Source organism: Hyla sarda, chromosome 13, assembly GCF_029499605.1.
Source record: "Hyla sarda isolate aHylSar1 chromosome 13, aHylSar1.hap1, whole genome shotgun sequence".
NCBI lineage: Eukaryota > Metazoa > Chordata > Amphibia > Anura > Hylidae > Hyla > Hyla sarda.
Window position 1 is genome coordinate 34,213,694 of NC_079201.1, and position 247,426 is coordinate 34,461,119.

General features: G+C 43.3%; 3 protein-coding genes across 11 annotated transcripts; 1 reads left to right on the plus strand and 2 right to left on the minus strand.

The window, feature by feature from the left end:
- Window positions 1–59,781: 59,781 nt before the first annotated feature.
- UNK (unk zinc finger) lies at window positions 59,782–170,380 on the minus strand. Of its 4 annotated transcripts, none has more exons than XM_056550629.1 (18): window positions 170,189–170,380; window positions 143,112–143,159; window positions 130,439–130,648; window positions 128,419–128,595; window positions 128,126–128,256; window positions 126,538–126,673; window positions 112,157–112,274; window positions 111,994–112,078; window positions 111,717–111,859; window positions 98,223–98,270; window positions 97,005–97,190; window positions 96,760–96,825; window positions 92,302–92,476; window positions 83,858–83,959; window positions 83,579–83,767; window positions 82,016–82,197; window positions 70,738–70,995; window positions 59,782–61,323 (listed from the first exon to the last, which is right to left on the minus strand). In XM_056550629.1, the coding sequence occupies exons 1-18, from the start codon at window positions 170,374–170,376 to the stop codon at window positions 61,165–61,167; spliced, it is 2,601 nt and encodes an 866-aa protein (XP_056406604.1). In that variant the 5' UTR covers window positions 170,377–170,380; the 3' UTR covers window positions 59,782–61,164. The 4 variants fall into 4 exon arrangements, with proteins under 4 accessions (XP_056406604.1, XP_056406605.1, XP_056406607.1 ...); XM_056550630.1 differs by lacking the exon at window positions 170,189–170,380 and adding an exon at window positions 161,187–161,823; XM_056550632.1 differs by lacking the exon at window positions 170,189–170,380 and adding an exon at window positions 160,891–161,102.
- Window positions 169,896–174,335, plus strand: LOC130297767 (histone H3.3A). Of its 3 annotated transcripts, none has more exons than XM_056550638.1 (4): window positions 169,896–170,070; window positions 170,837–170,972; window positions 172,276–172,429; window positions 173,370–174,335. In XM_056550638.1, exons 2-4 carry the CDS (start codon window positions 170,845–170,847, stop codon window positions 173,496–173,498), a joined length of 411 nt encoding a protein of 136 aa, XP_056406613.1. In that variant the 5' UTR covers window positions 169,896–170,070; window positions 170,837–170,844; the 3' UTR covers window positions 173,499–174,335. The 3 variants fall into 3 exon arrangements, with proteins under 3 accessions (XP_056406613.1, XP_056406614.1, XP_056406615.1); XM_056550639.1 differs by lacking the exon at window positions 169,896–170,070 and adding an exon at window positions 170,440–170,578; XM_056550640.1 differs by lacking the exon at window positions 169,896–170,070 and adding an exon at window positions 170,563–170,586.
- A 77-nt stretch (window positions 174,336–174,412) lies between these two features.
- Window positions 174,413–225,200, minus strand: LOC130297766 (uncharacterized). 4 transcript variants are annotated; one of them, XM_056550634.1, is made up of 16 exons: window positions 224,853–225,200; window positions 218,775–218,885; window positions 215,663–215,738; window positions 206,990–207,146; window positions 194,902–194,947; window positions 194,688–194,746; window positions 194,552–194,587; window positions 194,106–194,158; window positions 192,614–192,746; window positions 186,274–186,470; window positions 186,149–186,194; window positions 182,390–182,455; window positions 181,623–181,682; window positions 181,434–181,516; window positions 177,189–177,283; window positions 174,413–174,551 (listed from the first exon to the last, which is right to left on the minus strand). In XM_056550634.1, exons 1-16 carry the CDS (start codon window positions 224,887–224,889, stop codon window positions 174,517–174,519), a joined length of 1,290 nt encoding a protein of 429 aa, XP_056406609.1. In that variant the 5' UTR covers window positions 224,890–225,200; the 3' UTR covers window positions 174,413–174,516. The 4 variants fall into 4 exon arrangements, with proteins under 4 accessions (XP_056406609.1, XP_056406610.1, XP_056406612.1 ...); XM_056550635.1 differs by having other exon boundaries at window positions 224,771–224,859; XM_056550637.1 differs by lacking the exon at window positions 224,853–225,200 and having other exon boundaries at window positions 218,687–218,804.
- Between the last annotated feature and the right edge of the window lie 22,226 nt (window positions 225,201–247,426).

The window sequence follows — 247,426 nt, forward strand, 5'->3', positions numbered from 1 at the left end:
CACACCGACGGATAACTGTCTTTACTGAGCTGGTGCAGATGATATTAAACAGACAGATGGCTTTGGGTGTAAGAGTGAAGCGTAACCCCTTGGGAGACCTGTTGCCTTGCCCTTGTTGATTTGTGGTGCTTTTACCAAATGGATTTATACTTACTTGTAAGACAGGTAGATGAATCCTGGTAGGTTGGGTCCTGTCAAGATATCGAAGCCTTCTTTGCCGGGGCATGAACTTCCACCATACGGGAGATTCCTGCAGAGAGTAGATTTGCCACTTCACTATATACAGCTGTAGACAGACCCAACAATACGGCCAAATTGGCATGAGGTCAGTGTCTGCACCGCTGCTGCCTGCCATGACCTGTCTGCCTGTACACAAGTCTGCTTGCCCAAAACCTCTTTTAGTACCCACATTTGTCTCTGCTTAACCTCCTAGTGCCTTGCATGAGCATCTGTTGCCAGCAGCCACTTGGTAATCCACTGCTGCAAAGCCAGGCCAATCTTGAAGAGACTAAAAGGGTGAAACTTAGACAATGCCCTTGGCACAGCATGTCCACATCCACTGCCCATTGCACATATATTCCAGGGCAGGATCTTGTGTCTGAAGGAGCAATCAAGTGCAGTCTAACAAGATCTTCCCATTAAAGGGGTACTCTGCCCCTAGACATCTTATCCCCTATCCAAAGTATAGGGGATAAGATGTTTGATTGCGGGTGTCCCCATATCTCGGCTGCGGCACCCTAGTCATCTGGTGCATGGAGGGAACTTCGTTCCGTGCCGGATGACTGGTACGATGCAGGGCGGAGGCTTGTGATGTCACGGCTACGGCCCCTCAATGCCGGGTGCAGCAGAGAGATTGCAGGGGTCCCCAGCAGCGGGACCTCCATGATCAGACATCTTATCTCCTATCCTTTGGATAGGGGATAAGATGTCTACAGGCAGAGTACCCCTTTAAGGGTTACACTTTGTCTCACATAGTGCTCATTCCACATGTGCTGGCCATCCTCTTGGCCTGATCCTAGGTCAAACACAGGATAGCTGTGGAGGAAGCTCATGCTGAGTTCTCAGCTGTCAGAATGCTGAAAATCATCAGCTAGAGAGATTAAGGAAACATAGCACTGAGCTCCTTATCTACAACAATCATACGGGCTGTGGGCCAGTTGGTCTTCCTCCACAGTGGGTACCTGGCAGTGGGCCTAGGTGCTCTCCATGGATACATGTGGGATGGAGGTTGGCGGGCCAAGAGCCAGGATGCATCTTAACCCCTAGTGGCACCTCTAATATAAATAACCCTTCTCAGTAAATAAATGCTTCCCCACGCGACTTCCACTGGAAAACTAGAGTACACAATGAGAATGTCCAGAAAAATGATGCAGATTTCTAGACTAAATATCCTCCTCACTTTGAAGGGTGTATTATATGCAGGATACTTCATAACACATATTTTTCTTACATCATCTTAAGAGAAATACAACTTAGAAACCATGGATGCCAAGGCGATGACTGCTTATTTTTTCTATGACTCTCCCATTTTCACTTCTGAAGGATATACAGAGCAATACACATCAATAGGTTGCAACATTGTTTTTGTAGAATAGTCAACTAAAGAGCTATGTTAGTCAACACAAGATTCAACAAAGATATAGGAGATTTATAGGAGATTTATCAAAGCCTGTGTAGAGGAAGAGTGGTGCAGTTGCCCATAGCAACCAATCAGATCGCTTCTTTTATTTTTAGAAAGGCCTCTGAAACATGAAAGCAGCGATCTGATTGGTTGCTGTGGGCAACTGCTCCACTCTTCCTCTACACAGGTTTTGATAAATCTCCCCCTCTGTGCCTGCTTCCTAAATACCTAAATAAAAAATAAAATGAGAAAAATTTAAAACAATATGAACCTTGTATCCCCTTCTCCAGTGTAGGGCACACATGGCCATCTTCCCTAAGAATGCCTTTCAGGTAGTAAATTATAAATATGTGACACCAGAGGCGTAACTAGAGTCCTGTGGCCTCCCTACTCTGTCCCCATATAGTAGTTAGGCTCTCCATACTGCCCCCATATAGTAATTAGGCCTCATACTACCCTTGTATAGTAATTAGGCCTCATACTACCCTTGTATAGTAGTTAGGCTCCCCACTGCCCCCATAAAGTAATAAGACTCCCCACTGCCCCCCTAATGTAATAAGAATCCCCACTGTCCCCATATAATAAGACTCCCCACTGCCCCCATAAAGTAATAAGAATCCCCACTGTCCCCGTATAATAAGACTCCCTACTGCCCCCATATAGTAATTAGGCCTCATGCTAACCTTGTAAAGTAATTAGGCTCCCCACTGCCCCCATAAAGTAATAAGACTCCCCACTGCCCCCATAAAGTAATAAGACTCCCCACTGCTCCCATAAAGTAATAAGACTCCCCACTGCCCCCATATAATAATAAGACTCCCCACTGCCCCCATATAGTAGTTAGGCCACATACTACCCCCGTATAGTAAAAAGGCTCCCCACTACCCCTATATAGTAGTTAGGCCTCATACTACCCTTGTATAGTAATTAGGCCTCTTACTACCCTTGTATAGTAATTAGGCTCCCCACTGCCCCCATAAAGTAATAAGACTCCCCACTGCCCCCGTATAGTAATAAGGCTCCCCACTGCCCCCATTTAGTAGTTAGGCCCGCCATACTTTCCTGAGGACTGTTGTTATCAGAATCACTGTGTTAATATAGTACAGTGTAATAGTATAGTGTAATATACAATTTGTGCCTTGAAATTTAAAAGGAAACTGGAAGTAAATGTGTATAGTCTCCTGTAGTCCCCCTTTCTACCAATAATCAACAACAGACCAGACCTGGTTGCCTCTTAAACAACCAGTGTCCCAATGATGATATTGTCAGGCTGGATGGATCAGGAACAAACTGACCCTATGGGGTTCACAAAAAGCTATCGGCTGCTATCAGACCAATTGGTTTAACCTGGCAACCTATGCACCCATGCCAGCCTCGCCCATCCACTGTTTGGCAGCGCTAAGCCACAGTAACCAAGGGAAACACTACACCAGTGATTCCCAATGGGGGGCACTGTCCGGGGTGCCGCGGGATTATGCCGTGAATTTCTAATTATTATATATTTTTTTTTAATTTCCCGTCCCAGCCTGCACGCCTGTGACTCACGGCGCCGCAGGGGGTAAGGGAAGCCTGCGTAAGTACTGCGCACGCAGCATCTCTCGGCATCCCCCAGTGTTTCCCTCCCTCCCTACCCCCCCCCCCCCCCCCCCCGTCTCCCCTGTCCACCCCCCGTCTTCCCCGTCCACCCCCCTGTCCACCTGTCCACCCCCCCCTTTCTCCCGTCCACCCTCCCCTTTCTCCCCTGTCCACCCCCCCTGTCACCCATGTTCACCCCCCAGTCTACTTCCTGTCACCCATGTCCACACCCATATTCACCCCTTTTAACCCCCTTGTCATCCTTGTCCATCCCCCCTGTTATCCATGTCCACCTTGGCCACCCCTCTGTCACCCCCCCCCCCCCAGACAAAACCCTCAGACCAACCCTCCAGTCTACCCCCCTGTCTCCCATGTACACTCCTCTACACTCCCTCTGCCAACCATGTACACTCCTCTACACCCCTCTATAACCCCCTACACCCCTCTGTCACCCCGTATACTCCTCTACATCCCTCTGTCAAACCCTACACCCCCTGCCACCCATGTACACTCCTCTACACTCCCTCTGCCATGCATGTACACTCCTCTATAACCCTCTGTCACCCCCTACACCCCCCTGCCACCCATGTACACTCCTCTACACTCCCTCTGCCACCTACAACCCTCTGTCACCCATGTACACTCTTCTACACCCATGTACACCCCTCTGTCACCCCCTACACCCCTCTGCCACCCATGTACACTCCTCTACACCCCTCTGCCACCCGTGTACACTCCTCTACACCCCTCTGCCACCCGTGTACACTCCTCTACACCCCTCTGCCACCCATGTACACCCCTCTACACCCCTCTGCAACCCATGTACACTCTTCTACACCCCTCTGTCACCCATGTACACTCTTCTATACCCCCTCTGTCACCCATGTACACCCCCTCTGTCACCCATGTACATTCTTGTACACCCATGTACACCCCTCTGTCACCCCCTACACCCATGTACACTCTTCTACACCCATCTGTCACCCAAGTACACTCCTCTACTCCCCCCTGCCACCCATGTAGACTCTTTTATACCCCCTCTGCCACCCATGTACACTACTCTACAACCCTCTGTCACCCATGTACACTCTTCTACACCCCTCTGTCACCCATGTACACTCCTCTACACCCCTCTGTCACCCATGTACACTATTCTACACCCATGTACGCCCCCTCTGTCACCCATGTACACTCTTCTACACCCATGTACACCCCTCTGTCACCCCCTACACCCCCTGTCACCCATGTACACTCTTCTACATCCATCTGTCACCCAAGTACACTCCTCTACACCCCTCTGCCACCCATGTACACTCTTCTACACCCCTCTGTCACCCTCTACACCCCCCTGCCACCCATGTGCCCTGTCCTCTGTCTCAGCCCCGGTGCGCGCGGTCCCACTCTGTAGGGCGCGCGCGCCGGGTCTCTCAGATTTAAAGGGCCAGTGCACCATTAATTGGTGCCTGGCCCAATCTGTTCCAAATCAGTGCTAATCACCTCCCATCTGTTTCTTTAGTGCAAAACATATAAAAACCCACTTCCCCTTCCTGTCCTTGCTGGATCTTGTTGCCTTGTGCCTAGTGAAAGCGTTTTTGTGTGTGCCTTAACCTGTATTTCCAGACCTTCTGCTGTTGCCCTTGACTACGAACCATTGCCGCCTACCCTGACCTTCTGCTACATCTGACCTTGCCTCTGTCTAGTCCTTCTGTACCACACCAGTCTCAGCTGTCAGTGAGGTCGAGTCGCTATCGGGGGATACGACCTGGGAGTTACCGCCGCAGCATGCCCATCTCGCCTTGCGGCGGGCTCTGGTGAAAACCAGTAACTTCTTAGAACCGGTCCCCCGGTACGGCCCACGTCATCGCCTCACTGATCCAGTGGATCCACTACCCGCTTACCAGTCCAGATCGTGACATGTACACTCCTCTACACCCCTCTGCCACCCATGTACACTCCTCTACACCCCTCTGTCACCCCCTACACACCCCTGCCACCCATGTACACTCCTCTACACCCCTCTGTCACCCCCTACACACCCCTGCCACCCATGTACACTCCTTTACACCCCTCTGTCACTCCCCTGGCACCCATGTTCACTCCTCTACACCCCTCTGTCACTCCCCTGGCACCCATGTACACTCTTCTAAACTCCCTCTGCCACCCATGTACACTCCTCTACCACCCTCTGTCACCCATGTACAAGCCTTTGTCACCCCCTACGCCCCTCTGTCACCCATGTACACCCTTCTACACCCAACTGTCACCCATGTACATCCCTCTACAGCCCACTGCCACTGATGTACACTCTTCTACAACCCTCTCCCACCCATGTACACCCCTCTGCCACCCATGTACACCCCTTTCACCCCCTACGCCCCTCTGTCACCCATGTACACTCTTCTACACCCATCTGTCACCCATGTGCACCCCTTTGTAACCCATGTACACAACGCTACACCCCTCTGTCACCCATGGAAAAAATATGTATATATAATATAAATTTTGTGTATTGCGGTGATTTTTCCCTTTTTTTTTTTTTCAACCTTGGTAGGGGTGCCCCAGGAAAAAAAAATTTCGGAGGGGTGCCCCGAGCCGAAAAAGGTTGGGAAACACTGCACTACACAGTATATGAGTATGTCTGCTTCCTGCTCTGTTTATTGTGTATATGTCAGATATGCGGCTGTAGTAAACAGCTGATCGGTGGGGTGTGGCGGGTGTTAGCACGCATCCATTAGATATTGACGGTTTTAATGTTTTCTTATTAAATTAAAGTAAAATACTCCTATTCAAATCACTCTTTGGACCCTACAATATTAGTGATAATGGTGACAAATCAAGTGTAAACAAAGTAAGTGTGAACCAAGTCAGGGGCATATATGTAAAGGTGTAATCACACTGATCACTAGACTGCACAGCCAGGCTTCATCTCTCACAGTTGCCTTTCCTGAGTACTAACAATGGCTCCCACTACTCAGATACCACCATGAATTACAGTAGAACCACAGAGTGAGACCCATCAGCAGTTGCACAAATATTAAAAGCGTCAACAAAAGGCAACCTACTATAGATGCCAGGGGCTATTGGAAGTAGTAGATAAAGGTAAAGTACAAGATCAAACACACAACAGGACAAGATTTATGATATAGATTTACAGGACAGGATAGAGTTAGGAAATTTCTGACAAACCATAAGTGCATAACACCAGAGAAACACCCAATAGCATATCCCAAAACACACACAGACAGAATTCATGTTACAATCTGCTGACACTGTTTGCTGTTAGGGCAGGCAAGGAGATACCATTTATGTATCTGTCAACCACCCCCGCCCCAATCCTTGATTGACAGTCAGCTGGAAGCCAAGCGCTGTTTCCAAATTTCACACCTGCAGAGCAAGAATAAGTTTTGAAGGCTAAGATCTGTCACTCAAACAAGCAGGGATAGGGATGGGAGAAGGGCCGAGGAGGCCTTCCAGCCCTCAAAACTTTTTAGGAACTACTCTTTACACCCAAAATCATATGCCAAAACACACACAGACTGGACAAGACAAAAACAGAATTCCTGTTCCAGTCTGCTGACACTGTTAACGGTGAGGGCAATGAGACACATGGTGCCTTTCCTAAATCTGTAACTACTCCCCCCTCCTTGATTGACAGTCAGCTAGAACCCGAGCCGTGTTTTCAAATGTCACAGAAATAAGATTTGTAGGGAAGCTAAGACCTGTCTATTAATCAAGCAGGAATATGGATGGGAGAGGGGGCAAGGAGGCGTTCCAGACCTCAACATTTTAGGGACTCCACTTTACAGCCAAAATCCCATGCCAAAAGAGACAGACAGAATTCAAGTTTCATTCTGTTGGCACTGTTATCCGTTAGAGCAAGGAGACACATGGTATCTTGTATAAATCCATCACCCCCAATCCTTGATAGAAAGTCAGCTGGAAGCCAAGCCCTGATTCCTAATGTCACACCTGCAGAGCAAGAATAAGATTTGAGGGCTAAGATCTGTCTCTCAGTCAAGCAGGGACAGGGATAGTAGAGGATAGGAGCCCTGAACACTTCAGGGACTCCTCTTTGACACTTTACACCCAAAAAAAATGTTTTTTACATTATGGAAGCATATACATATCTATAAAACTTACCCTAACAGCATGCAACAGTGTCAGCAGTTTGGAATGTGACCTAAAACCAGACACAGCAAAAACCCGGCATGGACCAAACGCCAGCAAATACTTACTTTGTTGCCAGCAACTATCTAAACATCAAAAGTCAGAAGAAAATGACATGGCATAATGGGCTCTGCCATGCATAACACTGGGGTACAGAGGTAGCAGTCATACCCAGGCCCTGTTAGGCGATCTAAAGGCTCAGGTGCCATATAAACATAAGAATTATTTAACCCCTTAACGTCAACGGACATAAATTTGCGTCCTGGTTTGGCGGGACTTCCCGCATCAGGACGTACATTTATGTCCTGTGTATGACCGCGAGCATCGGAATGGTGCTTGCGTCAAAAACGGCAGGTTCCGGCTGCTAGTAGCAGCTGGGGACCCGCAGGTAATGGCCGACATCCGCGATCCCGCGGATGTCTGCCATTAACCCCTCAGATGCCGCCGTGACCAATAAAGATCATGGCATCCGATCCGATCATCCAGCATGGTGGCCAGAGGTCCCCTCACCTGGCTACGGCTGTCTCCTGGGGTCTTCTGCTCTGGTCTAAGATCGAGCAGACCAGAGCAGAAGATGACCGATAATAATCATCAGTGTGCTATTCATAGTACTGTACAGTATTAGCAATCAAAGGATTGCTATAAATAGTCCACTATGGGGGAAATAAAAAGTGTAAAAAAAAAAAGTTGAAAAATGTAAAAATAAAGTGAAAAATCCCCTCCCCCAATAAAAATGAAAATTGTCAGTTTTTCCCATTTTACCCCCAAAAAGCGTAAACATTTTAAACAAAAATAAACATATTTGGTATCGCCGCGTGTGTAAATGTCTGTACTATCAAAATAAAATGTTAATTATCCGGTACAGTGAATGGCGTAAACGTAAAAAGTCTAAAAAGTCCCAAAAAAATTATAAAAAATTATCTAAAAGTTTTGTATATGCAAATGTGGTATCGATAAAAAGTAAAGATGACGGCACAAAAAATGAGCCCTCATACTGCCCTATATATGGAAAAATGAAAAAGTTATAGGTGGTCAAAATAGGGCAATTTTAGATTACTGATTTTGTGAAAAAAGTTTTAGATTTTTTTTAAGCGGTACAAAAATATAAAAGTATCTATCCATGGGTATCATTTCAATTGTATTGACCCACAGAATAAAGACCACGTGTAATTTTTATCGTAAAGTGTATAGTGTGAAAACTAAACCCTCCAAAATGTGCAAAATTATGGTTTTCATTTAACCACTTAAGGACCTAGGGCGTATGGATACGCCTTGACGTCCTGGTACTTAAGGACCCAGGGCGTATCCAAACGCCCGTGGGAATTTCGGTCCCCGCCGCGCGCCGGGCGGGGACCGGACCGGGATGCCTGCTGATATCGTTCAGCAGGCATCCCGCGCAAATGCCCAGGGGGATCATTAGACCCCCCATGTCGGCGATCGCGGCAGATCGTTGGTGAATTCACACTAACGATCTGCCGCGATTCGGGTCATACGGGTCACGTGTGACCCGCTGACCCTAAGATACAAGGTGATCGGGGGTGTACAATACACCCCCTATCACCCACTGTATCTATGGGGAGGTGGCGATTTCGTCACCCCCCCAGGAGCGATGCTATTGGCTGGACGATCGTCCAGCCAATAGCAGCCGGCGGGGGAGGGGTTAACTGCATCTTCTTGCAGCTCTGCCCGTTAGGTGAGTTCAGTCAGCGGGCAAAGCTGCTCGAAGGTGCCAGGGCCCCCCCCCCCCCCCCCTGTGAGGATTGGAGCCCCCTCAGGACCGACGATCCCCCATAGAGCAGGGACCGAAAAAACCCCAGGGAAAGGTAGGAAAAAATAGTGTAAAACAGTAAAATAAAAGTTAAAAAAAAAAAATCCCCCCCCCTGACCCCCTAATAGGTCCCCAAGGGTCTGCCTGAGATTTTTTAGCTTGACCTGGGCCCTATTAGGGGTTCAGGGCGCTGCATTTGGCCCCCCATTTTTTTTTGGCCGCAGCTGTTTATTTTTGTTCATATAACGGTGTGTGATTTCTAATCACACACCGTTACATATAGTATACACCAAGCACACACACTACATACATCCCCGCCACCCCCCACACACACACACCCCCTCCCCCCCCCGCCACCGCCCCCCGCCACCGTAGAAAAAGGCGATGGTTCGCCGGGCATTTTCGGTAGCGGAGGCATACGCTTTTCTTGCCTCCGACTCCGAATCTGTCAGTGAGGACGATGAAGATCCAACATTCCTGTGTTCTTCATCGTCCTCCTCATCATCTAGTACTGATGATGAGCCCCCTGCACGGCGACGGAGACGCCGCCAGGCGAGGCCACGCACCCCCCATGAAAGTGCCCCAGTGGCTGGCACTAGTGCGAGTGGTGATGCCGCTCGTACTAGGAGTCCGACCCCCCAGGCAATTTTACCGGAGCTCTCTTCCGGTGAACCTGTCTGGAGACCCCCAGAGGGTTATCAGCCACGGACCAATTGACACGGCTGGGTTCACTGAATTTGACTTTTTCAGTTATTTTTTCAGTGACAGCCTGGTCAATCACATGGTGGAGCAGACGAATCTGTACGCCAGGCAGTTCATCGCCCACCACCCTGATTCTTTTTTGGCCAGGTCCAATGAATGGTACGCCGTCAGTGCAGCCGAAATGAGGACATTTTGGGGCCTCGTGCTGCACATGGGCCTGGTCAAAAAGCCAAGTGTCAGGCAGTACTGGAGCGGGGACGTCCTATACCAGACCCCGCTGTACAGTATGGCCATGGCACGGAAGCGGTTCGAGGCCATTCGGAAATGCCTGCATTATGCAGATAATGCGGCATGTCCACCCCGAAGTGATCCCACCTATGACCGGCTTTACAAAGTGAGGCCGGTCATCGATCACTTTGGGGCCAAATTTTTGGAGGCCTATGTACCGCTTAGGGAGCTCTCTGTAGATGAGTCTCTCATCAGTTTTAAGGGGAGACTCATCTTCCGCCAGTATATTCCCTCGAAGCGGGCGCGATATGGCGTGAAGCTATATAAACTTTGTGAGAGTACCTCCGGGTACACTCTCAAGTTTAGGGTGTATGAGGGACGAGATTCCCGTATTGAACCCCCAGATTGTTCCCCCACTCTGGGTGTTAGCGGGAAAATCGTTTGGGACCTTATGTATCCATTGCTGGATAAGGGTTACCACGTGTACGTGGACAACTTTTATACCAGCATCCCTCTCTTCACATCCCTTGCCGCCAGATCGACGTCCGCTTGTGGGACCGTGCGGAAGAATCAGAGAGGCCTCCCTCTAAATTTTGTTCAGACACCTATGCCCAAGGGTGAGTCCTGTGCCCTTACCCATGAAAACCTGTTGCTGGTCAAGTATAAGGATAAGAGGGATGTCCTTATGATGACCACTAATCATGGTAACGGCAGCTCACAAGCCCGATTGTATTCTGGACTACAATCGGTATATGGGGAGAGTTGATCTTTCTGATCAAATCCTGAAGCCATATAATGCCATGCGGAAAACACGTGTATGGTACAAGAAAGTTGCGGTCTACTTGGTACAGGTTGCCATGTACAACTCTTTTGTACTGTACCAGAACGCTGGCAACACAGGGACATACCTTCAGTTCCAAGAAGAAGTCCTAAAGGTCCTGATCTTTGCTGACCGGGAAAGAGCAGGCCGGAGTTCAGAAGGAACTGGAGTAATAGGTGCCAGGATCGTCCCAGGCCAACACTTTCCAGGTGAGGTCCCCCACACTGGAAAGAAGGGGCGATCCCAGAAAAAATGCAGAGTGTGTAACAGGAGGGGGATACGGAAGGACACCACCTATCAATGTGACACTTGCCCTGATCATCCGGGCCTCTGCATTAAAAACTGCTTCAGGGAGTATCACACTTCCATGCAGTACTAAATTTTCCCTTTTCATTTTAATTTTCCATAATTTGACCCCAATGTACCAAGTCCAGAGTACATTCCAAGTTTTAACCCCATAAAACCACTAAATTGCCCAAAAAACTCTCATAAAAAAAAAAACTGATAAGACCTCTGGGGGTATTTTTTTCTCAGGGTCATGGGTCACTGAGTCACTATCATGGGGGACTTTTTATGTTGCCTCAAATGCGCAGCGCTCTCTCTCTCCACCTGAGCGGGGTGCGCATTTGAGGCAACAGGTTAGGGACGGCCACACACATCACATTCCCAGAATGATGATTCAGAGCATAGGGTTTGGGGTGGGCATTTTTTTTAGTTTTGGCTATGCTCTGGGTCATCATTCTGGGAACATAACCTGTTTTATCCTTTTATGTCCCACTGTACCCCTAGTTAGTTAGTGTACCCCATATAATGCCCCTTGAGGGGGGGGTCCCACTGTTCTGGCTCCATAGGCAGAAGCTCAAGGCCCCTGACTGCCCTCCTGTTCCTCCGTGACCAGTGTGCACCCGGAGATCTGTTTTACGCCCAGATATGAGGTATGTCCTTTTTCCAAAGAAATGTATTTACAAATTAAATTTTTTTTGCTTTTCTGGCAGTAAATGGGACATGCGCCCCCCCCCCCCCCCCCCCCATTTCAGCAAAATTAGCAAATGTGACTCTCTTTCTCTTCTGAGCATTGCAGCGCTCCTGCAGTGCATTTGATGTCCACTTATGGGGTACCTCCATACTCAGAAGAGATGGGGTTACAAATTTTGGGGGGTATTTTCTGCTATTAACCCTTGCAAAAATGTGAAATTTGGGGGGAAACACACATTTTAGTGAAAAAAATATATATTTTTTTTACATATGCAAAAGTCGTGAAACCCCTGTGAGGTATTAAGGCTCACTTTATTCCTTGTTACGTTCCTCAAGGGGTCTAGTTTCCAAAATGGTATGCCATGTGTTTTTTTTTGCTGTTCTCGCACCATAGGGGCTTCCTAAATGCAACATGCCCCCCGAGCAAAATTTGCTCTCAAAAAGCCAAATATGACTCCTTCTCTTCTGAGCATTGTAGTTTGCCCGAAGTGCACTTCAGGTCAACTTATGGGGTACCTCCATACTCATAAGAGATGGGGTTACAAATTTTGGGGGGTATTTTCTGCTATTAACCCTTGCAAAAATGTGAAATTTGGGGGGAAACACACATTTTAATGAAAAAAAAATTTTTTTTTTTACATATGCAAAAGTCGTGAAACCCCTGTGGGGTATTAAGGCTATCTTTATTCCTTGTTACGTTCCTCAAGGGGTCTAGTTTCCAAAATGGTATGCCATGTGGTTTTTTTTTTGCTGTTCTGGCACCTAAATGTGACATGCCCCCCAAAAACCATTTCAGAAAAACTCACTCTCCAAAATGCCACTGTCGCTCCTTCCCTTATGAGCCCTCTACTGCGCCCACCGAACACTTGACATATACATATGAGGTATTTCCTTACTCGAGAGAAATTGGATTACACATTTTAAGAAATTTTCTCTCTTTTTACCCCTTGTAAAAATGCAAAAACTGGGTTTACAAGAACATGCGAGTGTAAAAAATGAAGATTTTGAATTTTCTCCTTCAACTTGCGGCTATTCCTGTGAAACACCAAAAGGGTTAACAAACCTTTTGAATGTCATTTTGAATACTTTGAGGGGTGCAGTTTTTATAATGGTGTCATTTATGGGGTATTTCTAATAAGAAGGCCCCTCAAATCCACTTCTAAACAGAACTGGTCCCTGAAAAAATCTAATTTTGAAAATTTTGTGAAAAATTGGAAAATTGCTGCTGAACTTTGAAGCCCTCTGATGTCTTTCAAAAGTAAAAACTTGTCAACTTTATGATGCAAACATAAAGTAGACATATTGTATATGTGAATCAATATATAATTTATTTGGAATATAGATTTTCCTTATAAGCAGAGAGCTTCATAGTAAAAAAAAATGCAAAATTTTCAATTTTTTCATCAAATTTTGGAATTTTTCCCCAAGAAATGATACAAGTATCGACAAAATTTTACTGCTAACATAAAGTAGAATATGTCACGAAAAAACAATCTCGGAATCAGAATGTAAGGTAAAAGCATCCCAGAGTTATTAATGCTTGAAGTGACAGTGGCCAGATGTTAAAAAAATGTCCGGGTCCTTAAGGTATTTTTGGGCTGGGTCCTTAAGGGGTTAAATGTCCTCCCTAAAAAACTTTTTTTGGGTTCGACGTACATTTTATGGTAAAATGAGAGATTTCATTACAAAGTACAATTGGTCATTCAAAAAACAAGCCCTTATATGGGTCAGTAGATGGAAATATAAAGAAGTTATGGATTTTAGAAGGCAAGGAGGAAAAATCGAAAACGAAAAATAAAATTGGCCTGGCCTTACAAAGAGACGTTTAAGGGGGGATGTGATAAATGTATATAAGTATATTAATGGCCCATACAAAAAATATGGAGAAAAACTGTTCCAGGTTAAAACCCCCCCAAAGGACGATGGGGCACTCCCTCCATCTGGAGAAGCAAAAGGTTTAGTCTCAAGGGGCGACACGCCTTCTTTACCATAAGAACTGTGAACTTATGGAACAGTCTACCTCAGGAACTGGTCACAGCAGGAAAAATTAACAGCTTTAAAACAGGGTTAGATACATTCCTGGAACAAAATAACATTAATGCTTATGAAGAAATATAAAATCCCATCCCTTCCCCAATATCGCGCTACACCCCTACCCGCCCTTCAATTCCCTGGTTGAACTTGATGGACGTATGTCTTTTTTCAACCGTACTAACTATGTAACTATGGTCCTTAAGGTTAAAATGGGCTTGGTCCTTAAGGGGTTAAAAAAAAAATACAGTGTGGACACCATATTACAGGTTTTTGTTCTCATAACACCTATAAATCCAGCATAAAACTATATAAATATATATATATATATATATATATATATATATATATATATACACAAATCATAAAATGTTGCAGCATCTTGTAATACCTTTTTTATTGGACTAACAGCATTTTGTAGCATTTTGCTTTCGGGATTCCTCCATTTATCAAGTCCAAACCAAATCTTTGCTTTGGACTTGATAAAGGGAGGAATCCCGAAAGCTTGTCTCTACAAAATGCTGTTAGTTCAATAAAAAAGATATTACAAGATACTGCAACATTTTATGATTTGCATCTGCATCACTGGACTAATACGGCTACTCAAATTTACCATATATATATGTTTCCCATAACTACATTGGAATTACATCTATTATGCCTATTTCAGCTATTTCACACCTGCTGGTTAACATCATCTCAGACCGCTGATGTTGGTACATCGTGTCCTTTTTCTCAATTTAATGGGAGCCAGAACTGACTGTCGGGATTATTTAAATAGTTAATAAAAAGTGGCCAAATCCATCAGTCTTTTGGCAGCCTCCGCAAGTCTGAAAAAAGCTGTTTTGAGCAAGAACGATAACAAATCTTCCCCTTTGGTTTATCTGGAGAGGGAATGACACATTATAAATCCAAGAAAAATATCTCCTCCTTGCACCTCCTCCTCCTCCTCTCTCCCTCGTCCCTCCGTGTAACCCCCCCATTACTTCTTCCTACCCAAAAGACTGCTGGAACAAGATTTAACATTAATTCAGTATCTGACAAGCGAATTTATCAAGGAGCCATCCACTAGCCCTGGCCTTGAATAGAATAAACTGTACGGATAGGAGCCATGTAGGGGTCCGGCCCCCATAGGCTAACTTCTCCATGTTGCCCATGGACCCTATATGAAAAGACTGGAATGTAAAGGTTGTATGATGCAGCTTTATGGAGACTCAGAATGGCATAAAATGTGCATTGTGTGACAAAAGTTATATCATCCCTGCTTCTTCACCCCTCAAAAGTATTCACTGTAGGCCTGGAAATATATTCATGAACCTTTAATATTATATTTAAATGATATTTAGTAAATACACACACACATATAAAATTATATTGATTAAATTATATTTAGTGTATATATATATATATATATATATATATATTGTAAGAGTTGGGGTAGCGGGTTGGTCGTCTCCTGGGTAGACGGGCACACTTTCAGCAGGCACAAAAGTCCACACAACCAGGAAGTATATTCAATTGACTTCAGCCAGTTTTTTTTTATTGCCGGTTTGTGGTATAAAGGATAAACCAAAAATAAACAAACCAAAAATAAATCCTATGCCTGTCCGGCTCTAACTAAACAGTATGTGCTCCTATCTAACCTGGTGCCGGCCTAGTACCGGGCACCATAACATAACAGTACATATCACAGGCAATGCTCCCACAGGCTTCTAGCAGATGTCCTGTTCCCAGGTTGAGAGCGAGTGTGTCTATACTCCTGGCCTTATATCAGGCAAGCACACCTTGGACTAATCAGACAGCCCAAGACCCGGACTGTCCGGGTGGAGTGGGGAACCACTAGTTGCTCCCCCATATCCTCTCCCCTCTTTACCACTTGGTACAGCAAGTCATGTTTTACCGCCATGTATGGTAAGGACAGTCCAGTGCCAGGCTCCACCAGGTTACCATCAATCATTTTTACATTTTCCCGGGCTCTGGTAAGGGTGGGATCTTTCAACTGTTCAGCACCAAACTGATCATTCCGCACCTCAAGATCAGGCATGCTGTCACTAGGGGGTTCTAGACCGCTCTGACCCTCTGGGGACACCACATTGTGGGGTTCAGCTTCTTCTCCCTCCCCAGCCATAACCGAAAAGGGAAAAGTTTCCTTCTCAATTAGGGCCCCATTTACAGGCAATGTATTTGAGACTCTCTGTTCCCACTGTAACACTCACGTTTCTGAAGACAGGAACTCCGGTGTTTGTGGATCCGCTGGACCTGTGTGGCAGATGACTCGGACCTTGCCAGGGAACGGAGTCTAAGGTGCCGCTGGTCTTCACCAGAGCTCGCCGTAAAGCAGGATGGGCTTGCTGCTGCAGGCGACACCCAGGTAGTAACCCCCAGCAATGCCTCGACCACACAGGCGGCTGAGGAGATGCGAAGCACAGAAGGGATGAGACAACTCGTAGTCAGGATAGCTGTAGGTCAGGGCAGGCGGCAGAGAAGCAAGGTCAAGGTCACAAGAGCAGGAGATCTGGAACACGGCAAGGCAATACAAAGGAACACTTTCGCTAGGGTACAAGGCAACAAAGATCCGGCAGAGAACTGAGGAGGGTGGAGGAATTTATCAACAAGACACAGGTGGTTACACTAATGAGAGTACTGGCCCTTTAAATCTTAAAGCTCCGAGAGGTGGAAGCAGAGGCAGGGGAAACACCCGGAGAGTGACAGACTGGGGCTCGCATGCGCGTGCGTCCCGCAGTGCGAGTCCCAGCCCCGTCAGCAGCCGAAGGTAAGGGGACCATGCGCTCACGGCCAGCGTGTGAGGCCGGAGCGCATAGCGTAACACCCACATCTTCCAGAAATGTGGGAAGTCCCGCCCCATGATTACATCATGCATTAACGATGGCACTATCCACACCATAAATTTTACTGCACCAAACTGTGTATGTATGTCCACTACAGCCGTGGGGTAATGTCGAGTGTCCCCGTGTATGCAAGTCACCCCAATAGTTTTCACCCGACGGTTTACTGGATGTACCAAATCTGCGTTTACCAGGGTTACTAGACTACCTGAGTCTAGCAGCACATTTACCTCTCTACCACATTTACCTCTATTTAGAAATAGGACACAGGTGTTTTTCACCCCCAACATTTGGTAACGCTACACATGCAGGCTGAACATACAGTGACAAACGGCGGTTTATGTAGGAGGCATCACATTGCATGGCATCATACATCGGGCAATTGGCAATAACATGATCGGGCATTTGACATCGGAAACACCTTATAACGTCCTTACTGAGTCTCTTATAGGCCCCTAACTTCCCTGGCACGGCTTGCCAGTTTCTAGAGCCTGGGCCTTAAGTCTCTCCACTTGCATGCAAAAACCCATCAGATCTGCCAGCCCCCTTTTCCCTTAGAACAGTCTTACCAGGAAATCCTAGAGATCTCCGCTGCTGGGCTAGGGGGCGCTGTGGCAGACTCATCAGATCCTCAGCTGCTTTGTACCTCTCCACTATCTCCACCATCTGGTCAGCATCTTTAGGGTCTCCATGGCTCACCCACTTGTGCAATGTAACTGAGAGGGATCTAAAGTACTGGTCCATCACAACCCGTTCAACCATCTGGGGGCCTGTCAGTATCTCCGGCCACAACCACTTCTTAGTTAGGTGAATGAGGTCATGCATTTGAGAGCGTGGAGGTTTGTCCAGGCTGTAGACCCAGTTGTGCACGCGCTGTGCGCGGACAGATACCGTGACTCCAAGACGGGTTAAAATCTCCTTTTTGAGCTTGCCATAGTCCATAGCATCCTGAGTTTCCAGGTCAAAATAGGCTTTTTGAGGTTCTCCTGAAAGGTTGGGTGCCAAAAGTCCTGCCCAATGCTCCTTTGGCCAACACCCTCGCTCAGCAGTCCTTTCAAAGGTTGTCAAATAGGCTTCCACATCATCAGCTGCAGTCATCTTTTGTAGAAAATGACTAGCTCTTATGGAGGCTTGAGTAGCATCTGCAACATCTGGGGCCCGCTCAGCGACACTGGCTAGTTGTTGCAGAACAACTTTTAAGGTCTCCCGGTCTTTTCTTTGCTCTTCCTGTATTGCCTCCATTTGAGCTGTCAGCCTGTGGCTTGATTCCTTTGCTTCACCCTGGTAGCCTCCTGCTGCACTCGGGTAGCCTCTTGTTGAGATGCCACAGCTTGCAACATAGCTTTAATTATGTCCTCCATTTTCCAGATGCAAAGAAACAGTCTGCAAAAAGAAGAATCCGGCCCTTTAAATTTCCTGTTTTGTTTTCTTGTGCCAAAATTAGTGCCTAAAGCATCCTCCACCAATTGTAAGCGTTGGAGTAGCGGGTTGGTCATCTAGTGGGTAGACGGGCACACTTTCAGCAGGCACAAAATTCCACACAACCAGGAAGTATATTCAATTGACTTCAGCCAGTTTTTTCATTGCCGGTTTGTGGTATCAAGGATAAACCAAAAATAAACAAACCAAAAATAAATCCTATGCCTGTCCGGCTCTAACTAAACAGTATGTGCTCCTATCTAACCTGGTGCCGGGCACCACAACATAACAGTACATACCACAGGCAATGCTCCCACAGGCTTCTAGCAGATGTCCTGTTCCCAGGTTGAGAGCGAGTGTGTCTGTACTCCTGGCCTTATATAAGGCAAGCACACCTTGGACTAATCAGACAGCCCAAGACCCGGACTGTCCGGGTGGAGTGGGGGCCCACCCTCTCTTCCCCACTCCAGCAACACAGGCCCTGTAAACGGGTTTTTACTCAAACCCTAAAGCTAAAGATCCTAGATCTCTAGTGATTCTAAGTTCCTGGTTGCTTTTACCTGAGAGACACAAGAAATCTTGGGCAGATATACACACCCTCTATGACTTGTCCAGACACTCTGTCACAATATATATACGAATGTGTATATATATATAAGAATACATTCTATTTATAAATCTTTTATATTCTATTTAAATTATATTACATTTTTAGTAATTATAATTAAAATGTTATATACTATTTAAATATGATAGATTTATAAATAGAATTTATACTTATATATATGTATAGGGTATATACGTGTGTGTGTGTGTGTGTATGTGTATATATATATATATATATATATACATACACATATATATATATATATATATATGTATATATAGAAAAAAGTCCAATGGCGCAGCACTCCAATAAAAAAAGGTGCAAATTTATTCACATATATCTCATAACAGCAACGTTTCTGCTCCTATGGAGCCATTTTCAAGCCTAGTGATACATACAGTCTCAGGGGTATTTATACCCAAACAAAGTGTTCAGTGCAAATCAAATCCCGCATTTGTGTCCAATTAACATTAATACATAACTATAAACATTACATAAAAACCGTGTTACAATATCCATAATCATTTCCATATATTGTGTCATATAGTGCATTAATAAAGTGCCATCGTGTTAAAAGTAATATCGCTTGAAAACATATAGTTCCACAGGTACTATCTTATTTTTCATACTTGATTATACATAATTCATCATAATGTACAGCTGTTGTAAAGTGCTATATAGATAATAAGGAAGGTGCAGCTTACCCGCTCTGTGGACCTGTCATGGCGCTGAAAGCGTGGGTAAAAATCCACTGCGCTTGCGTGTGTAAATGTAAACAATGTCCGTCTGTCTGATCATGTGGTCTGTGTTGGTGCCGAACTCTCGCGATACTCGGGCGTTCACAGAAACCCACGTCAAGGCCTGCATTCCATATTACTATGGTTACAGACCCGAGTAGGAAGCCGTGACGCCCCGATCACGTGACTCCGCAACCACCACCTGACCGCCGATGTAAACAGACTGCTCTGTCTCTTAATAAACTTCTATATGACACCAGTTGTTATGTTAACCCTTATTCTCTGAAGCAACAGAGAGGAGAGGAGTTTGTGATTTACATGGAGAAAACCAAGGGGTTTATGGACAAATTTAGGATGGACATTATGGACATTAAGAAAAGGAAATGGTTCAGAGATCTGAATGACTATGCTAAAAACAGAGTGTATGATTGGAATAAATCCTCCCCCACAAATGGAGACGGCACAGGGGCTAATGCATGGCGGGGCAAAAAGAACAAGAGCCCAGCTGTCCCTAATAACAATGATACTTTTTCATCTAGCTCTAAAGATTTTTTAGGGGAAAGTTCCAGTCTGAACACTCCCATAGAAAACCGACAAGAAGAGGCGGCAGGAGAAGACACCGCAGCAGGAAGAACAAGAAAGCAGCGGAATTACTATCGGCAACAGGGATTCAAGAAGAAAACATAGAACAGAACAATACAGTGGTAAATATCTCATCTTATAATTTGTCTGATTGTGAAACATCTGTATTATCCAAGGGACTCTCATTTTGCCCTATGTCTAAAATTGATTGGTTTAGTCTGGAGGAGGATTTACAAATGTTTTTTAGGAGGATCAAACTCAAAATTTGGTTTGATAAACAGGAAAATACTGATAAAATTGTATCTACTCGTGACCAAAAATTGTTGCATTTAAAGGATTATGATTTATACAACAACAGCTCCTTTAATCCGGCGCTGGCCTCTCATCCCTTTGAAATTTATATGCTCCCGGTTCGACAGGACTTTGAGCAACTCAAAATTGAGGATGCTAGAAATAGTTCTTATAAACATAATCTTACTAGGGATGAGAGAACAGCCCTGGATACTCTGATGAATAACCACAACCTCACCATAAAACCCGCAGACAAGGGTGGTGGGGTCGTGGTTATGAATACATCAGACTATAGGCAAGAAGTATTAAGACAGTTAATGGATGGAAATACATACAAATAATTAGAAAGAGATCCCAGACATGAAATTCTTTTGAAATTAACAGATGTTGTTGAACAGGCATTTAGCAGTGGAGTTATTGATGATGATTTGAGACAATTTCTACTTGTAAAATACCTCATAACACCGGTAATATATATCCTGCCTAAGATACATAAGTCATTAAAAAAAAAACCCGGGACGACCCATAGTTTCCGGACGAGGGTCCCTATTAAGCAATGCCTCTATTTTTTTGGACAGGGCCTTGAGACCTTACGTTTTTCAAACTCTATATACAGGACACAAATGACTTTCTTCTAAAGATCAAAGACATTGAGATTTCTGAACAGACACGCTTAGTATCATTGGATATTATAAGCCTATATACATCCATGAGTCATGAAAAGGGAATTGCAGCTATCACACGTACATTGGCATCCTCAGTACTCCCCATAGTGGTCCAAGAATTTTTGTTACAACTTTTAGAATTGATTCTTGGTAATAATTATTTTTTTTTTGAAAACACATTTTATTTACGGTTGACTGGAACCGCTATGGGGACAAACGTGGCGCCAATGTAAGCAAATCCATTTGTGGCATCGCTGGAGGAGGATGTCGTCTTTGGATCCCACCATTTCAGACACTGTTTGGGATGGTGGAGGTTCATCGATGACATCTTCCTCCTGTGGAATGGCTCCCTACAGGAGCTTCATGATTTTCACCAATTCTTAAATGATATGGACCCCAACATAGGTTTCACCATGAGTGAATCCACTACTCAAACTAGTTTTCTGGATGTTCTTGTAGTTAAAAAAGGTACACAACTACATACCCAACTATATGTGAAACCAACTGACAAAAACACACTCCTCCACTACCAGAGCCATCACCCCAGGAAGGTCAAAGCTCTTCCCTTTGGCCAAATGCTCAGAGTGAGGCGGGTGGTGGACGAAGCTGAGGCTATGCAATTGACTTTAGACAGGATGCAAAATAATTTTCAGATTAGAGGGTATCCCAAGGAATTGGTAGAGTCCCATAGGAAAAGAGTGGAAAGTTTGGATAGAGCATCTACCTTTATTAAAAAAAGAGAGGAAGATACAACATAGAATTCCCTTTACTTCAGTATATAACCAACAAAGTTATGCTATATCAAAGATTCTTAATAGACATTGGACAATCTTAAAAAATAGTTTTCCTAAAATCAAAGAATTCGCGGTAAATTCACTGATGTCTTATAGGAGGAGTAAGAACATTAAAGACAGGTTGGTACATGCTGTAACAAAAATGGAGACAGGGGGGGCCCAGACCTTCTTATGTTCTAGGAGGTTTGGATCCTTCCCTTGTCTATCGTGTGTTAATTGCCCGGCCATGATGAAGGGTTCCCAAATCATACACCCACAAACACAACAAGTATACAATCTGAAGCACTACTTAATGTGTGATTCCATATGGGTAGTGTACGTTTTAATATGCCCATGTAAAAAAACTCTACGTGGGTCAGACCACGTGGAGTCTGAAGACAAGAATTAACAATCATAGATATAGCATAAGGAAAGCTAAATTAGACCTCCCTGTCTCTAAACACTGTGTGGAGTTTAAACATACAGAAAAGGAGATCAGATTTATGGCAATAGACCAGGTGATGACTCCAGCTAGAGGTGGAGATCGTCTAGCACTACTAAAAAGGCGAGAATCTTGGTGGATCCATGAACTCAAAACATTACGCCCCCAAGGGCTCAATGTTGATTTTACCTTGGTTTGATTCTGAAATTAACATCCCCATATTTGAGTGACCCCGTTAATCCTACTTACCCTCGACAAATGTTTGATAGATACAATATGTAATTAATTTATCTTTATAAGATTGTAAACTAAAAAAATTGTTTCTACTCTCTTTTTTTTCCAGATCTATATATTGAAACACTATGTGAAAGGAGGATGCAACACCCGCTCTGAGACCATCATGGTTAATTGTATTGGATATGTGCAATATAGCGTAAAATAAATAAAATATTTTTTATAACAAATCCATATGTGACATGGGAACATCATTGACTGATATGGGTTGGGACAGGATAGTTAGTAAAGGGGACTCATCGATCTCGCATTTGCAGAGGTGCTGGGATTTTTTCTCTGAGGCAGAGAGTACTCTATTGTACACAAAAAATTTCTTTTTTTCTTTTTTTCTTTTCTTCTTTCTTTTCTCTTTGATACATTTTTTATTTATATTTATTTTTATTTGTTATTTCCTTTGGATCAGCTCATACCCTAAGCCCTATATATGCTACTACTTGGGAGCAAAGCGCCACTGAAAGAGTGGGCGCCCCCCATGGCCCTGGGTGAGGGAGGACACGGGGTGGGTTGAGACTGAGGGAGCTTGACCACGTCGGTCCCCCATGACACTGAGCCTTTCCTACCATGGAGATGGGGAAAGTGATTTGGCGTCCCCCAGAGGTTATGTGGGGTAGGACCCTCTCCAGATATAAGTTATGTACAGAAAATGGGTTGGAATACCCTAGGGGCTATTGAGCTATTAATAAAATTATTCATTTATTATTAATTTTTTCATTTGTTATTATTTATTTATTAATTAATTGTTTTTTATTCATTTTTTATTTATTTCTTCGTTATTAATTTATTTTACCTTATTTATAAATATTCTTTATTTTATTTTATATTATGCTTCTAACTTTACCATCTTTTATTTTATTTTTTATTTTTATTTTTTTATATGTTAGAGATTAGGTTCCAGCTGGTATGCATTATGCAAAAGGATCTGTCCCACACCTGTGTGAACTGTATTCATCCCCCTATCAGTCTATGATGTCCCTTTTAACTCTCTGTTGCTTCAGAGAATAAGGGTTAACATAACAACTGGTGTCATATAGAAGTTTATTAAGAGACAGAGCAGTCTGTTTACATCGGCGGTCAGGTGGTGGTTGCAGAGTCACGTGATCGGGGCGTCACGGCTTCCTACTCGGGTCTGTAACCATAGTAATATGGAATGCAGGCCTTGACGTGGGTTTCTGTGAACGCCCGAGTATCGCGAGAGTTCGGCACCAACACAGACCACATGATCAGACAGACGGACATTGTTTACATTTACACACGCAAGCGCAGTGGATTTTTACCCATGCTTTCAGCGCCATGACCGGTCCACAGAGCGGGTAAGCTGCACCTTCCTTATTATCTATATAGCACTTTACAACAGCTGTACATTATGATGAATTATGTATAATCAAGTATGAAAAATAAGATAGTACCTGTGGAACTATATGTTTTCAAGCGATATTCCTTTTAACACGATGGCACTTTATTAATGCACTATATGACACAATATATGGAAATGATTATGGATATTGTAACACGGTTTTTATGTAATGTTTTATAATTATGTATTAATGTTAATTGGACACAAATGTGGGATTTGATTTGCACTGAACACTTTGTTTGGGTATAAATACCTCTGAGACTGTATTTATCACTAGGCTTGAAAATGGCTCCATAGGAGCAGAAACATTGCTGTTATGAGATATATGTGAATAAATTTGCACCTTTTTTATTGGAGTGCTGCGCCATTGGACTTTTTCTATAGTATTGAAGCCCTGATCATGCTTTCTTGGTCGCTGGCACCACCGTTTGTGGAATAGAGCCGTGCTGCAATCTTCTTCCATTTATATATATATATATATATATATATACATATATATACATATATTACTAAATTTAATTTAATCATAATATAATTTTATATATATACATATATATATATATATATAAATTTACTAAATATAATTTAAATATAATATCAAAGGTTCACGAATTATATTTATATTCTAAATTATATTCATGTTCGTCACGCTGGACACAGATAAGTCGAATTTTAAATGGCAAGATAACTTGAAATAAAACATATTATAAGGCAGTGTTTCCCAAACAGTGTGCCTCTACAGCTGCTGCTGTAGTTTTGTAATAGCGGGAGGCACACTGTTTGGGAAACAACGTTATAAGTTAACAAAATTTTACATTTTGCTGTTACAATATTTAGGCTATATATTTGCAGGTTTAAGATGTACATATACAGTGAAGAAAGAAATTATTTGACCCCCCCCCCCCCGCCCCCCTGATGATTTTGTATGTTTTCCCACTGACAAAGAAATGATCAGTCTATATTTTTATTGATCGGTTAATTTGAACAGTGAGAGACCGGATACCAACAAAAAAATCCAGAAAAACAAATTTCATTTCATTTTTATATTGATTTCCATTTTAAGTATTTGGTCCCCTATCAATCAGTAAGATTTTTGGGTCCCAGGTGTCTTTTATATAGGTAGGGAGCTTAGATAAGAAGCACTCTCTCTTAATGGGAGTTCCCCTAATCTCAGCTTGTAACCTGTATAATAGACACCTGTCCAATTGATCAGATTCCAAACTCTCCACCATGGCCAAGACCAAAGAGTGGTCCAAGGATGTCAAGGAGAAGATTGTATATCTGTATAAGATTGTAGATCTAATATTACCTGTATCTTAGCTGTGTAGTCTCCAGGGGCTTCCGGCCTCCCCTATGGGAGCTATAACACTGCAAAAAAAAAAAGGGAAAAAATAAAAAGCTAACAAAGTTCATTTAACCCCTTCCCTAATAAAAGTCTGAATCGCCCCCCCCCCCCTTTTCCCATAAAAATAAAAAATAAACTGTGTAAATTAAAATGAACATATGTGGTATCGCCGCATGCGTAAATTTCCAAACTATAAAAATATATTGTTAATTAAACCGCACGGTCAATGGCGTACGCGCCAAAAAATTCCAAAGTCCAAAATAGCGTATTTTCGGTCACTTTTTATATCATGAAAAAATGAATAAAAAGCGGTCAAAAAGTCCGATCAATACAAATATGGTACCGATTAAAACTTCAGAACACGGCACAAAGAATGAGTCCTCATACCGGCCCCTACACGGAAAAAAAAGTTATAGGGGTCAGAAGTTGAGAATTTTTTACGTATAAATTTTCCTGCATGTAGTTATGATTTTTTTCAGAAGCACGACAAAATCAAACCTATATAAGTAGGGTATCATTTTTACCATATGGACCTACAGAATAAATATAATATATAATTTTTACCGAAAAATACACTGCGTAGAAACGGAAGCCCCAAAAGTTACAAAATGGCATTTTTTCTTCAATTTTGTCACACAATGAATTTTTTTTCCGTTTTGCCGTGGATTATTTGGTAAAATGACTAATGTCACTGCAAAGTAGAATTGGTGGCACAAAAAATAAGCCATCATATGGAATTTTAAGTGCAAAATTTAAAGCGTTATGATTTTTAGAAGGTGATGAGGAAAAAATGAAAATGTAAAAACGGAAAAACCCTGCGTCCTTAAGGGGTTAATATATACAATTCTAAAAATACTGTTTATCAGATTACCCTTCAGATTCAAGCTGAAATGTCCCCAAAAGATTGATAAAGGGCTTCCTAATAACTATTTCGATTGGATTTACGCCTGATCTGACACGGTCTGACATTTCGGCGTATTTTCCGTTGATGACTTTTTTGAGACTTTCCAATAAAAGTCTCGGGTTGATAAATTCCTGACCACTGCATTTTAAGCTCTATTGTAGACCACTATATTATTTCTGCGGAGAAAGACTCTTAAGCAAAAGTCTCATAAAAGTCTCAACTAAATAGACAGACTTTCTGAGACAAATATAGACCATCTAAACTGGTCTAAACAGTTTGATAAATCTCCCCCTTTGAGTACTCATAGGCATGTGGGAGTGGAGTGACACACTCCCTGCAAGAGAAATGTCACCACTTTGATGAAGCCATGAGGCCACTGGTACAGTTACTGGAACCCTGGAGGACCTTTTGCCAAAGAGGAAAATAAAATTCAGAGCAGAATGCGCTTGCAGCAGCCTTCCAATGATTTCAATGGGACTGAAGCATCTGACAAAGAATTGTATTCCAGTGGAAGATTGAACATGTTTAAAGCACAACTGTCATGTATATTGCACCCCCCAGACTAATAACATGATAGTATAGATCAGTGGTTCTTAACCATGTTGGAGGTACTGAACCCCACCAGTTTCATATGCGCATTCACCGAACCCCTCTTAATTGGAAAAATAAAATATAGGAGGTATATATTTAAGTATATATTTATACATAGGTGCACAAAATGAACAAAACCATTAAAAACAAAGAACAAAACCATGAAAAACATGATTTTCACACAAAAACATAATGAATATTTACTGCAAATCTGTGTGACTTCTGCTGTTGTCTTTCAGAGACCAGTTCAGAAATGTGTGGCTTTACGTTGGCAAGGGCCACTTTTTGCAACAATGGCAGTGTTCCCCCACATTAGGCAGGCTGTGTTCCCCCACTTTAGGCAGGCAGTGTTTCCCCCACATCAGGCAGGCAGTGTTCCCCCACATTAGGCAGGCAGTGTTCCCCCACTTTAGGCAGGCAGTGTTCCCCCCACATTAGTCAGGCAGTGTTCCTGTTCCCCCACATTAGGCAGACAGAGTTCCCCCGCATTAGGCAGGCAGTGTTCCCCCACATTAGGCAGACAGAGTTCCCCCACATTAGGCAGGCAGTGTTCGCCCACATTAGGCAGGCAGTGTTCCCCCACATTAGGCAGACATAGTTCCCCCACATTAGGCAGGCAATGTTCCCCCACATTATGCAGGCTGGAGGCTGTATGCCTGTGTACTGCCCACTTCAGTGCTCCGCCCACCACTCCGGCTATAGCAGTAGGTCTCCTGACCGGTGGTTGGAGCACCGAAGATGACGTTCCGCTGGTCACTTACCAAGCTGGCCAGCGCACGTCTTCCTCCTTTTCTATCCTCCGGTCTTCGGCACCTTCGTTTCCATGGGCGCACGAACGGGACATCAGTGACGTCCTGGTGTGCGCTGTCCCGGCGGCCCTGTGTTTTTAAACTTAACGCGGGGCCTCAGGGAGTTAATAGTGATGGGGGAATTGCCCCACTGCTACAGGACGGGCAAACACCCGCTCTGCTCGCCCCGAGCAGCTCGGTTTGCCTGTCCTGATGCGACCTCCCCCGCCGAATCCCCGGGACTGACTCACCGAACCCCTGGGGTTCGATCGAACCCAGGTTCAGAACCACTGGTATAGATGATGACACTTGTAATGCAGCTATACTTTTGGCTGCTCTTTATCACACTTTATCAGCAGGAAAATAGTTTTATTGTGCAGTCAGCAACAGTCGGATAGGCGTGGCTGGGGATCATAATGCCCCGCCTCCGTCATGCCTATCCCCTGTAAGTGAGAGCTGGGACCACTGTGTGATTGACACACAGGTCCCCACCCCTGAGGTCCATGATGTGCGTTCCGGCGTGACTCCACTGAGCCTATACATATTATGTGCATTTTATGATATACAGTGCCCAAGGGACGTGCACACATAGGAGTGAAAGGGGGCTGGAGCCCCTGCCCTTTTCCTCTCGTGCCCCTCTAGTGCCCTCACAAAAGGAGCTGCAGACTCAGGGTGACAGGAGCAGTAAAATGATCTTTTGTTGGGGAGTTGTATGTGGTTTGATGCAGGGTGCTGTGCCCTCCCTGCAGGAAGGGGCGCCACTTACCCTGTCATAATCTGCCATTTCTCTTCTTCTCTCCACACGGAGGAGACAAGGGCAGAGGAGGCAGAGAGAAGTCCCGCCCACTGTCTGTCCGGCCAAGAATCTCCAGCCTGTGCAGAGAGGCACGGGGCCCTTACTGTAAGTGATTGTGTATTTGTTGTGAGTGATTGTATGTCAGTTTGTGTGTCTGTATGATGTGTCTGTGTGTGTGTGTGTGTGTGTGCCCCTCTATGTATATACCTGTGCAGAGGGGGATGGGGCCTTACTGTTAGCATGTAAGCAGTTCTGTGTATATATGTGAGCAACTGTATATCAGTGTGTGTGTCTGTGTGTGAGCAAGTGAATCTATGTATGTGTATATATGTGAGCAAGGGAATCTATGTATGTGTATATATGTGAGCAAGGGAATCTATGTATGTTTATATATGTGAGCAAGGGAATCTATGTATGTGTATATATGTGAGCAAGGGAATCTATGTATGTGTATATATGTGAGCAAGGAAATCTATGTATGTGTATATATGTGAGCAAGGGAATCTATGTATGTGTATATATGTGAGCAAGGAAATCTATGTATGTGTATATATGTGAGCAAGGGAATCTATGTATCTATGTATATGTGTGATTGAGATATATATATGTATATATATACACACACATACACATCTATATATATATATATATATATATATATATATATATATATATATATATGAGCAAGTGACCCTATGTATGTGTGTATATATCTGTTAGTGAATGTATGTGTGTACCTGTATGTATGATGTGCCTGTTGGCTATATCTGTTTGCATATATTCCATATTATATGTGTGTCTGTGTATTTATGTTTCTTAATGTATATTTGGGCCTGTATGTATGTGTCAAAGTGTCTCTTTGTATGTGTGTATATTACCTATGTACTGTATGTGCTTTTATGTTATGTGCTTGTATGTAATGTATGAAGTTACTATGTAACTAAGCACATTATTAGGGAATTATTAGAGAAATGGAAGCACAATTATATAGGGAATTAATAGAGGAATAGAAGCACATTATATAGGGAATTAATAGAGAAATGAAAGCATAGTATATAGGGAATTAATAGAGAAATGAAAGCATAGTATATAGGGTATTTATGGAAGCACAGTATATAGGGAATTAATAGAAGAATGGAAGCACAGTATACAGATAATTCATAGAGGAATGGAAGCACAGTATATAGAGAATTAATAGAGGAATGGAAGCACAGTGTATAGAGAATTAATAGAGGAATGGAAGCACAGTATATAGAGAATTAATAGAGGAATGGAAGCACAGTATATAGAGAATTAATAGAGGAAGGGAAGCACAGTATATAGAGAATTAATAGAGGAATGGAAGCACAGTATATAGAGAATTAATAGAGGAATGGAAGCATAATATATAGGGAATTTATGGAAGCACAGTATATATTTCATTTATATTGGAACATTATTTTTTATGTATGCTGGCACTGTGTATAGATCATTAATGGTGGCACAGTATCGTTAAATAATAGTGGCACAGTATATAGTTCATTAATGATGGCACAACATATAGGGAATTAATAGATGAACGGTGGCACAGTATATAGTTCATTAAGGGGGTACGGTATATAATTAAAGGGAAACTGACAGGCTGTTTTCTCGCACTTAATCCAATACACTAGGTTACAGTGCAGGTGAACAGGAGAAAGATAATGTTATACTTACTAAAATCGGTCTACACATTTTCTAGGTATTGCCCCACATTGCTAGTATGCAAATTCAGTCTTGTGCACAATGGAGGCGGAGCTTCCCTGCCTCCATCCTGTATGCTGTGCTATGCCCGGCTGTCTTTTCGTAATTATAATTCTTCGTTCTCACATCTTGTTTTTTTTGCCAATTCTTGTATATTGTAGAATGTTAGCATATATTTGTGTGGTGTTCATCTCTTTAGTGTAAGAACCAGGGCTGTGTGGATATTCCTGCATTAGGTGGGTGCTGGGTGATGGGTTCTGTCATATAGAGGTCAGACCAGGGCATATAGGGGAAGATTTACATTTCCAGAGGAAAAGCCTTCTGCAAAATGAATGCAGCAATCTGATTGGTTGCTATGGACAACTGCACCGCTCTTTCTCTGCACAGGTTTTGATGAATCTCCTCTATAATGCAGTATATTATAGAGCAGCTGTCACATGTTATCTGTAAATAAGACTGACAGCACAGCCAAAGTGTATATACACATGGCAGACCTTCATAGAAAATGTTCTTGACTTTATTTTACAAAAACACCAACCTTTATGGGGGCTAGGAATGTCAAGGGGGCCTGGCCGGGAGTCCACTTTGTCCCTGGGCCGCAGCACATCTCCCCTGTGACGTCACTTTGCTTTCTGCAGAGCATTCCCATTAAGTCTGGCAGACGTTTTATACATTTTGAGAAGTGCCCTTTTTTTTTTTACTTGAGCCCCTGCCCTCCTAAAGGTCTGTGCACGTCCCTGCAGTGCCCGTACTCCTTTCTTCTCCTGGTGCCGGAGACGCGCTGCTTCTGCTTTCACTAAAGGCAGAGAGCTCGCTCCCGTTGTCTGCCACCAGCTCAGTGCGCCTGTGCAGTGCTGGAGGCAGGGAGTGAGCTCGCTGCCTCTAGTGAAAGCAGAAGCAGCGCGTCTCCGGCACCAGGAGAAGAAAGGAGTACGGGCACTGTATATCATAAAAGGTGCACATAATATCAGTGGAGTCACGCCGGACCGCACATCATGGACATCCGGGGTGGGGACCTGTGTGTCAATCACACAGTGGTCCCAGCGCTCATTTACAGGGGATAGGCGTGGCGGAGGCGGGCATTACGATCCCCAGCCACGCCTATCCGACTGTTGCTGACCGCATGATAAAACTATTTTCCTGCTGATAAAGTGTAATAAAGAGCAGCCAAAACTATAGCTGCATTACAAGTGTCATCATATATACTATCATGTTATTAGTCTGGGGGGTACAATATCCATGACAGTTACACTTTAAGCTTCTGCAGGAATCAGACAGTAGCTGCAAAAATGCTCCCTTACCCTGGTGTCACCCCACCCACACACCACTCCTCCCCCTGGCAGTGATATGGTAGCATCATGCACCACACTGGCATCCGGCGATACCTGGCTTTCCTGGTCCCGTGGCTCCTGTAATTTTTCCCCGGATGTGCAAACATTTTGTGGGCTCTCTGAATATCCCAGACTGAGGTTCCTTTATGAACATAGCAGGCAGCAGGACACTGTGAGCATTGATCCGAGAGAGATCAATGCTGCCAGGCTTTTCTATGTACTGCACTAGTACAATTTGCAGTCTCAGTACCATCTTAAATTCAGCTCAGAAAGGAGCCAAAACTGCAGGCTGTACTAATGCAGCACTGGAGGAAGTTTGAGTTGTGTGTGTAAAATGGGAAACTGAAGGTCCAGAAAAGTAGATTTTTGGACTTGCCGTAAAATCTCTCTCTGAGCTTCTATTAAGGGACACAGGACCATGGGTATATGCTGTTGCAGCTAGAAGGCTGACACTAGACAAAAAAACAAAAAAGAAGTCGACTCCTCCAAGCAGGATATACCCGCCCCTTGACACTGAGCAACTCAGTTTTGTCCCAAAGCAGAAGGAGAACCGACCAAGAAGAAAAGTCCGAACACAAACCCAGACAAGAAGGAAACCGACCGCAAAAGTAGAAAAAAAAAAAACTACCCAGAGGAGGGAAAAACTGGCTTGCCACAAACAAACCAATGGGTGGGTGGCCAGTCCAAAAATCTACTTTTCTCGAGCGCTTCATTGGGAGACACAGGACCATGGGATATCCTAAAGCAGTCCCTGGGGAGGGAAGATCCAACCCAGCCAGAAGAAATTAGGCAGACGACTGAACTGCCGCCTGCAAGACCCTGCGGCCCAAGCTTGCGTCGGAGTACGCAAAAGGTGTGAGCACGGTAAAACTTGGCAAAAGTATGCAGAGCCGACCATGTAGAGCCGATCCCCCAGGGCTGACTGCTCAGGAGGCCCACACCGCGTGGGTGGAAGGAGCTGTCACTAGAAAGGGGGGCATCTGACCCTTGCAGCAGATATGCCTGCGAAATGGCGGAGCGAATCCAACGAGAGATAGTAGCCCTGGAGGCCGGGAGCCCCTTGCGCCGCCCATCGGGGAGCACAAACAGGGAGTCACACCGCTGAAAGGAGGAAGTGACCGACAAATAGGTCCGAACAGCCTGGACCAAGTCCAGCTTGTGAAGCTGGCACTCCTGCGGATGAGAAGGACAGAAGGAAGGCAATACAATATCCTCGTTCAAGTGAAAGGAAGTCACTACTTTGGGTTGAAAAAAAGGCACTGGTCAAAGAACCACCTTGTCTTGGTGGATTACCAGAAAAGGAGAGCGGCAAGAAAGGGCCGCCAATTCAGACACACAGAGAATGGACGCCATTGCCACAAAAAAAGGCCACCTTCCAAGAAAGGAAACAAAGTAAAGTTATGCATCTAGGTACTAATAACATGCATGCATCGTATGTCTTAGGGGGGATTAAACTGGCAGAGTCACTGGTAGAGAAGGATCTGGGTGTACTTGTAGATCACAGACTACAGAATAGCATGCAATGTCAGGCTGCTGCTTCCAAAGCCAGCAGGATATTGTAATGTATAAAAAGAGGCATGGACTCAAGGGACAGGGACATAATACTCCCCCTTTATAAAGCATTGGTACGGCCTCACCTGGAATATGCTGTTCAGTTTTGGTCGCCTGTTCATAAAAGGGACACTGCAGAGTTGGAAAGGGTGCAGAGACACGCGACTAAACTAATATGGGGCATGGAACATCTTAGCTATGAGGAGCGATTAAAGGAGTTACAATTGTTTAGTCTTGAGAAGAGACGTTTAAGGGGGGATATGATAAACGTATATAAGTATATAAATGGCCCATACAAAAAATATGAAGAAAAACTGTTCCAAAGGACGAGGGGGCACTCCCTCCATCTGGAGAAGAAAAGGTTTAGTCTAAAGCCTTCTTTACCGTGAGGACTGTGAATTTATGGAACGGTCTACCTCAGGAACTGGTCACAGCAGGAACAATTAACAGCTTTAAAACAGGGTTAGATACATTCCTGGAACCAAATAACATTAATGCTTATGCAGAATTATAAAACTACATCCCTTCCCCTTATCCCCTTACACCCTTCACTTCAATTCCCTGGTTAGACTTGATGGACGTATGTCTTTTTTCAACCATACTAACTATGTAACTATGAAGGGAAACCTGACCCAGACGCTCAAACGGAGCGCCCTGAAGAGCATCCAAAACAAGGTTAAGGTCCCAGGGCGCAGTGAGGGGACCGGAATGGAGGGACCTCTTGAGCCACACCCTGCAGAAAGGTGCAAACATGAAGGTTGGACGCAAGATGGCGTTGGAAAAGGACAGAAGGAGACGAAACCTGCCCCTTGATGGAGCTGAGGGCAAGGCGCCTCTCCAACCCTGATTGCAAAAAGGACAAGAGATTCGGCAGAGAAAAAGGAGGTGGGAGAGAGAGAGCAAGCTTCACACCAGTGGAAATATGCCCGCCAGGTACGGTGGTAAGTCCTGGCGGACGAGGGTTTCCGGGCACGGAGCATAGTCCGGACCACCCGTGCCCTCAAAACCGCGGTTTCAACTGCCAAGCCTTCAAACGCAGCGGAAGTAAATTGGGGTGGCAGAGGGGTCCTTGGGAGAGAAGGTCGGGACGATCCGAAAGACGGAAGGGGACATCTGCCATGAGACTGACCATGTCCGCGTACCACACGCGACGAGGCCAATCCGGAGCCCCCAGAAATTGCCGAAACGCCCTCCGCCTTGAGCTTCCGGACAACCCTGGGAAGAAGCGGAAGTGGTGGGAAGAGGTAGGGGAGAACGAAGGGGGTCCAAGGGACCACAAGAGTGTCCACCGCCAGAGCAGGAGGATCCAGAGACCTGGACACGAAGCGAGGGACTTTCCTGTTCCGGTGCGACGCGAACAGTTCCACGTCTAGGGTCCCCCCAACGGTGACAAATATGATCGAAAACTTCCGGGTGAAGTGACCAATCGCCCGGGTACGTGGTGGAACGACTCAGGAAGTCCGCCTCCCAATTGTCGATCCTGGGAATGTGCACTGAGGAAATGGCTGGAACGTGAAGTTCCGCCCAAAGGAGGATCTTTGACGCCTCCCTCATGGCCGCTGAGCTGCGGGTGCCTCCTTGGTGATTGATGTACGCCACACGGCTGTGGCATTGTTAGTCTGCACCCGGACTGGAAGGCCCTGAAGCAGGCGACTCCAATGAAGGAGGCACAGGAAGATCGCCTGAGCTCCAGAACGTTGATGGGGAGCCCGGACTCCGACAGAGTCCAACGGCCCTGAGGCGTCTGGTCCCGAAAGATAACTCCCCAGCGGAGGAGACTCACGTCCGTGGTCAGGACGTGCCATTGGAGGGGCAGGAAGGAGCAACCCTCCCAAAGGAGGGGGGACTGAAGCCACCAAAGGAGGAAACTGTGAACTCGGGGAGAGAGACGGATTCCATGGGGGAGGGACAAAGGAGATTTGCCCCACTGAGAGAGGATGGCCCACTGGAGGGAACTGCCTCCATAGAGGCCACCATCTTGCGCAAAACTGACATGCAGACCCGGCCACCGAAGGGAGCGAATCCCCGAGAGAAGCTCCCGGAGCTTGTCCTCCGGAAGACAGAGAAGAGCAGCTGCCGTGTCAAAGCGGATCCCGAGAAACACCAGGGATTGGGTTGGAGACAGGTTGGATTTTGCATGATTGATGATCCAACCGAAACTGGAGAGAGTCTGCAGAGTGATGTTGAGGCTGACCCGATTCTGTTCCAGAGAGGGTGCCTTGATAAGCAGGTCATCCAGATAGGGGAGAACCGAGACACCCCAAGAGTGGAGGAGGGACACCACTGCTGCCAGGGTCTTGGTGAAGGGCAGAGCGACAAATTGGAAGTGACCCGCAGGAACAGCAAACCTGAGAAAAACGCTGGTGGGCCGGAAAGATAGGGATGTGCAGGCAGGCATCCCGAATGTCCACGGAGGAAAGGAACTCCCCCTGATCCATGGAGGCAACTACAGACCGTAGGGACTCCATCCGAAAGTGCCGCAGTTGCACATGATGGTTCAAAAGTTTCAGATTGAGAATAGGGCGAACACACCGTCCTTTTTGGGAACAACGAAGAGATTTGAATAGAACCCTGAAAACCGTTCCCAAGGAGGGACCGGCACGATCATGCCCTGGGACAGAAGTGAACGAAGGGCCACCTGAAAGACTGCAGCAAGATCGGAGGATCGAGGAGGGCGGGACCGTAAAAAACGATTCCGGGGAATAGAAGAGAATTCTATGCGATAGTCTTGGGAGACGACCTCTCAAACCCCAGCAACCTGAACTTGCGCCAGCCAGACGTCCCGAAAGAGGGACAGGTGACCCGCCACCCAAGGGGAGAACTCAGATGGGGGCGCACCTTCAGGCAGAGGGGGGCTTGCGAGATCCGGATTTAGTAGAGGGGCGATTGGGGCGGGACCCCAACTTCCAGGAGGGGCAAGTCTTGAAAGATAGGGCCCTCCTATCCTGGAGGCTGCCAGTTTGTCCGTGCGGCCAGAGAAACGAAAGGAGCGAAAGGAAGAAATCTTCCGTCGCGGACCCGAATGGCACAGACGATTTTGGGGCAAGAGGGAACTCTTGCCTCAGGTGGACTCGTAGAGCGCGGAAGAGCCACCAAATTGCCCGAGGCAAGGGCCGCGCAGTGGGCCGACTCCAAAGAAGCAGAGCAGAGGTAGTCCCCTGCATGAGCGATTTGTTGAGCCAAAGCTGCCAAATAGCCTGAGGAAGCACCCGCCAAGATCCCCTGGCACAATTGACCAGCCCAAACCGAGAGGGCTTTGGAAACCCAGGTAGAGGCAAAGGCTGGGGACAAGGCAGAGCCCGCCGACTCAAAGACGAATTTCGCCAGATTATCAATGCGCTTATCTGAGGGGTCTTTAAAGGAAGCTGCATGGGCCAGCGGCAGGGTAGTGGCTTTAGAAAGCTGCGACACAGGAGGGTCCACCTGAGGAGGCGAAGACCACTTTGTAACGAGATCCTGAGGGAAGGGAAAGAGCCCTGAGTTTCTTAGTCCTCTGGAAGCATTTATCCGGATGCTTCCAAGCCGCCTCTAGCAGCTCGTCAAATTCAGTGTGTGGGCTGAAAACCTGGGGTGCCCGACGAGCGTGGCGGAAGGAGACTTCAGAGGTTGCATCGGAAGTTCCTGGGTCCTGTAGATGGAAGGTGTCCCTGACTACCGACACCAGACTGTCCACCATATCTGACATGCGGGAAAACTCTTCCAAGTCAGAGGGAGGATCCTAATCAGAGTACCTAAACTCGCCAGGGGACTGGGAGCGCTCCTGAGGAGTTCTGGATCGGGAAGAGGTGGACCGGGAGTGGAAGCGTGGAGACCGGGAGCGGAAACTTGGTGACCGTTTGCGGTGGCGCCTGGAGGTGGAATGAGAGTGGGAGTGGTAGCTGAGGTGGGAGGACCCCGCACGGCCTGACTCAGGGAAGGAAATGGAGGAAAGATGCCCCGGACGGCCACGGGAGGGCCGTATGGAAGGACGTGAGGGGGAATCCACTGCTGTCTCCCTATGGGCAGGGCGAATGGAGGACCGCCCCAAGGCGGAGACCACCTCCTGGGAAATTGGCAGCTAGAGCAGGCGTAGTAAGTGACCAGTGCAGAGACCGCCTGCCGGGAAGGGGGGGGGGGTCATGTCTGGGGTCAGACATAAAAAAGGGCACTAGTAAGTCAGACAACCAGACAGACACTCACCCAGGTCCTGTGTCCAGAGAGGAAGGTCCTGAAGGCACGCTGGAGCTGCAGAGGATGACCGCCGAGAAGTTGAGCTGAGTAGTCGAGCAGTGTATGCAGGCAGGTTCACGCTGGCCGGGAGAAGAGGAGGGGGAGCAAGAGGAGGGGCTAGCTGACCCCTGTAGCCAGCTGACCCCAGAGCCCTGACCCCCAGAGCACGCGCTTCATCTCATAGGAGAGGGGATGAAAGAGCTGGCCCCCCTGCAGAGCTGAGAGGCCGCCGGGATGAAGGGGAGGAGCTCCACTATGCAGGAAGCGCAACACTGCGCCAAGAAGGAGGCAAAGCTATCTCCCGGCAGCCGAGTAGGCCTGAGCCACAGGCTCAATTAGTGACAGTGCCCGTGGCCCGGACCGGCAGAGGGTGGGTGCGCAGAAGGAGTCAACAGGGCAGCGCTGATAAGAGCACTGCGGAAGAAGGTGGCATCGGAACACAGGGGAGACCAAGCCGCGGCGCAGTGCCCCCCGCCCGCAGCCCGGACCCCTCAAAAGAACGTGGGGACCCCTCAGGAGACTTACCCCCCATGCAGCTGCTGCCTCCCCACGTACACCATTATACATGTAGGATGCAGGGAAGCCCTGGAAGACAGACGGGTGCTGAATAAACGTTAAACCCTAATGTGCCAAATGACTGAAAGCACCCCCAGAGCCCCCCAGCCTGTACTAAGCCATAAGCTCTTAACCCAGGCATCATGGATAAGAATGTAGAGAAGCCATTTAGCTGCTGAGGAAGGGGGGGGGGCGACATACTCACCTTTGCAGACATACTCACCCACATAGAACACAGAACATACTCACCCTTGAAGTCTTCGACCAGCTAAGGCCACCTGCCTTAAGCCAACACGGCAAACAGGGGCAATTGGGGGACCCGGACCCAGGGTACACCACCCAGCGCTGGTTGCTGGCGAGGAGGGGTTAACAGCCCATTCAACAATGCACCGTGCCCCTAGCTTGCAAGTGGGGGATCAGGCAGCGCCATGCTCCTGTCGCCCCACGCTAGAGAAAATAAAAAAGGAGAACATTTCTAATTATGCCCTGAAACTAAGCAAAAAACTAAAGAAAAAAGACCAGGTCTCGAGAGCACCAGTCCTGTGTCTGCCTCCTGAGGACACTAAGCTATATAACTGAGTTGCTCAGTGTCAAGGGGCGGGTATATCCTGCCGGGAGTAGCCGACTTTTTTTTTTTTTGCCTAGGGTCAGCCTCCTAGCGCCAACAGCATATACAGTGGGGATCAAAAGTAAAAAGATAAAAATTTGTATTAATGTGCATAAAGAAGCCAATGAAAGATGGAAAAATCTCCAAAAGGCATCAAATTACACATTAGACATTCTTATAACATGTCAACAAAAGTTAGATTTTATTTCCATCATTTACACTTTCAAAATAACAGAAAACTAAAATATGGCATCTGCAAAAGTTTGGGCACCCTGCAGAATTTATAGCATGCACTGCCCCCTTTGTAAAGCTGAGACCTGCCATTGTCATGGATTGTTCTCAATCATCATCTGGGAAGACCAGGTGATGTCAATCTCAAAGGTTTTAAATGCGCAGACTCATCTGACCTTGCCCCAACAATCAGCACCATGGGTTCTTCTAAGCAGTTGTCTAGAAATCTGAAACTGAAAATAGTTGATGCTCACAAAGCTGGAGAAGGCTATAAGAAGATAGCAAAAGTTGTCAGATGTCAATATCTTCTGTTCGTTATGTAATTAAGAAATGGCAGTCATCAGGAACAGTGGAAGTTAAAGCAAGATCTAGAAGACCAAGAAAAAAATCAGACAGAACAGCTCGCAGGATTGTGAGAAAAACAATTCAAAACCCACATTTGACTGCACAATCCCTCCAGAAAGATCTGGCAGACACTGGAGTTGTGGAACACTATTCCACTGTAAAGAGATACTTGTACAAATATGGTCTTCATTGAAGAGTCATCAGAACAAAACCTCTTCTACGTCCTCACCACAAAAATCAGTGTTTGAACTTTGCAAATGAACATATAGACAAGCCTGATGCATTTTGGAAACAAGTTCTGTGGACCGATGAGGTTAAAATTGAACTTTTTGGATGGAATGAGCAAAGGTACGTTTGGAGAAGAAGGGGAACAGAATTTAATGAAAAGAACCTCTGTCCAACTGTTAAAGGGGTACTCAGCACCTGGCATCTTATCCCCTATCCAAAGGATAGGGGATAAGATGTTAGATCACCGCGGTCCCGCTGCTGGGGACCCCGGGGATCGCCGCTGCGGCACCCGGCCATCATTACTGCACAGAGCGAGTTCGCTCTGTGCGTAATGACGGGCGATACAGGGGCCGGAGCAGCGTGACGTCATGGCTCCGCCCCTCATGACATCACGGCCCATCACGGCCCGTCCCCTTAATGCAAGTCTATGGCATGTGACGACCGCCACGCCCCCTTCCCATAGACTTGTATTGACGGGAACGGGCCGTAACGTCACAAGGGGCGGAGCCGTGATGTAACGATGCTCCGGCCCCTGTATTGCCCGTCATTACGTGCAGAGCGATCTTGCTGTGCGCAGTAATGATAGCGGGGTGCTGCAGCAGCGATCCCCGGGGTCCCCAGCAACGGGACACCGGCGATCTGACTTCTTATCCCCTATCCTTTGGATAGGGGATATGATGTCTAGGGGCGGAGTACCCCTTTAAGCATGGGGGTGGATAAATCATGCTTTGGGGTTGTATTGCAGCCAGTGGCACAGGGAACATCTCATGAGTAGAAGGAAAAAGGGATTCAATAAAATTTCAAGCAAATTTTGAATGTTAACTTGATGCCATCTGTGAACAAGCTGAAGTTAAAGAGAGGATGGCTTCTACAAATGGATAATGATCCTAAAACACACCTCAAAATCCATGGGGGATTACATCCAGAGGTGCAAACTGAAGGTTTTGCCATGGCCTTCACAATCTCCTGACCTCAACATAATTGAAAATCTATGGATAGCAATGCGTGACAGACAGCCCAGAAATCTCAAAAGAACTGGAAACTTTTGTAAGGAAGAATGGGCAAAGATACCTCAAACAAGAATTGAAAGACTCTTGGCTGGCTACAAAAAGCGCTTACAAGCTGTGATACTTGCCAAAGGGGCAGTACAAGATATATATATTTTTTATAACAATAGTTTTTATTGAATATAAAAAGCATCAAAAAAATTGCAAACATTCAATAGATCCAAAAATGATGCAAATATATACATATTCAAGTATAGGGACAATTTATCGTCATCATTAGCATTAATAGACGATCTATACATGCATCACATACATTTGAAGTCTTTAATAAAGAACAAGAAACCTAAACAAGGCACTAATAAGTCAACTTGACATAAAATAGTAGAATTACTGTCTTATAGCGGGTGAGCGAGCGAGCAAAGTTATTGTCTGCTAATGTGTAGTGATATGAAGTGATCTCTAAATATTCCAGCATCTACTACTTATAATTGGACTGTATTATGGGGGCTTTGGAGCCAAATATCCCATTTAGCCAAAAATAGTCTCTCTGTGTTTAGGGCACAAGAGGCCTTGTACTCATGCCAGCAATTGGAGTTAATCTCTTTTTTAACTTCCCTGATCACTGGTATCCTATTTGTTTTCCAATTCCTAGTAATTATATGTCTAGTTGCAATTAGAGAATGTATAATAATGGTTCGATGGAAATATGAGTATACATGTAGGTCCAAATTCAATAAGGCTAAAGCCGGGTTAAGTATTATTGGGAATATCACAACAATTGTGATAGGAATCTGCCCGGTTGTCTCCAAAAGGATAGTATCTTGCGACATTCCCTCCAAATATGGAGAAATGAACCAAAATTAGTACAGCGCCAACATTTGTCTGAAGAATCAGAGAAGTGGGTTAACCTAGATGGTGTGAGGTATCAATGAAAGAAGAGCTTCTTAGAAGTTTCAATATGGCTGGCACATCTAGTGTGTTCATGTATGGCTGAAAAGGCTTGGTGCCATTGGTGATCTGTATATTGGCATTGAAGTTCTAGTTCCCATTTAACAGTGTGTGGGTTGGGATTAATGGAAGAGGAGGCCACTAGAAAGGCGTAATTCCTTTAATCGACGCAGAGGGTCTCGAGAGCCAATTGACCAATTCAGAGCACTTACCATCATTAGGATATGTTAAGAAATCAAGAGCGTGTAAAAGTCCCTGTCGGTCACAGTGTATTTTTCATGGAGTTCCTCAAAAGCTACACATTTCTCACCGTCCCAAACTGGATACCCTGATCAGACCAATGGGAAACATAGAGGTCAGGAATGACAGCTTCCTTTATAGAAATATGTAGGGATGAAACATCCACCTGACACAACTTATTCGGGCGAATATAGGTTTGCCACACTTGAAACATCGCCTTTGTAGTTGGATGGGGACTGGTGATTGGTATAGTGAATATAGAGGCTGCCATAAGAACATTTTTAATTGTCTTCACTTTCATTAAAGAAGCCTTAATTAGTACCCAAAGTTTATTGTTGTCTGGTAGCCACAATGATTTAGTTTGGTCTAAAATTACAGCCCTGTAATATTGAATAATGGATGGGCAGCCAACTCCTCCTTCAGAAAGTGGTGGAAATAGTAAAAATGCCTTAACTCTTGGTTTTCTAGCTTGCCATATATATTTGGATATCACTGATTGTAGCTTTTGGAGGTATGAGAGAGGCAAATATATCGGAACGTTTCTAAAAGGTGTACAAGTTCTTAGGTAAAACCATCATCTTGATAGCAGCTATTCTGCTGAGCCATGATATACATTGGGCTGGAATAGTAGAAGTGAAATGTTTAATATTAGTCAATAGAGGGGAGTAGTTTATTTCAAATAAATTAGAGCTTGGGTAGGTTAGTTTTATCCCTAGATAAGTAATGGATCTGTCTGCCCAGGGAAAAGGGAAACGGGATTTAATTATGTTAACCGTCTTAGAAGGTAACCGCAAATTAAGAATATGTGATTTGTTGCAATTGATTTTGTAGTATGAAACGTCACCAAAGTCATCTAAATCGCGGCATATGTGAGGTAGGGAAGCCAATGGATCCCTGCAAATAATAATCACATCATCGGCAAAAAGGCCTATGAGGTGATCTATACCACCTACATCAATTCCACGAATGGAGGTGTTAGTTCTAATTTTCTCAGCTAGAAGCTCCATTACTAGCGCAAAGATTAGGGGTGACAAGGGGCATCCCTGACGGGTGCTATTTGTAATTTGAAAACTATTGGAGAGAAATCCCGAGGTGAAGACTTAAGCTGATGGGGAAGAATATAGGGCCAATATCGCTTTTCTAATGGTTTGCAGAAAACCAAATTAAGCTAAGACTGCATCCAAGTACCCCCAATGTACACTGTCGAATAACACAATATAAAGAAAAAAGAAAAGCAGTCAGGCACTGCTAGTGCAGCAAAATATATACCTGCCCGTTCAATGCAATATTATCAGCTGCCTCTTGTAGTAACAAACTGCTGAGTTGGACCCGGTGAGCGGTGCGGCTTCAATAGTGGTTATGTAATCCAAACATGTAGGATAATGAAAAGCAAGGAATGAATCGCACTCACCACGTTGGATGTCCCAGGTAGGAAAATCTTTTATTCCATGAGATATGGTGCAGTAGTTACAGGAGACATAAATTCATGGAGCGGGGAGTGAGAGCAGCCGCTCTCAGACGCAGGGGCACACCACAGGTGGCAACTAGTTTCGCGTCTTCCGACCAGGTGTGTGTCTCCTCCCAGTGGGAGTACCTCTTTTATATGCTAAGTTTAGCAAGGTGTGAATACAGACATAAGACAATGAAGTGCAACAAAATATTTAAACGTAAAAAGGTTAAAATCACTAAATGGAAAGAATACAACACTATAGAAATGGATTCACAGGAAAGCTGAGTAGTTGTTCCTTTCATTAAGTCCGAGGGGACCGGTAGCATCAAGTTTTATTATCCAAATCGCCTCTCGGTGCAATAGGAAAGTATGACGATCTACTCCTTCAGGTGCATTGTCTATGAGTTCGAGTCCGGCAAACTTTAACCCCTCCGTTTTGCCTTCATGACATTCAGTCATATGTGAGACAAATCGGGGTGAGCCTTTTTTCGTTTTTAAAGAGTATATGTGTTCACGTATACGAGTGAACCATTTTCTCTTAGTCTTGCCAATATAATAAAAGTTGCAAGGGCAGATAATGCAATAGACAATGTACATGGATCGACATGTTATGAAATGATTAAGAAAAATATTAATACCTCCCAGAATTCTTTTGCCCAAGTTTAGTTGGCAATAATTACAATGTTTACAGGGAAAATTTCCCTTGGGTAGGCTATTATTTGTTTACCCTTATAATGTCACCAATGGTTTGGGATTTCCTGAAGGTGATTATACGTTTTTCCTTTGCTTGTGCTCCCAAATCATTATCCTGTTCAATCATGAACCAGTTTTCATAAATCATTTTTTTAATAGTATTATTCATGTGAGAATTTCCAAAGGAAAATGTAAACCGCAGGGGGCGTGGCTTGGCGGTTGAGATGAGCGGTCGCATGGAGTAAGTGCTCCCGCTCAGGACCTGCAATTTCACTATCCTGGACTGAATCCTGGAGACTTTGACCCCACGAACCCGACTGAGGACCCGTAATATGCCTCCTCAACCGGATCAAGCTAAACAAAAAGACCGCACGGCGGTCGAGAAGCTCCGAGATTATGCCCGTGCTGAAAAACAAGATGGCGCTGGGCAGGCCGGAGCGCGCTCTGCAGCAGCGGGGGTGAAGAGCCTGCCGCCTGATCTCCCAGACTCTCCTGAACTGACTCTGCGGGAGGTTAGTGACACCCTTCTCATGGCCATACAAGACTGTCGGACGTCTCTTACCGGCAAATTGGAGGAGGTACGGGTGGACGTCGGCCTCCTGCGTCAGGACATGCAGACTCTCCGTGAGCGGGTCACGGAGACGGAGTCCCGTATCTCAACGCAGGAGGATTCTGTGCAGCCCTTGCCCTCCTCCCTCCGGGAGGTGCAGGAGCAATTGGAAGGCGCCCGGCAGAAAAATGATGATTTAGAGAACCGGCTGCGCCGGAATAACATCAGGGTGATCGGCCTACCTGAACGGGCGGAGGGCCAGAACCCGGGGGCCTTTGTTGAAACCTGGATTAAAGAACTCTTCCCGGACGCTCAGTTTTCAGCGGCCTATGCTGTGGAGAGGGCGCATAGAGTTCCTGCTAGGCCACCGGTTCCTGGGGCACCCCCGCGCCCGCTGTTGGCGCGCTTTCTCAACTGTAACGACAGAGACATGATTCTCCGTTCTGCCAGACGACTCCCTGAGATCAAGGTGCACAATGCTAAGGTATCCATTTTCCCTGATTTCTCATCTGACCTGCAGCGCAAGAGGGCCTCCTTCACATCGGTGAAGGCTCGGCTGAGGGAGCGTGGTGTGCCCTATTCTATGGCTTACCCTACACGCCTCCGGGTGGTGGACGGAGAACGAGCCATCTTTTTCTCCTCCCCGGTCGAGGCGGACGACTGGCTGCGCGGGCGGCGCTGATCCGGGAACTCCCGTTATGGACTTGTGACCTGCTATCTTGCACTCGGACTGGGAAGGCTCTGATGGCCGTTTTCTTCTCTTTCTTCTCCCTTTTCCTGTATGGCTGCAGCTCGGGACCTCTAGGCCACGGAACAGGTACTGTGCCCCTTTACCATACCTGGATGCCCCCTTCCCAACTGGTCCCCTGGACTTCCACCTTCTTCCCCAAGCCCTGATGATATATTCCCCCCCCCCTCCTGATCCATGGGACCGGTTTTTGTGGCGGACCTATGTCACTACCTGACCTCCTGATTGTACCGTGGACTATGCTTTGGGCACCGTGTCGGACGCTCTGCTGCGCCTCTGCTAGGTTCCAGCTCCCTGGCACTCCGGTATATCCGCTCAGGGGCATACAGCTAATTTTATCCTGGATTACCTCTATAACTCATATTGTGGATGATATCAGGATGTCTGTACCGAACTGTTTTTATTTATTTTATTTTTTTTTTTCCTCTCTCTGTGTCTCATCTCCCTGGACTCTCCACCTAATGCAATATACACATCCCCTCTGATAGCTGCTGGTCGGGATGTACCCTGGCATATTTGCTTACACCTACACCGTCCCCCCCCCCCTCCTCCCTTCCCCTTCCCCCCTCCTCCCTCCCTTTTCCCCCACACCTCCCTTCCTTTTGTTAGATTCTCCTACCCCTTTCCCAATCCATATCCTCCTTACCCTTCCCTTTCTCTTCCTTTCTTTCCCTCCCCCCCTCTCCCCCCGCACATGTGCAATTTGACTTGTATATATTCTTGTACCCTTCCCCGAGTGGGATTTGATGCTACTCTCTCTTTTATTCTTCTGCTTTTTCCCAATGGCCTCTGGTTCCTCTTCTCCTTTCCCTTTTTTCTACCTTCCCAGCTGCCCTTGCCCTTCCTCCCTTAGCCATTCTTCATTCTAAATCTCTCTCTCGTCTCTCTTGTCTTCATCTCTGGTGCTCAGACTTGTTCCTTTCTCTGGGGGCTACCTCCTGGTCTGCCCTCGACTTACATTCTCTTCTGTTCCTACCTCTGGGTTACTATCTATACATATATTGCATAGGTCAATTTCTCTATTTTTGTATATGTAAGCAGGTTCTCCCCACTAGATGGAGCTGTTGCTCTTCTGATGCCTAGTTGGCTTCAAGTATACATTGTTCTATGTTCTCTTTGGTTAACTGGTTTTATAGTTGTTAGGGGGATATTGCTTTGTATATACACTCTACCTCAGATGCTATCTGGTGAATGTGTTCAGCCATTGATTGCTTATTTGTCATGTGTCAGCAGACCTGTGCGTCCTTGTTTTGTCTTGTCTGGTGTGTGGCTGTTGTATGTATATGCCCGTGCAATGCTCTACTATGGCGAGTCTTAGAGTGATGTCATGGAATGTTAGGGGTGTGCATACACCGCGCAAGCGCGCCCTGATATTTGCACATATTAGAAGACACCGCCCTCATATAGTAACTCTTCAGGAGACCCATTTAACACCTGATAGAGCCCACCTGTTGTCTAGGCCTTGGGTCCAATGGTCTCATCATTCCTTCCATTCGTCCTATTCTAGAGGGGTTTCAGTGCTGGTTAGTAGATTGGTGAGATGGGATCCGGTAACGGTCCGTAGGGATCCTCAGGGTCGTTACATCTTTGTACATGCATACTTGAACAATGTCCCATATGTGTTTCTTTTCATCTATAATCCTCCCCCTGCCTCTATGGATATATTGCATAAGGCTGTCACTTTTGCTGCTGCATATCCCTCAGCACGGGTCCTCTGTATGGGCGATTTTAATATGGTGTTAGACCCCACACTGGACCATCATAGTGCTAGAGGTACTGTCCTGGCTACTGGTGGGGATTCCCTTTCCTCATTTCTGGGGGAGGTGGGGTGGGTGGACATATACCGTGAAAGGTTCCCACATACTAGACAATACTCATGCCACACTTTGGGACGTCATGCGCTGTCCAGAATCGACCTGGCGTGTGGTAACTCGCTACTTATGTCTCAGGTCACCGCGATCTCCTATGAGCTGCGTGCTATATCTGAAGAAAAAGAAAAGAGGGGATTCAGCTCACCACTGTGCGGTATTGGATACAGGAGCTCCGTAGTTGCAGGAGAGCAAGGCAGGCAGGATGCGGGCCGTGTCCCGGAGGATAATGGAAGAAAAAAGCACACGTGCAGGGGTGGGCCTCCAGCTGCTCCAAAAGGGTCCAATTAGAGAATTAAAACTTCACCTTTAATGTTGCATGTTAAAAACAAAGGATATCCATAGTGAAAAATAAAAAGAAGGAAGGGAAACCGACGCGTTTCGAGCCTATACTGGCTCTTAGTCGTGGCACTTAGTCGTGCTATATCTGACCATTCTCCCCTGTTGCTTGATGTCTCCATGGTCGGTTCTGGCACATCGCGTAGATGGAAGATCCACCCCTTTTGGTTGGATCAGATTGGCCCTAATGATAGAATCCCGGATCAACTTCAGGTATTTCTAGAGGCTAATACCCCCGAGGGGTCCCCGGCACTGGTGTGGGAAACGTTGAAAGCCTATCTGAGGGGGTGCTTGCGCTCTACTATTTCATTCATCAAGAGGTCTACAGTTAGGAGGGAGGAGGAATTGGCTCAGAGTTGTGCACAATTGGAAGCTCGTTATGTGGCGGACCCGTCGGAGGCTAATGAGATCTTGTGGCTGCGGGAGGGGCGACAATATATGTTGCACCTCCACGAAAAGGCCAATAGGAAATTATTCTTCACCAAACAGTTTTATTTTGAGCACGGGAACCAATCTAGTAAGTTACTGGCTCATATAGTCAGACAAAACTCCTCTGTTGCTCCTATTCTTAAACTCCGGGCCTCGGATGGGTCCGTCATGTTGGGTAATGATGAGCTGTTGCAATGTTTCTCTACGTTTTATTCTACTTTGTATACTTCACAGGTGCAGTATAGTGTTGCTGAGTTGGATGCCTACCTGGACGGCATTGATTTTCCTAAATTGTCTGCTGAAGATAGGGACTTTTTAGATGCTCCCCTCACTTTATTGGAGTTGCAAGAAGCTTTGGCAGACATGGCCAGGGGTAAGTCTCCTGGTCCTGATGGCCTCCCTTTGGAGGTTTATTTGAAGTACAGTGACGTACTCCTGCCTCCTCTGCTAGCTATGTATGACAGAGCCTTTACTGATGGAGTCCTGCCTGATTCCTTATATGAGGCGACGATTGTTGTCCTCCTAAAACCTGATAAAGACCCTATGGAGTGCGGTTCCTACAGACCTATCTCCTTATTGAACCTTGATTATAAACTTCTAACTAAAGCCCTGGCCAATAGACTGAATCAGGTTGTATTATCGCTTGTGCATCATGACCAATCCGGTTTTATGCCAGGCAAATCCACTTCGGATAATATCCGTCGTGTCCAAACTGCCGTCCAGGTGGGTGGTGCTATGGGAGGGGACTGGGTCATGGCGTCACTGGATGCAGCTAAGGCCTTTGATTCGATTGAGTGGGGATACCTCTCAGAAGTGCTTTGTAGGTTTGGCTTTGGTCCCAATTTTAGGTCCTGGGTCTCCCTCCTCTACAGGTGCCCGCGGGCCCAGGTCCTTGTGAATGGTGTGTGTTCTCCTCTATTTCACCTGGGTCGAGGTACGCGTCAGGGGTGCCCCCTGTCCCCGCTTCTGTTTGCGGTGGCGGTGGAGCCCCTTGCTTTGCGTATACGACAGGATCCTGGTTTCCGGGGCATGTCTGTGGGAGGTAGGGAGGACCGCATTGGCCTTTATGCCGATGACATGGTTCTCTTTGTGTCTGACCCCACTACAATGATCCCCTATGCGATCGACCTGATGGATCGTTTCGGATTTTTTTCGGGACTGTTCATTAATTGGTCCAAATCGGCGGTCATGCCACTGCTGCCTAGAGCATGGCCCCCGACGTTGGGTGGTCTCCCGGTTGTCACTACATTTAAATACTTGGGGGTGTATATCAATAGGGATCCCTTGCTGGATCTTGAGGTCAATGTTCTTTCCCTCCTGCCCTACATTAAATCTAAGTTTAGGATATGGGCCCAGCTGCCACTGTCTGTCTCTGGACGTATTAATCTTATCAAACTTATTGTTCTCCCCAAATGCTTGTATACCCTAGAACATGCTTCTGTTCCTGTCCCTAAATCCTTTTTTGATTCTGTACACTCCCTTCTGTCCCCGTTTATTTGGGGACCTAGCAGACCTAAGATTAGTCTCACCACTCTCCAGCGTCCCAAGCTGGAAGCGGGTATGTCCCTTCCTGATTTTTACTTGTATTACCTGGTGGGGCAGTTGAGATATATTAGACATTGGGTTCTGGGAGACTCCATGCCTGACTCTGAACAATCCCTGGATAGGTTCGTCCCCTCAGTGTCTCCCCGGATGCTCTTAGAAAGCCCTACTCTAGGGGGTCGTGCTTACCTACCTTCACATAAGCTGGCTGTAAAAGTGTGGCGGGCCGCTAAGTCAGTATATGGATATGCTGATATCCCGTCTGATACCCCTCTATGGCACAACCCCTTTCTCATTCATGTGGGTGAGACTCTAGACTCTGTTTTTTGGATGAATGCTGGTGTGCTCACTCTGGGAGATGTGTATAGGGATAATGTTTTGTGTTCCTTCGAGCAATTGCAATCAGAATATGATTTACCCCGACATTGTTTCTTTAAATACCTACAGCTCCGTCACGCATTGTCAACACAGTTCCCTGCTGGACGTGCACCCATATCGGCCTTCCCTCTTATTGGTATTTTAAAATCGCAGGGTCCTAGGGGACTGGTGTCCATCCTATATACGCACCTCATTCAGGCCAAGAACTCCCGTTCCCGGTTGCCGGCTGTCCGACACTGGGAATCTCATATTCCCAATTTGACCAAAGATGATTGGGAGGAGATGCTTTCCTCACATATGGTGGTATCTCCTTCTGCTAATAATAAACTGATTCAATTAAATATTATACATTATAGTTACATCACCCCCGTTCGTTTGCATAGAATGGGTCGTTCTGACTCAGACGCCTGCCATAGATGTGGTGCGGCTAAAGCTGATTTTTGGCATCTCATCTGGGCTTGCCCTGATATAAGATCCTTCTGGCAGGATGTCCTTGGTCTTCTTGCCACAATTATCCAACCTCCCCCGGGGTGTGACCCTCTGATTTGTTTATTTGGAGTTCTGGATGAGGAAGTGTGGCCACATTACGTGCGCACTTTACTGCGAGAATCCTTATTTTTTGCTAGGAAGTCGATTGCCCTCAAATGGATGGACCCCGGCCCGCCTTCCCTGTCTCAGTGGAAAGCTTTGGTTAATGCTATGATACCCTTCTCCCATATTGTTTACAAGAATAGAAAATGCCCTGGTAAATTTCTTTCTGTGTGGGGTCCTTGGTGCTCCTCACCATTGACTCAATGTTCATACTCTGCATCGCAATGAGGGACTTAAGGTCGTGACTGTCCTTTCATTTCTAGATGTGGTTGTATGTACCCCTTTGATTTATGTATGTTAAGCTGTTGTGCTGGATGTGTGTACTCCCTCCCCTCTGTGGACGCATGGGTCTGCTTTAACAATAGGAACATTATGCTTGGCACTCATGACTAGATGTGGCGATATCTGCTGAATTCTACACTACGGCCTCTCTTCAATATTATTTTGCCAATTTTATATTACATACCATCCCCCTTTTTCTTTTTTCGTTCACTTCGTTCAACCTCTCTTTGTGTTAAGGTTTCTCAACTGGCTGTTCTGGGTTTTCCTCAGATTGTGTCCTCACTGCACTGATTACTGCCGGATTTTTATATGATATTATGTCGTTTACATTCTGCATACTTGTACATGTTCTCAGTGCCTTTTTTACTTGTGTACTCCGCTCTATACCATTTTGCTTTGTGAGGCGATTTGGCTGATGTTTGTTTAATCTTCAATAAAACGTATTTAAAAAAAAAAGAAAATGTTAACCGTGTTTCGTCTTTTTTATTTCTGTTTTTGTTTTTAGGTTTTAGTAATTCTTCTCAGATTTTTTTCAGTTTTTTTGAAGGCTATATTTATGATTTTTTGTGGATAACCACGTTCGAGAAGACGCAATGTTAATGCCCTTAGTATGTTTTTTGGTCGCCATTTGCTCTTTTTTAACCTCAAAAACTGACTGTATGGTATGTGAACTCTGGTAGTGCACTAATGTATTTTTAGCAATTTCTTTACGGTGTCCTGTAGTATATAAAACATTATTTTTTATTTCCAGGCGTATGTTTAGGAACTCCATGGATTTACCTCCGAACTGACTAGTGAAGAACATATTTATGGAATTTGTATCATTGAGGTGTTTAACAAAATTATTGAAAATCTCTAGTGATCCGTCCCATATGATTAGGACATCATCAACAAATCTTAGATAATATTTTATATGTGTGATGTATGGATTGTTCTTTTTTGAAAAGACGCACTCTTGTTCATACATGGCCAATGGGCCTGCCTGTACCACTGTCCCTCATGCAAAAAGATGTTATTTTGTGATATGAAGAGCAATGACTCGCTAACAAAATTTATAAAACTTTGAGATTTATTGTTCAGTGTGAGAAAAGTATGCATTGCCTGCACACCCGCATCGTGGGGATGTACAGACTTTCGACGTCTAGAGGGACAAGTTGGTAGTAATCCAGCATGTAAGCAAATCAGTGGTGTCTTTTATTAAGGAAGGAATTCCTTTCAGTAAAGGGAGATGAGCCACTCGAGGTACCTGGACAACGCTTCAGTAGGGGAGCCGATGCACTCTATTATGAGTATTATTAGATTTTTATACACTTTTGGCAATACGTATATTTTAGCAGATTTTGGGATAGTGGGAATCAATTTCTCAGCTGTTTTTAAAGTAATAGTAGCTTGTTCTACGTGTCTCCTAAGTAGTGACCTGATATTATCTTTTGTACATCTGGTTGGATTTTCAGTTAATTTATGGTATGTTTTTTGGTCACTAAGGTGTCTTTGTATTTCATTATTGTATGTTGTAACGCTCCACACTACCGTGGCACCACCCTGATCTGCCCTGTGATATGTAATGATTCATGAGAACTTAGCCACTTCATGGCTGAAATTTAACCTAATGAGAGGTTTATATCCGGGCTAGGATAAATGAGTGCTCGTATATCCCTTAAAACTGCATTCTGAAAAAGATCAATGTTGCTGCCTGGAGCAACCGGAGGGTTAAATTTGGATTTATTTCCTCCTGTGAAAAAGCTTTGTTTCATTATCCTCTGGACATATAGAAATTTCCATTAGGTCGCTAAGGGCAACGACATTGATCATATCTGTTTCAGAAAAATCCTGAGTTACGCTAAATCCTAAAGTGGAAATACTACATGGTGTGTCTCCTTCATAACAACCTTTTTCGTTTTGTTTTTTATTTTGCTTTACACCTGTGGAAAAAAAAATTTGGTAAATTTTTCTGATTGCTTTATCTAAATCAATGGTGAAAGTTTCCCTGTTAAATCTGTCATGGAGTCCAAAATTTAAGCCTTTAGATAAAACTGAAAGGCAGTCCTCATCAAGGTTGATGTCAGTGAGGTTAAGGACATTGTCATATGGCTGGTGTGTGTCCGTTACAATTACAGTTGGATCCACTGTCTCTATTGAGTTTTCCAGGTGATGGATTTTCTTTTCTTCTGCCTTCAGTAGACGTCTCTTTGTTCCTCCCACGCCCTCTCCTTGTTTTTCTCCTAAAGGGATTATGTTGGTTGCTAGTGAAGTGTTCACACTGGAGGGGCTGGCATTTTCTCCTTCATCACAGGTGGTATCTGACGGGCTTGACTCTGTCTCAGTTGTAAGGAAATCAGTTGTTTTCTTAGCTTTTTGTGTATTCTTATTTTTCGGCTGGCATCTTTTTTTTTATTTGTATTATAATTACGTGCAATGGGAAAAGGATTTTTCCATGAGAAATTTGGCCTTTCCCAAAATCATTTTTGTTGCGTAGATATTTATTGCGCTTTTGTTCTTTTATTTCAATTTGTAAAGTGGCCAATTTTTTCTCTAGGGTCTTCACAGATGAGAATTTTTCAGGTGTAATACGTGTTTTCAATGTGTTTTTTGCTTTGCACAATTCTGCTGCTACCTTTTCATATTCGTTTTTGTTCTTATTTAATACTAGTAGTTGCAGTTTTTGAAAATGTTCCAGGTAAGTTTGTTGCCAGGCTTCTACAAATTCCTTATCATCGAGGAATTGAGAAGGGGGTTCGTAAGCTTGTAGATCCCACGGAACTCAGTTACTTTCAACAGTCCAGTATAGGGTGAGAAAGAAATTTGGCTATACTGCACTGTTCAATCTCTTAGTGCATATGTTGAAAGCAACAGAGTTCCGAGGGGAGAATGATTTGGGAGCACAAGCAAAGGAAAAACCTATAATCACCTTCAGGAAATCCCAAACCATTGGTGACATTATAAAAAAGGGTAAACAAAAAACTCAGGAAAAAAATGAAAATTGGTTAAACAATTGCCTACCCAAGGGAAATTCTCCCTGTAAACATTGTAATTATTGCCAACTAAACTTGGGCAAAAGAAATTTTATTCTGGGAGGTATTAATATTTTTCTTAATCATTTCATAACATGTCAATCCATGTACATTGTCTATTGCATTATCTGCCCTTGCAACTTTTATTATATTGGCAAGACTAAGAGAAAATTGTTCCCTCGTATACGTGAACACATATACTCTTTAAAAACGAAAAAGGGCTCACCGCGATTTGTCTCACATATGACTGAATGTCATGAAGCCAAAACGGAGGAGTTAAAGGTTGCAGGACTCGAACGCATAGACAATGCACCTGAAGGAGTAGATCGGCATACTTTCCTGTTGCGCAGAGAGGCGATTTGGATAATAAAACTTGATGCTACCGGTCCCCTCGGACTTAATGAAAGGAACAACAACTCAGCTTTCCTGTGAATCCATTTCTATAGTGTTGTATTCTTTCCATTTAGTGGTTTTAACCTTTTTTACACGTTTCAATATTTTGTTACACTTCATTGTCTTATGTCTGTATTCACACCTTGCTAAACTTAGCATATAAAAAGAGGTACTCCCACTGGGAGGAGACGCACACACCTGGCCGGAAGAAGCATCGGCTGACTCGAAACTAGTTGCCACCTGTGGTGTGCCCCTGCGTCTGAGAGCGGCTGCTTTCACTCACCGCTCCATGAATTTATGTCTCCTGTAACTACTGCACCATATCGCATGGAATAAAAGATTTTCCTACCTGGGACATCCAACGTGGTGAGTGCGATTCATTCCTTGCTTTTCGTTATCCTACATGTTTGGTACCCTGCCAAATGCCTTCTCCGCATCAAGCATAAGGAGCAAAGAAGGCACCCGACAGGTTTCTACTTGATATATCAGGTCAATAAAGCGTCTCGTACTGTCAGTTGTTTGTCTAGGTTTTACGAAGCCCATCTGATTGTTCTTAATCAAGGAAGGGAGAATGGTATTTATATGATTAGCCAATATTTAAGCATATCATTTTATATCTACATTTAGTAGAGAGATCGGCCTAAAATTTTCATGTTTATCTGGGGATTTACCCGGTTTGGGAAGTGGAACAATAATGGCTTTAAGCATTTCAGGTGGGAGAGCACGTTTAAGAAATATTTCATTAAAGGTGTCTAATAGAGGAGGGGCAAGAACAGCTTGGAAAGTTTTATAATATTCTCCAGTAAATCCGTCAGGGCCCAGAGACTTATTGGGTTTCAGTGAGGAAATTGCATTAGAGAGTTCTACTTCAGAGAGAGGTTTATTTAGTAAACTTAATGTGTCGGTATCTATTTTAGAGAGGTTAAGACCATCCAGGAAAGACTGTATAGATATTTGTCGAGGTTGGGGCGTCGAAGTATCTTACCTCAAATTGTATAAATCCGTATAAAAGTCAGGGAAAACATTTGCAATCACTTGGGGGTTCATAATCCTCTCTCCCCGTTTGTTATGTATGAAAGGGATTTTATATTTAGCCAGTTTAGTTTTGAATCGATTGGCAAGAAGTTTACCAGCTCTCTTTCCCTGCCAATAAAACCTATTTTTAATTTGTTTGAGGTAGAAATCGTATTTATAATGAAAGATTTGGTGTAATTGGAACCTAAGTGTGGTTAATTATTGTAGTAATTTAGGGTCCCTTGTGGTTTTGTGTGTGTCCTCTAAAGATTTTATTTTCTTAAGGAGGTCAGCCGTTTTACTAAGTCTCATTTTCTTTTGGGTTGAAGCTAATCTGAGACAGGTGCCTCTCAGGACTGCCTTATGTGCACACCAGTTGGTAAAAATGTTAGTGTCCTTTGGGTCATTCAATGAGAAGAAATCTAGAAGATCTTTTTCTATAGTAGTGGCTAGATCAGAAAGGAGAGAGTTGTTAATTCTCCACAACGAAGTTGGAGAATTGTTAAATTCTTCCGTAATTGTAGTTGTCACCGGTGCATGATCGGACCAGCTGATCACTCCAATGGAAGAAGACGTTAGTAGCCACTTATCAACTAATATCATGTCAATGCGAGAGTAAGTATTGTGGGAATGCGACAATGCGGCTTACAGGGATTTTTGTCTAATAGAGGTGATAACACTTAATTAAAGTCCCCAATTAGTATTAGGGCTCCATATTGGTTTTTAGAGACTACTTGTAGAATATGAGATAGAAATTTGCTTTGCTTCTTATTAGGGGCATATAATGCGGCAATGGTGTATTTCACCGAATTAATCTCCAAATTCAGTAATAAATCTAGAATACTTATGATATGAAATATCGACTAGTTTAAACGCCACTGTGTCTTTGATGGCTATAAGCACTCCCCTTTTCTTCTTTTTATTGGGAGTCAAATAAACGTGAGAAATTTCCTATGTTTAACTCTATGTATGTCAGCCTCCATCAGATGGGTCTCCTGCACGCACATATTGTCACAATTGAGTTTATGGCATTCTTTCCAAAATAAGCTAAGTTTGAAAGGGCTGTTTAGACCCTTAACATTAAGAGTAGATATTTTAAGGACCATATATTATATATATATATATATATATATATATATATATATATATAGTAAATTGCTGCGGGGAGACCCATCCCCCAAAGACCGCCTCCCACAACTGCAGACGTTTGATCTACAAAACATTCCCCAATGTGGCTCACTCACCCAGCAAACGAATATAGTTAGTGCAGAATTAAACAAAATTAACAGAGTAACAGTAAACAATTGTGTTCTATTAGAACAGGCCTGAACCCAAGGGTTCTTTATGGCCAACGAGGGGTTGGACAAATTAAAGTAAAGTCATGGTGTAAGGAGGGTGGAGAAAACTAAGTGTAAATGTGTGTGTCACCCTGAAAAATACAAAAAAACTATATTAATGCAATACATTACATTTCCCGCCCAATATCAAAGGATAGAGTGATGGGCATCATATGTATCTGGAGGTTTCAATCTTCTAAGGCACGAAGAATTGGAGTCGACAACTCTGGAAAGAAAGAAAAGGGCAGCAAACATACATATGCAATACCAATACAATACCATCAACTCAGGCCACGAGACCAAGAAGAAAGCTAACCGTAGGACGGAAAAGAAAAGAAAGGTAGAGATGTATAAGAGAAGGTACGAGATTAGGGGTTGAAAGGGAAAAAAGGAAAGTGAAGAAAAGAAAAGGAAGGGTAGGAGTAGATAATTGAATATAGGAGAGACGTCAGGGTAACGTCTCTTCTGGAAGCATGATGCCCTCAGGCAGGTGAAGTAAGTACCGAACAGTTATTCAGAAACAGTCCAGAGTTTTCAAGTTGGTGATCTGGAGCGGTGGGGGGATCCATTGGAAGAGCGAGTAGGAGTTTTTGGTGATCTGTTTCCTACCACTGTCCATTCTGCATACAGGATTTTATCAAGTCAGGAAACCACTTCTTCATTGTATTAAGAGATTCGTTAGGTGTGAGGAACGTGTGGGGGGGTTCCGTTTTTGGTCACCAGCAATTTGACTGGGAATTCCCACCTGTATGGAATACTTTCTTCCCTTAAAATGCTTGTGGAGGTAGAGAAAGCTTTCCATTTTTTTTAGAGTAGCGGTTGACAATTCAGCGTATAGGGATATATTGGAAAACCGTTCTGGTATTCTTGGAGGTTTTTTTTGAACATCTAGGGCATCTCTGGGAATTTCACGAGGAAGATGAGATGGTTTCGGTAACCTGTGAACTCTGTCCATTATTAAATCACGATGATCAGCTTCAGATAAGAGAATACTGAAGTAGTCTGTGAGAAATTCTCCAAGATCAGTATTGGTAACTGTTTCCGGAATACCTCTGAAACGGATATTGTTTCTTCTTGACCTGTCCTCCAGGTCAGCTAATTTCAGTTGTATGGAGCATATATCTTCAATGGTTTCACTTTGGCGATCCACTAGGGCATTATGGGCAACCGTAAACCTCTCCATTTTGTCCTCCAAGTGCGCCGTTCTTTCACCAATTTGAGTTACTTCTTTGGATAAGGTGCTAAGTGAAAACATAAAATAGTTTTGTAATGATTCCCTGAACTCTTGAAAGAGTGCTCTGAGTGTAGTCTCCATGTTGGAGGAGGTGTTAGTTTTATCAGCGCAACTTGACTTGTCAGTGTCCTGTGAAGACATCATGTTAGGGGTGGTAGACGGTTTTGTAACCAAAGGATCTTTTAGACACTCAGAATAAGAGTGAGAGTCAGTGAAAGAAGAGCGAACAGGTAATTTGTCACTGAAGCCAGCAGGTTTGGTTGGAGTAGGAAAGTCTTCCTCAGTTGTTAGGTCAGTGGAGGAAGATTTGTTCCTCAAAGAATAAAATTCTGTAAGATTTAGAGGTTGTTGTCTTTTTGAGCATCTATTGGGCATAATTCAAAACTCCAATAGTGAAAATACAGACAGCTTATCAGAAGGCATGAAGATGGTAATTTGTATTTAAGAGCTGTAAAAGGTAGAAGGTCAGAGCTGATGCAGCAAGGAAAATCAACAGTATGGCAATGCTGCCCTCTTGTGGAAGGATCAGTTCCTGCAGATCACATTCATATGTATGACAATTTCCAGTAAGTGCAGATATCCCAGAGGAGGAAGTCCATATACGCAATCAGTGAAATATAATTAGAGTTCAGGAAGTGGGAACAAAAATCACTTCTTGTTTCCTTAGTGTCCTTTGTAGTACTTGTGCACTTCCAAATCAGTATTTAGTAAGCTGTGTATATAGCTGAAATGGTCAAATGATGACAAGCTGCCCAGTAATAGCAGCTTTAGTGTCCAGCTTTTGCAGGGATTGGGGTATATGAAATATCTGCAGTAATCCCCATTATAAAAGTATCTCCTTTGTAGGATGCTGAAGATGGATGGGTTGCCCAGGATGCCCCCTGCATCTCAAGATGGCGGATGTTCTTTCCCCCAGGCAGTGAGGGGTTATATAGTTTTGGCCCCTTTATGGCAGCAGGGAACCAAGGGAGGATTACAGTAGGTCCTTACCTTAGGACCGCAAATTGCAGCAGGCTTCAGTAGTAGGTGAGGCAGTCTCTCAGTTACGTGCGCAGTCCGAAGATGAAGGAGCCACTCATCTGTGCACCCGCAACAGACCTCCTCACATGCGCAGGCAGGGGGCTTGTGTAATGGCGCCCGCTCTCTCAAGAGCTAGAGGACCCCCCAGAGCACGGGTCGGTTGGGGAGAAGTGGTAAGCTGCTCCGCAGGTCCCCGGGACAGCAGGTTTTAATATAAGGTAAGGCAGGTACCTTTTCGTGGGCGCAGCTTGGGGATAAAGGGGCCGTTCAGTTATTCAGCTGTGTGCTCCACTGCAGTCCTCCTCACATGCACTGGTAGGGGCTGGTATAATGGCGTCGGCTCTCCTGAGAGCCAGAGGATCTCCCGATGGTCTCTCCCGGTCCCCCAGAGTTCGGATCAATGCGGAAAAGGTATCAAACTGCTCCGTAGCTCTTGGGGATGTTAGTAGTGGCAGGTGAGAAAGTAGATTTTGTGGTGCAGAGTTGCTGTGAGCCGCTTTATTCCGGGTTTTAGAGAAAGAGCTTTAGCCCTGCATCTGCTCTCTTCAGCGTCCGGCCACGCTCCCTACAAGATATTAACTCTGCAGGGTGCCCAAACTTTTGCAGATGCCATTTTTTTTGTTTTCTGTTATTTTGAAAGTGTAAATGATGGAAATAAAATCTAACTTTTGTTAACATATTATAAGAACGTCTAATCTGTAACTTGATGCCTTTTGGAGATTCTTCCATCTTTTCTTGGCTTCTTTATGCATATTAATACACATTTTTACCTGGGGTGCCCAAACTTTTGATCCCCACTGTACCCATGGTCCTGTGTCCCCCAATGAAGCGCTCAAGAAAAGGAAAAAGGTTTGTGGCAATAATGAAAGTCAACAACCTTTCCCAACTAGTGCAGGACCCAAAAAAAGAGGGGTGCTTCTGGACCTTAGATTAACCATTAGGCCCTTCTATAAGCCTAGCTTAATTCCGTAGTGTAAACATAATTCAACTAAGAAATGTTCTTTTTCCTGCAGACCATTTATTAATGCCCTAAAAACTTTAGTCTGAACCATAAAAATGAATCTTTATTCAGAAGAATTGTTTTTAAATTTTTTTTTAATAATCAAGAAAAAGACTTGATTTTTCACATAGATTTATTTCAAATATAAAAAAGGAAAATTCACATGTTTAGATTTTGATACAAACCTTTTTCTGATAATGCCAGACAAGCAATCTCAGCGTACAAAAAGAAAAAAAAAAATGATCTAGGAGGAAAGGAGGGCGTTCATTTTTGGCCAAAACAACAGCGGACACTGCTAGAAAGGGTAAATCGGGGCTGATGGAATGTACTGCAGTATCAAAGAACAATACAAATAAAAACATGACAAGAGAACGTCTCAATATCTTCATAGTTGGCAACTTACAATAACAGACAAATCAACCTTTGAGTGATAAGATATTATATAAGAATTTCCACAGAAAGTCCACATACTCTTGTATTCTAATTTTGTTGGCCTATGTCCCCCAATATGATGGACACTAATGAATCTCACAATTTATAGAAAAATGTTATCAGTCCTGGGTATATGGTTTGAAAGACAATTCCCTAAACTAAAATGAGGGGGGTGACAAAGTTATTTCACCTAAAACATATAAATACACAAGCAAATGTCTTTCATGCATTCTCTTACTGATTCCATTCATGCGTACTGTCCCCCATATATTACCATTATCTCTTTGCATTTTTGTCAGATACTAGAGAGAGTCAATGACAAAGTAAAAAAAAAACCAATGGATTTGTGGAGAGATTTGGTTTTCATGGTTTCCAAATGTCTAAGAATATTGTCCATGAAGATATTTTGTGATTACTGGGACTATAATATTCTATATATTTTTTTCTGTATACTTACAAGTACAAAGTCCCTAGTATAAAGAGCTACAAATATACATCCATTGTTTCCCAAAGACCTTTGGTAATACATATGCCTCACTAAAGAGACTACAACACTGTAAAATTATTAAATTATTATTGTAACCATTCATATGCGTCTACTATTTTTAGGCTGGTTAAAGGGGCTGACTGGTTTAAAAACCCTTTCAGGGTATGTTCTTGAGGACCCACATCCATATGATACATGGACAACTGATTTCAAGTAAGAATTGTGTTATGCTTCCTTTCCCCTGTAGGAGTCCAGCAGGAAAATTGAACATTTTGTGCCCAATTCATCATGGAAAGCTGATCATTGTGGTGCCCAGCAGAAGGGCCCTTGGCTCAGCTGACGATCGAATGAATACCTCTTAATATGTGGTATGGGTATTCATTAATATACAAAATTATGGCTGAATTTAATTTTCAGAGAAAAAAAAAAACACCTTCTGGGACACACAATACTGAAACAATTACTCATACAGATTAAGGATCTGCTTCATTTTATGGAATACCTGTGGCTCTCTGGAAAAAAAGGGACCTTTACCATAAACCCAAAGATTTCTATGACTCTACTCCTATGAAATACTAGAGAGGGAGAAGAAAAAGCAGAAATTTCTACAAGATGTCCGAATCCATGACCCATTTTGTCTCGTGCCACAGGGAAGCCCTTGTTTGCCATCTTCCATTGAAGCTCTGTGTTCCCATCAGTAGAAAAAGCCAACCAGCTCTGCCAAAGGCCTCTTAAAATTTTGGAGAGCTCCTTAATATGCTGATTGTTGGTGGGAAAATAAACACCACTTGGTCCCGTAATGATAGATTATTGTAGCACAAATTTCTTGCATACAAGCCAATATATGCCTGGACATACACCCCCAACATGGAGGATTCTGTATTGATTTGATGCAGAGTGCCTCAGAGGAAAAAACTCAGAGGCTTTGTGGCAAATTCCAAAGGAATGAAAAACTTTTGTTTAAAAGTGCTCAGCTTTTGCTAGATTCCATTGTATGAATATATTTATATATTTATAGCAGTATATACAAAAATTTTAGTTCTGAAAAGCCTGAGTCCAGGCTTGCAAGGGTCATGGCTGAAGAGCAGGTTGTATAGATAGTTGACATTTAGGGCATTCTCCTTCCTCCACCGCACACACTTCACAAAGCACGCCATGTTGGCACTGTAAGATTGCCCTGTTCTGGTCCTGACACTTGCGACATTTCAGAGTCTGAAGCTGGAAAACTGCCTGCAAATATAATAAAAAAATTAAATATAACTAAAAACTCAAAACGAGAAATGTAAACACATACAATACTCTTTAACCCCTTCAGGCCCATTTTCACCTTAACCCCTTAAGGACCGAGCCCTTTTTCACCTTAAGGACCGGAGCGTTTTTTGCAATTCTGACCACTGTCACTTTAAACATTAATAACTCTGGAATGCTTTTAGTTATCATTCTGATTCCGAGATTGTTTTTTCGTGACATATTCTACTTTAACTTAGTGGTAAAATTTTATGGTAACTTGCATCCTTTCTTGGTGAAAAATCCCAAAATTTGATGAAAAAAATGAAAATTTTGCATTTTTCTAACTTTGAAGCTCTCTGCTTGTAAGGAAAATGGATATTCAAAATAATTTTTTTTTGGGTTCACATATACAATATGTCTACTTTATGTTTGCATCATAAAATTTATGAGTTTTTACTTTTGGAAGACACCAGAGGGCTTCAAAGTTCAGCAGCAATTTTGAAATTTTTCACAAAATTTTCAAACTCGCTATTTTTCATGGACCAGTTCAGGTTTGAAGTGGATTTGAAGGGTCTCCATATTAGAAATACCCCATAAAAGACCCCATTATAAAAACTACACCCCCCAAAGTATTCAAAATGACATTCAGTAAGTGTATTAACCCTTTAGGTGTTTCACAGGAATAGCAGCAAAGTGAAGGAGAAAATTCAAAATCTTCATTTTTTACACTCGCATGTTCTTGTAGACCCAATTTTTGAATTTTTGCAAGGGGTAAAAAGGAGAAAATTTTTAACTTGTATTTGAAACCCAATTTCTCTCGAGTAAGCACATACCTCATATGTCTATGTTAATTGTTCGCCGGGCGCAGTAGAGGGCTCAGAAGGGAAGGAGCAACAAATGGTTTTTGGGGGGCATGTCACCTTTAGGAAGCCCCTATGGTGCCAGGACAGCAAAAAAACACACATGGCATACCATTTTGGAAACTAGACCCCTCAGGGAACGTAACAAGGGGTAAAGTGAACCTTAATACCCCACAGGTGTTTCACGACTTTTGCATATGTAAAAAAAATATATTTTTTTTTACCTAAAATGCTTGATTTCCCAAAAATTTTAAATTTTTAAAAAGTGTAATAGCAGAAAATACCCCCCAAAATTTGAAGCCCAATTTCTCCCGATTCAGAAAACACCCCATATGGGGGTGAAAATTGCTCTGCTGGCGCACTACAGGTCTCAGAAGAGAAGGAGTCACATTTGGCTTTTTGAAAGAAAATTTTGCTCCGGGGCATGCCGCATTTAGGAAGCCCCTATGGTGCCAGGACAGCAAAAATACACACATGGCATACCATTTTGGAAACTAGACCCCTCAGGGAACGTAACAAGGGGTAAAGTGAACCTTAATACCCCACAGGTGTTTCACGACTTTTGCATATGTAAAAAAAAATATTTTTTTTTACCTAAAATGCTTGGTTTCTCAAAAATTTTACATTTTTAAAAAGGGTAATAGCAGAAAATATCGGCCCAATTTCTCCCGAGTACGGCGATACCCCATATGTGTCCCTAAACTGTTGCCTTGAAATACGACAGGGCTCCAAAGTGAGAGCGCCATGCGCATTTGAGGCCTATATTAGGGACTTGCATAGGGGTGGACATAGGGGTATTCTACGCCAGTGATTCCCAAACAGGGTGCCTCCAGCTGTTGTAAAACTCCCAGCATACCTGGACAGTCAGTGGCTATCTGGCAATACTGGGAGTAGTTGTTTTGCAACAGCTGGAGGCTCCGTTCTGGAAACAGTGGCGTACCAGACGTTTTTCATTTTTATTGGGGAGGGGAGGGGGGCTGTGTAGGGGTATGTGTATATGTAGTGTTTTTTACTTTTTATTTTATTTTGTGTTAGTGTAGTGTAGTGTTTTTAGGGTACAGTCGCACGGGCGGGGGTTCACAGTAGTTTCTCGCTGGCAGTTTGAGCAGCGGCAGAAAATTTGCTACAGCTCAAACTTGCAGCCGGATACTTACTGTAATCCTCCGCCCATGTGAGTGTACCCTGTACATTCACATTGGGGGGGGGGGGGGGGGGGGGGGGGACATCCAGCTGTTTCAAAACTACAACTCCCAGCATGGACGGTCTATCAGTGCATGCTGGGAGTTGTAGTTTTGCAACAGCTGGAGACACACAGGTTGTGAAACACCGAGTTTGGTAACAAACTCAGTGTTTTGCAACCAGTGTGCCTTCAGCTGTTGCAAAAGCTACAACCCCCAGCATGTACGGACAGCGGAAGGGCATGCTGGGTCTTGTAGTTATGCTACAGCCGGAGGCATACTACATTGGCTGGGGATGCTGGGGATTGTAGTTATGCAACAGCTGGAGACACACTGGTTTACTACTTAACTCAGTGTGCCTTCAGCTGTTGCAAAACTACAACTCTCAGCAGTCACCGACAGCCAACGGGCATGCTGGGAGTTGTAGTTATGCAACCACCAGATGCACCACTACAACTCCCAGCATGCACTTTAGCTGATTGTGCAAGCTGGGAGTTGTAGTTACACAACAGCTGAAGGTACACTTTTCCATAGAAAGAATGTGCCTCCAGCTGTTGCAAAACTACAAGTCCCAGCATGCCCATAAGGGCATGCTGGGAGTTGTGGTGGTCTGCCTCCTGCTGTTGCATAACTACAGCTCCCAGCATGCCCTTGTTGCATGCTGGGAGCTGTTGCTAAGCAACAGCAGGAGGCTGTCACTCACCTCCAACGATCCACACAGGACTGTCCCTCGCCGCCGCCGCTCCTGGGGCCCCGATCCCAACAGGGACGCCGGGGATCGGGGTCCCCAGCACCCGGGGTCGTCTTCCCGCACCCGCTCACGTCCTCCGGAATCCGGCCGATGAATCAGGGCGATCGTGAGGTGGCACCAGTGCCACCTCACTCCTGCAGGCTCTGGCTGTTCGGGGCCGTCTCTGACGGCCCCGATCAGCCAGTAATTCCGGGTCATCGGGTCACTGGAGACCCGATTGACCCGGAATCCGCCACAGATCGCTGGACAGAATTGTCCAGCGATCTGCGGCAATCGCCGACATGGGGGGACATAATGAACCCCCTGGGCGATATGCCGGGATGCCTGCTGAACGATTTCAGCAGGCATCCGGCTCCGGCTCCCCTCCGGCTAGCGGTGGGGGCCGGAAATGCTCAGGGCGTATCCATACGCCCTCGGTCCTTAAGGACTTGGAAACGGGGCGTATGGATACGCCCTATGTCCTTAAGGGGTTAAAGGGGTATTCCAAGATTATTATTTGACTATGCTACAGGGGCTGTAAAGTTTATGTAGTTCATAATATAGTGTCTGTACCTGTGTGTGACGGTTTTCCCACAATTCTTCTGTGATTTTCACTTAACTATTTATTTTTAACAGCATACAAAATGACTTGTCTAGGATTTTTCCAAGCTTGCAATGACCTGACTCAATAGTCAGCTGATGACAGGGAGCCAGTCTGCTTCAATGGGTGGAGCGATCGCTTGGTGGGGAGAGAGATCAATCTGCAACTAATGCAACAGCTGTAGGCACCCTGATTGAAAACCACAGGTCTTTTGAATGGATGCAGCTCATTTATGTTTCAATGGGTGGGGTGGCTGATGTGAGGGAGGGAGGAAAATGGAATTATGGGATTTGTAGTCAAAAAAAGAAAAAATCAAACAGGAAATACCAGTTCACAAAAAGCTAGCCACAGTGTTATGGTAATCTCACAACATAGCCATTTAGCCCCAAGACAAGCGCAGATCCTTCCTAAGCATGTCCATTACTGCCTGCCAGGTATGTACTAAAATCACCTTATGGTTAATAACCCCTTTAACCCCTTAAGGACTCAGCCTTTTTTACCGTAAGGACTCAGCCCATTTTTGCAATTCTGACCACGGCCATGTTATGCATTAATAACTCTGGGATGCTTTTACAGTTTATTCTGATTCCGAGATTGTTTTTCATTACATACTCTACTTTAACATAGTGGTAAATTTTTGGCGTTACTTGCATCTTTTCTTGGTGAAAAATCCCAAAATTTTATGAAAAGTTTGAGAATTTAGCACTCTCTGCTTGTAAGGAAAATGGATATTCCAAATAAATTTTATATTGATTCCCATATACAATATGTCTAATTTATATTGGCATCAGAAAGTTGACATGTTTTTACTTTTTGAAGACGTTCTTCAAAGTATAGCAGCAATTTCAAAATTTTCACGAAAATTTCTAAATCTGAATTTTACAGGGACCAGTTAAGTCTGAAGTGGATTTGAGGGGCCTTTCTGTGAGAAATACCCCATAAATGAACCCATTATAAAAACTACACCCCTCAATGTATTCAAAATGACATTTAGAAAGTTTGTTAACCCTTTAGGTGTTTCACAAGAATAGCAGCAAAGTGGAGGAGAAAAATCTAAATCTGCATTTTTTACACTAACATGTTCTTGTAGCCCTATTTGTTTCATTTTTAAAAGGGGCATTAGGTGAAAAAGCCCCCAAAATTTGTAGCCCAATTTCTCTCGAGTATGGAAATACCTCATATGTTGACATAAAGTGCTCTGCGGGCTCACAACATGGCTCAAGAGGGAAAGAGCAACTGTGGGAATTTTGAAAACAAATTTTGCTGTCATGGTTTTTGGGGGCCATGTTGCATTTAGGAAGCCCCCATGGTGCAAGAACAGCAAAATAACCCCCACATGGCATACTATTTTGGAAACTACACCCATCAAGGAACGTAACAAGGGGTATGGTGAACCTTAAAGGGGTTATCCACCATAAGGTGATTTTAGTACATACCTGCCAGACAGTAATGGACATGCTTAGGAAGGATCTGCGCTTGTCTTGGGGCTTAATGGCTATGTTGTGAGATTACCATAATACTGTGGCTAGCTGTTTGTGAACTGTTTGACTTTTCTTTTTTTGACTACAAATCCCACAATTCCATTTTCCTCCATCTCACACATCAGCCACGCCACCCATTGAAACATAAATGAGCTGCATCCATTCAAATCAGTGTGGTTTTCAATCAGGGTGCCTACAGCTGTTGCATTAGTTGCAGATTGATCTCTCTCCCACCAAGCGATCCCTCCACCCATTGAAGCAGACAGGCTCCCTGTCATCAGCTGACTATTGAGTCAGGTCTCGGCCACATTGCAACCTGGGAAAAATCTGAGACAACAGTCATTTTGTATGCTGGTAAAAATAAATATTTGGGTGAAAATCACAGAATTGTGAGAAAACCGTCACACACAGGTATAGACACTATATTATGAACTACACTAACTTTACAGCCCCTGTAGCATAGTCAAATAAAAAACATTCCAGGAATACCCCTTTAACACCTCACAGGTGTTTGACGACTTTCCGTTGAAGTTAAAACGTAAAAATGGAAAATTTGATTTTTAACACTAAAATGATGGTGTTACCCCAAATTTTTCTTTTCCACAAGGGGAAATAAGTGAAATGGACCCCAAAATTTGAAGCCCAATTCCTCCTGATTAAGAAAATGCCTCATATGTGGATGTTAAGTGCTCTGCTGGCGCACTACAGGTCTCAGAACAGAAGGAGCGCCATTGGTCTTTTGGAGAGACAATTTAGCTGAAATTGAAGTCGGGGGCCATGTGCATTTTCACACCTCCCATTAGGCCAGAACAGCAGAACCCCCCCCCCCACGTGACACCATTTTGGAAACTAGACCCTTCCTGGAACGTAACAAGGGTTACAGTGAGTACTTACACCTCACAGGTTTTTGAACAATGGCCATAAAAGTGAAAAATTTGATTTTTAACACTAAAATGATGGTATTAACCAAAAATTTTTTTTGCTTCACAAGTAGTAAGAGAAAAAAAGCTCCACAAAATGTGTAGCCCGATTTCTCCAGAATAAGGAAATACCCCATATATGGCGGTAAAGCACTATGCGGGTGAAAAACAGGGCTTAGGAGTGAGACAGCACCGATGAGATTTGAGGCCTAAAGTGGTGCTTTGCACTGCAATGGTTGAGGTTCTGACGTAAAATCTAAAAAAATAAAAATAAAAATACCCAAGCAAGTGACCACAATTTTGAAACTATACCCCTCAAGGAAGGTAAAAAGGGGTATAGTGAACAGTGAAGGTTTTTTGAACAGTGAGCCGTTAATTGAAAAATTAGATTTTTTTACACTAAAATGCTGGGGTTACCCAATTTTTTACATTTTTACAAAGGGTAATTGGAGACATTGGGTTACAAATTTTGGAGGGCTTTTTCTCTTGACTATTGAAACACATCCACATATGGGGTAACGTGCTGGGCGGGCGCACAACAAGGCTCAGAAGTCATAGAGGTCTGTTTCCATTTTAGGCCTATGGCATATCAGTAGCTGACGGTTACATACATTCAGAGAAAAATACAAAAATGAAACACCCACATGTGACACCATTACAGAAAGTACCCACCCAGAGGAATGGGTATAGGGGTAAAGAGGACATTTTGAATGCACGGGTGTTTCCTAAATTTATTTTCCAGGAATAAGGGTAGCTTTTGAAAATTGAAATTTTCAACCTATGCTCTGCTTAATCTTTCTGGGAACAACTAACATGTGACTCCGAATTGTCGCCTGGAAATACGACAGAGCTCATGAGCAAGAACTTATTTGAGGCCGATGTTTCTTTCGGACCTAACAGTTACATACATTCAGAGGAAAATACAAGAAAGGAACACCCACATGTGAGCTTATTACAAACAGTACACCCCCTAGAGAAGTTGTATAGGGTGAAGTGGAGATTTGGAACAGACGGGTGTTCACTCAATTTTTTTTCCAGGAATGGATGAAGTGTACTATGGGGGGGGGATGAAAATTACAATTTTAATACTGATATGCCAATTCCCAGAATGATGACCCAGAGTATAGCCGAAAGTAAAAAGGATGCCCACCACAAACCCTATGCTCTGAATCATCATTCTGGGAATGTGATGTGTGTGGCTGTCCCTACTCTGCTACCTCAAATGCGTACCCCGCTCAGGTGGGGAGAGAGCGCTGCGCATTTGAGGCAACTGCAAACCCCCAATGCTGTTGACTCTGTGTCCCATGACCCTTTTTATCAGGGGTATTGGGATATAGGTTTTTGTTTTTTCTGGGGGGGTGTTTGGTTTTAAAATTTGGAAGACAATGTACTCTGGACTGGTACATTGGAGTATAATTCTGGGGAATTAAAATCAGGGAAAAGGATAAAAAATGTAGTGCTCCATGGAAATGTGATACTCCCTGAAGAAGTTTTTAATGCAGAGGCACGGATGATCAGGGCAAGTGTCACACTGAGTGGTGGTGTCCTTACGAATCCCCCTCCTGTGACACACTCTGCATTTTTTCTGGGATCGTCCCTTCTTTCCAGTGTGGGGGACCTCCCCTGGAAAGTGTTGGCCGGGGACGATCCAGGGCACTGAAGTTCCAGAGGTGCTCTGACCCGCTCCTTGGCGGCACCAAAGATGAGGGCCTTTAGAACTACCTCTTGAAACTGCAGGAATGTCCCTGTGTACTGGGACAGTACAAAAGAGTTGTACATGGCAACCTGTACCATGTAGACCGCAACTTTTTTGTACCATACCCGTGTTTTTCACATGGCATCATATAGTTTGAGAACTTGATCAGAGAGATCAACTCCCCCAATATACTGATTTTAGTCCAGAATATAATCAGGCTTGAGGACCGGTCCCGCAGTACCTCGCACAGGGACAAGGGTGCTGCCGTTCCCATGAATTGTGGTGAGCATAAGGACATCCCTCTTGTCCTTATACCGGACCAGCAACAGGTTTTCATGGGAAAAGGCACGGGACTCACCCCAGGGGATAGGAGCATGTAGGGGATGGGGCGGAAGGCCTCTTTGATTCTTCCGGCTGTCCCAAAAGCGACGGTGGATCTGGCGGTGAGGGATGTGAAGAGAGTGATACTACTATAAAAGTTATCCACGTAAAGGTGGTAACCTTTATCTAGCAATGGGTGCAAAAGGCCCCAAATGATTTTCCTGCTAACAAACCAGAGTGGGGGGACATTCTGGGGGTTCAAAATGAGAATCTTGTCCCACATACACTATAAACTTCCAAGTGTACCCTGAGGTACTCTAAAAAAGTTTATACATCTTCACTCCATACCACGCTCGCTTGGTAGGGATGTATTGCAGGAAGCTTAGTCTCCCCTTAAAGCTGATGAGAGACTCATCAATAGTGACCTCCCGTCCAGGGACATAGGCCTCCAGCCCAGGGACATGCCGCATTATCAGCACAATGCAAACATTTCCGAATGGCCTCGAAACGGGGACGTGTCATGGCCATACAGTAGAGCGGGGTCTGGTAGAGGACGTCCCCACTCCAGTATTGTCTGACACAGTTTTTTTTTAAGTAGACCCATATACAGCACGGGGCCCCAAAAGGTCCTCATGTCGGCCGCATTGACTGCGTACCATCCATTGGGTCTAGCTAAAAATTTGCCCGGGTTTGTGGCGACGAACTGTAGGGTGTACAGGTTCATCTGGTCAACCATCAGATTGACAAAGTAGTCACTGAAAAAAAAAAATGAAATAGTCCATTTCCGTGAACCCGACTATGTCAATCTTGATTCCTGAGTCACCAACAAACTCAGCAATCACGGGCTTGTGTGTCCGCTGGCTCAGTCCAGACAAGTTTGCCGGTACGGGGCACCAGTGAACTTGGCTAGGGGGATTGACTAGTATTAGCGCCAGGGGGACTCATACTAGCATGGGGCACAGGGTCAGAGGAGGTTTGTGGCCTTGCTTGGCGGTGTCTCCGCCGCCTTGGTGGCTCATCATCAGAAGATGATGAGGAAATAAGGAAGCTGGAGTCTTCCTCGTCCTCTGTGTCGCTTTCAGAGTCGGGGGCAAGTAAGGAATATGCCTCCTCCGCTGAAAAAGCCCTGCGGGCCATTTCCCTACTCTAATGGGGGGTGAAGTGTATATATATGTGGGGGGGGGGGAAATTGGTGTATGTGCTGCGTGTGGTGTGGTGCGATACTGCTGCGTGTGGTGTGGTGTGGTGCGATGCTACCTTCCTAACCCGCCCTAACCTAACTAACTTACCCGCCCTAAGAACAAAAATATAAAATAAAACTAAACAAAAAAAAGAAAAAGAAACTTAAAAAAAAATGTGGTGTGCGCACTGATTAGCGCATGGTGGCGACAGGGGGTGCAGAAGTCAGTGGGGGGTCTGGCCACTCAGCCCAGAACAGTGGCTGGTGGCACGTACACAGACCCCGACACAAAATACCCCAAAAATGTTATAATAAAACGCTTAACCCCGAAAAAAATGCACCCACCTTAACCCAAAAAAAAAAAAAAAAAAAACTGATATCAAGTCTAGCATTATTTTACAATACACATATGCAATAAAGGGATACTGTTCACTCCCTTAGACTAACCTTGTCAACCCTTTCAAGGTTGGCATGTAGCTGCTTCTGAATGCTAAACAGGGTGGAGAGAGGAAGGCCATCCAGTTCATTCATGGAGCCATGTAGCTTGGAGTCTTGTGTTCCTGGGATTCTCTCCAGCTCTTCCTGAAGTTTCTTCAATTGTTGTTCCAGAGCATCTCTCTGCTCCCGGGCTAATTCACATTCCATGCTGGCTGCTGTGGCTCTTTCGTTGGCCTCCTCTGCTTCTTTTTTCCAGGCATCACAAGCCTGTGAAGAGAATGGAAGACCACAATGTTTTTGCTGCATAATGTGTGTTATATTGTTCCAGAAAATGTGGCCGACACCTTATGTATCGTGTTATCAGCCTAAACGTTTTTCTAATCTACAGTTAACACCTTAAGGTGTACCTGTCGTTAACAAAATATTTTTATACAATGTAGATCATTTCATTATATGTATATTTGTAATATACATTGCTTAAAAGCTGTATGGACAAAAATATACAAATTTTTTGTCTGTGTGGGCAGACAAGCGGGGCTCTGTGCGCCGAGGACAAGCGGGCTCTGTGACGCGTTCCCAGCTCACACAGCAGGATGATTGACAAGCCAGGAGCCTGCATAGAGCCCTGCTTGTCCACACAGATATTTTTTCACCCAAAATATACACTTTTTTTAATCAATGCATATTACAAATATACATATAATGGTATTGTCTACATTAATCTCAGGAGGACCCCAGGACAGGCAGGTGGAGAGAAGCAAGTGGTGGCGGTGGTCTCTGGCACCGCAAAAGCCACTGCAGTTCATTGATTTAAAGCGCCCACTTTAAATCAAATGATCTGCAGCAGCCTCTTCGGGGTCGGGGGGGTGGGAGGGTGAGAAATAGCCAATAACTTATACCAGAATATCGGTATCGGCTATCCGCCCTAATCTCCACAGATTATCGGTATCGGCTATCTGCCCTAACCTCCACAGATTATCGGTATCGGCCCTAAAAAAAAAAAATCGATATCGGTCGATCCCTAAAAATAACGGACGTTAATTTACCCGTTTCTTGTGACGGAAGAAAAATTTGTGCATGTGCCGTTTTTTCTTACATCACAACTTATGTCCGTTATTCATGACGGGCTATAACGGGTCATAACGCATAATCAAAAATTCCCATAGACTTGAATGGAATTTTGTAAGGGACATTTAACATCTGTTTTTAAAGCTTTTCTAACAGAGGTTTATAGCGGATCTTTTAACGAATTAATTTTATAGTGTGAAAGGGCCTTATCTTCCTCCTGTCTGTGCAATCGGCACTTCATTACTGTCTGAAGCAATGGCAACTGGTAGTAATGGCGTGCAGATAATACTGATCAATGCTATTCTATGGAACAGCCTTGTTCAGTGTTTGCAACGTAGATTGCAAGTAATAGTTCCCTAATAAAAGTTTTAATCATAACCCGTTTCCCATTTTCTTTCTCTCATTTTTTTTTATTTTATTTTTTTATAAAATAAACAGAAATAAAAAAAATATATGCAGTATCGCCACGTGTGTAAATGTCCAAAATAGTAAAATATAAGGTTAACTAATACTAAAATATAATGTTAACTAAACCGCACGGTCAATGTTGTAAACTTAAAAGAATACCAAAGTCCAGAATTACATATTTTCAGTCACTTTATTTCACAAAATAAATTAAAAAAATTAAAAGGATCAAAAGATTTCCCAAAAAAAAAATTGTACCGATAAAAAATATATATATATATATATATATATATATATATATATATATATATATATATATACAGATCACTGTGCAAAATATGAGCCCTAATACTTCCTGTATATGGAAAAATAACAGTTATAGGGGTCAGAAGAGGACAATTTTAAGCATACTCATTCTTATAGTAAAAGTAGTAAAAGTTTACAAAACCTATATAAATTGGATATAGTTTTAATTGTATGAACCTAATTGACCCAAAAAGATAACTGAAAGAGTGTTGGAAAACTATGGTCTGGTTCTCAATACATTGGTCCATTATTTAATTCATTTCTGCATGTGATCGGCATGTCCCATAATGTAACTCCCATTTATAGTGTGAAAATTTATGGGATTTTCCTATTGAACAGTAAATTATAAGGGGAGTCGCTGTGCATAATATGTAAACCATACATGATAGTATGTTATTTAACTGTTTTTCGGTGCTGAATGCCTATGTCACATTATATGCTGGAAACAGAATCTGGCATCCTTAATCACTACAGCATGGGGATCTGTGGCGCAATTACGGAGCTGCACCATAGTGCATTAGTTCTTTCAGCTGTGGGACCAACGTAACATACATGTGTGCATCATATAGGACCTCACTTTAGAACCTCCTCCTCCCTAACTGGGATTATATAAGACTGGAGAAGTGCATTTAATATTAGGGATACACGGCATCTATATGTGTACCTCACAAGCAGGGTGTCTCAGACACTGCGTATCATGTGCTTTGCATCTTTTTCTTGCTTGGTTTTTATTTCTGTCTGCTACTACCTCCTGAGGAACCCTATTCTTCAATGGGGGGGAAACACGTTGAGGAGTATTTGTGTATTTTTGTCTAACATCTTTTGAGCACATTGTTTGCATATTCTATGATTTTTCACAGTTTTGTTTTACATTTGTAAATGGTGATGCACTATCATTAGGGTGTTTATTATAACGGTCAGTAGGGTGTTTCAAGGCCCTATAGTGGACAGCCGGCGATTGAAGTGGGGGCTCATCCTCCGCTGCTAGGCAGGGCAATTGTAGGAGCGTGTGATTAGGCACAGGATTTATATAATAATTTGCATAAATTTTTTTACACTGTTCCTCAACCAGAAGCATGCAATATGTGACAGTGGCAACTCCAACATCCTGTATCTGAATATCGTCTCTCCAAAAAATGTGAGTGATTATCCTGACCGTAACAATTGTTACCTATATGGCATATGTATATATTCTCTCTCTTTTCTGTAATGTGTGGTTTTCTGTATATTGCTGGTAGTTTCTGCAATGTGGATATGTCTTGGGGTGATATTGACCCTAATCCATTGTGATATTCTATTATTGCAGAAGCTACGTTTAAAATAGGAAAATCTGGGGGCGTGGCCTGCATGTAGAGCTGAGCGAATGTGCTGCTGCCGAGCTCCCGCTCACCCTCTGTCCTTTACACTGATAAATCCCCAACCCTCCCCCCCCCCCCCGACCCATTCTCCCTTTCTGTTCCTGTGACGCTGGTGGTGCGGCTTGCGGCCCCACTCCAGTGCCAGCGGTGGGGCGAGTGCGGCACTTAGGACCGGACTGCGGAGGTGACTGTGCGGCAGGGGTGCTGGGGGGCAGGCGGCCTCTGTGAGGATGCTGAGGTCCCGTGGGGGGTCCCTGCCTCTCTTCCAGTCTCGGACAGGCCCTGGATAATAGTACTTGAGGCCGCCATTGCCGGCCTTCGTGGGCGGTGCCTCGTCTCTGCCCGGTCTCCAGGGAAACCCCCGCTTCTTGAGCTGCTGGGACAGTGGGGCTCTCGTGATGAAGTGTCCAGGCTGCATGCTGGTGGAGGTGACTAACAACTAGCACCCTCTGTGTGTTGGAGCTGAGTACCAGCTATATTCTACTGCTACCTGGCCCTGGGGACTGTAACTTTCTCTGCCACCTTCAGACTTGCTGGGACCTGTGTTGTGCTGACAGTTGTTGCTGCTGCTCTGTTAACCCACACTGTGCTGGGAGTGCTCCGATTACATTTGCTGCTGCTCTCTTAACCCTCTCTTTGCTGGACTGTACTGCAGGTGCTCTGAGAATCTTGCTGCTGCTCTCTTAACCCCCTCTGTGCTGGACTGTGCTGCCTGTGCTGTGAGTGCTCTGAGAATATTGGGAGTCCTTGCACTCTGTACTGTGGAACTTTTTGCTATCTTACTGGGAGAATTGTACTCTGAGGGCCGCGGCTGTACTTCTTGCTTCTGGTGCTTTACTTTGCTCATCCTTGCCCGAGTTGGTGTCTGTGTGCCACGATGGGAGGCTCCAGGGGCAGATCCAAGCGCAACAAGTCGGGAGTTAGAGTGTTTCTTCCACCTTTGGAGGAGGATGCCTCTTCGACGACGGACATTCTGAGGCTAGTGGCTGCTCCCAGCGGGACTCTGAGGCCCAGACTCCTTTATCTTCTAAAGTGGCGCCCAATGCTGCTAAAAAGACAAGTCAGTTTCCAGGTCTGGGGAGCAGTGAGGCGGTGCCTTGCCTATGCAGAGTGGGTCAACGGCCGCCCGACCTTCAGATGAGTCACCCCTGCCTTCTCCTGGCCGAATGCAATTTGATGGGGCTCTCCTGGACCTTCACTTTACAGAGATTCTGTCTACCATAACCTCCTGTCATACCTCTATGATCTCTAAGGTGGATGAGCTGAGGCAGGAATTTGTCATCCTCCGCCATGAGACTCAAAAGCTAAGAGAACGCACCACGGAGGTGGAGAACAGAGTCTCTACGGTTGAGGATACTCTACGTCCTATCGCTCAACAGATTTCTGACCTGTAGCGGCAGTTCCGGGGTATGGTGGACAGAGCTGACGACTTTGAAAATTGACTGAGACGTAACAATGTTCGGCTGGTTGGTGCATAAAATGAGAAGGATGGGGCTGGGGGAGAATGTGTGTAAGTGGGTAAGTAACTGGCTCAGTGATAGGAAACAGAGGGTGGTTATTAATGGTATGTATTCTGATTGGGTGACTGTTACTAGTGGGGTACCACAGGGGTCCATCTTGGGTCCTGTTCTATCATTGACCTTGTAGAGGGGTTGAATAGTAAAGTAGCAGTCTTTGCAGATTATACTAAACTCTGTAATGCGGTAAACACTATATAGGACAATGCACTGAGATGCTATCCTGAGAGCTGTGAGGATCAAGGGAGAGGTGCTCTTTGGTGATAGCAGAGTCTCCTTCTACCCCGACTTCTCTATGGAATTGAGGAAACCGCGCACACAGTTTACAGAAGTCAGGGCCAAACTCCGCTCCAAGGGGTATCGTTATGCATGCTGTACCCGGCCCGGCTGCGGGTGGTGGATGGACGCTCTGCCAAATTCTTCACCTCACCTGCAGAGGCGCTGCAGTGGGAGGAGGCCGCACCTAGAGCGGCTCAGCCGCCGGACTGATGTTCCTGATGGACTGCCGGTTCTTTAGTTAGCTAGCGGCTAGGATGTAAGCGATAGCTGGCCGAGGTTCGTGCTTCCCTCTAGGAATTCACTGGATAGTGGGTCAGGGGGTTCTGTTATTTGTAATGGGGTGGGCAGGAAGCGGTGGTTTGTGGATTGCGTAGGGCTTTTGCACTCGCCGGCTATGTATTTCTAGTTTGGGGTACAGGTCTGCACTGGTTTAGTTAGTGTTAGACAGGGATTGCTTTTCTGGGGAGGTTTTACTGTTCTCATATGTTTTTGCTGTTTGGTTGTGTACGGTCTGTCTTGTCTGTCTGTGTTGTCTGTGGTGTGCGTGGGAGCTCCTCTAGTTGCAAGGTTTTTGTATGCTGGGGTAGGCCTAGTTAGTGCATTTTTCAGGCTTCATGATGGGGTCCTTTAAGATTTTAAGCTGGAATGTCCGTGGCCTCAATTCCAAGTTTAAGAGGGTGCTGTGCTTAGACTTTGTCAAGAGACATTCCCCACATATAGTTTGTCTGCAGGAAACTCACCTCACGGGTCAAAAGGTTCTGGCCCTGAAGAGGGCGTGGGTTGCGAAGGGTTACCACTCTTCTTATTCGTCTCTGGCTAGAGGGGTTTCCGTCCTTGTCTCTAAGTCCCTCCCTTTACAGATCTCTCAGGTTTCCTGTGACCACTTTGGTAGGTATGTGATCTTGCATGGTGCGTTGTCCTCCTTTTGTTTTACTCTAGTCTCATTGTATGTGCCTCCTCCCTTTCATGTGACCCTCTTAGAATCGATTGTGGATAAGCTGATTTCCTTCCCTACTGACCTTGTTCTTTTTATAGGAGACTTCAATGCTGTTCCTGACCCCTGGCTCGATCGTACCAGTGCTGCAGACCCCGGGTTCCTCAGCATTAGCTTCTTGGCGTCTGGGGTTGGGCCTTACTGACCTTTGGAGATGGAAATACCCGGATGACTCCTTCTCTTACTACTCCTCGGTGCATAGAACCTTCTCCCGAATCAATTTTGCCTTTGCTTCGGCTGACCTACTGCCGGCGGTGAATGAGGTGTGCTATACTAGTAGAGGGATCTCAGATCATTCCGCCTTAATAGTTACCTTGTCCCTAGGTCCTAGGCCTTTGTCTCGTTTGTGGAGAATGCACCTTGGGTGGCTTCAGGCGGACGAAATCTCTTCGAAATTCTGCCTTGGAGACTGCTCACTCAGACTATTAGGCCCATATTGCCTCCCAACCGGATGTCCTCATCCAGTGGGACGCTTATAAAGCCGCGGTTAGGGGAGCATTTATGGTAGGGGTTGCAGGCAGGAGGGCACTATTGGGGGCCCGGGAGCGGGCACTGCAGTCAGAAATAGGGGTTCTTGAGGCAGCGGTGGTGTAGGACCCTACTCTGGAGGCTGGGCTAGGGTTCAGAGGTCGCTTCTAATTGTCCAGAAAGATAGGGTTCACTTGAAACTGGCTGCGAGGGAGTCAGCTGTATTTGAATTTGGAGATAAAAATGGTAAACTTCTGGCCTACCTGTCTCGGGAAAGCCGCCCTGTGGCTTCCATACTCTTTGTACGTGCTTGGGATAGGTCCCTTAGGTCTGACCCATCAGTCATTAATGAGGTATTTCTTTCCTTCTATAGCTCCTTGTATTCCTCCTCCTCTGGGGTGACCCCTGAGATGATACTGTCCTTTCTGAGAAGTTTCCCCCCTTGTCCCGCTGACCTCGCTCCAGTCCTCCGGACTGGAAGACCCACTTACAGCTGAAGTGGTCTCCAGGGTTATTAAAGACTTGCCCTCTGGGAAGACTCCGGGACTTGATGGCTTGGTGGGGGACTGGTATAGGCTGAATGAGGAGAAACTGATCCCCATCCTCCTTAATTTGTATACGGTGGCCTTTGAGTCTGGGGCCTTGCCTGATTCTATGAGGGAGGCTCTGATTGTGGTGCTGCCTTAACCAGGGAAGGATCCGACCTTGCCTGACTCTTATCGCCCTATTTCCCTCCTCAATGTGGATATAAAAATTTTAGCAAAGGTTCTGGCAAACAGACTTCGGGGGGGGGGGGGGGGGGGTCATTTCCTCTATAGTTCACTCTGACCAAACTGGGTTCATGCCGGGGAGGGCGACTGATGTAAATGTAAAATGACTTCAGCTCAATATCTCCGCAGCGGAGGAGAGTGTCTCCCCTGGTTACATGGTTAACTGGATCAAAAGCCTTCTAGATATCAAGGCTGAGTGGCACTACATTTGGTGCCTGATGCGAATCTTCCCCTTCAGACCTGTTTTCCGGAAATGGGTTCAACTGCTGTATGATTCCCCCAGGGCACGAGTATGTACAAATTTGGAGATTTCCGAGTCGTTCCCCTCGGGTAGGGGCACTAGGCAGGGGTGCCCCCTGTCACCCTTTTTGTTTGCTTTAGCTGTAGAGCCCCTGGCGGCGGCAGCTCACTCCTCTGCCACGATTAAGGGGGTCACTAGAGGTTCCCTGACTGAGAAGATATCTCTATATGCAGATGACACTGGGGACTCACTGAGCGCTCTGTCCTGCCTGTTGGAGAGATTTGGGGGGGAAGTCTCGGATCTGCAGGTTAATTGGGCTAAATTGTCTCTAATGTCCTTGTCCCGTACAGGGGTTTTGCCCTCTGTACTTCCTAACGGGTTACAGGCAACGACCCCCTTAGCAATTCTGAGTTTCTGGCGCTTAATTTGGATCCCCTCCTCAACATTACACTTGCTCGCTTACATTATTCCTTGCCTCTGTCCTTGGCTGGTAGGGTTAATATATTTAAAATTATCTTTCTCCCCAAGTTTCTCTACCTGTTTCACTTATCCCCTAATATCCCTCCCAAGGGTTTTTTTTTTTGTTAAACTTAACCGGGCTCTGAGAAAATTCTACTGCCAGAATAAACCTCCGAGGTTGGGACAGGCTCTGCTCCAGGCGCCTAAGCAGCAGGGGGGACTAGCCGCTCCTGATATGCACAATTACTTTTTAGCCTCACAGCTGGTGTACGCATCCTGGTGGATCGACCTGGACCTTTCTAATGCTTGTACGACTTCGGCAGGGGCTCTCTTGGGTTCTTATGCGGCGCTGACTAATACGTTGTACAGGTATGTTCCCTCTCTATCTTTACCGGCCCCTATTAAGACGGTGGCTGCGGTCTGGCCAGTGGTTACCGGGTGCTTTCCTCAACCGGTTGTCTCTCCAAGGGCACCCCTGTGGGGCAATCCCCATTTGGAACACCTACATGGGTTGGAGGCAGCTGGATTTTGGAGCTCCAGAGTCAAGTTTGCCATGCACTTGTTTGGAGATTACTGTATATTTCCTTCCTTTGCTGAGGTTAAAGAAAGTTTTAATGTCCCTCAGGTATCTTCAGTTGAGACATGCGGTCTCTGCGCAGTTTGGCTCTAGAGATGAGCGAACTTACAGTAAATTCGATTCGTCACGAACTTCTCGGCTCGGCAGTTGATGACTTATCCTGCATAAATTAGTTCAGCTTTCAGGTGCTCCCGTGGGCTGGAAAAGGTGGATACAGTCCTAGGAGACTCTTTCCTAGGACTGTATCCACCTTTTCCAGCCCACCGGAGCACCTGAAAGCTGAACTAATTTATGCAGGATAAGTCATCAACTGCCGAGCCGAGAAGTTCGTGACAAATCGAATTTACTGTAAGTTCGCTCATCTCTATTTGGCTCCCTGGAGGTTACCCCTGTTTTTAATTATCTGGAGCTGCTCCTGGGGAACGCCGACCTGGCAAAGCCACTTACACAGAGTTATTCTTTATTGCAATCAGTGGGTCCTGATCGGTTTGCTGTGGCACAGGTGAAGTAGGTTGAGGATATTCCTACTCTGTCTGAGGATATGTGGAGGGAGGTTGTCAAAACATATTATCCTACGGTAGTTAGCACCCGGGATATGCTTATTCAATCCAGGTTTATCCTTTGTTTGTACTATACCCCTGTTAGACTGCATCGGATGGGGGTCTCGGGGTCGGAGATCTGTTTTAGATGTGGGAGAGAAAGAGGGACCTTTCTACATGCGGCTTGGAATTGCTCCTATGTTGCGCCCTTCCGGAGGAAGGAGATGACTTTGTCGGATCACTTAGAATTCCCCTTTGTTTTAACGGCAGAGGTGTGTCTGCTGGGGGTTGTCAATGGGTTGGAGAGGGGCTCTTATAGACATATTTTGGTCCGATTCCTCTTGTTTTGTTTTCTGCGCGCAAAGTTGTAGTGATGGCCTGGAAGGATGTGTCCTCACCGCCTCTGGCTCGGTGTATAGCTCTAGTTAATAAATATGTCCCCTTATATCACGCTCTTTATGTCAGTAGGAAATGTCTGAAAAAATCTGACAGAGTTTGGGTTCCATGGTTGTTGCTGGATGTCTCTATGGATCCTCCGATTCGGGGTGCCTCTCCGACTTAAACTGGCTATATGGGTGCTGAGGAGCTCGTAAGGTATGTCTGGTTGTGTGTTTGAATGGATTTGTCTGTGGTGTTGTTCTCGTGTGGTGTTCTTATGTGTGGGATCCCCTTCCTCGCTTGGGTTGGGGGGGGAGGGGGAGGGTTTATGAGAACTGTTCTAATATGTCTGTTCTTCCTTCAGTTAATTGAAAATCAATAAAAATATGTTTATAAAAAAAAAAAAAGAAAAAAAAGAAAAAAAGAAAATCTGTACCATATACCCTATCTGGATCTATATACCCTATCTACATTTGCACACCGTACATTTCTTTTGTGGCATATTAGCCCTCTTGTTCCTCACACTGGTGTATTTCATATTTTAGTATAGTATCAATAAAAGTTATATTTTAAAAGGGTATTGTGTTATAAAATTAAGTTAGCCTCTGAGATTCCGCACCCACACCTTCTATTGGTATATTATTAGTAAAGTTTCGAAAAGTGAACTGCGTAGACAAGTTTTTTTTCTCAATTCTGCCCCACAAATATATATATTCTATATAAAAAATATATTTTTTTGTTTCACCATAGATTTTGTGGTAAAATGAGTGAAGTCATTACAAAGTACAAAACAAGTCCTCATATTGGTCTGTCGGTGAAAAATTTAAAGTATTACAGCTAATAGAAGGCAAGGAGGAAAAGTGCAAAAACAAATGTCCTTAGGCTAAGTTTCCACTTCATGTTTTTTCTGGCAGTTTTTGAGCCAAAGCCAGAAGTGTATTCAAAAAGAATGGGAAATATAAAAGAAAGGGCTTACACTTCTCCTCCACTTTGGCTCAAAAGCTGCAGTGGCAGTTTTCCAAAAACTGCCAGAAAAGATACCAAGTGGAAACTTAGTCTAAAAGGGGTACTCTGGTGAAAAACCATTTATTTTAAATCAAATCGTGCCAGAAAGATATACAGATTTGTTAATTACTTATTTAAAAAAAAAATGCTTAATCCTTCCAGTACTTATCAGCTGGTGTTTACTACAGAGAAAGTTCTTTTCTTTTTGAATTTCATTTGTTTGACCACAGTGCTCTCTGCTGACACCTCTGTCCATGTCAGGAACTGTCCAGAGCAGGATAGGTTTGCTATGGGGATTCTCTCCTGCTCTGGACAGTTCCTGACATGGACAGAGGCGTCAGCAGAGATCACTGTGGACAGATAGAAAAGAAAGCGCCCAAAAAGTCTGATCAATAAAAAAAATGGTACCGCTAAAAACTTCAGATCACGGTGCAAAAAATTAGCCCTCATACTGCCCTGTACGCGGAAGTTATAGGGGTCAGAAGATGACAATTTTAAACACATACATTTTCCTGCAAGTAGTTACGATTTTTTCCAGAAGTACGACAAAATAAACCTATATAAGTAGGGCATCACTTTAATCGTATGGACCTACAGAATAAAAATAAGGTGTCAATTTTACTGAAAAATGGACTGCGTAGAAATGGAAGCCCCCAAATTTTACAAAATGCTATTTTTTCTTCAATTTTGTCGCACAATGATTTTTTTATCCGTTTCGCCGTAGATTTTTGGGTAAAATGACTGAAGTCATTACAAAGTAGAATTGGGGGCGCAAAGAATAAGCCAAGATATGGATTTTTAGGAGCAAAATTGAAAGGGTTATGATTTTTTAAAGGTAAGGAGGAAAAAATGAAAGTGGAAAAACATCCTTAGGGGTTTAAGGGGTTTATGGCAGACAGAGAGCAGCATGCTCCATAGTGTACCTGTTTTGCTTGCTTCCATGAGTCTTCCCATTGCTTGATGGTGTTACTGGCCTCCTCCAGTTCCTGCCGGAGCCTTACTAATTCGGCTCCTCCAGGGCCTGATGGAAACGCTGGGGAGGTTCCTGGGGAATAGCTGCCAGATACAAAGTGTTCCCATATGCTATTATTCATCCCATTCAGGCCTGCATAAAATAGTAAAATGGACAAAGCCACAGTGATTAACAAAGGAGATTCATTGAGATGATAAGACCAACCAGAAGACTCCCAACCACTTCCCCACAACAGTCAATAAAAGTGTTCCAGAAGGCCCAAGACTGTGACAGCTAGGACATTTTTTTACTAAATACTTCTAGTCCCTGGACATGTAGGTTATAGTATTTTCTCTGACAACAGGGAATTACTTTACACACTCCTATATCTGTCCTATCAAGGCAGTATTAACAAGGGGAATGGAAATGCCCAGTTGTCGGTTTATTCATATATATTTAGGGGGTATAACAAAACAATACAGTTCTAAGAAAGGCACTCCAAAAATGTTATTTAATAGTGAACATAGGACTGACATAACTGGAATGACTAAAAAAGCTGACATCTCTTTAGGGTGTGTTCACACAACAGATTTTTTCAAAATCTATTGTAGATTCCACGGCTAAAATCCAGGGAATGCTCTGATTTCTGCTGCATATTTCCTCAAGATTTTGAAGGTTTGTCTTGAAGTCAATTTGTTGACGTTATGGATTCTCAGAAATACTGAATCTATGATGTCAGAATCCGTTCTCATTCAGCCTACAAAAATATTGATAAATAGGAAGATCAAACCTATTGGGCTAAAAAGCTTTCAGTGCACAATTATTCGTCTATGTCTGGTTTTAAAGAGAATCTGTTAGATGGTTTTACATAGTGTAACCAATCTCAGCATCAGGTAGGGGTTAGGGGCAACTTGATAGGTATACTTTTATAGTGCGTGGTAGCTGCTTCAATACCAAGATTGGCACTTAAGGCAGGGAAATAGCTACATAGACTATAATGAAGCCCAACTCCTGCAATCAGTCAGATTGTGCACCAAGCCGCAGAGTACCACATGCTGTCACACACTTCACCAAGGTATATCTAACAATCAGCAGCGAGAGCCTGAATGATCTAAACTTTTGGCATGTCTGTATTAAAAGTTTAATTTAATGACAGCAACACTTGTCCTTATGACAAGTCAAAAGTTTTTATAATGGCATGTACACGTCAAAAGCTTTTATTAGTCAGGGTCTGATTGTTCAGACCCCCAAATGATCGGTAAAACAAGCATGCACGTACATGTTCTGCATGTATGTATGTAAGGATGGTCGCATAGACTTACATTTTAAGTATTACCTGGTCACATGACACAGAGCCAGGAAAGGTAGCTTAGTGTACACTGATTCTACAGACCAGTTTGGGTCTGAACACTTAGTTTGCACTCTACGAAATATATATATATATATTTTTTTAGGTGCACTTTAAGAATGATTGTATTACTCTACTCCTCCAAAAAAGTTCCTGTCACCAACTCACTTTATTGCAGGCACTCACCCAATGAACCATGGGTAGCTGATGTACTAAGAAAGGTATTTTCTGATTGGCTTTGAGGCCCAGTTGTCTGCTGAATGAAATGTGAAGAGATGCTGACAGGGGGTGATGGCGACGTGGAGTGAAATGATGCTGAGCTACCTAAGGAGCCAGGTATATTTACAGGAGCCGAGCTCTGCATTAGACTTCCACCTGTATAAAAAAAAAAAAAAAGGAGCAACATAATATTAATGTGATTGTACTATGTAACAAGACAGCAGATGTGACCAGCTTAGTCATTACCTATCATGATGCCTCCAGGAGCTGCACCCGTGCTGTTATCAAATGACTTTTCTAAAGCAGCAACTCCAAAGTCATTCAAGTCAAGATCATCCAGAGCAGATTCTGAGAAATGGTAAAAAGAAGATATCAAATGTTGTACTAATAGGTGTAATAAATGCTTGTAACCAAAGGATGAGACATCGAGAAAATACAACACTGAGATTATGAAATAACTTATTGGAGCTCTGCAAATAGATGGGATGGGTGGGAAATGCATAAACAAAAGTAAAGGTTTTCTGGAGATTTGCCTAAGTACCAACCATTCTAATGGAAAATGACAGAACATAAGCAGTTACTTCTTCATTTATAGTGGTGACTGGGACCAGCATATTAGCATTGGCCTTCAATAGGCTATCAAGCAGCCTCTGGTCAGGTACGAGGCTTCTAGCAACAGCCACACTCTGACAGATCTTCTGGCGAAGTATGAAAGCTACACTTTGATTGGCTTCCACACAAACCCATATAAAATTTATGTACTCTATTGGACACCATATTATAGTATGTATATTGTGAGAAGGTGAAAGGGGCCAATGTGGACGGTCGGTATGTGTCACCGAGGTGCTTGGCCTCGGTGGAGTAAGAGACGGTAATTTTCCAGTGTCTGCGCTGTAGATTGCAGACTGACACTGCAGTCGTAGTGTAGCTGCAAAGCTAACCCAGGATGGCTCTTACTGGGAATGGCCAAGTGTTGGGTGGGGGCCATTTCCCACAATCCAGGTCGCCTTTTGTTGGCCTTCTAGGCAGCTTGATCCACCAGCTAAGGGGGATTGCGTGTTTGTAGCTTACTCTGTGTGAGTGGTGAGCTGAAGTCCTCCATGCTCTGGCTCTAGTCTGAAAGCTGGTGAGAAAACTGCCTGGAGGCCTGGAAAAGACTATTATTGCCGCACAGTATGGACTCTGGTGTAAACCAACACCTAAGGAACGCAGGTGTACATGTTTTTTCCTTTTACTGCACTAAGACTGTTTTGTTATTGCCTAGTGTGAATAAAACACTGAACTTTGATTTCAAAATCCTGATTCCTTGCCTTTATGACGACTTCACCGCACCTGTCTGCAAGAGCAAGTCATCACAATATGTTAGTTAAAACTAGTTTTTAGAGAAAACTAGTTTTCCCTAGTGAAAACTAGTTTTGACTGAATGCCTTTGTGAAAACTTGCATTTCTCAAGTGAAAACTAGTTTTGACTGAACCTCTTTGTGAAAACAAGAATGGACTGCTCCTTCCTAGTTTAAACCAGTTTTTACTAAACGCCTTCATACAAACTAGAATACTTACTGAACACCTTGGTACAAACTAGAATTTATTGCTAATCATAAACCGAATGTCAACTGAAACTGGTTTAAAGCAGAAAAAACTAAATGCAACGTCACCTGACTCATGGTGGGTTGACCACGCCGCCTCTGCATATCCGTGTACCACTCTGCCAAGCATGCTCATGCAGGTTGACCAGGCTGCCTCCACATAACCACACTAAGCAAGCTAGTGCGGGCCGACCATGTCGCCCTCGCATACCCGTGTACCCCTCTGCTAAGCACCAAAACAAAACTTTTGATATGCTGTACATTTTGGCAAAACAATAGTTTTTCTAATATACTTCTTTTAATAAAATGTGATTTTTTTATTTTATTTAATTTTTTTAAACAGTTTTAGAAAATCGCATCACTAGGGTTCCCCATACCTCCTAGGACACGGACAAGTCCTGCAGCAGCATCAGCTGTATGGCTGATGGACAAAGCTGAAGATGGGACTAACGTTCTGCTGTGCTTGCTACCAGCCTGTCACTTTGCCTGGGGGAGCACGTGGCTGCTATGAGCAAGCGTGCATGAAATTACAGTATCAGTGCTAGGAGCCTCTGAGGATCGCAGCACAAGACCAGGAGTTAATAAACTTTTATGGAGCTTCACTACAAGGGACACCACAATATTTTTCTGCAAATATTTCTACTATGCTACGTTTTTTTTTTCCTTTGTTTTCCGTGGTGGCAAAGTTCGGCACAGGGGGAAAACAGCTGATCAGATGTAGGATGTTACAGAGCAACGGGCAGTGCAGGGCTTTACAAAAGCAGGGGCATCACAAGATTAAAACATTCGGTGCCTGTTCCACAAAGTGGGGAGTGGCCCAAATGTCAGCAGCTGAGTGAGTCCATATATCAGTGTTTCCCAAGCAGGGTGCCTCCAGCTGTTGCAAAACTACAACTCCTAGCATTCTCAAATAGCCGAAGGCTGTCCAGGCATGCTGGGAGTTGTAGTTTTAAAATATCTGCTTGGGAAACACTGCCATACACTCAGCAATTTTGGCCTGTCATGTATGTCATGGAAGGTTTTCCTGACCTGTGACGTGACGTGTGAAGATGGCCAGCCATCTTGCCTCCAGTGCTACCACCACGATCACTGAACCGTGCTGGAGCCGACAGGGGAAAAAGAAAGAAGGGGAGGAGGGTGGTGGAAATTGTTGCCTGCTATGGAGGAACTGCTGCCTCCCATGGGGGAACTGCTGCCAACTATGGAGGAACCCTTAAAAGTAAAAAATTTGAAATCTAGAAAAATAAGAAAAAAAAACACTGCATGTATCAACAAAATTTACTACTAATATAAAGTACAATGTCACAAGAAAACAACCTCAAGCTAGAAATTCAAGTTTTCACAAAGGCATAAATTCTAGTTTGTACGAAGGTGTTCAGTAAGCATTCTAGTTTGTAGGAAGGCGTTCAGTAAATATTCTAGTTTATACAAAGCTGTTTAGTAAAAACTGGTTTCAACAAAGGCATTCAGTCAAAAAACTTGTTTTAACTAGGAAAAAAGCAGTCAATTCTAGTTTTCACTGGGGAAAAGCAGTCAATACTAGCAGTCAATTTTAGTTTTCACAAGGATGTTCAGTCAAAACTAGTTTTCACAAGGGAAAAGCAGTCAATAGTTTTTACAAAGGCATTTAGTCAAAACTAGTTTTCACTAGGGAAAACTAGTTTTAACTAAAAACTAGTTTTAACTGTAACATATATAAATATTTTACATATTTTGCACTGAAGCTCTTCAGTCCTGTCTAGAAATGCATTTACATTCCTGCTCGATGTCTTTAGAACTAGAGCAACTGTCAATTTATTTTCCTCTTACATTAGCTTTTACAGTGGATTGTCCAGACATATCAGGGTGCAAATCATCAGCTTATATACATTTTCAATTGTTATTACACAACAAATTGCCATTCTGATTGGACGATTAACATCAGGAACTCTCTTAGATACGCACATGCGTGCCCAGCTTGTGATTCCGTAGTAGTCTTCTTTTGGTCAGTATTTACCTAACTAAACAGAGCTGTCTTCTCCTGATCAACACAAAGCTAACCAAAAACTGTGGCTTCATGAGGTTCCCTTGCTTAATTCTTACTCAAATACATGGTGGAAGTAACCCACCTAATAGTCTATGACTGTGTTTCCCAAACAGGAATCCTTCAGTTGTTAAAAAATTACAACTCCCAAACATACCCAGACAGCCTTTGACCAGATGAGGCTTCCCATTTGGAAACACTGGTCTAAGAACTTAGAATGTACTGTGCTTGAATTTTAATCTTTTATTATGAACCTATGTGCATTGGGCTGTACCTAGTGGCGACAGCAGGCAGCTGGACTTTTAGCGCTGGTTGACAGAGGATATTTATGTGCAGAAAATCTGCAGTAGATTGAATATTTGTTTAAAAAATAAAAAAAATAAAAATAATTATATATATATATATATATATATATATATATATATATATATATATATATGCCATTCAGAATAAATCCCTGGATCAACATTATATCCCCATAAACCTGTAATATTATGTTTTTTAGGAAAAACATCCAGGCCCCCCTTGAACTTTTTTATTAGGTCAGACATCACAACATCATGTGGCAGAAAGTTCCATAGTCTTACTGCTCTTAAAGTAAAGAATCTCTATCTGGGATGATGGGGAAACCTTCTTTACTCTAGACATCATGGTTACTGGCCTAGGTAATATTCATATATTTGTACATTGTGATCAATTCACCCCTTAAATGGGCATTGTCAGATACTATAACTTTTGATATGTTATAAAGCATGCAAAAAATATGTTTTACAATTGCTTTTATCAGAAAATGTTCTGTATTACATACTGAAAAAGCCAGTCAAAAAAGTGGCCACTAGGGGTCCCCCTGCCTCCTAGGACACATACCAGTCCTGCAGCGTCCAGTGGTCATTGAAATGCCATGGACACCATGAGTGATTGACAGGGCTGCAGGCAGGTCCAGAGCTGCTGTGCTTGCTCCTGGCCCTCTGTGAGTCAGGGAAGAGTGAGGGAGGGGAGGAGGAGTCACCACAGTGAGAAGAAGAAGAGAGGTACACGCCCCATGCCTCTGCATGGACAGAAACCTCACTGAGCAATGATGGCAAGTAAATAAAAAAGGTAATTCGGACAGGATGAGGTACTGAGCAACATAGAACATTTAATTTAAAAATTTTTTTTTAGCCGTGGGTTCTGGCCGCAGGGACCGACCAGCTATGACGTGGTGACCCCGATCAGCTGTACGAACACGAGGAGGGTCCCTACCTGCCTCCTGGCTGTCCGATTGCCGAATGATTGCTCCGTGCCTGAGATCCAGGAAGGAGCAGTCGTGCGATGATAACACTGCTCAATGCTATGCTATGGAATAGCATTGATCAGTGTAAGAGGTCAAAGTATGGGGGCTATAATATTGCAAAAAAAAAAAAAAAAGTTAAAAATAAAGTGTTAATAAATATGATTTAACCCCTTCCCTAATAAAAGTTTGAATCCCCCCCCCCCCCTTTTCCCATTAAAAAAAAAAATCATATGTGGTATCACCGCGTGTGTAAATGTCCGGACTATTAAAATATATATTGTTAAAGGGGTGCTCTGGTGAAAAACTTTTTTTTTTAAATCAACTGGTGCCAGAAAGGACATTTTTCTTTTTGAGTTTCTTTTTGGTCTTGTCCACAGTGCTCTCTGCTGACACCTCTGTCCGCTTCAGCAAAAAAAATTTCCTCTGTAGCATACAGCCGCTAAAATGTATTGGAAGGGTAAAGATTTTTTAATAGAAGTCCTTTACATATCTGTTTAACTTTCTGGCAGCAGTGGATTTAAAAAAATAAAAATAAAAAAGGTTTTCCACCAGAGTACCCATTTTCCACCAGAGTACCTTTTTGGTCACTTTTTATACCATAAAAAAAAAAAATGAATAAAAAAAGCAATCAATCAAAACAAAAAATGGTACCGATAAAAACTTCAGATCACGTCGCAAAAAAATTAGCCCTCATACATCCCCGTATGCAGAAAAATAAATTTATAGGGGTAAGAAAAGGACATTTTTAAACGTATTAATTTTCGTGCATGTAGTTACGATTTTTTCCAGAAGTAAGACAAAATCCAACCTATATAAGTAGAACTAGCTGAGTACCCGGCGTTGCCCGGTTTTTCCTTCCTAATCCTTGTTGGGGAGGAAAATAAACAAAGGAGGAAGCTTTTGACCTCCTATCCCGACCTCCTATCCCGGTCCTCATATCCCGACCCGTAATATGTGTACCAGTTATTGAAATATCTCCAGCTGTACGGAAGTTATGTGGGAACATACATTTCCCATTGATTTGCATGGGACTTTAAACAAAAACTCCGACCCTCACAAATGGGGGTAGTTAAGGGTTAAATTAACTATCCTATATTTTAAGTGGACATAAAAGTAACATGTGACCAAGTATTATCAAAATATCTCAAGCCGTTTGGACGTTAAGCAGTAACATATATTTCCAATTGACTTGTATGGGACTTCAAACATAAACCCCGCCCCTGACAAATGGGGGTGAGTAAGGGTTAAATCACCTATCCTATGTTTGTTGTTGACATATAAGTAACATGTGTGCCAAGTTTCATGTTAATATCTTTAGCCGTTTGGACGTGATGCTGGAACACACACACACACACACACACGTTGAGTTTATATATATATATATATATATATATATATATATATATATATATATATATATATATATATATATATATATATATACACATACATATATATATATATATATATATATATATATATATATATACATACACACACACACACACATATATATATACACATATATATATATATACATATATATACATATATATATACATATATGTATATATATATATATATATATATATATATATATATATATATACATATATATATACATACACACACACACATATACATATAAAAACAACAAGGAAAGCCGCACATCCCAGATAAAGTGCACGGGTGCCGTCAGCGAGTTCCCAGGTCCAGGGGTCCACGTAGATACAAACAGATAAGCAGCAGCAACACCGTTTTAAAGTGCAAGATAGTGTGTTTATTCACACAACGTGAGGCTTGCCTCACGTTGTGTGAATAAAGACACTATCTTGCACTTTAAAACGGTGTTGCTGCTGCTTATCTGTTTGTATCTATCTATCTATCTATCTATCTATCTATCTATATATATATATATATATATATATATATCTCATTTTAATCGTATGGGCCTACAGAATGAAGAGAATGTGTCATTTTTACTGAAAAATGCACAGTGTAGAAATGGAAGCCCCCAAAAGTTACAAAATGGTGTTTTTTTGTTTTTTTATTTTGTTGCACAATGGGTTTTTTTTGTTTCGCCGTAGGGTAAAATGACTGAGGTCATTAAAAAGTAGAATTGGTGGCACAAAAAAAAAAGCCATCACATGATTTTTAATAGGTGAGGAGGAAAAAACAAGAGTGCAAAAACCTTGAGTTGTCAAGGGGTTAATCCCTTTACAAGGTCATTAATAAACATATTGAAAAGAAATGGACTGCACCCTGTGGTTCCCACTTGTAACTGTGACCCAAACAGAGTAAGTTCCGTTGATACCCACCCCTTGCCTCCTATTACTGCTACAGTTGCTAACCCATCTACATACAGTGGTCCCTCAACATACGATGGTAATCCGTTCCAAATGGACCATCGTTTGTTGAAACCATTGTATGTTGAGGGATCCGTGCAATGTAAAGTATAGGGCAGTGGTCTACATCCTGCGGACCTCCAGCTGTTGCAAAACTACAACACCCAGCATGCCTGGACAGCCGGAAGATAGTACGGAAGAAAATAGTTCATGAACAATTTTTCCCGTTACTATCTTCCATCACAAAATAACGCCCATTATCAATAACGGATTCAAACGGCTATTAGAAAATCCCATAGACTATAATGGGATTTTCTAACGGACGTATAGGATTTTGTTACTGCCGTTTTCAGCTGGTTTTCAGAAGAAACTTCATACGGATGTTAAAAAACTGAGAATTGTGTAGTGTGAAAGAAGCCTAACTTTAAAAGGAATATTTATCTAGGTTTCTGTTGCTCTGAGGACTTACATTAATACTTACATTATCCTGGGCTGCCGTTCTCCTGACAGACTGGATAAGGAGTGCTGTGCCACTCCTACTGCACAATAATTGACAGCTGTCTGCCTATACATAATTAGTGGCCAGTAAGTGGAGGGATTGAGTCCTTATGAATATTGAAGACTACTATGTAGTGCTTGATGTCCTCAATATTCATAGAGATGTCCGGAGAATGGCTAAGCTGAACAAGTGATACATTGTTCTGTTCAAGGTCTCTGTCACTAGTTTATGATGCCCTCAGATAGGGCAGCATTGACCTTGTAACAGAGTCTCTTTAATGGGGTGAAGAGTCAGAATAGAAAGGGATGGGGAATGGGGGGGGGAAGCTGTTATCTGGTGTAAGTGCACTTAAGAACAATCGTTCAATCATAGAAATAGCTTCCTGGTACTTTGCATATACTAACATATTATAAAACACATTTATTGCTTTATTATTAGGACAATCCATTACTTAACATTGAAGAGAGAATATGAAAAATGTTTTTCCGCTTTATCATGTGGCTAGCATACTGCAGCAGACCCCATTAAAACAAAGACATCATGTAACATTATTTAGGCAGATTCCTGCTACTATATAGTAATTTGAGAGGACACAATAGCGCAGCAGACTAAACTATTGTGTCCCGTCCAAATAAGATTATACTAGCAAGAAGAGGCCTGAATGGAGTAAATAGGTAACTCAGTTTAGGCCACTGAAATGAATGGGGTCCACTGCAGTATGCTACAGTATACCTCAACCACCCTTTTTTGACAGGATGCTGACATATACCTCTACTGTACTGCAGAAATGCAGTATGAACAGGGCCTAATCATTTCCAAAGCAGAATTTACACATAAAGTGCCCTTTTTTGGGTATTTTGACTGGTGTGTAGTTTCTTGGTATACTAGTCCTTAACAATCTCTCTATATCCATCTAGAAATGCAAACAATTTAAATATTGTTCATAAGGCAAAATAATTCTTACCTATAACTGATTCTACTGTGTCACTGGTTGGGTAGAAAGGAAGAGCATTGGCATTCATACCGGGGGTACCGCTTATAGCTGCTGGGCTGGGAGGTGTAGCAGCCAGGCTGGAAGTAATGCTAGAGGAAATGCTGGAGGTTAATGGGCTTCCCATGGGCAGGATTCCTAGGGCATCCTAGAGCATAAACAAAAGAAATGCAAATACAGGAATAGAAGCATTTCAAGAGTTAAAAAACAATGGATAAAAACATGGCCAAGCATACCAGGCCAGCCACTTAATATCATCAGTGAAATTAGTCTGATAGGGTCATAATCTCAGCGCTTATTTTACTCTGCTGTGACATAGCAAATGGCACCCAGTAACCACAGGATCACTGATCGCATCCCTGGAATTTGTACAGGAAAGTTGTAAACATATCACTGAGAAAAGAATACTTAAAAAAGGAGATATCCAGGATTAAAAACTCTCCTCTATCCTAAAGATAGGGGATAAGATTCAGATTGCAGGGGTCAGACCGCTGGTACCCTCTGCGATCTCCCATACGCGGCCCCGGATCTCCGGCCAGAGGGCGCGTGTCGACCACTGAACGAAGTGGCGGCCTACACGCCCCCTCAATACAGCACTATGGCAGAGCCAGAGATTGCCAAAGGCAGCGGGGCATTGAGGGGGCATGTCAGCCGCCGCTTTGTTTGGTGGTCGACGCGCCCCCTTCCCGCAGGCTGCCGGGGCCATGTACAGGAGATCGCGGGGGGGGGGGGCAGCAGTCGGATCCCATATCCCATATCCTTAGGATAGGGGATACGTTTTTCCATCCTAGATATCACCTTTAAGAATGACTTCTGCCTTACTCAATGGCTGACATAAATAAATATTCGTGGACAGTGGTTTCTTAAGTTACAATAGTTATTGGTTCCAGGATGAAAGTTATCTATGGAAATCTATGGAAAACTAGTAATCAGTTCTAAAGCCTCCAAAATAAGAAAACCTAAAAGATTAAGAAAAATAGGCAAATAACTAATACAGTGGTCCCTCAACATACGATGGTAATCCGTTCCAAACGGACCATCGTTTGTTGAAACCATCATATGTTGAGGGATCCGTGCAATGTAAAGTACAGGACAGTGGTCTACAACCTGCGGACCTCCAGATGTTGCAAAACTACAACGCCCAGCATGCCCGGACAGCCGAAGTCTGTTCCATGATGGGAGTAGTAGTAATCCTGGCTGTGGAGTATGTAGGCAGAGGTGTTAAAACGGCCGTACATGAGGGATAACGGGTCTTAACGGATGAATGTTTATTCAGCCGTTAGCACCCGTTATTTCATCCGTTATTATACATCCGTTTTTACACAGAAAACAGATGTTTAATAACAGATGAATGCTCATAATGTGAAAGGAGCCTAAGACTGGTGTGTCAAACACTGGTCTTTAGTAAAATCCCTATTTTGTTTTATTTTGCACCCCTTAATGAACCTGCAGACCCTTCGCAACACATAGAATCCTACGATTGCTCCGAGGTAGCATGGATTTCCTCTGTAGTTTACACTATAATCCGAGGCCTGTCCACTTTTTATACAAAACCTGCCCCCACACACTTTTTTTTTTTAAAAGAAAGCAAGGCATTTTAATGCAACCGACCACTGCACAAAAATTTGCTAAACTTTTTAATGCCAAAAGTTGACCTACAATGTTTAAAAAGTCTCCCCGATGTATGTTGTTAAAAATGTTGTAATCTGAGAGGTTACTGTATTCAGGCAGAATACAAAATACAGAAAACTCTGATATTTATATATCCTATTAGGCACCCCAGGATACGCAAAGCTTGTGTACAATTTAAAGGCCCGTAACACAGTCTGACAGCTGCATGATAAGCCGATCTCATTGATCCGCACTCTTAATGGGCCGTTACAAAGATCAAATAATTGCAGGCCTTGCAGCAGGAACAATGGCCCACATTTATCATAGTCTTTAGACTGTTTTTTCTGTCTAAAAAAAAAGGGGCAAAAAAGGAGCAAGCAGGGGTTTTGCGCCTTTTTTTGCCCCTTTTGGTTTACATATTTCTGCTGATTTTGAGTTGCAATCCACTGATTTTGGCAATAGACATGATATGGAAGGTTTAATCAACTGCGCCTTTTTGTGAAAAGGAGCAAAAAAGGCGCAAAGCCACTGAAAAGTCTCTAAAACGACATCAGCCCAGACATGGTGTAGCTTTTTGGTGTATGTGAAGAGTGAAATTTCAGAAAATGTGACCTGTACAAAATCTATCATATGCTCTTTGACCATTTAATAAATTTGGTGCTCCTACACATTATCAGCACACAAAAAAAAAAGGTGTAGAGAAATGCTTCACTTACACTACAATGATAAATGTGGGCCAATGGGCTGATTGCTCATGCAGCCCTTTAATCTCATCTTTGTTGGCCACACATGTCCCATTTACACAGGGCTATGTACTCCCAATAACAATGAAATTAGAAGACCGCACAAAAGATCTGCCAATGAAAAAAGGACCTTTAAAAAAGGGAACTGGTCACTGGTTTCATGTTGCCCAAACTGTGGGCAGCATGACACTTGGGGATTTCAGAGAAACCATAGTTTAAAAAAGCCACGAGGACCTGAGTAACTAGCTATTCGGGCGGTTCCTGGCAGTTGATCTCTGCTTTGCACTCGGGGTGTTGCAGAAGAACCAGTATGTTGGGATTGTGCTCCCTAATTTATGACACCCGCAGTTTGGGCAGCAAAGAACAAGTGATAATTTCCTGTTAAAATGGAACCTATGTCCTGATTACAGAGAGATCCAAATTTTTTTATTTTTTTTTCTAATTTGTTTCTATTTTTCTAATTAAAATTTTAGCACATTATTATAGGGGCAGACATCTTGTCTGAGCTGTTTTTAACAGTATTTAGTGACCTGCTTTACAGTAGGCTCAATGGATGTATACACAATGGGGGATATTTATCAAAACCTGTCCAGAGGAAAAGTTGCCCATAGCAACTTAGTTTTAAGCCGAGTGGACAGAATGAATACTGTTAAGATTTCATTTTTATTGTTTTATTTATTTATTAATAAAAAAGAATCCAGCCTGACACACAATACCGTATATGCAGAGGAACTCCGTATACATCTATACACAAGAAACATTTTCTGGGCTTCTCATCTCTACAAAACTTTCTCTGGATTTTGAGTTTTAACCCTGGTTACCCAGTTCCATCTACGTACTCATCTGTTACAGCAGCAGTAAGAGTATGGAGTAAATTGGAGTGTACTAAGATTTTGTGCCCATTGCAGATATCAGATATTCCTCTTACTGCAATAAGGGACCACGTAACTGATTTGGATCTTACCTTATGGATAAAATTGGGTATAACCAATATCTCCCGATTGATCGATTCCTCTGGTCTACTTTCATTCTCTTCTATAGCAGCTACATACTCACTTCCTCATAAGGAATTCTACAAATATTTAAGAATACTCCACTTTGAGCCATCAGTAAGTATTGCCTCCTGTCACAAGAAGCCTTCACTCCAGACACCTGCCAGAAGCTCCGTTCTCCATCCTCCCTGCAATGATAGATTTTCCTGGTGCAGAGAGGATGGCCAAGGTCTGTGAATTGCTCCTTCTTCCCTGCAGAGAGGCTCTGGCTCATAGGTTAACCCTTCCGGTGCTTTCCCCTCTCTCTTTCATCAGGGCTGTCTCTTTTCCCCGTTAACTCTTCACAATGCTGTTCCCACATCCTCCCAACCTCCTGTTGGAGGGGGTTATCTGGCGGATAAACCTCTATTCACCTCTAGCGCTCCCGCTGTGTCTCCAGTGTCCTGCCCTGATCCTCTTCCTGAGCTGCAGCATGATGCTTGGGGCAGGAGTGACATCGGGGCCCAGAGTATCATACTTTTCAGCAAATCACTGGTCGCAGGCTAGTGATTGGCTGAGCGGCAGTATAACACACTGGGACCCAACCTCCTGCTGCAACTCAGAAAAAGGATCGCATCTGGGGACCGAAGCAGGACACTGGAGGCACTGCAGGAGTGCTAGGTAAGTAAGGTTTTTTTTTTTGCTTAACTGTGGAATGGCCATTATTATATATAAAAAAATTAATAAAAAAAATAAAGGAAAAAGAAAAACTTCCTCCGGATAACCCCTTTAACTGTTTCCTGATTCCCCAATTCTATTTTTTTATTTTAATCCGCTAAATTGAACAAATAATCGGCCAACTAAACAATTATAACTATAATTATTAGTTGCAGCCCTAAAACTGTACAAGTCTCCTAGAAAAACAAACTTCTCTAAGTAAATAAATATAAATTATATATCCTCTAATGAGACATTTAAAATCATCCTCATTTTCCATATAGACTGCATTTAGAAAAGGGTAGTCCGAAGAGCACAAACCCTGTAACAGGAAAAAGCCAGTTATATACATATCGCAATACAAATGCAATATAGGACATCTGCCTCACCTGTTTTGATTGCAAAAGAGGTTGTTCTTGGCTTCTGTGTTCAATTGAGTGTTGTTTTAACTTTGCCTTCATAAAACAGAGAGAGAATGTGAAAGCTCTGAGCAATCCTATTCACAGCTGCTGATCTACACAGTTCTGGAAACAGCCGGGTACATAAAACATCACTGTGCTTATTCAGTGTACACAAAGGAGCCAGCACACAGAAGATAGACTACATCAGGGCCAAAGATGACTGGGCTACTGACCTGGCTTTTTAAGCTTTTGAGATAATCCGTTCCTGCTGAGTCTTCTCTCTCGCACCCGGGAGCTTTTTTATAGCTGCCTGATAGGTCACCATGAAAACCAAGGTTATCTAAACTATGGGGTTTTCCTAAAGATCCAGGAGGAGATCCACAAGGGTTAGTTGGACTTCCTAAACTGGCACATAGCATCTAAAAAGGAGAAATGTTCAAAGCTTAAGTTAGACATTGCAGGAAAGGTTTATACAATGCACCTGAAGAGCAGATATAAACTTTATTTCTGCTTTTCGAACAGATGTAAAAACATTCTCTGATGTTTTGCACCCATATCTCCTATACAGAACTATAAGCATCCATAGTTACAAATAGAGTAAAACCAGTGTAGTCTGATCCTGTAGTCCTATTACCTATGCCATGAAGTGGCAAATGACATGCATAGGGCCCACGTACTGTGGCGCACTCAGAAAAGACAACAGTCTGCTTTTTCCTATACAATAAAAAAAAATAAAAAATTTAACTGGCGCTTGCTAAATGGATACTTATTTGCCATTTGTTGGGCCAATAGGGACTTAGGGATACATTTTATGTATGATCCGGTAGCTTATCGAGTGCATATACTGAACATACACTGTAGACGCAGTGTGAAGAAATGCAAAATCAGCCAAAGCGGAACTCCAGGCACATTTTCATCATTTATTAGTGTTCCTGATATTTAAAAAAAAAAAAAAAAACCTTCTGATGTGTCACAGGGACATGAGAAAAGTTTTCATTAGTCCAGGTGTGGGTGTTCAGACCCCACCGATCGCTAGAACGATCCAGGAGAAGAGTGCATCCAAGCGCTTCTCTCCCTGCGCGCTGCACTCCACTACAGGAGATTGATGCTATAGAAAGTCTATTGAGTCGGTCTTTCGCAGCACTTATCCTGGTTGCTCTAGCAATTGGTCCCTACTTAAACACTGCCGCTGCAACATGTCAGAAGTTTTTTCAAATGACAGGTGCACTTTAAAATAATGGTACTGCAACTATACTGTAACATACAGAGCACCTGCAAAACGTACAGGTTAGGGACCAGACTGAAAGAATGAATGGACCTGGTATGATAGGCAGCCCAAGCTGTGCCAGTTTAAAAAAATATGAAAATTTGCTTTGAGTTTCCCTAGATGTTGCCTGTAATCACTTCAAGGTAAAGAAAAATAAAAAAAATAAAAAATAATGAATTCTTACAGTTGCGGATGTTGGACTGGTGGGGAGATGGCTCATTTTGCCCCATACCTATAAAAACAAAAAAGGTAATTGTAAGGCTTAGCACATAGCATGTATTTTTCTGAAAATGAAAATCATATAGCAGGATAGGGCATGTTGACCCATGAGGTAGAAGTGAATTCACATGACAGTTTTCTCTGATCCATCGTCTTACAGTTCTTAAGGTGGCTATACACTTTCATTAATTGCTGTTTCCTCTATAGGGAGGGGTAAGCTGCAGCTCTGGTGCTGGCTTCTCCAACACGCCCGACCTTTCTCTTCTCAGACATTAAAGGGGTACTCCGGTGAAAAACTAACTGGTGCCAGAAAGTTAAACAGATTTGTAAATTTCTTCTATTAAAAAATCTTAATCCTTCCTGTACTTATTAGCTGCTGAATACTACAGCAGAAATGCTTTTCTTTTTGAAACACAGAGCTGTCTGCTGACATCATGAGTACAGTGCTCTCTGCTGACATCTCTGTCAATTTTAGGAACTGTCCAGAACAGCATATATGTTTGCTATGGGGATTTCCTTTTACTCTGGACAGTTCCTAAAATGGACAGAGATGTCAGCAGAGAGCACTGTGCTCATGATGTCAGCAGAGAGCTCTGTGTTTCAAACGGAAAAGAATTTCCACTATAGTATTCAGCAGCTAATAAGTACAGGAAGGATTAAGATTTTTTTATAGAAGTACTTTACAAATCTGTTTAACTTTCTGGCACAAGTTGATTTAAAAAAAAAAAAAAAAAAAAGTTTTTCACCAAAGTATCCCTTTAATTGAGATGTTGCAATACAACTTCAACAGAAGCCATCAAAGTGCAGCCAATTTTAGTCTAGGCTGTATGAGCACCTTTACAATATTTTTCTTCTAGAAGTAGGTTGGTGACTTTATATAGATTCAGTATAATGAGAATTATGAGAGAAATCTCTGTACTACCCCCTGATATATTTATACATAGTTATTTGGTCTCCCCTCAGATGTCTTTTTTCTAAACTAAATAACCCCAATTCTGATAATCTTTCTGGGTACTGTAGTCCTCCCATTTGCCGTATTACTCTGGTTGCCCTTCTTTGAACCCTCTCCAGCTCCCCTCTATCTTTCTTGTACACTAGTGCCCAGTACTGTACACAGTATTCTATGTGTGGTCTGACTAGTGATTTGTACAGCGGTAGAATTATTTCCTTGTCGTGGGCATCTATGCCCCTATTGATGCACCCCATGATTTTATTTGCCTTGGCTGTAGCTGCCCGACACTGGTCACTACAGCTAAATTTACTGTAAATTAAAATTCTTCAGTCCTTTTCCATGTCAGTCGTCTGCAGTATTTTCCTATTTAGCACATATTCCCAGCCTAGATATTGCTTCCCTATGTGTATAACCTCACATTTATCTGTGTTTTTGTGTGTTTATGCCACTTTTTAGCTTAAAAGGGGTACTCCCCATGAAAACATTTTTTTGTAAATCAACTGGTGCCAGAAAGTTACAGATTTGGACAGTGCTGACACCTCTGTCCATTTTAGGAACTGCCCAGAGTAGGAGAAAATCCCCATAGCAAGCCTATCCTGCTCCGGACAGTTCCTAAAGTGGACAGAAGTGTCAGCAGAGAGCACTGTGGTCAGACAGAAAGGAAATTCAAAAAGAAAAGAACTTCCTCTGGAACATACAGCAGCTGATAAGTACTGGAAGGATTAAGATTTTTAAATAGAAGTCATTTACAAATCTGTTTAACTTTCTGGCACCAGTTGATTTACAAAAAAAATGTTTTCCAAGGGGGAGTACCCCTTTAACCTGTTAAGGACCCAGGGCGTACCTGTAATCCCCTGAGTCCGCTCCCGTTCTATAACGCAGCGGGTCGGGCCGGGACCCGTGGCTAATAGCGTGCGGAACTGCTCGCGGTGCCGCGCGCCATTTACCCTTTAGACACGGCGTTTAAACTCTACCTGCCTCCTCGCTGTCCCATCGCATAATGACTGCTCAGCGCCTGAGATCCAGGTATGAGCAGTCAAGCGGCAGAATCATTGATTAATGGTTTCCTATGAGAAACCATTCAACAATGTAAAAGATCAGTGAGTGCAGTGTTCTATCCTCCCATAGGGAGCTATAACATTGCAAAAAAAAAAAGTGAAGATCATTTAACACCTCCCCTAGTAAAAGTTAGAATCACCCCCCTTTTCCATTTAAAAAAAACAGTGTAAATAAAAATGAACATATGTGGTATCGCCGCGTGTGAAAATGTCCGAATTATAAAAATATATCATTAGTTAACCCCTTAAGGACGCAGGACGTAAAATGTACGTCCTGGTGCGGTGGTACTTAACGCACCAGGACGTACATTTACGTCCTAAGCACATTAAAAAATGTAAAAGTAAAAGTAAAAAAAAAGTGAAAAATCCCCTCCCCCAATAAAAAAGTAAAACGTCCGTTTTTTCCTATTTTACCCCCAAAAAGCGTAAATTTTTTTTTTTATAGACATATTTGGTATCGCCGCGTGCGTAAATGTCCGAACTATTAAAATAAAATGTTAATGATCCCGTACGGTTAACGGCGTGAACGAAAAAAAAAAAAAAGTCCAAAATTCCTACTTTTTTAATACATTTTATTTAAAAAAATTTATAAAAAATGTATTAAAAGTTTTTTATATGCAAATGTGGTATCAAAAAAAAGTACAGATCATGGCGCAAAAAATGAGCCCCCATACCGCCGCTTATACGGAAAAATAAAAAAGTTAGGGGTCATCAAAATAAAGTGATTATAAACGTACTAATTTGGTTAAAAAGTTTGTGATTTTTTTTAAGCGCAACAATAATATAAAAGTATATAATAATGGGTATCATTTTAATCGTATTGACCCTCAGAATAAAGAACACACGTCATTTTTACCATAAATTGTACGGCGTGAAAACGAAACCTTCCAAAATTAGCAAAATTGCGTTTTTCGTTTTAATTTCCCCACAAAAATAGTGTTTTTTGGTTGCGCCATACATTATATGATATAATGAGTTATGTCATTACAAAGGACAACTGGTCGTGCAAAAAACAAGCCCTCATACTAGTCTGTGGATGAAAATATAAAAAAGAGTTATGATTTTTAGAAGGCGAGGAGGAAAAAATGAAAACGTAAAAATTAAATTGTCTGAGTCCTTAAGGCCAAAATGGGCTGAGTCCTTAAGGGGTTAAACTGCACGGTCAATGGCGTACGCTCAAAAAAATTCCAAAGTCCAAAATAGCGTATTTTTGGTCACTTTTTATATAATGAAAACATGAATAAAAAGCGATCAATACGTCCAATCAATACAAAAATAGTACTGCTAAAAACTTCAGCTCACAGCGCAAAAAATGAGCCCTCATACCGCCCCATACGTGAAAAAAATTAAAAAGTTATACGGGTCAGAAAATGACGATTTTAAACGTGTTAAATTTTCCTGCATGTAGTTCTGATTTTTTCCAGAAGTACAAAATAAAACCTATATAAGTAGGGTATCGTTTTAATTGTATGGACCTACAGAATAAAGAGAAGGTGTCATCTTTACCGAAAAATGTACTGTGCAGAAACGGAAGCCCCCAAAAGTTACAAAATGAATTTTTTTTATTTTGTCTCACAATGATTTTTTTTTCCGTTTCAACGTAAATTTTTGGGTAAAATGACTGACGTCATTACAAAGTAGAATTGGTTGGGCAAAAAATAAGCAATCATATGGATTTTTAGGTGCAAAATTGAAAGAGTTATGATTTTTTAAAGGTAAGGTGGAAAAAACGAAAATGCAAAAACGGAAAACCCCCGTTTCTTTAACTCCTTAAGGACTCAGACAATTTTATTTTAACATTTTCGTTTTTTCCTCCTCGCCTTCAAAAAATCATAACTCTTATATTTTCATCCACAGACTAGTATGAGGGCTTGTTTTTTGCGCGACCAGTTGTCCGTTGTAATGCCATCACTCACTCGTGATCTGTACTTTTTATTGATACCATATTTGCTTATATAAAACTTTTAATACTTTTTTAATTTTTTTTGGAATAAAATTTTATTTAAAAAAACAGCTATTTTTGACCTTTTTATTTTTATTTTTTTATGTTCACGCCGTTCACCGTACTGTATCATTAACATTTTATTTTAATAGTTGGGATAGTTAAGCACGTGGCGATACCAAATATGTATATAAAATATATTTTAATTTTTAAAAATGTTTTTTTTTTCTACACTTTTTGGGGGTGAAATAGGGAAAATGGGACAATTTACGTTTTTATTGGGGGGAGGGTTTTTTCTAATTTTTTTTACACTGTCATTCGATTGCTAATACTGTTCAGTGCTATGCATAGGAGATAGCACTGATCAATATTATCAGTCATCTTCTGCTCTGGTCTGCTCGATCGCAGACCAGAGCAGAAGACCCGTGGAAGGTAGCAGCGGCAGCACTGCGGGCGATCCTATCATCCATTCAAAGTACCGCGATGCTGCAGGTGCAGTGTTCTGTATTGATCACGGCATCTGAGGGGTTAATGTCGGACATCCGCACGATCACGGATGTCCGCTATTACAGCGGGTCCCTGGCTGCTATCAGCAGCCGGGACCTGCCGCGCATGACCCGAGCATCGCTCCGATGCTCGCGGTTATGCATAGGACACAAATGTACATCCTGGTGCGTTAAGTACCAGCTCACCAGGACGTACATTTACGTCCTGCGTCGTTAAGGGGTTAAAGGGGTACTTCAGTGGAAATTTTTGTTATTTATTTTTTTTAAATCAACTGGTGCCAGAAAGTTAAACAGATTTGTATATGATTGATAGAGATGCAAAACAATTTATTATATAATGTTGTTCACAATATAAAATCATTTTAAAATTAAATTAATAAAGCATCACTAGACTGGTAGAGCAATAGTGTATATGATATTTTACCATTGGGCCCTAATGGTGTATATAGGTAAGAATAGCACTGCTGTTAAGTTGTTGATGGGTTATTGGCCGGTTATCCGGCATAAACTGTTAGTCCGGCAATAATGTGAAACAGTCTTTGGTTAACAGACTGAGCTGTTCAAGAATATTAAGGGATTAGTTGTCTCTCATCCTGTCCGCTGCTCTCCGTACTGCGACGTGCCAAAGATGGTAAAGTCGATGTGGTAGACGTTGATTGAAATTCGTCTGGTGGCGGGGCTCTGGCATGGAGCTCCCACGACGGAAGTCCGTAGCGGCGGCATGCGGCTCTGTTGGTATCGGACCTCTGTTTGATCAGCCTGATCAGGATACTTGTGCAGGTAGTAGCGTGTGAGGCAAGTCTGTGCGGCAGGTAGGTGAGACTCCCAGCTCATGCAGTCGATGGATAAGTAGCTTGTTTCAATAGGTGTGCCGGCTTCTGGAGGAGCAGTGAGTATTTCTAATGCTCTAGTTCAGACAGTGTCTAATCCTAAACGCGTTTCAGGGTACTCAGATCGACCCCTTCTTCAGTAGGCAAAAGATATAAATGACAACAGAAAATACTTTTTATATGGTCAGTCCACATGTGTTTTTCATTAATAAGAGATTGAATCTGTGGAGTGGACTTGTAACACACAAACACAGTATATTGGTTCATGGATCTTAAAATGGGAACAGGATTCTTTTAATCAATAATAAATTCTTATATACACCTTATTCTAAGTGAATTTATAGTAACCAACAAATATTGTATTTATCAGAATTTGTGATCTTTGTGTATGGAAATAGACAGAAAAGTGAAAAAACTATTCATATGGACCCTTTATAGACTGTCAGCATAACGCTGACGAGCCCTGTATTGGGATTCGCATACACATCGGTGTATTGCCGTGAGATGGTCTGAATGGTAGTCTGAATTGTTACTTATAAAGACATGCCCAAAATATTTAGACAAAAATGTGATATTAGATGGTTAATTGTTATAAAAGCCGTATATTTAATCTACCTGCATGGCGCTATCAGACACTTTGTGTCTGTTCACCAGCGAATCGAGAGTTGTGGTCTGAATTGTTACTTGTGTTGAGATGTGGCAACTGGTATGAAAGAAATTTAGTTGTGTTGGATGGTGTGTGTGTGAATATTAGTGTATGTGGGATGTGAAAGAAAATGTATAAAATGTCTTGTGAGGGAAGTATGGATTGGAAAAATAAAGTAGGTGTGTGTGGTAATTGAAAATGGAAATAGAAGTGAACTAGGGTGTTTGTTTGAATTATAAGAGAGAAAATAGTAAGTAGAAAATAGAAATAGATGTGGAACGATATGTATAAAATGAAATGAAATAAGGAGAATAAGATAAAAAAGGATGATAATAGAGATTTCAATCAAAAATGTAAATACATAGACAGACCCTACTGATACCTCGCAACCGTCAGTAGGAACTGTCTATGTATTTACATTTTTGATTGATTGTATATATTTCATGTTCTTATTTCATGTTTAGGTTACTCATTCACGTCCATCACAAATCCATACTATCTAATAGATTACACTACTTCAAATGATTATACCAATCACATTTTATGCTCACTTACAGAATTCATTTATTCAAATCACCTATTACATTCACCACATACCATTCCCACCTATATTCCATTCCACTACCACTTTACATCTATTCAACAACTTTCATTTATCATTATGTATTGATTTTATATTTCATATTATTCATTATTTATCATCTTTCATTTTCAGATTTTATTCTTCACATTTTACCCATTTTTCATTCATCTTTAATTTTTATTTTATTCCCATTTCTTTCATTTTTATATATTTTTATATTTATTTTTTAATTTAATTTTTTTTATTTGTATTTTAATTCATTTTTTATTTTCATTTTTATTTATATCTACCGTATATTTATTTTTCCATTTATTTGTATTCTCATGATTTATATTTATTTCCATTTATTCAAAATGTCATCCTCATATTCATATATATTTATTTATTCATCATTACCAATAATTATATCTAAATCTCTATCATCATCCTATTTTATCTCATTTTTAGTTTTATCTTGTTCTCCTTATTCCATTTCATTTTATACATATCGTTCCACATCTTTCTATTTTCTACTTACTATTTTCTCTCTTATAATTCAAACAAACACCCTATTTCACTTCTATTTCCATTTTCAATCACCACACACACCTACTTTATTTTTCCAATCCATACTTCCCTCACAAGACTTTTTATACATTTTCTTTCACATCCCACATACACTAATATTCACACACACACCATCCAACACCAACTAAATTTCTTTCTTACACGAAAGTCATTCATACCAGTTGCCACATCTCAATATACAATATACAATATTTGTTGGTTACTATAAATTCACTTAGAATAAGGTATATATAAGAATGTATTATTGATAAAAAGAATCCTGTTCCCATTTAAGATCCATGAACCAATATACTGTGTTTGTGTGTTCCAAGTCCACTCCACAGATTCAATCTATCTTATTAATGAAAAACACATGTGGACTGACCATATAAAGAGTCTTTTCTGTTGTCATTTATATCTTTTTCTACTGAAGAAGGGGTCGATCCGAGTACCCTGAAACGCGTTTAGACAATAGATGAGGTCTGGCACAATAGTAGCAGGTAAAATCCGGTGCTTTATTCAACATGCAGAATAGCAAATAGTACAGGAGACAGTAGCCTACTATCTCCTGTACTATTTGCTATTCTGCATGTTGAATAAAGCACCGGATTTTACCTGCTACTATTGTGCCGGACCTCATCTATTGTCTGTTTGCTGCACGTGGAGAGGAATGCCACCTCCCTGGTCGGAGCACTAGCGCAGTGATAAGGGGGGGATCGAGCTGAGGACTTGATATACTGAAACGCGTTTAGGTTTAGACACTGTCTAAACTAGAGCATTAGAAATACGCACTGCTCCTCCAGAAGTCGGCACACCTATTGAAACAAGCTACTTATCCATCGACTGCATCAGCTGGGAGTCTCACCTACCTGCCGCACAGACTTGCCTCACACGCTACTATCTGCACAAGGATCCTGATCTGGCTGATCAAACAGAGGTCCGATACCAACACAGCCGCACGCCGCCGCTACGGACCTCCGTCGTGGGAGCTCCATGCCAGAGCCCCGCCACCAGACGAATTTCAATCATCGTCTACCACATCAACTTTACCATCTTTGGCCCGTCACAGTACGGAGACCAGTGGACAGGGTGAGAGACAACTAATCCCTTAATATTCTTGAACAGCTCAGTCTGTTAACCAAAGACTGTTTCACATTATTGCCGGACTAACAGTTTATGCCGGATAACCGGCTGATAACCCATCAACAACTTAACAGCAGTGCTATTCTTACCTATATACACCATTAGGGCCCAATGGTAAAATATCATATACACTATTGCTCTACCAGTCTAGTGATGTTTTATTAATTTAATTTTCAACTGATTTTATATTGTGAACAACATTGTATAATAAATTGTTTTGCATCTCTATCAAACTGTCTATAATTTTTACACAGTACGAAAAATAAATTAGTTGATAAATCAACTAGGTACCAGTCCTCAAGGTATATGTAGGGAAAAAAGAAAGAAGGAGCATAGAAGATCCAGGTATTAATTAAAATACAGTATATTTATTAAAAGATAATGGTGTTCGCTGGTATCTAGTGTCCCTGCAGGGCCCTTGCATGGGACACAGAACACAGCGTGGATAGTAAAATTGTATAATACCAATAATTCAATAAAAACAAGAAACTTGCATCTATAATTCAGTATCGCATATTCAATGATAAAATCAATAATGATCAGTTATCAGTGTACAGTCTCTTATAAGAACAAAGTGATGCCTGTAACTGAATAAACTATATCAATAGCAGTTATCAGTAACAGTTGCGCTCACAGTATGTGGAGATATTATGTATCCAGTCTTAGTGGTTCAGTTTCAATAAACAATGTATCAGCCGCTGGTGGTACAGTATGCCAAACTGTCTCACAGATTCACTTGGGGAAATGAGGAAAAGAGGGAGAATAACAAAGTCCGGTGCACAGCACCACTAACCACCCTTACGGCCGCTGGTATTGCTGGTATCGGCAGAGGAGCTGTTTCGGTGATGTGGCACGGAGGTGTCAGGCCTCCGGCAGTAACAGTCTATGTCTCCTGTGTCCTGCAACGTTGTGTGTAGCGCTATAGGTAGCGTTGGAGGTGTCTGCTTTGCAAGGTCCGCGGCTGGCACAGATTGCACCGGCCTCACAGGTGTGCCGAGGGTCCTTGGTTGGCGGAGTAAAACAATGCAGGTACAGCGGTGTGTTTAGGGCAGCGGTGGGGGGGGGGGGGGTGTGGCGTGCCTCGTGTGATTAAGCGCTTATGCGTGCATAGAATGGCAGTGAAGCCGCAGTGATCCCAAAGCTGGGGCTTCCAGCAGTTGCAAAACAGAGTTCAATAATAAGATGGATTATTGAAATGGAGGTGAATATGGATGGATGCAAGTAGAATAAACAATTCTAGACGTGTTTCAAGGCCGCGGGCCTTTTCTTCAGTAGAGATATAGGTGTATGATATGTGCAGGAAGAGTTTTTTATAGTGTGAACTGAAATTAGGGGGAAACCAGAAAGTCTGGAAATTTCAGGTTATAGGTAAACTCGATAGGAACTGGATCATGTAGATAAAAGAGGAAATAGAGAAAGTTAGATAGAAAAATATGAAATAAAGTTAGATGTATGAATCATAGATGTGTAATTGAATATAAGAATAATTGAACGTAGAAGGCTGAAAAACCATGATTCAATGTAGGTGTTTGATAACTATGATTATTTAGCGGACTCCTATATATATGTATACTGTATATATAGTATATGAAAAAAATGTATTAATTTGGAATATAAATTATTGTGAATATATCACTTGGAATTAGGTCTGGTATCAGCTATGGGATAGATAAAAGGGGAAAAATAGAAAATATAAAAATAGTAATTGAATGTGATAAATATGAAAAATGTGAAATGTGGAAAAAATAAATATGAATATAGAATGAGGATGTGAAAATATTTTTAGATATTTATTTATTTTTTTTTCTCATTTTTATCTTTATTTTATATTTCATTTATATTTTTACTAACATCTTTATCAACATTTCTTATTTTTCATTATTCACTATTATTTTTTATTTTATTTTTCACATCCTTATTTATTTTTCACAACCTTATTTTTCACATCCTCATTCTTTATTTTACTTTATTTTTATTTTATTTTTCACATCTTTATTTTTCACATCCTCATTCTATATTCATAATTTCATATATTTATTTATTCCACATTTCAAATTTTTCATATTTATCACATTCATTTACTATTTTTATATTTTCTATTTTTCCACTTTTATCTATCCCATAGCTGATACCAGACCTACGGTAATTCCAAGTGATATATTCACAATAATTTATATTCCAAATTAATAAATTTTTTCATATACCCTATATACAGTATACATACATATAGGAGTCCGCTAAATAATTATAGTTATCAAACACCTACATTGAATCATGGTTTTTCAGGATTCTACGTTCAATTATTCTTATATTCAATTACACATCTATGATTCATACATCTAACTTTATTTCCTATTTTTCTATCTAACTTTCTCTATTTCCTCTTTTATCTACATGATCCAGTTCCTATCGAGTTTACATATAACCTGAAATTTCCAGACTTTCTGGCTTTCCCCTAATTTTAGGTCACACTATAAAAACTCTTCCTGCACATATCATACACCTATACCTCTACTGAAGAAAAGGCCCGCGGCCTTGAAACGCGTCTAGAATTGTTTATTCTACTTGCATCCATCCATATTCACCTCCATTTCAATAATCCATCTTATTATTGAACTCTGTTTTGCAACTGCTGGAAGCCCCAGCTTTGGGACCACTGTGGCATCACTGCCATTCTACGCGCGCATAAGCGTTTAATCACACGAGGCACGCCGCACACACTCCCACCGCTGCCCTAAACACACCGCTGTACCTGCATTGTTTTACTCCGCCAACCAAGGACCCTCGGCACACCTGTGAGGCCGGTGCCATCCGTGCCAGCCGCGGACCTTGCAAAGCAGACACCTCCAACACTACCTATAGCGCTACACACAACGTTGCAGGACACAGGAGACATAGACTGTTACTGCCGCAGGCCTGACACCTCCGTGCCACATCACCGAAACAGCTCCTCTGCCGATAACAGCAATACCAGCGGCCGTAAGGGTGGTTAGTGGTGCTGTGCACCGGACTCTGTTATTCTCCCTATTTTCCTCATTTCACCAAGTGAATCTGTGAGACAGTTTGGCATACTGTACCACCAACGGCTGATACATTGTTTATTGAAACTGAACCACTAAGACTGGATACATAATATCTCCACATACTGTGACCGCAACGGTTACTGATAACTGCTATTGATATAGTTTATTCAGTTACAGGCATCACTTTGTTCTTATAAGAGACTGTACACTGATAACTGATCATTATTGATTTTATCATTGAATATGCGATACTGAATTATAGATGCAAGTTTCTTCTTTTTATTGAATTATTGGTATTATATAATTTTACTATCCATGCTGTGTTCTGTGTCCCATTCAAGGGCCCTGCAGGGACACTAGATACCAGCGAACACCATTATCTTTTAATAAATATACTGTATTTTAATTAATACCTGGATCTTCTATTCTCCTTTCTTTTTCCCTACATATACCTTGAGGACTGGTATCTAGTTGATTTATCAACTAATTTATTTTTTGTACTGTATAGACCTTTGGGTGAAGGTAACACCAGTTCACCTCAGGTATATTTACCTACTGAGTGAGCTACACTTTTTTCCTAATTGTCTATAATTTTTGTTCACTGTATCGTCCTTGAGGTGTGGTTAATACATTATCACTATTTTATATTATTGTTGATCAGTGGGGACTGATCTTTTTAACCACATATACCTCGGACGTGGGTTGTGAGCTGCACACATCAGTTTTCTTCAGATTTGTATATCATTTCTATTAAAAAATCTTAATCCTTCCAGTACTTCTTAGCTGCTGAATACTACAGAGGTAATTCTTTTCTTTTTGGAACACAGTGCTCTCTGTTGACATGACCACAGTGCGCTCTGACGACATTTCTGTCCATTTTAGGAACTGTCCACAGAGTAGAAGCAAATCTCCAAAGAAAACATATGCTGCTCTGGACAGTTCCTAAAATGGACAGAGATGTCCCCAGAGAGCACTGTGGTCATGATGTCAGCAGAGAGCACTGTGGTCCAAAAAGAAAAGAATTTCCTCTGTAGTATTCAGTAGTTAATAAGTAATGGAAGGCTTACGATTTTTTAATAGCAGTTATTTACTAATCGGTTTAAGTTTCTGGCACCATTTGATTTAAAAAATATATATATTATATATATATATATATATATATATATATATATATATACATACATATACAGTGGTCCCTCAACATACGATGGTAATTCATTCCAAACGACCAATCGTTTGTCGAATCCATCGTATGTTGAGGGATCCGTGCAATGTAAAGTATAGGAAGTTATACTCACCTGTCCCCGCCACTCCGGACCGCGTCCTCACCGCTCCCGATGCTGTCCCAGGGGCTCCCGATGCTCTGGCGTCTTCTTCTGGATCCTCCGGCTTCTTCCGCATCTTCCCCAGGGTCCGGGCCTCACTTTCTGGTGATGTTATTACGTTGCAGCGCCGGCACGGCGTGCGTAGCAACGTAATAACGACGCCAGAAAGAGAGGCCCGGACCCTGGTGGAGATGCAAAAGACGCCTGGAGGATCCCGAAGTGGACCCGGAGCAGCGGGGATAGGTAAGTGAACCTGTCCGGGATGCTTAAACTGCTATCCGACAGCAGCTTAAGCATTTTGCGCTGTCGGATAGCAGTTAATGCGATGGCCACGACATATAAAAGCATCGTATGTCGATGCCGACATCGACATGCGATGGCCTCTGAGTGGCCATCGTATGTCGATTTGATCATATGTCGGGGCCATCGCATGTCGGGGGGGGTTATTGTATATGTTTTACAGGGGAGTACCCCTTTAAGCCTCCAACCCATCCATATCAGTTTGTAACAGTGTTCTTGTCCTTATGGTTTTAGAAAGGACATGTGTGACCTAAACACTTCCCCTCCAAATAATTTACAATTATATAAATAAATGCTAAATTTACTCTGGAATCTCTGGTGCCTCAGATTTTGTTTGTTGTTCATGTCTGCAACCAAGTGAGAGGCAGCACTACTGAAGCACAAAGGGTTTACACTGCATGATGCTACAATGACATTATTTTTAGCTGGATTCCCACTCAGCATATTACTGGGGGTTCACAAGGCAGAACATCCAGTGATCACCTTATACTCTTTCAAACAAAAAGTAGAAACCCCTTTAATTTAGTTGAAAGAATAATACAAGATTACACATAGAAAAAAGCCTGTTAACATACAGAGTAATAAAGAAAAAAAAAAAGACATACACTGCTGAAGTCTGGCGCATGTGGACTAGAGGGGCTCACAGGGACAGAATCTCCTGCTGCAGATGGCATGTACATGATAGGTCCAGTTTGTGTAGGGCTTGACACAGATGATGTAGACTGTAGATCATCACAAAGAAGAGATTCTGTAACAAGGAGTTGGCACGTTACTATATGGCTTTTGATGAATCAGAAGAAAAACATATTTAGGAATCAGTTAATAAATGGTCACATGTCCCCAATGATCATACTTAGTACCCCAGTGTAAACAGAGACATACGTTCAACATGTGCAAAGGCACAGAAGGGCCCACGTGGACAACTTCCAGACTGCTGCATGTCATTGCATTTTGTTGACTTGTAGATCTGTAAAGGATGTCAGGAGATTACCAAACTAGACCTAGAATAATGGCAACAAAATAAACAAAACACAGTAGCCATTACCTCTGGATGAAATTGCTGCTCCGTTCTTGTGTGGCAATATTGACAAGAGTCGACACTTTCACACTTACTGGGGTCTCCCCATTCATCTCCATGTTTCACATTTGGACAAGGGGAAGATCTATAAGAATACATTTTAAGAAATTTAAAGAATATAAGAAAACTTGAAAATGTATGCCGCTAAAACAATTACAGTATTGGGGAAAAGAATGTCAGAAAAAATATAAAAAATAAAAATAAATAAAAAGTTTTTCCTTGTGCTGTAGATCCAACAGTAAAGCACAAGATTATATTAACCCCTTAACCACGGAAGTAAATGTACATCCTGGCTTGGCAGTACTTCGTGCAGCAGGACGTACATTTACGTCCTGTGTATGACCGCGAGCATCGGAGTGGTGCTCTCGTCATACACGGCAGGTTCCGGCTGCTATCAGCAGCCGGGGATCAGCCGGTAATGGCCGAAATCCACGATCGTGCGGATGTCCGCCATTAACCCCTCAGATGCAGTGATCAGTACAGATCACGGCATCTGCGGCAATGCGCATGTTAAAATAGATGATCGGAACGCCCGCAGCGCTGCCGCGGCGATCCGATCATCTGTAATGGCGGACGGAGGTCCCCTCGTCTGCCTCTGTCCGTCTCCTCCGGTCTTCTGCTCTGGTCTTAGACCGATCATGATAATACTGATTAGTGCTGTGCTCTATGCATAGCACTGAACAGTATTAGAAGTCAAATGATTGCTATAGATCAGTGATGGCGAACCTTTTTGACCCCGAGTGCCCGAACCGTAATGCACGCCAATTTTTTTCCCCTCAAAGTGCCAGCACAGCAATTAAATCAGAATACACATTAGGGTTGGCAGTATAGTTCCCCCACATTAGGTGCAGTATAATTACCCAACATTAGGGAGGCAGTGTTCCCCCACATTAGGGAGGCAGTGTTCCCCCACAGACATACAGCCTTCAGCCATATACAGTGTATGGCTGGAGGCTGTATGTCTATGTCGGAACACCGAAGATGACGTCCCGCTGGTCACTTAACATGCGCGTCATCCTCGGTCCTCCCTGATGCTCCTCTCTGCTTTACTGGCGCACGCACAGGACGTCAGTGACATCCCTGCGTGCTCTACCTCCCGGCGGTTTCTGCGTTTTAAGAGCTAACGCGGGGCTGCAGAGAGGTAACCGGGACATCCTTGTGTCACGAAATGACCTTTCGGGACAAAGGGATGTCCGGAATGTGACGGGGGCCTGTGGCCGCGTGCCCATAGAGGGGGGGGGGGGGTCGGCGTGCCACCTGTGGCATGCGTGCCATAGGTTCGCCATCACTGCTATAGATAGTCCCCCATGGGGACATAAAAATTGTAAAAAAATAAAAAAATAAAAAAAAGGAGAAAAATGTATTGTTGAAAAATCCCCTCCCCCAATAAAAATGAAAATTGTCAGTTTTTCCCCATTTTACCCCCAAAAAGAGTAATTTTTTTTAAATAAACATATTTGGTATTGCGTATTGCTGCACGCGTAAATGTCCAAACTGTCAAAATATTATGTTAATGATTTGGTCACATTTTAATTCCCCCAAAAATTTATAAAAATTATCTAAAAGTTTTATATATGCAACTGTGGTATCGATATCAAGTACAGATGACGGCGCAAAAAATGAGCCCTCATACCGCTCTATATACGGAAAAATGAAAAAGTTATAGGTGGTCAAAATAGGGAAATTTTTGATTACTGACGTTGTACAAAAAGTTTGATTTTTTTTAAGCGGTACAAAAATATAAAAAGTATTTAGCCATGGGTATCATTTTAATCGTATTGACCCACAGAATAAAGAACGTCATTTTTACCGTAAAGTGTACAGTGTGAAAACGAAACCCTCCAAAATGTGCAAAATTGTGGTTTTCATTAAAATTTCCTACCTAAAAAATTTTTTTTTTGTGTTCGCCGTACATTTTATGGTAAAATGAGAGGTTTCATTACAATAGTACAATTGGTCACGCAAAAAGCAACCGCTATATGGGTCTGTAGATGGAAATATAAAGGAGTCATGGATTTTAGAAGGAGAGGAGGAAAAAACAAAAAAATAAAAATAAATAAAATTGGCCTGGTCCTTAAAGAGTACCTGTCATCAACTAAACTTTCCCTGATCCCCCTCCCCATCTGTCCCTTACTCTAACTATGCCTATCCCTGTGTTTATTGAGGTTTAAAACGCTGTGGAAATACCTTTTTTTTTTATCCCTCTTCATTAGCTCAGGAGCACTGTCTTTCTAAGAGGTGGAAGGAAGCGGGTCCCGGCAGGCATGATGTCACATGAAGCCTGGCCGGGACTCTGTTTCTGCCAGTCTTCCTGTATGCTGCTCTCCCTCTGCAGCAGTGTTTCCCAACCAGGGTACCTCCAGCTGTTGCAAAACTACAACTCCCAGCATGCCCAGACAGCCAACAGCTGTCCGGGCATGCTGGGAGTTGTAGTTTTGCAACAGCTGGAGGCACAGCTGGGAAACACTTCTCTGCAGTGTGCATACAGACTAAGTACAGGGGAGGGACGGCAGCCTCTGTCTCGCTCTCCTGTGTCGCACTAAAAAGTCAATGCTGAGAACCAGGGGCGGTGGGAGCAATTACAGAGGTAGTAATTAAGATAAATGTCGGGGGGGGGGGGGCACAGAGCAGGGAGTGTAGTGAGATAATACAATGTATAAGATAATGTGTGATGATGGGCAGGGAGAACACAGAGCAGGAGGGAGGGGGAGGTGACTGGCCTCTGTTATATGAGAGGCATGTGCAGGCTTGTAGCTCACAGTGATGCTCCAGGCTGGGAGCGAGTCCTGAGCTGAGAGTACTGAACTTCCTGTGGAAGGACCAGTGCCCTTTCAGCATTAGTCCTAAAAGCTGTACACTTACTATGAAAAGCATAGGAAGCTGCCTGCAGACCAGGCATAGAAGAGAGACCCCTAGTGGCCAAAAGTATGAAATAAAAAAACTGGTATAAATATTAATATTTCTTAATAAAGATATATTACAATATGTCTTCATTAATGATAATGAACAACATATTAAAAGTTTTTGTTGATGACAGGTACTCTTTAAGGTTAAAATGGGCTTGGTCCTTAAGTGGTTAGAGGGGTACTCCGGTGGAAAACCTTTTTTTTTTTTTTTTAAATCAACTGGTGCCAGAAAGTTAAACAGATTTGTAAATTACTTATATTAAAAAAATATTAATCCTTTCAGTACTTATTAGCTGCTGAATACTACAGAGGAAATTCTTTCCTTTGTGGAACACAGAGCTCTCTGCTGACATCACGAGCACAGTGCTCTCTGCTGACATCTCTGTCCATTTTAGCAGCAGGGAGCACTGTGTGCTTGTGACGTCAGCAGAGAGCTGTGTTCCAAAAAGAAAAGAATTTCCTCTGTAGTATTCAGCAGCTAATAAGTACTGGAAGCATTAATATTTTTTAATAGAAGTAATTAAAAAATCTGTCAGGCACCAGTTAATTAAAAAGATAAATAAATCATTAGAATAATTTTTTTTGGCACTTGCAATACAGCTATACAGAAAAACATCCATACTTTCATTTGCATTGTAATCTCTGCTGGTTTCCATTTACAGTTCCTCCTTCCCTCCCCCCCCCCCCCCCCCTACATCCCCCCCCCCAAAAAAAAACAACATTTTTTATATATTAATAATGGCAGCAGAAAAAGAGATTCACAAGAGGTCATGACTCCTGCTGAACCTCTAAGGCCATCGGTATGGCAGAGCATTAGTATTACACCAATAAAATGTCTATTTACCCCAATTTGGAATCTAAATGTAACTTTAGTGGACCAACTAAAGAATAGAATCGAATTAAACTCGAGATGGTGGATTATCTGGATTAATGCTCAAAAGGTGAGCACATGGTTAAAAATAGTACAGTGGGAAAATATCATCAGGCCAATAACCACAATGCCCCCTTCACCCCCACACTTTTTACAAGGTATTTCTCTTTTTAACAAATCTCAGATCGAAGAGATTCAGAATAACTGCACATAATTTGATATTAGTCATTTAATTGTTGTCAATCCCCTGTAGACTTTAACCCCTTCCCGCAAATGGTCATATATTTACATCCACTGCGGGCTCCCGCTGTATGACACGCACTCAGCAGGTGAGCGCGCATCATACCTGGTGGGTCCCAGTTGCTATCAGCAACCAGGATCCCGCTAATGCGAGACCTCGCCGATCGGGCTGATGCCTGGCATTAAACCTTTAGACGCCGCAATCAAAGTTGATTGCGGCATCTAAAAGTGGTTAATTCCATTCCTGGCTAGCTCAGTGGGCTGATCGAGACTGCCGTATGAAACCGTGGCATTCCGATCAGCTGAGAGGACGGGGAAGGTCTCTTACCAGGATCGGTGCTCCTGGTTTGCATTCAGGTTTGCGAGCCTGAAGCAACCGAGCACAGATAACACTGATCAATGCTCTCCTATGGAGAAGCATTGATCAGTGTATGCAATCTAAAGATTGTATGGTATAGTCCCCTATGGGATAAAAAAAAAAGTCTAAAAATAAAATATATAAAAAAAAAAAAGAGTAAATAAATATGCATTGGGGGTCTGGCCTGGCACTTGATATGAGAGATCGCACGGAGTGAGTGCTCCCGCTTAGAACCTGCTGAAATCTCATCCTGGCTTCTCAGACACCAGTGACCCATTCTAAAGCCAAGGAGATTCCCCCCTAAGCAGGATCCGAGCCGCGGGGAGGAGAAATCTGTGGTGGAGAAGCTGTAGGAGTTTGCCTGCACTGACAAGCAAGATGGCGTCGGCCGTGCAGCTGCGGCCCAACCTTCCCGCTCTGCACTTGAGCCTCAATTTGAGCTTGCGGAGGCCTCGGAGTCTGATGCGGACGCCCCCGAGCTGACCCTCCGGGAGGTTACTTTGCATGCCCTGTACAGTGCAGCAGCTCATCCCTCACGGGCAAGATGGAGGAGGTGGGGGTGGACATGGGTCTCCTGAGACAGGACTTGCACAATCTCAGGGACCTGGGACTGAGGCCGAGCAACCGGTCTCTGTGCTGGAAGACACTGTGGGTCCCATCCCTGACTCTATTGCTGCCCTCCGCACTCAGGTGGAGCAGGCAAAACAAAAGAATGATGATTTAGAGAATAGGCTACGCCAGAATAACCTTAGAATCATTGGCATGTCTGAACGCACTGAGGAGCAAAACCCAGGCGCATTTGTGGAGAGCTGGCTAAAGGATTTATTCTCTGATGTGGACTTTTCGCCCGCCTTTGCAGTGGAAAGGGCACAACGCGTCCCAGCGAAGCCCCCCATTCAGGACGCCCCACTGTGACCGTTGCTGGCCAGACTTTTGACTGTAATAACCGGGACTTGGTCCTCCGTGCTGCGTGGAGACTACCTGAAATACGCCACGACAATAACCGGCTGTCCATATTCCCGGACAGCCTTCGAGACAAGGGGATCAAAGGCCGCCTTCGCAACAAGGGTTCGCTTGCTCCATGGCTTACCCTGCCAGACTGCTGCCTGCATTGATCCTATCTCTGTATGCTGATCTTTACTGTGTACTTGTTATTCGTTAGCTTTTCCTTCCTTTTTGTTACCAGGAAGGTGTTCTGGTTCATAGGTCCTCATTGGTATATGTTTATTAAGCTAACTCATATGTAACTGTTCTCTTATTACAGTTGCTTGAGCCCACTGTTATGTGTGCTGCTGATTCCATATTGCTTGTCCCCAATGGTATTGAGGTATGGAGGCTTTAAAAAGGTATTTCCATGGAATGTGCGGGGCCTGGGGTCAACTTAGAAAGGATTACTAGTTTTTGCGCAACTACGTAAACTCAATCCCCAGATAATTGCTCTCCAGGAGACACACATAACTCCGGATAGGGTCCACCTACTGTATCACCCCTGTGTTCAATGGTCACAACATACCTTCCACACTCACACTTTTCCCGAGGGGTGTCGGTCCTGTTCCACAGATCTGTCAGATAGTCCATAAGGACCCCCATGGTCAATATTTTTATACATGCCTATGTTAACAATGCTCCCTATGTATTTCTTTATGTCTATGTCCCTCCCCCGGCTACCTTAGATATTGTTCAAGTGATTGCGTTTGCTGCTGGGTACCCCACTGCTTATGTCTAATGTATGGGAGACTTTAATCTGGTTCCTCACCCGCTGCATAATCCTAGAACCCAGTCCTCTGCTTCGGGGCCCCAGTTGACTCCTCTCACTTCATTCTTGGAGATGGTGGGGTGGCTTGACACCGCTGCCCTGGCTCCCGTGTCTACTCCTGTTTTACTATCGGTAGGAATGCCCTCTCATGCATAGACTTAGCTTTCTGTAATGCTCTATGTTATGCCCAGGCGGACCAGGTCACGTACAAGCCTAGAGCCATATCAGACCACTCCCACACGTGAGTGGCTCTTTTGATGTCTTCCTCTGTGGGCCCTAGATGGTGGAAGATTCCCCCCCCCCTACTGGTTGGAGCTTATTGGTGACACTGATAGAATACCGGGCCAATTGACTGCGTTTTTGCAACATAACCTGATTGAAGGCTCCCCGGATAAAGTGTGGGAAACTTTGAAGACATACCTACGTGGGTGCCTCTGGTCTACAATCTCATTTATTAAAAGGGAGACTTCTAGGAGAGAGGTGGAGCTGGCTGGCAAGTGTTCAGAGTTTTACATTCTAGATCCTTCTGAGGCAAATAAACAGGCGTGGCTCTCTATCAGTCACCAATATATGATGGATTTAAATGAGATAATAAATAGAAAACTTTTTTTTCATGTAACAATTTTACTTTGAACATGACAATCAATCTAATAAATTGTTGGCTCATTTGGTTAAGCAGCATTTTGCTTCAAAACCTATCCTTAAGATTTGGGCCTTAGACGGCTCTATTTTAATAGACAGCTCCGACATTGCTTGCCGGTTCTCCTCCTTTTATCCTGATCTATACACGTCTCGGGTGAATTATAGTCCCGCTCAGTTGAATACCTACCTGGACGCCATAGATTTTCCTACTCTTTCAGTGGAACAGTGTGAATTACTTGATTCCTCTCTTACTTTGCTTGAATTACAGGAAGGTATTTCCGATATGGCCAAAGGTAAATCTCCTGGACTGGACTGTCTTCCTCTGGAGGTTTATCTTCGGTACTCTGAAATACTCCTTCCCATGCTTTTGAATATGTACATGGTGGCATTTAGGGAGTGGGCTTTTCCTCCTTCCTCTTACAATGAAGCCATAGTAGTCCTATTGAAACCGGACAAGGATCCTACTGACTGTGGCTCTTATCGCCCAATCTCAGTATTAAACCTAGATTATAAACTTATAGCTAAGGTTCTGGCCAATCGCCTGCCTGAACCGAGTGATCCTGTCCATTATACATGCAGGTCAATCTGGCTTTATGCCTGGCAAATCCCCTTCTAATAATATTAGAAGGGTGCAGGTGGCTGTCCAGGTGGGGGTGGCTTACAATGGAGACTGGGCCTTTGCGGCACTTAATGCGGCCAAGGCTTTTGACTCGGTCGAATGAGGATACCTCTCCAAAGTTCTTGCCAGGTTCGGATTCAGGACCAGTTTTAGACAGTGGGTTTCTATTCTATATAAAAGGAGCCCAGGGCTCAGGTCCTCGTTAATTGTATTTGTTCGCAGTCCTTCGCCCTGAGATGGTGCACGCGACAGGAGTGCCCGCAGTCTCCGCTTCTTTTTGCAGTGGCAGTGGAGCCCCTGGCGCTGCTCATTCGACAGGATACATCCTACACGGGTATGTCCCTGGGAGGAGGGGGGAGGAGCGCATTGGTCTCTACGCAGATGATATGGTTTTATTTATGTCTCCCTCTGAGGTGATGCTCCCTTACTCTACACAATTGCTTGATTGTTTTGGTGGCTTTTCGGGCCTATGTATTAACTGGTCTAAGTCAGCCGGCAGTCTCTACGTTTAACCCCTTAACGACGGAGGATGTAAATGTACGTCCTGGTGAGGTGGTATTTAACGCACCAGGACGTACATTTACGTCCTAAGCATAACCTCGAGCATCGGAGTGATGCCCGGATTATGCGCGGCAGGTCCCGCAGATGTCCGCCATTAACCTCTCAGATGAAGTGATCAATACAGATTACGGCACCTGCAGCATCGCGGTCACTAAAATGGATGATCAGATTGCCCGCTGCGCTTTCGCGGCAATCCGATCATCTAGCACGGCAGACAGAGGTCCCCTCACCTTGCTCCGCTGCCTTGCCGGCGTCTTCTACTCTGATCTGCCTTCCCGCAGACCAGAGCAGAAGATGACCGATAATGCTGATCAGTGCTGTGTCCTATACATAGCACTGAACAGTATTAGCAATCGAGTGATTGCTATAAATAGTCCCCTATGGGGACTATTAAAGTGTAAAAATAAAAGTAAAAAAATAAAAAAGAATGTAAAAAACCCCTTCCCCCAATAAAAACGTAAATTGTCCCATTTTCCCTATTTCACCCCCAAAAAGTGCTAAAAAAATATTTTATGTACATATTTGGTATCGCTGCGTGCGTAAATATCTGAACTATTAAAATAAAATGTTAATGATACCGTATGGTGAACGTAAGAATAAAAAAAAAAAAAAAAAAAAGTTGAAAATAGATGCTTTTTTATAACATTTTATTCCCCCAAAAAATTAATAAAAAATGGATTAAAAGTTCTATATAAGCAAATATGGTATCAATAAAAAGTACAGATCACGGCGCAAAAAATGAGCCCTCATACCGCTGCTTATACGGAAAAATGAAAAAGTTATCGGTCTTCAATATAGGGGGATTTTAAAACGCACTAATTTGGTTAAAAAGTTTGCGATTTTTTTTTAGCGCAACATTAATAGAAAATTATGTTATTATGGGTTTCATTTTAATCATATTGACCCAAAGAATAAAAAACATGTCATTTTTACCGTAAATTGTATGGTGTGAAAACAAAACCTTCCAAAATTAGTAAAATTACGGTTTCCTTTTTAATTTCACCACACAAATAGTATTTTTTTGGTTGCGCCATACATTTTATGGTAAAGTGAGTGATGGCATTACAACGGACCTCATACTAGTCTGTGGATGAAAATATAAAAGAGTTATGATTTTTTGAAGGAGAGGAGGAAAAAACGAAAACGTAAAAATTTTATTGTCTGCGTCCTTAAGGCCCAAATAGGCTGCATCCTTAAGGGGTTAAATACCTGGGGATGTATATTAATAGGGACCCCTTGTGTTATCTTGCTACCAATGTTATGCCTTTATTGCCCTATATACAAGATAAATTTAGATTATGGAGTTCTCTTACTCTAGCGGTGGCGGGACGCATTAATCTTATTAAATAGATTATTCAAAGTATCTATATATTTTGGAGCACTCAGCTATACCTGTTCCTAAATCCTTCTAATCCCTAAACCACAGTAAAGAAAGTATTGACTTTCTGGATATTCACATCTCTCATAATGAGACCTCATTCTTAACATCCACCTTTTTTTAAAAGGTGGATACAAATAGTTACCTTGATTTCCATAGCGCCCACTACAGGAAGTGGCTGCTGAACATTCCCTATAGTCAATACAAAAGAATAAAGGAGAAATTGCACGGATCAGTTCAAAAACCAGTCACACATACTATACAACCGTTTTCGTCAGAAAAACTACCCAGAAAAAAAAATTCTAAATGATGCCTATAATCGGACCAAACAACTCTCAGAAAGAATGCTGTACCACAAAGAAACCATCTCAGAACACCGGTGATAACGAAAATAAAAATAATTCAGTACAAACCTCATTACCACATACAGTCGTGATTCTGCAAGAATCAAATCCATTTTAGCCAAACATTGGCATGTCCTACGTGTGGATCCATTTCTGACAACCACAATTCCTGCCCAACCTCGATTTACATACCGGAGATCAGCATCACTGAAAACTATTCTGGGCCCAAGCCAATTAAGAAGACAAGTGTATGGTAATAATAAGAAAAATAAGAAAAAATTGATCACATCCACATGTAGACCCCTAACAGCAGAAAAAAAAGGGGAGTTACAAGTGCGGAAGACCAAGATGCCTTTGTTGCACACAAATCCGTCATAACTGTACCGAGTTTAGATCTACCTCCACAGGTGAGAATTTCCCAATAAAACAACATCTCACCTGTAGTTCAGACTATGTGATATACATGATCGAGTGCTCATACTGCCAGATGCAGTCTATAGGTCGGATGACCAGACCCTTACATCTGAGATTGAATCAACATCGGTTGAACATTAGGAGAAAATACTTGTTACATGGAGTATACAAGCATACAACCGTTGCCCATTTAGGAACAACTAACCACCGCAACGGCTAACAATCGTTTTGAACAACTAAAGAAATTAAAGATGTATTGGATCTTTAAGCCACGAAGCCTATCACCTCAAGGTCTTAATGAAGTGAGAGAAATCATCACATAATCCGGATCCACTTACCGATTGGTCTCATCCTCCTTCGGTTACATACTCCACTCGATTATTTCCTACTTTACACATAACATTACTTAGATCTCATTACAGTTTAGTCTTGCGCCTGCGCATTTTCGTTGACAGCATATTCTTTAGTTCTGCACATGCGCTATTGACACAGCAGTTCTCATTACGGGACCTCCAGCAGTCCCGGTACATACAGTTATTTTTATCTTTGTTATTTTTTATTATTACTTGTAATTTTATGTATAGATGAATGTGATCCTATGATTAGGTTGCTTCTATAAGGTAATAGTTCTTATTCTACTTTTTAATGTGTTTGATGTTTTAACATATGCCCTTCAGTTCCGGTTCAGGTATCGTTCTACCAAACCCGGAAGTGAAGTATCTTTGTGTTTTATATTGTTACACTGTCTAATGGCATATTATACAGCCTGAGGAAGAGCCCGGTACGGGCTGGAAACGCTCCTGTTTTGCGTTGCACCTTCTATCCTAATAAACCATGAATTTTATATAAGCTATACAGTGGTTTGCGCTTCCACTTTTATGCGATCAAGTCTGATCTATACCTGATCTGATCTTTGCATTCTCTGCTTGCTCCCTTTATATGGGGTCCAAATAGACATAAGGTTAAATTGTCCACTCTCCAATGCCCTAAATTGGCGGCAGGAGCAGCTCTGCCGAATGTCCATCTGTATTACTTAGCAGGCCAGCTCAGGTACTTGAGACACTGGGTGCTACCTGATCCCATGCCGACTGCTTAATGCTCACTGGCTAGATATGTACAGCTCCCTTCTTTTCGTCCCTTGTTAAAGGTTCCCCTGGTGGGAGATTTGCTCCCCCTACATAAACTAGCTGTCCAGGTGTGGAAGGCCACCAAGCAGATCCACTCATATTCTGATGTCCCTTCTGACCTACCTATCTCTCCGGATTCTGGACAGGATACAGGGATACTTTATTGGAACTTGTCTTTACTGATAATGTCCTGTGCTCCTTTTTACAGCTTCAGACTACATTTGGGATCCCTAGGGATGCGTTCTAAGTTTCTCTAGTTACACCATGCTGTCAATGCTCAGTTCCCAGGTAGTGGCCCTCCAATTTCCACCAACCCGCTGATTGGGGTACTACGCTCCCTAGTGTCCATCTTGTACACCCACCTCATCCAGGGCAAAATTTGGTTGACTCCTCTCCCTTTTGAATGGCACAGGAGGCTCCATATTCCTTCTATGACCGCTGAGATTTGGGAGGAAATACAATCCTCCCATCTGTTGGTTTCTCCAGCTGCCAACAATAAGCTCATCCAACTGTATATTATGCACTATTGTTATATTACTCCACTCATTTTTTGTCAGATGGGGCGTGCGCCTTCGGATGCATGCCATAGATGCTCTGCCCCTAGGGCAGACTTTTGGCACCTTATCTGGGATAGCTCTTATGTGGCATCCTTTTGGGGGGGGGGGGGTAAAGAGTCCCACAATTACTCAATTTCCTAGAGGCCCCACCAATTTTGGCTGACCCCCTTGTTTGTCTATTAGGTATCCTGGATGAGGAGGTGTGGCCCCACCATGTCCGTACATTTCTCAGGGAGTCCCCGTTTATGGCCAGAAAGGTGATACCACTACGTTGGATGGACCCACGACCCCCTACATGTACTAAGTGGAAGAAATTGGTTAACCCTGTTATTCCAATTTCTAAAGTGGTGTATAGACACAGAAACTTCCCAGCTAAATTAGATGAGGTATGGGAACTTGGTGCTCTTCAACAACTACCCAGTGCTCCATGGCCTCCATATGTGGCCTGACCGACCCGCAGATGTTTTAAGATACGGTATGTTATGTTTCTATATTTACAGCGGCACGGCACTTTCTTCATTATTTACTTTGTTTCTGTTAGACCATCACATATGTGAAATTCAGATGAGACCTACTAGTAGACCTACTTTTATTTTTTCATGGTGGTCAACGGGTGCATGTTCTTTTGTTATTTGTTTAATCGGCTGGCCTTTTTATGTCATTGAACCATATGTTTGTGGGCAAAATAATACATACTATATGATGTGTAATGCCCTGTGTTGTGTGTCTCATTGCCTGCCTTATATCTATCTCTTTTTGTATTGCCGATGAGTTTTTTTTACATTTCAATAAAACTAATAAAAAATGCATTAAAAAGGAGAACTCAGGGATATGAAACTTATCCTACGGATAGGGAATATGTTTCAGATCGCGGGCGGATCCGACCGCTGGGGCCCCCCGCGATCTCCCGTACGGGGCCCCGTAAGTCAGTGGGCATGGGACGTGTTCGACCACCGCATGACACGGCAGCCGACGCGCCTCCTCAATACATCTCTATGAGAGAGCCGGAACACTGCATTCGGCAGCCTTCTCTGTAATAGAAATGTATTGAGGGGGGGGGGGGGGGGGGCATGTCGGCCGCTGAGTCATGCGGTGGGCGAAATGTGCTATTTCGGCAAAGAGCAGAGGGCCCCGAACGGGAGATCTTGGGGGGTCCCAGCGGTCGGACCCCCAGCGATCTGAAACTTATTCCCTATCCTTAGGATAGGGGATAAGTTTCATATCCCGGAGTACGCCTTTAACCCCTTCCTTAATAAAAGTTTAAATCACCCCCCTTTTCCCATTTTTCAAAAAAAAAAAAAAAAAAAAAATGTTAAAAAAATAGAACAAACACATGTGGTATTGCTGCGTACGTAAATGTCCAAACTATCAAAATATAATGTTAATCAAACCGCACGGTCAAAGGCAAAAGCGTAAGAAATTTCAAAGTCCAGAAATGCGTACTTTTGGTCACTTCATATACCAGAAATAAAATGCGATCAAAAAGGTGCCATCAAAATAAAAATGGTCCCAATAAAAACTTTAGATCATGGTGCAAAAAATGAGCCCTCATACATCCCTATTCACGGAAAAAAAAAATAAAAAAAGTTATAGGGGTCAGAATGGACAATTTTAAACATACTAATTTTGGTGCATGTAGTTATAATATTTTTTAAGTAGTAAAATAAAACCTATATAAAATTAGGTATCCTTGTAACCGTATGGACCTACAGAATGAAGATAAGATGTCATTTGTACTGAAAAGGTGCACTGCGTAGAATCGGAAGACCCCAAAATTTATAAAATGGTGTTTGTTTTGTTTTTTTTGTTCTGGTTTTGCTGTAGATTTTGTGGTGAAATTATTAATTTTATTACAAAGTAAAATTAGTAGCCCCCAAAAACAAGCCACTATATAGGTCTTTAGGTGGAAAATTGAAAGTGTTATGATTTTTAGAAAGGGAGGAGGAAAAAACAAAAGTTAAAAAATTTAAAATGGCCCAGGAGGGAAGGGGTTACATGTCTAGACAGCTGACAAAAATGTTGCCACTGCTAGAGTGGAAAGCCATCCGCCAGTGACAGCCGGGTTGTCCACAGAGAAGGTGCACTCAATGGGTGCTATGTATACAGATCAGCAGAGAGCAATATTGCTTCCTGGTCTTGTGATCATGTGATCGTCGATGCTGTGTATCTTTAGTAGCTACTGGTTCTTCGAAGTCCAAGATAAGTTCTGCATGTCATTTAATGAGGAAATCGGTAATAATAATGTATTTTTGTGAGAGTCTTTTTTATGATCTTATGGGGAGACAAAAAAAATGAAAAAGTAAAAAAATGTACATGTGTAAAAGTGAAAAATAAAAAAAATGTGGTATAAACTGTGCTTCGAGCCCTGCCCTCTATATACATACAGATATTTTAGAATGCCTTTGTGCTATTAATTTAAAAGAAAGTAGTTAAAACAAGACAATTATTTCTGTTTTATTTTTGACATTTTCCTCAAACAATTTTTTTCATAAAAAACACGTGTCATGGGAACAAAAAAAATATTTTTTTTTTTTTTTTTAAAAACAGTTCAAAAAGTATTTGAATAATCGAATACCTGTATTTATTTTGACGTGGACTTCTCCTCCGGTCCTTACTATTGTGGTAGTAGGGACATGCATATCCTTGACGGCAGAGCCGGGGAGGTTTTTTGCACTGTTCTGTCTTGTAGTGCCCAAGCACATAAGTAGTGTCTGCAGATACAACAGGGTACTTGACATGAGAATCACTATATATTAAATAAATATATATTTATTTAAACTCCTTTAGGACCAGGCTATTTTTGGCCTTAAGGACGAAGGCCCATTTTACAAAGCTGACCGGTCCCACTTTATGTTGTAGTAACTTTGGGATGCTTTAACTTATCCATGTGATTCTGAGAATGTTTTATGTGACATAACATGCACGTTACCTGCCGAACGGCTCATTTCGAGTCAGAAACGCATAATTTTTTTGTGCTAAATAAACCTGTTTTAACACTACCTAAGGATCCAAGTAACTTTGTGATCATATCAGGACCAGCGCCAGAGATCCTGTTTTGTATCCTTTTTTCTACATTATGAATATTGATGAAGGTAGAGAGGATATATGGCCACTGGAGACGGGAAGAACATTGATAAAGGTCCCAAAGCCCGCCTCCATTGTGCACAAGGAAACATTTGCATATTAGCAACAAAAATTATATCTTGGGAATAGCTGGACGCATTTGGACAAGGTAAACATTGTTTAAATCAGGATTACCCACAGTGTATACCTGTATATTAAGGTTAGTGGGGGTTATTTTGCTGTTAGATTCCCTTTAGACATAATCTTTATGTAGTAAAACACGCAACCAACCAACCCAGTTTTTTCTTTCATTCTTATGTATGCTGACGACACCTATTTTTAAACAATTATTGTATTTAAATTTCTAATAAAGAAAAACCGGATCAAAACGCGTGCACAAATTTTAACCCATATATGGTTAAAAAACCATATAGGGTTTGAACACATTATGTCCGGTTGCATCAGTTTTTAAAGGAAAAAAAAGTATAAGTTTTTAACTTTTTACTCCATTATGAATAAAGTTTCACTTATTTGATTGAAATTCCAAAAATACTTTCGGTGTCAAAAACTGTATGGTGCAAACGGGATGGAACCGTATGCACATACGGTTCTGTACGGTTCCCATTGACTTCCATGCATTCGGTTTCCATACGTTTTTTTACCCGGACCAAAACCCGTGGTATGCTTTTGGGTACGGGAAAAAAAAACTGACAAAACCGAACGAGATGCAAAATGGACACAACCGGATGCATCGTTTGGCATACGGTTTTCAATGGAGAGTCAATGCGTACGGTTTTCAATACGGTTCTCACATTGAAAACGTATACGGGAACTGTATTGCAAAAACGTGGTGTGGACCCCACCTTAGCCCAATGAAAGATGTATAGACAATGTACGTATGATGCAATTCACTAGCTTTATCACATCATTTTTTTATCTTCATAAAGGTTTTTTTTTTTTTATTCTGACGTTGTGGATTCTAATTCAGGACTATGTGAAGTGCAAAATCTATTCTGAATGTAATAACATATTAAAAGAAGAGTGTACTTCGCTACCAGTCCTGAATTCTGACACCACTTTTATTGCATTAAGCTTCTCACCCTGCCAGCGTGGTTCCTCCCCCAGTATCTTCTCTATCATGGCATGACTAGCAGCCACAGCAGTCTGTCCTTCCAGGCTTCCATCCAGGGTTGGTTGCCCATTCTGCAGGGCCTCCATAGCCTGAAGTTCTCTACAAAAAGGAGAAATATTAAGTAACCTGTAACTATTGTATCTCCAACAATGGTTTATAATATTTTGTCTTACAGCCTAGGGTCTGACATACTTTAACATGCAATTTCTCCTACAGATGACATGCGGAAGGCACAAAGGGAAACAAGAGACTGAGTGCTACCTTATATCATATACTGGTGAACGGAGATCATGGGGACCATGGGCAAAGGCGCAGTGCTGACCATTTTTGGTACAATGACCCTTAGAGTCTGTCTCGTGGATGCAGATGCCAGTTTTGTAATATCTTAGATGGTATCTTCTTTCTGTGTCACCTGTTGTTCGGTGTAGGAAGGGGCAACTAGCAAACACAAACAATAGAATAAAAAAGGGATTAGAGATCTGAAATCCAGAGGTGATCAATTTCAAAAAATTTAACAAACAAACTAAAACCAGAAGAAAACATACAAAATGAAGCAGAGGAGCCTTTCCATACATGTATTTATATATTTATAACAGAGCCATTCATACTGTATGATGGTATCTACTACTTTGCACCTATGATGGCTGCTGATCTCAAATAAGATGTTGCAGAGGATTTCTGACCAAAACAAAGGCCCTATTTTATTTATTTGGAAGTCAGAGCAACCCAACTTAAAGGAGTTTTCAGGGAATTTTACATTAATGGCCTATCATCAGGTTAGGCCATCAATGTCTAATCGACAGGGTGCCTACACCCGGCACCTCCACCAATCACTTGCCACAGCTGTAACAAATACATAATGAACAAGGCCAGAAGCAAATGGCTTCATTCTTTGTGTAGTGTCTGTGCTGGGTTACAGCAGCTCAGCTACAATTTGATTGATGTAATTGATGTAAAAATCCCGAAAAAAAAACAAAAAAAACTTTTATAGGGGTTACTGGAAGCTAGGCAGGAAAAAAAACCTTGAAGTAGGCGCTGCTGACTGTGGTGAGAAGGATGAGGCAAAGCCAGAAGTACTGGAAAAGTCCTCAGCAGGACATTTTATTATGCAGAAAATAAAAAACTGACAGAATGACGCGTTTCGGGAGCATCCCTCCCTTCCTCAGATCAGGATCATTCATCCTACTTCAAGGTTTTTTTTTCCTGCCTTGCTTCCAGTATCCACTCCAGGACGACCTAGTCTTCTACTGCAACCCTTTGCCTTAGCAGCGGCTTGGACCTCTAAGCACCCCAATCTATTGTGGGTTACATGCGCAGTTACTACTACCACCAGGTGAGCAGCCATCTATAAGCTCGGCGGGGTTGCCCCCCACTCATCACTCTCTTACCCCTGGGTAATACATGAGGCGCCGTCCGTCAGTCTCTTTTTTCCTTTTTTTCACAGAATTTTATAGGGGTTATATAGGGAGATCTCTCTATAAGCTGTGCATTCTCCCTTGTAGCTGTGACATTATGTAACACTCAGAGCTCCTGACCCTTCAGCCCCCCCCCCCCCCCCCTCCAGTCTTCCCAGGGAGAGGCCAATGTAATGTGAACAGGGAAGCTCATATTACTACTCACTAATTCTCTCAGTCACAGTAATTTCAGTGAAAACAGGCTCACTGCCATCTTACTTGAGAAACACTTCTTTCTGCCTAATGAGCATTAATATGAGACCCCCTTTAAATTACTGGTCTCTTTCTGGGCAGACAGGAGGAGAGGGGCAGCAGTACCCAGATAGGTTTATAGGTTGAACTTGATGGACTCTGGTCTTTTTTCAACCTTATGAACTATGTTACTAGCTACAAGGGGAGAGCAGCGTGGATATCGAGAGATCTCTGCACTATGGCTAAAAACATTATGGGGGAGATTTATCAAAACCTGTCCAGAGGAAATGTTGCCCAGTTGCCCATAGCTCGGTTCTTTCATTTTTAACAAGGCCTCTGCGGATTGAAAGAAGCAATCTGGTTGGTTGCTATGGGCAACTTTTCCTTTGCACAGGTTTTGATAAATCTCCCCCTATATTAGTAAGCTGCTTTATCATACTTTGACACCACATACAGGTTGTTTTCTTTCGCTGGACAACCCCTTTAAGCACTACAAAATTTATTACATCCTGCAGAAGGAGGTCGTGTGACTAACAAACACTCACTGCTAAAGAACTTAAGCTGCTTAGGCAAACATACAAATGCTAAAACACTACAAAAAAAAAAGAAAAAGAAAAAAAAAAAAAAAAACATACTCATCTCCTTCAGGACATAGGCCTGAGGTTTCATCATATTTTGTGCAGTAAATATCCGGGCTGTAGTTAAATGTTCCATCTCTACGTCTCACAGATCTCCGCCGTCGCTGGTTGACAAAGTGCCAATGGAAACAGGTGTAGGGTCGATGCTGGGTGCATTTGTGTTGCACAAAGAGTGGGCACTGCTCAGTCCGGAACTCTTTTAGATACCTGGGAAAACAAGCAAAGGAGCAGTGAGGAGAATTACTAGGCTGGGTACTATTTGCTTTTCTTTTGACAAAAGGTAATGGTTCCCTGTTGAAGGCATTCCATATTTTTATAGAATTTATTGGGCAGTCCAAAAATGCTGTAGGTACATCCACATGTCCCGAAAAGCCATGTGGGTCCATATACAGACAGACAAAATTGTTGGTAACCTCACGGCAAAAAGATAGAAAACCCCCACAATGCTCCCTGAAATAACTTGAAACTGACAAAGCTAATAAATGAATAGAAATTTACTGAAAATTAAAGAATGAAAATCAGACATTGTTTTTGAATTGGGGTTCAACAGAATCATTCTGAAAAAACAAAATAATTAAACTGGATAGAAGAAAAATGATGGTCCCCCTATAAAATTTTACATAAGGGACATGTGAAATTAAGGTGTGTCCTACAATTCGCATCACAGGTGTCTCCAATAAACAGGGTGAAAATTAATCATTGCGCTGTTTGGTATTATGGACCATATGATACCACATTGAACATGGACCACAGAAAGCCAAGGAGAGAGTTGTCTCAGGAGTTAAGAAAGAAAATTATAGACAAGCATGTTAAAGGGTAAAGGCTATAAGACCATCTGCAAGCAGCTTGGTGTTCCTGTGACTACAGTTGCACATATAATTTAGAAGTTTAAAAAGGTCCACAGGACTGTAGCCAACCTCTCTGAATGTGGCCACAAGAGGAAAATTGATGACATATCGAAAAGACAGATAATACAAATGGTAACAGAGAGGCCAGAACAACTTCCAAAGACATTAGAAGTGAACTCCAAGGTCAAGGTACATTAGTGTAAGATCGCACCATCCATCTCCGTTTAAGTCAAAGTGGACGTAATGGAAGATGACCAAGGAGGACACCACTGTTGAAAGCAAAACAAAAATGTGAGACTGCCAATTGCCAAAATGCATATTGACAAGCCACAAAGCTTCTGGAAGAATGTCCCTTGGACAGATGAGACAAAACTGGAGCTTTTGGCAAGTCATAGCGGCTCTACTTTCGCAGACGCAAAAATGAAGCATACAAAAAAAAAAGAACACTACCTACTGGGAAGCATTGACAAAGCCCAGTTATGTTTTGGGCTGCTGTGCTGCATCTGGCACAGGGCGTTTTAAAGGGGTACTCCAGTGAAAACCTTTTTTCTTTTAAATCAACTGGTGGCAGAAAGTTAAACAGATTTGTAAATTACTTCTATTAAACAATCTTAATCCTTCCTGTACTTATTAGCTGCTGAATACTACAGAGGAAATTCTTTTCTTTTTGGAATGCTCTCTGATGACATTACGAGCACAGTTCTCTCTGCTGACGTTATTATAATAATAATGCTTTATTTATTGTTGTCCTTAGTGGGATTTGAACCCAAGTCCCCAGCACTGCAAGGCAGCAGTGCAAACCACTGAGCCATCATTCTGCCCTTAGCATACATCTGCTATGCATAGTTGCTAAAATGGACAGAGATGTCAGCAGAGTGCACTGTGCTCGTGATGTCATCAGTGTTCCAAAAAGAAAGGAATTTCCTCTGTAGCATTCAGCAGCTAATAAGTACTGGAAGGATTAAGATTTTTTAATAGAAGTAATTTACAAATATGTTTAACTTTCTGCCACCAGTTGTTTTAAAAGAAAAAAGGTTTTCACCGGAGTACCCCTTTAAATCTATACAAGGTACAATGAAATCTAAAGACTATTAAGGCATTTTGAAGAGAAATGTGCTGCCTAGTGTTGGTAAGCTTGGTTCTAGTCACAGGGCATGGGTCCTCCAACAGGATAATCCAAAAAACCACAGCTAAAAACACCCAAGAATGACTAAACGCAAAACATTGGACTATTATGAAGTGGCCTTCTATGAGCCCTGATCGGACCCTATTAAACATTTGTGTAAGGAGCTGAAACATTAAGTCTGGAGAAGACACCTTCACACCTTAGACAGTTGGCGCAGTATCTGAGGCTGCGTTCACATGGCCGTCGAGACCCGTCCCGTTTTTCTCCCACCAAAAATAAAAACGGACTTAAAAAAACTTCAATAACGGATATTATACATTTGTATCAGTTATTGTTCAGTTACCGTATATACTCGAGTATAGGCCGAGTTTTTCAGCACGATTTTTCGTGCTGAAAACACCCCCCTCGGCTTATACTCGAGTGAACTCCCCCACCCGCAGTGGTCTTCAACCTGCGGACCTCCAGAGGTTTCAAAACTACAACTCCCAGCAAGCCCGGGCAGCCATCGGCTGTCCGGGCTTGCTGGGAGTTGTAGTTTTGAAACCTCCGGAGGTCCGCAGGTTGAAGACCACTGCGGCCTTCAACATCATCCAGCCCCCTCTCACCCCCTTTAGTTCTGAGTACTCACCTCCGCTCGGCGCTGGTCCGGTCCTGCAGGGCTGTCCGGTAAGGAGGTGGTCCGGTGAGGAGGTGGTCCGGGCTGCTATCTTCACCGGGGAGGCCTCTTCTAAGCGCTTCGGGCCCGGCCTCAGAATAGTCACGTTGCCTTGACAACGACGCAGATACGTCGCTGTCAAGGCAACGGCTCTATTCCGGGCCGGAAGCGCGGAGAAGAGGCGCCCCCGGTGAAGATAGCAGCCCGGACCACCTCCTCACCGGACCACCTCCTTACCGGACAGCCCTGCAGGACCGGACCAGCGCCGAGCGGAGGTGAGTACTCAGAACTAAAGGGGGTGAGAGGGGGCTGGATGATGTTGAAGGCCGCAGTGGTCTTCAACCTGCGGACCTCCGGAGGTTTCAAAACTACAACTCCCAGCAAGCCCGGACAGCCGATGGCTGCCCGGGCTTGCTGGGAGTTGTAGTTTTGAAACCTCTGGAGGTCCGCATGTTGAAGGCCGCAGTGGTCTTCAACCTGCGGACCTCCGGAGGTTTCAAAACTACAACTCCCAGCAAGCCCGGACAGCCGATGGCTGCCCGGGCTTGCTGGGAGTTGTAGTTTTGAAACCTCTGGAGGTCCGCATGTTGAAGGCCGCAGTGGTCTTCAACCTGCGGACCTCCGGAGGTTTCAAAACTACAACTCCCAGCAAGCCCGGACAGCCGATGGCTGCCCGGGCTTGCTGGGAGTTGTAGTTTTGAAACCTCTGGAGGTCCGCAGGTTGAAGACCACTGAGGGCGAATGATGAGAAGAGGATGATGAAGGGGGGGGGGGGGTGTGGGGATGATGAAGGGGGGTGGGGATGATGAAGGGGGGGGGGTGTGGGATGATGACAAGGGGATGATGAAGGGGGGATGTGTGGGATAAGGGGATGTGTGGGATGATGACAAGGGGATGATGAAGGGGGGATGTGTGGGATAAGGGGATGTGTGGGATGATGACAAGGGGATGATGAAGGGGGGATGTGTGGGATAAGGGGATGTGTGGGATGATGACAAGGGGATGATGAAGGGGGGATGTGTGGGATGATGACAAGGGGATGATGAAGGGGGGATGTGTGGGATAAGGGGATGTGTGGGATGATGACAAGGGGATGATGAAGGGGGGATGTGTGGGATAAGGGGATGTGTGGGATGATGACAAGGGGATGATGAAGGGGGGATGTGTGGGATGATGACAAGGGGATGATGAAGGGGGGATGTGTGGGATGATGACAAGGGGATGATGAAGGGGGGATGTGTGGGATGATAAGGGGATGTGTGGGATGATGACAAGGGGATGATGAAGGGGGGATGTGTGGGATGATGACAAGGGGATGATGAAGGGGGGATGTGTGGGATGATGACAAGGGGATGATGAAGGGGGGATGTGTGGGATGATGACAAGGGGATGATGAAGGGGGGATGTGTGGGATGATAAGGGGATGTGTGGGATGATGACAAGGGGATGATGAAGGGGGGATGTGTGGGATGATGACAAGGGGATGATGAGGATGTTAATGACGGGTCTGGATGATGACAGGAGGGGATGAGGTATTTCCCACCCTAGGCTTATACTCGAGTCAATAACTTTTCCTGGGATTTTGGGTTGAAATTAGGGGTCTCGGCTTATACTCGGGTCGGCTTATACTCGAGTATATACGGTAATAAACCAATAAAAAAGTTTTTGTTCTGAGCATGCTCAGAAGTAAAAACGATCAAAAAATGGATAAAAAACAAACGGATGCAAACGGATGACATTAAAGGCTCATCTGTTTTCCATAGACTTCAATGTTAAATTTACTGTATCCGTTTTTTCTTCCGTTTTTTTTTTTTTTTTTTTGACGGGAGAAAAAAATATAAAAAACACTGCATGCACAGTCCTTTCTTCCGTAAAAAAAATAAAAAAAATACTGAAATGAGCCCAGACGGGTGCAAACCGACGTGAAAGGATTGCAAAAAAAAATCCCATTGACATCAATGGGATTATTTTACAACCGTTTGTAATCCGTTTAGAAGTAGCAACAACGGAACCTAAACTGGGGGAAAAAAAAGAAAAAGGGGACAGACTGCCGTGTGAACGCACCCTAATGGGGAGTGGCCCAAAATAATTGCAGTCTGAATAAGATGACCTTCATACCTGAGACAGATGGAGCAGTGAGGAGGGAGCAAAGATATCTGGAGACAAGTGGAGAAGTCCTCATTGAGAGTTACAGAAATCGCTGGATTGCAGCTTCAAAAGGGTGTGCAACAAAATATTGAGTTAAATGAGATATTTAATGGTAAAAATAGGGGTCCGACCCCTATTCCCTTATGGAGCCCCAACTCTCCCCCGGATGGTGCACCACCCCCATTTGGCTAACCTCGGCTCGCCAATAGAGCTATATGGAGGGGGTTTGGCAGCCCCCTGCTTCGGGCAGAGGTTGTGACGCATTGTCCGGGGGAGAGTAGGGGTTAAAGGGGTAGTCCAGTGGTGAAAAACTTATCCCCTATCCTAAGGATAGGGGATAAGTTTGAGATCGCGGGGGGTCCGACCGCTGGGGCCCCCTGCGATCTCTCTGTACGGGGCCCCGGCTCTCCGCCGAGATAGCGGGTGTCGACCCCCGCACGAGGCGGCGGCCGACACGCCCCCTCAATACATCTCTATGGCAGAGCCGGAGATTGCCGAAGGCAGCGCTTCGGCTCTGCCATAGAGTTGTATTGAGGGGGCGTGTCGGCCGCCGCCTCGTGCGGAGGTCGACACGCCCCCTTCCAGCGGGCTGTCGGGGCTCCGTACAGGAGATCGCGGGGGGCCCCAGGGGTCGGACCCCCCGCGATCTGCAACTTATCCCCTATCCTTAGGATAGGGGATAAGTTGCTCACCACTGAATCACCACTGGACTACTCCTTTAAGTTTTTCCCCCATGAGATATCGCCTTTAAAAGGGGACCATCAATTGTGCCCAGGTGAGTTTTTTTTATTATTATTTCTTTCAAAATGATTCTGTTGAACAACAAATCAAAACCAATGTCTGATTTTCATCAGTTAATTTTCAGAATTTTTTTTCTCATTACTTTTGTCAGTTTCAAGTTATTTCTGGGAGCATTGTGGGTTTTCTGTCTTAAGCAGAAGGATACCTAAAATTTTGTCTACGTAACTGTTTTTTTCAGAGGAAGGCAAAAACATCCCAATAAGGCAGATGCTCCAAACGAATCAATCAGAATAAAGCCCTGGATTAACACCCAACATTCATAAATCTAGTACATATAAATAAAGCTGGCCATACACCTTCAATAATTGTAGGCTAAACTTACAAGAGACCTTTCTTCAGCTGACAGATACCCCTACCAACTTCTCCAAATACATAGAAGTGTGTGTTCTCTGTGGAAAGAGGAGGGGTAAGAGTCAGGCAGCGGAAATCAACACTGCTGACCCTTATCTGTTGGGGAGACAGTCAGGAGGCCCGATACACATTAGGCAGATGGTCAAACCCACCAAAGTTGGGTGGAAATGGTGAAATCTTCTTTACTCTAGACATAGAGGATGCCCCCTTGTCATGGTTACAGTCCTAGGTCTAGAAAGCTCTCTGTACTCTTCATTTATATATGTGTACATTGTATTTATATCATTCATAACCTTTTTTCTTCACCCGGATAACAGCATTTGTGTCTCCACATAGGTAAAGTGGGCACTTGATGACTGAGTAAATGCAGTATTGAGCTACTGTCACATTGCCGTTGTGACCCGCCCGTAATGGGTCCGTTAGGCTTTTTTTTGGCCTTTAGCCATTATCGGGACGGGTCACAACAGGCACGGACGGATCCCATTGATTATAATGGGGTCCGTTGTTTTACAGCAGTATAGCGAGAGAAAAAGACTGTGCATGGACTAATTTTTCTCCAGCTATACTCCCGTAGTTTTGCAACAGCCGGTGTACTGCCGGGTCTCGGCAGTGTGAAAGCAGCCTTAAAAGGGGTATTCCAGGCAAAAAAATATTTTTATACATCAACTGGCTCCGGAAAGTTAAACAGATTTGTAAATTACTTCTATTAAAAAATCTTAATCCTTCCAATAGTTATTAGCTTCTGAAGTTTTCTGTCTAACTGCTCAATGATGATGTCATGTCCCGGGAGCTGTGCATGATGGGAAAATATCCCCATAGGAGCTGCACAGCTCCTGGGACGCGAGTCATCAGAAAGCAGTTAGACAGAAAACAGCAACTGAACTTCAGAAGCTAATAACTATTGGAAAGATTAAGATTTTTTAATAGAAGTAATTTACAAATCTGTTTAACTTTCCGGAGCCAGTTGATATATAAAAAAAACGTTTTTTGGCCTGGAATACCCCTTTAACGCTAAATATATATTTGCTCAGTTCTCCTTTGTCTAAAACAGTATTTGGTTGAAGTGTCCTGATAATTTTGAAAAAAAAAAAATCATGTCAAAAGTTTTGATCAGTCGTGGTCTTCTATGCTGAATGCTGAGACCTCCACTGACCATTATAAAGGACAAGGAGAAGCATGTGGTTACGGGCTTTACTTCCCAACACACTATCATCTTCATCCATATAATAGAACCAGTCTACAGAAAAACTTTTGGTATGCCCAAATGACAGGGACCCTAAACCTGTAAAGACTGCGCAGGCAAAATGCAGTCAGAGGTGTTCAATCTCTTCCCTATGACATGTACATTGCAAGTTTACATTGGCCTCATGATTATTCAAAGCAGATGCAAAAGAGACAAGGGGGGGGGGGGGGGGGACTGCTGCTCATCGCTACCAGACTCCAGGTGTCATTGTTCTTAAAACCCCTTTTAAATAGAAGCTGCAACCTGGTTTTGGGAAGTGACTTGCTCAACTCTTTTCTTTGCAGCAGTTTTAACAAATCCTCTAGTCTCCAAAAAAAAAAAAAAAAAAAAAAAAAAAAAAACCATTATTGAGAACTATTTCTCATGGTCTCCAAAAGAGGAAACCACTTCTAGACTTCTTTTAAAGGGTAAAGTCATGCTTCTAAAAATACATTTCTTGAAAGTGACTTTGTGGACTCTTTTAGATGAAGTGTTACTGTCTTTATAATAAAAACAAAAAAATTTCTCTCCCCTTGATGCATGAAAGGATTTCTTTAGAAAGCCTATGGCCCCGTAACAGTTTAAATGGGTTATCCAGGAATTAAAAAACAGACTTATTTCAAAGACCCCTCCCTGTCTGTCTCCACTTTGAGGCAAAGTTTCCACTTGTTTATTTTTTCTGGCAGTTTTTGGAAAACTGCCACTGTAGTTTTTGAGCCAAAGTCAGAAGTGGATCCATAAGATAGAAGAAGTGTAAGTCCTTCCTTTATAGGTCCTATTCCTTTTGAATACACTTCTGGCTTTGGCTCAAAAACTGCAGTGGCAGATATCCAAAAACTGCCAGAAAAAGAACAAGTGGAAACTTAGCCTGAATGTGGTATTACAACTTGGCTCCATTAAATTCAATGGAACTGAGCCACAGAACCCCACCCAACCATGGAGAAGGTAGAGAGCGGTCGTTGAAAGAAATGTTCTGTTTTTTAATCCCTGGATTACCCCTTCAACGTGTGGTGAGATTTTAAACTAGAACTGCAGCAAAACATTTTTCATTTCCCCTGTGCCCCGGCTGCAAAACCTAAAAAAATAAATAAATAAACCTTTAACTCCTAAGTTCCACAGGAGCCTGGGCAGCAGAGAGAAGGCGGGGCCCAGGCTCCTTACATGACAGTGCGCTCAGCCTATCACCGGCCAAGGCGGGCCACCGCTGCGGCCGGCGATATGCCGAATACAGTACGAGTCAACAAGCTCATGAACCAGGAAGAACACCAGCACTGGAGGATCAGGACGCAGATATCGGCGCAACAGGGGAATGTAGGAAGGGGAGCTGAAGTTTTTTAGTTTTTTGTAGCCCTCGCACAAGGGAAATGAAAAATGTTTTGCCACAGTTCTGCTTTAATAGTATTTGGTACACTTGCTATGATGGAGGGATATCACTAGGGTGTCAGTCCCGCAATCTGATTGGTTGCTATGGGCAACTGCATCACTTTTCCTCTGTAGTGGTTTTGATAAATCTCCAACAGATTCTCCAGATTCTCCAAACAAGTCCCATATTTCGACATGCTGCAGATTTTACATGCATATTTTCTTGCATGAATTCTGCAGTGTATATGCTAGATGTGAACATATGGAATTGACATGTGAACAACAGGAAAAATCTGCAAAAATTCCACAGTGTTTCAGACACCAAAACTAACATGTTGTGGACTAAAAATCTATACCAGAGAAAAATAATTTCTTGCACACTAATATAGTAAGACAGTTCAGCATGTTACCCTATAGCGTTGATCCAGAGTAGTGTTTCCCAACCTGGGTGCCTCCAGCTGTTGAAAAACTACAACTACCTTTGGCTGTCCAGGCATGCTGGGAGTTGTAGTTTTGCAACAGCTGGAGGCACCCTGGTTGGGAAACAACAATCCAAAAGGAAGGCAAAATCCCCTATGAGGTAGAAGGTGACTCCAAGTCTGTTGATCACAATAATCCCTGGATCAACAACCCTTGTCAAGAACCTAGTTACTAAAACCTGTAACTAAAAATGTTCCATAACATTTTATTTTAGAGGGAATCTGTCATCTGTATCACCCAAACTAAACAATTGGTAAAGGCTTGTAGTGTGGGTGACAACGTTACTTACCATTATAAAATCCATGTCTCCATTCCAGCAATATTCCTGTTTTTTTTGTTTTTGTTTTGTTTTTTTAAAAGGGGTACTCCAGTGACATACTTATCAGCTGCTGTATACTGCAGAGGAAGTTCTTTTCAGTCTGACCACAGTGCTCTCTGCTGACACCTCTGTCCGTGTCAGGAACTGTCCAGAGCAGGATAGGTTTGCTATGGGGATTTGCTCCTACTCTGGACAGAGGTGTCAGCAGAGAGCACTGCGGTCAGACAGAAAAGAAATTCAAAAATTAAAAAAAAACTTCCTGTGGAGCATACAGCAGCTGATTAGTACTGGAAGGATTAAGATTTTTAAATACAAGTAATTTACAAATCTGTTTAACTTTCTAGCACCAGTTCATAAAAAAATAAAAATAAAATTCTATATGTTAAAGAAAACCTCTTCAGTTTCACCTGCCCTAACCAGTACAGACAGGTAGTTCAGGTGACACTGATGACAACCATACTCTGATTCCGTACCATGCTCTGGTTCTCCCGCAATCCTCCATTTCGGGGCCAACTTGGAGAATGGGCGGAGCTTCCTGACGTCCTGATGTACCGAGAGGTTAGTGCAGGTGACACTGATGACAGATTTCCTTTAAAAGGGGTACTCCACTGGCAAACATTTTATTTTAAATCAACTGGTGCCAGAAAGTTGAACAGATTTGTTAATGACTTCTATTTAAAAATCTTAATCCTTCCAGTACTTAGCTGCCGTATGCTCCACAGGAAGTTCTCTTTTTGAATTTTCTTTCTGTCTGACCACAGTGCTCTCTGCTGACACCTCTGTCCATGTCAGGAACTGTCCAGAGCAGGAGAGGTTTGCTATGGGGATTTGCTCCTACTCTGGACAGTTCCTAAAACGGACAGAGGTGTCAGCAGAGAGCACTGTGGTCAGACAGAAAAGAAATTCAAAAATAAAAAAAAACTTCCTGTGGAGCATACAGCAGCTGATAAGTGCTGGAAGAATTAAGATTTTTAAATAGAAGTAATTTACATATCTGTTTAACTTTCTGGCACCAGTTGATTAAAAAATAAATAAATAAAAATAAAAATGTTTTCCAGTGGAGTACCACTTTAATAAGGTATCCTGGTGAACTCCCAAGCCCCGGATGCATGGTGATATCTGGCTTGATTCTTTATAGGAACACTTCTGTGCTGAGCCCCCTCTGCTGCAGAATGGAGCTCCCCTCTGCAGCTACACCCCTCTCCTCTGCTGTGAAATCTCTTGCAAGCAGAGAGATTTCGCTCTATGTCTACTGTGGCCGGCTGCGCATGCCGAGGAGAGGAGTGTAGCTGCACAATGGAGCTCTATTCTGCAACATGGGAGGCTCAGCACAACAGAGGAAGAGTTTCCTATGAAGATTACAGCAGGACATTACCGTGTACCAAGATACCTTAATAACATATGCAGAAAACCAGGACTATCGCCAGAACGGAGGCACAGATCTGGGAATGGTAAGCACAGTTGTCATCAGTGTCACCTGCACGTCAAGCCTGTACGAATAGGTTAGTGCTACAAATGACAGATTCCCTTTAAAGAAAAAGTACTGACACTTTTTTATTTCAAGTACTCACCGATACTAATTACTGAAACTTTTTTTTCATAAAAATAAATTATTAATTACTGTCACTTGACATATTAATTATTTAATTTAACAGTGATGGGCTGCTGTTTTTGAGACCTCTTCCTGCCTCCGCTCTTATCTCCCCAAACACTAACTCCTCTTACTCTGCCAAGTCTCTCTCACCGGGATAGGGGCTCTGATGTCTGCAGCCTCTTCTGCCTGGGCCAGGGTCTTGTGACGCAAACAGCGTAGTTATATCATCTGTGTGCCATCTGAGTTCTGGGGAAGCCACAACAGTAAGGCTAGGTTCACACTACGGAATTTCTGCCTGCAATTCCGCTTTGAAATTGCAGGCAGAAATTCCACTTACTAAAATGTATAGTATAAAGAATGGGTCTCCGTTCACAAATTCATACTTCGGAATTTGTGAACGGAAAAAACGCTTGGAAATTCCGCAGTGTGAACAAAAAGTGGGCTCAAAAAAGGGGGCCTCCAGCGCTGCAAAAATTCTGCCACCAAATACTTTCAAGTGATATTATTACAATCAGACACATAGCTGTCTTTGCAGATAAAACAATGACTATATCATGTGAATTTTAACTGTGGAAAGACTATACTGACTCCAGCACCTGCAGCACTTTAAGTGCCTAAATTGCCGAATGTCCTATTTTCCCTGACCTGTCCCAAGGGGTAGCACCTAGTATTGCATGAACATTCTTATATGAGAAATACTGTATAAATATTTTTGCATTAATCTTTTAGCATTTTTATTTATAGACAGTCTGAGGCACGGGCCCTGCTGAAGACTGTGCATGTACCTATTAAATATTATTTAATTATCATTGGACACCATCTCTTTACTTCATTCTTACACTTTTTTTTTTCCTCATTCTCTTTTACATTCTTATATTTTTACCTTCATCCCTAGCCTAGTAGGACTGTTTTCCTATATTTATTGTTGGTCATCCTTTCGGCACTTTGGGTTTATGTGCAACACAGTATCCTCGGCTTGGTAATTCATGTTTTATGTTGAGCTCCCATTAATTTTTTTAGAACTATTATGTTCCCCATGACCACTTCCTCTGGCGGAGAGTTCCATACTCTCAATTCTCTTACAGTAAAGAATGCCATTTGTTCTGGTATACAAACTTTATATCCCTCTAAGGGTGGGTTCACACTACGTTTTCTCCCATACGGGAGCGCATACGGCAGGGGGGAGCTAAAAGCTTGCGCTCCCGTATGTGACCGTATGCGCTTCCGTATGTCATTCATTTCAATGAGCCGACCGGAGTGAAACGTTCGGTCCGGTCGGCTCATTTTTGCGCCGTATGCGCTGTTACAACCGGACCTAAAACCGTGGTTGACCACAGTTTTAGGTCCGGTTGTAAAAGCGCATACGGCGCAAAAATGAGCCGACCGGACCGAACGTTTCACTCCGGTCGGCTCATTGAAATGAATGGCATACGGGAGCGCATACGGTCACATACGGGAGCGCGAGCTTTTAGCTCCCCCCTGCCGTATGCGCTCCCGTATGGGACAAAACGTAGTGTGAACCCAGCCTAAGTGTACAGGATGAAATCGAGCTTTCTTCCTTCAGGCTTCTGTCTAAAGTGACACAATACACTGCCAGTCATGAGACATTGATGTGTTGGGGGATTTCCAGTCTTATGTAAAGAACGTTCATACACTGTACATTTCCATTCCTCAGCACTTAGAAGATCACCACTAGAGGTGAATAGAACTATTCATTATTGACACCCAGTGGCTGAAAACCTGTCTCGGTCAGGTACTACTTACACTGCTTCAGTTTGTCCAAGTATATCAGAGTAGGTCACAGATATCAGCCTAGAGTGCAAAAAGAAATAGAGAGAGATGTGCTGCTGCTCAGATTATTTAACAGATCATTATCTATGTTGGTACAATGCAACAAACCCTTAGCAGCATGAGGAAGATTTTCAACCTCAGAATAAGGCTCTGTTCACATCTCCATTGTGGTTTCTGCATTAAATGGAAACAACCATGCACTAAATGAAAGGGGTACGTCAGATTCTGCATCATTTTGACAGGAAAAACTGAGCCGCACATACCGTATTTTTTCGTCATATAAGACGCACCTAATTTTATAGGATAAAAATCTAGAAAATAAAGATTCTGAACCAAATACAATGTAAAGTATAGGACAGTGATCTTCAACCTGCGGACTTCCAGATGTTGCAAAACTACAACTCCCAGCATGCCCGGACAGCCGTTGGCTGTCCAGGCATGCTGGGTGTTGTAGTTTTGCAACATCTGGAAGTCCGCAGGTTGAAGATCACTGGTATAGGAGGTAGCACTCACGTGTCCCCGCCGCTCCGAACCGGTCACCGCTGCCCTGGATGTCGCCCTCCATCACTGTCCCCACGTCCGCTCCGGAACGTCTCTGCTGCCCAATATCCTCGCTCTACGTAGCCGCCATGACGTCGCTGCGCACGCCGCTCCTATTGGATGACGGGACGGCGTGCGCGACGACGAAGGAGAGCGCCGGCCATGCAAGAGATCCCTGCACAGAGCAGACACTGAGGAGGCAGGTAAGGTCCCTCCCGGTGTCCTTGTTCTGCATTCGCCTTATAAGACGCACCAACTTTATCCCCCCCCACAGTTTTGGAGAAGAAAAAGTGCGTCTTATACGGCGAAAAATACGGTAATGCTATTCTTCCCATTAACAATGACAGAATCTGTAATAAAGGCTCTGATGCAGATGTGAATAGTGACTAAGGCTGTAAATTTTTTATAGTGTGTTTTTGAGGAATAAGATGCCCGTTTTATGCCTCAAAAACATCTATTAGTTTTCAATGAATTCAGTAAAAAAAAACCTGACCATTCACATGTAGATTCATGTTGACACTAATTATAAGTGCATTACCTACACAAAAAAAAAAAAACATCTTTGTGCATTTTGTGACTTTTTTGCATGTAAATGCTTCTTAGCACTTGAAAATTGCAAGCAAAAACAAACTCACCAGGAAAAAAACAAAAAATAAAACCCCAAAATATCTGTCAAACCAAAACATGAACATTTTAAACTCACTTTAAATGCAGTGCCAGCCCTAAGTACATTCACACAGGCGTATTTCCTGCTGGTATTTTGCAGCATTTTTGATGCAGAACATCCACAGCAGATTTTCCCCCCATTCACTTCAATGGGTCCGCGGATAATCCTCAAATCTCCCGCTATTGCGGATTTTCCACTGACCCATTGAAATCAATGGTGGCAAAATCCTTATTTTTTTTGCAGTAAATACACTGCAAAAAAACAACAGAAATACACCTGTGTGAACGTATCCTAAGGGTATGTTCACACTTGTTGGCGCAGAATTCTGCGGTGTGAACTCCTAACATTAGTGTCAATGACCGCTGACCCGTTCACACTGAGGCGTTTAAGCGGTGGGGACCCAGTGTAAACATTACCCTAATGATGTTTTATGTCTGTCACAGAATACATAGCATCTTCCATTATATGCAATTCAAAACAACTGACCGGAGAGGTGCCACTACCTAACAGGGATCCCAAGTTGTGCCGCCTGACTGCCCACATAAGCGCAACGGGTGAAGCATGCAGCGCCATAAATAGCTGATTACTTGTTGCCACAATGGGGAAATTAAAGGGGTACTCCGGTGGAATTTTTTATTTTTTTTTAAAATCAACTGGTGCCAGAAAGTTAAACAGATTTGTAAATTACTTCTATTAAAAAATCTTTGCCCTTCCAGTACTTCTTAGCAGCTGTATGCTACAGAGGAAAAGGAGATTTTTTTATGCTTACCGTAAAATCTCTTTCTCGAAGGATCCATTGGGGGACACAGACCATGGGTGTATGCTGCTGTCACTAGGAGGCTTGACACTATGGTAACAAGAGAAGTCGGCTCCTCCCAGCAGGGTATACCCGCCCACAGGCACCTGAGGTAATCAGTTTTAGTCCCAGAGCAATAGGAGAAGACCGAGTTTAACGTGCATTGTGGGTAAATTGTTTGAAGGACTTATAAGGGACTACATACAGGAATACATAGGGGATAATTGTATTATAAGTGATAGCCAGCATGGGTTTACTAAGGATAGAAGTTGTCAAACCAATCTAATTTGCTTTTATGAAGAGGTGAGTAGAAGCCTTGACAGAGGAATGGCTGTGGATATAATGTTTCTGGATTTTGCTAAAGCGTTTGATACTGTCCCTCATAGACATCTGACAGGTAAGTTAAGGTCTTTGGGTTTGGAAATTTTAGTTTGTAACTGGATTGGACACTGGCTCATGGATCGTACCCAGAGCGGTGGTCAATGATTTGTACTCTGATTGGTCCCCGGTTATTAGTGGTGTACCCCAAGGTTCAGTACTGGGCCCGCTGTTTAATTTATTTATCAATGATATAGAGGATGGTATTAACAGCTCTGTTTCTATCTTTGCAGATGACACCAAGCTTTGTAGCACGGTACAGTCTATAGAGGATGTGTATAGGTTACAAGATGTCTTGGATAGACTAAGTGTCTGGGCATCCACTTGGCAAATGAGGTTCAATGTGGATAAATGTAAAGTTATGCATCTGGGTACTAATAACCTGCATGCATCGTATGTCTTAGGGGGGATTAAACTGGCAGAGTCACTGGTAGAGAAGGATCTGGGTGTACTTGTAGATCACAGACTACAGAATAGCATGCAATGTCAGGCTGCTGCTTCAAAGGCCGGCAGGATATTGTCATGTATAAAAAGAGGCATGGACTCGAGGGACAGGGACATAATACTCCCCCTTTAAAAAGCATTGGTACGGCCTCACCTGGAATATGCTGTTCAGTTTTGGGCAACAGTCCATAAAAGGGAGACTGTGGAGCTGGAAAGGGTGCAGAGACGCGCGACTAAACTAATATGGGGCATGGAACATCTTAGCTATGAGGAGCCATTAAAGGAGTTACGATTGTTTAGTCTTGAGAAGAGACATTTAAGGGGGGATATGATAAATGTATATAAGTATATTAATGGCCCATACAAAAAATATGGAGAATACCTGTTCCAGGTTAACCCCCCCCCCCCCCCCCCCCCAAAAGGACGAGGGGGCACTCCCGTCTGGAGAAGAAAAAGTTTAGTCTCAAGGGGCGAGACGCCTTCTTTACCATAAGAACTGTGAACTTATGGAACAGTCTACCTCAGGAACTGGTCACAGCAGGAAAAATTAACAGCTTTAAAACAGGATTAGATACATTCCTGGAACAAAACAACATTAATGCTTATGAAGAAATATAAAATCCCATCCCTTCCCTTCAATTCCCTGGTTGAACTTGATGGACGTATGTCTTTTTTCAACCGTACTAACTATGTGACTAGTCAAGAGAAAACCACAAACTGTCCGAGCAATCAGAAGAAAAGGCAACTGAATACTAGGGATCGACCGGTTATCGGTTTGGCCGATAATCATGATTTTGGGCATTATCGGTAATAACCTTGCCGATAATGCTACTTCTGGCTCCTGCTGCGTCCTGCGTTACGCTGTGCGCAATGATGAGTGACGTGACGCGACGTCACCGTCAGTGCGCACAGTGACAGCTCAGGAGGACGCCACCGGAGCCAGATGTAGAGTGGACCCCGGGAACAGGTAATTATAAAACCGGGATGGGGGAGGCAATGGGGCCAGGGCGGTGCGGCGGGGGGTGCGACGCGGTGCGGTGGTAGGGGGCGCAGAGCGGTAGCGGTGATAGGACTCAGGACCCCTGGACAGGCAGGGGGAGAGAAGCCGCTGAAGTTCATTGATTTAAAGTGCCCGCTTTAAATCAATGATTTGCAGCGGTGGGGGGGGGGGGGGGTAAATAGCCGATAACTTATACCGGAATATCACAACGACCGAACTGCAAAGCGGAGGTACCACTGATGACCGGAACAATGAGATGTGGAGGCAGGCTTCCTTGATGTCCACCGGGGAACGAAAATTCCCCATGAACCAGGGACGCCAGCACCGAACGGAGAGACTCCATTCGGGATGGGAATCAGAAGATGCTGGCTGAGATACTCGAGAACCAAGATTGAGCAAACAGAAATGCCTTTCTTGGGGACCACAAAGGAGGTTGGAATAAACCTCGAAAACGTTCCCCGGGACAATGAATGTGCGAAGTCCAGGCATCCCGGAAGAGTAAGAGGGGACCAACCACCCGAGAAAGGTCGGCGGGTGGGGGCGACCCATCAGATCGAGGAAGGCCTACGGGTGCCTGATGGGGCCACAAAACGGCCTGAATGGACAGCCGACCTCCGGGAGGGACAGGTTCCGGAAGGAGGAAGCCCTCTTCCCGTGAAGGCGCCCGGCTGAACCCTTTGTTGGTACCCTGTGGTGGCACCAAAGGTCCACAGATCCCGAAGGAGGACTTACGACAGAAAGCGGATCTGTGAGCCGTATCCAGAGGTAATAAAGAACTCTTTTCCGCCCAACGCCTCCCTTCCTGAAGGCGGCGTCCACATTCCAGGCTTTAAGCCACATGGAGGGACGGTGGCTACCAGGTAGCTTGTGGCAAAAGGCAGCATAGTGGCTGCGCATGGAACAGAAAATCTCCAGCTGCAGAGCATCGGGAGCTAGATTAAATAAATCCTCCAGAGGGATCTTGAAGACTACCCTGGCGGAGTTGGGAGACCATACTGAAAGGGCCCTTGACCCCCAGGCCGAAGCAAAAGCAGGAAGATCCTGCTGTCTCAAGGCAAAGTTTGCCAAAGTCTCCACCTTCTTGTCGGCTGGATCTTGAAGGCAGCCGTATCAGCCAAAGGCCCAGTAGACGTCTTAGAGAGGCGGGAGACCGGCAGATCCACAGTTGTAGAGGAGGTCCACCGAGCAATGAGGTCCTTGGCGAAGGGATACCGCGCTTGAACCTTCTTCGTTTCCTGAAACTTCTTGTCAGGGTGCCTCCAGGCGGATACCAGCTGGGCGTCAAATTCAGCGAGAGAGCTGAAAATCTTGGGTGCCGGGAGCAGGGGCACTGCTGCTGGGCCCCTGCCTCTCACAACACGTGCACAGCGCTGATTAGAGGCTAAATATGCGCCTCTTAGAAGCCCCAAAAGAGGGGGCGGAGCTATAGCGCCCTCGGCTTCTGACAAGAAGGTCAGTAATGGCACCCACGCCCGCTCCTCTCCCCGAGCGCACATGTCATTCACATATGCGCTTGCGGGGAAGCGAGCGAGACGCCGCGGGCAGCCGAGTGCTGCCGAAAGCGAAAGTAAGCCGGCGCTTCAAGCGCCCGCATAGTAAAAACGCAGAGGCTGTCAGCCGCTTAAAGAAACACACACACCACACACACATATCGTTCAGTGAAAAGTAATGTGCCCTCTGAATAAAGCTGTGCTGCAGTCCAAAAATGCTCCTGCTCACCCCAGCAATAAATATAGAAAAAAAAACCCTGTCCAGGCCAGCCCTTGAGAAAAAGTGGCAAAAAGTGAGGGTCTCCAGAGTCTGCAAGGCTGTACCTAGGAGAAAGGGAATATACTCACCTCAGTCAGAAGAACTTGCCTAATGGAGTCTTCTGTGAAGTCTTCAGTCAGCTTTCTGTCACCTGCATCACACCGAACTACCATGTGCGAGCTAGGCGAATAGGGAAATAGAGGGACCGGGACTCATGAGGTACAACCCCAGGCGCTGACCGTTGGCGAGAGGGGGTTAACAGCGCATATACGCAATGTCTGTGCCCCCCTTAATCGCAATGGGGAGACAGTGAGCCGCAGTTCCTGAATCCCCACCTGAAAACATGAAAGAAAAAGGAATAAAAAAACTAACACATCCCTAACTAGGAAAATAATAAAACATAAGATCTGGTCTGGAGAGAACTCCAGACCATGTCCACCTCCTTAAGACACTAAGCTGAAACTGATTACCTCAGGTTCCTGTGGGCAGGTATACCTTGCTGGGAGGAGCCGACTTCTCTTGTTGCCATAGTGTCGAGCCTCCTAGTGACAGCAGCATACACCCATGGTCTGTGTCCCCCAATGGAGCCGATAGAGAAATTCTATAATTTTTTTTATTTCTTTTTTGTGTTGACCACAGTTCTCTCTGCTGAAACCTCTGTCCATGTCAGGAACTGTCCAGAGCAGCATAGGTTTGCAATGGGGATTTTCTTCTGCTCTGGACAGAGATGTCAGCAGAGAGCACTGTGGACAAGACAAAAAAGAAATTCAAAAAGAAAGTCCTCTGTAGTAGTAAACAGCTGCTAAAAAGTACTGGAAGGGTAAAGATTTTTTAGTAGAAGTCACTTACAAATAGGTTTAACTTTCTGGCACCAGTTGATTTAAAAAAAAAAAAAAAAATGTTTTCCACCGGAGTACCACTTTAACTAGGCAAAGTACCGCTCAATTTATGGCACGTGCAAAATGAATGACATCTAGTCCAGTCAAAGTTGTGCGGCTGATCGTGGGGATTCTGGAAGACCCCTATAATGTTATATGGTTACCCTTATTATCCAGGAATATGGGAGACTTTCTTATAGGGGTACAGCTTTCTGAGCTTCCAACTAGTATGACATATGAAGTGCTCCCTACGCTTATCCATATCCAGCAGTGCATCCCTACATGCATCTGTGCCTTAAAGTGTTGATTAGGTGGTTCTAGAAGATCCCTATACAGTTAAGTGGTTAAACCTTAACCCCTTAAGGACCCGGGCTTTTTCCGTTTTTTCATTTTCAATTTTTCCTCAAACTTTAAAAAATCATAACTCAAAAATTTTCACCTAAAATTATAAAACTATATGATGGCTTATTTTTTGCATCACTAATTCTACTTTGTAATGACATTAGTCATTTTACCCAAAAATCTACAGTGAAAACAGTGAAACGGGAAAAAAAATAAAAAATCAATGGATGAAAAAATTGATGAAAAAACACTATTTTGTAAGTTTTGGGGGCTTCCGTTTTTTACGCAGTACATTTTTCGGCAAAAATGACACCTTATCTTTATTCTGTATGTCCATACCGTTAAAATGATACCTTACCTGTATAGGTTTGATTTTGTATCACTTCAGAAAAAAAATCATGAATACATGCAGGAAAATGTATACGTTTAAAATGGTCATCTTCTGTAACCCCTATACCTTTTTTATTTTTCTGTGTTCAGGGCGCTATGAGGGCTCATTTTTTGCGCTGTGATCTGAAGTTTTTAGCTGTACCATTTTTGTTCTGGTCAGACTTTTTGATCACTTTTTATTAACTTTTTTGTGGTATAAAAAGTGATCAAAAATGCGCCATTTTGGACTTTTGAATTTTTTTGCGCGTATGCCATTGAACATGCGGTTTAAAAAGCGGTATATTTTTATAATTCCAACATTTCCGCACGCGGCGATACCACATATGTTTATTTTTATTTACACTGGTTTTTTTTTATTCTTGGAAATGCCAGGTGATTCAAACTTTTATTAGGGGAAGGGATAATTCAAAGGGTTAATGATTTTTTTTTACACTTTTCTTTTGCAATATTATAGCTCCTATAGGGGGCTATAACATTGCATGTACTGATCTTTAACACTGATTGATGCATCTCCATAGGAATGGATCAGTGTTTTCGGCGATTGATTGCTCAAGCCTGGCTCTCAGGCTTGAAGCATTCATTCGGCGATCGGACAGCGCAGGAGAAGGTAAGAAGACCTCCTCCTGTGCTACAGCTGTTCGGGATGCCGCGGTGATGAGCTCCCTGAGCTAGCCGGGCACTTTCACTTTCGTTTTTTGCCACAAGGCTCAGCTTTGAGTGTGCGGCTAAAGGGTTAATAGTGAGCGGCACCGCGATCGGTGTCGCGCGCTATTAGCGGCGGGTCCCAGCTTCACTATGATGCTGGGCCCGCCGCGATATGATGCGGGGTCGCCGTGTGACCCCGCGTTATATCGCAGGAACGGGACCCATGACGTGCGCGTACGTCATGGGTCCTTAAGGGGTTAAAAGGACCACAGGATTTTTTATTTTTACACTTTCGTATTTTCCACCTCACTTTCTAAAAATCAGAATGCTTTCAATTTTGAATCTACAGACCCATGAGGGCTTATTTTTTGCGCCACCAATTGTACTTTGTAATGACATCAATCATTTCCCCACAAAGTTAACGGTGAAACCAGAAAAATATTATATGTTGGGCAAAATTGGAAAAAAAAAACAAAACGCCATTTTGTAACTTTTGGTGGCTTCCGATTCTGCGCAGTGCACTTTTCAGTAAAAATGAGACCATATCTTTATTCTGTAGGTCCATATGGTTACAAGAATTCCTAATTTATATAGGTTTTATTTTACTACTTAAAAAATTATAACTATATGCACCAAAATTGTCATCTTCTGACCCCTATAACCTTTTATTTTTCCATATACAGGGATGCTTTTTATAAAAAATAAATGTAGGGTATACAAAGTGACCAAAAATACGCAATTTGGATTTTTAAATAATAGTCATTTACAAATCTTTTTACTGTTTTGGGACCAGTTGATTTAAAAAAAATAAATAAATAATAATTTGTTTTTCACCGGAGTACCCCTTTAACCTTATTTTCAAGGACCATACATTAGGGTTTTTTCTTAATGTGGAGGCCGGTTTTCTAAGCATCTAAAGTGCTCCTTGTTTATCCATATACAGCAGCATGTAGACTACATACACATGGGCATATGTTTTGCTGTCGGTTTACTAAAGATCTGTCTGTGTAAAAGTCCCCATAAAGCCATGTGGTAAACTTAAACGGGCTATCCAGGAAAACTTTTATATATATCAACTCACTCCAGAAAGTTAAACAGATTTGTAAATTACTTCTATTGAAAAATCTTAATCCTTTCAGTACTTATGAGCTGCTGAAGTTGAGCTGTTCTCTTCTGTCTAAATGCTCTGTGATGACACGTGTCTCGGGAACTGTCCAGAGTAGAAGCAAATCCCCATAGCAAACCTCTTCTACTCTGTGTAGTTCCCGAGACAAGCAGAGATGTCAGCAGAGAGCACGGTTGTCCAGACAGAAAGCAACAACTCAACATCAGCATCTGATAATTATTGGAAGGATTAATATTTTTTAGTAAAGGTCATTTACAAATATGTTTAACTTTCTGTAGCCAATTGATATAAAAATAAAAGTTTTTTCCTTGATAACCCATTTAACTGAGTAGTAATACCACCCTAGGGCTGTGACCAACGATTATTTTCATAATCGATTAGTTGGTCGAAGATAATTTGTGAGTTAGTTATGGAGGGGGGAGCGGACTGGACTGAAGGTCTTCTGTGTTTTAGGTAAGGATTGGATTGTGTGTTAGAGAGTTTGTGGGGACGGCTAGATGCTGAGCTTTGTGGAGGCTGAGAGGAGTAGCTTTTATTTACCGTATTGGGGGGGGAAAAGTCAATGCATCTTATACGGCGAATACACCCCTATCGCGGCGGTCCCTGCGGCCATCAACGGCCAGGATCCGCGGCTAATACAGGACATCACCGATTGCAGTGATGCCCTGTATTAACCCTTCAGACGCGGCGATCAAAGCTGACCGCCGCGTCTGAAGTGAAAGTGACACTAACCCGGCTGTTCGTGACCGCCGCGGTGAATGTGTCCGCGGCGGTCCCGAACAGCCCGACTGTATAGCCGGGTTACTGCTTACAGGACACCGGGAGGGACCTTACCTGTCTCCTCGGTGTCTTCTCCGTTCAGGGATCCCCTGTATGGCCGGCGCTCTCCTTCCTCGTCATCACGTCGTCGCGTAAGTGCGTCGGCGTGCGTAACGACGTGATGGAGAGCGAGGATGGAGAGCGAGGATACCCGGCCAGCAGCAGAGACGTTCCGGAGCGACGGACACACGGAGACAGCGATGGAGCGACATCCAGGGCAGCGGTGACGGGTCCGGAGCGGCGGGGACACGCGAGTATTACCTCCTATCCAGTGGTCTTCAATCTGCGGACCTCCAGATGTTGTAAAACTACAACTCTCAGCATGCTGGGAGTTGTAGTTTTGCAACATCTGGAGGGCCGCAGGTTGAAGACCACTATTGGGTTCAAAATCTTTATTTTTTTAGATTTTGCACCTATAAATTGGGTGCGTCTTATACGCCGGTGCGTCCTATAGGGCGAAAAATACGGTAAATACATAACATAATTATTTTAAATGTGATTTATTGTGGCCAAATAGGATGGGCAGCACATTCCCTGGTTGTCTATCCTACATGCCCCCAGCAGCCTGATGAATAGGGGTCCAGCAGACATAATCTTCTACTTCCTGCATCTTCTCTCCACAACTATTGTGAGTCTGGCTTTTAGCACAGAGCCTCACAACCTGGGATTTAAGATAGCTGCAGAAAGGATCTGCAAAATATCAGAAGACGGTGTGTGCTGGGCCCCCTCTTCACTATATAGGCTGCCGAGGACCACAGTTACATATACAAACAGTGCTAAACACTAAGGCTAGGTTCACATCACAATTTAAAGGGGTATTCCAGGCAAAACTTAGATAGATAGATAGAGAGAGAGATATATATCTCTCTCTATCTCAACTGGCTCCGGAAAGTTAAACAGATTTGTAAATTACCTCTATTAAAAAATCTTAATCCTTCCAATAGTTATTAGCTTCTGAAGTTTTCTGTCTAACTGCTCAATGATGATGTCACGTCCCGGGAGATGTGCATGATGGGAGAATATCCCCATAGGAACTGCACAGCTCCCGGGACGTGAGTCATCAGAGAGCAATTAGACAGAAAACAACAACTCAACTTCAGAAGCTAATAACTATTGGAAGGATTAAGATTTTTTAATAGAAGTAATTTACAAATCTGTTTAACTTACCGGAGCCAGTTGATATATATAAATAAAAAGTTTTGGCCTGGAATACCCCTTTAACTATCCGATCATCGGACTGTAAAATCGGACGAAATCGGATTGCAAAAAATCGTATACAATCGTATGTAAAAATGTCTTTGCTATCCGATTTCAAATTGTATCCAAAAATCGTAGACATGAAAATTCCATCCGATTTTCAATAAAAATCTGATCCTGTTTTTAAAACAGTATAATATGTATGCCAATGGCAATAAAGTTTTATATATCTGAAGTGTATGTGTTTTGAAGTTTCCTGCGCATGCGTACAAAAAAAATAAAAATATAAAATAGTGTGCGATTAATCTGATAGAATCGCACAGTCACACGATTCCATGTGATTTACATAGACATCAATAATAAAACAAATCTTACACGATTTCAATCCGATTTTGAATCTGGACGAAAAATAGTCGTCAACCACGATTTTACCTCCGATCTTAAATCGTGCAAAATCAGATGCGGATCAAAACTGATGCATTTGTTGTCTATCATTAATGAATGTATGTCAATGGATACGACTTGGCGTGCAGATTTGTATGATTTCAAAGTTAAAAATTGTGAGAAGTAGGATGGTAAAATCGTGATTAAGGCTAAGTTTCCACTTTTTTTTTTGGCAAAACGCCAAGAAAAAAAAACGCCAATTCTGCTGCATGGCGTTTTTTTGGCCAAAAAAAACGCTGCGGCCAGATGTTAGCTGTAAATCACTGAGAAATCGCTAATTTCTAATTCCACTTGGCATTTTTTAAAATCCTTTTGGTGTTTATTTTTCACTTTTTTTTGCGTTTTTTCAGCTCCTTGGCGTTTTGAAAAAAAAACGCTGTATGTCGCTCAAACCGGCGTTTTTTGTCAAAATCGTGGTGTTTTGTTCCAATAGAAGTCTATGGGAGTGAGAAAACGGCAAGAAAAACGATGTGGGGTTTAACTTTGGCGTTTTTTCAGGCGGCTTTTAATCTTTTTTGGACTTTAGCGATCCAAAAAAGTGATGGAGATACCTGTTTTGAATAAAATTTCGTAGGGTACCATTAAAAAATAAAAATATACAGTAGTGAAGGAAAAAATTGTATCTAACGAAATTTATATTTTTTATAAAAAACATTTTATTACTTTTTAAACAGGGATCAATTTATGTGGGCGGGGAAATAAAAATGTAGCCGACAATTAAAAATGTATTGTGTGTGTTTTTCACTTTTTTTCTTTATTTTTTACATTTTTTTTAGTTAGTACTACTACTCCCAGCATGGAACACACTGTTCCATGATGGAAGTAGTAGTACCTGTACTAATAGACAGATCGCCCACTGCGATCTTTCTGTATAACGTATAGATGCGGCCGGACGCTCTTCTATGGTCCCCTGCCCTGACGTATATATACACCTATTCATATTTCCCGCAGAGCTGTGATTGGCCAGATGGTTCCAACCAATCACAGCTCTCTGTGAGAAATAGGAACATGTGTATATATACAGCCGTGCAGGGGACCATAGGAGAGCGGCTGCTGCATCTATACATTATACAGGTGGATCAAAGCTGGTGTCAGTAGTGATATCTGCAGTGATCTTTCCATAACTGCAGGTAATACTACTCCCAACATGGAGCACACTCTGCCTTATGCTGGGAGCTGTAGTTCTTGCATTAATAGACAGATCGCAGCGGGTGTCAGAAGTTACAGTGTGCTCCATGTTGGGAGTAGTAGTGCCTGCTTAAGGACACATCACAGTGGATGTCACTACTGACACCCGCTGTGATGGTCCTGTCTATAGCAGAGATGGAGCGACTGTATACAGCGCTCGCATCCCTGCTCTGCACTATACTCCAGGCCGGCCACCCACTCATTAATATTTTCCTCAGAGCTGTGATTGGCTGCAACCATCTGGCCAATCACAGCTCTGGGTGGGAAATATGAATTAATTATGTTCTATTCACATCACTGGCAGGAGTATAGTGCAGAGATGTGAGCGCTGTATACAGCCACATCTCTGCTATATAATGGATGATCGCATCGGGTGTCGGGACCCGGGGCAATATGTCTATTACTACAGGTACTACTACTCCCAGCATGGAACAGTCTGTTCCATGCTGGGAGTAGTAGTACTACCTAAAAAAAAAAAAAGTGAAACACACACAATTTATTAAAAAATAATAAAAAGTTGGTTATAAAATAAATACATTTCGTTTAATAAAATGTTTTCCATCACTGCAGCATCTTTTTTTTTTTGTAGGCCAAAAATTTTGGGTACCAAAAAAAAAAAAAAAAGGCCAAAAAGGTGACAAAAATGCAATTTCCACACAAATGAAAAAATGCCCGAAAATACGCCAGATGCAGGACATTGCACTGGCGATTTTTCAGGCATTTTCTCATGCGTTTTTTTAATCCCTAAAAACGCAGGACAAAAAAACAAGTGGAAACTTGCCTAAGGAGGAAATTTATCAATGTTGGTGTAGGTAAAAGTTTATTGTAGATCGTTTTGGTTGGTCTAAATTTGGTGCAAATGCACCAAAGTTACCATACTTGTGCAAGGTACATGATACATTTTGTGCAGAGTTCTAAATCTCCACACAGTTCTATATGTACGCCTGATCTACACCTCACAGGAAAAGTGGACACAGGGATTTTGCTCTATTGCTCTGCGGCTCAGATTCCATTGATGTTTTTCGTCCACCAGCAAAAACGCCAGAAAAAACTGTCACAGCTTTTTCCTGCATTTTGTCAGTTTTACTTGCGTTTTTTGCTGGTGTGTGGAAACGGTCATTTTTGTACCCTGTGGCAATTTTTTCACTGCCTTCAGGTACCACTCCATGGGTCGGATGCAGAGCGCCCGGTCCACATAGTGTAAGGAGGTAAGGAGTGATGTATAGCATATACTTGTGCAGAGCATCACTACTTACCTCCACCGGCTGTATAGTATACAAAGGTGCATAGTGTACCCATGTATACAATACAGGAGCCCAGCAAGGAAAGAGTTAACCCCAACTGCTGAGCAGTTCTGTGTTAAGTCTTTGTGCGCTATCCTGTATATACAGCTGTCTATAGATGACTGTATATACAGGATACAGTAGGCACACGTCAACAATTGGAGGCTACCGGTTTAGGAACACACTGAAGTATGGGTGCACTCCCCAGGGGAGAGTGCCATAAATGTACTAACCTTTTTTTTTTTTTTTTTCCCCCCCTTCTTCTCATTTCAGATACATGAATGCGGAGGACTACGTCAGATTTGGTGGATTGTGACAATGACCAGCTTTTTTTAATGTCAATAAAAGGTGAACAAGGTCTGTGGGGGGAGTTTTTTTGTAAATAAACATTTTTCTTCAATGTGTGGTGTTTTTTTATAATTTAATTTTCAGGCTTAGTAGTGGACACTGTCTTGTAAGATGGAATCCATTACTAAACCGAGGCTTAGTGTTAGCCCCAAAAACAGCTAGCGCTAACCCCCAACTATTACCCCGGTACCCACCACCACAGGGGATCCAGAAAGAGGACCGGCGCATCAAAAATGGTGCTCCTAGGCAGGGGCGGTAGCATGCTGGCATTATTTAGGCTGGGGAGGGCTAGTAACAATGGTCCTTACCCACCCTGGTAATGTCAGGCTGTTGCTGCTTGGTATCTGGCTGATACTGAAAACAGGGGGAAACCACACACTTTATTTATTTATATATATTAAAAAATAAATAAATAAAATAAAAAAAAACGCAGAGGGTACTCCCTATTTTCAGTATCAGCCAGATACCAACCAAGCAGCAAGAGACTGACGTTACCAGAGTGGGCGAGGACCATTGTTACTGGCCCTCCCCAGCCTAAATAACGCCAGCCTGTTACAGCCTAGGCCCAGGAGCGTCATTTTTGACGCTCCAGGCCGGTTGGTACTGGCTCTTCCTGGCACCCCTGTGGTGGTGGGTACCGGGTAATAATTGGGGGTTAGCGTTAAGCCTCGGCTTAGTAATGGATTCTGTCTACAAGATGGCTTCCACTACCAAGCCTGAAAATTCCATTATAAAAACAAGACACTTTGGGGAAAAAAAATAAAAAAATAACACTCCCCCACAGCCCTCGTTACCATTTTATTGAAATTAACCGCTGGTCATCGTCGCAGTCCAACGAATCTGAAGTAGTCCAGGGGCTGAGGGGCAGATCGCAGCAGGTCATTCTGCTGAGACCCACTGCAATCCGCATTTTTAAGTTAATAAGCCGACGGCACATGCAGCTCCACTGCAGTCCCCGACAGCTCCAGGCAGGGAATACCGTATACGCTGTCAAAATGTATAATCACCGGGAGACAGGAGCTCTGATTGGTGAAAAGCTATTCACCAATCAGAGCTCCCCTCTCCCGGCGGTAGGGATTATGAAATGTGAAAGCTGTATACAGGAGCCTGGAGCTGGCAGGCAGCGCAGTGGAGCCGCATGTGCAATTAATAAATGCAGATCGCAGCGGGTCTCTGGAGAATGACCTGCTGCGATCTGCCCCTCAGCCCCTGGACTATAACTTCCAGAGCCTGTCCATGATGGGAGTAGTAGTCCTAACTTCCCAAAAGAGTCCCGCAGCTGGGGGATGTGCAAGTACCATCCCTCAGCGCTCAGTGTTGAGGGACGGCTCCTCCATCCCCCATCTGTTTCGGCAGAACACTTTCCTACGTGTTCTTTTTGATGGTGTATTTTTGTGTTAAAATAAAAACGTATTTGCGAGAAAAAAAAAGGTGTCTAAACAAAAATGCACCTGACAAATACCGTAGGTATCTACTGCAAAATGATTACCACAATACACAAAAAAAAATATAAACTACTTGCTTTTTTCTCTAAGGCTACTTTCACACTATCATGTGTAAAAACAGATGTATAATAATGGATGAAATAACCGGTGCTAAAGGCTGAATAATGTCCATCAAAATAGCGGGCATATTCATCTGTTAAGACCCGTTAAAACATCCCTCATGTACGGCTGTTATAACACCTCTGCCTACAGACTCCCACAGCCAGGACTACTACTACTCCCATCATGGAACAGACTTGTTTCCATGATGGGAGTAGTAGTTCCCCAGCTACGGGAGTCTGCCGTTGGCTTGGGAGGCTATATTAGTGATTGTACTACTACCCCCATCATGGAACAGACTCCTATATACCCCTCTTTCACCAATGTAAACCCCTTTGCCCCGTCACCCATGTACACTATTCTACACTCCTCTGTCACCCATGTACACTCCTCTACACCCCTCTGTCACCCATGTACACTCCTCTACACCCCTCTGTCACCCATGTACACTCCTGTCCACCTCTAACACCCGTTACCCATGTACACTCCTCTACACTCCTGTCCCCCCCCCCCAACACCCGTCACCCATGTACACTCTTTTACAACCATCTGTCACCCATGTGCACTCCTCTACACCCCTCTTTCACCAATGTAAACCCCTTTGCCCCATCACCCATGTACACTATTCTGCACCCCTCTGTCACCCATGTACACTCCTCTACACCCCCCAACACCCCTGTCACCCATGTACACTCTTTTACAACCATCTGTCAACCATTTGTCACCCATGTGCACTCCTCTATACCCCTCTGTCACCAATGTACACCCCTTTACCCCGTCACCCATGTACACTATTCTACACCCCTCTGCCACCCATGTATACTCATCTACACCCCTCTGTCAACCATGTATACTCTTCTACACCCCTCTGTCACCCATGGAAAAAAAAGTGCGGAGCCTAATAGGTTTGTCAGTCTATAAACAAGTGTGAAGTAGGCACTGCAGTACAAAATATCGGATCAGTTACTTAATTGTATCAATCCCCCACTCTGTGTGCTGTGAAACAATGTATCTCATCCGAAGGGCGAACAAGTCCACTGAAGGTGTGGGTGCTAGCGTTCAATGAAAAAGACAGTAGTATCCAAATGTATCTTCAATAAATGCACTGAAGCGTTAGACGCGAATGCTGCACTCACTCACCAAGTACGGTTAAAATCTTTATTTTGGAGCTTTACACAAATGGTGACAGACTTCAATGTAAGCGGGGAGCACGAGAGACGCCGCTCTCAATGCAAGCTCCGAAATAAAGAAAATTTTAACCGCACTTGGTGAGTGCAGCATTCTCTTCTAATGCTTCAGTGCACCTAATAGGTTTGTATTGCAGGTTAAACGGTGAAGAATTGTGGCTGGAAGAAATTGTCATGATGGCCTGAAGGGAACGATGCTGAAGCAGCACTGTAATCTACATACCCACAGAAATAGATATTGTGCACTGTTTTTTTTTTGCTCGTCAACTTCAGTAGGGGTGCCCCGGGAATACATTTTTTTGGAGGGGTGCCCAGAGCCAAAAAAGGTTGGGAAACACTGCTCTATATAAACTTGTAAGTTTAATCGTGCTGGTAGGAAGGATTTTGGAAGACCCCCCTCCTCTATAAACTTATGTTTTAAAGGTATATACACATCAGGGGGTCTATCTTTGTGTTTAAGGGAGTGGGCAGCTTTCAGAGTTCCCAACAAGTAACAGAACATCTGAAGTGCCACCAGTGTATACCCCTACATATGGTTGTGGCTGGTGGGGCCGATACCCATATTTAAGATGTTGGCCAGAAGAGGAAACATAAGGGAAGATGTGTGGTACATATTCTAGTTTCCGTGGAACTTCAGCAACACCTATTTGAATTCTGTTACCATGGAGACAAATGGTCTGCATAGGAGCTGCATACACAACATGTTTTTCATTTAATCTGAATGGGTTTCTGGCCACAGAAGTAGCTACAAGACGTGTAGGTTGTCTCAGAAATAAGGAAGACTCACTGCCTGTAGGCATGGCAGGACATGGCAGGATTGTTCCTACTACATGGAGTGTGACTTCAGGATACAGAGCCCTCATAACAAATGGAAACAAAACCCATTATTTCCATGAGGCATCCCAGGGCGCCCAGCAGCACATGAGTCAGCCAGCAGAGAAGAGGCATCGCCCCAGCGGCCCCGGCCCCGCCCCCTGCTCTATCCAGCTTTGACCGGTTCCCGCCGGCCTGGGCGCGGGACACTGCGCGTGACTCACGCCTCCCGCTGACGTCAGCCGTCTGGAGTGTTTTTTTTTTACGTACGTGTAGTGCTGCGGCTTCTCGGGCTGCGCCTGGAGCGCTCCGCCTGCCCCTGCTGCCGGAGATGTGGACGGGGAATTTGGGACTGGGCCCTTAGACATCCTCTGGCCTCCCTCCTCCTTTCCTTTTATCGCTGGGTCTACGCGGAACGCCGCGGTGAAGGCCGAGTGCGCCTGCGCAGACGCCATGAAAGGAAATGGGAAGTGCTTCCGAGGCAAATCTGTGAACGCTGTGCAGTGCAGCGGACTGGTCACTAGAGGGCGCGGAACACAACAGAAAAAAAAAACATAAACAAGGGAACTGTGTGCCGCGCTGCATCATGGGAGCTGTAGTTTGTTCTGTAGGGAAGTTACGGGCGGGTGATTCGGCATTGTGTGCGCTCGGGCTTCGGTGGCTGAGATGAGGGAAGTGTTATGTTATTCTGAATCCTATATCTTCTTATGGATCAATGGACGTAATTAAAACAGCACAGCTGTTTATCGCTATGTATGCTTTCGCCCGACCAATCCGGGTGCCTCCAGCTGTTGCATTACTACAACTCTCAGCATGCCCGGACAGGCAGTTTTCATTTTTTCCCCTCTTCGGGTTTTTTAAAACAATAACGGAAAAATGTTAATGCACAGACCCATATGAGACTTGTTTTATGTGTGACTAATAGTACTCTGCTATGACATCACTCATTACCACAAAATCCATGGTGAAACTGAAATAATATTTGTAAGGTAAAATTGAAAACAAAGCCACTTTGTTTAATTGGTGTTTAGTTGTTCGCCATTAAAGGACAACTGCAGCGCAATATACACTTATCCCCTATCTACAAGACAGGGGATAAGTGTTTGATCGCTGGCGGTCTGACCACTGGGAAAGTCCCCCACGCGCGATCTCCCTAACGGGGCGCCGCCATTTGCGCTAATAGTGAGCGCTAAGGCGCGTAGCGTCGACCTAGAGGTCAACGGTGACTCCTCGTCTCCTCCCCGTCCCAATACAGTTCTATTGGGGGAGGCGGGGAAGGCATGAACGCTGCCTCCCCGCCTCTCCCATAGAGATGTATGGAGGAGGCGTGCTGCAGCTGGCACAACGTCATGCTGCGGCTGGCACACACCCTGCACGGGACAGCCTCGGCCCCGTACAGGAGATCACAGGGGGTCCCAGTGGTCGGACCCCCGCGATCAAACACTTATCCCCTATCCTGTGGATAGGGGATTAGTGTTAATCACGCTGCAGATGTCCTTTAATGCTCAGATGGTGTGATCATCACAGATGACGGCATCTGCAGAAATGCTGCACTTCTAATGGCTGAGCACCTGTGGCATGAGCGCGGGAATCTGATCAGCCAAGATGGCGGACAAAGGTCTCTTCAGCTGCCTGCGCTGTTCTTCTGTGATCTTCTTTGGTCTGCCTTCTAGCAGACTAAACAAGTAGATCACCAAAAATAATGATCAGTGCTATGGCTTTGTACAGCAATGAACAGTATTAACAGGGATGTGAAATTCCTATCGCCGGGCAGGTGAATTTTTCCAGCCCTTAGCCCGGCTTCGGGCAAGCAGGGTCGGACCTGACTAGCGTGGCGGCACTCAGCAGTCTGTACGGAGCGGGCTCCCAACTCGTGCCCGCTCCGTACTCTGAAGCCCAGGCTGATTTCAGTAGCCGGGGGCTGCCGCTAATAGCCAGCATGTGGCGATCGCTGCGGCTAGCTATTAACCCTTTAGATCGCCGCTGTCAAAGCTGACAGCGACGTCTAAATGGACGTGGTTGCTCTGTGATGGGCTAATGAGGTGGATCGCCCCCCTGCAGCGTGATCGCGGGATGGATCCACTATAGAGGTAGCCTCTGTTCGCTGCTGTCTGTGGCTCTGTCATTGATAGATCCTGGCTGGACTAGGCTCTATCAATGGGTCACAGAGCACACAGATCAATGGAGTTCAATAGAACTCTATTCATCTGTATGAGGAATCTAATGATTCCTCCTAAAAGTCTAATAAAGTGTAAAAAATATATATAAATTACGTAAATGTAAAAAAAAAAATACCAAACCACAGAATTGAAATTTTTATAATATCCCACAAAAAAAGTTAAAAAGCGATTAAAAAGTCAGATCAATACCAAAATGGTACCGATACAAAAAAACAGATTATGGGCAAAAAAAAAATAGCCCTCATACAGCCTGGTATGCGAAAACATTTTTTTTAAAGCTACAGGGGTCAGAAAATGGCAATCAAAAAAATTTGAAAAAGTTCAGAATTTTTTAAAATTAGTAAAACATGACAGAAACTATACACATCTGTTATTGCTGTAATCAGGCCGCCCTAAAGTATCAAAATAACATGTTAGCTCAACCACAAGGTAAATGGCGTAGAAAAGAAAACCACCAAATTGCTAAATTATCTTTTACTATTTCAATTTCACTTCACCTATTATATATATATATATTGTTTTTGTTTCGGAGAATATGTTATTGAAAAATTTTAAGGTATCATTATAGTAGTTAGTTATGGCTATTATAGGGCGAGGAGGAAAAACGAGAGTGTTAAAGCGAAAAATTGTCCCGGACAAGTGGATCGTTATGAGGGACAAGTAGATTTTGCTCCATTTTAGTCCCGTGGACAAGTAGTTTTTTATTAAATTTCCACACCCCTGATTAGCAATCAGATTTTACCCCCAAAAAAGTGTAAACAAAAATTGTCAAAAATTTGGTATCGCCGCATGCGTAAATGTCCGAACTATAAAAATATAATGTTGACGACCCCGTACTGTGAACAGCATAAACATAAAAAGAAAAAAAGGCCAAAATTGCTGCTTTTTTGTCACATCACATTCCGAAAAATGTAATAAAAAGTGATTAAAAAGTCACATATACGCAAAAAAATTGCACTACAAAACAGCCCCGTTTACGGAAAAATTACAAAGTTATAGGTGGTCAGAATAGGGCAATTTTCTAATTTTGCTAAATTGCATTTTTCTTTTATTTCCCCACACAAATCTGTGCATAACATGCGCACCCTCATTTTAACAGGGAAATTTGAGTAAAAAAAATATAAATGACTTGGAAACTCTGAACTTATAGGGGTACTCCGGCCCTAGACATCTTATTCCCTATCGAAAGGATAGGTAATAAGATGTTTGATTGCGGGGGTCCCGCTGCTGGGGACTAGGGATGTCCCGATTTTTTTAAGACCGAGTACGAGTACCGATACTTTAATTCTAGTACTCGCCGATAACTAGTACAAGTACTTTTATTTTAAAGGGAATCTGACACCAAGGTGACGCGGTTTCTGGCGCTGCTTACTGTGCTGATATGTGGGTTCCTTGTGTACAATGGAGGTGGCTGCTGTAGTATGAGCCAAGATTTCTCTCTTCTCCATTGGACAGAACAGGGAATTTGCATTGGTGTCGAGACCGTTGTCCGAGACCGATTGAGCTGATGATCACATGGTGAGCAGCGGTAGAAACCAGAGTCACCTGCACTATCTACATATAAATTCAAGTTAGTGCAGGTGACTCTGCTGTAAGATTGCCTTGATTAGTAGGTAGTAGCCCCTTGTAGGTAGTATAGATAGTTGCAGACATTAGTAGCAGCCCCCCCTTGTAAACAGCAGCCCCCCCCTTGTAGACAGTGCCCCCTTGTAAACAGCAGCCCCCGCCCTTTGTAGACAGTGCCCCCTTGTAGACAGTGCCCCCTTGTAAACAGCAGGCCCCCACTTGTAGACAGTGCCCCCTTGTCAACAGCAGCCCCCCCTTGTAGACAGTGCCCCCTTGTAAACAGCAGGGCCCCACTTGTAGACAGTGCCCCCTTGTCAACAGCAGCCCCCCCTTGTAGACAGTGCCCCCTTGTAAACAGCAGGCCCCCACTTGTAGACAGTGCCCCCTTGTCAACAGCAGCCCCCCCTTGTAGACAGTGCCCCCTTGTAAACAGCAGCCCCCCCCTTGTAGACAGTGCCCCCTTGTAAACAGCAGGCCCCTCCTTGTAGACAGTGCCCCCTTGTAAACAGCAGGCCCTCCTTGTAGACAGTGCCCCCTTGTAAACAGCAGCCCCCCCCCTTGTAGACAGTGCCCCCTTGTAAACAGAAGGCCCCTCCTTGTATGCAGTGCCCCCTTGTTAACATTAGCCCCCCCCTTGTAGACAGTGCCCCTTTGTAAACAGCAGCCCCCCCCTTGTAGACAGTGCCCCCTTGTAAACAGCAGCCTCCCCCTTTGTAGACAGTGCCCCCCTGTAAACAGCAGCCCCCCTGTAAACAGCAGCCCCCCCCCCCTTGTAGACAGTGCCCCCTTGTAAACAGCAGCCCCCCCCTTGTAGACAGTGCCCCCTTGTAAACAGCAGGCCCCTCCTTGTAGACAGTGCCCCCTTGTAAACAGCAGGCCCCCCTTGTAGACAGTGCCCCCTTGTAAACAGCAGCCCCCCCCTTGTAGACAGTGCCCCCTTGTAAACAGAAGGCCCCTCCTTGTATGCAGTGCCCCCTTGTTAACAGCAGCCCCCCTTGTAGACAGTGCCCCTTTGTAAACAGCAGCCCCCCCCCTTGTAGACAGTGCCCCCTTGTAAACAGCAGCCTCCCCCCTTGTAGACAGTGCCCCCCTGTAAACAGCAGCCCCCCCCCCCCCTTGTAGACAGTGCCCCCTTGTAAACAGCAGGCCCCCCCTGCAGACAGTGCCCCCTTGTAAACAGTGCACCCCTTCTAGACAGCGCCCACACGGTAGTTGCTCACCTGCGGTTGCCGCTCCGCTGCCCCGTTCTCCCGTCAGCATCATGGTGTCCTATGGAGGATCATGTGACATTTATGTCACTCTGCTTCCTCCGTAGCGTTACGCTGGGCGCAGTGGAGGAGGTGGAGTGACGTGTGTGTCACATGATCCTCCATAGGACGCCATGATGCGGATGTCAGAACGGGGATGCGGACAGCAGAACGGGGCAGTGGAGTGGGGCATTTGACAGCCGCACTGCAGCAGGTATCAGCCTTGGTATCGGAGACATTAAACGAGTCCCCGATACCATGCAAATGCCGGGTATTGGCCCTGATACCGATACTACTATCGGTATCGGGACATCCCTACTGGTGAATGGTCCGGCAGGTGCTAGGACTGCTCATAGATGGCAATGCATTTCCGAGCAGAATCCAAAGATAGAATAGACATGTGGCACATCTCACACTTTTCATTTTCTCACACAAAAAGGAGCACTACTGAGGACTGTGGCAGAGATTTATCAATGTCGGTGTGAGGTGGAAATCATTTAAACCAGGGGTCTCAAATGAAAGTTTGTGGCCTGCACCAGGTATATGTAATTTGTATTGCCCGACGCCCGGGACATGCAGGTAAGGTAACTTCTTCAGGCATTTAGCCCTGCTTCCAGCAAACAGCGCTAAATTCCGGTAGGCTTCACTTACCCCGCCCTCCTTTTCGTCTCTGGATGGCCGGCCCAAGTCTTATGAGGGACGTCGCGCATGGGACGTCCCTCCGCAGACCCGTACAGCCAACAGATAAGTGTCATATGAATTGTCCACTCAGATGCAAGCATTCACGGTATATGTCCAATAAAAGCTAATAAATGCCATGCCCAGTCATCTGTTGGCTGTACATGATAGGTCAAAGCAATATATATATACCCACCTGTTTGGGGTTTTTAGACACGCCCCCTGACTAAGCACAAGCGAAACGTACGTTGGGATTGGAGGTGGTAGGTAGGTAGGCAGTGCATGGCAGGATGTCACTTTTTATATGTGCAAAATTGTGGTTTTCATTTAAATTTCCTCCCTAAAAAAATAGTTTTTGGGTTCGCCGTACATTTTATGGTAAAATTAGAGGTTTCATTACAAAGTACAATTGGTCACGCAAAAAAACAAGCCCTTATATGGGTCTGTAGATGGAAATATAAAGGAGTTATGGATTTTAGAAGGCGATGAGGAAAAAACGAAAACGCAAAAATAAAATTGGCCTGGTCCTTAAGGTGAAAATGGGCTTGGTCCTTAAGGGGTTAAAAGCCGTACTGCAACCGCATACGTTTTTTTTTAACATGGACGTCAATGGGAATCGCACATGCATACGGTTCCATATGGGAAACCGTATTCGGTTTTTACTTTGCACATGTGCAGTTGCATCTTAAAGTCCCCACCCAACACCCCTCCCATTAAAAATGGGCAACATTTTCAAAAAAAAGTATGTTTAAATAAAAAACGGACGGAACCGTATGCACTTTTAAAAACAGTATATGGTTTAAAAACGCATACGGTTTACTTTTTCCCATACAGGTCCATCCATTTTTCTTTAGAAAAGCTGATTGAAAACAGTATGGGCAAAAACGTGATGTGAACCCAGCCTTATGCATTTCAATATGAAAAAGCAGTCAAGTGACAATACCAGTGTGCAACCCACTCCACCCTGACCCCATTGTTATGTTACAGACCCTATTATAACACTCACAAAAGAAAACATTATATATTCACCAACACTTCACACTATTATCATACGAAAACAGTAGAAACAGTAACAAACACATACATACATATATACATTTACAGGATTCGATAGGGGTCAGCAATTATTTTTATGTTTTGTACAGAAACCTATGAGAACACAACATTATTACAACACGTACTATGCATTACACTGTGTTCCACAACTGTCACTTTAAAGGGGTTAATAAACTTTATTTTCTATTTTTAATCGACTGGTGCCAGAAAGTTAAACAGATTTGTAAATTATTTCTATTAAAAATCTCAATCCTTTCAGTACTTATCAGCTGCTGTATGCTACAGAGGAAATTCTTTTCTTTTTGAATTTCTTTTCTGTCTGACCACAGTGCTCTCTGCTGACACCTCTGTCTGTGTCAGGAACTGTCCAGAGCAGCATATGTTTGCTATGGGGATTTTCTCCTGCTCTGGACAGTTCCTGACAGACAGAGGTGTCAGCAGAGAGCACTGTGATCAGACAGAAAAGAAATTAAAAAAGAAATGAATTTCCTCTGTAGCATACAGCTGCTAAAAAGTACTGAAAGGATTGAGATCTTTAATAGAACTTAAGGGGTTTCTTTTTCACGCTGTACATTCTATGATCAAACTAAAATTCAAAACTTTTAATAGATTTTTAGCCATTTTTTTTTTAACCCTTCTATCGCTGCATGCCGGTTATTAGTGATGCCCAGCTACTGAAGTCAGCTGGGGGTCGCTGGGTATGGTTATTTAATATCTCTGTGGATCCGATTAGTTTTCTTTTCTTTTTTTTTGTGGATAAATAGTGCGGCCTATGTTTGGATCCATCTGCCTATTAACTTTAAAGCTTTACTAAATAAATGTTACAAATGTCGCACAGACATGTCAAAAATTTAGATCTGTCAGGGTCTCAGTGAGACCCCTTTGTTTGCTAGTTATAGCAGGGATGGAGGTATGTCTTTTTTTTGGCCTTACTTTTTATGATTTTATGGTTATTTGTTAGGTTTGAACAAAGACTAATTCACAGCGCTGTTTTTTTTCCTATTATACATTACTTAAATTCTATAAATTCCCGTTTCACAGCGAATCCCTTATCTCTGTCTTTGCTGTTCATACAGGAAGCTTGGGTTCCCCCGATATTCTGGCCTTATGAGGGGGACTTGGACTAGTCATTTCATTGAGGACTTATTCGCCATTTTGAAGCACATTGGTTTGCATTTTTAAGTCTACTGAAAATAGTGACTAGGTGACTCCATAGGGCCGTAGAAAGCAATAGAGTCGGCTGCGTTTGTTAACGGTATACATCAGCATTCCCTTTACAGCAGGATGACGACTAATGGGGGCACAAAATAAGTTCAGACGAGCGGATACGTTCAGACGAGCGGATTTTCGTGCGAATTTCGCTGCGGATCCACCGCTGAAAGCTGCTCTGTAAGCTGCCTTTACATGTGCCTGCTCGGAGCGGCTATACGCCGCTATGAGCAGACACACTGCGATGTGAAAGTCGCCGCGCGCATGCACAGTATGCTCGCACATGGCGACAGCTCTCGGCCTAACTCAGAACAGGGGGAGAGGCTGCAATGCATGCAAGTACACCGCACTTGCGCAGAGACTCGCAGATCGCTTCAGTGTGTCTGAACGTAGCGGCGTATTGCCGCTCTCACCAGGCACATGTAAAGGCAGAATACAGAGGTCCTTCAGCGGCGTAAAATACGCTGTAAATCCGCTCGTCTAAGCGTACCCTTACAATATAAGTAAAAATAGATCATTATGTATTTTTTTTGGCATACAAAATAGTCAACCATGTTTTCGCATACAGCAACATTAAAGTTATTGTAACGGAAACTGTAAAACGGAGACAAAAGCGCGGTGTGAACGCACTCTTATGTGAGCAGAGGTCGTTCACATAGACTCCAATGCAGATGTGAACCCAGCCTAATGCCATGCAGCTGCCAGTGCGGTTTCCCCCTTCTTTCTTGAGAGATTTGTGGGGGTCAAGTGGGACTTTATTTTCTATGCTTTGAACCATTACACATTACACACGGCCCCACTCACTGCCCCATCGCCACCAAGCTAGAGCTTCGAGACAAGAGCAGGATAGAAACGTACTCGATTCAGCCAATCAGCGGACTGAGAAAAGCCTCAATTCTGATTGGCTCATTGCTCTTTCTAGCTAGCCAATAAGAGCCTCTCGTTAAGGACCAATCACAAGCTGCTATTGTAACCAATCAGCGCGCAACCGCTTTAGGGCGGAGCTTTGGAGGCTGACGTCAGTTCCCAGCGATTATAACAGCCAATCGTAAAAGGATTTTGCATTCAAGCTGTCGTGACGATACGCCGCGAACTTGTGACGTAAGACGCAAGAGCTCGGCCTGGTATATAAAGCGCGTATTGTTCCGTCTTACGCATAGACGACTTCTGTCTCGAGGAGAGTAGACACAGTTGGGAAGCCAAGGCTCGCTTGTTCAAGTAAGTGTGTGTGGGGGTTCTGGGGTTTGTAATTCATTATTAATGTCTAGAAAATGATATGGGGTGATGTGTTGTAGGCGCCGTGTGGACGGTGATAGTTCTGTACTTCACGGCTGACCCTATTGTGTGTTGTCCGTGGGTGGTCGGGCTCCCGGGCTTTCCTTTTAGTCGTAGGGTTAACCCTTCTGTTGCTGTCAGTGATTTCTGGTGTAGAATAGCGATTTTACGTGGAACATGAGGCTGACTGAAGGTCGGGGCTTCCCGTTGTGATGTTATCCGGTTCACGGGCTGGGCTCGGCCTCTCATTGGCTGTCCGTCAGCACGTGATTAAGTTTGAATGACTTGCCGCCTTTTCTGTTGTGACGTCTCGCGCTGGGTAACGATCTTCGGAAAGCCTGCTACGTATGCTGTGCGGAGTGGGAGGGGCCACCAGCTTAACCCTTCACTGCCTTGTATTCTAATCTTCACGGATTTTAGAGTGGTTACTATTAGCAACTAGTCTGCACAGGTTTTGCTGTAATCTCCTATATAATTACTCTTGCTTTCCCAAACTGATGCAATTTGGCTGTACTTATAGCAGCGTTTACTAAATAGTGTTTCCAGCTGTTACAAAACTACAACTCCCAGCATGCCTGGACAGCCTTCGGCTGTCCAGGCATGCTGGGAGTTGTAGTTTAGCAACAGCTGGAGTAAATTTGGCTAAACACTGACCTATATTGTTTAATGTTTGTGCATTAAGTAACAATGCAACTTGTTTTGTCATCAGGGTAAGAGATGGCTCGTACAAAACAGACCGCTCGTAAGTCCACTGGTGGAAAGGCTCCCCGAAAACAACTGGCCACAAAGGCTGCCAGGAAAAGTGCGCCCTCTACAGGAGGTGTGAAGAAGCCCCATCGCTACAGGTTGGTGTCTTGTTTTTGTCCTGATACAAAAGAGCTACAACAATCTCCAAAAAATTGCCAAATTTTATTATACATCATAGAAAAGCTAAAAACATGAAGTATAACTCTCAAAGACACACCAATAACTTAGCGGGGTACAGAACATATGTAAATGCAAGTGCTAGTATTGTGATATTGCACATAGATGGAAGAAATATTTATTATAGACCTTGTGCTGAATATATCTCTGGGGGGAAACAACCTCCCATCTAATAGTAACTTGCCCCGAAGTCTAAGCTGCAGTGTGTGCATATAATGCGCACGCGCACACACTGCACTGGTGTTGTATTAAGTCATGCGCACTCACCCATAATGTTTGGATGTCTGTATGCCACCGAACCCCCCCTACAGCCACTGTTTCGTTCCTTCCTCAGGGGGCTTAGGTTATCGTGTGTGTGTGTGTGAAAAGTTCTGGAAGTAGCCATTTAGTACAGATCGGGTTTGTTGAGGGGTCTGTCTGCTGTGGTCCCAGAAAACACAAATTTAGTGTTCACTTGCTATTTGGCTCATAAAGGTACCGGAGTACAGTGCTTAGCAGTCTTACAGGGGGTGATTTATCAAAACCTGTTGGAAGGAAAAGTTACCCATAGCAACCAATCAACTTGATGCGTTTTTTTTTTTTAACAAAGCTTCTGCAAAATGAGTTCTGATTGGTTGCTATGGGCAACTTTTACTTTCGCCAGGCTTTGATAAATCTCCCCGTAGTGTCTTTAAATAGTGACAGTCAAGCATGTGCACTACTTCACTCCAGCAGGGGAAAGTGGCTTTGATTGGGGGGGTCCCAGCAGCGGCCCCTAAAATCAGTTATTTTCCAACCACTGATGCTAGCTATTGCAAAAATACTAATCCTAGCAGCAGAAGGGCTGTTGGCGCATGCTTGGCAGTTCTAGTCTTGCCACCTTGGTTTGGAAACACTGACCTGACCCCAAAGTAGGTGGTGAGTTAGAAGCCTGCAGTCAGATGGTGAGCCTTGGCTTTAGGGTGTTCCTGACTGGCTTACTGCATAGTTTGAGAGGATTGGGGAATTCAACTTTTACTAGGGTTTCCTTTATATTGGGTTTGGTCTTTTCTAGGTACAGGCAGATGAGTCATGAGGTGGTTGCTAGTAAAGCCAAATGGGGTAAAAGTGTAAAGTTACATGGTAATGATTTGTCTATATGAAAAAATGCACTAGATTCCTGATTGGGACTCTATATAGGTCATGAAGTTTTAGGGAACTATATATTGTTAGAGGTTTAATCTTTATCTTCTGGCTGTCCTCTAGGCCTGGCACTGTTGCACTTCGTGAAATCCGCCGTTACCAGAAGTCAACTGAGCTCCTGATCCGTAAACTGCCCTTCCAGAGGTTGGTGAGAGAGATTGCCCAGGACTTCAAGACTGACCTCCGTTTCCAGAGTGCTGCTATTGGTGCATTGCAGGTACCTTAATGCTGGAATTTGTTGCTGGTATGAAAAGACTTCACAGGACCAGATGGATGGTACTCCTCTTGGGCAGAGTTCTATAGTGTGCTTGGAGATCCACAGTGCCCTTATGTTAATGTTACCAACAAATCCTAGTCTATCAATGGTTAAGCACATTACTCTGCCCTCTAGAGCCTCTTAAAAGGGAATATCCATGGATAGAAACAGCACTGGGGGAGATTTATCAAGACCTGTCCAGAGGAAAAGTTGCGGAGTTGCCCATAGCAACCAATTGGATCGCTTCTTTCATTTTGCAGAGGCCTTTTAAAAATGAAAGAAGCGATCTGATTTGTTGCTACAGGCAACATAGCAACTTTTCCTTTGGACAGGTTTTCATCTCCTCCCTGTGTTATTACAACTTGGTTTAGAAAACAGCTGCCTTCCTTAAAAATATAAACCTTCATCTGGTTGATATTGCTGTTTAAAGATCTATTATGAAAGCCCTGAAACTTCCGTTATAAAATCCCATTATAGTCTATGGGATTTTTACATCATCTGTTTTGACTTGTCATAGCCTGTTATGTTTAACTGGAGAAGTAGTGCATGCACTTCCATTTTTCCTGTCACAAAATCTGTTAACGGGATAGTGTAAGAATCCCATACACTATAATGGGATCTTGTAACGGCGGATTTTCAGGGTTTTCATAACGGAACACTATAATGGATCTTTAAAACTGATGAATGTATAGTGTGAAAGGGGCCTAAGTGAGTGAAGACTAGTTGTTATACCACAAATAACGAGTCTTTCTATTCATGGATATCCTCTTGGTAACCTTTGGTCCTCAAGTGCTACAGCTTGAAGAAAAGTGAAGTTGCAAGTAAATACATTATATAGAATTCCAAGCTGTCTACTGTAAGTGTGTAACCACGACTAATAACTCTACCACTTGTCTTGCAGGAGGCCAGTGAAGCATACCTTGTTGGCCTGTTTGAAGACACTAACCTCTGTGCCATTCATGCAAAAAGAGTGACAATCATGCCCAAGGACATCCAGCTTGCTCGCAGGATACGAGGAGAGCGGGCATAGTGGCACTTGTGGAGTTTTTATAGAGCTTGTGTATAATACTTTGGTTTTAACTTGTGTTTTTATTTTGTATGACTTGTCTCCTTTTTGTAATTTACCAACCATTCCATCTGCCACTCAGGGTGAATGCTGATTTTAGTTGTCCATTGGTGTTCCAGTCCCAGATAAAGACTGACATTGGGCAGTGGGTGCTTATGCTTTTGCATGACCGTGGCCCTGTTCCACTGTGCTCTGCAGCCAATGCAATAGCCTGTCAGTAAGGGACTCTCCAGCCTGTGTGATCTGATGCTAAGATGTCTTCATGATAACGTGGGCATGAAGACTTGTATGTTGTGTATGAGACTAGTATATAGGGTCAGTTCTGTAAGGTCTTTGTGCACACTGAGTATTTTAAGGCATTCTATTATGCATTGAAATCCCCAACCCACTTTATTGGAAACGTGTGTTGCTGTTCACTTACCCCCTGAAGTAAATAGGATGTGTAGATCCTCTTTGGTACATTGTTAATATAGATGTGTCAAAGTTAAAAAGCATTTTAGTCAACCAGAATTCTGTACCTAAAGTCCCCAGAGTGTATTTAAAAACTCAGTGTGAACAACCCCCTAAGTGTTCCTGCCTAGAGTCGCAGTGAGACTGTTAACCTGTCAGTTTGTTTCCCTTTACCACTCATTGTAACTCTGAATTGGGTGGTCACTGCAGCTCGCCCAACTTGAGGTGACTTGGTGCTTTGTACAGTGCAGACTGATATGTTAAGGCAGCTACAGACACAATGTGCATTTATGAGAGCTATTTTATATATTGTAGTGTCAGTATTTTAAATTTAAATGTTTTATCACTCAATCTGATGTGTCTGCGTTTTCTTTACTAGACTTGCAACATGTACAAAAAATACTTTATTAGATTTCTTAAGTACAAAGTTTGAACTTGATGGACTCCGGTCTCTTTTCAACCTTATTGACTATGTACAAAATTGTTGGTGATATATTAAGGGAGAGCGTTCTGCAGATCTGTCACTTCAGTGTTACACAAACCATTCTGTATGCTTGAAGCCTGTTGCTGCAAAAGGAGAGAATAGTTTGGTGCCAAGTTCATAACTAGTCAGTCTACATTGAGCTTAGAAATCCAATACATATGCAAGAACAAGAGAAGGGGATTTAGAATTCATATGGAGATCCAGCTCTTTTTTTTTCCACTTATGCTTGTCACAACCTATTTAAACAGGGAAACTGCCCCATGCAGCAAATTACATTATAGTAGCATTGGTCTGCCCATGAGGGGACAAAATAACTTCTATCCAGAGTCCCCCTTCTAGGACACTGAATGTAAATGTACTGAGCTGCATTCAGTTTTACTTTTCACTCTTATGAATAAAATCACTTGATTTGAAATTCAAAGGGGGAAAACTGAAAACCAGATGGAACCGTACACACAGTCCTGTATGGTTCCCATTGACTCATGTATTAAAACAAATACATTTTCAATACGGTTTTTCACCCGCACCAAAAGCTGATGGGCTATGGTTTTGGGTACAGGATGCAAAACAAACAACCAGATATATAGACAGTTTTCAAATTAACAACTTATACAGGAACTGCCTTAATCCAAGCATTGAAATTATTATTGTTTTTTTTAAACTAAAATCACCTAATTTTAAACATTTTTGATAGCTCTGAATAATTGCGTTATTGATCACTTACAGTAAATACAATGAAGTTCAAAAACTAATTCATTGGTAACATCACATTTCAGAAATGTCAAACAGGCAAATACTACAGAACAAAGTACAAAAAAAAGCCCCCAAAAACAGTAATTTGAAAGAGGCAGTATTATACAGAAAAATATCACCCACCCCCATGATCAAAAAGTTATACCCATCCTTTTGACAGGGGTATATCTCCTGCACAAAACTCCATCTCTCCCTGGGAATGGAGCACGTCAACCGCCACAAAGTGATAGCTGACCACACCCCCTCCATGCATCTCAGCGCTGGAGATAGCTGAACAGCTCTCCCATAGAGATTAAGTACAGTGATGCCTCAACATACAATTTTTTAATTTTTTTTTACTGGTAAAACACCTGTATTAAGTGCATGCACTGACTGGCTGTCTTGTAGTGCCCCCTACAGTACAGGGAGGAACTTCAAGTTCTGTACTACTCCTTACCTGTGCCTGGATTAGCTGCTCCTTTCAACACCAGGTAAGGACGGCTCCATTTGGGACACTGTACTGTAAAGGACCCTGAAGAAGCTCCTGACTTCTAAATAAACCATTGTTTCCCAACCCGAGTGCCTCCAGCTGTTGCAAAGCTACAACTCCCAGCATTGTCCGGGCATGCTGGGAGTTACATAGTAGTTGTAGTTTTGCAACAGCTGGAGGCACCTTGGTTGGGAAACACTGACATAGACAGTGATATAAAGCTCCCAGCAGATCTTTCTTACTTTTATATGTAAGGATTTGCTTTATCTCTATTAGTTATCTACTTATTTTTCTTTAATCCTCTTTTTCCTATTTTTGGATGACATTTTGGTGGCTTCAGAACCAATTACCAGGTTTCCATAGAGTTATGGTCTCAACATACAATGGTCATCCTGGAACCAATTAATATTGTAACTTGAGGGACCACTGTATACTTATGTAAACTGTATACAGCTACTTACATCAGGCAGTACATTCCTTCCTTAGGTTATGAATAGAGATGAGCGAACTTACAGTAACTGAGTCTTCACGAACATTTCTGCTCAGCAGTTGCTGACTTATCCTGCATAAATTAGTTCAGCTTTCTGGTGGGCTGGAAAAGGTGGCTACAGTCCTAGGAAAGAGTCTCCTAGGACTGTATCCACTTTTTCCAGCCCACGGGAGCACCTGAAAGCTGAACTAATTTATGCAGACTAAAGTCAGCAACTGCCGAGCAGAGAAGTTTGTGACAAATCAAATTTACTGTAAGTTCGCTCATCTCTAGTTATGAACTACAAATCTGCATGCCTTATTGCTTCCTATACTCCCTAGCTGTGGTGGCACTAGAAAAACCAGCATGCTCCAGTTAGGATGTGATACCCCCTAGGTCGAGTAGTTATGAGAGCGAAAAATGAACTCCCCTATTATACCTGCACCCCCTGCAATATTTTACTGCACTGGCACTGCTTGTAGTACTATTCTTCCCCCTCCCTTTTCATGTATATCCCTCTTTATTTGGGATGCGGTGCTTACCTAGCCCCAGTCCCCCAACAGATTATGTTCTTCAAGCAGTGGCGGATGTTTTCTGTGCTTCCTTCGTCCGAAACATGCAGCGGTTTCCAGAACCTTTCTGCTCAGCCAATCACTGGCAGGGAAAGGACATCGTTGTGACCAGTGATTGGTTGGGTGGCAAGAGCACACACACGGGGCCTGCGCCGAGGAGAATGGGAGACCAGGGCTAGGTAAGCGGGGCATATTATACACACAGGGTTCGGGTGGAAGGTAGCAGACACTGTCATGGTCGGGAGGTATAACACAGCGCTTCCAGTAGTGCTTACAGGTGAGTGCTGCATGCTAGATTGCAGGGGTCCCCAGTGGCGGGACCCCCACAATCAGACATCTTATCCCCTAACCTTTAGATAGGGGATAAGATGTCTTGGGGCCGCAGTACCCCTTAATGCAAAACCAGATACAGCTATTGTAACTTGGAAATGGTCAAAGCTATCTAAGAACCACTTACCAATGCGCTTTACAATCTCTTCACACTCCTTGTGGCCAATGGTCTCAAATACAAAGCAGTGGAATGAAGTCATATCACGGTCTTGTCCTTTTTCACTGCAACATAAGGAAACCGTATACACATGTTTATACATTAGTGGATATCCTTTCATTTCTTTTGAGCACCCCTCTGTTAGGTTATCCCACGTTATAAGTAATATCACATCACCAAGGATCTGGCAGCCAGGACCCCCACATACCCTCAGACGGAAGAAGCCAGAGTTGAGGGAAATTGCATATTCAATCATCACACGAATAGTGTGGACAGACGAGTGTTCCTAGTAAAGGTCTTTTCTCATAACTACTCGTGTAAAATGGCCAGCGATCAGCCGATGACCAATCAAACACCCAGGTGCTGTGCAGCTGACAGTGATCCATTTATTGGGCCACACAATTGTTTTAGCCTTATGAAGATCAGTGCTCAGTGTCACCATACACGCTATACTGGCAAATCAGAGGAAGACCTTATTGGGTGTTGCAATCACTAGATCATTTTCAGTTTAAATACTTATATTTGACACACGATTTAAAGCTGCACATTTGATGCTACAGAGATCAATGTAACAAACTTATCACAAAATAGTACAAAAGCATACATGAAAACAAAAAAAAGGACAGACACAGACTACAGTCACAGAAAAAGAGGTGGTGATCACATGGTTACATACAGGTAATGAATGAGATGCAAATACAGATAATATAGAAAGGTCACAGTAAAAATGGATGCAAGACAAACACTACAGGACTGCTGGACCCCAGAATGTGAATAAAAGAAGCCAACAAATCAGATGCAACTCCCCACATGAAGAAGAATAGCTTTAGTACAATGGAGATAGAAAAAAAGAATACCTGTAACCAGACCACCTACGTACCCCAACCTACGTTTCCACCCCCTGACGAAACCCTAATCATGCGTTGGGATCCGTAGGTGGTCTGGTTGCAGGCAGCATACATGGCAGGTTTTGTTTTCTGTCTCCAGTGTGTTAGCGCTATTCCTCTTCATGTGGTGCATTGGATCTGATTTGCAGGTTTCTTTCATTCACATTCTGGTGTGGAGCAGTCCTTTAGTTTTACTTATGTCCTTTTCTTTTATGCATATTGATCAATAACATTTTGTACTATTCTGTGATAAGTCTTAGTGACTGCTGTTCCTTTTTTTGGGGATTCATTTATATTATCCTATATCTAATTTTCAACTATTCTTTACCAATTTATTTAGAGTAATAAGAGTTCAATGTAATCTAAATGACCAGCTTCAAATCTGCACCATCAGATATGTGCAGGATACTGTACGTGTGAATAGACCCTGAGGCCAGATTAACATTGCAGAATCTGCAGTAGCAGAGTCCTATTTGATTCCGTAAAGAAATACATTGCAGTCTATGAGTCAGTCCCAGCACATTTATTGATGGCACTCCGCTGTCTGTGGTACATCTGCACGCATGTGAACATAGCCTTAAAGGGGTACTCTGCCCCTAGACATCTTATCCCCTATCCAAAGGATAGGGGATAAGATGTCTGATCGCTGGGGACCCCTGCATTCTACCATGCGGCACCCACCTGTAACGGCTTCTGGAACCGCTGGAGGCCCTCATGCTAATACCATCCCGACCACGGGGACGGAAGATCGTGACGTCACGACTCCACCCCCGTGTGACGTCACACCCGTCCCCTCAATGCAAGTCTATGGGAGGGGGGCGTCACCATAGACTTGCATTGAGGGGGCAGGGTCACGCCCCCTCCCATAGACTTGCATTGAGGGGGCGGGTGTGACGCCACACGGGGGCGGAGGCGTGACAACGCGATCTTCCGTCCCCGTTGTCGGAACGGTATCAGCCTGAGAGCCTCCAGCGGTTCCGGAAGCCGTTACAGACACTTACTCCCTAGCTGCAGGCTCAAGTTATTATGTTTGGCTGTCTTCGTCTAACCCAAAAATTGCCATTTGGAGCAGGAATGCAAATGGAACACAGTACCCACGTTGTGATCAGTGGGGGTCCCTACCAATGAAACACATCTATCTAGAGGATAGAGGCTAAGACTCTTTATGGGAAAACGTCATGCATACAGCCATGTTAAGCTACGTTCACATAACTATTTTTTTCTTTTAGCAGTCAGTAAAAAATACAAACTGATGCTAAATGGGTCACTATCAGTGGGAGGCCAAAATCGTTTTGTTTTTTTTTGTCCCCATAGGACTAGTATACTGCAAGAAATAAGGGATGGAATACCATACCATTTCAGACTTGTTAAGGTTGGCTATGTCAGCTGCGATTGTGGCCAACAGGGGTATATAGTTCTCTGGGTATAATTTTTTATGTGGGAATGCTAATTTGATCCCTAGATATTGCAAGGAGCAGGGCTGCCAATCGAATGGGTAAGTGTTTTTCAGAGTGTTTAATAGAGATTGGGATAACTTGACGGGTAGAGCTTGGGTTTTAGTGCTATTTAAGTGATAATAAGAAATAGTTCCAAACGTTGAAATAGCGTTTAGTACTGCCGGAAGGGACGTGTTGGGGTTCATTAAGGAGAGAATGATGTCGTCCGCATAGAGTGTGATAGTGTGGGTCCCGCCTCCTATAGGCACCCCGGATATAAGAGGGCTGTTTCTTATGGCATGGGCCAGAGGTTCCATTGCCAAAATATAGCTAAGAGGGGACAGGGGGCAACCCTGGCGGGAGCCATTCGTTATATTAAAAGAGTCCGACATGGACCCATTGGCCAGTACTTTAACTGAGGGTTGTGTATATAGTGAGTGCAGAGCTGAATATATGGGGCCGGAGAAGCCCATACGGGACAAAACTGTAAAGGCATACGACCACCTAAGGCGATCGAACGCCTTCTCGGCGTCCAAGGCCATTATCAGTCCTGGTGTGCGTGAGTGTTCCAGATGGGAGAAGTTCAGTAAACGTCTGGTGTTGTTGGACGCTTGTCGCCCGGCAACAAAACCGGACTGATCCACATGGACCAGTGTGGGGAGAACCTTGGATATACGCGTGGCTATCAGTTTGGCAAAAATTTTTATGTCCTGATTCAGTAACAAAATGTGGCGAAAATTTTGAGGGAAATTATTGGGCTTGCCGGGTTTGGGAAGGGTGACTATGATGGCCTCCAAATTTTCTTTAGGTAAACTTCCAGTTTTCATAGCAGCTTGGCAAAAATCTCTAAGATGGGAAGATAGGATTTTATTGAAGGATTTAAAATAGGAATTGATAAACCCATCAGGGACTGGTGCTTTATCTTTTGGAAGAGAGCAAATGGTTTGTGAGATTTCTTCTACCGAAATATCCGAATTTAAGGACTGTAATTGGGAAGCTGAGAGGGAAGGAAGGGCCAAGCAGTCTAGATATGCGGAAATAGTTAGGGATAGGTCAGGAGGTGTAGGAGTGGAGTGTTCTATAGAGAGTGATAAAAGACCTTAAAGCCATTGGCTAGGTCAGTCGGGGTGAATAGCTTGGCACCCGTGACTGGATGTATCAGGCAGGGGATACGGCTTTGTAATTGACGTTTTTTCATTCTGCGAGTTAACAGTCTGCCAGCCTTGTCATTTTGCGAGTAATATTGAGCTTGGAGCTTTCTATACGATTTTTCATAAGATGACAGCAAGAGACACCGTAAGTCACGTCTTAGTGCAGAAACTGTCGCTGCAGACTCAACAGACGGAGCCTGCTGGTTACGTTGCTCTACAGCTTTTAGTTCTGAAAGAGTAGAGTCAAGTAATTTTTCTTTTTGTTTTTTGAGAAAAGCGCCATACTTGATACAGTAGCCACGGACGACAGCTTTGTGACAGTTCCACTGAGTTTTTGTTTTGTGAGAAATACTCAGAAATATCTCTCTAAAGAAGAAGCAGTTTGGGGGTTAGACCAGATATATGGGTTACTTTTCCAGGAATAATGGGGTGGTGAGGAGGCCTCATCACTAATGTGTAAGTAGATGTTATTTTTTACCTCACAATCCTATTATTAAAAAAAATCCCATATCCATTTAACGGATACCATATGACAGATTCTAAAGTCTGGATTTCTTGAGACCCTGCATTTCTGATAGAGACCTCCTTCCTGAATGCCATTCAAAGCCACTCTCTATAGGAGAGGAGGAAGACATACTGGCTTACCTGGTGATGCTCCAAAAAATGCATTATTAATATTTTCTCCTTAGAAAATGTGAAACAATCCAGCTTTATTACATGTTTTGTCTGCATCATACTCACACAGCACATAAGGCAAAGACCTTCCTGTTATCCAGCCGTCGTCCTACACTAGAAATCTCTGGGTACAAGTAGCGAAACAGGACCTACAGGAACACAAAGGCAGAGTCAGGGCCGTACAACATGTCTCACTACAGAAATACGGTAAGTGCAGAATAGAAATTCAGACTATTTTCTGTTCTTATCATTTACCTCAGAGGTTTCCTTGTCCTTAACTGCAACTTCTGTCTCCTTGATGTCAAGCAATACATCCTGTGGAAGGAAAAGTCTGAGGTGAACACGGTCATCAAGTCGGTCATCATCTAGGCCTGATACCACAACTAAGGCTGGGTTCACATCAGGTTTTCTCCCAAACGGGAGCGCATACGGCAGGGGGAGCTAAAACCTTGCCCTCCCGTATGCTTTCGTATGCGCTCCTGTATGCAATTCATTTCAATGAGTCGGACCCGGACCTAAAACTGGTCAACCAGTTTTAGGTCCGGTTGTAAAAGCGCATATGGCGCAAAAATGAGCCGACCAAACGTTTAACTCCGGCCGGCTCATTGAAATTAATTACATATGGGAACGCATACGAAAGTGCAAGGTTTTAGCTCCCCCCTGCCGTATGCGCTCCCGTATGGCAGAAAACGTGATGTGAATCAGCCCTAAGCCAATGACCAGAAGGTGTGGGCTAAAATAATGAGGGCTCCGCTCCTGACACCCCAAAATAGGATTAACCAGCAATGAAGAACAGGAAGGAATTAAATGGTTTTTATTGTTTTATATAATGGTCAGCACTTAATATGCCCACAAGTAGATCACTACAGCTAAGGGAAGATGGGATAGACCATGTGCATCACATATCCCACCGAAATGTATGGAAACCAACCAGTGCTTATCCCAGCAGGAATCTTCGTATAAGAATGCATGTGATGCAGACTCAATGACTGCGGTTTTAACAATGAAGACAAAACACTCACCCTTGGAATACAGTTCTGTTTTTGTACCCTGGAGATGCCAACATCCAGAATTTCTTTGCCCCCAAACTAGATTGCAAAAAAAAAAAAAAATACAATGGATCTAATTTGTTTTTAAAAAAAGAATATTTTCATGATGTTATTCTCAAAGAAGTTTTTATGAAACATGGCAGATGGCGCATTAAAGGGAGACATTACAGTGGAGGATCGGATGGTCTTAGTGGCTTCCCTTTAAAATATATAGGTGAATGGAGGAGCCATAAAATAAAACAAACATTCTCCTCCATTTTGTGCAACTCCTCTTCTGGCTACAGAATGGAGTGGCCTGGTAGGCTTTGGTGAGGGACATCCCCAGCTGTGCACATCCGCTCCATGTGATTTTGCGGCGCTCACATCCAGTAACAGGCATCAGCGCAATGTAGGCGGCGTTGTGTATTACCGCTATCACAACTGCATCACTATTGAGAAAAGGTTGCCTTGGCTGAATAGAAGTACTTGGCTTTTACATCATATGTAAATTGTGATTTTGTGTACATGGTTCAGTTGGTCCAACCTTCATATGTGTTGGATTGCCAAAATAATTTGTGTCTTTTCATCACTAAGTGAACTGCTCTTTTACACCTTTTTATAATGATATTCTTTCTTCCTTTTCAGTTTTATTAGGGATTTAATATATTTTTTCCTTTAATAATAGGTTAGCCTAGAGGTGGTAAAAGTCCTCTCAGGCACATGAGTGGTGCTACTGATCACTAGCAGAACTGATCTGGGTTTGCTAAGACCCAACAACTCTGCCATGTTGGAGATGACCCAGCAATCAAAGAATGGCAACACCACTGTCTCTGTTCACTACATAGTGCTGTCCGAGTTCAGAACAAAATGACGACAGAAGCAGTAAAATACACTTTTGTCTTCTCTTTAGGATTCCCCAACTGTCTATGACAACCGGGCACCCAACCTGCCCCAGCTAAATTGCAGCAGCTTTAGGGTACCTTCACATGTACAATGTTTTCTGCAGATTTAATTCTATGTAAATCAATGTAACTAAATGATAGTACACAGCATCAAATCAGAAGCAACCATGGTAACTGTGAATGTACGCTTAAACTTGCACCATCCAAAGGAAGAGTGGAGCAGTAGCAACTAGAGTGCTTCTTTAAAGCGCAACTGTCATCAAATCTGGGCCATATAACCTGCACACAGCCTCCGTACTGTGTGCAGATTGTGTATTGGGCAGTGTTTTTACCTTCTGTCTGCTGTCCTTTATTACCCCCAAAAAACTGTTTTGATGGAAGCCGCACACAGTCAGATAGGCGTGGCAGGGTTCACAATGCCACCTCGCCTATCCCCTGCATGTCAGCACTGGGACCGCTGTGTGATTGACACACAGGTCCCAATGCACGCGCCTCTTCACTTATCCCCCGTGCGCCGCGGCGTGTCATCATGCTCTGCTGTTCAAAAAACTTTATTCAGATGTGCACCTTTATTATTACTGAATATCCAATAGTGCCCGCTATCCTCTTTCTTCTTGCTGTGCCGGAGACGCGCGCTCTGTTGCTTCTATTCCCAGTGCCTAGAAGCAGAGAGGAAGCGCGGTCCATACCTCTAGCACTGGGCATGCGCACTTAGGAGGTAGGCGGCAGGAGCGAGCGCTCGCTGAGGGAGCCAGCGCTTGCCATAACGACACATGCCGAGGTGCGCATGCGCTGAGACCTGTGTGTCAATCACACAGCTGTCCCAGCGCTGACGTGCAGGTGATAGGCATGGTGGCGGCGGCGGGTCATTCCGAACCCCGCCCACACCTATCCGACTGTGTGCGGCTTCCATCTAAACCGTTTTTTGGGGTAATAAAGGACCGCTGACAGAAGGTAAAAACACGGCCTAATACACAATCTTCACAGAGGCTGTGTGTAGGTTATATGGCCCAGATTTGATGACAGTTGCGCTTTAGTTTTAAAAAAGGCCTCTGGAAAAAAAACGTAGCAATCTGATTTGTTGCTATGGACAACCGCTCCACTTTTCCTCTGCTTAGGTTTTGGTAAATCTCCCTTCTGGTCCTTAAAACAAATGTGTCAGCTGTAGGTCAAGCTCATAGCACAAGTATAAAAAAAAAGCCTGTGCTGAGCCGCAGCATGCAAGACCCCTCTCCCTCCCTCACCACACCTTGACTTATTGAGGTACAGGGTTCAATGCTGGAAGGGTACAGAGCAGAAGTGAGGAAGAAACACTTTGTTGAGCCTTGAGCTCTGGACATGATATAGGGCTGGTTTACTAAATTTTGGGATAACAAATTTAAAGGTAAAGTTATCCTCCTATTCACAGGATAAGTGATAACTAGTAGATCGGTGAACATCGAACTGTAGGGATCATGATAACGGAGGAAGTCCCCCAAGTAAAAAGAGCAGCATCACGCATACCCAGCCACTGTTCCATTCACTGTCTATGAGGATATATTCAAGGAAAGACTTCAGTGGATGTAGCCGACTCAGCGTGGCGCTGACGAGACCAGATGGACACGATATGGAGGATAAAACGTAGTTTAATGACCAAGATGCAACGCGTCTCACTGCGCACGCGCAGCTCCTTCAGGCATAAGATAGGAACAGGTGCCTGCCTATAAAAGGTAGCAATTAACCCCTTGAATACATATTCCCAAGCGTCAATTTGGTCCCTTGAAACAAACAAGCAAGCACCGTACAGATACATATAAATAAAACAAAAGGTCATTGTTCATAACACTAATAAAATTATCCAGGATATACAACTCTATATATTAAAAAAATCTACAAAAAATAAGTGACCACATATAAACTACATGTAAGCGGAACACACAGAAACGAGTCAAAGATAGCAGCAATATGTACTAGAAATGCAAAAAATATATATGAGGTACATAATATATATATATATATTTTTTGCATTTCTAGTACATATTGCTGCTATCTTCGACTTGTTTCTGTGTGTTCCGCTTACATGTAGTTTATATGTGGTCACTTATTTTTTTGTAGACTTTTTAATATATAGAGTTGTATATCCTGGATATTTTTATTAGTGTTATGAACACAATGGGCTTATGTTTTATTTATATGTATTTGTACAGTACTTGCTTGTTTTAAGGGACCGAATTGACTCTTGGGAATTTGTACTCAAGGGATTAATTCCTACCTTTATAAGCAGACACCTGTTCCTATCTTGTTATGCCTGAAGAAGCTGCGCATGCGCAGCAAAACGCGTTGCATCTTGGTCATTAAACTACGTTTTATCCTCCATACCGTGTCCATCTGGTCTCGTCAGCGCCATGCTGAGCCGGCTACATCCATTGAAGTCTTTCTTTGAATATATCCTCATTCTACCAGCTGGAGGGCAGCAGACGACCGATTATTGCATTGTGCCTTTACCATTGTTGTGTATGAGCTTACACAACTCCCCAGGGTGAGCGGTTATTCTATTACTTTCTCTCACCCTGTGTGGTTAGTTTTACTCTATGGAGCGCTTGTTTTCTTGTTCTCAGACAGTCACTGTCAACATACCTGCAATGTTCGGAAGTCCCATAGAGAAAGAATGGAGCAATGACTATTCACTCGGGGGCAAACTGACTTTCATTCTCATAATCAGTTGGGATTCCAGCAAAATCAACTAATTATCCCCTATTCTGTGGTTGGATTTTACTTTTAAATTTTAGGATAACCACTTTTAACAGGTTACATATGTTTTGCACTGTCTGAAATCCATTAATATTTCACTGAATAAGGTTTTCCCATTTACCATTCCAACATCTGTTTGTCCCATATATTGCACAGAATACAGGAGCCTAAAAGGATAAAATAAAATATGGACATTAGTTGCCAGAATCAATAGTTCCCCTATAACCTATACACTTAATCCCTCACCTTCCGTCTTGTTGTGGACACTCCTGACTCCTCTCTAGGCTTCTGGGGTTCTGCTGTAGTTGGAAGTCAGGAACCCTCTCTTTTAGCCCTTTTAGATATGGTATGAGGGGACGGAACACTTCCCCATCTTTCCATCTCCACCGGATTATTCGAAATATTAAAGGCTCTCCCTTCAACTTATTTAGTTCTGTGCCAGCCTAAAGGGTTGTTGAAATATTGGAGGTTTTTTTTTAGTGCAAAAAAAATAAAAAATAAACAGAAAAATAAAAGTATTGTTCGCCTTAATGGAGTCAAAGCTGCAATAACAGACATGAAGGATGTTTCTCTTCTACTAACCCTCTTTATCCTCCAAGATGTATTATTAAATTTAACTCACCATAATGTAGAATTACAGTGTTGGTCCATATGTATTTTGTTGAAGATTTAAGGGAAATGCTACGAATTTTACCTTCCCTATTGATTTTGACTTACTCATTGGACTAGCTGAGTACCCGGCGCTGCCAGTTTTTCCTACCTTATCCTTGTGGGGAAGCTTTTGTTCTCATATCCCGTCCTTAAATCCTGACCCCGTATCCCCTCCTGATATACCAGTCCCCATATTCCACTCCCCATATCCCACTCCCCAGGTAGGGATACGTTGTGGTAAAGATATTGTAAGCTGAAAATAAAAAGCGGTGTGACTTAAAGGGTGGGCATGTCTTTGCAAGATGGGGCATGGAATGCGGGGAGGGTGTGGCTTGCGGGAATGTCAGTCTGAGTAAGGCTTTGACGGAAACGCGTCCTTTGTATCTAGCACCGTGTAAATAAACACACACACCGTTTGGCAGAAGATAACAGTGAGTGCCGGGATTTCTTTCTTCAATTGGCTTGCTAGCCGGACTGATGCATTCACCAGGAGATGCATAGCGAAGCTTGTGGAGTAAGGCACCAAAAGTCCTAAATACTTGCATGGGACTTAAAACAAAAACCCCATCCTTCACACATGGGCACATGGGGGTAGGTTAGGGGGTTAAAGGGGGTATTCCAGGATTTTTTTTTTTTATTTGACTAGGTTACAGGGGCTGTAAAGTTAGTATAGTTCATAATATAGTGTCTGTACCTGTGTGTGACGGTTTTCTCACAATTCTTATGTGATTTTCACCCCAATATTTATTTTTAACAGCATACAAAATGACTGTTGTCTCAGATTTTTCCCAGGTTGCAATGCGGCCAAGACCTGACTCACTAGTCAGATGATGACCGTGAGCCTGTCTGCTTCAATGGGTGGAGCGATCACTTGGTGGGAGAGAGATCAATCTGCAACTAATGCAACATCTGTAGGCACCCTGATAGAAAACCACAGGTCTTTTCAATTGGATGGAGCTCATTTATGTTTCAATGGGTGGGGTAGCTGATGTGAGGGAGGGAGGAAAATGGATTTATGGGATTTGTAGTCAAAAGAAGAAAAGTCAAACAGGAAATACCAGTTCACAAAAAGCTAGCCACAGTGTTATGGTAATCTCACAGCATAAGCCATTTAGCCCCAAGACAAGCACAGATCCTTCCTAAGCATGTCCATTACTGTCTACCAGGTATGTACTAAAAATCACCTTATGGTGGATAACCCATTTTATTTAACTACTATATATTTTTGTTTGACCTATAAGTAACATGTGACCAAGTATTATCGAAATATCTCCAGCCGTACGGAAGTTCTGCTACAACATACATTTCCCATAGATTTGCATTGCGCTTTAAACAAAAGCCCCGACCCTCCCAAATGAGGGAAGGTTAGGGTTAAATTATCTATCCTATGTTTGCAGTCATGGCCGTAAATGTTGGCACCACTGAAATTTTTCTTCAAAAATAAGTATTTCTCACAGAAAAGGATTGTAGTAACACATGTTTTGCTATACACACGTTTATTCCCTTTGTGTGAATTGGGACTAAATGACAAAGGGGAGAGAAAAAAAAGCAAATTGGACATAATGTCACACCAAACTCCAAAAATTCTCTCTTATTGGAAGCACGATAAGAGCAGACAATCTCCAGACAGCAAGGGGGGATGGATAGGAGCGCTGAAACAAGGTAAAGATTTAAAATGGTTTATTTCCCATCATGCAGCGCGTTTCATGGTCACCCACTTCCTCAGGGAAGATCACCGGAGATTCCCGCCACTGAACGGGAAAAGGTAAGTACTTGGCTGTAGTACAACTCCTTGCGGTAAGCGCAGTTTACATTTAGCGTTACCGATTACACCCTGGTGTTACACTACGGAGCGCATCCGTTTGAGCTTTTTTATTTCATTTCTCTTATTGGAAGGGCACCTTTTCCCAACAGCAATTTTAAGATCTCTCCACAGGTGTTCAATGGGATTTAGATCTGGACTCATTGCTGCCACTTCAGAACTCTCCAGCGCTTTGTTGCCATCCATTCCTGGGTGCTTTTTGATGTATGTTTGGGGTCATTGTCCCGCTGGAAGACCCAAGATCTCGGAAGCAAACCCAGCTTTCTGACACTGGGCTGTACAGTGCGACCCAAAATCCGTTGGTAATTCTCAGATTTCATGATTCCTTGCACACATTCAGGGCACCCGGTGCCAGAGGCAGCAAAACAACCCTAAAACCTCATTGAACCTCCACCATATTTCACTGTAGGTACAATGTTCTTTTCTTTGTAGGCCTCATTCCGTTTTCAGTAAAGAGTAGAATTATGTGCTTTACCAAAAAGCTCTATCTTGGTCTCATCTGTCCACAAGGCATTTTCCCAAAGGATTTTGGCTTACTCAAGTTAATTTTGGCAAAATCTTGCTTTTTTTTTTATGTCTGTGTGTCAGCAGCGGGGTCCTCCTGGGTCTCCTGCCATAATTTTATTTCATTTAAATGTCGATGGATAGTTTGCGCTGACACTGATGCTACCTGAGCCTGCAGGACAGCTTGAATATCTTTGGAACTTGTTTGGGGCTGCTTATCCACCATCCAGACTATCCTGCATTGACACCTTTCATCAACTGTTCTCTTCCGTCCACGCCCAGGTAGATTAGCTACAGTGCCGTCCAAGCCCAGGTAGATTAGCTACAGTGCCATGGGTTGCAAAGTTATTGATAATGTTGCGCACTGTGGACAAAGGCAAATCTAGATCTCTGGAGATGGACTTGTAACCTTGAGATTGTTGATATTTTTCCACAATTTTGGTTCTCAGACAGTTATCTTCTCCTCTTTCTGTTGTCCATGCTTAGTGTGGCACACAGTGCAAAGACTAAGTGAACTTCTCTCCTTTTTATCCGCTTTCAGGTGTGATTTGTATGTTGCCCACACCTGTTACTTACCCCAGGTGAGTTTAAAGGAGCATCACATGCTTGAAACTATCTTATTTTTCCACAATTTTGAAAGGGTGCCAATCATTTTGTCCAGCACATTTTTGGAGTTTGGTGTGACATTATGTACAATTTGCTTTTTTCCTCCTTTTTTGGTTTAGTTTCAATACACACAAAAGAGAATAAACATGTGTATAGCAACGCGTGTTACTGCAATCCTTTTCTGTGAGAAATACTTCATTTTCTACAAAAAATTTCAGGGGTGCCAACATTTACGGCCATGAATAAAGTAACGTGCACCAAGTTTCATGGCAATATCTTCAGCTGTTTGGAAGTGATGCTGGAACATACACAGAGATTTTATATATATATATATATATATATATATATATATATATATATATATATATATAAAGTTTGGACACGCCTTCTCATTCAGAGTTTTCATGACTTTATTTTCATGACTATGAAAATTGTAGATTCACACTGAAGGCATCAAAACTATGAATTAACACATGGAATTATATACATAATAAAAAAAAGAGTGAAAATATGTCATATTCTAGGTTCTAGCCACCTTTTGCTTTGATTACTGCTTTGCACACTCATTCTCTTGATGAGCTTCAAGAGGTTGTTACCTGAAATGGTCTTCCAACAGTCTTGAAGAAGTTCCCAGAGATGCTTAGCACTTGTTGGCCCTTTTTGCCTTCACTCTGCGGTCCAGCTCACCCCAAACCATCTCGATTAGGTTCCGGTCCGGTGACTGTGGAGGCCAGGTCATCTTGCGCAGCACCCCATCACTCTCCTTCTTGGTCAAATAGCCCTTACACAGCCTGGAGGTGTGTTTGGGGTCATTGTCCTGATGAAAAATAAATGATGGTCCAACTAAACGCAAACCGGATGGAATAGCATGCCGCTGCAAGATGCTGTGGTAGCCATGCTGGTTCAGTATGCCTTCAATTTTGTATAAATCCCAACAGTGTCACCAGCAAAGCACCCCCACACCACCACACCTCCTCCTCCACACCAGCACACCTGTGAAGTGAAAACCATTTTAGGTGACTACCTCTTGAAGCTCAACAAGAGAATGCCAAGAGTGTGCAAAGCAGTAATCAAAGCAAAAGGTGGCTACTTTGAAGAACCTAGAATATGACATATTTTCAGTTGTTTCACACTTTTTTGTTATGTCTATAATTCCACATGTGTTAATTCATAGTTTTGATGCCTTCAGTGTGAATCTACAATATTCATAGTCATGAAAATAAAGAAAACTCTGAATGAGGTGTGTCCAAACTTTTGGTCTGTACTAATATATATATTATATATATATATATATATATATATATATATATACACACACACACACACCTGTTTTTTTGTGTAGATTTGTTGCAATGTAATATTTGTGACTTTTCAGATTTTGTCATACTATTTAAAACATTACATAAATGTACACAAACTGAAATCATGTGTACACAACGACTGGGGGGGGTCTGGGGGATTACTTTGCGGAACAAATTTATCAAAGATCGTACGATTTTACATAAAATTTTTACCAGGACAACAGAAACCACCACAGAAAATCCTGTGCACCTACACTGATTTCACAGCCAGGCAATGATAAATTCCCCCCATAGATTTTTGATATAGCAGCATAACCTGACCTACTGCAGACTTTGAAGCGCAACTGTCACTAGGAATTACCCCTTAAACTATGCTCTGTATGTAAAAGCTGTTTAGTTGTGGAATGTAACCATACCTTTGTCTACTTAATTGGTGCCTGTATGGTGCTAAAAAAACACTTTCCAGGGTCAGCCCCATGGCCAGGGCTCCGCAAATGCTTCTGGGACGCCATGCCTCTGTTCTTTACTTCAGCGATTTGCCCGCTGTGTGATTGATACACAGGTCCTCAGCAGATGTGCTGCCGTTCTTTTCTACAGCGCACAGTGAGAGGTCTCATGTGCTGAGGACCTGTGTGTCAATCACACAGCAGGCAAAACGCTAAAGTAACGGAGAGAGGGGTGTCATCCCAGAGGAATTGGGGACCCCTGGCCACGCCTATCCAACTGTTACTAGCTCCGGATAAAAAAGTATTTGAAGGTGCCATGAAGGTACCAATTTGAGGGGTACTCCGGTGGAAAAAAATTTTTTTTTTCTTTTTTTAAATCAACTGGTGGCAGAAAGTTAAACATATTTGTAAATTACTTCTATGAAAAAATCTTAATCCTTCCAGTACTTAGTAGCTGCTGAATGCTACAGAGGAAATTCCTTTCTTTTTGGAACACTGATGACATCACGACCACAGTGCTCGCTGCTGACATCTCTGTCCATTTTAGCATGGTGGTTTAGTGGTTAGCACTGCTGCCTTGCAGTGCTGGGGCCTTGGGTTCAAATCCCACAACAATAAATAAAGACTTATTATTATAATAACGTCAGCAGAGAGCAGTGTGTTCGTGATGTCATCAGAGAGCATTCCAAAAAGAAAAGAATTTCCTCTGTAGTATTCAGCAGCTAATAAGTACAGGAAGGATTAAGATTTTTTTAATAGACGTAATTTACAAATATGTTTAACTTTCTGGCACCAGTTGATTAAAAAAAGAAAAAAAAATAGTTTTTTCCACCGGAGTACCCCTTTAAGCAGTCAATTACACAACTAAACAGCTTTAACACACTGGGCATAGTTTTAGGGTGTAATTTCTAGTGACAGCTGCGCTTTAAAATCTGTACCACAGGTCAATTTCAGTCAGGAGTTTTATTTTGTGTGTAGATTTCAAAAATCACATCTACTTTAATGGTGATAATATAATCCTGTGTGGATTGGCCATGAAAAGATTTGCAAAAAATAAGTCTAGTGTGTTTTTACCCAAATAAATAGCTGTGCACCCTGGAGGGCGCCATTTTCACCATTCTGAAGGGTTAATGTAACAGATACACAGGGTAAAATATCTTCTTTAGTCTAAGATACAGAAACCAAAGAAGTATACTTTATTTAGAGGAGGCTGAATGTTGTTGGGGCGCACAATGCCCCAGTCACTTTCTGCTCACCTGGCCATTGTATGCATTTCTTAGTGACACACCATTTATTTCATCAATGATATCTCCTGCCAGAACCACCTCATCTACTTCAGTTTGGCTATCTGGCAGTACTTCTACCACAAACACGCGACCCTCCAGATATCTGTGGGGGGAAAAAAAAAAAACAGGTTATCTCAGAACAGGGCAGGCATGATGCTGTAACACACTTTTGTTATGACCAAACACTTAAATGCTGGATTTTGTGTGTCTCAGATCAACCATTTGCATAGTCAATACCTTAAAGGGGTACTCCGCCCCTAGACATGTTAGTGGATAACATGTCTGATCACGGGCAGTCTGGCCGCTGGGCATCATTCCTCCTCCACCAGACTGGCAGCTGGCACAAAGCAGGTAATGTTCCCCTAGAAATTACCAAACCCAGACTCGTCCAACAGACGCCAGATAGAGAAGTGCAAGTCAGAACATGTTTTCTCTGCTCCAGAGCCCAGTGGTGGCTTTACACCATTCCTTCTGATGGTTGGCATTGTGCTTGGTGATGTAGCCTATATGCAGCTGCTTGGCCATGGAAACCCAGCCATGAAGTTCCCAGGGCACAGTTGTTGTTCGAATTTTAATGCTGCATGAGGCTCGGGCTCTGCAGTTATTGAGCATGCAGAGCGTGGAGACTATGCACCTCAGCACTCGGAGACCCCACATTACGTTGTCTCTACTTTGTGGCCGATTTGCTGTAGTTTCTAAACAGAAGTGGTGCTTACCAAAGCTAATAAAAGGGGCTACACTACACGCACGCACACACACAAACTTCCCCCCCCCCCCCCCCAATTTGGTATTGATGGCCTATCCCAAGTCCTACAAAACCCTTCAAAGTTTTATATGTAATTGAATAGAATTCAAGTCATAGATTTTCTTCTGTCTTATACAGCTTCTGAATGTAATTAGGTTTGCAATTAAGGGTGCGTTCCCACAGGGCGTATACGCAGCGTATTTCACGCTGCGCAAAATTTACGGCAGCAGCGGGAAATACGCTGCATATTCCTTGCTCACTATACACACAGGGCTTTCCGGCAGCAGCCATATGTGTGTAGTGAGTTTTGGAGGCGGAGCCGCGCGTCACAGTCATTTTGCACAGCGTGAAATACGCTGCGTATACGCCCTGTGGGAACGCACCCTAAATGTGCAGTAAGTCAGCAAAGTAAACATTCACAGATCGGAGTGAAGGGAAACAAACCTGAAAGATAGGTAAAGGGCCAGGATTGAAAGTAAATCAGCTGCTGCCCTGACAGAACCAGCTCTACCAGTTAGTGAAGTTAGTGACGCGGCTCTAGGACTTGAAGGAGCGGCAGCACTATCTTACATTGTGTAGGCGAGGCCACCGTGACCTGCTGAGGGAATACAGCTGCTTGGTTATACCTACACCGAGTATTGCTATTGAAATCTGTTGCCACTGGTAGTAACATAAAACAGGTAAAGGAGTGTAGTTCTAAGTCTTGAAAGTCCTTACCTCAGTACCATCCCCAACTCTCGACATGGCACAGTCTGATAAGTGGCACACACCTAGGGTAATAAACCATCAGTATCCACTCAGAAAACGTATGCTGCTGACTATCTCAATAAGCATGGCATATATTCTCATTTACATACAGTCAATATGAATTTTCCTGCTAAAATGTTAAAAGGATTTTTAACGATTTATGGCCCACTTAAGAACCATGGTCCATCTGAGTAACTACAGTATTTCACACACACTGACACACAAAATAATAATATCACTGCCACTTGTCAAAGGAAACTCCTGTTTAGAAGCAGCAAAATCTGTCTATTAATTTTTGGGTTATATTGACCCTGGTTTTATTGGATAAAATAATACACATTGCAAAAAACTCTTAGAGAGAAATATACAATCAAACATTATATATAACAATTTGTGGAAAATCGATCTGTACTTACAGGTAGGAGCCAACTCTCATCCAGGAAACTACAATTCTGATGATAAAATGACATGTTTGAATGGAATTTTAGAATAAAATGCAACTTATGTATGGACAGAGTAAAAGAAGCTCCTATATCTATATAATGCACTTACCTGAAGATCTAGATCAAACGTGCTCTGTGAGATCACCAGCAGCAACGACAGAAAGGGCTCTATAGCAGAAACATATACATATCAGCTGGTAACATGGGGAGCAGGTAAAGCTAAACATTATTATTAGTCCTGACTTATACAGGACAATGTATGAAACCTGAACTATAAATATGTATATAGGTTCTTGTGAAAAAGAAAAATATATATATATTACCCAGATGTTCCTCATTTCCCAGTACAGAGAATAATGGATCGTACCACTGCAATGAAAGGACACACGTTAGAGGATGAAGGTCACAGGACAGTCTAGGGCTGTGTTGACATGTTACAGCCATGTGAATTGCCAAACAGTTTCCCAGCAAGTAAAAAGTAAATCCCATATAAACCACAAGGGACATTTATCATTGTTGCCTTGGTAAGCGAGTTCTGTAGTCATTTTTTTCTTGCTATGGTTTTGCTTATGTGTGACATTTATTAATCTATCACAGGGGGTTGATAAATTTGGCTCATATAAGAAAAAAAACAATAAATCACTTTTGAATACAATTTTGTTTATTAAATTTTTTTTAACACATTTTTCACCCTAAATGTACTGACCCATTTTTTGTTTGTTTGTTTTTTTTCTTCTCATTTCAGATCAGTATATCCTGTGGACTACTTCATATTCGGTGGACTACGATGACCAGCGTTTTTATTTTTTTATATTAATAAAACGGATAATGAGGGCTTGTGGGGGAGTGTCTTTTAAAACAAAAGTTTTATAACATGTTGTGTTTTCTAAAAATTAACTTTACAGGCTTAGTAGTGGAAGCTGTCTTATAGACGGACTCCGTCATTAAGCCAGGGCTTAGCGTTAACATAGTAACATAGTTCAGGAGGTTGAAAAAAGACCAGAGTCCATCAAGTTCAACCTATATCCCTAATGAGTCCCTACTGAGTTGATCCAGAGGAAGGCAAAAAAAAAAACTCATACTAGAGGTAAAAATTCCTTCCCGACTCCAAATATGGCAGTCAGAATAAATCCCTGGATCAACGTTCTGTCTCTAAAAATATAGTATACATAACCAGCGATGTTATTACTCTCCAAGAATGCATCCAGCCCCGTTTTGAACTCTTTTACAGAGTTCACCGTGACCACCTACTCTGGCAGAGAATTCCAGTGTCTCACTGCTCTTACAGTAAAGAACCCCCATCTGTGCTGGTGTAGAAACCTTCTTTCCTCTAAACGTAGAGGATGCCCTCTTGTTATATATACAGTCCTTGGTATAAATAGATCATGGGAGAGATCTCTGTACTGTCCCCTGATATATTTATACATAGTTATTAGGTCACCCCTCAGATGTCTTTTTTCTAAACTAAATAACCCCAATTCTGATAAACTTTCTGGGTACTGTAATCCTCCCATTCCCCGTATTACTCTGGTTGCCCATCTTTGACCCCTCTCCAGCTCCACTATATATTTCTTGTACACTGGTGCCCAGTACTGTACACAGTATTCTATGTGTGGTCTGACTAGTGATTTGTACAGCGGTAGAATTATTTTCTTGTCGTGGGCATCTATGCCCCTATTGATGCACCCCATGATTTTATTTGCCTTGGCCGCAGCTGCCCGACACTGGTCACTACAGCTAAAATAATTAAATATAAAAAAAAAAAAAAACGCATAGGGTTCCCCCCATTTTCATTCTCAGCCAGATACCAACAAAGCAGCAACAGCCTGACGTTACCAGGATGGGTCAACGCTGGTCATCATAGTAGTCCACTGAATCTAAAGTAGTCCACAGGATACACTCATCTGAACTGAGGAGAAAAAAAAATAAATAAACAACATGGAAAATAGGTTAGTACATTTATTGTCACCCATCTGTGCCACACAACTACAACTCCCAGCATGTCCTCACTGTAAGGGAAAGCTGGGAGTTGTAGTCATAAGACGGCAGGCTGGTGGGAGATGTGCAGGCAGGTGACAAGCAAGTCAGGGAAGCTTATCACCCGCGCCGTACGACTACAACTCCCAGCATACCCTTGCAGTAAGGCCATGCTGGGAGTTTTAGTCGTGCGGCGTGGGTGGGAGAGGTGCAGACGGGTGACTAGTTTGTCACCTGCCCGCACCGCAGGATTACAACTCCCAGCATGACTTTGCAGTAAGGACATGCTGGGAGTTGTAGTCTTGTGACACAGGCAGGCGAGATATGTGCTTGTCACCTGCCCCGCCGCACGACTACAACTCCCATCATGCCCTTACAGTAAGGGCATGCTGGGAGTTGTAGACATGCAGAGGGCCAAATGACAAGCTTGTCACCCACCTGTAGTCCTGTGGTGCGGGCGGGTGACAAGCTTGTCACCCGCCCACACGCCGCACTACTACACCTCCTGCGTACCCTTACAGTAAGGACATGCTGTGAGCTGTAGTGGTGCAATGTGGGCGGGCAGAAGATGTGCAGGCGGGTGACAAGCTCATCACCCGCCCTCACTGAAGGACTACAACTCCCAGCATGCCCCTACAGTAAGGACATGCTGGGAGTTGTACTAATGGGGCGCGGGCGGGTGACAATGAAGCCAGGTAAGCGGTTGGCATTGTGCTCCGCTCCCTGGATTCCCAGTGGGGAAAATGAAGTAACAGTCCTGTAACTTCGTATTTCCCTCTGGCAGCTGTGATTGGACAGGAGGTCTGGACCAATCACAGGTCTGCCCGGTAAATATGAAATTACAGTGCTGTAATTTCATATTCCTGTCGGCCGGCTAACCTCCCCGGCCACCTGCCCACAAGCTGTTGGGACACAACTCCCAGAATGTCCTCACTGTAAGGACATGCTGGGAGTTGTAGTCCTGCAGTAGCTAGCGGGTGGGTGGTAGATGCAGGCGGGTGGCCCGGGGAGCCGAGCTTCACAAAAAGTCGCACAAAAAGTCTCACTTTAGACTATTTGTGTGACTTTTTGTAAAGCTCCGCTCCCCGGCCACCCGCCTGCATCCATCACCCACCCGCTAGCTACTGCAGGACTAAAACTCCCAGCATGCCCTTACAGTGAGGACATGCTGGGAGTTGTAGTCCCAACAGCTTGATGGCGGGTGGTAGATGTGAGCCGGTGCTGGGGAGCTGAGCTGCGCAGTAAGTCGCAACTGAGACTTTTTGTGTAACTTTTTAAAAGTGCTGTCAAAAGCAAGTTTGTTAGCCGGGTCTGACCTGGCTTACACTTGCGACTTTTTGAAGGGGGTTTGCGACTTTTTTTTGCTTACGTGGCACTTGATAAATTCTTGACCACTGCAAAGTGAAAACTGAAAATTAGCTTAGGTAAGGCTGACTGGTATTTTTTACTTACCCAAACAAAAAGTCACACGTGCGACTTTTTGTGCAATATTTGTAAGCAAAAAAAGAAAAAACCTCTAAATCCCTTGATAAATCTCCCCCCACATGCTTTATTTCTATTAACTGCAAATTTGTGGCAATTTACAGTAAACAATTTACAGATTGCCGGTGGCCTTAGCATGTTCATCCAGCCTTATAATTCCTTTATGGCATCTGAAGAAAACAACATAAGATGTGAACCCCACCATTTCCAGCAAGAGTTTTTCTGTCCAATAAGTGACCTGTATAACTACAGCGTGATCTGCCTGGGGCTCTATTAACCCAATAGACATGCTGACATTTGTTTTTTCGCCTCCCTGCATTGTCAGCCATAACTACACTTTTTTTTTATACACCATTTACTATGCTATGTAAATAAAATGTTAACTATGGGTATTGTACAGGGTATTAACCTCTTAAGGACCAGGCCAATTTTCGGATTTGCACTTTTGTATTTTCCTCCTTGTCCATTACTAGCTATAACTCTCTTCTTTTTTTATCTACATACCTATATGAGGGATTGTATTTTGCGTGACTAAATGTTATAACACAATAGTTACCATTCATGCACACTTGCTTAATCACACGAAAAGCAACGTCCTTGATGGCCGGGCTCTACGGACCCCACAGCACTAACTTCCAACACAATATCAAGGTGCATTAATCAGCAGACAGGTAGGATATATTGAAAAATCATCTCACACCAGTCAATAGGAGAACACTCCCATATATTCTTATTTATTCTTTAAACTTCATTTTTCACATTTCATGGTGTAGGATATAGATAATTCCATATGGCAAGATGGATAAAGCACAAAGGTCGGTCAGATGGAGAGAGACACGAGTACAAACCTGCCGCACCACGTTTCAGTTGCACGCCCCCTTAGTCATGTGCACAGGATCGTGGCTCAGGTGAGTTTAAATGTGTGAGCAGTGGAAAACAGTAGATAGGATTAACCATTCACGTACTGCGCATACTTCCATTATATACTTATACTTAGCACACTGTTCACATAGAAAACGCACCTCTACCTCAAATATTTACAAAAAGACTTTAAAATTACCATTCTCATTTAAGCCTTTAGCTTCCAATGATTCCAGTTCTACAATCCAAAACGTTTCCCTTTTCAACAAGTTTCGCCTGCTCACATCCACATTATAGTTTTCCTTTTCTGATTTACTCTCACATGCAACAGGTGCAGGATTTTCCTTTGCAGCAGTGTAAAGTGGACCATGTAAAACAACTGTCCGTCCTCACTAAAAAAGAAACTAATGTATCATTCCACGCATCCACGCTTACCGAATACCAAGGGGTTTTCGCTGCAAGTTAACGCCAAACTTGCTACCTGATGATCCGGTATACCATCAAAAATGGTAGGCAATGAACAATTGCCATTCATTGGACTTAAAGGGGTATTCCAGGAAAAAAAATGTTTTTATATATCAACTGGTTCTAGAAAGTTAAACAGATTTGTAAATGACTTCTATTAAAAAAAATCTTAATCCTTCCAATAATTATCAGCTGCTGAAGTTGAGTTGTTCTTTTCTGTCTTGCAACAGTGCTCTCTGCTGACATCTCTGCTTGTCTCGGGAAATGCACAGAGTAGAAGAGGTTTGCTATGGGGATTTCCGTTGGCTGTCCGGACATGTTGGGAGTTGTAGTTTTGCAACATCTGGAGGTCCGCAGGTTGAAGACCACTGGTATAGTCTATGATCTACAACTGTGTTTCACAACCTGTGTCCCTCCAGCTGTTGCAAAACTACAACTCCCAGAATGCAGTGCCTGGAGGCACCATGGTTGGGAAACACTGGGATAAGGGGATGGTCTCGTCAAAAAGGTGGGTCTTTTCCAGAGGCAGGGCTGGCCCAAGACATTGTGCTACTGTGGTGTCCCGGTACAGAACATGGTTCTGTACAGTCCTAAAGTCCCCTCAGGTAGAGTCCCTCAGGTCCACAGGGCTTTCCTGCAGTGTCACCCCCAAGTCATTAAATGGTATTCTATTGTAAATTATGTATTGTACAGTGAATGTTGAGACAGGTGTCATCAGAGAGCACTTAGACAGAAAAGAACAACTTAACTTTAGCAGCTCATAAGTAATGAAAGGATTAAGATTTTTTAATATAAGTAATTTACAAATCTGTTTAACTTTCTGGAGCCAGTTGATATATAAAAAAAAATGTCTTTTTCCTGGAGAACCCCTTTAATGCTACTCACCGTGCAAGATTAATTAAAGATACCAAAATGCAAATGAAGAGCATGAAAATCGAATCTGAATATGAGGTGATCCAAAAGGGAGCTCAATTCAGAGATGGAAAAAATTTAATCTGCCACGCTACAAAATAAAATAAAAAAATTTGAGAGAGACATGAGGGATTACCTTCACAATAGAGTCTTTACCTGGTCAGAAGAACGCAGACAGGTGAGGAAAACATATGGAAAAAATCAACTAAGTTTTTCCGATGCTGAAACATCAACTGCAGGGGATGACATAACCCATGGAAACCGCACTGGTGGAAAATCACAAACATGATTCCCGTTTTTTAGGGAGAGGCAAAAAACAACAAGAGAGTCAGATATAACGGAGACTTCCATGTCGGACACAACCACCCAGTCAGAAAAAGAGGAAGATTCGTCAAAGAAAAAAAAAAAAAGAGGGCGGCCACCGAAAACGAGAACTTCGTAATTAATATTTCTAAACAGGGTGCTTACTGAAACAGATTGTCAGATCTTGAATCGTGATCTTGGATATGCCCTAATCTAGAAGAATTCTAAGTTTGATACAAAAGTGGATTTTAATAAATTCTGCAGAAGGAATCGGATGAAAATTATCTTATTTGATATTAAATCGTCAGAAAAAGGTTCAGTCCTGGACGGAATTTCTGAAGCACTACGCCAGTCCTCCACCTTTGATCCAGAAATAAGAACGGACAGTCTTGATACTTTTATGCGTGTAGTTTCTACTGAACTGGAAGAAAAATGGTCGAGTGCTTTGTTTGCTAAATCTAATTTCACTAAAGAGGAGCGTGTTCTTGATTTGCTCGCCGATGACCCCCTCCTTGTCATAAAAAAAAAAAAAAACTGACAAGGGGGGGTGGGGGGCATTGTCGTGATGAATCGGGATCAATATATGGAGGAGGCGTATCGGCAGTTGAATGACACCAACGTATATGTCAGATTGAGAGGGGATCCCACTGTGATGTTTAAGAAGGAAATTGATAGCTATATTACAGAAAGCATACAGTAAGGATTAATCTCAGAAAGACTAGGGAAAACATTGATCACTGACCATCCACGTGTTCCCATTTTTTTTTTATATGCTTCCCAAGATCCACAAGGATCGAGGGCGGCCACCGGGACGCCCGATTGTGTCCGGCACGGGCTCCCTGTTACAGTCGTACTCGATCCTTGTGCATAGTTATGTTCAACTGTAGATCAAAAAGTTGGAGAGATGTTTAGTTGACACTAATGATTTCTTGGCTAGATTGGAAAAATGTGATAGTAGTGATGTTACCTTTTTATGTACACTAATATAGCGCAGAACGAAGGAATGCAGTGTATTAGGGAATTCTTGTCTAGGAACGTACATTTGGATAATAGGAAAATACATTTTCTTATGACACTGTTGGAGTATGCACTGACTAAAAATTACTTTAGATTTGACACAGATTTTTTCCTTCAGAAGCCATAGCATAGCATTGATCAGTGTTATCTGCGCTTGATTGTTCAAGGATTGGAGCAATCAAATGCCGATCGGACAGCGTGGAGCCAGGTAGGGAGCCTCCCGCTGTCCTCTCAGCTGTTCCGGACACCGTGGTAAAATTTCACCACGGTGGTCCTGAACAGCTCCGCTGAGCTAACCGGCAGCATATTCTCCCGTTTTAGACGCAGCGATCAACTTTGATCACCGTGTCTAAAGGGTTAATACCGGACATCAGCCCGATCGCCGAAGTCCGGTATTAGTCGCGGGTCCCGGTTGCCCCGCAGATACGAAGCGCGCTCAGAAGCTTCACACTTCGGGAGCTGGCCACGGACGTAAATATACGTCCATGGTCATTAAAGGGGTACTCCGGTGGTCAACGTGTTTTTCCGTTTTTGACTTCCCCTATTTGTTCTGTTTCATTTCTATTCTTGTTGTTTAGCCTAGTCTATTTCCGTTCTTTGTCGTCTTTTTATCCCCCACTTTGTTTTCCTATCTTTCCTATCCTTTCTATTTCCTGTTTCTTGCTGTGCTGAAAACTACAAATCCCAGCATGCCACATGCCTTGCTGGTTTGGGGCGGGTCCTTTTTTTGTTTTGTTTGTTTGTTCCACCCTTTACCCACCCTATTTTCCCGGGTCGGCCCCCTTATACACAGCACACTAATATAATCAGCCTTGGTTGGGATACACCGTCATACACACACAAAAGGGACTACAACTCCCAGCATGTTTCTTTCAGGAGTCTTCAGTCTGTGGTATAACACCAGCATGCTGTCTCTGTAGTTTCCTGGGGGTTTTAGTTCACCACACCTCTGTAGGCCATACACCAGTGTTTCCCAACCAGGGTGCCTCCAGGTGTTGCAAAACTACAACTCCCAACATGCCTTGACAGCCTTTGGGCATGCTAGGAGTTGTAGTTTTGCAACAGCTGGAGGCACACTGGTTGGAAAACACTGGTGTAACATGATGTGTATGCTGAATAGGCTAGAACAGTGTTTCCCAACCAGTGTGCCTCCAGCTGTTGCAAATCTACAACTCCCAGCATGCCCAAAGTCTGTGAGGGCATGCTGGGAGTTGTAGTTTTGCAACAGCTGGAGGCACACTGGTTTGTAAACACTAGCATACACACACACACACAACAGGGACTACAACTCCCAGCATGTGTCATTCAGGAGTCCCCCCCCCCTCCCCCTTCACATATAGAGATCATTCCCAGTATGAGATTTATTCCATTGCAGTCCATACATCCCCAGCCCGTGCACCTTCTCATCCTCCCCTTCAGATAACACTTAGGCTAGGTTCAGACTACGGAATCTCCAGGCAGAAAATTTCCGCCCAGAGATTCCGAGTGCGGCCAGAGCCGGCTGAATCAGTCGGCGCTAGGACCGCGCGGACACTGCAGTCTCCAATAGCACCGCCTTTCTTCAGGCGGAAATTTCTAAGCGGATTTTCAAAGCAGATTTTCCGCTTCTCAAATTCCGAAGTGTGAATTTGTGAACGGAAAATCATTCACTACACTATACATTTTAGAAAGCGGAATTTCCGCCTGCAATTTCAAAGCTAAATTGCAGGCGGAAATTCCGTAGTCTGAACCTAGCCTTGTCTTCTCTGTGAGGTCCTTCTCCTGTGCAGACCTGCGTCCTTAGAATACAGAGCAGGGGGAGGTGAGGAGCTGTGTACTCAGCTGGATTAGATGAGGGGGCGTGGCTTATTTCTCATGCAGACAGAGAAAAAAAAAAAAAAGCTGTGACCTTTTGTCCACAATAGACAAAAAAACAAAACTTACAAAGAAGATGCCATATAGTCAGAAAAAATGAACCACCGGAGTACCCCTTTAAGGGGTTAAAGAACCACTGATGTTTGCCTTCAGAAAAGGGAGGACTATTGGTAATAAATTGATACGTAGTGACATCATGAGAAAGAAAGTTGACAGACAAACATTTATTGCAGCGAAGAAAAAAGGCAAATTTTCATGTCTATCTTGTGTAATGGCATTATTAAAGGGGTAGTCCAGTGGTGAAAAACTTATCCCCTATCCTAAGGATAGGGGATAAGTTTGAGATCGCGGGGGGTCCGACCGCTGGGGCCCCCTGCGATCTCTCTGTACGGGGCCCCGGCTCTCCGCCGAGATAGCGGGTGTCGACCCCCGCACGAGGCGGCGGCCGACACGCCCCCTCAATACATCTCTATGGCAGAGCCGGAGATTGCCGAAGGCAGCGCTTCGGCTCTGCCATAGAGTTGTATTGAGGGGGCGTGTCGGCCGCCGCCTCGTGCGGAGGTCGACACGCCCCCTTCCCGCGGGCTGTCGGGGCTCCGTGCAGGAGATCGCAGGGGGCCCCAGCGGTCGGACCCCCCGCGATCTGCAACTTATCCCCTATCCTTAGGATAGGGGATAAGTTGCTCACCACTGAGTCACCACTGGACTACTCCTTTAAGGGGAGTGATACATTTTACATCCTTCCAATAAAGGCTACAAAATTCCCATCAGGGGGTACTACACCTGCAATAGCACCAATGTGATTTATTTACTAAAGTGCCCGTGTGGCTTTGTGTATGTCGGGCAAACATCCCTTGCTATTCAAATAAGAATAAGTGAGCATAAATCTGCTATTAGTCGCTATACACACGTGGAAGCTGGTGCAGGTGCTGTGCCGCAGAACAGTGAAACAACAGTAGCCAGGCATTTTAAAGAAAATGGTCATGTAGCATCTGATCTCAGATGGCAAATAAATAGAAGAGGTACCGGTAAATAATAATGTGGATGTGAACAGGCGAAACTTGTTGAAAATGGAAATATTTTGGATTGTAGAACTGGAATCATTGGAACCTAAAGCCTTAAATAAGAATTGGAATTTTTAAGTCTTTTTGTAAATATTTATGTAGAGGTGCGTTTTCTGTGTATAAAATGGAAGTATGCGCAGTACGTGAATGGTTAATCCTATCTACTGTTTTCCACTGCTCACACATTTAAACTCACCTGAGCCACGATCCTGTGCACATGACTAAGGGGGCGTGCAACTGAAACGTAGTGCGGCAGGTTTGTACTCGTGTCTCTCCATCTGACCGACCTTTGTGCTTTATCCATCTTGCTATATGGAATTATCTATATCCTACACCATGAAATGTGAAAAATGAAGTTTAAAGAATAAATAAGAATATATGAGTGTGTTCTCCTATTGACTGGTGTGAGAAGATTATTCAATATATCCTACCTGTCTGCTGATTAATGCACCTTGATATTGTGTTGGAAGTGACTAAATGTTCTTTGTAGTGACACCTTTCTTTTTTTCCATAACATATACTCCGAAATAAAAATATTAATTTGTGAAGGGGGTGTGGACCAAAATACCATATGGTCAAATAAACATGTTATCTTGATTCTTGAGGTCGGTACAATTACAGCAATCCCAAATATGTATAGTTTGTCATGTTTTGCTAATTTTAAAAAAATTCTAAGTTTTCTGGAATTTTTTTTGGGCCATTTTATGACCCCTATAACAATTTTTTTTCACAAAATGGGCTGTAATAAGGCTAATTTTTTCCACTGTGTTTTTATTGGTACCATTTTGGTTTTGATAGGACTCTTTTAATGGCTGTTAAATTTTTTATTACTTTTTTATATTTACGCCATTTATCGTACAGGATAAATAATGTTATATTTCAATAGTTTGGACAATTATGCACGCAACGATTCCACATATGTTTATAGGTTATATGCTTACATGTTTTTTTATATAGAAAACGGTAAAAGGGAGGGGACTTGAACTTTTAATATGCAAGGGGTTAATGTATTTTTTTTTTAACCTTTAAGTCCCCTTAGGGGACTTTTAGGAGGAATCATTAGTTTTCTCAGAGATATATGCAGTTCTATTGGATTTGATCTACTGCTTCAGACGGGACCGAAGGACGGTTTTAGGGTCCCTTTTGATCTAAAGGGTTAATAGCCGCCCGTAGCGTCCATGCATGCTGGCTATTAGAGGCAGCCCTAGCTACTGAAATCAGTTTAAGGTTGCCGGGTATGGAGAGGGCTTAAAAGGGGTACTTTGACCAAAAACGTCTTATCCCCTATCCAAAAGGATAGGGGATAAGAGGTCTGATTGCAGGGGTCTGGCTGCTTGGCCTACGATCTCCAGGCAGGTGATATGGCATTCTGAACACGGGAGCCATTCATGTCTATGGGAGGGGGCGTGACGGCTAGTACTTAGCCGTCACGCCTCCTCCCATAGACATGAATGAAGGGGGCATGGTGGCTGTGGTCCACTGAGCGGAGTTTGCTCCATACACCAGGTAACTGGGGTGCCATGCCATGATCATAGGGGTCCCCAGCGGCAGGACCCCCGTGGTAGGACATCTTATCCCCTATCCTTTGCATAGGGGATAAGATGTTTAGGGGCGGAGTACCCCTTAAAAAGTCAGGAGCCCACTTCATACACCCTGAGGAGCACCATGACGGAATAGATCATGTCGCGAAGGGGTTGAAAATGTGGATGACATTATATATGTGCCATCTCAGCTGTGTTCAGGTTTATTCATTAAAAACAATAACTTTTTTTTATTTGTGTACCTGTGTTATTGCTCTGTTAGGCTGGGTTCACTTATAGGTGAACTTAGCCTAGATTTTGACCCAACTTATGCCATAACTGATGACAAAGTGCATCAGTTGTCGTCAGTTGTATGGCATCCTACGTCCATTGTTTCTGCAAGCTGTGTTCCCTGGTCCGGTGCCGTCCAAGCGTGTCTAACCATCCTGCCTCAAAATTGAGATGTTGGATGATTGGAAACTGTCCCATTGAAATAAATGGGATCAGTTCTAGCGTCAGTTTCCCTTCAGTGCATGCCAGAGGGAAACTATGTCTGATGTATGTGAACCCAGCCGTATTCTTCCTGGAGAAGTACAAATAAATTGACACCTTGGTGTTACTATTCCCACTTGTCAGAGTCCCATTGATTTCAACGGGATTTAGCTGCACTGTTCACATGGTGGAATTTTAGCGGCAGGTGTTTCTTCCAGGAAATCCTGATTCAGGTATCTGCAGAAAGAGGGTTGGGAGGTGGCAGGAAAATTATCCATTCCTGCGGATTAAAGTGCTTGATAGCAAAAAGATAGATCTATGCACCACTGCATAAGTCACCAAAATGGATATTAGAATTACATAGCACAGCTGCTGGGATAGAACATTTATCCTTATCGCTGGGCTGGTGATCTTCAAGGAGGGAGCTGGTACATTATTAACTCTTATAAACCAGAAAAACTTACTTCAAGTAATTTCGGTGTGTGCTGCAAATGCTGGATTGTGGCTGCCAGAGTTTTTCTGTTGAGGGCCATCCGTATAAAATATCGTCCTCTTCCTTGCGAGTTTAGCACCTTGGGGCAGGCCACAGTCTTTTCTATCATTACTGATATATGAGGTAGTCTATATAAGAAAAAGGCAATTATATTATGAGAGAAGATATACAATGAGACTGACTGAAAACAATACATGTACAGCACCATTAATCCTTTGCTTTATACTGACCTAGTCCAAAATAAAGGATCTTAGCCTCCTTTCATACTGCCGTCGGGACCCGTCACTAACAGGTCAGTCAGGCTCTATTTTTTTTTCCGAAAACAGACCCATTGCCTGATGGATCCCAATGGGTCCCAATGGACCCCATTCCCTGTGATGGGGTCCCGACAGACCCGTTATTTTTTAGCAGCGAGTAGCAGGAGAGAAATTTGTGCAAGCACAAATTTTTCTCCCACTATTTGTGATCCTAAAATAACGGGCCTCACACTGCCGAAGACAAACGGCAATGTGAAAGTAGCCTTACAGGGGCTTTCCAGGCAATATAAAACTATTTGTACTGCCTCCCTGTGCTTACTTACCCTCCCTTGCTCCTCCGCTGCCCTGCTATAGTATGGTATAAAAACATATACACTACTATAGGCTCCATAGTAGATGAGTACTAGGAGTTTTACTCCAGAGCTGCATGCACATTTCTGTAGGTTTTAAAGCAGAAATCTCATACAATTCCTTGCAGGTTTACTGTCTGTACAGAATTTGGTCTGCATTCTGGATATTTTCCCGTACAATCATCTAGTGAAATATAGACTGCCTCCCCCCACAGCTCCTTCACATCATGTTTCAGGTCTCCACCAGCGGCATTGGCATACTGTCTAATACATATTCCAATGTATACTACAGTATGCCCCAGCATACCCATGAGTTTAATAGAAAAATGGCCCAAATTACTCAAACTGTGGGAGAGAAAAAATAGAGTAATTTTCCCACATTAACCAATCACAGCTCAGCTAACAGGCTCTGGTAAAGTGAAAGCTGAGCTGAGATTGGTTGTTGTGGGGGGAAAAAAATAAAATAAAATAAAAAATCACAAAATTTTTTTCTCTCACACAGTTTGATAAATCTGGGATAATATGTATTCTACTGACTACATTTGGTCTGCAACATACCATTGTATGTTTTCTGTGTCTTGCTAATAAAACGTATACCAATGTAAAAACCAGTGCTGTGGACTCGGACTAAATTTTTGGTACCTGGAGTCGGAGTCTGCAAACAATGCACCGACTCCGACTCCTACTAAATTTAGATTGGAATAAAAAAAAAAAGAAAGTTTAAATGTCCCAATTCACAAAAAGTTATAAGTAATGACTTCTCTACTGTAAGAATAAAGACCAATGCATGCAGTGCCTCACGTAACCGCAAAACGAACACGTTTAGTGACCGTGAAGAAGCATGCTTTTCATGTGCTTCACTATATGGCATGCAACGCACAATTAGGAGCGGCAATACTTATACTTTCCATAGTGTTGTGTTCCGCTGTTACAGGGAACAAATGGGTAACCTAGCCTCTCACTGATACAGGATTAAGTAAATATATTTTTTGCAGGACTAGAGACACTTGTATAAGTGAAGGGAATGGAGGGTCAATAGTTCAAGACTGAAGCTGTATACCATTGGAAAAACTGCTGCCATTCAGCTAAGGCTATAAAAACGTGTAAACTCCGATTGTTAGCTTAAACTTTAAACATGACTATGGGATTCTACTAGGGAAATCATGTTTTTTTTGTTTGTTTTTTTAAATAATGTTTATTGAAATTTTTCAGAAGAGAAATAAAACAAACAGCATCCAAAGATGCAAAAGTATGCTGACAATGAAAGCATTATGAGACACATTACTGAGTTAAAGTGAGCAACTACAAATACAAATTTAACTCACAGTGAAAGTACAAAACAGATTAATCAATGAAAGCAGTCAGGTCTATAACATGCATGACTATATGTATTAACCTCAGTGTGGTATGTGGGGAAATCATGTTTTATAATAAATGCCCCTTCCTGGATCCTCCCACTGCCCTATCTTCAGCAGCAGATCTTCACACAAAAAGGAGAAGGCAGCAGCTTCTGCCCAACTACCTCTCTCTGCTAGAAGAGCTTAGAATGAACTTGGTGGAACAGCTTCTTGGATTCAACTGTAAGTGTTTATAAATACATTCGCATATTAATACAGAGGAGTCGGAGTGTCGTAGTCGGAAGTACAAAAAACTGAGGAGTTGGAACATTTATCCACCGACTCCACAGACCTGGTAAAAAACAGAACAATTGTAGTCACTAGTAGACTACGCTAAATTTATTTAAAGGGGTACTCGTCATGCCCCCTCCCATAGACTTGCATTGAGGGGGCATGGCTGACCCCCGCAGTGCAAACACAGCGTCCCGAACTAAATGTTCTAAACGCTGGCCAGTGGAGTACCCCTTTAAACCTATGGGTACGCTGCGGTACATGCTGGAATACCTTTTTTTGTTGATATCCTAACGTATGCAAGAAAAGGAGCGCAGGAAATGCCAAATATCACTGCCAATTATCCCTAGCTAGGTCAGGAGGGTCACGCAAAAACCTTTGTTCCACTAGGAGCACTTGCTGCTGTAGTGAGGCCTGAATCGCCCTATTCTTAGATTTACAGGTCGTAATAGCCCTAATAAAGATACACCTCACATATGCCTTCAAAGAATCCCACACTGTACCCACCGAGGCAGTTCCCGCATTGATCTCGAGAAAGGCCTCCACATAGGTCTTGAGTGTAAAGCCTACTGAGAGGACCTGAAGGAAAAGGGAGTCAGTCGCCACAGAAAACCCCGCAACCTAGGATGAGAATTCAAGGCGAGATGTACAAAAATAGGGGAGTGATCAGAAAGACTACGGGGGAGATATTCCACCGATGTGACCAGGGGAAAGAACAACTCTTTGCCCAGCGCAAGATCAATGTGTGATTGCGTACCATGAGAGCTAGAGTAACAAGAGTATTGCACCTTGGTAAGATTATGTCTTCTCCAAAATGTCTGCCCACCCCACCTCCTCCACAAACCTAGCCAAACCCATAGTAGAAGGAGTCATGGGAGGTCCCCGGGTACCAAACCTATTAAGTGTCAGCTGTAAGAGATTATTGAAATCCCCAACCACCAAGAGCGGCGCATTAGGCAAAGAGGATAAATAAGATACCACTCTGCGCAATGCAACGCTCGAGTATGGTGGGGGGGAACATAAAGCACAACCAGTACACACATAGTATGATTGAAGGCACCATAAAGGCAAACACACGTACCCTCTGGATAAATAAGACTAGAAGCACAGGAAAACAAAAATATTTCTATGAATAAGGACACTTACACCCCGGGCATGTGAGGAAAAAGGTGCTGTGAAAGGTATGGCCAAACAATGTTTTTTTCAGCACATAGAGGGGCGGCTACAGTAGCCGCCAGTGGTCAAGAGGGAAGAAAGACATAGGGGGAGATTTATCAAAACCTGTGTAGAGGAAGAGTGGTGCAGTTGCTAATAGCAACCAATCAGATTGCTTCTTTCATTTTTCACAGGACTCTTTGAAAATGAAAGAAGCAAGCTGATTGGTTGCTATGGGCAACTACACCACTCTTCCTCTGCACAAGTTTTGATAAATATCCCCCATAGTAAATAGAGCACTGCAAAAGGGCCAGAAGGAAGGACACAAAACAAAACATAAACCCCAGACAGACAACAAAAACAGAAACAGTCGCCACTTGCGACACAGGGGGCAAACAAACAGCCCAGGTAGAGTGAGCAGGTAACACGTAGACAGAAATAACCTTCACAAACATGCCGTGCTCATGTCCGAGCAAATACAAAAAAAATATATATGGGACATCTGGCAGCATATATTGAAACCTACAAAACAGATAATTTTGTGAGTGTAACCATCAAAAGAACCTATGCACAGTATATGATTTGATTGTTCCTGCTGATCCGATTAAGTGAGTATAGTCCTTCTATCAGTGGCCCTTGCTCGTCGATATGCCATCATAAGGCTAAGTTTCCACTTGTTTTTTTTTTCTGGCAGTGTTTGGAAAACTGCCACTGCAGTTGTTGAGCCAAAATCAGAAGTGGATCCATAAGGGAGGAGAAGTTCCTTTATATGTCCTATTCCTTTTGAATACATTTCTGCCTTTGGCTCAAAAACTGCCAGAAAAAAAACCAAGCAAGGGCCACTGATTGAAGGACTATACTTACTTCATCAGATCAGCAGGAACAATCAAATCGTATACGTTCTTTCGACAGTTAAACCTTCTCTCGACAGATCAAGACCTTGCACCTTTAATTGGAGATAGACCCAGTATTACTTATACAAGAGGACCCAATATTCTGATCCAGTCATCTGGAGACCCCCAGACCAAGAGGTACTTTGTTGAGAAACAAAACATTGGCTTCTTTTCCATGTGGCCATCGTTCCTTTTGTGCTCACATTATCAAACCAAAGTATTTACAAACCCCATAGACTCTCGGACTTACGACATAAGACAATTTATTAATTGCAGTAGCAAGAATGTCAATTATGTAGCCATGTGCTCTTCTCCAAGAATCTATGAGGGTATATGGGGAGGGAATATGATAGAGACTTTTAAATACATCAAGGGAATCAACAAGACAAAGGAGAAGAGCATATTAAAAAGAAGAAAAACTACCACAAGAGGGCATCATTTTAAATTAGAGGGGCAAAGGTTTAAAAGTTATTTCAGGAAGTATTACTTTACTGAGAGAGTAGTGGATGCATGGAATAGCTTTCCTGCAGGAGTGGTAGCTGCAAATAAAGCAAAGGAGTTTAAACATGCATGGGATAAGCATAAGGCTATCCTTCATATAAAATAGGTCCAGGGACTATTCATAGGATTCAGATTATTGGACAGACTAGATGGGCCAAATGGTTCTTATCTGCCGACACATTCTATGTAAAACGACTCAAGAGACGGATCTCCCAGCATCTGAATTCTATTAGAACAAAGAAGGACACCCCCTTATCCTGTCATATGCAATTGATACACAATAGTAATATCAAAGACTTTTTGGGGTTATGTCAGTTACATCTGGGTGAGAGACGAGGGAATATTGATCTACAACTATTGAGGGAAGAGGCTAGATGGGTACACAGATTAAAGAGTATGACTCCAAGAGGCCTTAATGAAGGCTTTTCTTTTGCCACCTCGCTATAAAAGGCAATAGTTTGATATTTATTTATATTCATTTTAGTTTGAGTGACGGATTTGTTCCCTTCCCTGGCTTTTTACTAATTCATGTATTCCATGATTCCTAGATTGTCTCCACTGTACCACTACGTAGGGTACTGTAAGAGTAGATGATGAGTAGATTGTACTCCCGTAAGAGTACGAATAGACTACGGCATGATTTCTACAGTTGAGGGACCTAGGATAAAAATATTGACAACCGGTGGGTGATTGGTCCCCTTTGGACAATGGACGTGATGGTACAGCGATATGTTTGAAGATATGAACATTATTAGTGGCTTATTTATTACAATTTTCTTAGATTTCTTTGTTGACACATGTTCTTGTCCATACCTTCTTATTTTGAGCTATTTATCATGCTTAGGAATTTTGAATGGGTGGTAATTATAAAATTTTCATGCAATTTTTATATTTGATATTTATTAGACACAAGTAAAGTTTGTTAGATGGTAATATCTTTAATTCACTTTAGGGTGACTAATATATACATGGTGTATATATGCATGAAAATGTTAGGCTTTTATACCTGTCTATGTAGGAGGTTGGTCTTATTTAATTAAGTTAATTATTATATATTCTTTTCCACATATGTACAAACATCCCAGTCATTTTATATATTATTATCCATCCATCACTAATGTGTAATTTACAGCTAATCAGTTAGGCGACAATGGAGGGTCAACATGCAATTCGTGTTTATATTATATATATATATATATATATATATACATACACACACCTGTTAACCATTGCGATCATATAGTAAATAGATGGGTTTGCTGCACACAAGCACAGTGCGCTTCTGATGGATGGTCTGTCATCTAAGTCCGCGTGCATGTGCGAGATAGACGTGAAACTAGCACCAGAACATTGGCGCCCAGAGAGGACAGCCGGCAATGATCTCATTTGTTTAAAAGGTAAGTCGCAGCACCCATTGGATGGCAGGACATTGTGATACAGGTAATATACACCTGGACATTGGTCGGCTGCATAGAGGAGTGTGACTGGCTGATCAGCTGTCACGGATTTAGGACGCTGCATACGTAGAGCATATAAGGCCGGGGAGAACACGTGGAGGGTGTTTGCCTCCCGAGGACTGTGCGGATGCACCGAAACTAGTAGAGGGCGGCAAAATTTCTGTTTTAAAATAGTAATACAGCATTCCAGATTAAGAAGGTTGACTGCAGACACCTATAATCTTTAATGGGAGGGTTTATCCCTTAATAGACATATCTCTGGAGCGGTTTGCTGTTAGGCCCTGGGTTTTGGTAAGTTCATGAGCATCCAGCCACTCTGCAGCCGCCACAGAGGTGTCAAACATATGGTTAGTTCCTGAGGTGACCACCGTGAGTCGGGCAGGGTAAAGCATAGAGTACACCACATTCAGTGCATGCAGGCGCCGCTTGATATCCACAAATTTGGCCCGCCTCTTTTGAACTTCGGCCAAAAAAATCCAGGAAAATAGAAATACAGCTGCCATTAATAGTAATCAAATCCATGTCCCTGGCTTTGCGCAGGATGATATCTCTGTCTTTGAAGTGCAGAATACGTATGAGATTTTCACAATGATCCCTAAAGGGCCAGGGATCGCTTAATCAACCAATTACCAAAACCCCAGGGCACAAGATCCCCTTAGGGACAACCCTTTATAAAATTTAACTTTTATTGCGTATAATTTTAAAAGAACACCAATATATACCATGTGACTATGATTAAAACTTAAGTGTCACAGAACCAGTCGTGCATATTAATGGGGATAGACCCCAAATAATTGATTTATGGGGAACTGCAGTTTCCCCTATATCTGGTAACTGTAACACACATTAAAATGACCGAATCTGCCCCCCTCTACTAGGATCTGGTGCCTTAGCAAAGTCCTCAGGTGAATCTTGTTTGCCCAAATATCCGCCTGAGGACGGTGCAAAGGCACCGAAACTAATAGAGGGGGGCAGATTCGGTGATTTTAATGTGTGTTACAGTTACTAGATATAGGGGAAACTGCAGTTCCCCATAAATCAATTATTTGGGGTCTATCCCCATTAATATGCACGACTGGTTCTGTGACACTTAAGTTTTAATCATAGTCACATGGTATATATTGGTGTTCTTTTAAAATTATACACAATAAAAGTTACATTTTATAAAGGGTTGTCCCCCTAAGGGGATCTTGTGCCCCGGGCTTTGTGCCCTGGGGTTTTGGTAATTGGTTGAATACGGATGAGGACAGCTTGGGGCGGAGCTCCGGGAGGACGAGTCGGCACAAGATGGGCACGCTCGACAGCGAAGAGAGGTGTCAAAGTCTCTTTTCCAGATGTATTAAAGGAGCCAATTCTCAAAGTACTCCCCAGGGTCACGACCCTCAGCCCTCTCAGGGACGTCCACCAGACGCACATTGTTCCGCCGCATGTGGTTTTCCATATTTCTAGATTTAGAGGCTAGTGCACACAAATTAGTAATCACACGATGCATCTCTCTCTTGAGTGGAGGAACTTGATCCTCCAGATAACCCACTCTTTCCTCAACTGCACTAATCGTCTCGGAAACCTTTTGCATATAATGGCGGATAAGGTTAATGTCCTCACGCAACCCTCCCAGCAACATTTTAACATCAGTGTTGCCCTTGGAAACAGCCAAAAAGACATCTTTCAGGGTAGGCTCAGCAGTAGCAGTTGGAGGTAGTGAGGTACCTAAATCAGCAGACACCAGACCAGCAGAGGAGGGGTTAATGGTAATATGAATTTGTGCAGCCACAGCTTTCACTGCCCCAGCATATGAGACATCAGGATGAGGCTCAGCAGGGTCTGTAGAAAAGAGGGCAGCAGTGGTAGAGGAGTCCCCAGTATAGGTAGAGGACTATCCAGTATGCAGGGGGTTAACCCCAGACTGACCTGTGGTTTCCTGGCGCTCAGGCCCACTCAGCACAGTAGAGACTTGGGCCCTGGCCAGCAAGTCAGCCCCATCAGTCTCCTCCTCACTCCAATAGTCCACCAGGGCCCGCTCCAGCAGATCAGTAACTCGTGCGAAGCGCTGCAGGCGCTCTGCAACTCCCGCAACCTCCACACAAGATGGCGCCGGCTCCCCCAACATTTCAGCCTCACCGTCCTCCTGTGCCCGCTGTGTCCCGGTATTGTGCCTCCACCTGGTCATCCTGGTGCTGTGATGCTCCAGACACCTTCAGTAATAAGTAGGTAGCAAATAGGGAGATATTTTAGGCCAGATGCCCAGGATATAAGCAGGATGCCCAGCAGAGCTCCGGATCGCTCACATGCCGTGCCAAGCCATGCTCCGATTAAAGAATTGTAATGTATTAGTAAAAGGTTTTCCCACACTTTCCCAAGTACATGAACCTATTATCAGCCATGTATAAAATTGGGTCATACCTGCCACAAGTATCATGTTGTGGGAGCTCCTCAATCCAATGCCAGTAATCTCTTTTCTTCAACCCCAGCACTCCACCTAAAAGAAAATGCATGACATTCATTAATAATGAGGCATAAGAATGGAGAGGGCAGTTGGTGTAAATTGCGTTTTATGTGTTGAGATGGGCATTAGGAATGGTTTTATTGCTAAAAGCTTCTGCACATTTTTGTTACCTATTTGTGCCTTTTTATCCTTTGATTTTCATACTTAGTACAGTTGAAAAAAAGACTAAGGCCTCTTTCACATTGCTGGAAGAGATACAGAAAAAAACAAACAAACAAAAAAAAAACGGAATGATAGCGCAAGCCGCTCAGATGTCAGTTTCAAATAATATTCTTCTTTATTAAAGCCAAATTGAAAAGTGATTTGGCTTTGATAAAGAAGAATATTATTTGAAACTGACATTGAGTGGATTGTGCTATCATTCGTTTTTTTTGTTTTTTTTTTGTATCTCTTCCATTATAACCATCGGTTTGGAATTTCCACACACCAACCCCGGGAAAGCAGCACCATTCCCTTAGATATCTACGGACACAAGAGTTGTGAATCATACAGAACCACAAAAGGTGAGCAGTTTTGCTATTTTTGCTCCTACACGAACATACCTAGAATCCAGCAATACCATCCCATGGGAAGCTCTGCCTCTTTCTGTTTTAGAATATATTTATTCTTTCACATTGCTGTCAGAATCCGTGAAATGGAGCGCCGTTGGCAATTCCGTCAAAATGACGGGAGTTTATCAGAGAAAGAAAATTGTCTAAAAAGACCCCATTAAATTTTCAGAGTCCATTCTGCACAAGAAAAAAAATAAAAATAAAAAAAATAAAAACACACACACACCACAACAGACCCTGAACGAGGCAGATGCAAACTTAGCCTAATGTCCATTAAAAGGGTACTCCGGTGGAAAACTATTTTCTTTTAAAATCAACTGGTGCCAGAAAGTTACAGATTTGTAAATTACTTCTATTTAAAAATATTAATCCTTCCCATACTTATCAGCTGCTGTATGCTCCATAGGAAGTTCTTTTCTTTTTGAATTTCTATTCTGTCTGACCACAGTGCTCTCTGCTGACACCTCTGTCCATGTCAAGAACTGGACAGTTCCTGACATGGACAGAGGTGTCAGCAGAAAGCACTGTGGTCAGACAGAAAAGAAATTCGAAAAGAAGAGACCTTTGTAGTAAACAGCAGCTGATAAGTACTGGAAGGATTATGATTTTTAAATAGCAGTAATTTACAAATCTGTTTAACTTTCTGGTACCAGGTAAGGCTGGGTTCACACTACGTTTTTCAACTACGATTCCCGCATACGTTTTCTATCAAAAACCGTATGAAAAAAAACGGATGGAACAGTATGGGAAAAAGTAAACCGTATGCGTTTTTGAACAGTATACTGTTTTTAAAAGTGCATACAGTTCCGTCAGTTTTTATAGAAAAAAAACCCATACGTTTTTGATAATTTTGTCCATTTTTAATGGGAGGGGTCTTGGGTGGGGACTTTAGGATTCAAATGCGCATGTGCAAAGTAAAAACGTATACATTTTTCCCGTATGGAACCGTATACATGTGCGTTTCCCATTGACGTCCATGTTAAAAAAACGTATGCGGTTGCAGTACGGTTTTTAAACCGGAGTCAAAACCGTGGTTGATCACAATTTTGTCTCCGGTTTAAAAACCGTACTGCAACCGCATACGTTTTTTTTAACATGGACGTCAATAGGAAACGCACATGTATACGGTTCCATACGAGAAAAACGTATACGTTTTTACTTTGCACATGCGCATTTGAATCCTAAAGTCCCCACCCAAGACCCCTCCCATTAAAAATGGACAAAATTTTCAAAAACGTATGGGTTTTTTTTCTATAAAAACTGACGGAACTGTATGCACTTTTAAAAACAGTATACGGTTTAAAAACGCATACGGTTTACTTTTTCCCATACTGTTCCATCCTTTTTTTTTCATACGGTTTTTGATAGAAAAAGTATGCGGGAACTGTAGTTGAAAAACGTAGTGTGAACCCAGCCTTATACATTTTTTAAATGTTTCCACCGGAGTACCGCTTTAAATTTAACACAGGAGCTGAAGGGGTACTGGTGGATGAAGGGGAGGGTTGTGATTCTATTGTTGCATATGCGATTATGTTACTTTGTTTTAAGAATGTAACAAATAAATTATACATTTTTTTTGGCTGTAGGCACATTTTTTCATCTTTTGTCGACTTCTTAGAAATAAATGTCATGAATACAGATGAGCATGTGGTTGCCATATAGCAGTGGGACCCTGAAAATAAGACACTTATCCCCTATCAAGGGTTAACCCCTTTAAAGGAATACCGTAGTGGAACATAACTTATCCTCTATCCGAAGAATAGGGGATAAGTTATAGAGTGCAGGGGTCCAACCACTGGGACCCCCAACAATTTCCTTTATGGGGCCGCGGCAGTCCGCAGAAAGGGGGTGGGGCGTGTCTGCTGCGGCTTCCTGCAGGGGTCGGCACAGTGCTTCCTGCAGACTGCCGCAGCCCCGTACAGAAGATTGCAGGGGTCCCAGCGGTCGGACCCCCCTGTGATCTATAACTTATCCCCTATCCTTCAGACAGAGGATAAGTTATGTTCCACTACAGTATTCCTTTAAGCTTTGGAATATCAATCAAAATCAAGTGTACACTGCTTTATAAATAATGTGTAAAAAGCTTACATAAAAATTTTTTTTTTTTAAAAAAGGAAATCTATGTCAAAATATACAAGTCTCTAGATACTAAATTTGAGATCTTTCAGATCGTCCAGCTGTTGAAAAAAATGCAACTCCAGGCATGCTGGGGGTTGTAGTTTTGCAACAGCTGGAGGCTCACTAGTTGGGAAGTACTGCTCTAGAGGAAATGGTTTACTGTAAGAGCAGTGACAGTGTAAAAATCTTCCCCCCCAAGAACTTGCTATAAAAACTATGGAAAATAGTTGGTGACCATATTGCTTCACTAACCACTGATGAATGGCTGTCCAGTGAGAGACGGGTTGTAGTCGTAATATCTTTATCTTCCACTCAAAAGTTAACGGGTCCTAGTACTTACTCTTCAGCCCTTTACGCAGGATCATCTCTATGGTATCACATAGTGGGATCACGTGAGGAGAGTCATCTGTGATAGTATCGGTGCTGCTGGTCTGCAATCCCAAAACACAAGCTAGAAGAAAAAGTCCAATGATATGTACAAATTAAAAAGCTACAATCTAAACTCCAATGCTTGAAAGTAACTGTACAGAGGGGTCAATGAGCTGTCAGTACAAAGAAAGGTTTATACATCAACCTTGCCCTTACTGCTTGGTATTCTTTGAGGCTACATCAGAGGTATATAGTGTGATCTCACCCATAGGCTCCCAATGTACAAGGCGGATAGTCAGAGGCGTAACTTGTAGCATCTGGGCCCCAATGCTAAATTTGTAACAGGGCCCCAATACCTGCCGTGTGACACTTATAATACTACAGAGTAGGCCATTTATATGGATATACCTTAATAAAATGGAAATGGTTGGTGATATTAACTTCCTGTTTGTAGCACATTAGTATATGTGAGGGGGGAAACTTTTCAAGATGGGTGGTGACCATGGCGGCCATTTTGAAGTCGGCCATTTTGAATCCATCTTTAGTTTTTTCAATAGGAAAAGGGTCATGTGACACATCAAACTTATTGGGAATTTCACCAGAAAAACAATGATGTGCTTGGTTTTAACGCAACTTTATTCTTTCATGAGATATTTACAAGTTTCTGACCACTTATAAAATGTGTTCAATGTGCTGCCCATTGTGTTGGATTGTCAATGCAACCCTCTTCTCCCACTCTTCACACACTGATAGCAACACCGCAGGAGAAATGCTAGCACAGGCTTTCAGTATCCGTATACACTGCTATATACTACTATATACACAGCAGGAGAAATGCTAGCACAGGCTTCCAGTATCCGTATACACTGCTATATACTACTATATACACAGCAGGAGAAATGCTAGCACAGGCTTCCAGTATCCGTATACACTGCTATATACTACTAAATACACCGCAGGAGAAATGCTAGCACAGGCTTCCAGTATCCGTATACACTGCTATATACTACTATATACACCGCAGGAGAAATGCTAGCACAGGCTTCCAGTATCCATATATACTGCTATATACTACTATATACACCGCAGGAGAAATGCTAGCACAGGCTTCCAGTATCCATAGTTTCAGGTGCTGAACATCTCGTATCTTCACAGCATAGACAATTGCCTACTGATGACCCCAAAGATAAAAGCCTAAGGGGGTCAGATCGGGAGACCTTGGGGGTCATTCAACTGGCCCACAATGACCAATCCACTTTCCAGGAAACTGTTCATCTAGGAATGCTCAGACCTGAAACCCATAATGTGGTGGTGCACCATCTTGCTGGAAAAACTCAGGGAACGTGCCAGCTTCAGTGCATAAATAGGGAAACACATCATGTAGCTATTTCGCATATCCAGTTGAATGGCCCCCAAGGTCTCCCGATCTGACCCCCTTAGACTTTGGGGTCATCTGAAGGCAATTGTCTATGCTGTTAAGATACGAGATGTGCACCACCTGAAACTACGGATACTGGAAGCCTGTGCTAGCATTTCTCCTGCGGTGTATATAGTAGTATATAGCAGTGTATATGGATACTGGAAGCCTGTGCTAGCATTTCTCCTGCGGTGTATATAGTAGTATATAGCAGTGTATACGGATACTGGAAGCCTGTGCTAGCATTTCTCCTGCAGTGTTGCTATCAGTGTGTGAAGAGTGAGAGAAGAGGGTTGCATTGACAATCCAACACAATGGGCAGCACATTGAACACATTTTATAAGTGGTCAGAAACTTGTAAATAACTCATGAAAGAATAAAGTTATGATAAAACCAAGCACATCGTTGTTTTTCTTGTGAAATTCCCAATAAGTTTGATGTGTCACATGACCCTCTTCCTTTTGAAAAAACAAAAGTTGGATTACAAATGGCCGACTTCAAAATGTCCGCCATAGTCACCACCCATCTTGAAAAGTTTCCCCCCTCACATATACTAATGTGCCACAAAGAGGAAGTTAATATTACCAACCATTCCCATTTTATTAAGGTATATCCATATAAATGGCCCACCCTGTAGTATCTTCGTATGGGGCAGAGATACCTTGGGACCCCCTCAGGCACCAGGGCCCATATATGACTGCTACCTCTGCACTCCTATAGGTACGCCTCTGCGTACAGTGCAAAATGTACATTTTTACAATGTCCCCTCTGCATAGCAAAGTGCAGAAAATTATGCTTTTCAATACAGTGCAAACAATGGTACATTGACACATACCAGCCCGGCAATTGCAAAAGTGTATATGGCCAGCATGTCTAAAACCAGATGTGGACAGTACCCAGTCATTCTTAGGCTGTCTTAACCACTACTGCAAGAAAACATTCTTGTTTAAAGGGTACCTCTCATCAAATAAACTTTTGATATATTTTAGATTAATGAATGTTGAATAACTTTCCAATAGCATGTTAATGAAAAATATGCTTCTTGCTATTGTATTTTTCCCGATCAGTCCTGTCAGCAAGCATTTCTGACTCATGCTGGAGTCCTAAACACTCAGAGCTGCCAGCCTGCTTTGTTCACAGCCAAACAGGCTGTGAACAAAGCAGGCTGAGAGCTCTGAGTGTTCTCCTTTGTGAACAAAGCAGACTGGCAGCTCGTAGTGTTTAGGACTCCAGCATGAGTCTGAAATGCTTGCTGACAGGACTGGTAGGGAGACCCCTAGTGGTCATTTGTTCAAAGTGGAAAATTAAATAGAAAGAAGCATATTTTTTAATAACATGCAATTGTAAAGTTATTCTGCATACATTACTCTATAATATATCAAAAGTTTTTTTGATGAGAGGTACCCTTTAAGTAATCATCTCACATCAATGTATACAATCAATACTGCCATTATAAAGGTGGGGGAGGGACCTTGGAGGACAGCTCACACAGGCAGATATAAAGCAGTGCGCAGGGGAGAATCATATAGGTGGTATAAAGGTATACAGAGAAAATGTAAGCTGCAGAGGCTATAGAGGCAAAACATTTATAAAGACATAAGGAGAATGTGTGAAGACTTCTTTTATGGCCGCTTTGTAGTAGATTTCCTTAAAAACATCAGACATTTTGGATCCCAGAAGCAAGACAGGTAAGCCCAGATTTTGGGGTATATTCTCTAGCCACCATTGTTATTTGGGCTATGAGAATGTTGCACCCTCTGCCGGGGTTCTAAAGAGCATATGTTATGTGTGCATTGTGAAGCATTGGCATTTATCCCAAAATGGTGTTAAAGGCAAAACATGGCACTACTTTCCACTTTCTCAGCAGATATAAGCCCCCCTACCTCCAAGACTATGATGCATGATGTACAGCAGTGCTCCCTTACCTGTGGCAAAACTACATCTTAAAGGGGTTGTGCCCTGCCCTGCAGTTTGGAGCTCAGCTCACAGCGTCCGGAGTTCATTACTCCGAACGCTGTGTGCGGGATTCCGTGTTCGCGGTCGCCGGGCGTGACGTCACGCCCGGCCCCTTCGCGACGTCTCGCCCGCCCCCTCGTGACGTCTCGCCCGCCCCCTCTACCAAAGTCTATGGGAAGGGGGCGCGACCGCTGACTTTGGTAGAGGGGGTGGGCGTGACTTCACGAGGGGGGCGGGCGAGACGTCACGAAGGGGCCGGGCGAGACGTCACGAAGGGGCCGGGCGAGACGTCACGAAGGGGCCGGGCGAGACGTCACGAAGGGGCCGGGCGAGACGTCACGAAGGGGCCGGGCAAGACGTCACGCCCGGCGAACACGGAAGCCCGCACACAGCGTTCGGAGTAATGAACTCTGGACGCTGTGAGCTGAGCTCCGAACTGCAGGGCAGCGCACAACCCATTTAAAACTACACTTAAAACAGTGGCATACTACAGTTTTGGGTCTAGTCACAAAACCGGATATGGGACATTCGGTGCCGGCTGGGATATAGAAACTCACGGTTTTGAAAATTCCCAGCATGACGCGGCAGCCGTAGTGCCTAAACGTAATGTGAATGCAGCCTTATCTGGGGTCACCTTTTCGCTGACCTTTACAGGAAGGGACAAATATGGGTTCCCATCCTTTTGTTGTCCAAGTACCCCTTGGCATCCCATTTCCAAAAATTGTACCCCCCACATGACCAACATGTTCGTAAATAATAAAATGGTTGTTTCTTTTCCAAATGTATACGCTTTTTTCCTTTCCTCCATTTCTTTACTCCTCTACCAAGGCCTCCGATGTACACAGTGTGACCGCCCCACCGATGTACACAGTGTGACCGCCCGCTTCTCCGCTCATATTTCACTCACTCCGTCACTGACCGATCAGGATTGGCCCTCATCGTGCATGCTGGTAGGTACACCCGGGGCAGCGCTTCACGTCCTCATGCATGGATAAGAGAAGTGTGAAGAGGAACTTATGCCGGAGTGTTCAGAGCGGAGCATCCAGGGGACACAGTCAGTTCGGTCTCCTCCCGGCCTGGCAGAAGTCCAAACTCACGAAGTATTTCTCTGCACCGAGCTTGATTGACAGCTGCACAGAAAGTGAAAGCTTCATAGAAAGCTGCACAGACTGAAAGCTGCAGGAGAGCCTCACTGAAAGCTACACAGACTGAAACATGCACAGAGCTTGAGGTCTTCTATTCATCACAGCACTGAAACCATGTGAGGGCGGAAGTGGTCCCTCAGCAGGCTTCAGTGATGTCATGCCTGCTGGGAAACACTCACTTTCTCCTGCTGGGAAATTGCACTATGTGAGCAAGAAGTAAGGTAAGATACACAGCTTTTTAAAGCTCTGAAATTGTTTTTTTGTAGGGCTGGAGGGGTGTTAGGAATAGTTAGGGAACATAGCCTGAGGTAGTTTAGAACAGTTTATTTGGCAACAGGTACTTCTAAATGGCAGATGAGCTGATCTGCATTCAGGAGTCTAGGAAAGCTGAATGACACACATTGTGACAGCCATGTTGATTGTCATCCAGCTTACCTAGGAACAGATAAAAGCAAGAAATATTTTGAGGGGAACTCATGACTGACACAGGGAGAGCTGAGGGGTCACTAATGACCGATCATGTGACGCAACGTTGTGTGAAGTGCAACATCATGGCTCCTAACTTTTTTCCCTGGCTTCTGATGTGTCAAGCCCTGATGTACACAGTGACTTTACCAGCAGAATAGTGAGTGCAGCTCTGGAGTATATCCTGTATTATACTCCAGAGCTGCACTCACTATTCTGCTGGTAGGGTCACTGTGCACATACATTACTTATCCTGTACAGGAGACTATAGCTAGTTACTGCAGCCCTGTGAGTATTTAGGGTGCGTTCACACAGTAATCCAAGAGGAATTTACTCGAGTAATTCCTCTTGAATTCTCCTCTCCAAATTAATGCACATCCCCTCTGCCCATTGACTTTAATGTTATTTCTGCTGGCCTGTTCACACTGCGGAAATTCTTCTAGCGGAATTCCGACGCTGAATTCCTTTCCGCTTGAAGAAAGAACATGTTCATTCTTCAAGGGGAATCCACTAGCAGAAATCAATAGAAGTCAATGGTAAAAAAAAAAATTCTGCCCGACGTCGTTTTCGTGCGGAAATGGCTGAAAAATCCTTCACTTCTTTCGCCCCCATTTCCGCGCGCAATTCGGCACGTACATTTTTCAGCGTGAATTCCTCACGATTTGCGCAGTGTGAACGCACCCTAATACAGGATGCTCCTCCCAGTCATCACATGTCCTTCAGCCACACTCATCTATCCTGCAGAGCTCTGCCCCCCCCCACATGAACTGGTCACATGATTGTGACATCATCACAGGTCCTGCACTTCCAGCATGCTGCGGATACAGAGCAGGTCCCGGTCGGGCAGGCAATGCTGCTCTACTCCTCAGTGATTGTCCGACCAGGACCTGCTGGATGCAAACAAGCGGCCGACATTAAATGGCCCTGAGCAGGAAAGGGTGAATGTGGTGTCACTGATCTCTATGGAGTGAGCGTCACACCTACATTATCCTATGACAGAAGCTAGCTGGGTACGCTGGGACTTGTAGTCTCCCAGCACCTGCCATGTCCCGCTGTCTCCACCAACCTTTCAGTGTGCCCACCAGAGGCTCCTTTCCTGCCATGCTCTCGCCGACACTTCCGTCAACTACCGGATTCCACGATTACCGGCACTGGCTGGGGGGACGGGACGAGGCTGAAGTCTGTACGGAACAACTAGCTGAACAGTACTAGCACGGTCCGGGTTGGGGCGGGCTCCCCCGTCTTTAAAATAATGAGCTGATCCAGTTACACGGAATAACTGTTCGTGCCCTGCCCTGCCACAGACTGCAGGTGATTACATTCCTGTACAGGGGTTGTGTACAGTCACTGACATCACGCCCCACCTGTGCACACCACAACTACACTCCCTTCATTCACACCGACAAATAACAGGAACTTTCTTTTTTTTCTTTTAACAAGGTTTTCAATGAAACAAGTGGGGGGAGATTTTTCAGAAAAAAAAAAAAAACTTTCATTAATTCCCCTTATCAACCAATCACAGTGTGGCTGAAAAATGAAAGCGGAGCTGCAATTGGCTAAAAAATAGTAATGAAAACAGACCAAACATAATCACTCTTAGGCTGGGTTCACACCACTTTTTTGCAATATGGTTCCTGTATCAGGTTTTTGATAAAAAAAAAACTGATTCCTCAAAACCTGACTAAACTGTATCAAAACGTGTGTACAAATTTTTATCTGTATACGGTTTGAAAAATGATGTCCGGTTGCATCCGTTTTTTACGGAAAAAAAACATATGTTTTGAACTTTTCACTCCATTATGAATAAAGTTTCACTGGTCTGATTGAAATTCCAAGAATAAAAACTGTGGAAAGTAAAAAACCGTATGGTGAAAACCGGATGGAACTGTACGCACATACGGTTCTGTACGGTTCCCATTGACTCCTATGTTAAAAAAAAAAATGTATACGGTTTAATACAGTTTTTCACCTGGGCCAAAAACCGAGGTAGGCCACGGTTTTCTGTCCGGAAAAAAAAAAGTAAAAAAAACGTATGGTTTGAAAAAAGGAGACAACCGTATACAATATGGTGCATACGGTTTTGAATGGGGGAGTTGTAGTTATGCAACAGCATGCTGGGAGTTGTAGTTTTGCAACAGCTGTAGACACACTGTTTGGAAAACACTGCCCTAATGATATCAATCCCAGCGGCCGGACCCCCTGCAGTCAGACATCTTACCCCCTATTCTTTGGATAGGGGATAAGATGTCTAGGGGCAGAGTACCCCTTTAAAGGGGTACTCCCATGGAAAACTTTTTTTTTTTTATTAACTGGTGCCAGAAAGTTAAACAGATTTGTAAATCACATCTATTAAATAATCTTAATCCTTCCAGTACTTTTTAGGGGCTGTATACTAAAGAGAAATCCAAAAAAGAAATGCATTTCCTCTGATGTCATGACCACAGTGCTCTCTGCTGACCTCTGCTGTCCATTTTAGGAACTGTGCAGAGCAGGAGAAAATCCCCATAGCAAACATATGCTGCTCTGGACAGTTCCTAAAATGGACAGCAGAGGTCAGCAGAGAGCACTGTGGTCATGACATCAGAGGAAATGCATTTCTTTTTTGGATTTCTCTTTAGTATACAGCCCCTAAAAAGTACTGGAAGGATTAAGATATTTTAAAAGAAGTAATTTACAAATCTGTTTAACTTTATGGCACCAGTTGATTTAAAAAAAAAAGTTTTCCACGGGAGTACCCCTTTAAGGTCAGCATGATTAAAACTAGGGATGTAAGAAAATAAAAATAAAAAATGATTTAAAAAAAAAGTTTTCCACGGGAGTACCCCTTTAAGGTCAGCATGATTAAAACTAGGGATGTAAGAAAATTTGCGCGATTATCGCGATTTTTCACTTGGCGATACTGAATCGATTCAAAATATTTTTGAATCGATCCTTTTAGGGATGTGGAATTTGTATCTCCTGACGCCCAGAACAGCATGTCCCGGGCATCAGGAAATACAAGTTCCACATTTGTGGTGCTGGGCAGGCCGGATCTGACGCGGCGGTGCTCTGGGTGTACGGAGCGGGCTCCGACTCGTGCCCGCTCCGTACTCTGCGACCCCCGGCTACTGAAATCTGTTGATGCATCAACGCCGCTAATATCCAGCATACGGCGCTCAGAGGGGTGTATGGAGTGGGCTCCGGACTTGTGCCCGCTCCATATTCTGCAGCCCCCGGCTGTTCTCAGTAGCCGGGGGCCGCACCTTATAGCCAGCATGCAGCGATCGCCGCAGCTGGCTATTAACCCTTTAGATCGCTGTTGTCAAAGCTGACAGCGGCATCTAAAGGGATCTGTGAATGCTACCTGGTGGGCTAGTGGGGTGGATCGACCCCCCCCTGCAGCGCGATCGCAGGCGGGCGATCCACTGTGGAGGTAGCCGGAGGGCTTACCTCTGCTCTCCGTGGCTCTGTCATGGATAGATCCTGGCTGACCAGGCTCTATCAATGGATCGCAGATCAATGGAGTTCAATAGAATTCTATTAATCTGTCTGAGGAATCTAATGATTCCTCCTAAAAGTCTAATAAAGTGTATAAAAAAAAAATAAAGTTTTAATAAAAGTGTAAAAGACATTGTTTTTTAGCCATAATCGGGATATATCGCGATGTATCGTCACTTAGACGGTATCGCGATATATCGAGATATATCGAATCACCACACTGGTATCGCGATTCGAATCGTATCGCCAAATTCTTGGCGATTCACACCCCTAATTAAAACCATACCCAATTTGTATAGTTTGCCTCATGTTTTTACTAATTAAAAAAAAAAAAATTGCCATTTTCTGACCCCTATAACTTTTTTTCTTTTTTTTACCAGGCTGTATGAGGGCTATTTTTTTTGCATATTTAGTTTTGGTACCATTGTGGTATTGATAGGACTTTTCAATTGCAATTTTTTCTGGGTTATGATGTGATCCAAAAAACGCAATTCTTGGGTTTTGGACAATTATGCACACGACAATGACAAATATGTTTATTTTTATTATGTTTACGTATTTTTTATGTGGGGGGGCATCCACCCCACTAGACTACCAGGGTCCATTTAAATGCCCCTTTAGACACTGCTGTCAGCATTGACAGCGGCGATTTAAACGGTTAATAGCCGCTGTGGCGATCGCCACATGTCTGCTATTAGCGGAGGCCCTCAGCTACAGGAATCGAGTTAGGAGCCCGTGCGATACACCCCTAATGGCACATTGACGTGTATACACGTCAATGGTCGTTAAGAGGTTAAAATATCCATATTTTGACCCACTATAACTTTCTCATTTTTCCGTATACGAGGCTGCACCATGATCTGATGTTTTTGTGTTTGTGACTTTTTAATTACTTTAAATTTTGGACTTTTTTTTTTATATTCTTTTACCTTTCCACCGTTCACCTTATGGGATCATTAACATTATATTTTAATAGTTCTGACATTTTCGCACATGGCAATTCCAAGTGCCAATACCAAGTGAAGCTCCGGTGGCCATCTTCATTCACTTGACCCTCACCATTGCATTATGGGTGGTCTGATGAATTTCCTCCGAGCACTGCGCACATCCTTGAAGGAAAACGGTCACATGTTTTCTCCCGCACTATCCACAGGTACTGATGGATAGTGCGGGAGACGCTGACTCCAATGAGCCCTAACTTACCTGGATCCACCCGGCCGTTCGCCCGCAATTGTAGTTTTATTCTGTGTGTATATCTTGCTGTAACTGGCACGGCCGGGGCTTCTGCAGCTAACTGGCACTGATGTCAGGGCCGCTTATGAAGGACGGCCTGTATTCATCAGATGGTACTACCTGCCTGGTAAGGGCAAGAATTAAAGGAGAACTGCGGCACAAAACTCACCTTCCTACATTCCCTCGTTGTGCCGATATCAGCGTCCCGTTCCTCTGGCACTACTTAGCTCCTTGCTTCTTAGGCTCGGAATGTCACACTGCAGTCAGCTTATGTGGTGTCCCACCTTGGCTGGTGATAGGTTGAGCACACTGTCATGTAAGGAGCCCGGGCCGCAGGGAGAAGGCGGGGCCTGGGCTCTTTACATGACTATTATCAACAGCTGACTGCAGTGTGACATTCCGAGCCTTAGAAGCAGGGAGCCGAGCAGCGCCGGAGGAATGGGATGCCAATATCGGCACAATAGGGAGAACATAGGAAGTTTTTTTTTAGTTTTTGCAGCCCGGGCACAGTGGAAGCTAAAAGTTTTCAGTTCTCCTTTAAAGGGGCTATTAAAAACGTATCCCCTATACACAGGATCGGAGATAAATGTGTGACCACTGGGACCCCACAATCTCCAGAACAGGGCCCGTTTCGGTACCTGCTGAGCTCTCCGGCCTCCACCCTCCGTTGATTGGCTGAACAGGCCGTCACTTCCGAGACTAGTACGTTTTAGAAGGTGGGGACCAGGGCACTCGAAGCAGAGAAACTGGCCCCGCTCTGGAGATCATGTGTGTGAGGTATCAGTTCACAGTGGTCGGACATTTGGGGGATAAGTTTTTAATAAACGGAAAACCCCTTAATAAAGAGAAAAGGAGAGGTTGTGCTGTTTTAGTCACAACACTATTGGGGGAGATTTATCAAAACGTGCAGAGGAAAAGTTGACCAGTCGCCCATAGCAACCAATCAGATCGCTTCTTTCATTAAAGGGGTAGTCCAGTGGTGAAAAACTTATCCCCTATCCTAAGGATAGGGGATAAGTTTGAGATTGCGGGGGGTCCGACCGCTGGGGCCCCCTGCGATCTCTCTGTACGGGGGCCAGGCTCTCCGGCCAGATAGCGGGTGTCGCACCCGCACGAAGCGGCGGCCGACACGCCCTCTCAATACATCTCAATGGCAGAGCCGGAGATTGCCGAAGGCAGCGCTTCGGCTCTGCCATAGAGTTGTATTGAGGGGGCGTGTCGGCCGCTGCTTCGTGCGGAGGTCGACACGCCCCCTTCCGCGGGCTGTCGGGGCTCCGTACAGGAGATCGCGGGGAGCCCCAGCAGTCGGACCCCCCGCGATCTGCAACTTATCCTCTATCCTTAGGATAGGGGATAAGAGTCACCACTGGACTACTCCTTTAAAAAAAGCCTCTAAAAAATACAAAAAAAAAATGCTTGTTTTCAATTGGCGACTGCTCAATTTTTCCTCTGCACAGGTTTTGATAAATTCCCTATATTTGGGCTTGTTTGTACTTCCAGGCTGCAGCTTCATCAGTACGACCAGTGTACGAGGATAGGAAAAAGAGATGCCTTGATGGAAGTACTGTACAAACCAGTAGGTTTCTGATCCATATAGCTTTTAATATCAGATGACACGTTTTAGGAAAACATTGCTTTCTTTATCACCTCCATGGATCTGTTGAAGAGAACAGTCTATATCCGAAATGCGTTATCTGCCAATAAAAGCTATATGATTCTACAGGACATAATAAAACTGCTATAGAATCTTAAAGCTCATCTCTTGGGCATTAGAGATGCCCTTGTAAGATACCGAGAATTTGGTAACCTTTGGTATAAATATTGCCTATTCCAAGATCTCGCTCTTCCTAAAACAAAAAGCCCTAAGGGATCATTGGAGTATCATCAAGGGTCATTCTATCCTAGGTAGACAGCTAATGAAAAGACCAATATTTGTATTTAGGAGAGCTGGGTATAGAGGGGGCTAAATGATGTAGTCCCCTTAATACCCCTAAGACAACAGGGTAAAAACAAGAGGAAAAATACCATAACGGGAACGTTAAACAATAAGGGTTGCAAATGTTACACCCAAATAGCTAATGAAATCCAAATAATTATTACCGGATAAATCAATTGTGGTACCTTGCCACAAAGAGATGTTCTGGATATTTTTTATGAACACCTTATGACCCCATGGGTTAAACAAGACCCTAGAAATTTTGTTTTTTTTCCTCTTTGTCTCACAGTCTATTGCCCCACATTACACACATACTTACACAAATACTCTCTGTAGGATGACACTTTTCAACAGTTTCTTTTTTTCTGATTCTCCCTTTACTGCATATTTTGGGCCATGTATCCAAACCCCCTGCTCTTTGCTACATCTTCTCTAGTCTAGGTCCCCATCAGTACCACATAGAGGGTGTTAACAGGATGGTCCTCTAATACCCTCTGAACTTCTTCCTGACCCCCCCCCCCCCCCCCCCCACCACCACCACCACCACCTTTTGGTGACTGGTTTTGCTTTAGGAGACATAGAGGGACATTTATCAATGTTTGCTTATGTATTCTTTTTTTTTAGTTATTTTTTCCTTACTTTTTTTTTGCTTATGTGTGACTTATTTATCAACTGGTTTCAGCCTGTAGTGTTGCTCGCGAATATTCGCAATTCGAATATTATTTGCGAATATCGTATATTCGCGAATTTCGCGAATATAGCGCTATATATTCGTAATTACGAATATTCGTTTTTTTTAGTTTTTTTTTCTTCATAGTACACATCACAGTGATCACCCCTCTCTGCTTCCAGCTTGTGTGGTGTAAAGAAGGCTGAAATACTACTGTGTGAGACTGGCGTGCGAATTTCCACAAATGCTAATTTTCGCATGCGCGTATTTTCGCGTACGCGAAAATAAAACGGGAATATAACGAATATGCGAATATTCGCGAATATATGACGAATATTCGTCCATATATTCGCGAATATTCGCGAATTCGAATATGGCCTATGCCGCTCAACACTATCAGCCTGTTCATAATTTTCTTTCCCGTAAGCAATTTTTCCTTTTTTTACTTTGGTAGTAGCTTTTTCTGCTCCATGTTTGAGCTGGAGTAAATTTAGTCAATTTTTAACCCTGTTGCGACTTTTTTTTGCGCAGTTGCGACTGTCGCAGTTAATAATTACCTGACTACCCGTAGTCCATTTTGAAATTATTACTACGTAGTTAATTTTTGGAAAACTTGCTTTTCTCGCTTTCCAGTCAAAATGTTGCACGAAAAAATCGCGTAGTCGCAGTTGCGACAATTTTGCGACAATTATAGTAAAGAAAACCTGACTAAACCCGTTGATAAATGTCCATAATAGAGTAGACCTGTAGGGGGAAGCATAGAGAAAGAGCCCAGAAGAACCCTGTAGCCCTGTAGATAGTGGTGCAAACCCCCAAAATCACATATTTATGGCATATCCTCTTGACAATCACATCTGAGGGAGTCACGCGTCAAACCTCTGACTGTGTCCTGTTTGCTGTAGGAGTGGTATTATAGGTGTGCGCTAACATACCAACAACCTGATTGTAAGAAACAATACAAATGTTGGGTTTTCAGGAAGCAGATACAGATGCCACAATTGCTCACTTGTCCATTCCTTACTTGCCCATACTGTGCCCGTACCCCATGAACGTCACGTCATATTTGTTTAACAGAGACTACAATAATTTGGCTGGCTGCTTACTGCGCTCTGAGCTAAGGTCAATGAAGTGTGTGAAGCTCTACACAAGGTACTGGAGGGTTTTCTATGGTTTCTTGCAAAGAGAACCTATGACAGGATAGATTGCTTTTTATTATAAAATCTGCAGTAAAAAAAAAATCGAAAGCTAAAATGCAGATTGGCAAGTGGATCCGCATGCAGATTACCCGCATTGTACGGGGCAGTTTTGTAAAAATGAAACAAAATTGCGTGATTATTTTTTCAATTTCTCAACACAAATAACGGGGGACATTTATCAATGTTTGCTTATGTATTCCTTTTTTTTTAGTTATTTTTTTCTTACAATTTTTTTTGCTTATGTGCGAGTTATTTATCAACTGGTTTCAGCCTGTTGATAAATTTCTTTCACATAAGCAAATTCTTTTTATTTTTTGCTTTGGTAGCGGCTTTTTCTGCTCCATGTCTGAGCTGGAGTAAATTTAGTAGGTTTTTTTCATGCGATGCGACTTTTTTGCGACTTTCGCACTTGATAAATCTCTGACCAATGCAAGTCAAAACTCACTTTTTGCTTTGGTAAGCAAGTTTCTTTTTTTTTTGCTTGAGGGCACTGCACAATCAAAAAGTCGCACAAAAAATAGAGTAGTCGCACATGCGACTTTTTTGCGACAATTTTAAGCAAAAATAAAAACCTACTAAATGCTTTGATAAATGTCCCCCCCAATTTTTTTTTGGTAGCGCCATACATTTATCAATTTATAGTAAACTGAAAGGCGTCATTGCAAATTACAATTGGTCACTAAAAAAATAAGCCCCCATATATGTAGGGTAAAATCATTAGTCATTAACCCCTTGGGGACGGAGCCCATTATGACCCTAAGGGCGGGAGCATTTTTTTTCAAATCTGACCTCTATCACTTTCTGCATTAATAACTCTGGGATGCTTTTACTTATAAATTTGATTCCGAGATTGGTTTTTCGTGACATATTCTACTTTATGGTAGTGGTAAATTTTCGTCATTACTTGCATCATTTCATGGTGAAAAATTCCCAAATTTCAGGAAAAATTTGAAAATGTTCCTATCTTTGAAGCTCTCTGATTGTATGGAAAAGGGACATGTCAAATAAATGACATTTTGGTTCATATATACAATATACCGCATTTATCGGCGTATAACACGCATTTTTTAGGCTAAAATTTTTAGCCTAAAGTCTGCCAGTGCTGCCGGCTTCTCTGCCCTTGCCTGTCCTGGGGTCCCTGCTGCCGCCGCTTCTCTCCCCCTGCTATCGGCGCCGCTGCCCCTTCTCTCCCCCTGGCTATCGGTGCCGCTGCCCCATTGCCGGCACTGACAGCCAGGGGGAGAGAAGCAGCGCCGGTCGGGTCCGCGCTGCTTCAGGCCTCCGGTGTGGCGTCCCCTGCGTCGTTGCTATGCGCTGCACGGCGCGGCACAATGACGAGTGACATCACTCGTCACTGCGTCTCGCAGCGCATAGCAATGACGGCAATGGGTGCCGCTGCCCCTTCTCTCCCCGTCTGTCGGTGCCGGCAATGGGGCAGCGACACCGATAGACAGGGGAGAGAAGGGGCAGCGGCACCGATAGCCAGGGGGAGAGAAGCGGCGGCAGCAGGGCTCTAGACCCCAGAAAAGGCAGGGGGAGAGAAGCGGGCAGCGACGGCCTCTCTCCCCCTGCCTTTCCTTTGGGCTTCTGCGGGGTAAGAAACAGTGTATCGGGGTATACACACGCACACACACACACACTTTTTTTACCCAAATATCCTTGGTAAAATGAGGGTGCGTGTTATAGGCCGGTGCGTGGTATACCCCAATAAATACGGTATTAACTTTTTTGTTTGCATCTTGTTGAAGTTTTTAGAGGGCTTCAAAGTATAGCAGCAATGTTCAAATTTTTCATGGAAACTTCAAAATCTGAATTTTTCAGGGACCAGTTAAGTTTAGAAGTGAATTTGAGGGTCTTTATGTTGCAAATCCCCTATGATGGACCCCATTATGAAAACTGCACCCCTCAAAGTATTCAAAATGACATTCAAAAAGTTTGTTAACCCTTTAGGTGTTTCACAGAAATAGTGTAAAATAATGGAGATTTTGATTTTTCTCCTCCATTTTGCTGCTAAAATGTTATTGTAGCCCCATTGTTTTCCTTTTTAGGGTATGTTCACACCGAAGGTTTGGAGAGGAATTTCCACAAGTAATTCTGCTCGCTTATTCCTCTCCAAATCATTCAGCAGTGAAAAACACATAGTATGTAATGAAAATTCTGCTCCTCAGTTCACACTGAGGAATTTCCGCTAGCGGAATTCTGTCGCTGAATTCCGTTCCGCATGAAGAATGAACATGTTCTTTCTTCATGCGGAATTCGCGTCGTAACTCCATAGAAGTCAATGTAAATATTTTTTTCAGGCTGCCACACTTCCGCACGTAATTCGCGCAGAAATTGCGCGTAATTCCCGTGGAATTCGCGCAAAAAATATTTCTTTACAATGTCTCCTATGCCGCGCTGAACACCAGTGACCCCATTGGCCCGGAATCGCCGCAAATCGCCGGTCTGAATTGACTGGCAATTTGCGGTGATCGCTGGCATGGGGGGGTCTCAGGACCCCCCTAGGCTTTGCCACGGGATGACTGCTGACTGCCAGCGAGCAGCGGTGATCGGAAATGCGGAGGGCGTACAGGTACACCCTCCGTCCTTAAGTGATGAGACGTTAGGGCGTATCCATACGCCCTCCGTCCCCAACAAGTTAAAGGGGTACTCAGGTGGAAAACATTTTTTTTAATCAACTGGTGCCATAAAGTTAAACAGATTTGTAAATTACTTCTATTGAAAAATCTTTATGCTTCCAGTACTTTTTAGCCTCTGTATGCTACAGAGGAAATTCTTTTCTTTTTGAATTTCTTTTTTGTCTTGTCCACAGTGCTCTCTGCTGACACCTGATGCCCAAATCAGGAACTGTCCAGAGCAGGAGAAAATCCCCATAGAAAACCTATGCTGCTCTGGACAGTTCCTGACACAGACAGAGGTGTCAGCAGAGAGCGCTGTGGACAAGACAAAAAAGAAAGTAAAAAAGCAAAGAATTTCCTCTTTAGCATACAGCTGCTAAAAAGTACTGGAAAGATAAAGATAGTCAGAATAGGGCGACTTTAAACATACTAATTTTGTTTAAAAACAAAAGAGTTTTTTTTAAGGTTGTACCGTAATAGAAAAGCATAAATCATGGGTATCATTATAATCGTATTGACCCACAGAATAAAGAGAACATGTCATTTTACCAAACATGCACTGTGTAAAAATGAACCCCCCCCCCAAAGAAAAGAAAAAAAGTTGCAAAATTGTGGTGGTTTTTTTAAATTTTCCCACAACATAATATTTTTGGGGGTTGCACCATATATTTTACGGAAAATGAAAGAAGTTATTACAAAGTACAATTGGTTGCGCAAAAAACAAGCCCTTATATGGTTCTGTGGATGGAAAAATAAAAGAATTATGACTTGGAATTTTGCACAGAAATTCAGCTGCAGCAGAGTCCTGTGAATTCAAGAGGATTCTGTGCGCTGTGCACATGGCGGAATTTCCGTGCCAGATGTTTCCGGCACAGAAATTATGAATCACGCAGAAAGAATAAACCTGTTCATTCTTTCTACAGACTCTGCACGACATGCATAGCTGTCTATGAGACAGCACATGTGTGTGCTGTCCTGGTGCCGGCTTATTATGCCAGCGCCCGCTTTCTCCAGAATGTCCGCACATTTTGTATGTGGATATTCTGAAGTGTAAACATAGCCTTAGAAAGTGAGAAGGAAAAAACAAAAAGGCTAAAATGAAGCTGGCTGTGTCCTTAAAGGGGTACTACGGTGGAAAACATTTTTTTTTTTTTTTAAATCAACTGGTGCCAGAAAGTTAAACAGATTTGTAAATTAAATGAAAAAAGAAGGAAATGTGCAGCTCACAAAAAAATTAGTCGAGGTGTATATATGGTATAGTACTTACACCAAAAAAGTACAAAAAAGAATTATCTACTGAGAAAAGGGTCATTCTATTCAGTACCCTGAAACGCGTCTAGAAGTGAATTACAGCAACAATACCGCATCTATACTTGGGATCCTATCCTACATGACTACAAAGATTGACACCGATCCCTAATCCAGCCGCTTGGTCCCATCTTTCTTCTATCCCTATCTACTTCCACCAGCCCTTCCACCTCTACCAGCCTTTTCCACCTGGCTGATGTCAGACGCCGAGACTTTCCACGAGGTTGCATTATCCTCTCAGCTGCATTCTCCATCTCCGTGAAGAGCGGCTTTCCATTCGGTCTGTGGCAGGTGGACCAGCCACGGGAGCGTACGCCAGCGCTTATTACAGTTCTTCAGCTGTATTTTCCATCTCCGTAGTGGCTTTACACCCGCTCTGTGGAAGGCAGACCAGCCGCAGGAATGCATGCTAGCGCTCACTACAGCGCACCAAGTCCCGGACATACATGGAGGCTGGCTGCAATTTTGAGCAACATTGATACTTTGAATATCATCAGCTGATAAATATATACTTCTGACACTGTTGTCTATATATGAGACATTGAGTATATATTCATTTACATTCATCATAATTGCAGACTGTGATTATTTCCGGACTAATAAATGCCGGACTAGTGGGCTTTCTGATATCCCTATAGAGCAGTATTATTGTTTTATACTATACAGTGATCCCTCAACTTACAATGGCCTCAACATACAATAGTTTCAACATACAATGGTCTTTTCTGGACCATTGTAAGTTGAAACCAGACTCAACATACAATGCTACAGACAGTCCAGATCTGTGAAAAGTGTCACTGGCCGGAAGAACCGACCTATCAGAATGGGCAATTTACTGGTAAAACCCCTGTATTATTGAAGCGTATGCACTGACTGATGTCTGGTAGCGCACCCTACAGTACAGGGAGGTATTACATGTTCTGTACTACTCTTTACCTGTATTACTGAAGTGTATGCACTGACTGGTGTCTAGTAGCACCCCCTACAGTACAGGGAGGTATTACATGTTCTGTACTACTCTTTACCTGTATTACTGAAGTGTATGCACTGACTGGTGTCTGGTAGCACCCCCTACAGTACAGGGAGGTATTACATGTTCTGTACACTTAACCTGTTTCAGGGTTACCTGCTCCTTTGGACACTAGGTGAGGGCGGCTCCATGTTACTTTTTTAGGACATTGTGTGTACTGTACAGGACCCTGAAGAAGCTCCTGTTCTCTACGTAGACCAGTGTTTCCCAAGCAGGGTGCCCCCAACTGTTGCAAAACTACAACTCCCAGCATGCCCGGACAGCCTTTGGCTGTCCAGGCATGCTGGGAGTTGTAGTTTTGCAACAGCTTGAGGCTCTCTGCTTGGGAAACACTGACATAGACAGTGATTTACAGCTCCCAGCAGATCTTTCTTACTTTTATATGTAAGGATTTGCTTTATCTATATTAGTTATCTACTTATTTTTCTTTAATTCTCACATTTTCCTATTTTTCAGGAGCAGGTTGCGGGAGATCCCACATGGGGATTTATCCCAGAAAAAACCTTGGCGTGTGAAAGCGCTTCTCCGTTGCAAAAAATAAGGTTGCTGGAAACTTCTTGGATAAGAAGGGGGGGATTTATTGACGGTTGGGTTTACAGAAATAAAGAACACAAAAAGTAAAAAATAGAAAATAAAAAAATATAAAGCATAAAGCAAACAGGATTGGACAATCCTGTTTGCTTTATATTTTTTTTATTTTCTATTTTTTACTTTTTGTGTTCTTTATTTCTGTAAACCCAACCGTCAATAAATCCCCCCCTTCTTATCCAAGAAGTTTCCAGCAACCTTATTTTTTGCAACGGAGAAGCGCTTTCACACGCCGAGGTTTTTTCTGGGATAAATCCCCGTGTGGGATCTCCCGCAACCTGCTCCTGTACTATTGCCACCGCCTGCCAGCGGTCTCGGCAGAAAGCTGCTCCCGATCACCAACTTAAGGCTCTTTTCCTCGCCACATCATCGGGACTTAAAGGATAGTGGCACCCGACTGCTCACCCCGATCTCCACTGCGCACTGGCCGCAAGGTACCAGCACACATCGAGGGGATTATCCAGCTGACCGCATCTGCCGACTCTGCCAAGCGGATCACATCTGAACATCTGGAGTACACCAGAGGACGGTGTCTACTCCACAAAAGCAGCACTCCACATCACCGGTACCAGGTGACACCCCGCAGCACCGGAGACAAGCAAGAACATCAGCCAGCAGATCCAGCAGTCAGCGGCCCCGGAACCTTGCCGCATACCAGCCTATACGCATCGCAGTGTTGTGCCTGTTATGCAGCACAACTCTGAAAGGTGAGCAGAAAATCTCCCTATCCTTCCCCGATAAATCCCCCCCCCCCCCTTACCTCCTATAACTAGAAAGGTAAAGGCACCATCAAGGCGCCACTTCTGTGTTTTTTCTCTTCACATATTTTACTCATTTTCCTATTTTTGGATGACATTTTGGTGCCTTTAGAACCGATTACCAGGTTTCCATAGAGTTCTGGTCTCAACATACAATGGTCATCCTGAAACCAATTAATATTGTAACTTGAGGGACCACTGTATTATATTTTAAACAGCTATTTGCCTCCCCACAAGGGCCCTGTGTAAGGAGGTTTTTTTAAATATAATTTTCATATAAATTTCGTTTGTTATATGTTTTAATAAATCTATTCTGTTATCATCATTAATTTGAAGCACGGTTCCTCATTCTTGTACAAATTCATCATGCATCAGTTTATCTGATATTAGTCTTGAGGTGATGGTTCCCATTATCTTTTTCAAAGATTTGTAAATTACTTCTATTAAAAAATCTTAATCCTTCCAGTACTTATCAGCTGCTATATGCTCCAGAGGAAGTTATTTTCTTTTTGAATTTCTTTTCTGACTGACCACAGTGCTCTCTGCTGACACCTCTGTTCATGACAGGTACTATCCAGAGCAGAAGTAAATCCCCATAGCAAATCTAACCTGCTCTGGACAGTTCCTGACATGGACAGAGGTGTCAGCAGAGAGCACTGTGGTCAGACAGAAAGAAAATAATTTCCTCTGTAGCATACAGCAGCTGATAAGTACTGGAAGGATTAAGATTTTTAATAGAAGTAATTCACAAATCTGTTTAACTTTCTGCCACTAGTTGTTTTGGAAAAAAAAATAGTTCTCCTTTGGGTACCCCTTTACTTTCCTCGCTAATACCGTAATGTGAACATGCACTAAAACACCTCCTCCTCATGTAATCCTATTAGTACTGGGACGACACACTGTAACAAAACCCTCCTCATATAATAACTATACTACTGGGGTGACACACTGCAACAAATCTCCTCATGTAATCACCATACTACTGGGGGTGACACACTATAACAAACCCTCTGCTCATGTGATCACCATACTACTGGGGGTGACACACTATAACAAACCCTCTGCTCATGTGCTCACCATACTACTGGGGGTGACACACTATAACAAACCCTCTGCTCATGTAATCACCATACTACTGGGGGTGACACACTATAACAAACCCTCTGCTCATGTGATCACCATACTACTGGGGGTGACACACTATAACAAACCCTCTGCTCATGTAATCACCATACTACTGGGGGTGACACACTATAACAAACCCTCTGCTCATGTGATCACCATACTACTGGGGGTGACACACTATAACAAACCCTCTGCTCATGTGATCACCATACTACTGGGGGTGACACACTATAACAAACCCTCTGCTCATGTGATCATTATACTACTGGGGGTGACACACTATAACAAACCCTCTGCTCATGTGATCACCATACTACTGGGGGTGACACACTATAACAAACCCTCTGCTCATGTGATCACCATACTACTGGGGGTGACACACTATAACAAACCCTCTGCTCATGTGATCACCATACTACTGGGGTGACACTCTATAACAAACCCTCTGCTCATGTTATCACCATACTACTGGGGGTGACACACTATAACAAACCCTCTGCTCATGTAATCACCATACTACTGGGGGTGACACACTATAACAAACCCTCTGCTCATGTGATCACCATACTACTGGGGGTGACACACTATAACAAACCCTCTGCTCATGTGATCACCATACTACTGGGGGTGACACACTATAACAAACCCTCTGCTCATGTGATCACCATACTACTGGGGGTGACACACTATAACAAACCCTCTGCTCATGTAATCACCATACTACTGGGGGTGACACACTATAACAAACCCTCTGCTCATGTGATCACCATACTACTGGGGGTGACACACTATAACAAACCCTCTGCTCATGTGATCACTATACTACTGGGGTGACACTCTATAACAAACCCTCTGCTCATGTGATCACCATACTACTGGGGGTGACACACTATAACAAACCCTCTGTTCATGTGATCACCATACTACTGGGGGTGACACACTATAACAAACCCTCTGCTCATGTGATCACCATACTACTGGGGGTGACACACTATAACAAACCCTCTGCTCATGTGATCACCATACTACTGGGGGTAACACACTATAACAAACCCTCTGCTCATGTGATCACCATACTACTGGGGGTAACACACTATAACAAACCCTCTGCTCATGTGATCACCATACTACTGGGGGTGACACACTATAACAAACCCTCTGCTCATGTGATCACCATACTACTGGGGGTGACACACTATAACAAACCCTCTGCTCATGTGATCACCATACTACTGGGGGTGACACACTATAACAAACCCTCTGCTCATGTGATCACCATACTACTGGGGGTAACACACTATAACAAACCCTCTGCTCATGTGATCACCATACTACTGGGGGTAACACACTATAACAAACCCTCTGCTCATGTGATCACCATACTACTGGGGGTGACACACTATAACAAACCCTCTGCTCATGTGATCACCATACTACTGGGGGTGACACACTATAACAAACCCTCTGCTCATGTGATCACCATACTACTGGGGGTGACACACTATAACAAACCCTCTGCTCATGTGATCACCATACTACTGGGGGTGACACACTATAACAAACCCTCTGCTCATGTGATCACCATACTACTGGGGGTGACACTCTATAACAAACCCTCTGCTCATGTGTTCACCATACTACTGGGGGTGACACTCTATAACAAACCCTCTGCTCATGTGATCACCATACTACTGGGGGTGACACACTATAACAAACCCTCTGCTCATGTGATCACCATACTACTGGGGGTGACACTCTATAACAAACCCTCTGCTCATGTAATCACCATACTACTGGGGGTGACACACTATAACAAACCCTCTGCTCATGTAATCACCATACTACTGGGGGGTGACACACTATAACAAACCCTCTGCTCACGTGATCACCATACTACTGGGGGTGACACACTATAACAAACCCTCTGCTCATGTGATCACCATACTACTGGGGGTGACACACTATAACAAACCCTCTGCTCATGTGATCACCATACTACTGGGGGTGACACACTATAACAAACCCTCTGCTCATGTGATCACCATACTACTGGGGGTGACACACTATAACAAACCCTCTGCTCATGTGATCACCATACTACTGGGGTGACACTCTATAACAAACCCTCTGCTCATGTGATCACCATACTACTGGGGGTGACACACTATAAAAAACCCTCTGCTCATGTGATCACCATACTACTGGGGTGACACTCTATAACAAACCCTCTGCTCATGTGATCACCATACTACTGGGGGTGACACACTATAAAAAACCCTCTGCTCATGTAATCACCATACTACTGGGGGTGACACACTATAACAAACCCTCTGCTCATGTGATCACCATACTACTGGGGTGACACTCTATAACAAACCCTCTGCTCATGTGATCACCATACTACTGGGGGTGACACTCTATAACAAACCCTCTGCTCATGTGATCACCATACTACTGGGGTGACACTCTATAACAAACCCTCTGCTCATGTGATCACCATACTACTGGGGGTGACACACTATAACAAACCCTCTGCTCATGTGATCACCATACTACTGGGGGTGACACACTATAACAAACCCTCTGCTCATGTGATCACCATACTACTGGGGGTGACACACTATAACAAACCCTCTGCTCATGTGATCACCATACTACTGGGGGTGACACTCTATAACAAACCCTCTGCTCATGTGATCACCATACTACTGGGGGTGACACATTATAACAAACCCTCTGCTCATGTGATCACCATACTACTGGGGGTGACACTCTATATCAAACCCTCTGCTCATGTGATCACCATACTACTGGGGGTGACACTCTATAACAAACCCTCTGCTCATGTGATCACCATACTACTGGGGGTGACACACTATAACAAACCCTCTGCTCATGTGATCACCATACTACTGGTGGTGACACACTATAACAAACCCTCTGCTCATGTGATCACTATACTACTGGGGTGACACTCTATAACAAACCCTCTGCTCATGTGATCACCATACTACTGGGGTGACACACTATAACAAACCCTCTGCTCATGTGATCACCATACTACTGGGGGTGACACTCTATAACAAACCCTCTGCTCATGTGATCACCATACTACTGGGGGTGACACACTATAACAAACCCTCTGCTCATGTGATCACCATACTACTGGGGGTGACACTCTATAACAAACCCTCTGCTCATGTAATCACCATACTACTGGGGGTGACACACTATAACAAACCCTCTGCTCGTGTGATCACCATACTACTGGGGGTGACACATTATAACAAACCCTCTGCTCATGTGATCACCATACTACTGGGGGTGACACACTATAACAAACCCTCTGCTCATGTGATCACCATACTACTGGTGGTGACACACTATAACAAACCCTCTGCTCATGTAATCACCATACTACTGGGGGTGACACACTATAACAAACCCTCTGCTCATGTAATCACCATACTACTGGGGGTGACACACTATAACAAACCCTCTGCTCATGTGATCACCATACTACTGGGGGTGACACACTATAACAAACCCTCTGCTCATGTGATCACCATACTACTGGGGGTGACACTCTATAACAAACCCTCTGCTCATGTAATCACCATACTACTGGGGGTGACACACTATAACAAACCCTCTGCTCATGTAATCACCATACTACTGGGGGTGACACACTATAACAAACCCTCTGCTCATGTGATCACCATACTACTGGGGGTGACACACTATAACAAACCCTCTGCTCATGTGATCACTATACTACTGGGGGTGACACACTATAACAAACCCTCTGCTCATGTGATCACCATACTACTGGGGGTGACACACTATAACAAACCCTCTGCTCGTGTGATCACCATACTACTGGGGGTGACACACTATAACAAACCCTCTGCTCGTGTGATCACCATACTACTGGGGGTGACACACTATAACAAACCCTCTGCTCATGTAATCACCATACTACTGGGGGTGACACACTATAACAAACCCTCTGCTCATGTGATCACCATACTACTGGGGGTGACACACTATAACAAACCCTCTGCTCGTGTGATCACCATACTACTGGGGGTGACACACTATAACAAACCCTCTGCTCATGTGATCACCATACTACTGGGGGTGACACACTATAACAAACCCTCTGCTCATGTGATCACCATACTACTGGGGGTGACACACTATAACAAACCCTCTGCTCATGTGATCACCATACTACTGGGGGTGACACACTATAACAAACCCTCTGCTCATGTGATCACCATACTACTGGGGGTGACACACTATAACAAACCCTCTGCTCATGTAATCACCATACTACTGGGGGTGACACACTATAACAAACCCTCTGCTCATGTGATCACCATACTACTGGGGGTGACACACTATAACAAACCCTCTGCTCATGTGATCACTATACTACTGGGGTGACACTCTATAACAAACCCTCTGCTCATGTGATCACCATACTACTGGGGGTGACACACTATAACAAACCCTCTGTTCATGTGATCACCATACTACTGGGGGTGACACACTATAACAAACCCTCTGCTCATGTGATCACCATACTACTGGGGGTGACACACTATAACAAACCCTCTGCTCATGTGATCACCATACTACTGGGGGTAACACACTATAACAAACCCTCTGCTCATGTGATCACCATACTACTGGGGGTAACACACTATAACAAACCCTCTGCTCATGTGATCACCATACTACTGGGGGTGACACACTATAACAAACCCTCTGCTCATGTGATCACCATACTACTGGGGGTGACACACTATAACAAACCCTCTGCTCATGTGATCACCATACTACTGGGGGTGACACACTATAACAAACCCTCTGCTCATGTGATCACCATACTACTGGGGGTAACACACTATAACAAACCCTCTGCTCATGTGATCACCATACTACTGGGGGTAACACACTATAACAAACCCTCTGCTCATGTGATCACCATACTACTGGGGGTGACACACTATAACAAACCCTCTGCTCATGTGATCACCATACTACTGGGGGTGACACACTATAACAAACCCTCTGCTCATGTGATCACCATACTACTGGGGGTGACACACTATAACAAACCCTCTGCTCATGTGATCACCATACTACTGGGGGTGACACACTATAACAAACCCTCTGCTCATGTGATCACCATACTACTGGGGGTGACACTCTATAACAAACCCTCTGCTCATGTGTTCACCATACTACTGGGGGTGACACTCTATAACAAACCCTCTGCTCATGTGATCACCATACTACTGGGGGTGACACACTATAACAAACCCTCTGCTCATGTGATCACCATACTACTGGGGGTGACACTCTATAACAAACCCTCTGCTCATGTAATCACCATACTACTGGGGGTGACACACTATAACAAACCCTCTGCTCATGTAATCACCATACTACTGGGGGGTGACACACTATAACAAACCCTCTGCTCACGTGATCACCATACTACTGGGGGTGACACACTATAACAAACCCTCTGCTCATGTGATCACCATACTACTGGGGGTGACACACTATAACAAACCCTCTGCTCATGTGATCACCATACTACTGGGGGTGACACACTATAACAAACCCTCTGCTCATGTGATCACCATACTACTGGGGGTGACACACTATAACAAACCCTCTGCTCATGTGATCACCATACTACTGGGGTGACACTCTATAACAAACCCTCTGCTCATGTGATCACCATACTACTGGGGGTGACACACTATAAAAAACCCTCTGCTCATGTGATCACCATACTACTGGGGTGACACTCTATAACAAACCCTCTGCTCATGTGATCACCATACTACTGGGGGTGACACACTATAAAAAACCCTCTGCTCATGTAATCACCATACTACTGGGGGTGACACACTATAACAAACCCTCTGCTCATGTGATCACCATACTACTGGGGTGACACTCTATAACAAACCCTCTGCTCATGTGATCACCATACTACTGGGGGTGACACTCTATAACAAACCCTCTGCTCATGTGATCACCATACTACTGGGGTGACACTCTATAACAAACCCTCTGCTCATGTGATCACCATACTACTGGGGGTGACACACTATAACAAACCCTCTGCTCATGTGATCACCATACTACTGGGGGTGACACACTATAACAAACCCTCTGCTCATGTGATCACCATACTACTGGGGGTGACACACTATAACAAACCCTCTGCTCATGTGATCACCATACTACTGGGGGTGACACTCTATAACAAACCCTCTGCTCATGTGATCACCATACTACTGGGGGTGACACATTATAACAAACCCTCTGCTCATGTGATCACCATACTACTGGGGGTGACACTCTATATCAAACCCTCTGCTCATGTGATCACCATACTACTGGGGGTGACACTCTATAACAAACCCTCTGCTCATGTGATCACCATACTACTGGGGGTGACACACTATAACAAACCCTCTGCTCATGTGATCACCATACTACTGGTGGTGACACACTATAACAAACCCTCTGCTCATGTGATCACTATACTACTGGGGTGACACTCTATAACAAACCCTCTGCTCATGTGATCACCATACTACTGGGGTGACACACTATAACAAACCCTCTGCTCATGTGATCACCATACTACTGGGGGTGACACTCTATAACAAACCCTCTGCTCATGTGATCACCATACTACTGGGGGTGACACACTATAACAAACCCTCTGCTCATGTGATCACCATACTACTGGGGGTGACACTCTATAACAAACCCTCTGCTCATGTAATCACCATACTACTGGGGGTGACACACTATAACAAACCCTCTGCTCGTGTGATCACCATACTACTGGGGGTGACACATTATAACAAACCCTCTGCTCATGTGATCACCATACTACTGGGGGTGACACACTATAACAAACCCTCTGCTCATGTAATCACCATACTACTGGGGGTGACACACTATAACAAACCCTCTGCTCATGTGATCACCATACTACTGGGGGTGACACACTATAACAAACCCTCTGCTCATGTGATCACCATACTACTGGGGGTGACACTCTATAACAAACCCTCTGCTCATGTAATCACCATACTACTGGGGGTGACACACTATAACAAACCCTCTGCTCATGTAATCACCATACTACTGGGGGTGACACACTATAACAAACCCTCTGCTCATGTGATCACCATACTACTGGGGGTGACACACTATAACAAACCCTCTGCTCATGTGATCACTATACTACTGGGGGTGACACACTATAACAAACCCTCTGCTCATGTGATCACCATACTACTGGGGGTGACACACTATAACAAACCCTCTGCTCGTGTGATCACCATACTACTGGGGGTGACACACTATAACAAACCCTCTGCTCGTGTGATCACCATACTACTGGGGGTGACACACTATAACAAACCCTCTGCTCATGTAATCACCATACTACTGGGGGTGACACACTATAACAAACCCTCTGCTCATGTGATCACCATACTACTGGGGGTGACACACTATAACAAACCCTCTGCTCGTGTGATCACCATACTACTGGGGGTGACACATTATAACAAACCCTCTGCTCGTGTGATCACCATACTACTGGGGGTGACACACTATAACAAACCCTCTGCTCATGTGATCACCATACTACTG

Bases quoted from the DNA above. Each gene is read 5' to 3' on its own strand.
- UNK (XM_056550629.1), bottom strand. From the start codon at position 170,376: ATGAGAGGCCGAGCCCAGCCCGTGAACCGGATAACATCACAACGGGAA. The intron at 97,191-98,222 runs GTAAGAATTCAT...TCTCCTTTTTAG, and splicing joins CCAGTCCAACATCCGCAACT to ATGCTATGTGCCAGTTTAGG. The intron at 83,768-83,857 runs GTAATGACTAAG...TTTTTTATACAG, and splicing joins TCCTGGAGGCATCATGATAG to GTGGAAGTCTAATGCAGAGC.
- LOC130297767 (XM_056550638.1), top strand. From the start codon at position 170,845: ATGGCTCGTACAAAACAGACCGCTCGTAAGTCCACTGGTGGAAAGGCT. The intron at 170,973-172,275 runs GTTGGTGTCTTG...GCTGTCCTCTAG, and splicing joins AAGAAGCCCCATCGCTACAG to GCCTGGCACTGTTGCACTTC. The intron at 172,430-173,369 runs GTACCTTAATGC...CTTGTCTTGCAG, and splicing joins CTGCTATTGGTGCATTGCAG to GAGGCCAGTGAAGCATACCT.
- LOC130297766 (XM_056550634.1), bottom strand. From the start codon at position 224,889: ATGGCAGGAAAGGAGCCTCTGGTGGGCACACTGAAAG. The intron at 186,471-192,613 runs GTGAGCAGAAAG...ACAACCCTTTAG, and splicing joins GAAATGCATACAATGGCCAG to GCTGGCACAGAACTAAATAA. The intron at 177,284-181,433 runs GTGAGTATGATG...CTTATGTTGCAG, and splicing joins GTCTTTGCCTTATGTGCTGT to TGAAAAAGGACAAGACCGTG.